Here is a 288,358-nt window from a genome sequence, read left to right as displayed (position 1 = left end):
AATGATTTCCAAAAATGGCAAAAGTTATCAATGTTGGTAGTGTACTCTAGTATCTATGGGCGATGTGAGTTCCAAAGGTTTAAAGGCGTAAGATCCTTTCATTAAAACGGTACTAAAGAAATGTGATCAAACTTTTCAGAATAACAAATAACATGGTGACTGTGCTCTCTTTTTCATATTATATTTGTCTGTTCTGATTAAAAAATACCCTTCGAACACTAGATTGTTAAAAAGATGATATAATCTAGAAAGTTTTTGAAACTAAATACGTGGACTTGGATGTTTGCTCTACTGAGAGAGGTGTGCAGCTATGTAGCTGGCTAGAGGTATCCTGGGAAAGAGGCTCCAGTTTCAAGAACAGAAAGTAGTGAGTACAGAAAGACAATTGAAGGAAATGATACCAAAAGAAATAAGGGTTAAACATTTTCATACCTGCTTCAAATCCAGATTCAGGCATCTAGAGGACCTGATTTTCAGAAGAATTGAGCACTCACAATCTTATTTCCGTCAATGGGAGCTACATGTGCTCAACACCTTTGAAAAACAGACAACTTTTATTCAAGTGCCTACATCTGTATTTATGAGCCTAACTTTAGGTTACCAGGTTTGAATATTTTAGTCAGGCCCACTCCCATTTTCACTTAAGTTAAGAGAGAGATTTCCATTGATTTCACCAAGAGTTGGATGTTTTTCTAGAATTTATGCTGTAGGAATTATCTTGGGGAAGTTCTGTCTGCATTGTACAGGAGGTCAGACTAGATGATCACAATGATTCCTTTAGGCCTTGGAATCTATGAATCTATGAGCTGGATTAGACCCTAAAGTGGAATTTTAGGCCTAATTTTCAAATTAGTTGTGCCCACAACAGCCTAAATTTGTGCATGCAAATGGAATTATGACAAGGTTCCTGTTGAAATCAATGGCAAAACTCCCACTGACCCCCCGGTAGAGTGGGTAGGCCCTTTGTACTTAAATGCCGATGTACAAATGCTTGATTGCACATGCAAATGTGGATTTTGTAGATGACTGGTTACAACCTCTTCTGAAAAAATAACGAGGAGTCCTTGTGGCACCTTAGAGACTAACAAATTTATTTGGGCTATTATTATTTCATGGGTTAGAACCCACTTCATCAGATGCATCAGATGAAGTGGAAAGCTTATGCCCAAATAAATTTGTTAGTCTCTAAGGTGCCACAAGGACTCCTCGTTATTTTTGCTGATAGAGACTAACACGGCTATCACTCTGAAACCTCTTCTGAAAATGTCAGACAGCCCTTTGAGCATTTTAATCAACTTCTAGTCTGTTTTTCTTAAAGAATTACTCACAAATATTATTAATCAAATATTTAATGCAAAGAAAAGCACCTACACTTTATGCAGTGAATGGTCACATGAAATCTGCTCTTAGTCTATGTAAAAATACACAGTGCTATTTGCTCCAATTCATGTAATTTGGTATCCTATCTATTCCTTAAAACTTAAAAATCTGTTCAGTATACATAAGATTGAATCTTCTGCTAACTTTCTACCTATCTCTAGTGTTCCTGAAGGAAAATAGGAGAACTAAAGTCCAGTTGTATGCAATGAGAAATGATTTGCAACAGTAACAGCTACAGTATAACACTTGTAATAAATATTAGCCCTATTTTTTATTCATTCAAGTTGTGATGAGCTATTAACAACATTCTCCTAATGAATCACCAATATCACTTCCTGGAGCATCTAAATGATCCTTGAAAATCTTCCATCCAAGTATTCGACCATCCTGCCATGACCCTGAATACCTTATGAGTAAGTCTATGAGTTGGTCACAGAAGTCACCAATTCTGTGATTTTACGTGACCTCCATGACTTCAGCTCCAGATGGCGGGCCTCAAGCTGTCAGCCTTGGATGGCCAGGTTTGGACTGTCAGTCCTGGGTGGCTGGGTTCCAGCTGTCAGCCCCACGCCATGCCACGGGACTTTGGCTCCAGCCCCACACGGCAGGATTTGGGCTTCTCTGATTTATTGTTTCTTGCCACAACCTGTCTGTGACTTTTACTAAAAATGCCCGTGACAAAATCTTAGCCTTATTGATGAGATCTGTTGAGGTAAGGCTGCAGACTATACTACCACTGCAAGGAAATTATTAGCAAGGAATTAGCGATGCTGATGATGCCAGTTGGGGAGGCACCATATTCAAGACTTTGATGCATTCCCCAATGCTCTCTCTTTTCCTTGGAACACAACCCAAAATTAATCGAGTCTGCTTGTTCATCTACAGTGAAATGTAACATGTTTGATCAAGATAACCTCACTTACAACTTCGTCTGTGGGCAAAATAATTCATATGGAGCTAAAAATTCATCTTAATGACAGATCATTATTCATCATTAGCATCTTCTGCATTCACCTCATGTCTCCTTATATGCTTAACTTCCTGGCTGAAGGAAAAATGTTAAATGAAGGATTATAACAGGATTTTGAATCAGATTTAGCCAATTTAATAGCTATGTCTAAACAAACTATCTAAATTTCTCTCCCTAACAGCATCAGTTGCTTACAGCTGTCCCAAACTAAGACATAAATATTCTTCCCATTCCCTAACAGATGTCACCAGGAGCTATGACATATAGACAGGCCAAGCTAACCAGTCTGGAGACAGCAGGTATCAAGATGACAAGTTTTCCTGTATATAATTTTTTAGTCATGCTGAGACTGTCTCCTCTAGGGATGATTCAATTGGCCCAGCGAGGATCAGGACTGCTCCATTCTGAACCATCTCCCAGCTCTTGGCTCAAAACTATCTTGGAGTTTCTAAATCATTTGGTGAAGAATCCACTTGCCATACATGAGGGATGTTACAACAAAGCTCCCTGTGACTTCCCACTGTTTCCCTTGCCACCTTTTTTTGTGGCAGGTTTTATTGCAGGACGAGTGGGGGAAGCTGTTGCCAGAAGTTTACAAAAGAAAAATGCCCCTCTGCTGTAGCCCTTTATGCCTGGTATTCATATTGGCTGCACTATTCACACATTCAGCAACCCTGTCATGCATTTCACAGCCCTAAAGGAATGAGCCAGATGGCGCTGTTGGCAGTAAGGAGGAGAAAGCAGCAGTAGCAAGTCACTGGTGGGAGAGCTGAGGGACTCTAAGGGAGAGAGAGGAATGGGGCAGAGAAGTGCAGGCCACTCCAGGTTCCCTCACTCCATAGCTACACCTCAATAACTTTCCAAGTCTTCAGGCATCCACTGGCCCCCTGTAACCTCTTAGAGTGCCCTAAGATCTTCCCTCAGGTTCTCCTGCCTCACTCTATAACAGTGGTTCTCAAACTAGGGGTGCTGCTTGTTCAGGGAAACCCCCTGGTGGGCCAGGCAGAAAACGGCACGGGTCGAGGTATGTGCTGGCCGCCACTTCGCGCAGCACCTATTGGCCTGGAGCAGTGAACCACGGCCAGTGGGAGCCGCGATCGGCCGAACCTGCGGACTCAGCAGGTAAACAAACTGGCCCGGCCCGCCAGGGGCTTTCCCTGAACAAGCAGTGCCCCTAGTTTGAGAACCACTGCTCTATAACATACCTTGAGGCCTCACACTCCTTCCTTCCATAAAAAAAACCCTCTGTCAGGCTCCTTTAGGCTGCCCCAGCTCTTTCCAATGCCCTGGATCCCTCTGGCTTCTCCTTCAGTCACCACAGGCTCACACAGCCCACAGCCCTATTATAGCTTTTCTTGGCTCCCACTCTATCCCCCTGCTTCTGAGGGGCAGAAGAAGGATAGAAACCTTCCCCACACACATTGCAAAGGGGCCGCTTGTTTCACATCAAGAAATATCACACATATTGCTGCACAAAATTTGGCAGCTGTGAGTAATTCCTTCTTAAAGTGTCATCGGGTACATTGGTGCTCTGAGGACTTTAAATGGGTGTACAGTTATGGGAAACACACACTCTCCAGTCCAGCCCTGAAGTTTTACTGCTGAGCCCCATGGGAGAATACCACTAATACAAACCCAACCAGTCCCAAGACATCTGTAATCTTATTATTGTTTATTTGCAATATTGTAGTTCCTAGAGGCCCGAAAGGAGGTCAGAACCCCATTGTGCTAGGCACTGTACAGACACATAGAATAGATAGTCCTTTCCCCCAAAGATATTTAGATATTCCTATCTAACTAGACAAGTCAGACAAAGAGAGGAGAAAGGAAACATTATTAACCCCCCTTTTACAGATGGGGAACTGAGGCACAGAGAGATTAAGTGATCTATCCAAGACCACATAAAAAGACTTTTGTTTTTTGATACTATTTTTCCAAGTTTCCCTTAAATATTTCTAGGACCTAATATATGAACTTCTGAGCATCCTCTGTACATCTAAAGTAGGAGTATCACATAAATATTTAGGATTCATAGCAATAGCGGCAGGTAATAGTTTTGTGACAATAAGTCTTTTTGGAGAAGTGAAAGTACTTTTTGGCAACTACGATGGCAAAGTCATTTACGTGAACAGGACTCCACCCATCAGCCATGAGCTGTTCTCAGCAGTGAGGTTTACACCTATGAATTCCAAAATCACCTGTATGATGATATATCATGGGTAGCCAGGAGATTAGTTTCTTTAAGATGTGGTTTGGGTTAGGTGGGTCAAGTACTACTCCCTCCTTGTGGAAATGCTCCTTATCCAGTAAATTATGTGCTTTACAAAAAAAAACTAGTTCACACCCATCTTAAACAAATAAAGGGATCATAAAGAATGTATCCAAGTATCTCAGTTGGAGAGATTCAGCTGCTTTTTGGCCCTTTTTGACAGAGCAGCACAACAGCATCGAATGTGGCCCCTTATCATTGGATCAAAATAATGTGAAATACTTTTATTTATTTTAATATTGTGTATATTTCTTAAGTGGAGTCTATCTTGATATTCTTCAGTGTTCTGTGTGAGGGGCAGTTTCTGAATCTGTTATACTGTTATATCTGTTAAGATTGTTAAACTTTACTGATAAAGTAGTAAGAGAAAAGTACAGCCATCTTATGCCCCAAAGAAAGACACAGACACTCAAATACATTAAATGTGAGTGCTCATACAGCCTATTAATAGTTTTCATCTTAGGGCAAGTTCTGATATCTTAATAAAAAACACTTAGTCACAAAAGTCTCTAGTCTTTTTAATTCAAAGGTTTAATTAATTACACTAAAATGGCACATAATGTGTCTATATTTCTAATTGCTGTGTACGATCACTATGCAAAATACATAACTGAACACTTAATCTTAAAGTAACATGTTCTCAGATTATGCTACTTAGGAGTCTACATTTAAGTATTTTATCTAATTAGATTCTTACCATAGCAAGCAGAAAGTATGCAATTGAAAATGATAGAAGACGGCAAGAAAGCTACCTCAGAGTTCAGAGGAAATAAGGACAGTTCCTAAGAATACTGAAGACCAGCTACTTATGAAGACGTTTAAAAATGGTCCATTTGCAAATGATTGAAAATGAATGATGCATAAAATTGTGATGAACAACATAGAACTCTACAGTGGATTAGCATAGAATGCTAAAGGGTGCTAAAGGGTCAATACGATGCTCTTATTCTATAGCCACTGATTTCCTAATTAACATTTTACATAAAGTTGGGAAACAAAATAAAGAAAAAGTACTTCCATGAGTCAAGAAATAGCTCTTTAAAGTGTCACTCCCCAAAGGACTTAAAACATCAATTTAACATGCAGTTCAGATATAAAGGTAGTACATGAGATGAGTTAGCAGACACTACTGCCAAGGCTACTTATTATTATTTTCTTCCTGTCGTTTTTTTATTAAACACAAATGCAGTAAAGCTGCAGGAGTGAAGATGTCCTGCCCTAACTATTCATCCAATGCTTAAGCCAAACTGCACAGATTTTTGAATAGTAGAAGCTGATGTCAAAGGTTAAGGTGGAAGAATTGAGAAGGTAACTTTTCAAATCCACTGATCCATTTCACTCAAATTTCAGATTCAGAACAAGAAAGTTTCCTCCACTGATGTAATCCAGTTCAAGTTTGTAAAGAAGTGCGTTAATACAATTACCCGACAATGAAAGGTTCATAGGAAAGACTTTTATAGATTTTATCGCAGTAAGAAGCATTGGATGTGATGGTGTGTACATTCAGTTGTTCATTTGACTTTGAATTTTGATTATTTTGGAATGATTCTCTTTGAAGTCTAAGTTACCATAGCAGTTAATTAAAATCCAGATCTTGCTTGAATAAGGTCGGATCCAAGTACCACAGAAGTCCATTGACACCTGCGAGCTTTGGATCAGGCCTCTGTAAAATAAAGTAACTTAAAAAATACTAAATCACTAGTGACACAATGTAGCTCCAGACACACTAAAGAGCACCTTGAAGATCTTATCATTCTAATTCTAAAACTAGATGGTACTGGAAGTTCATGAATGAAAGCCAACTCCTGGTATGAAATCCACACAATGGATATCTTGAAGTGACCTGTGTTTAATTGTGCATGTGATAAAAGGCCCAACATAATAATTATGGTCTGGTCACAATGTACTCTGCAGATGTCAGTAGTGTCTTATTCGGCCATCCCTATCTCTTGATCTTTTATCTCATGCTGCCCCTTATACGTGGGAGAAGCTCTCCATAAACTTCTGCAAAACTAACTCATTATCCTCCTTCAAAACCCTTCTTAAAACTCTCTTTTTCCATGAGGCCTTCAAAAAAATTGACAAGGGCTAGGCTGGTGGTGTGCTGAGACCACAGCCCCTCATGCTGACCTATACTGTCTCATTGTTTCCTTGTACTCCCCCATCAGTCTGTCTGCATCCATCTCTTGTCTCTTGCCTTGAACTTAGATTGTAAGCTCTTTGTGTCATTTTGTTCTGTGTTTGTACAGTGCATAGCACAATGGGGTCCTAGTCCAAGAGTAGGGCTCCTAGGCACTACGGTAATACAAATAATAAATAAATAATAATCAATTAATCAAAATGGGTTAAGCAAGAAAACAGAGGATGTTATGAGAAAGTGCATAGATACTCTTGTGCAACCCTCAAAAAGGTGCTTTCTAATTAGTTACAGAGGACAATGATTATAATATCTGATCCCTACAGTTCCTTCTGATGGGAGCTGTGTTGAAATTGGTATTTTGATATTTATACTTGATATTTTTAAAATTCTCACAGTTATTGTGTAAAAAAGCTTGTGGCTACATACTATATGTGAAATTTAGACTATTTTAAAAATACAGTATTTATTTATCTATAGTTTAAACGTTAGGGCCTGGATCTTGTAATTAGCATAGTATATACTGTCTAATAGTACATGAATGGCACTATACAGTACATTTAAAAGCATTGTACAAACATCAGCTAATTACACATGTAACAAATCATTTTTGCTTATCTCACAAGTTAAGGTAGAGTTTTATAATTTGTTCTACATTTTTTACGGGAGGTTGTAATTATTATTTTCTAATTATTTTGAGTTGACTGTTTAGTAACTGGTAACAGAATATCTGTACTAAATGCCATTGATTTTTGCCATTGACTTCAGTGGGCCAGGATTTCACCCGGGAAATTTAAACTACTGGTCAAGAACCTAAAATCTACAAATAACCTTACAAAGTTTAGAAAAAAATTTAAAACTTGTGAACATAAACAAACCCTTATAACTAGACTCATATCTGGGGCAAGTGATTGGTAAAGAGCAAATCACACTGCTGTTAATTTTGTATAAATGGGGCCTAAATCCAATACAACCTAACTCCTTCCATCTCCCAGAAAATGAAATGCTCACAGCACTCCGCTACCTGCCCTGACAAAAGTACCAAGTCCTCCTCAGTCCCTATGGTAGACATCAACATGCTGGGGTTTTTTCCTCCCCAAAGATGCTTGGGTTCATAAGCTCTTTGGGTTAATGGGCTTTGTACTGAATCAGGGCCCAGATCTATAGATATTACTTTCATCTACGGCTAAGAAGATGTGAATGAAAAGCACACATTTCCCAGGCTTACTAGCTAGGTATGCTAAGGCAAACCTCACTTTATAAAATCTAGCTACCCTCTTTCCAATAGTAACAAAAATGTCAGAAATTGTCCTTAAGGCCGGATGACTGGAGCATTTCTTAAAATGGTAAACAGCTGCCTGCATAGCTTTACCATCAGTGTTGTTAATTGGCACCTGTGTAGAACACTAGCATTCAGCTAAGGTCCAATACCTAGGCCATATGGATAATGCTAGCAAGGCCAGATTTTAAAGCAACTTTACATACCTAAAGATGAAGACATGCACGTGGTGGGATTTTCAGAAGTCGGGAGTTAGATGCTTAGGCACTTTTGAAAATCTCAGTAGGCTCCTAACTACATCTTTATGCCTTTATATACCTTTAAAAATTCAGCTCAAGGTACTTTCTAGCTTGTAATAATATAATGCTTAGTATTTTGGGGAGGTATATCACAAAAAAAGAAAGGAAGACATTCTAGAATGAGCATAAAAGTGACTTGAAGAACTATGAAGTAATAAGCAAGAGCAACATGGCTATCTTGTAGGGTTGTTTTGAGGCATAAGTCATTAATATTCATATAGAATTTGAGAGCCTCAGACAGTGTTGTGGACGTGTAGTTATTATTCAATAAGGCTGTGATTTCTTTCGAATTTGGTGGGAGTTGGACATATAACTCCCTTAAGCTCCTTTGAAAATCCCACAAGACAACCAAAAACCTGAGGTAATATTTTTTGTAAATCTCTCTCTATATATACCCACATGTGGATATTTATATATGTTTGTGGTTGTATATAAAACACATACATATATACCTATAAGAGGGTGTGTGTGCATATGTGTGTGTGTGTGTGTGTGTGCATACTGTACATTGTATATGTGTATGTGCATTCATCTAATTGATAATTGTATAGATATATACGTGTGTGTGTGACGAAGTGGGATTGTTCTTAATGTTTTCTCTGAATAGTGTGGGGGTGCCTCAGTTTCCCCTATGCAGTTCTTAAGTATCTAGGTGGTGGGATAAGGGTGTATGATCATTACAGAGCCCTAGAGGGCAGGTGTGTGCAGGGGTCTGGACACAGAGAATGGCCAACACCCTGTTTCCTGGCAACTGATGGCCTGGCCCTTCCCCCCTGAAAGGTGAGAGCTAACGGGTTGGAGAACAAAGGAATCAGGTGACCTCCTGGCCTGGGAAAGGGACAAAGCCCAGAGGAGGAGGGGCTGGAGAGAGTTTCAGTTTTGGGCTGGGTGGTTGAATGCAGGGAACCCCAAAGCTGGGGTCTAAGCTCCCTGCCCCCCAGAAGGACTTGATTGAGGGGTCCTGGCCTTACCCATAAGCTCTGTTTTAGACTGTGTTGCTATTGTCCAATAAACCTTCCGTTTTACTGGCTGGCTGAGAGTCACGGTGAATCCCAGGAAGTGGGGTGCAGGGCCCGGACTCCCGCACACTTCGTGACAGTGTGTGTACACAATAGTCACAGATTAAAAAGTCCTTTTTTCCCTTTTTATTGGTAGGGAAGATATTACCGGAGCAAACATCCATTACAAATATAGAGAATACAGTGTCTGTTAAACTGGTAAAAAACAGAGGTGTTTAGCTATGTCCTTTGTATATGGATATTTAAAAATCATTAATAGTTTACTTATTATTCAATTCCTGATGTCAAACCCAGTAGAAATACACATTTAATATATTTCAGTCCTATTGACTTTAGTAGTATACGTCTTTATATCTGTATTTAAATTAAAACTTGCAACTTTAGCCTCTATACCACCCACACATAAAATTTTTCTAGTACCTGGAAATAAGTCTACCTGAAAGGGTGGGATATTGAAAGTAGGAGCTGTTTCACTTTGCATCAGCAGATGAAAGAGGGCAGGTCAGTGGTTTCCTAAATTGAGCAAAGAACAGTTAAAAGGGACTCGGGATAGCTGGCAGAATGGTACCGCAAGAGCTGTCCAGAAGTGTCCTGTCCGAAGCTGAATCTTATCACCAAGGTAGGATGCTTTGATTACAACACTGGAGGGCTTTTTTCGTTCAGGAGAAGAATTTATGTATAGTTTTTCCTTTACTATAGTGATGCCTATTGATTACTATGAAACTTAATACATATAAAATATATTCTTATATTGAAAGGGTCACCTTCAACTTAAAATTCAATACTTTCTGACTTTTTTAAACACACGGATGTTACAAATAGAGACTAGGATTACTATAAAACAGATTAGGGAACAATATTCTCCATTTTCAGTTTGTTTACTCTGTTCAACTGTTGTTTCACTATTTCCTCTGTATAATCAGTTTCCTATATTATTTGTATGGGTCTTACACAGAAAGGCAGGGACAGAGGTATGAACATTACTTTTAACTTCTTTTTTTTAACTGATAGTGCATCTTTCTACATATTTTTCCAGTTTATATTTAGGGTAATGTAATTCAATATAATATTGACTCTTATTACAAGTTTGCACTTGTTCATTGCTGTAAATGTTTGTAATGAAATCTACTTGCAAATGACCAGAATAACTATGAACATATTATATCTTCATAACATTAAAAACATATACGAATGTAATAACAATCAACACCTCGCCATCCTGTTTTCATTTTACCTCGGGTAGCACAGATTCTGTCTGGTATAATATACTAGGCCAGATCTTTAGCTTGTTTAAGTGAGTGCAGACACACTAACTTCATTGAAGCTGTGCTTATTTATACCTGAGGACATGGCCCACTGTCTTTACAGAGAGTAATACAGAGTATGTAAAAGCAGGTGAGTTGAACCATAACTGTCCACATTTTACAGAATTTTAAAACCATCTGAATTAGTTTTGCTCAGTAACATCCCATAAAAGTTGCACAGAGTCTGAGGATTGAATCTTTGCTTCCCCGACCCCCTCTTAGAAAATGTACTACTTCAGGAGCCTCCTTTTCCTGATAACTGGCTGCCTGATTGCCAAGTCCCTTGGTGATCACAGAAGTAGCAGTCAGCGCTGCATGGAAAGTGTCCGATGGAATGAGATTTTGAAGGAGATTGAGAAACTGGTATGTGGCTTCTATTTTACCATCTGGATGTGTCTTTATATTTTGTTTCACAAGTTTATGGAATAAAGAACCTCTCAAAAATGTATCATGGTTGGTTAGTCAGTAGTTTTAGTGACACCAAAAAAAAATGGACCATATTGCCCCCTTCATAGGAAAACCCCTGGGGAGGAGGGGCTAGAAAGTGGGAAAACAGCAGAAGGTTCACTTCCAGAATCCTTCTGCTGGACAGCTGGAGTTTGTGTGTCTCCCACACCCCACAATCCATATGATCCAGTTGTCCAGCTTCAAGCTCTCCACATAGAGATTGCATGGGGGTTGGACTAGATGACCTCCTGAGGTCTCTTCCAACCCTAATCTTCTATGATTCTATGCCTTGGGGACCAACCATGGTGCTCAGTGGCCAATGCCAGGTGCTTCAGAGGGAATGAACAGAACAGGGCAATTACTGAGTGATCCATCCCCCTGTTGTTCAGTCCCAGATTCAAGCAGTCAGAGATGAGGGACACTGTCAGAAGACAGGATACTGGGCTAGATAGAACATTAGTCTGACCCATTCTGGCCTGCCCACCCTTACACCCACAGGGATTCACAAGCCTGATGGAGCATTCAGGGAGACAAGCAGCGGGGGCTGGGAAAATGTTGCTGTAGAAGCAGCTCTCTCCCCCATTCTGTGTAGGCATGGGGAGGTTTGTGCAGAATAGGTCCTCAACACATGCAATCAGAGGGCATGATCAAGCTCTATATTAACATAGTTCTTAGTATGCTCTGATGCATTCACATGGTCAATGACATCACTAATAACTGATTTTCTAATGGATTGTTTTTGTGATAAACCTTGTTTAAAATGTGCATAATGTATTTACACTTAATTTTCTTTAAAGAACATGAGAAGCTTTCCTCTGGAATGCACGGACATGGATAACAAAGATCTGTGTGTCCCGGAACAGATGTTAAAAGCAGTAAGTTGAAAAAATATTTGCTAAGTTGTTATCATTGTTGCATTGTAACTCAACTGCTTTGCACATTCTGTACATTTTGCAATAAGAATTTTACATCATAAGCAATAATAAACTACACGTTTAATCAGAAAAATCTATTAAATATAGAATAATTAACCTTGTTACTGGAACTTTGGAAATTTTGGGCCTGCTTCCACTGAAGTCAATGGCAAAACTCCAGCTGATTTCAAATGGAGCAGGATTTGGGGCAAAATTCACCCCTGTGCACTGGACCTGCACGAGGCCTAAAAAATTTATTCCTACTTTACATCAAGTTCAGTGTGATCTGACTGTGCAGCCCTAAAATTGCCTTAGGACAATTTTTTGCATGTAATATGCTTCTTTTTAAAAAAGAGAGAGAAAGAGAATGAAGTTGCTTGTCCTTAATATTAGAATATAACTGGTCTGTGCAGTTCCTATGTCTGAGAGCAAGAGGGGTTGTGGAGGTAGAAAGGTGGAGAGAATGGAAAGAGTTGACATCTGGCTTTTGTTTTTGTCATTGTTTGACTACAGATAATTTTGCTTCTGCCTTTGTTTGACCGGAGATAGTTAGACTGGAGACCCTTATCAGTTTAACTATGGTGTTATGACTGCACTTTCAGAATGGAAAATTTAAGTGCTTTTTTAAAAAATGGAAGTTTAGAATTTCTGAAAAGTTGGTGAATTAGGCAATGACTTTGGAAAGAGCCTCCCTGCCTCGGAAAAAAAAAAAAGTCACAACAAAGGCTATGTTTTCTCACAGCTGTGACTGTCTTATTTTTCTGATGTTGGGAGGCTATTTTTTAAGAGTTTTGTGATATTTAGGGTTAATTTTTTTTAAAAAAAATATGGGTTTAGATTATGCAAGCAAAATGTGTAATGGCAAATTGTGCATGCAATACCTGATGTGTGCACAAATGCAGATTCTGGTGCATAACTTCTGTATTTAATTTTAGTGGTTAGAAAAACAGAGGGCAGTCATGAAGATGAGACAAAACTTTTAGGTTTAATCTGGCAGCTTCAAAGTGCCCTGCTAATTCAGAAATCTAAAATCCAACGTTTGAAAAAAACACCTAGAATTTCTTTTTTTCTGCTCCTTATAGGTTAAGCACGATAAAGCAGCCATTGTCCAAATAGTCCATGAAATTGCTGAGCTTTTTAAAACAGCCAAAGTTCCTTTTCCCCATACAAACGTTTTTCTAAAGGAAATGTATGCAACTCATGAGCAGCTCAAGACTTGTGTAAGTATGGACAATTCATGCCCCAATGTGTTCTTCAAGCTAAAGCCAAGGACATCAAAGGAAAAATGAAACTCATAATGTATAATAATGAAAATACACTAAAAAGCTTTAAAGATATAGGACTACATTTTTAAACAATGGCACGTATGATGCATACATAACATATGAATATGTAGAATTTTAACCATACAAACATATTAACATATTCAAATACCCATTTTTGCACATGTATTTCCAAGTTTTACACATACATTTTTAAGGCTTGATTTAGATGCAATGCCTTAAAATTCAGCCCAAACAGTTTTTAATTTTTGTTTGTTTACTTAGATATTACTGAGTACACAATCAATTCTTTATGCTCTGCCTCGCTCTCTGAACAGTGAAGTCTTTCTTTTTATTTTGATTCATTACACAGTCTTCTTAAGCCTAAAAATTACTAACCACAGTAACTGCCAAATCCCAAACCCTGCACTAAGCAATATAGGATTTAAGCAAGTGCTTAAATCCATCCTTAATCAGCAAAGCACTTAAGCACATGCTTAATTGTTTTGTTTAAATGGGGTTGAAAGCTCAGGTCAATGGTAGCGTCTCTGGCAACTGCACACTCCACCCCAGAGGTGGGGTGGGCTGAAGGATCTTTGAGGTTGCAGGCAGCCCAATGCATATATCTGTCCCAGCAATTCCCTCTTCATACTGCGCTAGAGGGAAACCACAGAGCACAGCTCTGCACCGTCAAGAGACTGGGAATTCAATGGAAACTCATACCCTGCTCCAGCCCTATGCAGCAGAACCACAGGACTTCTGCTGGTTATCAGGTTTTCTGTACCGGCAAAGGCCGGGACAAGATTTGCTTCTAAGTGAACAATAATATCCAGTGCTCATCCAAGCATACTAAGTATTTCCATGGTTTTACTATGGCAATGACGTACTGCCTTTAGAATAATATACCTATTGTACCAAATGACTAATACCATTTATTTTGAAGCTAAGGAACTTTAACCTCCTTCAAAGTAATGGTCTAAAAATGAAATAAAAAACCAAGCATTGTAAAACCATGTCACCTTGCTTAGATTCCAATTCTAGTGTACTTAATTTCCAAATCTCCATAGCTAATTAGAGACTCTATGTCTTATAAAAGCTATCAGTATAGTTTTAATTATTTAATATAGAAATTGTGCTTTCATAGTGTACATATTTTCCAAAACTAACTCCCTCTATGCAGTGCTGCCTGTCCAGACCTGCATATGAGAAAGATGTTGCTGTTAGTAGCTGGTGATGCTCTCTAGTAGACTATCATAGAGCTAAAGGAGGGTATCATTTTAATAGCATATATTCCAAGCCAAATGTATTTTTATTTCCAAGTGCTCAAGCTCATAATGATCATTTGCTTTTGCTTTTATTTTTAATTCAACAGCTACAGTCCAGTCTTCTTAATGTTATCCATGAATCCATAGTAAAAGACTGCTTCAAAAGGATGAGTAATTATTTGATCAAAGTAAGTACATTGAGTACTGTCTTTTCTTCATGCTCACATCAGCAAATGTTTAAGTCATGGGAACGCTTATTACTTACTCAAGTAGTCCTGGCTTTAATAAAAAAATTTAAAAAATTATCTTTAAGAATCTGTGGATTGTGCTATATTACCAAATCCTATGTAAAAGCCAAAATAAGCATGTTTGTGTCCAAGGGCATTTTAAGCACAATGCGCAATTTTATTCCAGCTTCTGAAAACAATATAACTTTTTTGCTTTAGAGGTGATAGTTGTTTATGGGACTAGTCACTCTCTGCTCAGGAGCACCCAACAGGAATGTGCCAATACCTGTGTGTTAGTGAGAGCACTAATGACCACTATAATTAAGGTTGAAATGCAGCTACTGCAGTTACTCAGGGCTTGTCTACACTTAAAATACTACAGCAGCACAGCTGCACTGCTTAGGGTGACCAGATGTCCTGATTTTATAGGGACAGTCCCGATATTTGGGGCTTTTTCTTATATAGGCTCCTATTACCCCCCACCCCCTGTCCCGATTTTTCACACTTCCTATATGGTCACCCTAGCACTGGTGCAGCTGCACTACTGTAATGCTTCAGTGTAGAACTACCTACGCTGACTGGAGGGGTTCTCCCATCGGTATAGGTAATCTACCTCCCCCACAAGAGGCTGTAGCTAGGTTGATGGAAGAATTCTTCCATTAACCTAACACTGTCTACACTGGGACTTAAGTCATCCCAGCTGACGTAGTTAAACCGACCTGATCTTCCAGTGTAGACCAGGTCTCATACCTTTCTTCAACACATTCCCTTTTGACTGAAATTTTTCATGCTTGCTGTCAATTTGAGGACAGTTTCAGTAAAATCTCTTCAGCTATTTTTGAATTTAACATGCCTAAAAATTAATTTAAAAACATACAAGCCCAGGTCCGCAGCTGATGTAAACCAAAGTAGCTGCATTGATTTAAATGGAGGTATGGCAATTTACAGCAGCTGATGATATGGTCTGTACTACCTTCAGTCCTGTCTTGTCATAGTCTTGACTCTCATTCTTTCAGTGCAAAGTACAATATCTAATAAATATTTCTTTGGTATCCCTTTCTTAAGCAGTCGAACAGTCACTGTGCTTGGCAAGAGGTCCACGCACAATCCAGAGAGGTTCTTCAACGAATTGAAACTTACGCATTCAAGAGAAAAGGAACACATCAACGAACTCACATTTTACCTTAACTACTTTAAATAATTAGTGCCACATTAAACTAAAGTAAAGAATTTTATTTTTACATAAAGTAATAGCATAGCCTTTACATAGATTTTTTAAAATGTTTTACTACTTAATTTATTCATGTCATGATCTTTGTTTCTAAAACTAGTTGTAATAACTTTATTCTTAATAAAAAGTATAAAGAGGCAAGTAATAGTGTTCCTACATATTTGTTTCTTGTGTGAAAGAAACAGAAACAGCCTTCAGAAAATAATTGATTGTGGCCCTGGTCCTGCAAACCCTTAAACTCATGCTAAACATTAAGCACGTGAGCTGTCCCGTTGACTTCATAGAAAATTGTTGCTTTAAACTGTGGTAATCTTCACCTGTACAAGTCAGGGTTTTTCTCCAGTGCACAATGTCTATACTAGGGGGTTTGCACTGATGCGTCTACATCAGTATAGTTACAGCAGTGGCTAAAAACCCTACTGTAGAAAAACCCTGTTTCCATAACACCTTCCAACCAGGTTTCTGGAAAAATTTTCTACAACCTGCATAGATCATCTTCAGATTTCTTTGGGGTTTGATCCTCCACATTCAGTATTTACAGTCTGTACACCACTGTTCTATTTATTATCTATAGACCTGATTCTATGAAAGGCTGAGTACCCTCAATCTCCCCCATCTTCCCCCAAACAAACATTGATTTCAATGGTGTCTGAGGGCACTCAGCATCTGGGAGGATCAGCCCTATATCTTTAAGCAGAATTTGAAAGCAAGTAAACTTTGATAGCGTCTATGAAATGAATAAATAGCCCTGGGGGTGCGGTAAATAAGTGGTATTCCATAACATCATCTGAGTAACAATTTTCCTAAAACAAAATGTTCTTGAGTAATCCTTTAAGATAGAGAGACAGTCAATTATGCTGATTTACACCCGCTGACAATCTGGCTCAGAAATGGGAAAGTTTGGCTCTGGATCCAAACCACTGCAATTCAGCCTCTGGGTCCAGAGCGTTTACAGTAATTTCCAAGGCTACATCTGCACTGGCATCCACACTCAATACTTACCCATGTTTATGCCCACATATGTACCCCATGCCTGCACTGAGTGCCAGCTGTGCGGCACATAGGTGCAAGCTGTATACATGTGAATACAGGCATCCGTTCTGCTGCTTTTTGGTATGCGTTTTTGGCAATAGCATTTCAGGGGTAGTATCCCAGGATTCTGTGTGTCACAGCAGAGACTCCGGGAACCGCCTTGCAGTGTGTTGTTGGTACTGTCTGCTGCCTTTGCACATTCGTTGATGGCAGTTCCTGGTCACCCCTTTTTCCTGCCCAACATGGTGAAAGACATGGAGCAAGTGACAATGATATGCTTCTGCTTCTGCTCCTAGCCGCAAGGCAAATGTGTGTTACTGTATATGACTGGTGAGAATCCTGGGTGAAGGGATTCAGACCTTTCTCACAAGTGAGAAACAGATGTCTGGGGTGGTGACTGATGCACTGTCACTCCATAATACAGAGATGCAGGAGACTGCCAGCATTCTCACTGAATGTCCATGGGTGTACTGCTGCTTCTGGACCAGGAGAACCAGCACGGTGTGGGGGGATCACATCATCCTGAAATCTTGAGATGATGACTAGTGGCTGTAGAACTTCAGAATGAGGAAGGAGACATTCCTGGAGCTCTGTGAAGAGCTGGCCTCAGCCCTACAGGGTTAGAACATGTGGTTCCATAGACCCATACCAGTGCAGAAGTGGGTGGCTATTGCCCTCTGGAAGTTGGCAATGCCAGATAGCTATCAATCAGTTGCAAACTACTTGGGGGTGGAGAAGTCTCTTGTTGGGTTTGTGGTGGTGCAGGTTTGCAAAGCTATCAATACTCTCCTCTCCCCATGGATAGTTGCCCTCCCCAAAGTTCTGGAAATTACAGCTGGGTTTCAGAGCATGGGGTTTCTGAAGTGCCCGTGGAACCTAAAGAACTAGCTGGATTTTCTGCTGCACCAGAAATACGTGGACATACATATATGAGACTAGAAGGTAGGTCTAAAGGCAATAGACCATATTCTAAAATAGCAAATGGTGTCTGAATGGAGGGGAGAAGTGAATCACTGCCAATGACTATCATCCCCCAATCCCACACCAGCAGCATCAGGAAATCCAGCCCCTTCGTCTAGCAAAGAGCAGAAAAAGGAATGAGGAAAGAAAGAGTCAAACAGCAACTGTTCTTTGTTCCATAAACTTTCCGATCAAGACCATAAGCCACTCGCATTCCCCCATCCCCTTCAAAGGGATGCTGCATTGTGTTTTTGCAGCCTCTGGATTAGATATCTCACCCACCCACTTACCCCCTTTTTCCTGACTTGTGCAGCATGGCTTTGAGAGCGGAGATCCTGGACACCAGTGACGGGAAATGCTTGAAAATCTTCATACTGTGACAGAAGACTGCTGTCACATTCCCTGGAGCAGCACAAGTTCCCCTCCTCCTTCTTGTACTGCCCAGACCTAAATCCTCCCACCCCTTCTGTGTGGCTCCTGTTTGTAAGTGGGGAAAGAGGACTTACTGGAATGAAAGCTTGTGATCTTGAAAGGAACAGAACACAACTGTTCAGAACCATTAATCTTCTACAAATGTCCTGTCCCACAGCTAGACCTCCCCCGTCTCCCCGCACCTCACTCTCAGCCTATTGGCCAACAAACTCGCAGACCCAGGGGCAGTATGATAGTTCGCTGGCAATCTGTTCTATTGCCTCTGCCAAAAGCTTTACAGTGGTTTGAGGTAATTCAATAAAATATTGAATGTACAGTTATGTCTTGGTCAGCGAACAGTTTTTTGGGGGAAGCTTCCAGTCCTGATTGCAGCCCTAGAGAAAGAGGGAGGGATGTTGACAAGGAAGGTGGGGGGTTAATTTATCCAACTCAGGTTCCATTTTGAACTGTGTCTCGGAGTCCTCCTCTGGCTCATCAGGAGCGGCTTGCAGAGCCATTTCCTCCAGGTAGAGGTGCAGGATAACTTGGTCCTCTTCCTTCAAGTCTTCTGGGGCTTCCTCCACTATGGTCCCCACTGCCTCCTCACACCTTCTTTCCACTGACCTCATTGGCATCCTGTTGGATGATGAGACCATCAGGATTCAGGAGGGGGTCAAGAGATACCTCAGGCTTGGTATTGGAGCCCAGGAGAGCACTGGGTCCAGCTGCTTGAATAAGGGGTATGCTGCAGTCGTGAAGTGCCTGTGGTCTTTAGCCTTCCAGTGCCAGAGCCTGAGGTGCTTTATCCATTCCCAGCATTGGGCCGGACTCTGGTGAATACCCACCTGCTCCAGCCTCTCTGAAACTTCTTGGTAAAGGTCTTGGAGGGAATCCCAACATGCACTTTGAGGGTCCGATCCACATCCCACTGCAGGCATTGAGAGACATTGACTGCAATGGGCTTTGGCTCAGGCAAGGGGAGAGCTTCTTGAGGTAGATAAAGGTCCCCTGGAAATCATCTATTATTTCAAGGTGCATTAGCTCGTATGAGGCCTGGGTACAGCTCTTTTCCTTGTTAAATGGGAGGAATTGTGTGCGTAAATAAAAATGGAAAACTGATAGCACACTAGCTATTAAAGAAAGACAATAAGGTAAACAGGTGCTTCACTTCCCCCCCATATCTCTGCAAATCCACCTCAGCTCTAACCAGCAACATACATACAAGTGCCATCCTGAGTAGAACTGGTTGAGAATTTTCTGACAAAATGTTTTTTTTCCATAGGAAAAAGGCAATTCATCTAAACCAAAACTGTGCATAGGAAAGGGTCAGTTCTGCCCCCCCACCCCTCCCCAGCACACACACACACACACACACACTTTTATTTTTTTTTAATATATTATATTTCATTATATTCACAATGAAAAACTCTGTTTTTCTGGTTCAAAACAATTTTTTTTCCAAAGTTAAAACTACTTAAACTAAAAAATTGTTGATATTAAAATGGAACGCTTCAATTGACCTCAATTGAATATTTTTTCCCTTCAGATTCTCAGTTCACAAAAATAATTGAGATTTTGACATTTCATCCCAATTTGGGGTGGGAATTTTTTTTAATATTTTGAACATTATTGTGGGACTGGAAAAAAATGTTTCCTGTCCAGCTGTAGTCCTGAGGCTACTTGAGCAGAAGCTATAAATAGTGCCTACACGGATAGTCACTGGGAAGCAGATTGAGATTCCCTTCATTTCAACTGTGATCTAAATGTGGTTTGAATGGAGATGTACACTGAAAGGCTAGAATAGTTCAACAAAAATACATTGCTGAAGATAGCCCTCAAGGAATACAAAGTGATGTTTTCATTAGGTACCCCAGGAAACACAAATATGAAGTCAGAAATCCCTTTTGTTTTCCCTGTTACACGTCTCTTCCAGTTAATCTAGCCAGGCATCTTCTACACAGTTGCCACAACCACTTTGGTTTGCTGGCCTTAGACTTTAATAGAGCTAAAAGATGCTATTGTGGGCCCTGAACGTCTTTCTGATAAGAAGCTAAGAGAGGCTAGTGTATCAACTGATTCCTTGCTATGTTCAATCCTAAGAACCCCTTTCTACAAAAGAAATGTGTATACAAGCAGGCTACATGACTGTTCTGCTTACACTGAACTTTACAGTTCTACAATTACTGTACAGTGTACTTCCATAGCACCTTCCATCTAAGAATCCCAAAGCAATTTAAAAGATAAGTTAATGAGTTCAGCTGCACAATTGAGGTGAGGGGTTAATCCCCATTCTACACATGGGGGAACTGATGCACACAGAAAGAGTGATTTGCCCAAAGGCATACAGAAAAAGATGTGTCAAAACTGGAAATAGAATGGAGGTGTCCAGGGTCCCCATCCTGTGCTTTAACCACAACATCAGCTGCTTCCCCAGTGAGTGGAGAATATGAGCGTCAATCCCAATGACCAATGTATATAGTCTATTTGAAAAATAATCCCAACAAAATAAAAGCACATCACTCGAAAAAACACATTAGTAGGTATATTTGAATCTGCAAGTGGAAAGTGTTGTTAGAATTTCCAGGTCTCTTCTTTTTTAGCAGGACATTGTGCATCTTCAGGTCTTATGAAGGGGGGCGGGGAAGGAAAGGAACTAATAGGAGGAGAGGGGACTCAGTATTATGGGATGCGAGAGGCTATATTAAGAAATAGGCTGTTCAATAACAAAACTTTTAATTAAAATAAAACACAACTTCATGTATCATTTAGAATAGTATCTTCCCGACAAACTGTATCTTGAAATGCTTTTGAGTATGAAATGAATTTATACAGAATGTCAGACAGTGTGTATTATAAAGTAGTATTTGTATTATATTAAATATATATGGTATAAAATATGGCATTTTAAAACCAATATATATACTAGGGGCATTGAGTGAAGGAGAACGTCTGGCATATTCCATTGTAATAGCCAACAGGAACTGATATGACAATAGGATTGTTTTTAGATTAATTATTTAGGATTCATTTCGGAGGATTACATAATACATACAAAGTGGTTTCACCTAAAACATTTTGTACAAAACCTTGTTCCTGCTCAGTGTCCTTGCACAATGAGACTAGAGGACAGCATGGATGTCTGCAGATTCAATAAATGCTATATTTTAAGTGACTGATATTTTTCAAGTTACAAATACTGAGCCAGATGCTACAAGCCTAACTTACATTAAATAGTATTTCCTTGTGGGAGAAGTCCTGCTAATGAATCCCCCATTCCCACTAGAGTCTGGGGCCCTAATAATAAGAGGCTCTGAAGGAAAAATAGTGAAAGGAGAGCTATGCTCTCTGTAGGTTGGAGCTATGATGATGGGTACTTTATAGTCATAACACTCAGCTCTGGTTAGTTGGTTGGTTGGTTGTTTTTTTGTTCCATGCTGACATTGCATTTGAATGTGTGCAACATGATTTTAAGTTCTTGTTCATTCTGCATCACATAGAGTGTGGCCCCATTCTTCCATCCTTCTCTCTGAGCTGAATAATATAAAATCACATCAGAAGGTTTTGTCACCCAGTTTCATGGAGTACTGAAGATCCACTTTATATGCAAAGAGCTCTTATGGTGTCCTTGAACTAGTTATTTCCTAGGAGGAAAAGTACCTGATGGCATATGAGACATATAAAAATAGCAAGTTTCTGTGCAAAGGGAAAGGAGATTGAAGTCAACAGCACATGCAAAATACAAAAAAATTAAAATAAAATAAAATAAAATAAAATCCACGTATGCTCCACTTTAGGGACTCTCAAACATTTCTATTGTGTGGGCCATGTCTTAATAGAGATAGTCTCATATCTCCCCGCCCAGTCATGTTTGCACAGGTCGCCTCTCCCACTCTTTACTGTTGTGGCAAGCTACAGTAATTGGTTAAATGGCATCAGGAAAATATTAATGTACTGTCAACTTCTTTTAATGGGATATTGCAGCTGACAGCACGGAGGAGGAGCTAGTGACAGCCAGTTCTCTGTGGAACACTAGAGATCTAATGATGATAGTTCTGGCACCATACTGGTAATAGCAGGTGCCTGGACTCGATGACCTAAGAGCTCCCTTCCAGTCCTATGTTCCTATGTCTAAGAAGTCTGGTCTGCACACAGGACTGGGTGCCAAGAACTCCTGAGTGCTAGTGCTGACAGACCCTGACCTTTTAAGTGACCTTGGAAAATCACTTAGCCTTCCTGTAAACTGGGGATAAAAATACCTGCCTATGTTGCCGGGGTGTTGTGAGGCCAGGTGAATGTTTTCAAAGCCCTCTGGTGGGTTGAACAGGTCCTTCGTTGCCTGGGAGGGGGCCCCAAAGCTATGGTGGTGACCTACTGGGAGGGCATGACAAGCCTAACAGTGGTGTTGGTTATATTTTCTCTTAACAGGTTCACTCACCCTTATATATTTCATGACCTTGTTGCTCCAGTTCAAACCTGGAGAACAGTAATAGGCTCAGTTTTCATCCCTGTTCTATATGCGAGCATAAATAGAGAGAACCAAGACAGTATTACATTCAGGCTTTATTCCTCCCTTCACGTACTCTGTGCTCTCATCAAGCACATCCTGAAACAAAAGTTCTCCAGGTGCCCATACACAATCATACCATAGCTTCCCAGTGGACAGAGCTATTTATCACAACCTCCCATTTGTCACATTTGAAATAGCAAAATTAAACATGAATACTACAGTCATATATTTATTCTATTATACTCTACACATCATAATATAAAGTTTATCATCAACTTTTTGTTTTAATTAACTAACTCTTAACTTGTTTGGTGTCTAAGGCACTGGTTCTCAATCTTTTTTCATTTGCAGACCCCTAAGAAATTTCATATGGAGGTGCGGACCCCTTTGAAAATCTTTTGTCTGTTTATACAGTTGAATTCTGTTCAGCCTGTTTTGTCCTTGCATGGATCCCTTAGACATAGTTTGCAGACCCCCAGGGGTCCATGAACCACAGGTTGAGAACCACTGGTCTATTTTCCTTTGTGTTTGGAAGGGTTGTTCTTTCACTCTAGAATTGTATAAAGTCTTGTATATGCCTTGAGGATGGTTTGATGTTGGAATGTGAGTCTCTCTTGTAATGATAGAAGACTGCCATGAGCTTGGTGGTGTGGTATTTTGAGAGTCTGTTCCAATATCTATCAGTCAGTTAGCAGCCTGTGCGCCTTCTGTGTCCTGCTGAGCAAGTCTCAGTGGAGTGCATATTTCACTGTCTTCCCCATCTGCGTTTTTGTCTTGTGTTTGTACTCTGTGAATGTATTTGTGGTTTCAGTGAAATATACGCCCATCCACTGCTACATTATCTGAAAGAAAGTTTATCTGTTTGACACATGTACCTTGCTTTCAAGAGTATGATTTGTCCTAAGGAAATAATTTGATCCTGACACGATCTCCTGTTTGTAGTTCTGGGTGGTCTTTAGCTTATTGATTGCAGTAGGCTTTGGCCTCTGTTTCAGAGTAGCAGCCATGTTAGTCTACATTCACAAAAAGAAAAGGAGTACTTGTGGCACCTTAGAGACTAACCAATTTATTTGAGCATAAGCTTTCATGAGCTACAGCTCACTTCATCGGATGCATTCAGTGGAAAATACAGTGAGGAGATTTATATACACACAGAACATGAAAAAATGGGTATTATCATACACACTGTAAGGAGAGTGATCGCTTAAGATGAGCTATTACCAGCAGGAGAGCGGGGGGTTCAACCTGGACCAGTCCACACAAGAGATCCACTTCCTGGACACTACTGTGCTAATAAGCGATGGGCACATAAACACCACCCTATACCGTAAACCTACTGACCGCTATTCCTACCTACATGCCTCCAGCTTTCATCCAGACCACACGATCCATCGTCTACAGCCAAGCTCTACGTTACAACCGCATTTGCTCCAACCCCTCAGACAGAGACAAACACCTACAAGATCTCTATCAAGCATTCTTACAACTACAATACCCACCTGCTGAAGTGAAGAAACAAATTGACAGAGCCAAAAGAGTACCCAGAAGTCACCTACTACAGGACAGGCCCAACAAAGATAATAACAGAACGCCACTAGCCGTCACCTTCAGCCCCCAACTAAAACCTCTCCAACGCATCATCAAGGATCTACAGCCTGTCCTGAAGGACGACCCATCACTTTCACAGATCTTGGGAGACAGGCCAGTCCTTGCTTACAGACAGCCCCCTAACCTGAAGCAAATACTCACCAGCAACCACACACCACACAACAGAACCACTAACCCAGGAACCTATCCTTGCAACAAAGCCCGTTGCCAACTGTGTCCACATATCTATTCAGGGGACACCATCATAGGGCCTAATCACATCAGCCACACTATCAGAGGCTAGTTCACCTGCACATCTACCAATGTGATATATGCCATCATGTGCCAGCAATGCCCCTCTGCCATGTACATTGGTCAAACTGGACAGTCTCTAAGTAAAAGAATAAATGGACACAAATCAGATGTCAAGAATTATAACATTCAAAAACCAGTCGGAGAACACTTCAATCTCTCTGGTCACTCGATTTCAGACCTAAAGGTCGCAATATTAGAACAAAAAGACTTCAAAAACAGACTCCAGTAAGAGACTGCTGAATTGGAATTAATTTACAAACTGGATACAATTAACTTAGGCTTGAATAGAGACTGGGATGTGTCATTACACAAAGTAAAACTATTTCCCCATGTTTATTTCCCCCTCCCCATCCCCCCCATAAATTGGTTAGTCTCTAAGGTGCCACAAATACTCCTTTTCTTTTGGCCTTTGTGTATCTCTCTTCCTTTTTGTCTGTTACTCCTTCCACTACTCCTGGTTGTAGTAAAGTTGGGGCTATAAGCACAAAGATGTGTGGGTGATGGTTCTTGGGGTACCCAGGACTGCGAATCACCTTGTTACCCCCTGCCTCCCACATGAGGGATACTTCCTTGTGCTTAACTGGGTGTCAGCTCCCTGGCACCATCAGCCTGTTTGCAACCCACACACTCTCCTCTGAGCTATGCCAGTCCTTACTTTGCCTTGCAGGCTAACAGTAGGAGCACCCCAGTCTCCAAGCCCCTTTGAAGTGTTCCCCTGTTGGTGTCCAGCCCTCTATCCACTGAACACTCACATAAATACCAGATCGGCTGTCTCCAAGGGAACGGTGCACATACCAGTTGGTATGATTCAACTCAGGATCAGCATCTTGCATAATATAACAGCACTGAGATGTATTTATAGTGAAAACAAGGATAAGTGTATTACCAATGATTTAAAATTCAAGAGATGGTGAGCAAGGGTAATGGAAACAAAAGGTTACATGTAAAACAAAATCATAACACACTTTGTAGTGACTTTTGGGGTCTAGGCTCCTTTTTGAGTAACCCTATAGATTTTCCAGATGAGAATGTTCAACAAATGCGAATGCTATGGCTAAATTTGTCAACTCTATTGATGAAAATGAGATCTTGCTCCAGACTTCTAGTAGATTTAAATTGAAATGGCTCATTTCTAACTGCTCCATTTACATTATTGGCAAAGTTTTAACCATCGCTTCTTATTCTCAAGATTCCTTTCAAAATTTTAAAGACAGGCATGAATGGGGTTTAATGTGTTTCTTCCTGTTGAATCGCTCTGATCTCCAATGCACTGACATGGGGATTAATAATGAGGACACCGTTGGCACCATCTGGGCAGTATGTTAAGAATTATATGGCATCTGTCGCATATTTGGAGTTCTTGATTTCTGAAAGAGATTCCCCAAATTCGAAGATTCCGCAGATACTTTTGTCCCAAGCAATCCAAATCCAGTCTGTATGTTTCTGTTGCTACTTACAGAAATCCACCTATTGTCAATTAAATCCATTTGCAGATGACTCCTACTCACAGTCTGTTCAAATTGAAAAGATTCTTACATAATAATTCATTTTACAGGCCACAAATACATTGTAGAACAATAAATTATTACAGTAACCTCTGAGAGAGATCACAAACCAAGAGCTTCCAAATAAAATAAGGGGAACTCTGGCAATACAGCGTATTTAACACACTTTCTTTTCCTATTTCCATAGTTGCCTACATGCTTCTTATACAATAAGTGTGTATTTATATTTTGGTGGCCTAATATTTTAGTCCTGTAGCATTAAGCCCTGTAGTTGATGAGGAACTGGAGAAAGATAGGTTTCAGGAGGGAGCTAGTTTGATGTGAGAACAAAGGCTCAGGAATACAAGCTGGGGCCAGGATGCCAACACATAGGACAGCATGTAATACTGGCCTCTCATCATGCTTAATAAAGATCTCTTTCCTAAAACTCTGCTGGCCAGCTGCATCACGTGTTGCTAATGAAGCAAATCACACACGGGTTATTTGGAATAATCTTTAAGCACGCATGTAAACAACTTATTTCTCATGAATGTTAAGACTGAACAGACAGCTGAATCATTTAGATAACGTTTCTAAGTTACACTTTATTTCTACTGAATTTTGGATGCAACAGCAAACTTAAAATAATTATTTTTTTTTAAAACACCTACTCATAAGTTATAAAAAAAAAAATCCATACTCCAGTTACTGATCACTTTTTTTTAAAAAAAGCATTTTATCCAGAACTCCATGATAGGAACAGTTCTGTAAAGCCAAGAGGTCTTAGTTTTTTTTCTGCCTGCAGAGGGAGCACTGGCCCCTGAAAACAGACTAGGATTTTGTAAAAAGGAAAACGTATTTCTGTTAAAGACACAAGGCGGGTGAAGTAATATCTTGTATTGCAGTGGTTCTCAACTAGGGGTCTGGGGCCCCTGGGGGGGGGGCCGTGAACAGGTTTCAGGGGGTCCACTAAGCAGGGCCAGCGTTATATTTGCTGAGGCCCAGGGCAGAAAGCTGAAGCCCCACTGCATGGGGCTGAAGTCCAGCACCCTGAGCCCTGTCACCCGGGGCTGAATCCGAAGCCTGAGCAATGTAGCTTCATGGGGGCCCCTGTATCATGGGGCCCCAAGCAATTGCCTTGCTTGAGACCCCTTCAAGCTGCTGCTGGCTTTTATAGGCAGAAAGCCAGTTATTGTGGCACAGGTAGGCTGTGGAGTTTTTATAGCATGTTGTGGGGGCCTCAGAAAGAATAAGGTTGAGAACCCCTGTTTTATTGCACCAGATTCTCTTGGTGAAAGAGACACGCTTTCAAGCTTACACAGAGCTCTTCCTCAGATCTGGGAAAGGTATTCTGTGTGTCACAGCTAAATACAAGGTGAAACAGATCTTTCAGCATAAGAAGTTAATACATTGTAAGAGAGTATCATCAAGGATCTACAACCTATCCTGAAGGACAACTCATCACTCTCACAGATCTTGGGAGACAGACCAGTCCTTGCTTACAGACAGCCCCCTAACCTGAAGCAAATACTCACCAGCAACCACACACCACACAACAAAAATACTCACCCAAGAACCTATCCTTGCAACAAAGCCCGTTGCCAACTGTGTCCACATATCTATTCAGGGGACACCATCATAGGGCCTAATCACATCAGCCACACTATCAGAGGCTCATTCACCTGCACATCTACCAATGTGATATATGCCATCATGTGCCAGCAATGCCCCTCTGCCATGTACATTGGCCAAACTGGACAGTCTCTATGTAAAAGAATAAATGGACACAAATCAGATGTCAGGAATTATTACATTGAAAAACCAGTCGGAGAACACTTCAATCTCTCTGGTCACTCGATTTCAGACCTAAAGGTCGCAATATTAGAACAAAAAGACTTCAAAAACAGACTCCAGTGAGACACTGCTGAATTGGAATTAATTTGCAAACTGGACACCATTACATTAGGCTTGAATAAAGACTGGGAGTGGATGTGTCATTACACAAAGTAAAACTATTTCCCCATGTTTATTTCCCCCTCCCCATCCCCCCCCCCCCCCCCACCGTTCCCCACATGTTCTTGTCAACTGCTGGAAATGGCCCACCTTGATTATCACTACAAAAGGTCTTTTCCCCACCTTTTATTTCCCCTCTCCTACTGGTAATAGCTCACCTTACCTGATCACTCTCATTACAGTGTATATGGTAACACCCATTGTTTCATGTTCTCTGTGTATATAAAATCTCCCCACTGCATTTTCCACTGCATGCATCCAATGAAGTGAGCTGTAGCTCACTTAAAGCTTATGCTCAAATAAATTTGTTAGTCTCTAAGGTGCCACAAGTACATCTTTTCTTTTTTCAAGGTGAAGTGGGCAATTCATACCTCTGCAGTCATAGAACAAAGGAAGGTGAGTGGGTTATACATTGTTATAGTTCTAATACAACACGTAGTAAATGTTCCCTAATATGTATTCCAAATGAATTATGTCGAGTAGGTTTTGTTTTTGTTTTTTGCATGGCTAATATACCATATCTTACTGCAAAGGGCATTTACAAATATAGATACATCTGTGTGTGTGTGTCAGGCAGCGAGCCACGTATAAGTTGTACTCCTTTTTAGCACCCACTAATACATAATTTGAGAGCTGCACTGTAGTCTTATTGAAGATGACCTATCTTTTCAGCTGCAAGATACAGAACAGTGGTTGCAACTGTGGCTTGCAGAATGAGACTATGGGCTTGGCTACACTTGCGAGTTACAGCGCAATAAGGGAGCCCCGGGCGCACTAGCTCACTACTTGTCCACATTGGCAAGGCATGTAGAGCACTATGACTCCGCGGCTACAACGCTGCTGGTACTCCACCTTGGAATAAAGGTGGAATAAAGTTTGCTGCACCCCCGCTGGAGCACCGCGGCACCAGTGTGGACGAGGTGTTACATTACTGTGCTCTGATCAGCCTCCGGAAATATCCCATAATCCCCTTAAGTCAAGTGACCACTCTTGTCATTGTTTTGGAATCGCTGTAGGAATGCGGACATGCCCTTTGAAAGCTCCATTTCTGACAGCCGGTTGCTTATCTGCTCCGAGACAAAGCAACCATTAGTGTGGAATGCTGTGTGTTACAGAGAGAGACGGGGGAGTGAGGGGGGTCTGCTGCTGTCTGAACTTACAAGACAGCATGTTGACATGCTCTCTCCCCCCACATACACACAACACATGCCCTGTCACACTCCACCCCACCCCCACCCCATTTAAAAAGCACATTGCAGTCACTTGCATGCTGGCATAGCTGCCCATAACGCACCATGCCCAATGCCACTGCAAGTGCCGCGAATGTGGCCACACCAATGCGCTTGAAGCTGTCAGTGTGGACAGACTGCAGCGCTTTCCCTACTGCGCTCACCAAAGGCTGGTTTAACTCAAAGCGCTCTACATCTGCAAGTGTAGCCATGCCCTATGTGGGGAAGTTGAGCAAAGAAAGATAACTGTGGTGACCAGTGAAGTGTGGGACAACAGTAGGAGGACTACTTGTGGTAGTTTTGTTAAATCAGGAGAATGGCGAACCTAGCTAACAAGAACCGACTAAACGAGGTTGGCTTGTTTAGCCTAGCAAAACAAAGGCTGAGAGGGGATATGATTGTTACCATGGAAGAAGAAGAGCTTAAGAACCCAATCATTAATAGAATATCTGCACCACTTATAGTGCAGGTAATAACATATATGAAAAAGCATATATACCATCAAATGTGATGTAACTTCATTACAACTCAGGACATTAGCACACTGTGCCGCTGCCTGCTTCTCTCAAGTACTGAACACAACGTCAGGGTAAGTTTCCAGTCACACACAGTAGCAAGTTCTTGTCCACGACAAAAACAAGTAGAGAGCTATTATTGTGAGCATTTAAAATTCTGCATCATTTCAGTTCATATATAGAACCTTGTTTGTGATACATAACTGGAATACTCATACTGGGGTAAAACCCGCCCTTTCCTCTCTGACTGCAGAGGTGCATTGGCAGAAGAACTGGTTTACTCAGTGGGCTACTGGAGTGTAAATGACAGAAGAATTTAGCCCTGTAGTTGAAATTTAACTTATAATTCTGTCAATGATACATTAGTCAGAGTAAAAACATATTTTTTCCCACTAAAATAAGCAGATATTACTTTGAATAGCCACAGTGAGCAGATCTGTTCAGGCAGAAGTTGCCATTTTTGGATGCACACTTTCCAAACTAGAATCACACTTTTATTCTGTTATTATGACATATGAATGAATATATAAAACTCTATCACCCCTTTCCCCAACTCCCCAGACTTTCAGCTATGAAACTATGTTCTGAACAACAGAGAGAAGAGGGAATTGTTAAATGCAGCTTGGTTTGCAGTGAACTTTTCATCCATGGCATGCTCCAAATTACAAAAGTGTACATGCTTTCTCTAACTCTCTATTTATTTTTGGCTACAGAACTGTGTCCCTCCTCAAACTAATTCGACATCAGTTCTTGTTTCAACTGTTATTAATGTTAGTTCTGATTATGTAAGGGGGGGGGAATAGTCCCACTATTGTGGGGAACTTTCCTGGCTTCTGCACTACTCCGGTGAAGTGGGCTAGCGAAAGGATCTGAGTCCTCGCTCCCACTTCCTTTACCCAGTGGCCTCCCTGCCCTTGAGGGCTCCCTTTCCACCCTCCTGTCTGGCAGAGTCCTCGTAACCCCAACAAGGCTGGGCCCAGGATTCCGGGGGGCTCGACCCCCAACCCTGCCGTGGTCACCTAGGACAGGGGCTAAGGTGTCACCACTCCGGGGTACTCTCTCTGCACTGGGCACTTCTCTGACCCACTGACCATTATATACAAGTTAAAGCAAATGCAAGTTATTTAATCAACAATTAATTTTAAAAAGAATAAGGGGAAATGGGAAAGGTTAAAGGAAACACATCACCACGCTCTGTGGCAGGGAACATACAAACAGTGTCTCTGGAACGTCAGGGCAGTTCACAGTCTGTTCCTTGTAAGTCCCAGGCCTTCTTCTCAGGCCCTGGCTGTGCTGCAGGGATGCTGTGCGTTGGACACTTGCTCTGGTGGTGGCCACACGCTCTCAGGCTCTAAGTGGTAGGACTCTACTTCCCAGTGTTGCCCCCGCCCTGTCGGGGGTACAATCCACGCCTGGCCTGCAGAGCCTCTTGGCTGAGCCTGCTGCCCAGGGTCCCCCTCGGTCTCCTCAGCTGCTCACCGCACCCAGCTCCGGCCTGCTCCAGCCCCAGCTGCACCACTCTGTCTCTGCACTGCTGCTGCTGCTCTGCCTCCGGCTCCCTGGGCTGCTTCTTTGGCCCCTCTGGCTCTGGTTGCTGCAGCTCTGCTCCCAGGACAGGTCTGCTCTGCAGGCTGCTTCTGTGACTCTGCTCCCAGCACTGACCTTCTTCCTGGTCTGCTTTTCTGGCCCCTTTGGCTGTGGTTGCTGCAGCTCTGCTCCCAGGGCAAGTCTGCTCTCTCTGGGCTGTGCCTCTGGCTTTGGGGCTGCAGCTCTGCTCCCAGGACTGGGTCTGCTCTCTCTGGGCTGCTTTTCTGGTACCTCTGGATCTGGCCCAGCTCTGCTCCCCACCTCAGCTTGGGCCCCTGCTTTCTCCTTAGCTCGGCCCCGCTCTGTCTGACCCAGGCAAATCCAGCTCACACGGAGGACGGGACCTCCCTGGCCTCCTGACTCCCTGATTCGCCTGCCCGCCCTGTCATTCAGGCTGATCTGGAGCATTGGCCTCTCCCCATTGTTCCTGGGGACTGTCAGTCTCAGGGTCCTGGTTTCCCATAGACCCTTCCCCTTTTAGTACTGGGAGCTAGCAACTAAAACACCCCCACTGAATGTTAGTAAGGGGGCAACAGTCCCCTTACATTTAGGACTCAGTGAGGAAAGTCACTGAGCAGACTGGGTCTCCAGAGCTCCAATAGATGGCACTCAAAATTCGTAAGCAAAACAACAATACATGGATATGATTCTGCAGATCTCCATGCTGCTTTTGTCTGTGCAAAGACTGCAGAAACACACTTCGTATTTCAATGTATGAGAGAGCGGGTATTACAAAGTGAAGATAAAGACAATATTTGTTAAAATAAGCATGCATTAATATTTATATGTGTTTAAGGGTTAAATTTAACATCAAAATATTAGAAAATACTCTGTAGAAAGTGACCCTGTACTGTCAAGAGATAGACTGGGTGGCCTAAAAGTTTTCATCTCTAACTTTTATGGCTTTAAGAATTTGACCTTTTGTTCCTTTTTTTTTTTTTTTAAAATATACCTTATGCTACATCAGCAACAAAAGGATCTGCTTTCTTCAGCGTTCAAATGAGGACTGAATACTTAGCTTGGGTCGGTATAAGTTATGTTACTCAGGGGTGTGAATAAGCTACCCCCCTGAACGACATAAGTTATCATGACCTAGCGCCAGTGTGGACAACACTATGTTGGTGGGAGAGCTTCTCCTGCTTACAGAGCTACCGCCACTTGCAGGGGCTGGAGTAACTAAGTCAACGGCAGAGCTCTCTCCCGCCGGCTTACAGCCTCTGCACGGGCAGCACTACAGTGGTACAGCTGCATCACTGCGGCTCAGTCTACATCAACCTGGAGTTTGTGCTTTGAATTATTAATACCCTGGCAGCTCTGACTGAAAGATAATGTCCTCCAGTCACAGGACAGACTGCACCATCCTATGATAAAACCCACAGGAGGCAGCCCAGAGAGAAAAACTCTTCAAGGTTCCTTCTTATAAAGTTTGCCCTGAATCCTTCTGTGAAAGGGATGGTTTTGCTGCTTTCAGACACTGCAGATCCTACAATTAGGATCGCCAAACATCCTTTTCGACTGCAATGCCCGGTCAAAAAGGGACCTGGTGCTGACTGATCCGTTAAAAGTCTGCTCGGCAGCACAGCTGGGCTAAGGCAGACTCCCTGCCTGCCCTGATCCCACGCAGCTCCTGGAAGCAGCCGGCATGTCTCGCTCCTAGACACAAGGGCAGCCAAGGAGGCTCCGCATGCTGCCCCCACCCCACGCGCCAGCTCCGCAGGTCCCATTGGCCGGGAACCACAGCCAATGGGAGCACAGGGGCAGCACCTGTGGGCGAGGGCAGTATGTAGAACCCCCTGGCCACCCCTTCCCAAGTGGCCATGGGGACATACCAGATGCCTCTGGGAGCTGACTGAGATAAGCGCCACCTGAAGTCCGCACCTCGCATCCCTTCCCACACCCCAAACCCCCTCTCCCAGCCCTGAACCCCTTCCCATACGCCAACTCCCTCCTAGAGCCTGCATCCCATACCCCCTCCTGTACCCCAACTCCCTCCCAGAGTCCGCACCCCACAACCCACCCTCTGCCACAACCCTGAGCCCCCTCCTGTACCCCAATTCCCTCCTGGAGCCTACATCCCATACCCACTCCTGCACCCAATCTCCCTCCCAGAGTCCATACCCCCTCCCACTCTCTGAACCCCTTGGCCCCAGCCTGGAGCCACCTCCTGCAACCCAAACCCCACAATCTTGGCCCCACCCCAGAACCTGCACCCCCATGTGGAGCCCTCACCCCAAACCCCTGTCCCAGCCCTGAGCCCCCTCCCACACTCCAAACCCCTCATCCCCAGCCCCATCCCAGAGCCTGCACCCCTGGATGGAGCCCTCTCTCCCCGCACACTGCAACCCCCTGCTCCAGCACTGATCCCCCTCCCACACCGCAAACCCCTCCTCCAGCCCTGTGTAAATGAGTGAGTGAGCGAGGGTGGGGGAGAGTGATGGAGGGAGGGGGGGATGGAGTGAGTGGAGGGTAAGGCCTCGGAGAAGGGGCAGGGGTGGGGGCTCTGGGCATGGGCGGGGCAAGGGTGTCTGCTTTTCTGCAATCAGAAAGTTGGCAACCCTACCTACAGGATCCATGGGTCTCTGTACAGAGACTCCATGACTGCACCAGCTGTCACCCCATGCATGGTTTTCCCTCACTCCTGAGCAGTTCCATAGGAGCAGCACTGCAAGATTCTTCCATCACATGGTACCTTCTCTCTGGATCGCCCCTAAATGGAACCCACTGTGCAGAGAGTGGGGCAGCACTTCTCCTGAGTTCTGGGGTGGGGGGAGAGTTGAAACCTCTCTGCATGTGGAACTAAGGGGAATAATGCAGCCATAGTGATGGAGAGAGTGAAAGAATGGCAGGTATTTCTATACACTGATTCTAAAGTTAATTTCCAATTACATTTTATATACATGGGCTCTTTTTCATGTGCTGCACACTGAGTGATAACATAAAAGGGCTCTTTGCTTGTAAAACTAAACTGGTTCTTTATTAAGAGGTCTATTTACAGAGCCATTGCAACTGCAGCTATTATTCTACACTATTCTACCCTGAATGCATTCGATGAAGTGAGCTGTAGCTCACGAAAGCTTATGCCCAAATAAATTTGTTAGTCTCTAAGGTGCCACAAGTACTCCTTTTCTTTTGCAAATACAGACTAACACGGCTGCTACTCTGAAACCTATTCTAGGTGTGTGCACCGAGACTGATTTCCTGGTGCCTCCTCAAAACACTTCCCTCCTGCAAGCTGTGCTCCTTCCTCCAAGTTTTATTCAGATTGCTATAGGTTTGATCACATCCCAAAGATCGCTGAATGTGGGTCTCCCTGTCTACATGGAAAGAAGTAGGCCAATTGTCTCCCCTGCAATATCCTTTCCTTCCCTTGGAACCCTGCAGAGTCCTCCATGGATCCAGGGATCTGCACTGGTTGGGGGGCGGGGGTGGGGGAGGGACACACACACACATACTATTCCTCCACTGATCTAGAGGAGATTTCCAAGGAAAGATGATACAACCTTAGGGCCATAACCCCCTCCTTGATGGAGGGAATCCCCTTTAAGGGGGATCATGGAGCAAGGCTGGCACAGAGGAACAGGACATTCCACTGGATGGTTTCGGGTTGTGGCCAGGGGACAAATCTTTCTCTCCATGGCAAAGAACAAAACAAAAAAAAAAAAATTGGGCCAATTTCCAAAGGTGCTAAGTATCCACAATACTCATTGCAGTTAATGGCAGCCAAGGGTGCTGAGTAAATCTGAATATCAAGCCCTGGGTAAATAATTAAGATATGATAAATAATTATGACAATTTTTATTTCGACTCGTAAAGTACTTTCTGGGAACACCATTCTATAAAGCTGCTTTCTGTGCTAGCACTCAGCTATATCAGGGTTTTGTTCTTGTTCCAAAAAAGCAATTTCTGAGTCCTTTTAGTGACCAAAACAATCAATGAAAAAAAATGATAATGCAAAAGGAAAGTTGCTCAGAAGCTTTAATCACCATTTTTTAAAAAGACTACTAATAAAAGATTTAAGAAAACCTTCAACTTATAATGTGTGCTGGAGAAACAATTGTAGGACATAGCTACATCTTAAATGTTTAACAGAAACTTTGAGTATAGCTCTTTAATTTCTGGAATCATGATGGAATGCAAACCACAACCAGGATGAATTCTGTTTTCTTTTGGGAATGTCTACAAGTTGTCATATCACAGCCAATACATTTTACCTAGCAAGGATGTCTCTATTCAGACATTCATACCTCTGTTTATCTTCTTTCCTACTCAGTCTTCTCTTTCTGCTTTTTACCCTTTCTTCCTACTGCTCTCTTACTTAACCGACTGTAACCCCCAAAGCAAGTTAGAATAGAGTCAATAATGTGTCTATTGTGTTAGTCAGTTTGTTTTGCAGCTATGTATAATATTCTTTATCCTACTCGTTAAGAGAGGGATTTTGGTTTTTCTGATGCTTGCAATCATCTATTGTTAGTGCACCTGTTCTTGTTTTAGCTGCTTAGAATTAAGTTTTAAAAATCACAAAGAGCAAATTGTCATGGATCCACAGGATCAGTGCTACACCCCCAGCTTTGGCACAGTCAATAGGAGAAATCCCTTTAGTGTGCCAGACCCCCAAGGAGTCTCATTCTTCCTGCTCAGGGTAGGCCACACAGCCTCACCGCTTCCTTAGACTAAACATTTGGGGCTCCTGCAGTCTTGCTTCACATTGTGAGCTCTGTTCATCAAGTCCAACTGAGACAGACCCCGGGAGAGACTTGTACCACTCTTCAGGGATTAATGCACCTCCCCAAGCATTTGCAGTGACACTCTATCAGCATTGTGAAAACAGTAGTGTTTATTAGTCAGCTGGAACACAGCATAGTAAGTCCTTAGGTTAACATAGACCATGGAAGGTTAAAGCATAGCTCAAGTCCATTCTGGTTAGCCAGAGTCCAGCTAAGTTGTAGTGAATGCCATTTTTCAAACTAAAACTTAGTCTCTAAGGTGCCACACGTACTCCTTTTCTTTTTGCGAATACAGACTAACACGGCTGCTACTCTGAAACCATTTTTCAAACTCTGTCTCCTTGGTCAGATTCCAGGTGACGGCCCTAACTCCTTCGCAGCAGCCAATTCTTATTCCCCGCACGTCACAACACCCCAGTCTGTTGTTCTCTATCTGGGAAATGTTGCTGAGTTTTCCTGCTGAGTTGGGGAAATCCATCTCCCACTGGTCATTGGTTGCTAGGTGTCAATGTCCTGGTGATTGGCTTTGCCGTTGTCTTCACAGATCCCCCACTGATATGGGGTCAGCCTCAGCCAGTCTGTGATACTCCTGCTGGCCGTCTTGGGATTTAGCTCTGCCAGTGGGTGCACTCTCTTCTGATGGAGCCTCTCCTGCTATTGTGTCCTCTTGCAGACCCATATCACTCCAGGAACTGCAGAGTCCTCTTCATGACTCGGCCCTCAGGCCAGGTCATCATTTGTGTTTCCTCCTTCTGGAGGGCGAGCGTCACTGTCCAATAAGTAGGCCACTTCCCTGGTGCTGAATGAGCCACTACGCCAGGTCCCAACCCAGGGACCCTGTAGATAGCAGCCTCCTGCTACACCTCTTTAACTTCTGGCAATGCTGCTACAATTTCCTGGGCCACTTCTCCATGACCCCACACTTTCTTCACCCTCACCTCAGTACCAGGAACCATCCACGAGCTTCCCCTTGCTCCCCCAGTCCCTGCCAGCAGCTACCTTGTCCAAGGTACTCCTTCTCTCTCAACCTGCTAGGGACACAATCCTCACTTTCAGAGCTCCCAGTCACCCACTGACTGACTGGCCCTGCAGCACCTTTTATGTGAGCTCACTGGGCCCTGGTTGGCTGCTCTTTGCAGCCTTTCTCCCATTGGCTGTTTCCCTTGTAGCCTCCCTAGGCCCCTTGGATGACTCACCTCCACTTCTCCACTCTAGGACAGGGCAGGACCAATCCCCTCTACACCTCTGTGGGGTGGACACCACATCACACAGTCTTTTTTTAATAACCAGTCCCAGCTCAGACAGTGAGGCAACATTCATTTCAATAAAAAGAAAAGGAGTACTTGTGGCATCTTAGAGACTAACCAATTTATTTGAGCATAAGCTTTCGTGAGCCACAGCTCACTTCCGATGAAGTGAGCTGTAGCTCACGAAAGCTTATGCTCAAATAAATTGGTTAGTCTCTAAGGTGCCACAAGTACTCCTTTTCTTTTTGCAAATACAGACTAACATGGCTGTTACTCTGAAACCATTCATATCAATGTCTCTTAACCTGCCCTGAAAGCAAATGTCCTCCCCTGCATCCCACTGAGTAACCATGCAAAACATAGGGGAAACTGAGGAACACCTAAGGGTCATAAAAATATTACAGAAAATTCCCACTTCATCACAGAAGTGTACAGTATTTGCTTTCCTTTTCCAAAGACAGGAAAGAATTTTGCATTTTTGCGTGATCTGAGGCTGCAATAGATCTTGGCATTAAATTAAAAAGAAGAACTCATGCTGACCTTCAAAGGAGGAAATGTTGCTTTCCTACCACAATGCAGCCCTCACATGGTCCAGGCCTCTAGTTGCTACAACAATGTAAATGTTTATTGCAAATGTCTCATTAGGCATTGTCATAAATATAAAGGGAAGGGTAAACCCCTTTGAAATCCCTCCTGGCCAGGGGAAAGCTCCTCTCACCTGTAAAGGGTTAAGAAGCTAAAGGTAACCTCGCTGGCACCTGACCAAAATGACCAATGAGGAGACAAGATACTTTCAAAAGCTGGGAGGAGGGAGAGAAACAAAGGGTCTGTGTCGGTCTGTATGCTGCTTTTGCCAGGGACAGAACAGGAATGGAGTCTTAGAACTTTTAGTAAGTAATCTAGCTAGGTATGTGTTAGATTATGATTTCTTTAAATGGCTGAGAAAAGAATTGTGCTGAATAGAATAACTATTTCTGTCTGTGTATCTTTTTTGTAACTTAAGGTTTTGCCTAGAGGGGTTCTCTATGTTTTTGAATCTAATTACCCTGTAAGATATCTACCATCCTGATTTTACAGGGGGGATTTCTTTATTTCTATTTACTTCTATTTTTTATTAAAAGTCTTCTTGTAAAAAACTGAATGCTTTTTCATTGTTCTCAGATCCAAGGGTTTGGGTCTGTGGTCATCTATGCAAATTGGTGAGGCTTTTTATCCAACATTTCCCAGGAAAGGGGGGTGCAAGTGTTGGGAGGATTGTTCATTGTTCTTAAGATCCAAGGGTCTGGGTCTGTAGTCACCTAGGCAAATTGGTGAGGCTTTTTTACCAAACCTTGTCCAGGAAGTGGGGTGCAAGGTTTTGGGAAGTATTCTGGGGGGAAAGACGCGTCCAAACAGATCTTCCCCAGTAACCAGTATTAGTTTGGTGGTGGTAGCGGCTAGTCCAAGGACAACGGGGGGAATATTTTGTACCTTGGGGAAGTTTTGACCTAAGCTGGTAAAGATAAGCTTAGGAGGTTTTTCATGCAGGTCCCCACATCTGTACCCTAGAGTTCAGAGTGGGGAAGGAACCTTGACAGGCATATTCACTGTTTGATGTTCCACATATATTGGTCATTTGGATAGAATGATCAAAACGGGATTCCTCAAAACTACCCTTATAATAGGATTCCATTTGTCAATATAAACACAGACTCTAGAATAAGTAAACATATTTGCACTGTAATTTTTGCACCTATGTCTATAAGATGAAAAAACATCAATTAAAATTAGGACTGTCAATTAATTGTGGTTACCTCATGTGATTAACTCAAAAAAATTATTTGCAATTAAATAAATCATGATTAATCACAGTTCTAATAGCACTGCTAAACAATAGAATACCAATTGAAATGTATTAAATATTTTGGATGTTTTTCTACATTTTCAAATATATTGATTTAAATTACAACACGAAATGCGAAGTATACAGGGTTCACTTTATATTATTATTTTTATTCCAAATATTTGCACTGTAAAAGTGATAAACAAAAGAATAGTATTTTTCAATTTACCTCATACAAGTACTGTAGTGCAATCTCTTTATTAAGAAAGTGCAACTTACAAATGTAGATTTTTTTTTTGTTACATAACTGCACTCAAAAACAAAACAATGCAAAACTTTAGAGCCTACAATCCACCCAGTCCTACTTCTTGTTCAGCCAATCACTAAGACAAACAAGTTTGTTTATATTTAAGGGAGATAATGCTGCCCACTTCTTATTTACAATGTCACCTGAAAGTGAGAACAGGCGTTCACATGGCACTTTTGTAGCAGGCATTGCAAGGTATTTACATTCCAGATATGCTAAACATTCATATACCCTTTCATGCTTCAAACACCATTCCAGAGGACATGCTTCCACGCTGATGATGCTCGTTAACAAAATCATGTGCTAATTAAATTTTTGACTGAACTCCTTGTGGGAGAATTGTATGCCTTCTACTCTGTGCTACTCACATTTTGCCATATATTTCATGTTATAGCAGTCTCAGATGATGACCCAGCACATGTTGTTCATTTCAAGAACACTTTCACGGGAGATTTGACAAAACGCAAAGAAGGTACCAATGTGAGATTTCTAAAGATAGCTACAGCACTTTATCCAAGGTTTAAGAATCTGAAATGCCTTCCAAAATTGGCAGGATGAAATGTGGAGCATGCTTTCAGAAGCCTTAAAAGAGCAAATCTCTGATGCAGAAACTACAGAACCTGAACCACCAAAAAAAATAAAATAAAATAAAATAAAATCAACCTTCTGCTGATGGCATCTGACTCAGATGATGAAAATGAACATGCACTGGTCCACCCTACTTTGGATCTTTGTTGAGCACAACCAGTCATCAGCATGGATGCATTTCCTCTGGAATGGTGGTTAAAGCATGAAGGGGCATACAAATGTTTAGCATATCTGGCACATAAATACCCTGTGATGCCTGCTACAAAAGTGCCACTTGAATGCCTGTTCTCACTTTCAGGTGACATTGTAAACAAGAAGCGGGCAGCATTATCTCACATAAATATAAACAAACTTGTTTGTCTTAGTGATTGGCTGAACAAGAAGTAGGACTGAGTGGACTTGTGGGGTCTAAAGTTTTACATTGTTTTATTTTTGAGTACAGTAACTTTTTGTGCATAATTCTACATTTGTAAATTCTGCTTAAGTGACAAAGAGATTGCACTACAGTACTTGTATTAGATGAATTGAAAACTACTATTTCTTTTGTTTTTTACAGAGCAAATATTTGTAATAAAAAATAAATATAAAGTAAGCACTGTACACTTCGTATTTTATGTTGTAATTGAAATCAATATATTTGAAAATGTAGAAAACATCCAAAAATATTTTTGTAAATGGTATTCAATTATTTTTAACAACTTGATTATCACAATTAATTTTTAAATCATGTGATTAATCACAATTAATTTTTTTAAGCGCTTGACAGCCCTAATTAAAATTAAACATTAAAAACATAAGGGTGAGGAAACCAATCCTGAATGAATCTACTCTCACATACTGTATTTCATGAAGATGTATTTGCCAAATATCTTGAAAAAGCTGCCATTGCCCTCACACAGGTAAGTACAACTATTATTTACAGACAGTTGATAATCCTTTTTCTACATGATTCTGCTGTCAGGAAGTTACTTTTACTTCACTTTTCAATTGTGTCTGCCAAAATATTTTCTTCATGTAGGCCTTTTGGCATTTGGCCATCTTATTTTTATTTATACTGCTCAAAATTAGCTTAATTTGGGAGTCTGGACTATTTTTATGGAAAGACCTTGGATAAGACAGATGCAAAATATGATCAGATATATTTGAGTACAAGCTTCACCATTAGAAACCACTTTTTAAAAAATGGATTAAGCTTAGGTTTGAATTTCTTTAGTTGCACATACATCCACTGTGAGGTTTTGTTTGTTTGTTTTTTTAACAATCATGTGTCAAAATACATTTTGTACTGCTTCCCTCAACAAGAGCGAAATAGACCATGTCATCCATCTCAGTATCCAACCTGGTTTCTTGCAAATGATGAACAACTGTATTGGCCATTAAACTCCAGTGCTCAGTGCCAGAACTAAAAGCCCTCCTTGTCTTTTTGTCACCAGTTACACTCTGATGCTTGTGGTCCCATAGCACTGACCCTTGTAGCAGCCAAATAAGCAAGGGAAGCAGGCTGATTACCATCTACAAAACATCTCTGGCTTCCACTTTCAACTTTCGTGCTCACAGTGATATCAGCCATGGCTGACCATAGACTGACGTCACTTGCTATTTTATCGCTTGAAAATGCCATTGGCCAGTCTTTGGATCTCTCTCACACTGTCCTTCAGTTTGCAAGGGTAAAGGCCAGAAAATTATCCCTTTGAACTAAAGAACTAGGGTTAACAATCTAAGCTTGTCACCTACAGTAACACTATTTAATACTGGTCCACCCAATATTGGTGCACAGTTCAATTTCTTGATGTTAGTACATTTCAGTTATTCTTAAAATTAAAGTTTCTATCAGCTTGGAGGAAACAATTTTTTTAAATTTGTTTATATAGCACATGAATAAAATCAGATTTATGGATCCTAGTATCCAAATGTATCATTTTATATGACAGGGATAAATCATTCATGCAAATCATGCATCAAAGTTGTGAAATGGGCAGCAAATGCAATAAAAAATAAGGTATTCAAAAGTTAAACAAATGGAGAGGGGGGCACCAGAGACACTTCTTGCCTGGGGTGCCATTTGAGCTAGGGTCAGCCCTGGATATTTAATTATATTTGACCAGATTATTTTATCTACAATACCTTCCATTTATTCAAATCTGAATTACAGGGTACATATTTTTAAGGTGAAGAAAGCATATATATTTAATTTTTCTATAACTACAAGGCTTATAAATGTGGAAAGGGGCTGCTTTCCTTTTAAGATGAGACTCAGAATACCAAAAATTAGCTCAAAGAAAGACTAAGATTTTGAAATCTAAGAAAACAAATCAACTTTTTATTTTAAATTAAATATGTATCAAGAAACAAAAATTCAAGGGCTCTTTCCTTTAAAAAACCCATCCCTCCACTCCTTCTAGCTAATGCTGCTATACTGCCCTTTTATAGGAAAAAATTTCCAGCATGCCGTCTGGGTGGATGAGCTAAGCCCTTAAATTTGGCAAAGATTGTCAACTACAGGCTAAGAACATCTATTTTGTGGTTACTGAATCTTCCTCTTTTCTAGTCGGGAAGTTTTTCTAACTTCTATTATATTTTTCTTTAGGGTGCTTTGTTCTTCCTTCTTTCTTGCCTCTAAGGAAATGAGGCATAACTCCTAACTTGGTAGAAGAATGAGCTTAATATATAGGCATGATATGGGGAGGGGCAACAGTGTATTTTCTTTCCATCCCTCATCCCATGCTTTTGACTGGCTAAGGTGGTAAGGAGCAGGCTAAGGCTGCTGCTTTGAGCAGCTGAGTTCAGCCAACTATCCTTCTCCAAAAGCTGGCCTCACAAGTTGTCTCACTTCAACCGCCTACCAATAGGGCATAGGAAGTGTGTGAGTCCTCTGTTTGTGGAGGCTCACACGCAAGTGCCGGAAGCAACCTAGAAGTGGGAGGGGAGGGCACTGCCACCTGGACTGTGGCCCCACCCCCAAGGCTCTTCCTCTTCCCCCCAGGCCCAGCCCTCACTCTGCCTCTTCCCACCCCCTTCTCTGAGGCCCTGCCCACCTACTGCTTGCTCCTCTCAGCCCCCTCCCTATATAAGAAAAAGTTCCCAACATCGGGACTGTCCCTATAAAATCGGGACATCTGGTCACCCTAGCTGCTGCTTGCTCCTCTTTGCCTCCTCCCCCGAGGTGCCCCTGCCCACTGCTCACTTCTCTCCGCCTCTTCCCCTGAGGACCTGCTGCTTGCTCCTCTCCACCCCATTTCCACAAGGTCTCCCCACCCGCCACTTGCTCCTCTCCGCACCCTCCGCAAGGTCCCTCTGGCTGCCACTTGATCCTCTCTGCTTCCTCCCCCGCGGTCCCCCTGCTTGCCACTCGCTCCTCTCCACCCCCTCCCTCAAAGCCCCACACATGTGCTGCTCACTCCTCTCTGCCCCCTTCCCAGAACAGGGGGACAACACAGGGCCATGGCCCCATCACTTTTTCCTACCTTAGGTGAATGATAAGTGGACGGGGCGGAGAGGAGAGAAAGGCAGGCTAGGGGGCCTTGGGCAAGAGGTGTAGAGGAGCAGGTGGCAGATGAGGGGGCCTGTGGTGGGGCAGTGCCCCACCCCCAGGCCAGATTGGGCTATGGCAGGCCAGAGCAGCTGTGCAAGGCGGCAGCCAATCAGGGAGAGCCTGTTAGAGAGCCAATCAGGACTGAGCAAGAGGCAGCCAATCAGGGCCAGGCTAGGCCCCATATAAAGGCTGCCCAGGGGCAAGGTAGTCAGTCTCTCTCAGATGTTCAGGGGGAGAAGGTCTGGCTGGGCCGGGCCCCTGATAGATGGGCCCACAAGGTGCAAGGGGGCCAAAGGAAAGATGGACAAGGGAAGTGAAGGTGGGCAGGGAGGCTGCCGCCATAGGGTCCCTGGGCTGGATCCTTCCCCCTTGTACTACACCTGGCTGTTACGAGTGGCCATAGTGGACTGCACCTGACCCCTGATAGAAGGGGTTAGACTTTGGGGATGTGGTTGGCCATTGCGGCTGGGGTGAAGAGAAAAGACTGCTGTTAATCTGCCCTCCCTCCCCTCCTTGGAAGGGGGCGAGTGTGGACTTGAGGACAGTGTCCTGAAGAGGATGCTGCTGAGTGAGATGCAATGTGGGTCCAGATACCAGCAGGGCGAGAGATGGATGGGACACCATGAGCAGAGAGTGCTTTGCATGGACTAAGCTAATTCCCAGAGTGAACAGTAGGAGGTGGTGTGGTGGTGAGTCCCAACCCTGTCACACATGGTGGAGAATGTGGGCACTGTGGTCTGCCCCTGATACAAGGGATAGGGCAAGGTCTGTGCAATATTGCCCAGAATAGAGAGACACTATGAGGGTGGAGAAGTTGGACTTCTATTGGAGGGCCTGGGTGGCCCAGCTTGCTGAGCAGCAGAGGGGGTTGCTCTGGCTGCTGCGGGGGTGGGCACCCAGGCCCTATAAGAGACCAGGTGCCAAGGGCAGGAGGCCAGGGCCTGGGCTCAAAAACTGTTTTGCCTGTGGGAGACTAGGACACTTCAGGAAGGAGTCTCCCCACTAGGAGGGAGCAAGAAAGCCCCACCCAGCAAAATGTCCCCTGTGAGGGTAACAGTAGAGCCCCAAACTTGTTGGGCCTGTGGGGAGCCTAGGCACATCAAGAGAGAGTGCCCCTATAGGACACACAGGGCCCAGGCTAGCCCTGAGGGAAGGGCTAAGCCCAAAACAAGCTGTGGGAAGGCTGTGGCCAAGGGAAGACACAAGCAGTGTTTCAGTGCCAGACAGAGGGCCATTTAAAAAGGCACTGCCCCCTTAGAGGAAGGGGAAGCACCAGTCCAGGGGCCTAGCCCACACCTGACCAGGCTGAAGGGGCAGGGACCCTAACCAAAGAATGGGGGCAGCGAGGCTCCAGACCAATCAGGGAACCCACACAAGCTACAATGGGGACCCAAACTGAGAAGAGGACCCACATAGGACCAGAGCGGTCTACAGTGGGAACCCAAACCCTAGAAGAGGGAAGCAGGTTGCTCCAGAGTGTAGAGGGCCTGTGAGAGGAGAGGGATGCCCTGTGGGCCCAGCTGCAAGGGAAGCTGGGGGGATAGGGACCCCCTTTCTCCTCCCCTAAGAATAGTCTTAAGGGGGGAGGTGTGTGGTGGGGCAGTGCCCCAGGCCAGATTGGGCTATAGCAGGCCTGAGTGGCTGTGCAAAGCAGCAGCCAATCAGGGAGGGCCTGTTAGAGAGCCAATCAGGGTTGAGCAAGTGGTGGCCAATCAGGGCCCTATATAAAGGCTGCCCAGGGGAGAGGCAGTCAGTCTCTCCCAGATGTTTAAGGGAGAAGGTCTGTCTCCTGAGCAAAGGAGACCAGCACCCAGGACAATGCAGTGCTGGGCAGGCTTGGGGGAGCTGAGGAGAGCTCCAGCCCAATACCTGCTAGGCTGTAGGCCCTGATAGAAACACCCACAGGGTACAAGGGGGCCACAGGGGAAGCGGCCCAGGGAGGAGAGGAGGACAAGGGGAGCAAAGGAGGGCAGGGATGCTGCTGCCATAGGGTCCCTGGGCCGGGACCCCCCCTTATACTACACCCGGCTGTTAGGAGTGGCCATAGCAGACTGCACTTGACCCCTGATAGAAGGGGCTAGACTTTAGAGATGTGGTTGGCCGCTGGGGTGAAGAGAAAAGATTGCTGTTAACTCTCCTCCACTCCCCCCGGAAGGGGGTGAGTGTAGACTTGAGGGCACTACCAGAGGGCAGTGTCCTGAAGAGGATGCCACAGAGCGAGGAGCAACGCGGGTCCGAGTGAACAGCAGGAGACACTGTGGTGGTGAGTCCCAACCCATTCACAGGGCCTCAGGGAAGAGGCGGAGTGCACAGCTGTCAACTTTCATGTGGTAAATAAGCACCCCAACTTTCACAATAATCCAAAAATCAAGCTAATCCCATTTCAAAACAAGCCAATCCCTAAGAACCCTAACAGTCCATGTAACTAGATCGTCCCAGCATGCAGTCTAGGTCTGTGGTGGGCCTGCTGTGCACCCCTGACTCTCTCCCACCCTTGCCCCTGCTTGCCAGGAGCCAATCAAAAAAAAAAAGCAACAAGCTACAAGCCAAAAACTACCCAACAAGCCAAAAATAAGCCCAATTTCTGCAGTTTTTTTCGTAGGTTTGGCATGTCTGGTGAAGTGGGGACAGGAAGAGGCGCAGTGAGGGCATGGCCTTGGGGGAAGAGGAAGAGGTGGAGTGGGGTGGGGCAGAGTGCAGGCAGGGTCACGGTCCAGGTGCTGGTGTTCCTTCCCACTTCTATGGAGCTTCACTTCCGTGCCAAAGGTGGCGACAGGCTGACACACCTCTGGAAGGGTGACCCACACCACATCTACAGCATTTTACCCCTACATGGCTAGGCTTTTGGGGGGGAGTCTTAGCTTCATCGTCTCTTATACATGCCACCCATGCAATAGGGGCTACTCTGCTGCCATGCTAGTCAGGCAGGATACTACTGTTCAACTTCCCTCACCACCACTTTGGATTGGAGAGCCGAGCCACCTGGGTAGAAGTTCCAGCTACCTGCCTCCCACCCAACCCTACTCCCTTCAGAGAAAGGTGAGAACCTTAGGGGAGGCATTTTTTGCTGTGAATGGACAGTGAAGGAGCGCTGAGTAAAACAGCAGAGGAGACCTGTGTGAGAGAGAAAGGGGGTAGTGTGGGAGAAGAATGGAAGATCCTTAAGGATCATTGAGGGCTAGAGGGAAGGAATCTGGGAGGACAGAGGGGAATCTTGGGGAGGTAGGCACAGTGGTCAGCTTGGGTTTTGAGGATACTAGGGAGGGGAAGTTACAGGAGGAGATGAGAGGACTCATAAATATTGCCAGAGACACAGGCAAAGAGGGACCTTTGGGGAAGGAAGATCACAGACAGGAAGAAATATTGCAGTGAGAGGCATCTTTGAGAGCTGGAGTGAAGGGAGACCTTAAGGATGGGGACCCAGGATACAGAATCCAGAGGAGGGGGGGAACTAGGTACTATGGGGAGATGATGTAGAGGGGAGATGCTGAGACTTAAGCAATTTGGAGATGGTGAGGCAGAGACAATGGGGTTCTTAAAAAGAGGCAGACAAGGGTTGAAGAAAGGAGGGGATGGAGAATGGGAGCTGGATCTAAAAGAAGCAGAGAGAAGGGGGTGAAGATTGGGGGGGTGGGAATATGTGTTGCTTGTGGAGAAGGAACTTGTATTGGTGGAAACATCATGGAGATGAGACCTATGATATTGCAGGGGAGGAGATTTATCTTCTCTCCCTAATTTTGTAGGCAAAATTACTCCACTGGTTCACAACATGTTTATTTCAATGAGCACAAGATACATCCATTACTTGTTCCATGAGTATGAATCCGATAATACTTGCAGTTTATACTGCTCTCCCAGGCATTGTTCACCCAAACTCGAGTGTCCCAAGGTAAAAGCCTCCTAATATGGCCACATATTAGCAGGTCACATGAGGGGTCAAGGTTCTCTTGGAGATCTAGGATTCACTTAGGTCTCTTAAGAGACTGAGTTGTACTGGGAAGTGGGAGGAAATGCAGCACTCCAGCAGGACATTGGAAGGCATAATGTATATGCAAGTACACCTTGCAGAACCTGTGTAATAGGTGTAGCCTGCTCCGCACTCCATTTTTTTCCGGGTTTGGATGTATGGCCCTGCCCATGCCCCACCCAGGCACACATGTCTTGGGGCTGCTACTGATAACAGGTCAACTCCCACTGCTGGAAACACCAGCTAATGGCTCACTATGGAAGCTCACTGGAAGAGGAAATAAAGGCTCCTTGTGTACTCCACCCTAGCATACTCAAACTAATTAGTGTCATTCACTAACTAGTTGATAAATGCAACATTTCCTCTTGTAAACCAGCTTGGGCAACCTTATCTGTTCTAAAGCCTCTATGTAGCTCGGTGCAATTGATGATAAATGTACGACTTGGATGGCTCTTTAATTCTAAGCTGTGTGTATTGGTCTGGGATTTCTCTTGGTGGTTCTCAGCCTAGTTTTGCATTTGGGGGAGGAGGGAACACTTAGCCACTACTGTGCAATATAAGCTCAACAAGACTGTACTTTTTCTATTTTAAAGAGTTTATTCCCTCCTGTGTTTTGTTTTGTGAGTGGTTGTCCCCAAAACAGGCAAATGACTCAGGTATGTTTTCCTTAATGTGATGTGTGCCCTGTGCTTAGCAATGTTTAACAAAAGCTGACAAATGAAATTAACATACTGTGTGCATGCATTTTTTTCTCACTGATTTGACAGTACTGAATACAGGTATCCAAATATGCACATTCATGTGTGCATATGGTATGTCCAAATTAAAAAGTATAAGCCATGGATTCTCAAACACTTTCATAATGTGAACAATTCTCTAAATGCAGAGATTGTCTCCAGGATCCCTGGTCTTCCCATTTAAGTTTGCATGGACCACCTATCCTATCCTCCCATTCATGCTCATAACATCCCTGTAACAACTATAGCAGTTCATGTGAATAACAATGTTAGGAAAATGTCTTGTATTTGTAAATGTTTCAATGCAATTTAGCCCCTCAAAACAGTGGGAAGGAGACAGCACCATATAATGAGCCGGGTGATCACTGGTTAAAGCACTGGTAAATCTTAACATAAGACAGATACTCCTCTGCAATAGTAGGTTAACATACCTCTCAATCATACAAGCAGCCTTAATAGTTTTTTGCATTAACTATTTATAGATTTCTTTATGCTAGATCAGTACTGTCAGGGTGTGAACCGGGTAAGAGCTGAACCAATCTTCCTGCTTCTAAAATTAGTTTTCCTACTAAGCCTACGGTGGCTGGGAATTCATTTACCAATTCCGTATTTTGGTTCAAGTTCAAACTTTTTTGGAAAAACCAAAAGCTTTAGGGGAGGGGAGGGGGAAGGAATAATGAATAGAACAAATATTGCCTCATCCAGTGTCTAATTTTTATGTAAAATAATAGAAGTCAAGTAAACTTAAAGATTAAGTTCATTAAACAAATTATTTGTGATTTTGGTGTCCTATAAAACCTGATTCAACTCCCATTAAAGTCTTCTCATTGACCTTAATGAGAACTGGGTTAAGTCCATAGAGAAGAGTTGGATAAATCCCCAAATAATGAGTATGAAGAAACAAATAGTAACTTCATGGGAATACATTCATTATTGATACACTGAGGAGTCAAGAAGGAGTTATGACTGATGTTCAGTATCTGATTTCCCTTTTGTGGGGAATGAGCCTCCAGGGTGACATTTTTTACATCTTCTCTAGCCAAAAAAAATACAGGTTTCAGAGTAACAGCCGTGTTAGTCTGTATTTGCAAAAAGAAAAGGAGTACTTGTGGCACCTTAGAGACTAACCAATTTATTTGAGCATGAGCTTTCGTGAGCTACAGCTCACTTCATCAGATACATACCGTGGAAACTGCAGCAGACTTTATATATACACAGAGAATATGAAACAATACCTCCTCCCACCCCACTGTCCTGCTGGTAATAGCTTATCTAAAGTAATCGTCAGGTTAGGCCATTTCCAGCACAAATCCAGGTTTTCTCACCCTCCACCCCCCCACACAAATTCACTCTCCTGCTGGTGATAGCCCATCCAAAGTATCACCAGCAGGAGAGTGAATTTGTGTGGGGGGGTGGAGGGTGAGAAAACCTGGATTTGTGCTGGAAATGGCCTAACCTGACGATTACTTTAGATAAGCTATTACCAGCAGGACAGTGGGGTGGGAGGAGGTATTGTTTCATATTCTCTGTGTATATATAAAGTCTGCTGCAGTTTCCACGGTATGTATCTGATGAAGTGAGCTGTAGCTCACGAAAGCTCATGCTCAAATAAATTGGTTAGTCTCTAAGGTGCCACAAGTACTCCTTTTCTTTTTTAAAAAAAATACACTTTCTCTTCTCTTTGTAGTAGGCATTTATCCACTCTGACCATCATGCTGCTGACTGGGCAAGTATTTTAACCTTGTTATGCTATTAAGTACTGTTGTCACCCATCTTTAAAATGAGGCTATACTGGCCCAATATACTGATGATGCAAGTTCTGCTTCTATTTGTTAGACAGGAATGTCATTGCCACTGGAAATTAATTACATCTTGATAGGGGAAAAATGACTTCTCTGTCTGATATGAATATGGGGGAAGAATATAGACTAATAGTTTGATTATTTAAAATAAAACTTTTGCCTGTTTGGTTATGTGTGCCTATGTTGGGGGTGGCAGGAAAATTTCTGTTCAAGGCTCTATTCATTCCTGGTCTCCTCTTAATAATGAGAACAAATACATTAGGAAATGTTGTTCAGGTAATTTAGTAAAAAGCTCTTTACTATTCTGATCACAGGTCTGCCTTACTTTAGTCTCAGTATCAACTTCCCACCTTTTCCCACATAAATCAAGCCTCTTCTCATCTTCAGTGTGCCATTCCTCTCCTACAGCAAATCCCTCACACTTATCTCATACACCCAGCAACACTCCTACACCCCACCCAGGCTTCTATCCATATTACATATTTGTATTAATGTAATGCCTAGGAGGCCTGAGCAAATTGAGGTGCCATTATGTTAGGTGACCTACAGTAAAATAGTCCATGCTCCAAAGAGGTGACAATGTTAGCTTATGACAAGATTTAATAGGTGGGTGAAACAAAGAGGGAAAGGATGAGGTAAGAGTAATGCAACATGATCTAGGATAGATGAGGCATGAGCACAGTTGGTAGTGTCACGTTTTGGGGTGCAACCCAGACAACTGAGGACCTGTCACCACCTGCCCTGCAACTCTGTGTGCCTTAAATGGTATGCTGCTGTGGCTCACAGTACTGACACCAACAGCCAGCCTTACAAGCATGCAGGTCACACCCTGGCTTCCACCACCCAGTTACCTTTTTGCAGAGTGACCCTAACACCAAGTTCCAAACTATCTGTCTCTAGTATCCAGCCCTTTCCTGGAACACCCAGAGAAGTTAAGTTTATTGTTCCTTTAAAGAGTCAGTACGCTGCAGCTCATTAATTTAACTGGGGTTTGACAAAGTTTTATTTCAGTCACAGCACTGAATTGGTTTATAGAAAAAGTAGAACAAGTTTATTAAACAAGTCATAGGTTTAAGTGATACCCAGTATAAGGATAGAAAGGGTTACAAGTAAACAAAAGTGAAAATATGCTTCTAAGTCTAAAACTTAATTTCAGCAAATTACATTCTTTGCCTAAGCAGTTTCTTGCCTAAACTGTTCTTCAACTTCAGTCCCTTGGTTGAAGGACCCAACATTCTGTAATTTCAAGAGCTACAGCCTCTTGAATCTCCCAAGTGATGGACAACTACGGAGTTCTCCCCTTTTTATAGTCCAATAAACCTTTAAAATATCTTCTTTGAAAGATAAGCCCAGAAAAAGAGCTTCTCTCTTTCTGGGGTGTGGATTCCATGCTGTATTCCTCAAGTTCATCAATCCTGTTTCAAGATCCAGGAAGATTTCCTGGGGGTGCGGTCTCCATCCTCATGCTGACTCCAATGTGACTGGAGTTTCCATTGTTTTGATTTCACACTGGTTAATTTACATTGGAGACTGGTAGGTAGCTGCATTCTCTTCTATCTGGGAGAAAACCAGTTTCTCCCTTTGCTTGGTCACAGACATTAAAGCATAGTATCTGTGAGTATCCACAAGTCATCACGCTGTTAATGCATACATTTCTCAATGATATTAGTGTGACAAAGGGGAACTGTTCTTAATGTGTTCTCTGAATAGTGTGGGGGTGCCTCAGTTTCCCCTATGCAGTTCTTAAGTATCGAGGTGGTGGGATAAGGGTGTATGATTGTTGCAGAGCCCTAGAGGGCAGGTGTGTGCAGGTGTCTGGACATGGAGAATGGCCAACACCCTGTTTCCTGGCAACTGATGGCCTGGCCCTTCCCCCCTGAAAGGTGAGAGCTAAAGGGTTGGAGAACAAAGGAATCCAGTGACCTCCTGGCCCGGGAAAGGGACAAAGCCCAGAGGAGGAGGGGCTGGAGAGAGTTTCAGTTTGGGGCTGGCTGGGGACATGGAGTGAAGTGCAGACACGGTTGTCTGGCTCACTGCTGCCCCAAAATGGACCCAGCTGGGGGGTCCTGTACTCTGCACTTACAAGCTCTGTTTTAGACCGTGTTCCTGTAGTCTAATAAACCTTCTATTTCACTGGCTGGCTGAGAGTCACATCTGACTGCGGAGTTAGGGTGCAGGACCCTCTGGCTTCGCCAGGACCCCACTTGGGTGGACTCGCTGGGGGAAGCGCACGGAGGGGGAGAGGATGCTGAATGCTCTGAGGTCAGACCCAGGAAGGTGGAAGCTGTGTGTCCTGAAGACAGTCTGCTCACAGAAAGAAGACTTCCCCAGAGTCCTGACTTGCTTTGTAGGGAGCAGTTCCAGAACATCGCCCGGGGACTCTGACAATTAGTCAACAGGGTGTCCCAGACTTTCCTAAAAGACCTTGCTCAATACACTGTTATAATACAATTATTGTATGCAATCAGTTGTCAATTGCTTATCATTTGAGGTTCAGGCTCTCTGTCTCTTCAGTTAATCACAGAATATCAGGGTTGGAAGGGACCTCTGGCGGTTATCTAGTCCAACCCCCTGCTCAAAGCAGGACCAATCCCCAACTAAATCATCCCAGCCAGGGCTTTGTCAAGCCTGACCTTAAAAATATCTAAGGAAGGAGATTCCACCACCTCCCCTAGGTAATGCATTCCAGTATTTCACCACCCTCCCACTGAAAAAGTTTTTCCTAATATCCAACCTAAACCTCCCCCACTGCAACTTGAGATCATTACTCCTTGTGCTGTCATCTGCTACCACTGAGAACAGTCTAGATCCATCCTCTTTGGAACCCCCCTTCAGGTAGTTGAAAGCAGCTATCAAATCTCCCCTCATTCTTCTCTTCCGCAGACTAAACGCTCCCAGTTCCCTCAGCCTCTCCTCATAAGTCATGTGGTCCAGTCCCCTAATCATTTTATTTGCCCTCCGCTGGACGTTTTCCAATTTTTCCACATCTTTCTTGTCGTGTGGGGCCCAAAACTGGACACAGTACTCCAGATAAGGCCTCACTAGTGTTGAATAGAGGGGAATGATCATGTCCCTCGATCTGCTGGCAATGCCCCTACTTATACATCCTAAAATGCCATTGGCCTTCTTGGCAACAAGGCACACTGTTGACTCATATCCAGCTTCTTGTCCACTGTAACCCCTAGGTCCTTTTCTGCAGAACTGCTGCAGAGCCATTCGGTCCCTAGTCTGTAGCGGTGCATGGGATTCTTCCATCCTAAGTGCAGGACTCTGCACTTGTCCTTGTTGAACTTCATCAGATTTCTTTTGGCCCAATCCTCTAATTTGTCTAGGTCCCTCTGTATCCTATCCCTACCCTCCAGCGTATCTACCTCTCCTCCCAGTTTAGTGTCATCTGCAATCTTGTTGTGGGTTCAGTCCACACCATCCTCCAGATCATTTATGAAGATCTTGAACAAAACCGGCCCGAGGACCGACCCTTGGGGCACTCCACTTGATACCGGCTGCCAACTAGACATGGAGCCCTTGATCACTACCTGTTGAGCCCGACAATCTAGCCAGCTTTCTATCCACCTTATAGTCCATTCATCCAGCCCATACTTCTTTAACTTGCTGGCAAGAATACTGTGGGAGACCATGTCAAAAGCTTTGCTAAAGTCAAGGAACAATACGTCCACCGCTTTCCCCTCATCCACAGAGCCAGTTGTCTCGTCACGGAAGGCAATTAGATAAGTCAGGCATGACTTGCCCTTGGTGAATCCATGCTGACTGTTCCTGATCACTTTTCTCTCCTCTAAGTGCTTCAGAATTGTTTCCTTGAGGACCTGCTCCATGATTTTTCCATGGTGATTCGCAGGAAGCTGGGTGGTGGGCGGAGAAGCAGAGCTGGGTGTCATGTTCAGGGGAGGAGGCGGAGGTGGAGGTGAGCTGGGGCCGGGAGCGGCGCGGGGAGCTGCTGGTGGGTGCTTTGCACCCACCAAATTTTCCCCGTGGGTGCTCCAGCCCTGTAGCACTTTTGGCCAGTTGTTAAATTTAGAAGCCCTTTTAGAACTGGTTGTCCTGAGGGACAACCGCTTCTAAAAGGGCTTCTAAATTTAACAACCGGTTCTAGCAAACAGGTGCGAACCAGCTCCAGCTCACCACGGGTTATAGGGACCAGTAGCTGTCGCTTTTAGGATTGCAGGGAATGGCCTGGGTGCCTAGTGTAACCGGAGCAGGACAGAGGTAGGTCAAAGAGAGATGAGGGTATTATGTGCCACCTAGCTGCTTTCAGGGGTACTGCCCCTAGGTGCTGGAACTAGGGGTGCTGCTGCACTCCCTGGCTTGAAGTGGTTTCCACCATACACAGGGTTTACAGTTTGGGTCAATGGCTCTCAGCACCCCCCCTTAAGCAAATTGTTCCTGCACCCCTGTACTGCCCATCTTTTTATTGCCAGACCATGGAGGGCGAGGACAGGGAACAGCTCCCCGAGAGTCCCCAGACAGGCCCAGTCTACATTCCTCCCAGCACCTGCAGGCAGAGAGCCCTGAGGGCGGCTCAGGGCTGGTCTCTAGCAGGGGGAGTTGGGGGGAGGAACTGTGCAGCTCCCTCCTCCTGCGGCTCTGCCAGGAAACCAGCCGCGTCCTCTGCCCCCTCCCTCTTGCTCCAGCACAGTGACGGGAGAAAGGAAAGGAGGGGGCCGCCTTTGCACGTCTCCCCCTCTTCCCCACCCATTCTAGCCTCTCCCACCTTCCGCACCTGCCGGCCTCTTCTTCCATCACTGCCTCCCCCGCTGCGCCATCCCCACGCACGCTGCAGCATCCCAGCCCACTCCCCGCCCCCGCCCGCTGCAGGCTGCCGAGCGCCTTGGGTGGCGCACTTGCTCTCATTGGCTTCTCGCCCTGCCCTTCAGAGGGTGGAGCCGCACCGGCGCCGCGGTTGGGTTGCTCTGTGCAGAGCTGCCCGGGGTGGGCGGGGGCCGGAGCGGAGGGGGCTGGAGCCGGAGCAGCAGCAGCAGCAGCAGCGGTGGCTGGGGCGGGATGTGAAGGCTGCGCCTCTCCCGCTTTGTCTGCACGTGTTTTATGCCGTAGCGTTTCTGTTCCGGGTTCCCTCCCCAGGGCAGAGTCCCCGCAGTCAGGGACTCCCTCCGGCGCCGCCCAGGGACCTCGCTCGCTCTCTCCATCCCCCAGCCGGGCAGGGGAGCTGTGCAGCCGGCCCGCAGCTCGCTCCCTCCCCTCCCAGCACCATGGCGGACCAGCCGGCGGATAAGAAGTTCTTCGAGAATCTCTCGGGCGCAGGGAAAGCCATCGGGGTGCTGACCAGCGGCGGGGATGCGCAAGGTGACTGCCCGTGCAGCTGCGGGGGGGGGGTACGGAATGGCTGTGGGAGGTATTGGGCAGCATGGATAATGTGGGAGGGGGCAGTACAAGTGTGTGTGTTTGGGGAGGGGGGAGTGCATGTCATACGGTACATTTGGGGGGAAGGAAAGGGGCAATGCGGTAAAGGGGTGCATCGGGCAGGGGTGGTAATGGAGACGGGCCGGGTGCTCATGTGGCGGTGGAGTGGGCATGGGTGGGAGGTGCCTGGACTCTGGGGGCCAGTGGGTGGGCAGGCAGCATGCACACTCGGGCAGGAACACGTTGGGCAGTGAGGTAGGGAGCAGATGGGGCACTGGACCTGGGCTAAAGGGGGCAGGTTAGCCAGCAGGGTGGGCCGGCGGAGAGTGCCGGTTCCACTGATCTCGGGCTGCTTTACTGAGATCAGTGTAAAAAAAATAAAATCGTCCTTTTGCCTAACCTCTGTGTCTGGGCTGCACACGTGCCTAGATAGGCAGGGCGGCAACAAGCTGCCTCCCCTCATCCTCCCTCCTTCCCTCGTCACATTTTCAAACGTGTGACCTCTTCTGAACGTGCCTTCTGCAGGGCAGGGAACCGAAAGCTCCAGTAACTGTATCCCCGAGACGCCTTTCGGGGGATGGCGGGGAGAGGGGAGGATGGAGAAAGGGCTAGTGAGTGGCCAACATGTGAGGGGGATGGGAGAAGGTGGTGGTAGGAGACTTGCTGCATTGCACATGGGGAGGGGAGCTGTCTGCCGCTGGGGCAGTGCCGCCGCTCACCTCATCCGCCTTTCACTTCGGTCTTTGACGAGGCTCAGGAGCAGTAGTTTTGCATTCCTGACAACGGTTTAGGTAGCTGACACCCGCGCAAGATTAATACGTTGCAGATATCCCTTAGCTTCGATCGGGAAACCGTCCAAAGCAAGGGTAGCAGGGGTTTAATGTTGGGGCTTAGAGACGAAGGACCTACAGAAATTGAATCAAAGGGCGACCAGGGAACGGGAGAACGGGTTGAAATGTACTAACCTGGTCATGAGGTCCCTTCTCAGGCCCCCTCCCACGTGTGTCTTCGAATTAATTTATGTATGTTATTAACAGTTCCATCTTGGGTTGCTCAAGGCGCAGATTCTAGATGGGTGATGCGGGGCAATATTTTAAAAGAAAGGCTCTCGATCCCCTTAGCCAGAAGGAGAATTATCTCGTTTAATGTGCACCGCTGCCATCATTCCCCATAGCCGCCTCCTGGGTGACATTAGTTTTGCTGCAGCTCCGGGAGCGCGTTGGGAAGTAGTTTAATCCGGTATCTGCCAGTTTCGCTGCAGATCGGGAGTATTTCAGGAGCGTGGGGCGCGGTGCAGGGGACAATCTGTGTTGTCCTTTGCATTGGGGATGGGGACCGGGCCTCCCCGCCAGTCTTTCACGTGGGTGGGGGTGAAGAGAGAAGTATGGTTCCTGCAGATGTGCTTGTGGGTGGAGGGAGTTGTGAGAAGAGAGACTCTTCTGGGTGTGTAAGGGTTTGGAGGAGCGGGGACTAGTTCCCCCCGCTTCTCTCAATGAATGTGTAAGGAGAAAGCCTCACTCTCCTTGATAGGTGTGTGTTTGGGATGCGGGGGGACCTGTCCTGTCTTCCCTCCCCGCCCCCTCTTTCCCTAGTGCGTAGGAGAATGCTAGTTTGCATGGACCAGTCTCTCCTGGCTCACTCCCCGCCTCCAGTGTGTACGTGATCCGCGGCCAGTCGTTGCGGATTCCTTTGTGCGTCATATCTCTGCTGAAGAAGCATCCTTCCTCCCTCCCCCTGGAGTAACGGGATGCCTTGGGGTTTTACCTGGGGTTAGCTAACCCCTTCCACAATACGGGGGCAGAAGGGATCTGCCACCCCAGAGAACGAGGCAGGCAAGCTGCTTCCCTTGACAATCAGCGACTGGCTTGGCTCCTTTTGCAGCCGTCCGCCCTATGACGGTGGTCCCAGTTGTGCTGAAATCATTCCAGGAGCCGTCGGGATCCGGGCACCTGAGCCCTCCTAGCGCCATTTTCCTTTGAAACTGGGACAGTGAGTTCCTCGGAGCAGCATAGCAGCACGTCCAGCGAGAGGCTGAGCCCTGCCACTCGCTTCCGCCTGGCTGCGGATCACATCACGCAGGAGCAGCGCCTTTAAAAAAAGAAAAAAAGGGTCTGACATCGCTGTCTCCACCGGGCGCTATAGTGCAACATTTAAACAACTCTCCAAAGTAAATCGATCGGCCCTAGATTCGATTCTCTGCAAAGTGTAGCAAAAAATAAAAAGGGAGGAGCGTTTGGGGAGCCCTGCCCAAGCTCCGGGACTGTTTTGCAAAGCCTATGAGCAGGGTACGCTGGATGTCGTCCAAGAGGTTTTGTAGGCAACATCCTTTCATTTCTTTCAGGAGAAGCGAGACTAAACCCAACCTTAGGGCTTCAGTGGGTCTGTCTGAGTGGCATTAAGGACTCATTTACATAACTGGGTTGGGATTTGGGAACAGTTCAGAAGACTGAAGTATACAACCTCCATTCTGCATCACATCCTGGGAGGGGAACAGAATAAGGAGGCGTATGAGTCATGACCTTTCAAAGTCATTTGTACCACGTGGGGCCGAGGCTAATGTAGAGAGAATATTGAGGTCTGTAGTTGAGAGTTTTTATATTAAAAACAAGCAGATTAACAGTTTTGGAAGAACTAAGTTGTACAAAGTAATCCTGTTTTAAATTGGGAGGATTTTCTATTCTTTAACTGATTTTCCATGCCCCATTTGCTTTAACTTCTTGAATATTTACAACAGAAATTTGTTTCTACGGACAACAGGAATGGATATCATTACAGTGACACCTGTTAGTGCTGCATTATATGATGGCTTCTGAGTTTTCCCCCACTGTTAACCTGTATTTTCACTGAAGCAGCAGGCACATGTCTACACTGTTGCAGGCAGATGCTTGACCTAGAAAATCTCAGCCCAAGAGTTTACTACTTTGGGTGTTTTTTGTACTTTTTAATAATTTAAAAGTGGCCTTCTTTAAAGTGAAAAATTACATGTCTTTTATATTTAAAGTATATATTAATGTTCAAGATGTGGCATCTTCAAATTTACAATTGTTAATCTCCTTAAGGGTTTTTTAGTGTGTATATAGTATTATGGGTCCAAGATGCTTAAATCTGTATTAATACACATTCACAGCACATACTATAGCAGCTCCCTTGCAACAGTCAGGATTTAATCAGTGTATTTACAGTGTAGATGTACTTTCCACCATTTTGTGTGGTGGATATAAGCAGTGTATTGGGGATTTAGTGTAAGTGAAAATGTTACAAATAATTTGTGCTTGTAAAGTGTACTCTGTACTTGCTGTGTCAGCACTACAATTTTGGCCACCCAGCTATTAAATGGGGAAAGAAACCCAGTAACTGGTATTCTGTCTCTTGATGTATATTGTGATTGAACATTGACAGCTGATTCTCAAGGATCTATCAGCTTGATGTGCCAGATTCTGGACTGCATCCAAATGTGGTTGGTGCAGTTTTGGAGGGAGGGGCATGGGAAAGGGGTCTTTAAGCAGCTCTTATGCCGTCAGATACTGGGGTTTGCACGTCATGGGTTGGTCCTTGGCAAAATGTAGAACAGTCTCAGGGCTACTTTATGTCGGCTGTCAATGACCCCCCCAAGGCCATTCTGCCAGTTACAAGTCACTGAGGCACGAAGAGTGTCCCCTAGGCAAATTGTTAATGTTAGGACCATGGGGAGGGTGGTAGAGGAACAGCAATTACAGTGGCCCAGGATCCCTTATATAGAGGGAATTCTGTATTGGCTAGGGCTAACAGATTGGTGGGACAATGTAAAGTGGCCAGGGAATAGCTGAGAATCTGGACTGCTGTTCTTTAAAACTCCAGTGTAACCTTAACCACAAAACAGAATGTTCGGGTAACTTCAAGGTTTGAATGCTGTGAAAGATAATCTGAGTGAGGGGCCTGAGACTGTGAATTCCGTGTGCAGGTGCATTGGGCTGTTGGTCCCGCTGTGTTGGGCCTGGACATGTTAATACTGGCACTGGTGGATGAATTTATACACCAGCCACTGGCTCCTGAGGTGTGGATCCTCTTTCAATAGAATGTCACCCTCCCCTTATTCTCTGTCACCCACAGGAAGTGAGTTGTTCTGTGTGTTTTAGAACATAAAAATCTAAATGACAGTCGTGTAAATTTATATACTTGCCTCAGCTCTTCCTCACCCCATCCCTTCATTTGCTTGTTACTCTTACTCTTTGGTTTTGAGCTCTTAAAGTTAAGAGCTATGTCATGTTTTTTTATTTGTATGGTAAAACACCTAGCACACTTTTGGGCACTAATGAAATAGTCATAGCCTTCTGGGTTACACAGCCCAGAGTCCAGATCATGGCTCTGTGGTAGGCAGACCTGTGCAGCAGTTTCATCACCTACTGCTTTACAGTCTTATATTGCCCCAGTCCATTACATGCCCCCCCCAAAGAAAACAAACCCTTTTCTGCACCCAAAATTGTAGAATTTATATGTATATTGTATAATAGTTGCTAAGTGTGTTATGTATATACATAATTTGAAGATAGCTTCATGGATTTGTTTTACATTTTGTAAATAAATCTGAAGAATAATTTATTTGCTAAAAAAGTTGACATGTCATGTTTCAACATACATTTTACAGATAGGAAATGAACATTTTATAGTTAATGGCAATTTGTATAGACTTTTTCAGTATTCACTGTATCTGGTGTTTTGGAGATGTTACTTCTAAAATTAAAAAAGTGACTTGTGTCACAAATCAATTTCTAAGTGCTTGGTGCTAAATTTTTTTTTTAAGAGGCAGAGAAGGCATTTTGAGGGGAAACAAGCCTAAAATGCCCAAGATGCTATTGTGTGTGTGTATATATATATGTAAAATTATTTCTCTAAACATATGCAGTATAGAAGACATGCTAGCATATGCATTTACACAATAGAATATCTTGTTGGAGAGGGTTCAGAGAAGAGCCATGAGAATGATTAAAGGATTTTAAAACCTGCCTTATAGCGTAAGACTCGAGCTCAGTCTATTTAGTGAAAGAAAGAGAAGGTTATGGGATGACTTTATTTAAATCTATAAGTACCTGCATAGGGAACAAGTATTTAAAAATTGGCTCTTCAATCTAGCAGAGAAAAGTATAACACGATGAAAAGTATAACAACCTTCAATGGCTGGAAGTTGAAGCTGGACAAATACAGATTGGAAATAAGGTGTATATTTTTAACAGTGAGAGTAGAATCATAGAATCATAGAATATCAGTGTTGGAAGGGACCTCAGGAGGTCATCTAGTCCAACCCCCTGCTCAAAGCAGGACCAATCCCCAATTAAATCATCCCAGCCAGGGCTTTGTCAAGCCTGACCTTAAAAACTTCTAAGGAAGGAGACTCTACCAGCTCCCTAGGTAACGCGTTCCAGTGTTTCACCACCCTCCTAGTGAAAAAGTTTTTCCTAATATCCAACCTAAACCTCCCCCACTGCAACTTGAGACCATTAGTCCTTGTCCTGTCATCCACTACCACTGAGAATAGTCTAGAACCATCCTCTCTGGAACTCCCTATCAGGTAGTTGAAAGCAGCTATCAAATCCCCCCTCATTCTTCTCTTCTGCAGACTAAACAATCCCAGTTCCCTCAGCCTCTCCTCATAAGTTATGTGTTCCAGACCCCTAATCATTTTTGTTGCCCTTCGCTGGACTCTCTCCAATTTATCCACATCCTTCTTGTAGTGTGGGGCCCAAAACTGGACACAGTACTCCAGATGAGGCCTCACCAATGTCGAATAGAGGGGAACGATCACGTCCCTCGATCTGCTCGCTGTAACCCTACTTATACATCCCAAAATGCCATTGGCCTTCTTGGCAACAAGGGCACACTGCTGATTCATATCCAGCTTCTCGTCCACTGTCACCCCTAGGTCCTTTTGAGCAGAACTGCTGCTTAGCCATTCGGTCCCTAGTCTGTAGCTGTGCATTGGGTTCTTCCGTCCTAAGTGCAGGACTCTGCACTTATCCTTATTGAACCTCATCAGATTTCTTTTGGCCCAATCCTCCAATTTGTCTAGGTCCCTCTATATCCTATCCCTACCCTCCAGCGTATCTACCACTCCTCCCAGTTTAGTATCATCCGCAAATTTGCTGAGAGTGCAAACCACACCATCCTCCAGATCATTTATGAAGATATTGAACAAAACCGGCCCTAGGACTGACCCCTGGGGCACTCCACTTGACACCGGCTGCCAACTAGACATGGAGCCATTGATCACTACCCGTTGAGCCCGACAATCTAGCCAACTTTCTACCCACCTTATAGTGCATTCATCCAGCCCATACTTCTTCAACTTGCTGACAAGAATACTGTGGGAGACTGTGTCAAAAGCTTTGCTAAAGTCAAGAAACAATACATCCACTGCTTTCCCTTCATCCACAGAACCAGTAATCTCATCATAGAAGGCGATTAGATTAGTCAGGCATGACCTTCCCTTGGTGAATCCATGCTGACTGTCCTATGCTGATCACTTTCCTCTCATGTAAGTGCTTCAGGATTGATTCTTTGAGGACCTGCTCCATGATTTTTCCGGGGACTGAGGTGAGGCTGACTGGCCTGTAGTTCCCAGGATCCTCCTTCTTCCCTTTTTTAAAGATTGGCACTATATTAGCCTTTTTCCAGTCATCCGGGACTTCCCCCGTTCGCCATGAGTTTTCAAAGATAATGGCCAATGGCTCTGCAATCACAGCCACCAATTCCTTTAGCACTCTCGGATGCAACTCGTCCGGCCCCATGGACTTGTGCACGTCCAGCTTTTCTAAATAGTGCCTAACCACCGCTTTCTCCACAGAGGGCTGGCCATCTATTCCCCATGTTGTGATGTCCAGCGCAGCAGTGTGGGAGCTGACCTTGTTAGTGAAGACAGAGGCAAAAAAAGTATTGAGTACATTAGCTTTTTCCACATCCTCTGTCACTAGGTTGCCTCCCTCATTCATTAAGGGGCCCACACTTTCCTTGGCTTTCTTCTTGTTGCCAGCATACCTGAAGAAACCCTTCTTGTTACTCTTGACATCTCTCGCTAGCTGCAGCTCCAGGTGTGATTTGGCCCTCCTGATTTCATTCCTACATGCCCGAGCAATATTTTTATACTCTTCCCTGGTCATATGTCCAACCTTCCACTCCTTGTAAGCTTCTTTTTTATGTTTAAGATCCGCTAGGATTTCACCGTTAAGCCAAGCTGGTCGCCTGCCATATTTACTATTCTTTCTACACATCGGGATGGTTTGTCCCTGTAACCTCAACAGGGATTCCTTGAAATACAGCCAGCTCTCCTGGACTCCTTTCCCCTTCATGCTAGTCCCCCAGGGGATCCTACCCATCCGTTCCCTGAGGGAGTCGAAGTCTGCTTTCCTGAAGTCCAGGGTCCGTATCCTGCTGCTTACCTTTCTTCCCTGTGTCAGGATCCTGAACTCAACCAGCTCATGGTCACTGCCTCCCAGGTTCCCATCCACTTTTGCTTCCCCTACTAATTCTTCCCGGTTTGTGAGCAGCAGGTCAAGAAAAGCTCTCCCCCTAGTTGGCTCCTCTAGCACTTGCACCAGGAAATTGTCCCCTACGCTGTCCAAAAACTTCCTGGATTGTCTATGCACCGCTGTATTGCTCTCCCAGCAGATAACTGGAAAATTAAAGTCACCCATGAGAACCAGGGCGGGCGATCTAGTAGCTTCTGCGAGCTGCCTGAAGAAAGCAATTAATTAACCACTGGAACAACATATGAAGGGTTGTTGTGGATTCTTCATCACTGATGATTTTTTTAAATCAGGATTGGATGTTTTTCTAAAAAATCTGCTCTAGGAATTAATTTGAGGAAATTCCATGTCCTGTGTTATACAGGATGTCAGACTTGAGGATTGTAAAGGTCCTTGGAATCTATGGATATATAAATAATTTGGTAATAATTTTGTGCTATAGCAGTGCTTTTGTGTTTAGGAAACAATCTTTCTAAAAAGAAAATGGTAATTCAGAAGGATTTTAATTATGTTGCCATATTTTAAATGGCTATTTTAGCCACAATTTAGTCTCTAAGCCACTGTTGAAATCCTCTGTGTGTATCGTTGGTGTACTGAGTAATGAGGACCAAGTCTCGTGACTACTGAGTACATCCATTTTCCAGTAGTAATTATACAATTACATTTCATAGATACTCTAATGGAAATGCTGGTTGTAAGAAGCCAAAAGGTAATGAAATAAAACATTGTTTACCAGTGTTTTATTAGTCAAGTTGTGCTTCAGGAGAGACTTCATGCTTTCCTCTGTAGATATCTTTTTATATATTTGAATGCACTCTGGCCAAAATATTCAGATGTAAGTACCCAATGGTAGGTATTTAAAGCCCTATATAGGTTTTATGACATCACTAGATTATTCAATACTGAACAGCAACAGATTCTTCAGTGTAAGCTCTGAGGACTGAACACTTCTGGAAATTGGCTAGGTGCTTGCCTTTAAGCACCCAAGTCTGAAAGTATTGCCATCTGTGCACAGAGGCAAACAGATTCCAAGGCCTGAAGGGACCATTGTGATCATCTAGTCTAACCTGTATAACATAGGCCGTAGAACTTGTCCAAAATGATTCCTAGAGCAGATCTGTGAGGAAAAAACATTTAGTCTTGATTTAAAAATTGCGAGCCATGGAGTGCAAAATGGTCACACAGTGTTGAGCAATGGTAACGTGTATATTAAATAGCCAAGTTATAAATTTTCAGTGAGGGTATACAGAATGGCCTGAGGCAATGGTTCTCTTCTCCATACTGGCAATCCATGATGCAATAGACAAAAGCTTTGGGATCCATCCACCTCTTATTTAGGCTACCTATACAGTATGAGCCAAGGGTGTGACTCATGCGAGCTGTCATTGAGCTAGGGTGAGTGTGAATAGCAGCGTAGCTGCTGTAGCATGAGTAGCAGTAGTAGAGGCATGGTGTAGCTGTGCCTCATACAACTTGCCTGAAGCTTATGGGTCTGTACTCGGCCTGACTCAACCATGGCCTCCGCTACTGCTCCCCATGCTACAGTGGCTACACTACTAGTTATACTCACTCTATTCCATGTGAGCTAGCCTGAGCATGTGTACAAGAATAGGAGAATCACAGCCCTACCTCATAGTATAGGTGTAGCTTTAGACAGAAGGGGGAGAGTAGTTGTAACCTCTTGAAACCTGGTTACAAGCCTAAGTGTTGCTCACATATCCGCCTTTTGAGCCACTTCCTCTGACATGGCTTTCATACTTCGAGATTTACGTAATTGTATCAATAGGAAAACACTCATGAGTTTGGGGTCATCTTCCTAAAATGTCGTGTAGAAGTAATTTAAGTAGTTAGTTGGATAAACAAGTTGTTTATTGAAGAAAACTGTATGCTTAGAGTACTCTGTGGGACAGTTGCACTGTAAATCTTTTGAGGCACTGAAGTGGAACTATTGCTTTACAAATAATAATTATCAATCTAAGTGTTTGGTAAAAGTTGTGAAATTCTCACTGATGACTGGAAAACCAGGTTGTGTAAATGCCTTATTGTTTATATTAACCCAAGCTGATATTCCTGGACTAGAATCTTCCCATCTTTATCAAATAGACATGGAAAATGTAAATGTGTGGAAACAACCCTGGATTTTTATATACATTTTTAGCTTTGCATTGGCATCCTGTTTCAAAAGTAAACTTCTCAAACTGAAAGGAGCAGCGAGTTCTTAAAATGGAAACAGAAAAGAGAAGTTGGTTTAAAATGAATAAGCATGGAACCGGCAAAAAAATGCTGCTTACACTGAGAAGGAAATGAATAATTTAACATTAGAAAAAGTTTAGTACTAAAGCAAATTATATTTTCTGAGCCTTTTAGTCATGTAACTTTTTTAGTGAATTTGTTACCTGTCTTTTGAAATGGTACATCTGTTGTAACTCTGATTTTTTTGGTGGAGTTGAGTTCCTCAGCATTAGGAAAACTGCTCAAAATGAATACATGTAAAATCATATAAACAGACAAGAAAAAAAAAGTTTGAACTGAAAAAAAAAAGTGTCTTACATAACAAATAGGGCTAAAACACACATGTAAAACCATACAGTAACTAAAATGTACTGCATCAGTAGAGACCCTCTACTTTATTAAAAAAATGAGCAAAATAGTGTTCAAAAACGTTTTCCTTTCCCCTCACACTTTTAATGAAGAAACTGTTACAAAGGTTAATCAACCAAGGGAGAAAAATCCTATTTAACATCAGGATACCTGAATTAGTGGGATTTAGGAGCCTCTTATCCAATCATTGTGTATGAGACGGCTATAACTGCCAACTCTAAAGGGTCAGAGAAATCAGTATTTTATGCTTAATTTATTTTTTATTGATTTAAGTTGCCTTTCACCATAGCAATTAGGTGCTTACTTACATCGAGCAGCCAGCAATGGGTACTAATAATGAATCACCGCTGCCGTCTCCTGAAATGTTAGCGTATATGCTGGCACCAAGTCAAAAAGTTTAAAAAAAAAAAAAAAACCCAAAAAAAAAACTCAAACGAAGGTTAAACAAGTTTCTAATAACATGTCCACGCTTGGATTCTGCTCACTTACCAACAATGAGGGAAAGATAAGTCACCTTACCATTATTATTTGTACTCCCATAATGCCTAGGGGCCCTAGTCATGGATCATGTCACTATTGAGCTAGTGTTGTACAAAGTGTGGCGGTCTCATTGTCTGACCTTATAGTCCGTCTCCCCAGTGGCTTCCACTATCTCATATGGTCCATGCCAGCTGGCTAGGAGTTTGCTTTCTGCTGTCGGCACTATCACCATCACCCGTTCCCCTGGCTGAAATCTCTGTAGTTTCACCCAACGGTTGTAATATGTCCGCTGGGCCTCTTGTGCTTTTTCCAAATGTTCTCGTACTATAGGGGTTACTCGAGTTATTCGCTCTCTCATCTGTGTCACGTGCTGAATGACATTCTTTCCTGGGTTGGGTTATTCTTCCCAGTCCTCCTTTGCAATATCTAATATTCTGTGTGGGTGGCATCCGTATGGTAGTTCAAAGGGAGAGAAACCACTGGACGCCTGGGGGCTTCCCATATAGCAAACATTAGATACGGTAGAAGGGTATCCCAGTCTTTTCCATCCTGTACTACCACCGTCCGGATCATACTTTTAAGGGTACGGTTAAACCGCTTGACCAGTCCATCTGTTTGTGGATGGTAGACTGAGGTCCGTATGGCCTGGATGCGGGGTAGGGTTTTTGCTACTGCCTTGGATGTGGGGTTTCTTAAAGGAACGGTTTCTGGATACCGCATGGCATAGTCAAGGATGACTGGTACGTTTCGGTGGCCCCACGCCAATCTTTCCAGTGGGCCCACTATGTCCATGGCTATCCTCTCGAAAGGGACTTCAATAATAGGCAAAGGTACTAATGGGGCCCGCAAATGAGGTCAGGGGCTATGCAACTGGCATTAGGGCAGGAGGCACAATCGCGCTGGACCTCTGCACCTATTCCTGGCCAATAAAACCTTTTCAGGATTCTGTCCAGTGTCTTGTCTACTCCTAGATGTCCCCCAAATAGATGACTGTGAGCTAACTCTAGTACTGCCCTTGTGTGTTTCCGTGGGACTAAGAGTTGCTCTACTTCTTCCCCTCGTAGTTGCTTTATGCTGTACAACAGATTGCGTTTGAGCACATAATATGGCCTTGGGCCTTTGGTCTTTCCTTCTCTGGGTACGCTATTTACTTGCACTACCTCCTCCCTCACATTCGCATATAGTGAGTCATTGGCTTGGTCCTGCCCGAAATCCTCACTTGCGGTACCAATCTGACCTAATTCCAGGGGGCCTGTTTCTACTCCGCCCCCTGGGTTGCCACTACTTGGGCTAGGAACCTCCTTAGAGTCCAAACTGGCCTGAATATCTCCTGGCCTCCTGAACGGGTTCTCCTACCAACAAGGGAGGTTTTCAGGTTCTCTGCTAGAATCCTGGTCCCTAATCTTTTATCTGCCCTCCTTTCCTGCCTATACTTTTGGCGTTTTCTGGGGGATGAGAATAACTCTGGGGCAAATTCAGCAAACATTGGGGTGAGGCTATCTGTAGGTGCCTCTGTCTCAGCCTGGGGGTTGCTACCCTCCCCTGGCTCTACTGGGAGGAGTAAGCCCTCAAACCTGGGGAAGTCCCTACCAATTAAGACAGGGTAGGGGAGCCCAGGGACCACCCCTGCAGTCACCCTGGTAGTATTCCCCTGGATCTCAAGCCGTACCGGGATTGTGGGGTAGAAATTTACGGTGCCATGAACACGTTACCCCTGTGGTTTTGGCCCGGGTTACTTGGTCTTGCCCCACCAACTTCCCCAAGACCAGTGTGACAGCACTCCTGGAATCTACTAATGCTATGGTTTCGATACCATTCATTTTTATTGGTCTTGTATACCCATGCGAGGTCATTACGACCCCTACCGGGCCGATTAGGCCACATTGCTCTCCGTGATCCCCCAGATTACATTGCATAGGCTCTTCCCTGTTGGGGCATATAGCAGCCCAATGCCCCAATTCCCCACACTTGTTAACACCGCCCCCTTATTCTGGTTGCCACCCTCTGCCTGGGGCTCTTTGGCTGCCCCCCACCCAGCCCTCTCTTTCCAAACCTCCAGGTCCCTTCTTGGCCTCAGGCCATTCCTCGGTGTCTTTCCTCCTAGTTATGGTTCGACAGTCCGGGGCCTTGGGTTTGGGACTGGCTTCCTGGTTTGCTGTGTCTCACCCCCTGGGGTCTGGAACAGTTCGCAGGCTGCCAGCTGTCTTTCCACAAGGGAGACCAACTCATCATAGGTGGAGGGGTCATTCTGGCCAACCCAAGCCCATAGGCCTGGTGGTAGCCCCCTCCTATACTGGTCCAGTACCAGGAGCTCCATCATCTTCTCAGAGCTGAGGGCCTCAGGGCGCAGCCATTTCCGAGTCAGGTGGATCAGGTCAAACAATTTCGATCTGGGTGTCTTGTCCTCCGTATACTTCCACCCATGGAACCTCTGGGCTCGCAATGCAGTCGTTAATCCAGATCTGCCCAGGATCTCTGCCTTCAGTTGCGGGTAATCTGCTGCAGTCTCCATGGCCATATCGTAGACTACCTTCTGGGCCTCCCCACACAGGAACGGGGCGAGGATACCAGACCTCTGATCTTGGGGCCAGGCCTCCCACAGGGCTGCTCTTTCAAAAGCCAGGAGGTATGCCTCCACATCATCCTCCCGTGTCATTTTCTGTAGGCAGTAGCTGGGCCGTATGGTCTGGGTCCCGTCGCAGTTGTGGTTCAGCTCCATAAGGGCCTTCCTCTGGTTCACCAGCTCTTGCAGCAGGGCTCGGTCCTGGGCAGCCTGACTCATCAACAGATGATTAGTCTCCTGCTGCATCTGAGTCGCCTCCTGTTGGGCGGTTGCTTGGACCCGGGTAGCCTCCTGCTGGGCTGCGGTGGCTTGTATTAGGGCATTGACCACGTCATCCATCTTAGGGATGGGAGGATTTTGGCTAATCCTGGTTTAAGTCCCCAGCGCATAGATCCCACTGCTAACACCACGTGTGGCAAATTGCCAGCACTACTATCATGAATCTCCCGTTTTCTCTTCTTGGGGGGGGGGGAGGATTCAGGGCACCATTTCTTGCCCCTTAACTGGGGTATTAACTGCCACTAGTGTCCTAGGGGAGGGGAGTGGAGAGGGAGAGACCCGGGCCCGCCCTCTACTCCAGGTCCCAGTCCAGGGGCCCTAGGGATAGCAGTAAACCGCTTGAACTAGCAGTTCCTTCCCCTGGGCTACTTCCCTTTCCTGCCCTTCAGCTTGTGGGGCTTCCTGCCATCCCTCTGCACAAACCAGGTGTCCCTTTACCTAGGGTCTTAGTCTTCTTAACCCACCACAGCACTTCTCCAAACTCTCCTGTGCTTCCCTCCAAACTGCTCTCTACTCCAACACCAATCCACTCTGCTTCAGCTCCTCCTCTTGTTTGATTGAAGCAGGGGGGGTTTATCAAGTGACTGGCTTCAGGTGCTCCAGTTTGTTTCAGGTGCTTTAATCTATAGCAAACTTTCTTCCCTCTACAGGGAAGAAGGCTCTGCTGCTGCCCTCTGGCCATGCTGTATCACAAAAGACAGAACACAAACATGGCCCTTCCTCCAAAGAGTTGACAATCGAAGTCACTGGCAGGTTCACCCCAGATAGCTGAAAAGAAAGTGCTTCCTTCCCCGGCCTTAAGAGATGTGATGCAGTTAATGTGTCCTTGACATTTCAGGATTTTAAAGATTATCACCAGCACCTTGAGTTGAACCCAGGAGGGAGAGAGAGAAACAATACAAAGACCTGATCATGAGTGTTGTGTTCGCAGGTCTCCTCTGGTTGGGCAGAAGACAGTTATATTTTGCTCGAGCTGAAGCTTCAAGGTGGTCTTAGATGTTAGGCCTAAGTATGGGTTATTACCATAGTGTAGTCTGGAGGTGCAAAGGTGTTACTGGCTGGGAAGAATTCTGCATTAGAAGTGGGTGATCAGACTCCTCACAAGCCACAGATGATTAAAATAAATGTGTTGCAGCTGTAACCTGAAAAACCAGGATCAGCGACTGATCCATTAGGAGCTTAATTTAGAAAACATTGACAAGAGGCAGGCATGCATTGTCAGGAGATGATGCAGGTGATGCCTTTGCCCAGTCCATTAAATGCTTCTTCATGCCCACAAGAATCTCTTCTGTTTTAGCTGGTGCAAGTTACATTCATTCTGAATCTCAGCCTGTCCATTTTCCTTCCAGTCAGTCGCAGACTTGGGCTAATGAAACTGTTAGTCAGTGGAAGACAGACACAGAACTCTGTGTTGGTCAGTATTTATTATATCTGCAAAACATCTTGGAATCAACCCATACATGTTGAACAGGAAAGGTGACAAGGTGGGAACCCTGAAGGATGCAGCAGTTGAGAGCTTTCGAGAAGGATGAAAGTGGGGAAGGAGAAAACTCAATGAATGGCCATTCTGAACACATCTGTAAGACCCTATAGACAAATCAAGGGAACCAAAAGCAGCCGATAGTTCTAAAAAAGAATCATGGCCTTTACCCTGTTCATCACTATAGGGATGTAATTAACCATCAGTATCTATAGAGACTTGGTTTAGAGAAACAGTATTCTGCATAAAAATGTTAGTATGCTAAGTGACACTTGCGTCTCTTCTTGCTCTTCAGTTGGCAGAGACCGCAAATGCCATAGAGAACAGATTTTGGAGGTGAAGAGTGCCTTGTGCCACACTCTACATCGATTACTGCATCCTCCCTGGCCTTGGTCGATACTTGAAAGGCCAGATCTTCAGCCAGTGGAAATTGATGTAGCTGCATTGACTTAAAAAACCTGACCCAAAGTGTATGTGGTTTCTGGAAGGAGAATTGCCTCTTCGAATGGATATTTGCTACTATCTTGCTCTCCCTAGCTGACAGACTTGTTTTCCTCACTGGGTATGCCTGCACTTGGAGCTGGGGTGCCATTCCCTGCCCATGTAGGCATACTTGCACTGGCTCCCATCAAACTGGCATGCTAAAAATAGTAGCGTGGCTTCTCCTCTGACATAGCTACTGCCGTTTGTTGGGGGTGGTTTAATATCAATAGGGGAGCGCTTTCCCATTGACATAGAGTGGCGACTCAAGAGATCTTACAGCTGCATCAGTACAGGTCTCTAGTGTAGACATAGCCTTAATGTTCAGTTCTTCCACAATAAGAGACTTCTGTTTAATAACAGATACTTTATTTGTGTTGTGTTCCTAAGTAAGAGGCACTTGAGGAAACCTCAGGGTCACTGGGACCTTCACACTAATCAATTTCAACATTCACAAAGAGGTTAGTTCAGTGGGTCTTTAAATACTTCCTTGGCAGTGATAGTATCTAGGCTCCCTGAGGACAGGCCATATGCATGACTTCCCTTGTGGGTTTGGAGATTCAGGTCAACTTTGTTGTGAGGTTTGATCATCTTATGAGTTTCAAATCAGGAATTATTTTGCACCTACATCATCAGCAGAGCTGATCTATTTCTTTGCTATTTCCAGTAACTAATGAATCCTATTGATCTGGGGGACTAGATACTATACTATATTTGATGCTGTGTTGTATCTGTAAATCCAAGGAGAGTGCTGATCAGCTGTTAGAGAAGTCTCTCAGCTTCCTTGCCCCTCTCTTATAGCTCTGTATTTGTTTCTTATGCCTGGGGTCTGTTGGTAATTCTCCATGTTTTTTTTCATGAGTAATATTCGCCACGGTAGATGGAGAGAGCCATTATAATAGACACCACATTCTTTTAGACTCTTTGAATTGACACCCATTGGGTGCGCTATAAAATGGTTCTGTGGAACATATTTGCTGCTTAATATATGGAAGTATTAATACTGATTTACACAAGTATGACATCATTCAGCCAAGTGTTTCAATTTGTCAGGCATCTATGAAAAGAGTACTCCGGGCTCCATTGTGAGCTGCAGAACATCCCCGCACAGGGGAGTAAGATGCCATAAGGCACTCCCTTACCCATGCTATCCACATCACAGATGTGTACTCAAGGGGAGAACTGCTGGCACTGGGTTGCTACTCCCCACTCCTCCCGCAATCATGTGGGTCTGCTCTTCGACAACACACCATCTGTGCAGCTGAGCTGGTTTGGAAGAAAGTGAGCTGAACCAGGAAAAAATGCTAGCACAGCTTACTTTCCCCTCTGGAGTGAGGGGAGGCAGGCACTGAATTGTGCCTGCAAGTCTTGCAAATTGCAAGGTGCCAAACCACCAGTCTTATGTCATTTATCAGTCACCACTTTCTAATTACTGTTTATTCTGATAATATCTTGACAATTTCATCAAGCTCCCCTGTTCAGTGTCCATATAATGATGGTACTAAAACAAATAACTCTGCCCCCTTCAACTTATAGAGCTGGCTGCATTGTCAGTATGTACATTTCTGTTATAGTAAAAGCTTTTTTTTCTGTTTAGGAACAATTTATAGCTTCCAATTCCTTCGTTGTTGTTGTTGTTGGATTTTGTTTTAGACAAAGGTATTTCAAGTTAATATTAGAAAATTGAGATAACCTTGCATAATTTTGTAATAAATGAATTCACTTTCTCTTCCCAGGTATGAATGCTGCAGTACGTGCAGTAGTGCGTATGGGAATCTACGTAGAAGCTAAAGTATATTTTATCTATGAGGTTAGTTTTCCTATTGTATTCAGTCTGTATTTGATTTTTGAATGTGTATGTCCTTGTTCTTGTGGAATTTCACATGGACTTTAATGGTGTAAAAACTCAAAATGTTACACATGGTGTTCCTTATTGTTACACCAAAAGCCTTTTTTACCCATGAAAGGTAATTTATCTGGTAATGACCAAGAGATGATATTCTAATTAAAATAGAAGTTTGAGTTCTGGTTCCAGACCTTTTCTGCATATAAGAGCAAGGGGTTGGGAATATTTAGAAGACTTAGCTGTGGTAGTTGATGGGATCAGGCCTTGCATTATGCAGCAATGACCTGTCTATCTATACCTGAATACCTTCTGTAAGGTATTCATCTAGCGCCACTCCCCCCCACCCCCTTTACTCTAGTATGAGCACCTTACAACTTTTGAGGTATTTATTCTGGCAATACCCCTGTGAGGCAGGAAAGTAGTGTTATTCCCAGTTTACAGATAGGGAACTGAGGCACAGAAAGATTACGTGACAGGAGTAGTCTGCAGCTGGTTCTATAGCCGCTGGACAGTCTTTCCTATTCTGCAAACTAAAGGGAGCAGTTGACAGGCTACACAATGAAGTCCTATCCACTTCTTTCCAAATATCAGAAATATTGTGTCTGTGATTGATGAATATGTAAGTGAAGTTACATTCAAATTGCATGGGATATGGAAATTTGAAAGACATATACGTGTACATCAAAAGGAGAAAACTATTTATGTAAATGTTACAGGAAAATGCCAATATTGTACTCTGATTTAATAAAGAGATACATTTTAACTTTAAAGTATGTGAATATTGGAATACAGTAAACCTTTTAAACAGAGGGCCCATTTGTATTGTATGTTGGCATTATATCAGTTCTCCTTTAGAAGCCTTTAGCTTTTAAAAGTAAAGCAATCATGGGATAACATGGGCAGTCCTCTCATGGATCAGTAACTGGTTAAAAGACAGAAAACGAAGGGTAGGAATAAATGGTCAGTTTTTAGAATGGAGGGAGGTAAGTAGTTGTGTTTCCCAGGGATCTGTACTGGGACCAGTGTTGTTTAGCTTATTCATAAATGATCTGGAAAAAGGGGTAAACAGTGAGATAGCAAAATTTTGCAGATGTACAAAATTATTCAAGATAGTTAAGTCCAAAGCAGACTACGAAGAGTTACAGACTCACAAAACTGGGTGACTGGGCAACAAAATAGCAGATGAAATTCAGTGTTGATAAATGCAAAGTAATGAACATTGGAAAACATAATCCCAACTATACATGCAAAATGATGGGGTCTAAATGAGCTGTTACCACTCAAGAAAGATCTTGGCGTCATTGTGGACAGTTCCCTGAAACCATCCACTGAATGCGCTGCAAGAGTTAAAAAAGCGAACAGAATGTTAGAAACAATTAGGAAAGGGATAGATCAGTGGCTTTCAACCTTTTTTCATTTGTGGACCCCTAAAAAATTGAAAAGGAGGTGTGGACTCCTTTGGAAATCTATTGTCTGTGTATATAGTTGAATTCTGTTCAGTCAGTTTTCAGTCTAAGTGTTCCACAGATCGCTTAGACATAGTCCGTGAACCCCCAAGGGAGTCCATGGACCACAGGTTGAAAACCACTGGGATAGATAAAAAGACAGACAATATCATAATACTTCTGTGTAAATCGATGGTTTTGCCCATACCTTGAATACTGCGTGCAGTTCTGATCACCTCATCTCAAAAGCAGATCTATTAGAATTGGAAAAGGTACAGAGAAGGACAACAAAACGAATAAGGGTAGGGAACAGCTTCCATATGAGGAGAGATTAAAAAAGACTGGGACTGTTCAGCTGGGAAAAGAGAGGACTAAGAGGGGATAGGATGGAGATCTATAAAATGGTGACTGGTATGGAGAAAGTGAATAAGCTACTGTTGTTTACTCCTTCACATAATACAAGAACCAGGGGTCATCCAATGAAATGAATAGATAGCAGATTTAAAACAAACAAAATAAAGTACTTATTCATACAATGCACAGCCCATGGAACTCATTGGCAAGGGGTGTTGCGAAGGCCAAAACTATAACAGGGTTCAAAAACGAACTAGATAAATTCCTGGAGATTAGGTCCATCAATGGCTGTTAGCCAAGATGGTCAGGTATGCAACCCTTGCACTAGCTGTTCCAAGCCTCTGAGTGCCAGAAGCTGGGAGTGGGTGACAGGGGATGGATTACTTGATGATTGCCTGTTCTGGTCGTTCTCTCCAGAGCACCTGGCATTGGCCACTGTCAGAAGACAGGATACTGGGCTAGATGGATCATTGGTCCGACCTAGTATGGCTGTTCTTCTGTTCTTATGTTTTAGAAGTTTATAAACCAAAATAAACATTTTACCTAGGCTAAAATGTGGGATGCAGTTTTGCTAATTAAAGGTGATTTTAGTTTGTCATATAAACCAAATTTAATTATAAAAGTGCTAGAAAATACAGCATTTGTTAGTTTGTATTTACCTAACACACTGTTTATATTTTTAAACTTGATTATTTATTCATTTTCATCCATATCTGTTTATACTCGGAGTTCAGACACTAGAGCTATAAAACACATTGTAAAGGAGTTTTTTTGTTTGTTTGTTTTTGCTTTTGTTTTTTAATGTAAGCTATTCCTAATGCTGGGCACATTAAGCTGTAAAAGTTACTTGGCATAAGGCATTCACTGAAGTTTGTATAGTAACATAAGCAACATATACATTTATATGTGTTTCAGAATAATGTGTACATATGGTTTATCCAATAGTCTGTGGCAGTTTTAAAAAGGACATGAGTTTAGGGTTGAAAGAAAAAATAACAACAGCTATTTGAAAAATAACCATCAAGCAAATTTTGGTATTTTGGACACTTCCAAGTTTTGTTTCAAAATGCAGAAATTAATTCGACTATGTTATGAAATATGATGTAGGTTATTCTGAGGCTAAATATGGTAAAAGCTTTCCACAATTTTAGCTTGCAAGAAAGACAGCCAAAGAACTTCTTACTCTGCCCCCTCAAAATCTAAACCCTTGTCAGAAGGACTACAAATTAGCTGTGAGTTGCAAGGGGATTCTAGGAATTGGCAAGCTAGTGAGCACACCACGTATTCAGACGTTGGTTGTTGTGGCAGCGCAGCACAAAAGATTTCTGGAGCACAGTGCTCTGCTTATTTGCATACCAATTCTCTTTTTGTAATAGGAAAATATTAATTCTACCCCTTCATTCCCTGCCCCTCCATGGTTTGAAATTAATATGTCTGCAATCTGCATGGTTTGCTACCCCTATTGTATGACTTAATGGATGACTGGCAGTGAAGTATGGATTGGGTCCTGCATCATGATGATATGGGGAAGTGAGAGTGGACAGACGTTGGGGTTGGAGCCTTAGGGACAGATCCTTGGGTGCAGCCAAAATACACAGAGTGCAAATCAAGAAGCCGTATGCAAAGATGGCTTAAAGCTCCTGTGTTACTGTCCTGCCCTGGTGCGTCTGTGTACATGGACTATATGGCTGTTCTCTTTACCCTGTGGTAGAGCAGTGTGAAGGATTCTCTTACTCAAGCCAGGCTACAGCGGTCATAAAGGGTCCAAAATGCAGCTGAGGATCAGTGTGATGTATGGATGTTGAGCTGCACACTCTTTTCCCTGCTGCAGGGAGTATAGAAGTAAGGGCCTGGCACGTAAGACCCCCCCATGTCATGTCTGTGCGTCTGGAGGATCATCCTCACACTGGGAAGTAAAAAATTCACCCTCTTCCTGACTTTGTTTACCCTTAAATTAATAGGATAAGTGTTCAGTTCAAGCCTTCTCAGTCTTGGCTGCTACTGGAGTTCCTACCTCAGGACTGCTCACATTCATTCACTTTCCATGCCTTTCCAAGACTAACCTGTTCTTAAATTGACCAGAAATGTTGAAATACGTCTTTATATGACATTCTGGAGTGCAATCCAGACCAGTGAGGCGTTATGTCACCCTTGCCCTGCAGCTTGGGGTGCCTCACAGTGCTTTCCTGCTATAGCTCCCAACCTGGACTTCTCACAAACAGTATGCAGGCTACACTCTGAGTGTTTGTGTATAGCCACAGCCCGGGTCCAGCAACCCTGGCCCCAGCAGCTTGTCAGCAAACACCAGCTACTCTCGGACTTCCAGCAGCCTTGAGTTCCACTTGCAGGTGACCCCAACACATGCCCAGTCCCAAATTTCCCACCCAAAAAGTATAATCTGCACTGTCCAGCCCTCTTCTGGACAGTGCAGTTATATTAGGTTTGTTTCCCATCTAAGGGGATCAATAAACAACAGTTTGCTACTCTAAATGGAGTTACCCACACAATTCAGTTTAAACATAACACTGGATTAGTTTTGATTAATGAATAAAACAAGCTTATTTAACTTCAAGGAGATACGTTTTAAGCGAGTACCCGTATAAGGCATTAAAGTCGGAAATGGTTACAAGAGAAATAAAGATAAAATGCTTCCTAAACTTAACAAACAAGATTTGGTTCAAGGTGAACTTCTTACCATATGCTTACAGCAACAGGGCTGACCAAACTTCAGGTCAGGATCTCTCCCCAAAGTCAAATGGGCAGGTTTCTTTTGCCTTCTTTGGTGAAAGAGTGAGAGATGGATAGGAAGAGATAACTTGGAGCGGTTTTGCCCCTTACTTTTATAGTTCAGTCACCCTTTGAAATGCATTTTCTTGAGGACAAGCCCTCGGTAAAATTCATTCAAACAATAAAAGAGGGCGGTGAAAGATTTTGCACCCTGTTTCTTTTCACCTCTGTTTGCTGAAATGCAGATTTTCCTTGTCTTCTGTCTTCCCCCTCTTGTTGTCTGAAGACACTGTTATATGTTACAACTTATACGTAAATTGAGTTAAACACTCATTCCTTAGTTTAAGACCTGCTTGACCAGTCCTGCCTAATCAGGGCTAGTGGGTTTGAACATGTGCAACTAATATTCTTCAGGGGGAATTCATAACTTTGCATATAATGTTGCCACACACATTTCATTATGATATTATTGACCAGCAAGTTATTAGTTTTCCAGTGATACCTCGCAAGGCATATTTTATACAAAAATTATTACAATGGTATGTAGGGTGTGAATACAGGGATGCATTCTGTCATACTTTAGTAGACCACTTAATACTCTCAAATATGTAACTGTTGATATTCTGCAATTTTTAGCTTTGTTAATGCTTTCCAGGATAAGGCAAATTGGGGATAATCACAGATTAATTACTACAGTTTGAAGACATGAATCTGTAGAAGTTGCGTGAGGTGAATATTGATGTACAATGGAGTTACTGTAGCAGAGCAGGGATTCCAACAGAGAGTAACATTCTATCTTGTTTACACTTGTGTAGGTCTGGAACACAGGAGCATATGGTTCGTTGTGAGTAGGGGACATGCCTGTGAGAGAGAAATCTGCTTCTAGTTCAACCCTTTCAACATTACACTGTAGGCAGTCACCAGTTATTCTTCTTTGATTTGGGTGTTGATTAATCACGCAGTCGTTTTTCTTTCATGGGTGCATACAAATGCCTTAGAAATATGCGGTTTGCAGTATTGTTGTAACCATGTTGGTGCCAGAGAAAGACAAAGGGTGGGGGGAGGTAATATTTTTTATTGGACCAAATTCTGTGGGTGGAAGAGACAAGCTTCCAAGCTGCACAGAGCTGTTCTTCAGGTCTGGAAAAGGTAACCACAGTGTCACAGCTAAATACAAGATCATTAAACATACGAGGTTAATGCGTGTTGCAAGAAACCACTTAAAATGAAGTGGTCAATTAGCACTGCTACAGTCCATAGAACAAAGAAGGGCTAGTAGATTACCAATTGTTGTAAAGAGCCATAAAACCAGTGTCTCTGTTGAGACTATGATTTTTAGTGTCTAGGAAAGTTATGAGTTTAAGTTCTCCTGCTTGTATTTTGAAAGCTTGCATTTTGATGGTTTCTTTTGAGGATGAGTACTGCTAGGTCAGCTTGTATTGTGAAAAATGTTCGCCTATGGGTGATAGGGTGTTTTTGTCTTTTATCATTTTTCTGGATGAGCTCATTAAAGAGCACAGTGATTGTCTAGTTTTACCCACATAGCTGTTAGGACATTTGATGCACTGGATGAGGTACACCACATGTCATGATAGACACATGTAGGGGTATTGATCATTATAACAGAGAGATGTCTGTAGGTTTTCCATCTGTTTTTCTGGCAGTATGTGGTACCTCTCTGAATTGGTGTGTTCTAGCCTCTGGGGAGCTTCTGATGTTGAGCTTGGAGATGTTGGGGGGTCTTTGGAAGACTAGAAGAGGGGTTTTGGGAAAAATTTCTTTCAGGGTATGATCCACATCAAGTAAGGGTTATAATTGTTTGATGATACCCCATGTAGGTTCCAGTTTGAGGAGTGTGATCAGTGGTTGTTTGTTTTTGTATTGAAGCAAGTTCTCTCGGGTTATTTGGGTGGCCTGTTCCATGATGTGATCAACCTCTCTGGTGGAGTGAAGCTGCTCTGGGAGGTTACAAAACAAAACAAAAACACCACCAAAAACCTGAGGGTTAAAAATATTTCTGTTTAGAGCCAATTGGTGAAATTAAAGGCCTTGAAATTTTCAGCCTGACCTATTAAAGTTGATGAGCCAAAGGCAGTCCATCCCATAAATGCTTCCTCTGATGCCACATAAAATTGTTTCATCCTCTTTACTAGTTTCTTCTGCAGGGTCAAGAACTCTGCAGTTGTGGCAAAAAGTAGCCCCACATTCAGGCAAAATGTAGCTGTAATGGGCACAGCTTTGAACTGGGCAAGAACAAACTGGCTGTGGAATAGGATTGAGCTCCTTTATAGCAGCATGTTTATTTATGGAGATGTTTTACTATATGGGTAAACAGATATTAATTTAATGAGCCCTATACAATTCTTTGAAGTACTTTGTGCTGCTTGATAATAACCCAAAGGAAAATGGACCCCAGAGTATAAGGAAAATTAGCAGTTGTTATAGAATAATGAATAAGAGCACAATTTTGATCCCCCAAAAGCAAGGGCGTTTGGAAACTCCTAAATTGTTGATTTTAGTCCTGGAAGCTATATTCTAAATTTGCAGTAAAGGAATATGAGAATTCAGGGTTCAAGTATCTGGGAATACTCCCCCTAACAATTCTGTCATCCTTAAGGATTGACTAGACATGAACATTAATCTGGAATAAAATAGGGTGTAAATTTAAAGCAGATTAATTATTCCTGATTAACTTCCAGTGTAGACACCCAAATTCTGGAATAAGACTGTCTTATTCTGAATTAGTGTAATGCACTTCCAGAGTGGATTAGCTAATGTGGAATAAGGCAATTTTATTGCAGGATAAGAGTGTCCACTCTTGGAGTTAATCTGGAATAGCCTTTACTCATGTTGAGTAGTATGTTGGTTTGCAAGCAAACCCATCGCTCATGGAGTAAAGTACTACTCAGTATGGGTACCCGCTGTACTATATGTTAACATATAGTCAGTCACCACCTGGATTGATACCAGAAGAGCATTCTGTCCTCACAGAAAGTATTAATACTGCTGAGTTTATTTTTATCAAGGTGTGAAAGCTCTAGCTCCGAGAGATAGAAATATATTTAAAAATACCATATTGTTTCTGGAGGCTAGGTTAATATTTCACCTCTGAACTCCAGGAATTAAATTTGGTATAATCACTACTTGGAGATGAGTGATAATTAGTGGTTCTCATTTTGGACTCAATCCTGTTAGGTATTGAGTTCATAATGAGAGGTACTAAGGTTTTTAAACCCTCATAATCCCTTTTAAACCTTATGACAGCATCTTACAGGATTGGACATGTAGTCCCTGGTGGATGTTTGCCCATCACTAAACCACAGAATTTTACATAATTCATCTTGATTGGTAGTCTACTTCTGACAGGCTAGAAGTGAAAACACAGGGGTGTACACTGGCAGAACTCTGTGGGAAAACTTCCACAGTGGGTGCTATGCTATGTTTTATGGACTTAATACTCAGTGAAATTGGTTCCTCACTTTCTTGAACACTAGCATTCAGCAAGTGAACCACTAATTAAATAAAAAAGAATATCTAAATAGAAAAAAAAATAGCCTGGTATAATAGTAATTCAGCAGGAGTTGCTAACTCGTTTGTTCTTTTCTAAATACTTTTGTCTGCCCCTTCCTGCTTGCTTTGTATCAAATGCAGCTGTTCTGTTGGGGCAAAGGCTCTGTTTTGATGGTCCACCCTCTGAGACTGATAGAGGCTGATAGTTTTAGATGTGTCTGAGATAGAGCAGTCTGTTGGATTCTATTTGGTCTTGTGGGACACTATAAGAATCCGGTGTCCACACCTACGTATATGGTGGCTCCCAAAGGCCAACTTCCTCATCTTTTTCCTTGCTGCTACTGCTGCTATTGTTTGTTTGTATTGTGGAAGCACCTAGGAGCCCCATAGTCCTAGGTGTTGAAGGCCTGGGGTTGGGGAGGGTTCTATCCAACAGAGGGGTCAGTACTCATGGGGTGTAGCCTTCTGCTTCCTGCTTGCATAGTCCCCACTGGCCTCCTCAGCAGAGGAGAGTAACTGCTGCTAGGTAGCTTGTTCAGCTGCAGCTTTGGGGAAGTGATATGGGCAGAAAGCCAACATGGAGCCCCAGCAGCCAAGAGTGCCCCTCCTGCATGGAGCCCCACCTGCTTCCCCTGCTGGGCAGATCCCCCTCCTCACCCTGATCCCTCACTGCAGCCCCGTTGGGACTTTGCAACCGACAGTTTTGAAACCTCTGCTCTAGTTCAAACAGAAATTAATTCAGGGAGGTTCTATGGCCTGTCTTATAGAGGAGTTCACACCAGATGAGCATAATGGCCTCATCTAGCCTTATAAAATATGAATTTATGCATGAAGGAAGATAGTTTGAGCACCAGTGGGGAAAGACCCTTTTGTCCCATATTTATTGTGACATAAAGAATATTTTGGGCTCTTTGCTTTCTGATCAAGGGACCTCTTCTGGTTCGTGAATAACTTGTTGAAACCTTCTTGTCTCCAGTTGGACTGCAGCTGAGCATTTCTTGCTGTGAGGAGATTTGATGCACTTTACTCAGATTCAAATGTAAAGCATCAAAATTAAAAGTCTAAATTAATTCACACTGAGGAAAACCTGGTTTTGTGGGGTGTGTGTGTGTGTGTATGTGCATGTATGCATGTGTATTCACACATGCATTTTTCCAGTATTCTGCTTACCTTGGAGGGAAATGTGTTACCAAATACTTCAGTTTCTAGAGACCTTTTTTAGATGTATCCTAAGAGTAAGTAAAACATAGAAAAATCACAGAAATTAGCATCTGAAAGACCTTTCATGAAGCCTGTCTATTCCTTTACCCACTGCATGATTGCACCTAAAATATATTTATTTCTCCAGTATACTTTGGGAAGAAGCTTCTACCACTTCCCTTTTGAGCCTATGCCATAAACCATTTGAGACTTCCCTTCAGAGAATTCACAGTCACTCAGGATGATACTCATAATATTTTACACAGTATATAGTTTCTTCTTACTGATTTTATCTTATTACTCCTTTGGGTCACTCTAAGTACTTTTTTCTCCATCTGTAACCTTTTATGCCCATTAAACATTGGTAGGCTTATCAGGTTCCCTGAGTAATCACTTAGTGAAACAAAAAATATTTATGCTTTTGATCTTTCCTCATTATTAATCCCTCCAGCTCATAATCAGTCATTTCTGTTGTTCTCTGAACTCCCTCCAATTTACAGCCCCAATTTTTTAGTATTCAGATTCCCCAGACTGAGAGGTGCAATCCTGCCAGAGCCCTATAGAGAAGGACCATTAACTCTTCGCTCTATAGCATGATTACTCTGCACATGCAGCCACAAGCCACTTTGCCCAATTTTGTTACCATATTGGACTGCATCCATTTTTAATTTAATGTCCACAAGGTTGAATAGCAGCTCTAAATTTCTTTCCTCTCAGATATACTAGCTTGTATTGTTCCAGATTAAATTATATTTTATTTCATTCCTCTCACCATCTTTTGCAGCACTTCCCAATAAATTAGAATCTGCAAATGTCAGTATCCTGTTGTTAATACTACATAGTGAATTAATGAAGCCAGATTATCACTGAGCCCCACAGCTTCCCACTAGACATCTTTCCTCTTCTCATCATGATACATTGCCTTTTAACCGTATCCAATGATTTTCCCAGCCAATTTGAATTAGGTTTTGAGGCGCAGTTTTAAATGCTTTACCAAAATCCAGGTGCATTGCCTCCGCTACATTTCCTTCACCATTAGTTGTGTAAAAAAGAGCGTCTGACCCCATTTGTTCTTTGTAATCCAATTTTGCTTGTTGCTTTTGATTCTGTTTTGCTCTGAGATGTTTCAAGATTTTCCCCATTACTTTAAAATGTATTTAAATAATGCTTTCTAAATAATAAATGTCACAATTACTTTTCTCTCCTTTGTGGAGACCATAAACACACTTCCTTTCCCCTTGGTCTGTCCCCAGTACTTCATGGTTCTTCAAAAATAATAGAATGTGTAACCTTTAATGCACAGCAGATATATTGCCATTCCCTTAGACTAGCTATCTATGTATATCCCATACTGGCACTTCTCTGAAGCCACTTTTCTTCAGAATCTCACCTTTAATTTTTATAAGTAAGTCTCTAGATGTCATGGTTGTGAAGAAATCTTCAAAAAAAAATATGAACTGAATGTAACTGATGCAGAGATGAGCCTTCAGAGAGGCTGGAACACTAGCTGTGAGAGGCATGAACCACACCATTCATCTTAGTGGAGGGTTAACTCAGCAATCCGGTGAGAGTTATTTAATTGTCAGTATTGTTAACTTTTTCATCCTTTATGTAAAAAAATGAGACGGAGGGTCACAGATCCTCAGAGTTTATTGAGAGCGATGACTCGTGTCAGTGCCACAAGTAGTGGTTTTTGGGAGATACCACCAAGCCTCATGAGCCAACAGGGCCTATGGGTACATTCATGTACCTCAAGGGGGGAGCTTAAGAAGCCCATTAGAACCAAGTGGCACATACGATCATATTGTGAACATCAACACAATTTACTGTGAATAGTGTATAATTTTTGTGGTTCATGTCAGTGGGGCTAAAGTTGTGGGTGGAGCTTGGGAGAGTACTACTGTCTAAAATATATACATATATATATATATATATATATATATACACACATATATAAAAATAAATGTACAACATGACCATCACCCCAGTAGTAAAATACTATGCAGAATGACATGTCACGTTTTCTAAAATACGTTTCTCTTGTCTCAGGGTTACCAAGGTATGGTTGATGGAGGTGACAACATTGTTGAAGTGTCATGGGAAAGTGTTTCAAGCATCTTGCAAGTGGTAAGTATGGTGAACAACCGAAAACAAAGCAAAACCCTCATTTGAAATCATTAACCAGAATTTTTAAACTTAAAGATTAAGGCCAAGAATTTCAAAAGTAGTCAGTGAGGTTGACTGGCTCCATTTTGGGCATCCAACTTCAAACTCTTGTTGACAGTGCCTGATTTTCAGATAATCGCTGCTCAGCACCTTCCAGAAATCAAATCTCTATGAGGTATGTCATGCTGGGCACCTAGAAACAGTAACCCCTTTTGAAAATGTAGGTCCTAGGTTTTCAAAATTGGGTGCCCGAAGTTAGGCTGCTAAATGCATGTTTAGGCATACACATTAATCAGGAGTGGCAGAATTGGGCCCAAGAAGTTTAAAACAATGTCATATTAGTACTGTAGTAGGGAAATGCTGTGTTTTATGTGATGCCATGGAAGCTGTTCACCAATAAAATAAACATTTACATTTTTAAAATTTATATGCAAAACAGTTGCTAAAAAATGAACCATTATATGTGGAGGCTAGTGCACATACCTGGTGGGCTCCTATAACCAGATCATTGTGCAAAACAAGATTGTGCTGTAGTTACCTCTCTGCAGTATTTCTTCTTCACAAAATAGCTCTCATTTTCACTAACACATAAAAGAAAGGTAGGATGTTACTTGCAGGCCTTTCTGTTCTTTTCTATCCTATTCTAATTTTTTTTTGCATAAATAAGTATTTTTTCAGGAATGGGTAATTTTTTTTTCTACTTGTTTCATAGTTCTGTTTCTGAATAGAGACACCCACTGTTAGTAGCAAATGGGTCACATGCTTCTTTCACTTAACACAGTCTCTTGCCTATTATCATGTCTGATGTTTCTAGTGTGAGTCATTTTACACATTGTTTCCATTATGGCTGGTTACTTTTAGAACCACTTCAAGAGTGTGTGTGTGTGCCTCACTCTCATTCATGGAGTCAGGTTTCCCAGCTCTCTTCTTCCTCACTTTCATCTTCCCATTATCAGCTTGTTGTGACTTTCAACACATATGGGCAGTGCCACGAAATGGTTTAGAACAGGAAGTGCTCAATGGTGAGGCAGACTGTTTTAGATGGCAATACAAACTGTATAAATTCCAAGCTCAAATTTGGGTTGGGCCTGGCTCAGATTTCTTGTTTTTACTCTACATAGGAAATGATTATGAAACACTGAAGTGATAATCTCCAAATCTTCTGCTAGGAAAAAAGAAAAGCTTCTGCATTATGTCAATGTTACTTTCTAGTATACATTAGAAATACAGTAAAACTACAATCAAGGACAGTAAGCTTGTATAAAAGACAAAATGATGATTATATATTTTCTGTGAAGCTTGCTGACAGATTCTGAACAAATTTTAAACAACTAACAAAATTTTCCAAAAGCCAGGACTTGATGTTCAACTACCCAGACATCTGTTGGGAAAACAATACAGCCGGGCACAGATTATCCAACAAATTCTTGGAATGCATTGGAGACACATTTTATTACAGAAGGTGGAGAAAGTGACTAGGGGAGAGTCTATTCTAGATTTGATTCTGACAAACAGGGAGGAACTGGTTTTAGAATTTGAAGGTGGAAGGCAGCTTGGGTAAAAGTGTCCATGAAATGATAAGAGTTCATGATCTAAAGAATAGTAAGAGGGAAAATAGCACAATAAAAATAATGGAATTTCAAGAAGGCAGACGTTAGCAAACTTAGAGAATTGGTAACAAAGCTCCCATGGGAATGAATTCTAATGGAAAAAAGAATTCTGGAGAATTGGCAGTTTTTTAAAGAGATATTATTAAGGACACGAGCAAACTATTCCAATGCATTTGAAAGAGGAAGCATGGTAAGACACCACCTTGGGTTAACCAGCAGATCTTTAATGACCTGATACTCCAAAAAGAGTTATATTAAAAAGTAGAAACTAGGTCATATTACAAAGAATGACTATAAATAAAACCAACACAAGCAGATAGGGACAAAATTTGAAAGACCAAGGCATAAAGGGTAGCAAGAAAACATTTTACAAATACAATAGAAGCAAAAGGAAGAGCAAGGACAAAGTAGGCTCATTACTCAATGAGGAGGGAAAGACAATAACAGAAAAAGCAGCAATGGCTGAAGTGTTATATGCCTTTTTTGTGTCAGTTTTCACCGAAAAGGTTAGCAGTAATCGGATGACTAACATAGTGAACGCCAGTATAAATGGGGGAGGATCTGAGGCTAAAATAGGGAAAGAACAAGTTAAGGATGTCTTCAAGTCCGCAGAGCTTGATGAAATACATTCTAGAATACTTAAGGAACTAGCTGAAGAGATCTCTGAGCCATTAGCGATTAACTTTGAGAAAGTCTGGAGGATGAGAGAGATTCCAGGGAACTAGGAAAGGGGAAATATAGTACCTATCTATTAAAAAGGGAATAAGGACAACCCAGGGAATTATAGATCAGTCATCTTAACTTTGGTACTCAGAAAGATAATGGAGCAAATTATCAAACAATCAGTTTATAAGCGCCTAGAATAAAATAAAGTGATAAGTAACAGACAATATGGATTTGTCAAGAAAAATCATGTCAAACCAACTTAATAGCCTTATTTGACATGGTAACAAACCTTGTGGATTGAGGGGAAGCAATAGATATGATATAACTCAACTTTAGTAAGGCTTTTGATACAGACGCACATACCTTTTCATAAACATGGTAGAGAAATATATCCTAGATGAACCTACTGTAAGGTGGGCACACAATAGGTTGGAAAAGCGTACTCAGAGTGTAGTTATTAATGCTTCACAATCAGACTGGAAGGACATAACAAGTGGGTCCCTCAGGGATCTATCCTGGGTCCAGTTCTATTCAAAATGATTTGGATAATGTCACAGAATACACTTATAAAGTTTGTGGATGATACCATGCTGGGAGGGATTGCAAGCGCTGTAAAGGACAAATCTTGACAAACTGGAGAAATGGCCTGAAATACATAGGATGTAATTCAATAAGGACGCATGCAAAATTCTCCACTTAGGAAGAAACAATCAATTGCGCAAATACAAAATGGGACAGGACTTCCAAGCAGGGTGTACTGCAGAAAAGGATCTGAGGGTTATAATGGATCACAAACTAAATACGAGTCAACAATGTAACACTGTTGTAAAAAAAAGCAAACCTCACTCTGGAATGTATTAGCAGAAGTGTTGTAAGTAAGACACGAGAAGTAATTCTTCCACTGCTCTCAACACTGATAAGACGGAGTATTGTGTCCAGTTCTGGGTGCCACATTTCAGGAAAGATGTGGACAAATTGGAGAAAGTCTAGATGAGCAACAAAAACAATTAAGGGTCTAGAAAACATGACTTGCAAGGAAAGATTGAAAAAAATGGGTTTGTTTAATCTGGAGAAGAGAAGACTGAAGGGAGACAGGATAACAGTCTGCAAGTATGTATCTACCACACTTGTTTCCTGCCTCATTGCCTGATATACATGTGCCATAGTTTTTAGAATGTAATTTTCCTAGAGGTTTGGATAACTCTCTATTATTTTCTAGTGTACTCCCATACTCTTTTTTGTTAATATTTTCTTAATTAACTAATCAACATAAAAAGAATTAGCATTTAACATAAAATATGACAAAGATAAATTAAAACTGATTTATTTCCTTTTTCCAGGGAGGGACAGTTATTGGTAGCGCACGCTGCAAAGAATTTCGTACCCGGGAAGGCCGTTTGAAGGCAGCTTTCAACTTGATTCAGCGTGGAATCACTAACCTTTGTGTGATTGGTGGTGATGGTAGTTTAACAGGTGCTAATCTCTTTCGTGAAGAATGGAGTGGACTTCTAGAGGAACTGGCACAAAGTGGTAAGTTTGCATCTCTGTGGACATGCAGAACACTTAGATCTTCCTCAACTGATGAAAGAAAATTATGTGTTATTATTACACAGAAAAATTACATTCAAAGAACGTTATTTAGGTTGCAAAGTCAAGCACATGACAATTAGGAAATGCTAGATTTATGATAGTTTACACATAACTTTTCAGTCCCTTTGTGCATCCATCCTGTGCTCTCAATGAGTCAGAGTTCCTGTGGGGGAAAAAAAATAGCACAGGATCATGTAATTAAAGACTATCGTAATGCATACACAAAAGGGGCCAAATTAAAGTTGCAAAGTGTAACAGTGTGGCTTACCCCATGGGCTGAAGAACCTGGGTCTAAGCCATCCCGATTACAGATTGATCCATACCTTACTCCTGAGGGCATTCTGTACCAAAAAATTAAAAATACTGTGCATGGTATTTTAAAATTCTGCAAAATTCTTGCAAATTTTATTTGTCAAATAAATGTGGAGGCTCCAGTCTGGCATTGGGGAACACAGGCCACTGGCTGCACAGAGGTGGGAGATCACTGTGCAGCTTCCCCTCAGGACACAGACTCAGCGGTGAGGGTGCACCCAACCCTGACACCAGCTGGGTCTTCCTCAGTCCAGCCCCCTGCCCCACAGTGATTTAAATCTCTGCCGGCTTCCTGGGCACCCGAAACATACTGCTGGGGAGGGTCATATGACCGCTCTTGTGGCTTCCCTTTGCTCCCCCATCAGAAAGTCATTTTTCTACAGGGAAGTAAAGAAATCTGTGGAGGACATAAATTCTGCGCATGCACAGTGGAGCAGTATTCCCCCAGGAGTAACACCTGAGGGAATCAGGCAATTCACTATAAAGAGCAGAAGGTGGCTGCAGTAAGTGGGGAAGCCCAAGGAATTGCAGCTATGCTCATGGACATTTCAGGGAGAAAAAGGGCTACTGCTGGATCATGACACCAGGGAGCTTGGAGGGTAAAGCCCAGTGAGAAGGAGGCTCCTGAGGGGCAAGAAACTTTAACTACATTTGGGACTGGACGTCAGAGCCCCAGCGAGGGAGATCTGGGAGGACTGGTTGGGGGGTCATATTGGTATGAAAGAAAAGTTCTGGGAATGAGAGAAAATTCACAGCAGAGTGAATGAATGGATGTTTTCTTTGTGTTGTTGGAATGAATTTTAGTTTGGGGCTCTGGGTTACTGTAAACTGGTCCTTGTATTAAATTAGCCCCAGCCAGGGATACTGTTAATCAGAGAAAGCCTCTGTGAGTTCTTAAAGGGCCCCACGGAGAGGGAAAAAAAGAGGTTAGAAGCTGCAGAGACATCACTGGCCACAAGGGGTGCTCAATAACACAGTAATACTTTTACACCAGAGGTGGGAAAACTATGGCCCGCGGGCCACATCCGGCCCGCGGGACCATCCTGCCCGGCCCCTGAGCTCCCGGCCTGGGAGACTAGCCCCCGGCCCCTCCCCTGCTGTCTCCCCTCCCCCACAGCCTCAGCTCACTGCGCCGCCAGCGCTCTGGCCCGCTGCTCCTGCCAGGCAGTGCGCCAACATGGCTGGCTCCATCCTGCCGCTGTGAGCAGCATGGTAAGGGGGCGAGGAACGGGAGGGGGAGGTTTGGATAGGGGGGTGGGGCAGTCAGGGGACAGGGAGCAGAGGGGGTTGGATAGGGGGTGGGGTCCCGGGTGGGTGGTTAGGGGATGGGGGTCCCAGGAGGGGGCGGTCAGGGGACAGGGAGCAGGGGGGGGTTGGATAGGGGGTGGCGTCCTTGGTGGGTGGTTAGGGGAGGGGGGTCCCAGGAGGGGGCGGTCAGGGGACAAGGAGCAGAGGGGGTTGGATAGGTTGGGGGTTCTGAGGGGGGCAGTCGGAGGTAGGAAGTGGGAGGGGGTGGATAGGGGGTGGGGGCCAGGCTGTTCGGGGAGGCACAGCCTTCTCTACCCGGCCCTCCATACAGTTTTGCAATTATGATGAGGCCCTCAGGCGAAAAAGTTTACCCACCCCTGTGTTACACACAGGAAACCATAAATATGGCATTTCCTAAGTTTTAAGTGCTTGACTTTGCATCCTAAATAACTTTATTTAATGTAGTCTTTATGTGTGTAACGTTCTAGAGTTTTAATTAAATGAAAAAAGGGTAAAACCAAGTTTTATGATGTGCAGTTTTAACCATCTCTCCATTATGAATCAACAGCAGGGTCTGAACCCTGGACCTCCAGCACTGCTACTTCTTGAAGTACCAGATTAACAACATTGACTGGCACCCAGAGAAGGCTGTTTTCCCTGAGGAGGGAGTGGGTTTCTGGATCTATGGGATTGTTGCGGGGAAGCCCAGTCTGGCCTGGAGTTCTCTCTCCCCCAATCCTAGAAGTGAGGGGTTCTCCTGTCCCATGTGTTACCCCAGAGGGATGACTGGCTTCTGGTACCATGTGGTAGATCTGTGGGTAGTTGGCCTCTCTCTCTCTCTCTCTCTCTTCCCCCCCCTTCCCCTTGCCCCCAACCTGGGAGTTGGGGCAGCTTCTGCCCCATGTGATTTCCCCCAAGGGTTGGCGGGGGGAATGATAAATAGTCAAATGGTTTATGAGCAGAGAAATCTGGTTCAGATCAGCTCTTTCCTCCCCACCTCTGCTTCACAGCTCCTTCAGCTCCTTGGTGCTGCTGGTTTGGGGCTAGCATGAGCTTGGGCTTGGGAATTGTCAGTGAGTTTTTTTGGCAGGGTGCCAGAATTTCCCGCAGTTATGTCTTCATTGCATTAGTTTGAGAGAGAAGTTTTCATGTGTGGATAGGGTAGTGGGTAGGGGCAACAACCAAAAAGAGCCAGAGTTATTTCTGCAGTGAAGACATATCCTGAGGAACATGTGAGAGAAAGTAATGGTGATTTTTAATATCTCAGCCAAATCTGAATGGAATTTCACAGGACAAAAAAGGCACTATGTATCCCGAGGGGAAACCCCTACCGAATATCCAGGCTTGCTACAAACAGTAGATTTATAAGAAACCTTTTTAAGGGATAGCGTTAGGCAACCTTTATATAGACTTTGCTACCACCTTCCTCTGTAATAATAGAAAATGTCCCAGCTATTATGTGTTGCTCAGTTGCACCAAAATGGTGCAGTGGACGTGGTTGCAGTGAGGTTGTCTCCTTGGTGTTATAAATTGCAGTTTATGTTTGTGTTGGCTCCAGTTCCCATTCCCTTAGTTCACTTCCTCTACTTTAGCCTCTATTTTTCTAAAAATAACTAATCTGAGATTGGAATTTAGTCTTAAACACGTGAATAATATACAATCTTTCAACTGAAGTCGCCGGAAATACTCAAGTGAGTAAAGCTACATACTTGTTTTCAGACTCAGCTCCAAGTGTATTGGGCTGTCACATCACATAATCGCTGAGCAACTTCTCAAAAAGATTCCCAGGAACTGAATGAACTATGCATTGCATAATACATTAGCAATGTTACATTTGTGCCCCTTTTGGATAGCCGTATTTTGGTCCTTAAATATTAGACTAAAAAAAAAAAAAATAAAACCCACCCTTTGATACCATATACTTTGCTAGCACAAATTAGAAATTTGTCTTTGGCAAAATTCTGTAACTTTCCTGCATGTAGAATTCTAAATGACTGGCTCAGTATTTTTTCATTGTAGTTTGAGAGAGACATGCTTAGATTTAGAATGTGGCTTCTCCATTCCCACTCACTCCTCAGTCATGAAACAATGTACTGGAGTCTTTCAGTCACACAGAAAGGGTTTTACCCAGCATTTCATGCTGGTGACCATATATTCCCCCTCGTTTTAGAATTTCCTGTCCACTGGGAACATGCTGAGTCACATCCACAGTTCAGTTTGCACCCCTTTACTTCACTCTGTCCCATACATTGAGAGCGTAATCTAAATGATGGGTTTTGGGTTTAGGGAGTGACAACCTCAAGGCTAGTTCTAAACTCCCTGAACAAATGCCCCAGCAAATCACTCAGTGGGATGAAGTGCTTTTGGTTTGTTCCAAAAGACAGCTGATCTTAAAGAAAAGCTGTCCTCTTGCTCCAAGAAGTTTTATTCAGCTTTTTTAGCTTTGGCTAATCCTTTTCCTACGGACATGTGTTTTTTATTTTAGAAATTTTAACTCTTACCAAAAAAAAAAAAGGACTACATTGTTACATTGCAGCTACAGTCTGATTTTGCTTCATCTCATGTGGCTGGCTATTGTTAATGGATGGTTTTACGGCTGTTTCTCTGCAGGCAAGATTGAAGAAGAAGCTGTGAAGAAATATGTTTACCTCAACATTGTGGGGATGGTTGGATCCATAGATAATGACTTCTGTGGCACCGATATGACCATTGGTACTGACTCGGCCTTGCACAGAATCATTGAAGTTGTGGATGCCATCATGACCACTGCTCAAAGGTAACAGGATGCATGGGAGAATACACGAAATTTTAAATTACTACGTTTTTCCCAGTGGTAAAATCAGGCATGTTTATGATTTAGTTGTCATAGAATACTTCATATGTATGAACTAATGTGATGTAAGGTTCTTAGACTGTTTAGACCCAGAATTACATTGAGAGCAAAAGTTAACCCTCTTGAATTGCTTTGTGTGTTGTGGGAGGGAATTGGGGTGAGGATAGTCTGAGAGATAGAGCATACATGGTCAGGGAGCATTTTTATGTGTGTTTTGTGTTTGTAAATTTAATCCTTTTATTTTGCTAACTGGATTGAATTGTGCAAATATACTTTCTGTTTTCATTTGTGACTTTCTAATTAAAATATGGATGATGATGATGAAAGAAAGATGCTTATAACTTCAGGGAGAATGCAATGTAATCTGGGCAATGATTGTGCAGTGGTAACCTCCATCCTAAAATGCAGCAACACCTTATTTCAGTTCTGGGCCTTTTATGATTGCAGGAGACCAGTCAGGCTGCACTGTTCCAAAATTTGGGGTGTCTGTGAGATATGAGCAAACGTCCATAAGGGAAAACAATGAGAGTGCAAACCTGAGCAAGAGTTAAACTCATATCTTCAGGGGGGAAAAGTTGATATGTTAATCCAGTTTCCATTTGTCCATCACCTTACTATATTCATCATCACAAAGCTTTTAAGAGTGAAATTCACTCCTGTACAGATCAGCACAAGGCCCTGTGCACTAGTTAAATGCCTCTTCAGCACAGAGGGCTGGTGGTGATTCTCTGCACAGGAATGAATTTCACCCGAAGGAAACTGGAACTCTGGAAAAGACTTTTCTGAACTGGTGAGAAAAGATATATAGTTACAGCTCAACTATGTTGTCACTTTGACTGATATTTCTCACTTCGTCAGACATGTGCAATAGTATGAAAATAACAGGCTGCTTCTAGAAGGCAAAAGTATACAGACTTTAGCCAGAGGGGCAGGTGCACTAAAGCTTGGCTTTCTTTTTTAGTATCTCATGCTTCTGCATTGGTATTCCGTGCTACAGAAATACATATGAAAAAACATAGATACTTGATTCAGTTTCACTCTTGACAAATAAATCAATGACCATGCTGGTTTTACAGTTAGCCTGGTAATCAATATAGTTATTAGAAACCAAATGGTTACAATCCTTGAAGTGAAACTACTATGATTGATGGATTAAATATTCTTTCACCCTTTGTTTTTTACTTATTTTTTATGCAAAATTTCGGTCTCTTATGAAAATAAATCAATGCATTTTAGAGAAGCGCTACAATAAAAAACTGGTTTGCATGTACAGTGGATGAAAAATAATTAAAGAAATATTTATTGCATTGCTCTTAAACCTTAGCACCCTCCCCTCCCCCCCCGACCCCATCTCTCCTTGTTATCACCAGTCATTTTGTATATTCCTTACTGAGCACAGCCTGCATCTGGGTAACATCTTCTGGACCTGAAAAGTTTTAAAGAGGGTACAATATTTCCCCGGATCAGACAAGCGATTATATTTTTACTTCTGGGTTTACTGTGTTATTCTTGGTGTCAGGGACTGATCCCAGCTCCCACTGACTTCAATGGGATTTGGATTGGGTCTTTCAATTGCAATAATGTTGTTGATCTCTCTTGTCATTTTATAGCCATCAGAGGACCTTTGTCCTAGAAGTTATGGGAAGACACTGTGGGTATGTACTGTTCTCACCAGTTTGTGTCTAGTAAAATTTAATTATAAAAAAACTAAGATTTGAAGTTTAATTGTCTTCTTATTTGTATTTTTTTAATGTGTGCTTACTAGGTATCTAGCTCTTGTTAGTGCATTAGCTTGTGGTGCGGATTGGGTATTTATTCCGGAATACCCCCCAGAAGAAGGATGGGAGGAGCAGATGTGTGTTAAGCTTTCTGAGGTAAGCTGTTACTGCATCTTGAACATTTTGTATGCCATGTGATGCTCACATCTGAAAAGAGGTGCCTAGCAACATAAATGATATGGGCCAAATCCTGTCCAGTAGGATTCAATCAAATTTTTGCTATTGATTTCAATGGTAGAACTATTTGGTCTTAAATGCCTCTATTCCCACATTCTCCCGCTGTTTGAAGCACAGTTAGATTCCCTCTAGGGCTACCATAGGTCCCACAAACATAGCCATTGTGGATCTGTTTTCTGGTTTGTCATCTTTGTCCCTGGTGTCTTATGCAGAACATTTAATTTTACGCTAGAAACTTTTATACGTGCGCATTATTTCAAAGAGCATTAATATAATGTAGTATAAAAGCGGAATTACGTGAGTGCTTTCAAACATATAGTAATGCATTAGCATACGGAAAGCATACACTACAAAACCAGGATAGTATTCCCATCTCTTTGAATTCACCCACTTAGCCAGCAGAACATTTTTAAAGGGAAGACATTTCCAGCAATTAACTGGTTTCTTTGCTGATACGAGAAGCATATGAGGCACGTTAACACTGAAATCTTGAAAGGAAAAATAAGAACACTTCTTCCACAAGGCTTGTAAAAGTAAGAATGAAAAATACTAAATTAAGTATATTAGTAGTAATGAGAATCTAAACTGATGCATTCCTTTTGGTCTCCCAGTGTATGTTTTTCTTTTTGTGTGAGTCTCGGGGAGTGAAAGATCTCCGGGATATGGAGCAGTGTTGAGATTTTTGACAACACTAAATTAATAACCAGGCAAAAACAGTAGAACCTCAGAGTTATGAACCGACCAGTCAACCACACACCTCATTTGGAACTGGAAGTATGCAATCTGGTAGCAGCAGACCAAAAAAACCCAAAAGTAAATACAGTACAGTACTGTGTTAAATGTAAACTACTGAAAAATAAAGGGAAAGTTTGACAAGGTAAGGAAACTATTTCTGTGCTTGTTTCATTTAGATGGTTAAAAGCAGCATTTTTCTTCTGCATAATAAAGTTTCAAAGCTGTATTAAGTCAATGTTTGGTTGTAAACTTTTGAAGAACAACCATAATGTTTTGTTCAGCGTTACAAACAACCTCCATTCCCGAGGTGTTCATAACTCTGAGGTTCTACTGTATATAGATGTCTTTCTCTCCTTTTTGATTGGATTAGTTGAGCTACAAATACTTTTGGTAAATTATCCAAAGGAAAAGATTCTGGTCACTGGAGTTTAATATGCAGTAGTTAGCTTTCAAAACTCTTTTTTTTAATGGTGTACCTTGTTTCGGGGGTTTTTTTTTACAACATCCAGTGTTTTTCTTCTCATAGAACCGTGCACGAAAGAAAAGGCTGAATATCATAATTGTGGCAGAAGGTGCCATTGATTCTCACAACAAACCTATAACTTCAGAAAAGGTTAAGGATGTAAGTATCAAACCTCTTTGTAATACAGTTTCTGCTGTGGCTATAATTTGGTGTAGTTCCCTTTCCACTGCTAAAACTAGAATTTCCACAGGCATTCTGGTAATACAGCCTCTTACAGTACTTGCCAGTTGCATTTTTATGCTTGTGCTTTATGGACTTAATTCAGAGCCCATTGAGGTAAACGGGAATCTTTCAGTTGGTTTCCATGGACTTGGGATTGGGACCTATTTTTTGTTAAATTAGAGGGCAGTCAATGAAGTGTTATTTTTAGAGACTTGATCTCTAAGAGATCTGCTTAAATTTGTCTCATATAATTAATTATTAGATGATGGTATCTGATGGTCCTTGGTCGAAAATAAGTGATGGTCTGTCAAGTTCCTGGTGGACTAATGATGCCCTTATCACAATTTACCAGTAAAGGAAACATTTGGGGAAATCTCACCAATGCCAAGGATTAAATAGGCACTGCGAATAGAATTACCCTCTCATGCTTAGGAATGGTCCTTTTTGGAAACAAGTTTTGAAACGCATTCATTGACAGAATGGTTTGAGGAAACTTGAACTGACACTGCCTGTGTGTCACCTGTTCTGTGATTACAGCACTTTGTTCTCCATAGCTGTCAATCTGGCACTTTTCAGGAGCGCTCAAATAATGAAGTAGTCCTTGACTTATCAATATAGAATTGTACTCCATTTAAAAAACTACAAATTAGTTGCACTGATTAGAGTGTTTAAGTAAAAGTATGGGAAATAGTTGTCACTCATCTTGTTTTTTACAGAGGAAAACACTACTTGCTTGTTACACAGACTTCAGTCTGTTAAAAAGTCTAGGAAACTATAAATAGCAGGAATGTAACTCTTGGGGAGAGTGAGTGAGGTGTTCATACATCTCCTTGGTAGGAGAGGGGAAAGTATGCAGTACTTATTTCTGTTTGCTTACATCCTAACCTTACACTATAACAGAGGAGATTTTGATGAATGATCCTATTTTAGTGAGCCTGGACTTGTACGTTACTGATGAGTAAATGGACTGGAAAGAAAATGTAGCTGGAGGCAGTAAATAACTGCATATGTTTTTCTTTTGTGTCTCTTTGTGTTCTTTTTTCAGTATAAAATTATTTCACTCTCTGTGATTTTCCCAGTAAAAACATCAGGCTATTAAACTGCACAGATTTTACTGTTACTGAGAGGGATAAAAAACAACATTTTTAATTTGGTGGAGCCCAAAATTTCTGGAACAAATTGTTGTACCTCCTTTTGTTCATGGACATCAGCCAAAGGCAGTGAATCAGAAAATCTGTATAAGGCTAAATGCCTTCACAGGGGGTTTAATTGCACAATTACTCCAAGATATTTAGTACCGTATATTTATAATACGGTTATAAAGAAACCCTATTGCAGTAGATTATTTTTTCCAGGCTTCTAATTGTGATGTTTAAACCTTTTTTATAAGGTTAAGGACAGCATATATATTTTCTGTTTTTCTGAGTGGTCATTTGTTACTAAATAAATGACATCAGTATGCGTCTCTGTAATTAAAGCATTTTAGCCAAAACAACTTCTTTACCATTCTTAAACTGAATATTACAGTAGGAGTCTGGAGATGAGTTTTCCTAACCTAGATGCAAAGAGACTTAAGTAAATTCCTTAGTTGTGTCACCATTGTTGATTGTGTGACATTTATATCATATATAGTGTAATAATACAATATTCCCAGTGTGTGCACACTGTATAACTGCCATAGTGTCGCTGGTATTTTATATTTCTCATTTATGCTTTGAAATTCTTTGCAGCTTGTGGTTCAGCAGCTGGGATTTGACACTCGTGTGACTATCCTGGGTCATGTTCAAAGAGGAGGTACTCCTTCAGCTTTTGATAGAATTTTGGTGAGTGAAGCTATGGTGATAACTTACATCTGTCTGCAAACCCTGGAGGGGTGCATGTTGCAACAGCAGTAGTAATGTGCTTGCACTTATGCATACATTTTCCTTGAAGAATTTTGAATCATTTATAAAAACCAGTTAACACCCTCAATACTTTTGTGAAGTAGCCAAATATAATTATTGTCCCCAACTCAAGCAACAGAAAAGGAAAGTGGTTTGCCCCAGGCAACGTACAGAGACTGTGTCAGAGCCAGGTTTAACACTCAGTAACTACTGGCTCCTAACTCCTTGCTGATTCCATTGCCGCCTCTCTATAGGCGATTTAATCCACAATTGGAGAATCACATCAAATCCAAAATTGGTCCACTGAAATCCATACTTAACATGCTTAAATTTTTCTGGTTAGGGGCTGTCTTCTATTCTGCTATTTTAGGCATCCCTCTAAATGGACAAAAGAACTGGGAGTTAGACAAAAATATGGATTATGTACAGCAAAACCCTGTACACATGCACTAGAATTGGGGTGACAAAGTGTAAGACCTTGTCTCCACTAGAAAGTGTGTGCTGGTATAGCTATACAGGTACAGCCATACGGACAAACTCCCAGCGCATAGACACAGCTTGTATGGTGTAAAAAAAAAAAAAAAGTGCTCTTCCTAGTATAGTTTATACCAGTTCCCCACATGAAAAAAGCTTACTGGTAAAAGAGTGTTTTTTGCCAGTATAACTACAACTACACTAAGGATATTGCTGGTATATAAATGTCATAAAAATAATCACACTACACAGAAGCATTACTATACTGGCAAAAGTTTCTAGTGTACACCTGGCTTTAAACTGCCTTTGCTACTCATCCTTGCAGTGCTACATATCAAAGTCACCAACCTAAATGAATGAAAGGTATAGTTTGTGGATGTGCAGACAGCATGCACATTCACATACTCAGTTATTGCTGATAGGTGCTGTATATGGATATAAGTAGGTGGGTAGATTTTAAAAAAGAATGACCTTCACTATAACGTATTTATTAATAATCGTATTTACTAGTAATCCTATTTCCTTTAGAAGAGCTGTGATTAAAACCTGACTGTGCAGTGGGCTTGACAAGCCAGCTGTGAGAGCAGTCTTACTTGTCCTGTGGGTCACAATATATTAAACATAACCAGCTGTGATCACAATTATCAAGGAGTGATTGTTTTAACAATCTAAAGAGAACTCTCGGGTACTTCCCTGTTTCTGTGGTGGGAGCCAACTATTTTACTCCTTTTTAGTACTGAGAGCATCCCCAAATACAGAAACATCTCTCTCTGTATTTTTCAGGCAAGCCGTATGGGCGTGGAAGCTGTCCTGGCTCTTCTAGAGGCTACACCAGATACTCCTGCTTGTGTTGTGTCCTTGTCTGGGAACCAAGCTGTCCGTCTGCCTTTAATGGAGTGTGTGCAGATGGTGAGTTCCGGGAGAAGAGCCAGTTTACACATATTCATTAACCATAGCAAAGTGCTCTAACAATCAATGGTCTGTTATTAGTTATAACACATGAATGGAACACTTAACTGTGTTTGGTAATAATGACCTCTTCTTATGTCTTTGCTGTATGTAATTTCTATGTAGTTGTTTTAGGAATAATCACTGACAATGCAGTCCAACAAAGAAACATTGCTGCTTTTTTTCAGATTTGGAAACCTGTATTGTTTTTCAGTTTCATCTGAATCTTTCATTTTGCACCTTGTCTCTTTGATTACAAAATCTCCATCCATTATAGCCCATTTGCATTAATCTGGTTTCCTCCTCCGAAATTATTCAGAGTTCATCCCAATTTAAATTAAAAAAAAATTCTCCTTCTGTGGGTGTTTTAGGTGCCAATCTTCCCTCTCCCGCCCTCAAACTTGCTTGTCCTCTATAGAAATGGAAAGAAAAATATAAAAATGCCAGTGAGATGCAGGTCACAACAGACAACAAATCAAGCAACAGATTGTCCTTTCAGTATTCCAAATAGTAGTGCTATTTCAGAACCGATCCATTTACAGTACAGTCCTTAGTTTACTAACCTTTTATTCTGTTCTTTTCATTAATTTTTAAGACTCAAGAAGTACAGAAAGCAATGGATGAAAGAAAGTTTTGTGAAGCTGTCAGACTTCGTGGAAGGTACAACACATCAAATCATACCCATCTATCTGCTTTAGGAGATACTGAACTGCTTTGTCTTCCCATTAATGTACCAGGGCCTGGGGCTGCTCAGGCATTATTCTGCATAACTATCCACTCCCTTTCCTCCTGCACCTCAGCTTAACGCTTTGCTGAAGCACAGACAAGAGTTCAGTCTTTACAGGATTTTTCAGAAAGCATTACACAGAGTTAAACCCCAGGGATATTGTATCTAAGACTCTGCTAAATAAATGGTAATAATCCCCAATTAATTTAAAAGAGAGCACCACACTTTCTTAGTTAAGCAAACATTTAATATGCACAAAACACACTTTAAATAGGATAAAATGTTATAAATAGTATTTGGAATACTATGAATAACTTTTAAGGAAAAGCTCTGAGACAGTAAATCTGCTGGTACCTTGTACAGACCTTCCCCCTTTTGTTTCTGTTACAAACATTCAAATATAAGGTTTCAGCATAACATTTTCTGTTCGTTAGCACACACATCAAAGCACATTCTGCTCTGATCTTCTCTCAGAGATGATTTTGCAGTCTTTATGATGTGACCATGGTATGTTGTGAGCACGAGAAATGGGAGAATCTCAATCCTTTAAAACACTTCAGAACCCTGTCATCAAATGAACAGTCGGGGGATCTCCACAGCTAGCAGGAGTGCAGCCTTCAGGTTAACAGCTGACTGGTCCTCTCAGTCTTTGGTAAAACAGTATCTTGTATCCAAAGTGGCACAGGGATTGGGACTCAGTCCACATGGCAGATGCGTCGCTTGGTCCTGTGTCAATCAGCCACTGAGTCCACAGGTCTGTCTTTAACTCCTATACTTTTAACCTTCCCCACCCCGGCACTCTGATTGGCTCAGTTCTCAGAGGGTGACTAGAGTGTGACCTGCCCGGTGGTTTGTGCACAATGAGAACTTCCTACAGAGCCTCAGAATCACCTACTGAGCATGTTAGTTTAACTGCCACATCCTGTTCTACAAGTTTCTAAGCCCTTTTAGCTGAATTGCTCTGTCCTGCTCACTGCATGTGTGCAGAGATACAGAATATCCAACCAAGATCTATGTCTCTTCTCCACTGCTTCTCTTCCCCTCCTCAGAGAAACTAAGTCAAATGCTGTAGTACCAGGCATGTGGGTTACATTAACACTGGCTATTTTATTTTAAGTAATGTCGTTAATTATATTGCTAGTAACAGTGGTAGAGGAGGTTTCAGAGGAGTAACCTAGAAAGGACAGTTATAAAAGTCCATATTCCTATAATTTTCAAAGACAAGAAACGATAATTAACTGCAGCTTGCTTTAAGACTTCAACATAGACTTTGATCCTGATGTAAGTCTACCATTCAGGCGAGAATGAGTCAACAGGATTGTTTGTCTGAGGTGACTGATAATGCTAGTGACTGAATATGTTTGCTTATGCATAAAATTTGGAACCAAGTACATCGTGTATTAGGGTGGGTGGGCCTAGTAAAGGTAGTTTGGTTGTTTTATAAGCACTGCATTAGATCACTGCAAAAACAGTACAACTCTATTAAGGATTTGTGAAAGTTAGTATAAGAGAAACAAATCAATTATTGCTTCAAGTTGTTTAATGACAAAACACATCCTTACTTATCTGTAGTACTACTTTGCCTGTTAAATTTTAGAGGGATCTTAGTGACCTTCTCACTGTTATTTTAAATACTTTACATTATTTTCAGAGTTCTAGACTTTTCATCTTTCCAGTTTTTAAGCTGTTTTGCATCTGTGATTTAACGTTACAAACAAACAAATTATTCCTGTTAAGTGTCTGAATTTGGAAAGTCACTGTGATTGTGGTTAAAGTGGGTGAATGCTACCTGATAAAAATGTGTTTCCTTATGTAAATCAGTATACTCAGTTGTAAATTTATATATAACGAAGATAAGCACTTTAGAGAGTAAGATACAGTCATTATCACCTTTAGTACTTTTCAATAGCTTTTGTAAATAAATAATATTACGACAGTATACTCCCTAGGCGTTCCCTATACTAAGTCATATTAACTTCCAGTAGTTGAAAAGTTAACATTGTAAAGTTTTTAAGGTCAGCCACTGTAACTTGAGTTGCTGTCTTTGGTATTATTTACTCTTTAGTTTAATAATGTTGCCCTTTTGATCTGAGCAGCTAGTCAGTTTGGGGCTCTGTGGATGTTCCAGTTGGGAATAGAAATTGGTGGTAGAAAGGTATTACTTTGATGTAGTTTTGGTTATTTACAAAGAACGTACGAGGTCCTGTGTCTTTGAATGCAGAAGGAATCGAATAGCCAGAAACAGCTTCTTTTTCTCACAGCGCCAAGAGCATGTTAGTCAACCTGCATCCCTGACCCCCAAATTTCTCCTCGGATTTCTTCTAGGGTCGGGCGCAGTGCTTTCAGCTGCTCCATTAGGCTGTATCTCTCTGAAAGCAATACTAAGAAAAAGCACTTGGGCAGGTTAACACTCCTTTTGTCTTAGATGGGGGCTTATGTTTACAGTTATGTTTAATGAAGGGTGAGTTCATACCTATCAGTCTCAATCCCATAACAAAATTTCACCCAGCTCAGAAGAATAACTTCTGTTGAAGAATGTGCATCTTCTAAACTAAAATCCTTAGTTTCCTTTTCTCTTCTGCAGACTAGAAATAGTCATTGTCTAAAGAAAAGGAGTACTTGTGGCACCTTAGAGACTAACCAATTTATTTGAGCATAAGCTTTCGTGAGCTACAGCTCACTTCATCGGATGCATCGGAGCTGTAGCTCACGAAAGCTTATGCTCAAATAAATTGGTTAGTCTCTAAGGTGCCACAAGTACTCCTTTTCTTTTTGCAAATACAGACTAACACGGCTGTTACTCTGAAACCAGTCATTGTCTAGTCAGGGGCACCTCCTGAACCAGCTTAATTGCTTTAAGTTTGCATCTTGCCATTCAGTTTTTGTGAGGCAACCTTACACCCTCATTCATGTCAGTTAGGGGTGAAAGTGAAGCTTCCTGTTGCAGCTCTCTTGTAGAAAATTTAATAGTGTTTGGCCTTAAATTTTCTCCTCTCTGGTATGACAGTGAAGTCTGGCCATCCTGCTGCTTTCCATTCACGCATATTCAGGGCTAAAAGTGATTAGCAATAGGAGACTGATCCTCCTTCCATCACTAAAAAGATCACTTCTGATTGTAAAAAAATTATGACCCTGTATGTGCTTCTAGCAGGGACCTTGTCTGATACTAGCAGGTAATGAGAACAATACTAACAACCCCTTTCATCTTTCTAAATCATCTCTGTAAAATCAGAACTCTGGTTTTGGGAGTCTATAATGTGTCTAAAAAGAACAGGAGTACTTGTGGCAATCTAGAGACTAACAAATTTATTTGAGAATAAGCTTTTGTGGGCTAAAACTCACTTCATCAGATGCATGCAGTGGAAAATACAGTAGGAAGATATATATACACACAGAGAACATGAAACAATGCGTGTTATCATATACACTATAATGAGAGTGATCAGTTAAGGTGAGCTAGTACCAGCAGGAGAGGAAAAAAAACCTTTTGTAGTGATAATCAAGGTGGGCCATTTCCAGCAGTTTACAAGAACGTGTGAGGAACAGTAGGGGGAAAAATAAACATGGAGAAATATTTGTTTGTTTTTGCATGTGAAGTGAGCTGTAGCTCACGAAAGCTCATGCTCAAATAAATTGGTTAGTCTCTAAGGTGCCACAAGTACTCCTTTTCTTTTTGCGAATACAGACTAACACGGCTGTTACTCTGAAACCTCTCGTTATAGTGTATATGATAACATGCATTGTTTCATGTTCTCTCTGTGTGTGTGTGTGTGTGTGTGTGTGTGTGTGTATATATAATATATATATATCTTCCTACTGTATTTTCCACTGCATGCATCCGATGGAGTGGGTTTTAGTCCATGAAAGCTTTTGCTCAAATAAATTTGTTAGTCTCTAAGGTGCCACAAGGACTCCTGTTCTTTTTGCGGATACAGACGAACACGGCTGCTACTCTGAAACCTATAATGTGTGTGACTTCTATTTGGGATGCAAAGTGCCAAATTTAGCAACTTGTCAAAACTGCATAGACAGAGAGATCCTTATTAGTTACAAAAACACACATTTTCTTCAAAGAATTTAAAAACTACATAATGAAAATATTATTTTTCCTTCTTTAGGAGCTTTGAAAACAACCTTAACACCTACAAATTATTGTCTCACAGAAGACTAGATGCAGAACTTCCAAAGGTAAGTCATACCATTTGAATGATTAAATGAGCCGTTCTGTTTTTCTGCCCAGTGCACAGAATAATTTTTGTCTGGAGCATTTTAACAAAGAAATCTTAAAACAATATATTCAGTTTGGAATTTAACAACTGTTTCTCTAAAAATAACCTTGTACTGTATTTGGTATAATTAAAATAAAAACTTTAATGAAAGATAGAAGCTTGGTAGGAGATACTTTGAATTTCATCATAAAATTGGTATAGAGTAATAGTCCTTTAAAGCCAAGTAATATTCTTCCTAGGAAATTCCTTTCAAAGGAACTTACCTATCATGGTTATACCTATGGTGCCTGTTGCTGTCTGTCTATGTGCTTGTGCCTCCTATTATGCTCTCTTATACTGCAAGGCATGGAAGGATGCAAAAGCAAAGTACTTAGATTTAAAAGAACCTGAAAGTCTTGGTGGAAGGGGAGAGGGCACTGGGTAGGAGGATTCTTCACCTCAGCATCTGTCATAAATATAAAGGGAAGGTTTCAGAGTAACAGCCGTGTTAGTCTGTATTCGCAAAAAGAAAAGGAGTACTTGTGGCACCTTAGAGACTAACCATTTATTTGAGCATGAGCTTTCGTGAGCTACAGCTCACTTCATCGGATGCAAGGGAAGGGTAAACCCCTTTGAAATCCCTCCTGGCCAGGGGAAAGCTCCTCTCACCTGTAAAGGGTTAAGAAGCAAAAGGTAACCTCACTGGCACCTGACCAAAATGACCAATGAGTAGACAAGATACTTTCAAAAGCTGGGAGGAGGGAGAGAAACAAAGGGTCTGTGTGTCTGTCTATAGTCTGTCTTTGTCGGGGATAGACCAGGAATGGAGTCTTAGAACTTTTAGTAAGTAATCTAGCTAGGTACGTGTTAGATTATGATTTCTTTAAATGGCTGAGAAAAGAATTGTGCTGAATAGAATAACTATTTCTGTCTATCTTTTTTGTAACTTAAGGTTTTGCCTAGAGGGGTTCTCTATGTTTTTGAATCTAATTACCCTGTAAGATATCTACCATCCTGATTTTACAGGGGGGATTTCTTTATTTCTATTTACTTCTATTTTTATTAAAAGTCTTCTTGTAAGAAACTGAATGCTTTTTCATTGTTCTCAGATCCAAGGGTTTGGGTCTGTGGTCACCTATGCAAATTGGTGAGGCTTTTTATCCAACATTTCCCAGGAAAGGGGGGGGTGCAAGTGTTGGGAGGATTGTTCATTGTTCTTAAGATCCAAGGGTCTGAGTCTGTAGTCACCTAGGCAAATTGGTGAGGCTTTTTACCAAACCTTGTCCAGGAAGTGGGGTGCAAGGTTTGGGAAGTATTTTGGGGGGAAAGACGCGTCCAAACAGCTCTTCCCCAGTAACCAGTATTAGTTTGGTGGTGGTAGCGGCCAATCCAAGGACAACGGGTGGAATATTTTGTACCTTGGGGAAGTTTTGACCTAAGCTGGTAAAGATAAGCTTAGGAGGTTTTTCATGCAGGTCCCCACATCTGTACCCTAGAGTTCAGAGTGGGGGAGGAACCTTGACAGCATCCAACGGGCAAAACGGTTTGTGAGACCTCAGTGTGTGCGGCTAGAAGGCTAGAGGGTGGAGTTAGGGATCAGCAGCTGCATATGCCATGTGGGCCTGATCTAACCATTCATTCATTGTGCATAGATTAGTGGTAAAATGATCCTGATTTTCCCCTAGTTTACGAATTGTTCATAAACCAGTCTTGCGCCCTACCAGTATATTCATTATTAGGAAGCGTTCACCAAACAGACACTTAACAGGAATAATTTGTTTGTTTGTAACGTTAAATCACAGATGCAAAACAGCTTAAAAACTGGAAAGATGAAAAGTCTAGAACTCTGAAAATAATGTAAAGTATTTAAAATAACAGTGAGAAGGTCACTAAGATCCCTCTAAAATTTAACAGGCAAAGTAGTACTACAGATAAGTAAGGATGTGTTTTGTCATTAAACAACTTGAAGCAATAATTGATTTGTTTCTCTTATACTAACTTTCACAAATCCTTAATAGAGTTGTACTGTTTTTGCAGTGATCTAATGCAGTGCTTATAAAACAACCAAACTACCTTTACTAGGCCCACCCACCCTAATACACGATGTACTTGGTTCCAAATTTTATGCATAAGCAAACATATTCAGTCACTAGCATTATCAGTCACCTCAGACAAACAATCCTGTTGACTCATTCTCGCCTGAATGGTAGACTTACATCAGGATCAAAGTCTATGTTGAAGTCTTAAAGCAAGCTGCAGTTAATTATCGTTTTCCTGTCTTTGAAAATTTCAGCCTGTGTGTTATTCACAGTTTGTTCATTTTGACTATTCCGTTTTCATTATTTCTGATTTGTGGTGTAGGATAAATCACCTAAATCACCTGTTGTTGTTTCTTCTTCCTGGTTGGATGAGTTGTATTTTTTTATGGAAGAACGATGTAAATAATGCTGTTCCAGTATGACATTCTGAAGAAAAAAAAAAAATCAGATTAAAATTAGGGAACATTCACATGCATACCAGGTGGTCACCCAGAAATGTTGTGAACAGCTAATATCATGACCCCCACATGTAGTGCAAACAAAACATGCCATTTAGTTTGCAAAAAATACTGGGGTGGGGGAGAGTGCTCGTTACTGCTACTTACAATGTTATTTTAAGTCCCTGGCTTCTATTCCCCTCATAGGAGTGGATAGTAGAGTATGTAAGCCAGTCAGTGTGGTGCTTTGTTCCCCTGTAGTGGTAGTTGAGCCAAAGAGGTTGTCCTTATACAGCCTAAGCTAACAGAGGTGAGACTTTTTGCTCAGGCGGTAGAGGCTCTATGCATTTAGAACCAGAGGTCCCAGGTTCAAAACCCATTGCTGAGGACCCATGCCCCAGGTGTGGTATTACAAATGCAGTTGCAGACTGCCAAACAATGGCATCACATCCACAAACCAAGGAAAGTACTTTGCATGGAAGCCTTGAGATCCCCAAAATGTGGGCCAAGATTTTCCATGAATCCTTGAGCTCTGTATCATTAGATGGCCATGCCTTCTCTGTAATGTTTACTAACCCTTCCTCCACTTAGGTTTTCTGTCATATATGTTCTGTAGTCTCAGAGGGGGAGGGATAGCTCAGTGGTTTGAGCATTGGCCTGCTAAACCCAGGATGCTCCGATGAAGTGAGCTGTAGCTCACGAAAACTTGTGCTCAAATAAATTTGTTAGTTTCTAAGGTGCCACAAGTACTCCTTTTCTTTCAGTGGATACAGGCTAACACGGCTACTACTCTGAAAACTTTCCATAGTCTTTGGAAAAATGGAATTGCTAGAGTATAAACTTTCTGGCTTAGATTTATTGCCATTTATTCTTAGCCACTGGCCAAGAGTTTAAACATGAATACAGAAAATATTGATTATATATATATAGGAACTGAGAAAGTATGGCAACATGCAAATAGATAAAACCAGGAAGAACTTATGCTTTAAAGGAAATCAGGCAATGAAGGAAACAAGAAATATAAAGTAGAGACAATTCTACAACTAGAAACAAATAAAATGGCAGAAAAAAAACCAAACAGGGCAGAGGAATCTTTAGGCATAAAGGCCAAGAGTTTCAAAAATAGGAGCCTAAATTAGGTTCCAAAATGCATGTTTAGATGCCTAAATCAGTGGCCTGATTTTCAGTAGTGCTGAGCACTTAGTAGAATCTGTTGATTGTAATGGAAGCTGATGGATGATCAGCACAGCAGCTTTGAACAACCAGGCTATTTATTTAGATACCTAAACATAGGAGTTTAGCTTGAGGCTAATATTTTTTTTTAAATCTTGGCTATAGTCTTGCTGTGTATTGTGTATGCTGTGGGTGTTTTAGGTTGGCCTGTAATTGTTAGTAACTGTTAGGATTTGATCAAACAAGTGTTTCTGGTTCTGTCTTGTAAGTGTTAAGAGGTTTTGGATTTACATTCTTCGGGTGCTTGGCAGTTTAAAAATATCCAGAAAATGGTTTTTCACTAAAGATAAAAAATGTAAATGAACTATTGATATACTATGTCACAGGAGTTTATATAATTATTGTTGTCTAAAAGCAAACACACATAGAAAACTAGTCAAACTTACTGGGGAAAAAAAGATAAGAACAGGGTGGAAAAGAAGAAGCAAGAATAACAAAGCCAAGAATATAGTAACTTAGTGACCTGTTACAGAAAGAAAAATAACTAAAAAATCTATGGCAAGATAATAATCCTCAGCTGGTATAAATCAGCATTGCTCCTATACTAGGTAAGAGAATCACCCTTAGTATTCTAGTACAAAATAAATAAATACAAATATTTGTCAATGTCTAAGTTTCTTGATGAAGATTTTGTCTCTTGAGTAACTGATCAAATTTTGAGTATTATCCCATTTATACAGAGAACCCTTGCATTGTAGGATTGTAGTTACTATCTCGTTACTATCGTGAGGTTGTTAATTAGCAGAAAATGTCTGTAGGAGTAGCCTGTTACTTAAAAATCTTTCTGTTCTCTTTAACAGGATGATCTCTCATGTAGTGTACGTAATTATTTGCACAGTGACTAATCTTAGACAGCTCAGTAACCTTTGTAGGTTTTGAGACTGTTTTACTTTTGCATGGTAATGAGATTTAATTTGCCTTTTTAAAAAAATTATTTTAAACTTGTGCTCAACAGCTGGATGGTAGAATGTTCAGGACCTGTGCTTCAGTTTTGCCACAGAATTATTTATATCAAGCCTTTTTCACCCCAACCCCCCTGAATTTTAGAGTTTGTGCAATAACTCTAAAATGAAACTTAAATTGACTTCTGTAAAATGAAGATTTCATAATGTACTGATAACCGTTTTTCTGTAGAAACTTTTAATGCTTATCTATCATGGCATGTTTATCCCAAGCCATACCATGTGTATTGACAGAGGGTTATAAAAAACAGGGGGCCTGATCCTGCAAACTCAAGTAGGCTCCTTGCATGATTTAAGGGCCCAATGCTGAAAATTTAATATTGATATAAAATACTAACGAAGAATGAAGAGGTCAATGGAGAATAAAAGCAAAGAGCATAAGATCTGTAGATATCTGAATTACCATAGTGTTATCATAGTTTTAATAACTTAATGACGCTTCTTAGTCCTGGGAGCAAACAAGTGTCCACCATCTAGTTCCATTGTCTAGGGATGAGCAGTGGTAAGATTGAGTCCATTCGTTATTAGATGAATATAGAGGTGATGTCCAAGAAAAATGATCTTTTTTTGATTTCCAAGAGGTCAAATAATAAATTCCTCTACTAGCTGTTCTAGTCTTTAAGTATCAGGATGCAAAATTCTGGCAATGGGGCAACAGAAATATCCAAATGTTACTCGCCATCAGCCACACGTAAGCAAAAAGATTTAATGTTTCAGGAGCCACAGCCATTCCATTTTTAATAGCCACAATATTATATAAGATTTACCAATACCATGTGTGAAGGCTTAGTCATTGGGCAAATTAAACATCTCCTTGAAGGTAGCAGAAGAAAATTTAAATATCAATTTGCAGTACAAAACTTTTAATAAAAGTTGCCCCCTTGACATCCCCCCCCGGACTCCTGCACCATCCAACCCCCCCTGTTCCCTGTCCCCTGACCGCCCCAGGTACCCCTGCCCCTGACTGCCCCCTTCCACCTCATCCAACCCCCACCCCTCCTTCCTGATGGCCCCCCAGGAACCCCTGCCCCCGTTCAACCCCCCTGTTCCCTGCCCTCTGACCACCCCAACCCCTATCCACACCCCCGCCCCCTGATCTCTATCTCGAACTCCCCTGCCCTCTATGCAACCCCCTTACCATGCTGCCTGGAGTGCTGGTGGCTCCAGGAGCTCGCAGCCCCACCTCCCAGAGCATTGCACCAGAGGCGCAGTGAGCTGAGGCTGCGGGGGAGGGGGAACAGCAGGGGAGGGGCCGGGGGCTAGCCTCCTGGGCCAGGAGCTCAGGGGCCAGGCAGGAGGGTCCTGTGGGCCGGATGTGGCTCGCGGGCCATAGTTTGCCCACCTGTGCTTCAGATACAGGAAAATTAGACTCTTCACTACAGGCAAACACAGTCTGGCATGCACTGTCACACTCTATGGCACAATGGCCGGGAAATAACACTGCCCATGCAATATTTGAATAAATACCATGATTTTTGTTAGCAACTGTTTTGGTTTTTACAATCTGTAATCTTTAGAAAAAAACCCAAAATGTTTGTTCTCTTTTGGGATTGAAAATGGAAGAGTTTCCTCCTCAATTAGGCCATTGCTATGCCAAAATCCAGGCAGAGCACTTTAATGCATGCCATTTTAATGTGGAGGTGCTGCTGAATGTGATTAACAAATTGCTTAAAGCTCAATGAGTGCTGCCACGCAAGCTCAGACTATTTTGCATTTTGCTTCTGCTGTTCACTAGCACTTGAATGCTTCACCCTTACTAAATGTAAAATAACATGGCTTACCTTCTGGAGAAGTTAAACTACGCAAAGTTTTAGTTCTATCCTTATTAAGATTTTTTTTGCCAGTATTAATTTCAACTGTGGAAATACGAAACCAAATTCTATGTATTATGAATATAGACTTACTTCTTTCATTTAAAAGTAATGGATCATATTCTTGACTGGTGTAAATCAGCATGGCTTCATGGAAATCAATGGAGCTGCACTGATTTACACTGTCTGAGGATCTGGCCCAATATCTAAAAGTTATAATTTAATGATTTTTTGTTTTTAGTACAACTTTCAAGGAAAATAACCAGTGATTAATTTGTAAAGAACACTTCTCTATTTCAGGTACTGCTTGTTGTAGAGAAGACTTGAGTAGAGTTCTATGAACCATGGTTAAAATTAGTCAGAAAGATGTTTTGCTAATTTTTTACTCAATAACTTGACTTTTTTTATCCTGATAAAGCTCATTTTGACTTGTCATTTCCTTTAGCACTTACAATGGAAATCATAGAGCTGTTTCTTTAGGAAAGAATCCGTGGTCTCAGTTACACCACTCTGAAGTAGGAGTAACTTCATTGCAGAAAAGAATATTTGCTGTTCCAAACCTGGTGTGAGGTCAGAATTGGACCTTGTATATCTGACCTATAAATAAAAGGAACAGCTTACAACAACATTGTGTGTATTTGGTTACCTGAGGAGTACTGAATATGCTTTCCTGTAAAGCCCCTTACAAACAATTGTTTTAACATAACCAAGGTAAATTCATAATTAAGCAATGTAAAGAGGGACTTTGACACTGTTAAAAGCATGTGTACAAAGCACAAATTACCTGATAATGTTCTGTTTCCCTTTATTATAGCAGATCTTGTTTTATTGAGAGTTTTTCTCCTTACAGCCCAGCTTGTTCTCTGCTCTGATCTTTAGTGAAGTCATAAACCTCTATCTGATGTTGTAGCCTTAGCTGTGAAATCACTGCAATATTACATGTTCATTATCCTGACTTCACTGTAGAATTGAACACAGAGACATTCTGAGCTCTGAAAGGACTAAACACCTTTACCTAAATACATTTAATTCCACCTAATTCCATTTAATTCCATGCAAACATTACATACCCAAAAGTAGTTTGAGTTGTCTAAATGTGATCTCTGAACTGTAATCCCACTGTGAAAGTCTCTTTCAGTGACCGTTGTTATGGTATCTTGCCTGCATAAGGATTTGGCAGACATTTTAATTTGAAGCTGATGTCTTTTCTGTTCCATGAGTCAGCTGATAACACATGCTTAGTGGTTATGCCAATGGACCAAAACATGTCCCTTCACACTCTTTGCCTTGCCTACTTTGCGTTTTTTTTTGTTGCAAATTTCTGCACTGATATTATGACACCAAGTGGATAACTGAGGGTTTTTTTTGTCATAGTTTTTGACCCTGTTAGAATGAAAATACAATACCCTGAGTGATTTGATCTTCGAGTCAAATGTAGCTCTTGGTCAAAACTGTTTAAATTTTTTTTAGAAAAGCTAGATCTTTTGTTCCTTTTCTGATTGTTTCTATATGTTTTTTTTTTTTAATTTGATGATAATGTGCTGAAACCTTTTTACCCACTTAAATCTAGAACAGCTTTTTTAAACTTTTGAAAACTGCTTTTGATCTTTTTACGATACAGTTGCTATGTAACATTAGAATATCTGTCAGTCACTTCACTGTTGTAAATTCGATCTAACAATTGTTTTCTCTTTCTTTTGCAGACTAATTTTAATGTGGCAGTTTTAAATGTTGGTGCCCCTGCAGCCGGTATGAATGCTGCCGTCCGATCTGCAGTAAGAGTTGGCATAACTGAAGGTCACAACATGTTTGCTGTCATTGATGGATTTGAAGGCTTTGCTAGAGGCCAGGTTAGTATGAAATGACTGTATTTAAAGTGCTGTAAACTGTTTTTTTTTATTTTTTATCTTTTTGTCATATTTCTAATGGAAATACAGAAATGACTGTGATATCATTCAGTGAACTGACTCCACAAGGGTTTTTAAATTTAACTGCTTATATATAGACACACCTAGTTAATTCAGATTGGAGCTGTATACTTTATTGCCAACAAATACATAATCATATTATAAATACATAGATCATATTATAAATATATAGATCACGTCACCTGTGTATCTCTACCATTGCTATAGAGACTAAGGATGTCTTGACGCAATATATGGGTGCTGAACACCAGCAACGGAATTCCCTTACAGCTTAGAACCAGATAGTTAGGTCTATGCATTAATATTCAATTCGAGATCATTTGGTTAAGCATGGTTAAGCACCAAGTCTCTTTCCTGAGCGGGTACAATTTCAGAAGAGTGACTCTCTTGTCTGAGGGTGCAAAATTTATGCCAGCCATTGAAACACGGTTACAAATCTGAATAGTTGCACTGCTGTCTCACTGCCGGCGCAGTCCAAGTCGGCAGAGGCTCAGCCTATTTAATTTTACGCCTGCAGCTATTTTTTCACTCCGACACTTTTGCAGGTGTAATATGTGTCTGCAAACAAGCAGCCCTGTATAAGATGTACCTCTAAGAGCATCCTGTCTTAGGTTAACCCGGTCTGAATTCTTTTGCCTCCTGGATATCTTGGATGAGAAATTCTCTGTATAAGAGGTTCATTGTTTCTGCACAGAGGACAGCTTTAATGTGACCTTGGCAGGATGTTGAGTGTTTGGCAGACTGCCTACATTGTACTGGCCATTGGAGTTTGAAGCATCTGGAGATAAACAGACAGGCTAGATAACAGCGAGATAACAGACCAATCACTGAATCTGTTGTCATGTTTGTGCCTTATTATCAGATATACCCATTCAGTGGAATATGCTATACTATACAGCAACCAAGTCCTGAGATTTGTGACATGCTGTATTTTTGAAACCCTGAAGGACTTCTCTTTAGGGCAGACACAGGTTAGTTGTTTTTCAGAAAGTGGGGATAGGTCTGTCATGATACTTCCCTTCCTCCATGTCTGAGGCAATCCATCAGCTAACCTGGTCTCCCAAGGAGAAGATGGATACAGAGTTTGTCATATTCCACTTTCTAGATCGGCTGGAGGATGGGGATGGGGGTCAGGTCACAGCAGAGTGAAAATTGGTCCTTCACTCGCTCAAGAGAAGGAACAAGTTTGGGACCTGGCTTTGGATTCTTGCATTATACTATCACAACAGGTAAGGGGAGGAGATGAGACGGAGGGAGGATGAAAGATAAGAGTTGAGGAAAAAGATGGAGGCAGGATTCATAGAGGAAGAAGGAACAAATAGACAGAGGTGAGCTAAGGGTAAAATTTCAAGGGAGAAAAGGGTAAAATTTCAAGGGAGATTAAATTAACCTCTTGAAACTGAGCTGTGGGATTTTTTGCCAGGTCTCAGTTGTGGTAGTTCCCATGGTGCTAAATATCTGTTCCAAAAGCTTTACATTAAACTGCATCTGTTGCATGACCAAAGATGTAGCATTGGGAAAGTTACTTACGGGAACCTCCTCTTTTTAACTTTATTTGTAGATAAAGGAAATCAGCTGGGGAGATGTTGGAGGTTGGACTGGACAAGGAGGGTCGCTTCTTGGCACAAAACGGTAATATCGTAATTTTGGCTGCAGTCACTTTACCCAAGTAGAAGAAACAGTGGCCAAAACGTACCTTTTAGTGAGCTCAGAGGTATATTAGGGGTTTGTGGGGCCTGGACCAGAGCAAGTGGGGGGGCCGCTCCCCACCCCTTCCTCCTGCAGTCCCCCCTCTTCCTCCCCCCCCCCCCCCCCGCGCGGCCTCCTTCCCCCATCTTCCCCCCCTCATGCTCCTGCTGGGGAAATGAGGTTGGAGCATGGGGGCTTCCCCCACTCGTCCAGCGCTCCTGCCAGGGAGCGGGGTTGCGGTGCAAGGGTTCCCTTGCACCCTGACAGCAGCGCCAGGCAGACGGAGTGGGGCAAGCCTCTGTGCCCTGACCCCACTCCCTGGCAGAAGAACTGAGTGGATGGGGGGAGCAGGGCAAGCCCCCGCGCCCTGACCCTGCTACCTGGAAGGAGTGCCCCCATTTTTCTGGGGCCCCTTGGGCACCTGCCCCATTGGCCCAGTGGCTAATCCGCCACTGAGTGAACTGCATGTGCTGTCTTTACTGTACATTTATGTATTGAAGCTTCTTCTGATTTTTGAGAATTTACCTGACATCTCTTCTCTTTTAAGTTCAGGGTGTTCAAATTCAGCATTTTGTGGTACTAATGGGTTTCCATCAGTGGAGACAGAATTAAAACAGTCCCTTGTTGTGTATCATTGCTTTAAGACACTTAAGGCTATTGCTACAGAGTATTGTAGGAAGTTACAAGAAGCGTGGTTACATGGCACGCTCCAGACTTATGATACACAACTTGTGAATGCATTGCTGTGTCCATGCAGACCCATGTTATGTCTATATGCATGGAACAGCCTGTGGAATCATGGCTTTATCTTGTGACTAACACATTCTTTCAACCCATTTACCTAAGAACTTAGTCAGATTTTGCATATCTGATTATCCTATTTAAATTAATTACCTCAGTAAAGTTTAGGACTGTTGGTCGTGGGGAAACATTACATAAAAACTATTTGCTCCTCCATGGTTTAAAAGAACAGAGGGAGAAGACCGACTAAAGACATAATAGACTGAGTTTATTTAATTTTTGGGGTGGATTTCCAAAAAAGTCCTTTCCTGGCTTCTTTTGTTACTAGCTGTAATTGTATTGTGTAATCATCTCAATGTAGATGAGAGTTAGAAAATAAAGTCTTTCTATGGCTAAGGCGACGTCTATACTACATGTGAGGGGTGTGATTCCCCTGCTCAAATACACATACTGGGCTAGCTCTCATCGAGCTGGAGTGCGTATAAATGGCAGTGTAGCTGCAGTAGTACTGGGGAGTGAGTAGGGCAGAAGAGGCATGGCTTAGGCGTGCCAAATACAAACCCACCTGAAACCAATGGGTACCTCCTTGGCATGGTGAACCTGTGTCTCCACTGCCACTGCTCATGCTACCGTGGCTACACTGATACTTATACTCACACTAGATTGATGAGAGCAAGTGTGAATATGGGTACACAAGCAGGGGAATCACCCTGCCCTGCCAGCTCATAGTGTAGACATAACCTAAGTGTGTAAAATATAGAACTTTTCACTATACTGACAATTTAACAACCCATCCTACCAAAACGAACAGGTATTGTCAGTAATATCCATAGATATTTGACCTCTCGTCTCCTTTCGATTTAACTATTTTTTTAGTACCCTCCCTGCAAAGTATTTGGAGAAGATTGCTGACCAGATGCGCACTAATAACATCAACGCTCTTATGGTTATTGGTGGATTTGAGGTACATTACCTAGTTGTTCTGTTAACTTATTAGTTGGAGTGGAATTGAAACACACTACACTCATTTTTAAGCATCAAAATATTTTCTTTTCCCCATAACTAAAATTTTGCTTATGTTGAATTTTGATATATAGAACAGAGCGAGAGCTTTTGAGATAAGAAATTTTGGAGATGATCTATGTCTCTGGAGCTTTGGAATGCAGAATAGTTGATAGTAAGTGTAAAACAAAATACATTTTCCCCCCTCAATTAAAGGTAAGACAGCAGGGTAGAACAGATTTTCAAAATAGCCTAAGTGACTTAGGAGCACAAATGCAAATGGGACTTGTGTTCCTAAGAAATGTAGGCACCTTTGAAAGGCCCCACAGTAGTCTTTAAATTATAATAAAAACTGCACCCTGGCTTCTTGTTTAAGCCATTCCAGTTCATATGTTCAGTTCATTCTAATATATTTTAATTTCTGGATCAATAATCTAGAAATGTATTTTTATTTTTGGAGACAAGGATTTTAGTCTTTTCACCAAAATAACTTTTATTTCATATAGGCCCTGATTCAGGAAAGCATTCCTTTTCAGGAAAGCACGTAACCATATGTTTAAAATTAAGCATGTCCTTAAGTGCCTTCCTGAATGTGGATGGATTTATGTGCCTGCATAAGTATTTTCTTGAATCAGGTCCATAGCGATGAGATTAAGGGAAGTTAAATGAAAATGACTATGATATTAAAATGTATGTGAATCTGATCTATACAGTAACATTTTCCTATTATCTAGAGCATTGGGTATGTATAAAATATATATCTCATTAAGAGTGAAAGAAGTACTTATTGTTTGTCTCAGATTTTAAATGTGTGATATTTTTATGTATTTTTTGTTAGATTTTAGTGGTTCCTTATTATCCCAATGTGTGATGTGTGCTGTGGTAAAAAATGGCTCTCCCTGTGGCCTCATCCATGTTATAATTCCACCCTTGTCCTCTTTTTATCCCTTCTAATTGTTCACACCGTGCCTGTGCCCAACAGGCCTACCTGGGACTTTTGGAATTATCAGCTGCCCGTGAGAAATATGACGAGTTCTGTGTTCCAATGGTTATGGTTCCTGCAACTGTATCCAACAATGTACCGGGTTCAGATTTCAGCATTGGTGCAGATACTGCTCTGAACACTATAACTGATGTAAGTCTGTTCAAGTGTGCGTGCTTACTAACAAAGCATTCAAGTTAATGCTGATTGAATTGGCTAGAAGTGGATATTTTATAGACCAGAACATTGGAAACATAATCTGCAAAATGGTTTGGTGACTGCATGCAAGTGACACTGAACTGAAAAGTCCTGGTATACTTTGCTTTCTCTTTCCTCCGGAAGTTCCAACCATTTTTCACATCCACTGTATAGAAAAACTCCATTTTCATTTTATAGATTTTTTTAACTTTTGGATTTTGGAAAGTAATAACATCACACACACACACACACACACGCGCGCGCGCGCGACAAGGCTGGTGAGGTAATATATTTTATTGAACCAGGACTTGAAGAAGAGCTTGTCGCTCACACCAGCAGAAGTTGGTGCAATACAAGATATCACCTCACCTACCCTTGTCTCTCTAATATCCTAGGCATGGATACAATAACACTGTATACACACAAGTAGTCTTTCCGGCATACATATACATATACAGAGGAGAGGGGAGAAAAAAAGAATAAAGCACCACCATCAAGCCCAAAGTCAAAAACTAGTGACAGTTTATGGCAGTGTAGAAGAGGAAATCCCTTCTCTACACCAAACATTAGAGTGTACCCAGTTACAGTAAACAGTTACAGGGTGTCCTTATATATTGCAAAGATTAGGGTTTATTTCTCAGATGTTTCTCCAAAAAGTAGGTTTTCTACTAATGCTCTACTTTGCATCGGTTTTCACTGCAAAAGATGTGAGGGAAGATTCCCACACCAGAGCAGTTCTTTTTAGGTGACAAATCTAAGGAACTGTAACAAAGAACAGAATTATCAGACACATAGATGAACACAATGTGTCAGAAAAGAGTCACCATGGCTTTTGTAAAGGGAAATCATTCCCCATCAGTCTTCTGGAATTGTTTGAGGGGGTCAACACCATATGGCCAAGAGTGATGCAGGATATAGTGAGCTTGGGCTTTCAGAAAGCCTTTGACAAGGTCCGTCACCAAAGGCTCTTAGGCAAAGTGAGCAATCATGGGATAAGAGGGAAGGTCCTCTTATGGATCAATAACTTGTTAAAAGATAGGAAACACAGGGTAGGAATAAATAGTAAGTTTTCAAAGTGGAGAGAGGTAAATAGCAGAAAAATATCTTGGTGTCACTCTGGATAGTTCTCTGGAAATATCTTCTCAGTGTGCAGCAGCAGTCAAAAATGCTAACAGGATGTTAGGCACCATTAGGGAAAGGATAGATAATAAGGAAGAAAGTATCATAATGCCACTATATAAAGCTATGCTATGCCCATATCTTGAATACTGTGTGTAGTTCTGGTTGCCCATCTCAAAAAAGATATATTAGTATACGGAAAATGCACAGAGATATTACATTATTACACAAATTATTAGGGGTATGAAACAGCTTCTAGAGGAGGAGAGATTAAAAAGAGTAGGACCATTCAGCTTAGAAAAGAGACCATTAATAGGGGATATGATAAAGGTCTATAAAATGGTGATTGGTGTGGAGAAAGTGAATAAGGAAGTGTTATTTACCCCTTCACATAACACAAGAACAAGGGGTCTCCCAATGAAATTAACAGGCAGCATGTTTAAAACAAACAAAGAAGTACGTCTTCACACAAGGCCAAGTCAACCTGTGGAACTCATGGTCAAGGAATGTTGTGAAGGTCAAAAGTATCATTGTGTTGAAAAAAAGAATTAGATAAGTTTATGGAGGATAGGTCCATCAATGCCTATTAGCCAAGATGCTCAGTGAAAGATAGTGACTTTCAAGTCACTTTTGAAAATGGGACTTCAGCTCCAAAGTCACTTAGGTTAGGTCTGTACTGGAGTAAAACACCTGCGTCTGGCCCACGTCACTGACTTGGGTTCAAGAGGCTCTGCCTGGGAGGCTGTAAAATAAACATTCAGGCTGGAGCCTGAGCCCGGACATCTACATGGCAATTTTAGAGCACCACAGCCTGAGCCCCGCAAGCCCAAGTCAGCTGATATGGGCCAGCTGTGGGTGTGTTATTGCAGTGTGCACATACCCTTAGGTACTTTTGAATATTTTAGTCCTTATCTGACATTTTTGAGAGATTTGAAGGATTTCTCAAGTTTCTTAATTCCAAGAACATTAACATAAATTTTTTCTATATACTTAACTTACATGTATATAAAGTAGTCAACTTTTCATTTTATTTACTTTTAGCAAAATTAGACCCTCATGCATTATTAGATGTTCGTTTTCCCTTATAATATTGCCCTTGTCAAGACTGTAAACAACTGATAAAAATTTAGTTCTAAATTGTTCTTTACACATGGTCCACGTTATATCTAAGTTGGCCTTGTTTCCAGTTCTGGTAAATAAAATTCTCCATTCCAAAAAGATTGACAGCAAATCAAGGTAAGTAAAATAATGCTGTAATGCATGATGCCTGCTTTTCTTCTCATCATAGGCTTTCTGCATTTATCTAACTGTCATCTTTATAGACCTTGTAGACAATTTCACACAGAGCAGGACACACAGCAATATTTTGCAATACACTGGGTTTAGATTTCAGGTAACCTCATTAGAGAGCAGTCAGAGAGTATTCCCATGTTGTTAATATAATAGTTTTATCTATTTTGAAGCTGATACATTTTACTGATAAAAGGCTAGAATTTTGTCCAATTCTTGTGTTTTATTTCTTCCTAGATTTTCTTTTGAGATGTATATAAAATGTAATGGTTCAGGAAGCCATAGATTCATTTCAGCTGTGAAGAGAACTAACCTTTCATTTTAAAAAAGTCTTTTGTTTAAGAAAAATAGAAGGACTTCTTTTCTTTTACAAAAGTTTGTAAGCTGTGTAAGCCTTCTGCCCTCTGAGCATCTGAACTGAAGTTATGGTGGGCCACTCAGAGAATTGGTAAAGGTACATAGATCAGTGGTGGGCAACCTGCGGCCCATGGGCCTCACAGGCTGGTCAAGGTAATCCGCTGGCGGGCTGCGAGATAGCGTTTACATTGACCGTCTGCAGGTCCGGCTGCCTGCAGCACCCACTGGCCGGGAATGGCGAACCGCGGACACTGGGAGCTGCGGGCAGCTGTGCCTGCAGACGGTCAGTGTAAACACTGTCTCGTGGCCTGGCAGCGGATTACCCTGATGGGTTGGGTGCGACCTGGGGGCCGCAGGTTGCCCACCACTGACATAGATCCTTTCACTTTATGGTCATCCAAATCATACTGAGTAGTGACATCACCTTCTGTAATGGCCAGTTGGCTTGTTAAATATGAATAGGCGGTCTCCTTCTAGTTCATACGAGTGAATAATGAACTCCTCACTAGCACAGTATTGAAGCACATTAGTAGTGAAGTTAATGGTCCTTGTACTCCTGCTGAAGTGAAATGCTGAAGTGACCTGAAACTTAGTTGTAGGGATTCAAAGCAACTGTTTTATTGCTACTCTTCTCACTTAAATGTCAATCTTTGTGAATTTTCTCAGTTTGCAATAAGGTAAGTATGTGGTCTACGAGTGGGTAATGAGGCCTCTAGGATGTGTATAGGCAGGTTTCTGAGATCCTGAAAAAGATTAGTGTGGCTAGTTACATCAGCTGTTAGTGCTTACATGCCTGAGTACTTTTCAGACATTCTAACACAATCTTAAATGCCATTATAGGGTACTGACTTCCTAACTGACGAGCTTTTTTTCCATAATCAGATAAATTGTCCTCTGTACATACTACAAGTATAATTTTTGGTTAGTTATTGCAGTGTATGCCTTGTGTTGCCCAAGAAATGTTTGTATATAAAATATGTTCAAGGATGATACTTATTGTCATGAAGCCTGTAAGGAAAAAGTAAAATATCTGTCCTAACCACAACTAAATCATGAAGTAATCAAACTCCAAAATTAAATCATGGGTAGCTCAGGGTATTTCTCTCCATGCAGACAACTGCTAATCATCCAGTGGTGCTTTGGCATCTTTTAAAGTAATTGGTTATTTCCCGTTCACTGGAATCAGGAAAAGTATTATAGAATTAATAGGTAGCAACTAATATACATATAAAAATTCTGAATTACGGAGGGTTCATGAGAGCACTGAATGGAAGATGAACTACCAACAAATAGGACTCCCTGTCCTGAAGAATTTACAACCTAAAGAAAAGAATGGTTAGGTTCTAGTAAAGGGCCTGTGCACTCCTTAGCCATGGGACCTAAATTGTGTGGCAAGGTTCTTGGGTTCTGAGGCTCTTTAGCACAGGACCCTGGAAATTCTGTGACAGTTTCACTTGCATTTTAGAATGCAGGGTTTTTATCATTCGCATATTTAAAAAGAGAATCTTATGCCCAGTACAGTTTGTCCTGTGTTGTTTGTTTTGATGTTAAATTGAATTAATTTTATGCTGTCCCTACGTTTCATTTTTGATATGCCGAAGATTTTTGTAGTGACGTTGTATAACTGCATTGCAGAGATAATCTGGGGCAAACTTGTGGAGGTTTGTTTGTTGACTAGGTAGCATTTGGCACTTTTGGCACCTAGCTGGGCATAGGAGACATTTGAGGATTGTGGGATAAGCATGCTAGCTGGTAGTTATTGCTAAAAAAGAAAAATAATCAGTTAGATTGTTAACATAGTGATTATATTTAAATTAAAATGTTTACAGTGTTAACGATCCGTGAAAGTGAATGAGACAGCCCTTTCAAGGCTGTTGTTTCAGGCTGTCTGCAAACTCAGGAACACAGCATTCAGGAAGTATGTGCTGGTCAGTGTTTTCAAATTGTTTTCTTTATAAACTAAAGGCTAGATTTTTAAATGAAAGCTTGGATTCCGCAGCAGAAATCTCTAGCCAGGGGAGGATTTCAGAGAAAATTCTGCAGCATGATTTTACAGAAGGCAGGGAGCTTTGCATTTGATTGAACAGAGTGAAACTAATTTACAGCCCCCTTCATACCTAACAGAGCATGGTAAGAGGATGGGGAAAAATAATTGGAAACAATATAAACCATGATGGGCATTGAAGGGGTTAAGAGAAAGAAATATAGAGCTGAGCAGGAGACAGGAAGAAGTCTTGATTTCATGATATGTCTGCGCAGCAAAAGCTGTGCACAGGCTAGCCTACCTGAGCTAGTTTGAGTCCAGCTAGCACAGGTAACAGTAGCAGTGAAGATAGCACAGTGCAGGCTTCAGAGTGGGCTGGTGAGCCAAGTTCGTACCCGGAATCTGTACCGTTCTTGAACTGCCCGTGCTGCACGCTCTTTGCTGCTGTGAAAACAACAAGGGGTCCGGTGGCATGGAGTGAAAATTACAGATGCATTATTATACTGACCAGGTATTTTCACTCCATGCATCTGAAGAAGCGGGTTTTTTACCCACGAAAGCTTATGCCCAAATAAATCTGTTAGTCTTTAAGGTGCCACCGGACTCCTTGTTGGTTTTTTTGTGGATACAGACTAACACGGCTACCCCCTGTTACTTTGCTGCTGTGGTTATCCACACTGGCCTGTGCACAGCTTTTGCTGCCCAGGATTACCCGTAGGGGATGTCAGAGTAAAATGGGAGGGAGAAGGAAAGATGCCAGCCACAGATGGAGAATGGAAAAACTGGAGAGGAGCAGCCTCGCACCAGCCATGTGTAAGGGAGGAGAGACTGCCTGTCAGGGAAACAGCAGAGGTAAGGGGGTGAATCATCTAACCGTGTTTGGGGAAGGAACCAGAAACTGCAGCAAATGGGAGCTGGGTAGAGGAGGGGTGATGCTGAATTATTATATGTTCTTATATAGTATCTTTGGTCACATTTTATATTAAGGGTATATTTATAAAGGGTTGGAGCTGATTCATAGATGTTATAAGCATGTTACAGACATGAGCACTTAGTGTTCTAGGCTAGTGTTTATAAGCAACCTGTTAGATTGGAATACAATCTATAACAATTGATTAACCATTTATTAAACCATCTGTTAATTGTTTAACCCTCTATAGACTGTGTGAAATATACCCTTTGTATAAAGTTACTGTTTTGGTGGGTTTGCAACAGTGATACTGGGTTGTTGCATGTCTTCATACAGTAGCAGTCCTGGGTTACCACACAGTATTCACCCATGTGTTTGCTAAAAACACTTGCATCAAATGAAATGACGCAGTATTTAATGCAAGTAAAGTGTATCTTTCATTCCAGACTAACTAAATGGTTGTGCCAGTAATTGCTCCAAATCTCCCTCTAACTGTAGCACTTCCCCAAAAGTCTTTGGCTAAAACGTTGCAGCTGTGCTCATCCGTGCTTTGCAGGTATCCAGCCTGCTTTGAGGCTTTATTAAACAAAACCAGTTCCCAAATCAGTATATCTTTTTCTGCTGTAAGGAAAAACTCGAAGAAGCCTGGCTGGGCTGGGCTGGGGTAGTGGCTGTTCTGTGAAGTTGCCCCATCAAGGCTTTCCAATGGCTGAGCTTGAAAGACAAATGCCAATCCCCTCTTTCCTGCCTGTGGCACTTCTCAGAACTGCAAAGATAACTGGGCAGCATTTTAATCCAGAAGTGACACTGGGATCAGTCAAATCCCAGTTTTAGCTTTAAGTGAAAGTTAAATTTCCAAAATACCCAGGGATGGAGTGTTGGAGGTGAGATTTTCACTTCGGTCCCTTGCCACCACATCATACCTCCAAGCCACGTGAACCCTCCACATAGACTCCAATCCCCTGTCTTCCCTCCTGGAAATGTCCCAGGTAGATCACCTCTTCCCTTCCCATTTCCTGCTTACAATCCACCACTACACAGACATCTGATGTATTTTAGTTGTGGGAGGCTGATTGGCCTGCAGAGCTCTCCTCTCATGTACCAATAGGGTGTTTTATACCTGCTCCCACCCCACTGTGCACCCTTTTCCTCGCTGGGAGAGCGAGACTAGTGAAAACAAAAAGGACTGCAGGATTTGGATTTCCTTTGGAGATTCATGAAATATGTGGGAATTTTTCACATTCTCTCTACACAATGGGTGTTCAGGATTACTGTATATTGAGGAAGAATTGGATTAGTGCACTTACTAAGTCAGAACAACTGCACATTCTACAGACGCTCCCTGGGTTATGCAAGACCTGACTTACGCAAATTCACACTTACGGAAAAAGTTCCATAAGTCAGAAATGAGTTGCAGAAATTTTTGCGTAACGCATGAGTATACATGTCTGACTCACGCAAAATTCAAGTTACGTAAGGCTTTCTGGAACAGAACAGTTGCGTATGTCAGGGGTCATCTGTATAGTCCTTTGCTACAGAGTACTAGGAACTCTGGAGCCTGTGAAAATACACAGACTACCTCACATGCTATATATTTACCTTCTGCCTATATGGGATTTGAAATCCCCAAAAGACCACTCAAAAAGCCTCTAAAACGTTCCTTCAAAATATATGGTCTTGTGCAAGATCCCTGCATTTTTATGCACAATTATCCAAATTGCACACATAAAAACAGGTGTCTCCTGATGTACATGCTTCTTGGAAAACATGGGCCATATTTTCATGATTTTTTCTTTCAGTGACAGAGGTGTGTCTTCACCTTCTAGGACAAACTAGTAGCTAAAGAAAGCAGCGTCCATAATAGTCATACTTGTGGCACCTTAGAGACTGACCAATTTATTTGAGCATAAGCTTTCGTGAGCTACAGCTCACTTCATCGGATGCATTCAGTGGAAAATACAGAAGATGTTTTTATATACACAAACCATGAAAAAATGGGTGATTATCACTACAAAAGGTTTTCTCTCCCCCCATCCCACTCCCCTGCTAGTAATAGCTTATATAAAGTGATCACTGTCCTTACAATGTGTATGATAATCAAGGTGGGCCATTTCCAGCACAAATCCAGGGTTTAACAAGAACGTCGGGGGGGGGGAGTGGGTACGAAAAAACAAGGGGAAATAGGTTACCTTGCATAATGACTTAGCCACTCCCAGTCTCTATTCAAGCCTAAGTTAATTGTATCCAATTTGCAAATGAATTCCAATTCAGCAGTCTCTCGCTGGAGTCTGGATTTGAAGTTTTTCTGTTGTAATATCACAACTTTCATGTCTGTAATCGCGTGACCAGAGAGATTGAAGTGTTCTCCGACTGGTTTATGAATGTTATAATTCTTGGCATCTGATTTGTGACCATTTATTCTTTTACATAGAGACTGTCCAGTTTGACCAATGTAAATGGCAGAGGGGCATTGCTGGCACATGATGGCATATATCACATTGGTAGATGTGCAGGTGAACGAGCCTCTGATAGTGTGGCTGATGTTATTAGGCCCTGTGACGGTGTCCCCTGAATAGCTATGTGGGCACAGTTGGCAACGGGCTTTGTTGCAAGGATAGGTTCCTGGGTGAGTATTTTTGTTGTGTGATATGTGGTTGCTGGTGAGTATTCGCTTCAGGTTGCGGGGCTGTCTGTAGGCAAGGACTGGCCTGTCTCCCAAGATTTGTGAAAGTGTTGGGTCATCCTTCAGGATAGGTTGTAGATCCTTGATCATGCGTTGGAGGGGTTTTAGTTGGGGGCTGAAAGTGATGGCTAGTGGCGTTCTGTTATTTTCTTTGTTGGGCCTGTCCTGGAGTATGTGACTTCTGGGAACTCTTCTGGCTCTATCAATCTGTTTCTTCACTTCTGCAGGTGGGTATTGTAGTTGTAAGAATGCTTGATAGAGATCTTGTAGGTGTCTGTCTCTGTCTGAGGGGTTGGAGCAAATGCGGTTGTATCGCAGAGCTTGGCTGTAGACAATGGATCGTGTGGTCTGGTCAGGGTGAAAGCTGGAGGCATGTAGGTAGGAATAGCAGTCAGTAGGTTTCCGGTATAGGGTGGTGTTTATGTGACCATTGTTTATTAGCACTGTAGTGTCCAGGAAGTGGATCTCTTGTGTGGACTCGACCAGGCTGAGGTTGATGTGGGATGGAAATTGTTGAAATCATGCTGGAATTCCTCAAGGGCTTCTTCTCCATGGGTCCAGATGATGAAGATGTCATCAATATAGCGCAAGTAGATTAGGGGCGTTAGGGGACGAGAGCTGAGGAAGCGTTGTTCTACATAGTATGACTCTGTATGTATGTACATACAGAGTCATACATATGTATGTTCTACATACATGAAGAGTCTACATAGCCAGATAATCCTGCTGTCAGGGTGCCAATGCCTGAGATGGTGGGGCGCCCAGGATTTCCAGGTTTATGGATCTTGGGTAGTAGATAGAATATCCCAGGTCGGGGTTCCAGGGGTGTGTCTGTGCGGATTTGATCTTGTGCTTTTTCAGGGAGTTTCTTGAGCAAATGCTGTAGTTTCTTTTGGTAACTCTCAGTGGGATCAGAGGGTAATGGCTTGTAGAAAGTGGCTTTGGAGAGCTGCCGAGCAGCCTCTTGTTCATATTCCGACCTGTTCATGATGACAACAGCACCTCCTTTGTCAGCCTTTTTGATTATGATGTCAGAGTTGTTTCTGAGGCTGTGGATGGCATTGTGTTCTGCACGGCTGAGGTTGTGGGGCAAGTGATGCTGCTTTTCCACAATTTCAGCCCGTGCACGTCGGCGGAAGCACTCTATGTAGAAGTCCAGTCTGCTGTCTCGACCTTCAGGAGGAGTCCACCTAGAATCCTTCTTTTTGTAGTGTTGGTAAGGAGGTCTCTGTGGATTAGTATGTTGTTCAGAGGTGTGCTCTCCAGTATCTCCTGGATACTACAGTGCTAATAAACAATGGTCACATAAACACCACCCTATACCGGAAACCTGCTGACAGCTATTCCTACCTACATGCCTCCAGCTTTCACCCTGACCAGACCACACGATCCATTGTCTACAGCCAAGCTCTGCGATACAACCGCATTTGCTCCAACCCCTCAGACAGAGACAGACACCTACAAGATCTCTATCAAGCATTCTTACAACTACAATACCCACCTGCAGAAGTGAAGAAACAGATTGATAGAGCCAGAAGAGTTCCCAGAAGTCACGTACTCCAGGACAGGCCCAACAAAGAAAATAACAGAACGCCACTAGCCATCACCTTCAGCCCCCAACTAAAACCCCTCCAACGCATGATCAAGGATCTACAACCTATCCTGAAGGATGACCCAACACTCTCACAAATCTTGGGAGACAGGCCAGTCCTTGCCTACAGACAGCCCCGCAACCTGAAGCGAATACTCACCAGCAACCACATATCACACAACAAAAATACTCACCCAGGAACCTATCCTTGCACAAAGCCCGTTGCCAACTGTGCCCACATATCTATTCAGGGGACACCATCACAGGGCCTAATAACATCAGCCACACTATCAGAGGCTCGTTCACCTGCACATCTACCAATATGATATATGCCATCATGTGCCAGCAATGCCCCTCTGCCATTTACATTGGTCAAACTGGACAGTCTCTATGTAAAAGAATAAATGGTCACAAATCAGATGTCAAGAATTATAACATTCATAAACCAGTCGGAGAACACTTCAATCTCTCTGGTCACGCGATTACAGACATGAAAGTTGTGATATTACAACAGAAAACCTTCAAATCCAGACTCCAGCGAGAGACTGCTGAATTGGAATTCATTTGCAAATTGGATACAATTAACTTAGGCTTGAATAGAGACTGGGAGTGGCTAAGTCATTATGCAAGGTAACCTATTTCCCCTTGTTTTTTCGTACCCCCCCCCCCCCGACGTTCTTGTTAAACCCTGGATTTGTGCTGGAAATGGCCCACCTTGATTATCCTACACATTGTAAGGAGAGTGATCCCTTTACATAAGCTGTTACCAGCAGGAGAGTGGGATGGGGGGAGAGAAAACCTTTTGTAGTGATAATCACCCATTTTTTCATGGTTTGTGTGTATAAAAACATCTTCTGTATTTTCCACAGTATGCATCCGATGAAGTGAGCTGTAGCTCACAAAAGCTTATGCTCAAATAAATTGGTTAGTCTCTAAGGTGCCACAAGTACTCCTTTTCTTTTTTGCGAATACAGACTAACACGGCTGTTACTCTGAAACCTGTCATAATAGTAGTGTATCCAGAAGCATTTTCTTCTGAGTGTAGATGTTTTCCTAGTTACCTTTCCTTAAACTATTTAGTATGTAGAATAGTGTTTGTTCATTTAACTTATTTTGAGGTGACTTATTTCTAGTACACTCATGCTGCCTACCTTTCTGCTTAGCTACTTCAGTCTCTGCGCTATCCACATTTCATTTTCAGTCTGTATTAACTCACATTAACTTCCTTCTGCGCTTTCTTCAGAAGAGCATTGTGCCAATGCGACCCAAGTGCACTGTTGTGGTATTTAGAGGAAACTTTTTTTTTGTCCCTCCTTAATATCACCAATTTTATTTTGTTGTGCCAATGGAAAGCCAACCCTCCCATCACACGCAAGGAGCCACTAGCTGAATGCATAATAATTTGCTATTCATATGCAAGTGTGTTTTGCTAATAATACTTGTACCGCTGCTTCAGGCCTATGAAAGTTGTCTGCAATTAGCTGAAGCACGTGCTCGCTTTGAGGAGTTTTGCATTCCTATCTGTGTGTTGCCAGCTACTATTAGCAACAATGTGCCAGGCACCGACTTTAGCATTGGTGCTGACACTTCCCTGAATGCTATTGTGGAGGTAAGACTGCATATCCTTTGAAAATTAAATTGTACAATGTCTGTCTTTGTTGTGATACTAACAAGACCTTGAAACATTTAGTTTGCTAAAATATTCTAGTTTAAAACATTAAGCTCCTGTGATCAGAAAGTAATCAACATTTTCCAGATTGATTGAAGCTTAATCTAATTAAAATTCTATCAGTTATGTTGGCTAATATTTAGCTTGTGTTTTGGTGTTTTAGATAGTGGCTTTAGGGTAACTAGTCAGTGCATTCTTAGAACCTTTGTATGTTTGCAATAAGAATAAGGTACATAAAATTTTTTGTTGTTTAAAATAATTTGCATGGGACTACTTTACTATACTTAACTGAAAGAATAAAAACCCATGCACCTTAAAAAAAGTAAATGACCCAAGGAATGGACCAATGACAGAATAAGATCTGAGTTCAGCAAACCACATAAGTCTAGGCTTAAAGCATGAAGCACTCCACTGGGACTAGTCATATGATAAATGTTAAGCAAATGCTTAAGTGCTGTGCTGATTTGACGCCTAATGACTGCAACACGTAAAGTATTGTATAACAAGAAAGTAAATTTTACAAGTTGGATACATCAAAGCTTGGCTTACAGGGGTATCACTTCCTTTTATAGTCAAACAGCATTGAGATACTACTTCTGATTACTGTTGTGCATGCTTCCATTTAAATTGCCAACAGTTTGATTTCAAATGGGCTGTATGACCAGAATAATGCACTTTGCACATTATGGGCCTGCTCCAGCTCCCCTTAGTTGCCTGTAATCCTTGTTCTTATTTGATAAAACACATGTGCTCTGCCATTAGACAATGTGCAGAATCCTCGGATTCTCCAATTCTGGCTCCTCAATCGAACATTTTTAGTGTGTCCTTTGGTGTCTGAAGATTTTGTCATTAATTTCAATTAGATCAGGATTTGTCCCTTAGTCCTTGCTTACCGTGGCATTCCCCCTAGTCTCCTCTTGTTGTGTTGGCACCATAACACTTCCACTGGTGGTGGCAGCACTAGCAGAATCTGACTCTGCGTACAGCAGGTAACATGGCTGACATCAGTGGGGCCAGAGTCTTCAATAGCGATTCACCTGACAAAGACTGAAAACGTGAGAAGTACCAACAACAAAAGTTATAAATGGTAGATGGCCACAGACAACGTAGAAAATACCGACAGTTGTTGCTTGTATCCCACTGCCTTTTATTGTAGGCCATGCAGCTTTCAGTAATGCTTCCTCCGTGTTATTGTTCTGAGTAAAAACTAAATGAGGAGAATTTTGCCCAGGCTTGCACACATGCAATCCTCTTGAGTTCTGTAGGTTTGCACCGTTGTCTTGGAGCCAGTGTCTTTGGTTGAGATTGACAGTAGTGTACTGTTGCTCTTTGCTTCTTCTTTGAATATCCGAATTCTTAGGAGAGACAGTGTGCTTCACTCTGTGGTAAAAGATTATCAGAATTTGACTCCTAAGTTTTAATTCTTCTTCCGACAGTGACATTGTATGTGCCATTGGGCAAGTCACTTACCCTCTCTGAGTCTGTCCCCCTCAGCAATAAACGAGGAATAGTAATATCCTTGTAAAACACTTTGCGAGATCCTCAGCTGACGGTTTATGCAAGCTGAGAATCTGCCTCTCTGAAAATATCAGATAAGCATTAGGAACTAGAATGCTATGATAATGTAATTCATAGAAGTGCTTCTTCCCTAAATAATGTCCTATATACCAAGAGAGAACTCAGTCCTGAAAATGCTTATCAGTAACTACTTTTACTCACAATTACAGTTATTAATGTGCTTGCAGACTCAGGACCTTTGTATGTTGGAAGAAGTGCTGTAATAGGAAAGTAGGAGGAATAAAACCTTTCCCCAGCTTCCCAGATGCATGTGCGATCATGCAGTTAAACGAGCTTAAGCAAACAGATATTGTTATTCTTTACTTCATATTCTTCAAAAGCTTCATGATGGAATTTTAACTCCTCAGTGCTGGTGGTTATGATGTATTCATCACAGCCAGCAGAAATTTTTCTGTGAAACACTGACTCTGGTGTGAAAGGATTAAAAATAGGGCTGTCGAATAATCACAGTTAACTCATGCGATTAACTCAAAAAAAGTAATCACAATTTAAATTTTTTTTCGTGATTAATTGCAGTTTTAATCACACTGTTAAACAATAAAATACCAATTGAAATTTATTAAATATTTTGGATGTTTTCTACATATATATTATATTCTGTGTTGTAATTAAAATCAAAGTGTTTATTTTTAATTACAAATATTTGCACTGTAAAAATGATAAATAAAAGAAATTGTATTTTTCAGTTCACCTCATACAAGTACTGTAGTGCAATCTCTTAGTCGTAAAAGTGCAACTTACAAATGTAGATTTATTTTTGTTTGTTACACAACTGCACTCAAAACAATGTAAACTTCAGAGCCTGCAAGTCCACTCAGTCCTACTACTTGTTCAGCCAGTCGCTCAGACAAACAAGTTTACATTTGCAGGAGATAATGCTGCCCTCTTATTAACAATGTGAGAAAGTGAGAACAGGCATTTGCATGAATAGCAGGCCCTTTTGAGGTATCTCAAGTTTGGCAGCCAAGTCATTTTTGGACAGCCTGGCCTATATGTTTACTTCCCCAGCACCTAAAAGCCAGGATTTCCTTAGTAAAGTCATCATGTATACACTTACTCTCCATGAGATCCCAAGCATTGTTTCCAGAGAGTTAGAATTGGTGTGATCATAAGCCAGCCATTTGTGAAAGCAGCAGGGGTTGCTACAAGTATGCTGTTGTTTATTGCATATTGGGAGCTTACACTGAGCTGTACTCAGTGAGGAAAAGACTGGAGAACACAGTATGGGCACAGTGTAAGAACCAAGATAGCTAGAAAGGGTTTACCATTGTAAGTAACTGATCAAGTGCATGATCTGAACTAATATGTGATGAGTTTTGTTCTGGAGCTGCTTCTTGTTTTTTAAAAGAATATGGGATAGCATGTTTAGATCAATCTATTTGATCATTTGTGGATATATATGTGTTATAGCTCTGGTAGTTGAACTAAAGTAAATATATATAAATATATATATATTATATTTTATATATAATATAGTAATTCATGCTTTAAATGCTGTCATTCATGATAATGTTAAATGCTTATGACGTTTTAATTTTTTAGGCTTTTTTTTTTTTTTCCCCATTTACCAGTTTAAACTTTATTTGTTTTGTGCTCTGGTAAGTAAGTATTTAACGCAAATATCAGGCTCAGAAACTGTCTTTATATACCAAAAAATAAATGATGTTAAGGCTGTATGTGGAAAAATTAATCCACAAGCAGAATGGAAGAACATCAAATGTAGAACTGCATCTGTAGTTACTCATTCAAAAACTCAGGTCTGAGGGGTGTTTTTATGTTTCCTTCTAAATACGTTGTTAATAAAGGGCAAGAACTTCATGATCTTGAATTTGCTAGATCCTTGCACTCATCTGGCTTCCTCTTAATTCAGCTGGACCCACAAACCATATTTGCAAAATTCTATTTGCCCTCAAGGAAAGGTTTTTAATGAGCAATTAATATCTCTTCCTCCCTCCCCATTATCTTCATACTAGTAGTGACTGAATATGTAATAATTTTAAGACAGTTTTGCAAGACACCTCTGTGCATATGTGGCTTTCACAAGAAGTGAAAATAATTACCAAAATTTGAATATCATTTGGTATATTCTTGAATATCATTTGAGTTTAGGGATGCTTGATAATCATTTTTCAAATACTCTTAGACTAGATCTCATGCTATTTTGGGTTTTTCTCTTTAGTCCTCCGATCAGAGCTGTCATCTTTGTGAAATTTATTTTTAGGGAGGCTTGTTTAAGCTACTCACAGGCAGTGCTGATAGAAGTTACTGTAAATCATCATCTCCTATGCTTCATGTAAGCCAACAGATTTCCTCATAGTGAGCAACATTTCCTACCCATTTGTAGATAAGATGTGGTTTGAGATTAGTTTCCCATAATCAGTATGTGTTTATGGACATGAAGTAGGAGAAACTGGCTCTGTTGCTGCCAAGTCATGGAAATTTGCATGAATAGCCCTCTGGGTAAGCAAACCGTGGATCAGTAGAAACCTAGGACTTCAGCCTCGTAAATTCAAATTGTAAAGACAACTTCTTAGGAAACTTAAAACTCCTCAGTATCAAAAGTGATTTCTTCAGTCATGTGCACAGTGAAAGTAGAGACTGACTAAATTTGGTTATATGCCAGATCAGAAAGCAAACTCCATTTTTATATCTCTATAAAACTCCAATATAACTACTCCAAAGATTTAAGAATAAGAATGTGCCGTGAGATTAGTTTCTCCTTTAACATTTTCAAAAAGCAGCCAGATGGAAGGATAACACAAGCAAACGTGACATTACCAAAACACCTGATTTTGAATATAGAGGTGACCTGGAAGAAATATTTTCCTCCAGAATTAACAATTGACATGAGAATGTGTGTGTGTGTGTGTATATATATATATATATATATATGTAATGCAGTTCAGTAATCTTATAACTGTGATAAAGAATCATATATGATAAATATCACAGTTGAGAGTCTGTTCACGTTTGCGTATGTCCCTAATGTTCTGTGCTTTGGTTAGACATGTGATCGCATCAAACAGTCAGCCAGTGGGACCAAGCGTCGTGTGTTCATCATTGAGACAATGGGTGGCTACTGTGGTTACCTGGCCAATATGGGGGGCCTTGCTGCAGGTGCGGATGCTGCTTATGTCTTTGAAGAGAAGTTTGATATTCGAGAACTCCAGGTATGCAGCTCAATCTTACTGAAATAACGTCTTGCTCATTTTTATATAGACTTTCAAAGTGTTGTGAGTATATAGCATTTAATATGTATGTTGTGTTGGTGTAGTTGGTTGGATGCTGTTTCAAAAGTTATGTTATGTTAGCCTGCAGCAATAAGTGGCCACTTTTAAATGCGTACGTGACACCTTCACCCCAGAGAATTGGAATATTATGCCAGTGTTAATATATTTTGTAGTAGAACTTGTGGCCAGACACTCCTTATTCACAGCATCAAGCACTGACCACTGATGGCCAAAAATTGAAACATGGTTACCACAGCACCATTAGGTAGAACAATTACGTATTTATTCTTTTACAATCTGATTATTAGTACGTTGTAATTGGATGGAACTGGAGCAAAATGAAAATGCAATAAAAAAAAGGATAAAAGGAAATACTTTTTCACACAATGTGTACTTAAACTGGAACTCCTTGCCATAGGGAGTTGTTGACTCCAAGAATTTAACAAGATTTTAAAAAAAGAATTGGAAATCAAGAATATCCAGCGTTGTTAGAATTAATGACAACAGATTTTGGAAGGCATATAAGCCTTCATGCTTCAGGGCCAATCTCTTAACTATCAGAGACCAGGATGAGCCCTAATGGGAGGGGCAAATTTTCCCACATCTGCCTATTGCTGAGCTCTCACACATTCTTCCGATGCATCTGGTGCTAGCCTTTGTTACAGATGGGATACTGGATGGGAGGGATCTGGGGTCTGATCCAATCTGGCAATTCCTATGTTGCTATGTAAAGAAAGACCAGTAGGTGCTGCATCAGTGACATGCAAATGAGCTCAAGAGCCTATTGACATAACACTGTTGTCCAGAGATATGATGAAGCTAAAAGTTGGTGGTGGGTTTGGGGGAAAGAGGTTAATTTTAAACCAGGACCAGTAACTTTTAACCCACCCATTGTAATTTGTCCTGGAAGCCCACTACATTATTGGTCAGCTGGATTTTCACATTACAGAAGGGATTTCTTAAGTATTACTGTGCACCTTGGAATACTTTATAGAAATTTTCTTGGTGCAGGTGGCAGTGATCATCACATTTGTTTTAGGATGCTTTGTGTGACTCTGTTTCTAGGCTAATGTGGAGCATTTGACCGAAAAGATGAAAACCAGCATCCAGCGTGGTCTAGTGCTGAGGTGAGCAAAGGTCATTTTGTTAAACTGGACCATCAAAACGAGTAATGTTTTACAACCCTTACTGCTACGTAAAACCCAGGAGCAGTCTCTAGTTAGTTAGTTAGTTATAAAAGAAGGGATTCTCAGTGGAAGAAAAAGCAGAGCTTAGAAGCAGATATAAAAACTGTTAAAATCAAAGATCCCACACCCATTCCCATTTTAACTCTTCACATCCTGTTAATGATTTGGGTTCTTAGATTATCCTTCCAAGTGCTGCACAAAGTGTTATAAGGAAGCTGCACAAAGGTCTCATCATTTATTTTACTAAGGGTGAAATTCTCCCCTGTGCACAGGACCAGCACAAGACCTATGCAGCTCTGAAGTGCTATTTAGCCCCCAGAATACGTATAAAGTGGCACACAGGTCCCATGCTGGCCCTCTGCAAATGGATGAATTCCACCCTCATTCCTTAGACTACACGTTGTATTGGAGACCATAGCAAGCTAAGCCTAACGCAACTAAATAAAAGTTTCCTGTGTGTTAATTACAAATTGACTAGCTTTTCCCCTGCTTTGATCTTACTGCCCTGTGATGATGTTTTTGAACTATTTGTTTACCCCTTAGGAAGGATTCTGGTCTGTCTTTTGCAAAAGCAGCCAAAGGGATGTTAGCAGCAGCTCTGTCTGCCTAGTTCTGCAGACAAGCTGGATACGTCTTTAAATTTTTTATGGTGTTGTGGCTTGATTTATAGAAAAGTTTCAACATATCTTTACTGGTCCAGAAATAGTCTCCCTCTTTACCCTCCTACATGACACCAAAACTTAGTCTCCATTCAGTTTATCGATCCACTTTTCAAAACCCTGGACCTCGTCAATCTCAGGCCAAGGTCATGCTCTGTAGAAGTTCAAGAAGGTTCAGTTATTGTCTTTCAAGTTAACTCTTTGGAACTCTTCCACAAGTGAACACAACCAAGTTGCACAGAATGCCCGTAAATAACTCATGAGACATTTAGTTATCAAGTACTGGACATTTCGCAACAAAAGGGTTCTAGAGTTTCTCAGGCAATCGCTGATCAGCGTGGTATATGATGGGAACAAATGAGAATTTATAAAATCTACTAGTCTGAAATCCAGAGTTTCCATCATTTCTTCTGAAAATATTATTGTTTAAGCTCTGATACTGGACCAAATGCCCTCTTTAGCCCAGCAGTTTGGCAAAACCTTTTCTTCTTGGCCTTATCTTGCCTAGGAAAAAACAGGGTGTTTTAAAACAGGTTCACTAATGTCACATGTCAAAATACTAGTGTAGATAAGGCTAATAAGGGTTAAAATTCAAATCGCCTTGTCTACACAAGGGCTCTAACGCGTTACTTAACATATTTAAAAATCACACCTTTCTTCCTAGTGTGCACAGCCTTTGTCAGTCTGTGACCTCCACCTCTTTCATGGGCATCACTTCTCAACCTCCAGGGCGATAATCAGTTATAAGAGGAAATCACCAAATGCATTCATCTACCCACTTCACTTAGTTCAGATATGCTCAGGCATTAAAAAGAACAGGTGGGGGGCGGGGGAACCTCAGGTTTCCATAGCCTAGGGCATTGACTGTGTGTTGGAAAACAGGTTACAGTACAGCTGCTCAGGTCTCTGTTGTAATTCAGTAAGCTCAGACATTGGAAGTATTGGTTTGTGGCAGAGCAGAGAGACAACTGTGTGTAAAACAAACCTGTAGGAGAGTTGGCGAGGGAGGAGGAAGGTGAAAATACATAAGACTTGCCCCTGGTTTGAGGGCAAGAGGATAACAGAGTTGTCAGGTGTGGGACATGTCCCCTCCATCAGTGACTGTGCGTCTGTAAAGAGGTCTGGTAGTTAATAATGTGGTTGTTATTTTTGTCTTGTTATAGGAATGAGAACAGCAATGAGAATTACACAACTGACTTTATCTACCAGCTGTATTCTGAGGAAGGAAAAGGTGTGTTCGATTGCAGAAAGAATGTATTGGGCCACATGCAGCAGGTAAATAAGGTTACGAACTTCCCTCTGCATACAGCAGCCGGATTAATTTAGTGTGCGTGAACTGCTGTCGCCATTCCAGGATTACGCACAAGTCATCCTCCTTGCATGCACTCTTTATCCTTTAGACAAAATTAATGGTACTAAGGGTTTCCTCCATTGTTACTATCAACTCCCAACCCATTTTTGGAGGGGTGGAAGAGGGATAACTTTGTTTTGCAGAAGGAAATTGCAGCAGATTCCCTCTTTTATTGTCTCCTTTTTTGTTCTCCCCATTCCCCATTTTTAAAAAAGGGTGCTGTTGTTTTTTAGTAGCCCACTCACTGCCTGTTACAAGACCTCCCTGCTGCTGCCAGTTCAAGAGCATCTCATCCCTGGAAGAGAAATTTGTTTCCTAGACAACATTTGTGCTCATTGTTCACTTTTCCCCGTCTTATTAATCTTCACTATGATTGGCTTTGCCCTGTATAGGACTCCTAGCTAGTGCATCCCACACACCCAAATAGGGCAGTAGTCAGTGAATAGCAATATGAGAGTGCATAAGGGCACAAGGATAAGCAACTAGGAAACTTACAGTGGGAAGGAGGGCAGGTCTAGAGGAAAGGGTGTTTAATATGATGCTCTAGAAGTGACTGAAACTACTGGTTCACATAAACCATAAAGTTTTAATTTCAGATTTAAAGCTTCACATTTTTATGTTTGAAGTCTTAACCCTGTGCCAACATTATACAACAGTTTCCCTGCCTTGTAGCTAAGTACATTCTATATTTAATATATTAACACTGTTCCCGCTTGTCTTTATTGTATTTAGAACTAAATGCTCAGAATTTCTGTACATGCACCCAAAACAGGTTATACATAGAAATGACAGTAGAATCTGCTTTCAGAGCATACAGTTAGATCCAGTTAAGAGTCCTGTTTTGACAGCCGGAATAAGAGCAAATAATGGTACCTTTTGCATTTGTCACGTTCTGTGTTCCCACAGACGATCTAAAGCCCCTAGTGTCTGCTTGGTAGCAGTGTTATAGACGCACCCACTTGGTAGCGGCTGGATGACAGAGGCTAGAGCTCTTTTGATTACAGCCTCCACCCTGTGACACAAGACTGCCAGTGCCCCGGAAGCACTGGCCTGGGCTATTTGCTCCCTCACCAGTTCTTTATTCTGTCCTTCATTTGCTTCTCTCCTTGGGTGTCTATTGCCTTTCCTTATGCTTTTTGAGCTCGCTCTACTGCTGGAAGTTGTATTGTGCCATGCTGCTCCAGCAGCACCTTGCAGAAGTGAGGTAGAAAGTACATACAAATAAGCACTCTGCTGAAGAAGGGGGGTGACTAAGTCCCATTGACTTTAATGGGAATTAAGCATGTCTTTATGCACGCATTGTGGAATTGGGGCCAGTATCTCAAACTGTCGGGGCAAAGTCCCTTCGAGATTCCCACATCGGGAATTCTGGGGCTAAGATAAAGCACTGGTGTCTGTTTAAAAAATATGGGGGTGGGGGGGAAAGGAAGATAAGAGGCACAGCAGCCATAGAACAGAAATGATTGGTGGAATGGAAAGACAAGAATAATGCTCCTGGTTGGTGCAAAATTGCAGCTAATCTCCAATTACATTTTAAACTTTGACAGGGTGGAGCACCTTCCCCATTTGACAGGAACTTTGGGACAAAAATCTCTGCAAAAGCTGTACAGTGGATCTCAAAGAAACTGAAAGAAACATACCGAAAAGGTGCAGAAATATTTATGGTTATTTACTATCTTTCTCTTTTTTTCTGTTAACTCCAGAAAATCCAGCTGCTCTAGCCCTTCAAGACATTTGTGGAGTCTTTAAATATAGTAATGGAATACTAGCTTAGCATCTGTGGTTAGAATGTAGTTCTTCCCATCTTACCCGAGCTTTGTTATAGAATATTATTGTGTTTCTAGGTACCAGTGCCAAGAATATGTCTCCTGAAGAAAGTTTGATACCATAAACAAGGGTTGTCTTGTTTTTCTATGTGCTAGCATAACTAGTTTTTTTATGCATTCAGAAATTGGTAGTTTTATAGTTACATGTATTCTTCCTTTTTTTGTTTTGTTTCTTGGTGGCTGCATGGGACACAGAAGAAGGTAATATGTCTTCTTTGGGATTTATTTCATCAGCTTCATGAAGCAATATTGACAATAATAAATCTAATTTAAAACTGGAAGTTAAGGCTGCATCACTTATTTGATTAGTAGTTAAGTACATTGCATCTTTACTGCTCAATCATTAAAACTAATAAACCACAACACAGTGGAGGTTTCCCTAACACTGTTAAACAACTAATTCAGATGCTGCTATCGTTTACTTTAAGACTTCAGTAACTCAACAAAATTAAAAATTTTACCAGAAACTCACTCCTAGATGCATTTGTTTATTACAAGAAAAGGAAATAACATTGCCTTGTTATTTTTATAGGAAAAGTGTTTGCCAACACCCAGGACTCCGTTTGTTTGCTAGGAATGCGCAGACGCAATCTTCTTTTCCAACCTGTGGTTGATCTTAAGGATCAAACCGATTTTGTGTAAGTGAAGGCAGCTCTGTGGGGCCAGACGAGTACAACTTCCAATTCTTCTTGTTCATCCCTCCTTCCTTGCTCCATGTCAAGACGGTAACTTCACCATGTAGCCCCAACCTACCTTTCAAAGTTGCCTATGGTGGTGGCCTTGGATCACCCCCTCATCTGCTTTTCCCACAAGCAACTTCGTGCTTTCTCCAGGCTGCCCCTTTTGCGTGAGAAGGGCTTCCTGTGAGACTTCAAAGCTACCACTGTATCCTCTTAAATCCCTCCTCACAACCTGTCTTTGCTGCAATGCCTGCAAATCACTGTCTGGTATTGTTTAGGATGGCAACCCCTTGTGCCTAGTGAGACCAGTGTTACAACTAATTTATAGGTTTCAGAGTAGCAGCTGAGTTAGTCTGTATTCACAAAAGAAAAGGAGGACATGTGGCACTTCAGCGACTAACAAATTTATTTGAGCATAAGCTTTCGTGAGCTACAGCTCACTTCATGGGATGTATTCCAATAATTTATACATAGGCAGCCACCTCGATTAGCATCTTATTCTCCCTAACCCTCTTCGATCTGGCTTTTTATTAACTTGTTGGATTTTATTTAATTGTTAGTCTGAGTTCTCTGGGACAGGGATTATCTTTGCACAGTGCCTCGTGTAATAAGGTCGTTACATCATGCTGCAATAGAAATAATAAATTGCTTAGAGCTTGCTGAGATGGGAGGGTTAGCTGGCAAAATAGCAAGATGGAATTCATGCATGTTCTAAGGCAGGGGGCGGCAGCCTTTGGCACGCAACCCATCAGGGAAATCTGCTGGCGGCCTGGGACAGTTTATTTACCTGCCGCGTCCGCAGGTTTGGCTGATCTCAGCTCCCATTGGCCGCGGTTCACCGTTCCAGGCCAATGGGGGCTGCAGGAAGCGGCGCAGGCCAAGGTATGTGCTGGCCACCACTTCCCACAGCCCCCATTAGCCTGGAACGGCGAACCGTGGCAAGTGGGAGCTGTGATTGGCCGAACCTGCGGACGCTGCAGGTAAATTATCCATCCTGGCCTGCCAGCGGATTTCCCTGATGATCTGCGTGCCAAAGGTGCCGATCCCTGTTCTAAGGCTAGCTGGAGAGGTACATGAAAGAGGTCAAGATAATAATTTACTATGCACCACAACCTCTCTCCAAAGTAAAACTAAAAAGCAAATGCACCCAGTTACTAACAATTTTCTACATTCCTGTCAATGAGTGGAGATGGCAGCATTACTCACACAAATGAACCTAAGAATCATTGAATCCAGCAAAGCTGGTCATTAATATATGCTGATAAAAACTTCCCTTATAAAACTGCTTATAATTTGAATGAAGCCAAGTTTAATAGTGAATTTGGACCTTAGGGATAACATCAATGGGGTTGTTTACATAGAATAGCTTTGACTTTTTTTCCATCTCATCTTCTGCACAGGCACAGAATTCCTAAGGAACAGTGGTGGCTGAAACTTCGACCTCTGATGAAAATTCTGGCCAAATACAAGACTAGCTACGATGTTTCAGATTCAGGTCAACTAGAGCATGTAGCTAGGCACAGCCCAAAAGAAGCAGAAACTGGAGCCATCTAAGAAGAGACCATTATTTTAGATAAAGTTGTAATAAACCTATGTTGTGCGTAACAGCGCTTTAGCATATTGATTACAGCTTTGTTTGTTTGTAACATTTAAATTATTGTACCAGCACTTTATGTGAATTCAGAAATGCAAATGTCACACAAGTTCCTTGCCCAGTATTATCCTAGGTTTAAAGCAGACCTTAGCACCTAATTTACAAAATACCAATTACTGGCCTGATCCTTAAGTTTAACACAATTCTATGCACTCAGTGTGATAAGTCATTCATCTAGCACATTTTATCTCAGAGATAGAGTCTATACTCAGAATATATGTAGAAGGCTAGTTTTGTGTCAAGTTACAGAGTGAATCTATGTATCTGAAGTGGAATAAAAGTATTGTTGCAAACCACATGTGTGACTTCAAGTTATCTAAAAACTAACAAATTACAGCTAACAGGAGAACACCACTGAAGAAAGTAGGAGCAACTTTATTTGCATTCTAACAGGAAGCAAATAACTGTTCTTTCTTCGCTTGTAGAACGGCGGGAGGGATTAAGAGCAGGGCGTCTGCAGATTTTTCTCTACCGCATCTGCACAATGAAGCTGCATTAATTTGAACTACCCCCCACACCTCCCCTAGAGAGGAAGTAACACACTAAAAATTACTATTAAAGGCAATACTAAAGCTATTAACCCTGTGAAGATGGCTGTTAACCTCCTTTGTGTGTCCTTTAGGTTATGGCTACAGGACAGCTGGGAGATGAGATTCCCAGCTCATGTTAGCTTGGCTCAAGCTAAAAATAGCAGTTTGGAATGGCTGGTGGCTCAAGCTTAACTTCATGAGCTCTATCACGCTAAAAATAGTGTGGATGTAGCTGTTCTGGCAGAGGCTCAGGCTAGCCACCTGGGTCCAAGGCTGGCTGGCTAGCCCCAGCTGCAATGTCCACACTCTTATGTTTAGCATGCTAGCTCAAGTGAAGCAAGTCTGTCTACCCATGCTGAGAGGCTCACTCCAAGCTGCAGCATAGGCATACCCTAGAGGTCATGCTCACTAACCTCAGCTTGTTGCAGACAATAGGGCAACCCTTAATCACACCCAGGACTGAGGACTCTTTTCTGTGATCAGCTGAAACATTTGAGACCAGGTTATAACCACGATGGTTAAGGTTACGGTTGACACAGCAGTTTTTTCTCCACAACACAATCGTGGTTGTCTCAACATTTAGCTGTCGAACTTTAGCCAAAAGGTAAACAGAGGACAAAACAGCACCTTGAGAACTCCATTCAGTACTGGGAGGAAGAACTGGCCCAGGGTCACACAGGTTGGAGCGCCATCAAAATAGTCCTGTTATGAATAAAACCATCTTTTCCCTGTCCTGTAGCTATCAATTATTAACCTTGAGTTGTAGAGAGACATGTTTTGAGCCAACATTGCCACTCTTATCATTAAAAATGTAAGTTGTAGTGTAGACAATACAATGTAAGAAGAATAGTTATGGAGAAGCTGAGTCTTGCACAACTTAATTAGGGAAAACTCAACACACTAGGAAAGACTTGTGAAGTACCAGTGTAGGTGTAACAAATCTGTTTATGCCCAACAGTGGAGGTTTAAAAATACAGATATTGTAAGAAAACATGATTTAAGCTAAACATATTTTAAAATTTAAGTCTTAGCTTGATTTTTACAAAACAATGTGTATATTTAGAAGTTATTAAAATCCACATTTTTGTGCAGCAGTTAATTATGGAGGAACTGAAGAGTTGCTTTAGCTATAGATGAACAAATAGTTTTCATTCTTAAATACAATGCAGTTGTAGAGATGAACCTTCTTTGGCAGACTTAATTTCTTTGAGGAAAGACAGCTGAGTGGCCTGTTGCATGTAAAGTTGTATTGATGACCTTTCACTTGGACCTTAGCAGGAAAATTAAAAATTCTAATGTGCCTTAGTCACTTATGAATTGGCTTGTTTTATTTCTTTTAAGCCATTGTCAGTAACAAACATTATCAGTGATAACAAATGTTATCGTTTGACCCAGGATGGATCTTTGGCAATGCATGGATTCTCTGGGCCTAGTACAGCCAGTCCTCGGGTGCTCTTCCCACCTGCAAGGTATCTGCAAAAGAGACAAATTATGAAAAGGTACCACAAAGCTGTTGAAGTGTAAGTCACATTATACTCAGTCTGACAGCAGCCTGACACGTTCAGATGAAACCTTTCACCTATATAGTACCTTCTGAATTAAAACTCTTCCTTTCACACATCTCTTCCCATGTGTCTCAAAATGATTATATAAATATTGGAGGAGAGTACTGTGCTCCTTAGACATTACAGGAGAAAACAGATGCACAACTAATGTCAAGTATTCTCATTAGGGCTACACTGTACCAATATGCCTAGTTTTAAAACAGATTGGTTTGAGCTAGTCAATTTTTGTTTTGAAGTATCTGAAAAAAAATCTGTAAGGTATTTGTTTCTCCTTTCCCCCAAAGTTGACACAGGTCCTCATATTTTTCAGCTCTGTGCTGAACCTAAGCAACAGAAAATAGGGGCACAGATGGTCAATGTCAGTTTTATTTGACATACTCTACCACCTCTCTTGCCTATGTGAGTGGATCTCTCCATTTCTCCCAGACTGAACTCTGACTCACTTTAGCCAAGACAAAGAATAATCTGTTACTTGCTGTACCTGTGGTTCTTCGAGACCCTGTGCCCTTTCATCTGTATGTTTCTCCCCAACCTCACTTGGGATAACTAACTTAATATGACAAGACTGGTGCACACTTGGTAGCAGAGCAAAGGGCTACTCCAAAGAGCACGCAGGGGCAGGATGTCACTTTCTTAAAAGGAAATAACATTCTAGCCCATTAACAGCATGAACACTAGTCAAACTGGTAAAGATGATTTACACCTCCCTGTTTAAGAGGCACTGGGCACAGCAGTCTCTTGAGATTCAATATCCCTCAATTGTAAACAAAGAACATTTAATCTTTTAAAGGGACTATATGTTTCTATGAATAAGAATGAGACAGGCAGTTAGGTTTGCTCACTCCCTCTCTGCAACTTGTATTCCATGCAGTCTGAGTGAATGAGATTCCCAAACCTAAGACGTCTTTTGTAGGTGACAAATCTGAGGAATTGTCACAGATTGAAGTGTCACTAGAGGAGGTTTTGGAATTAATGGAGAAACTTAACAGTAACAAGTCACCGGGACCAGATGGCATTCACCCAAGAGTTCTGAAAGAACTCAAATGTGAAATTGCAGAACTATTAACTATGGTTTGTAACCTGTCCTTTAAATCAGCTACTGTACCCAATGACTGGAAGATAGCTAATGTAATGCCAATATTTAAGAAGGGCTCTAGAGGTGATCCTGGCAATTATAGACCGGTAAGTCTAACATTAGTACTGGGCAAATTAGTTGAAACAATAGTAAAGAATGGTCAGTCTTAGAAGGAGAAAAGGGATGGTGGCTTCTTTCAGGCAATGTAATAATGCAAACCTTTACCAGCTATTTTACATCAGACAGTTTTTAATCTGTCAAACTCTTACAAGGGATCTGGGTTTACTTGCATTTCTAAAATGAGCACAGACTCACTTGTTTGCCACATCGATCAGGTGATCACGGCTGACAGCAAAAAGCTGCTCCCTGTGTCTCTGCTTCATCTCATCTGAGATGCCGTTCAAGAAATAATTCATCCCTAAAAGTAAGAACGTGACTTGGTAAGTGTACTGAGTCTCTGTCATCGAAGGATAAAAATCAGATACATGCACCGAGTTCTCCAAAGCAGGATAGCTGGGAGAGGAATGAATACAGTTTGCAGCTAGTTAAGAGCTCCACAATTCTAGGCTCGTCATAAAAAGTATAGTACAAATGTCTCATTGTTAACCAGTGTCAAGGCTAGAGCTGGGCAGAGAATGGATGTTCCATTTTGTGGAGAATTTTAAAAAAATGTTTTGACAAAAATCAAAAAAGTTTTGATTTGAACTTAAATACAAAATGCAAAATTTTAACCAAAAAGGAAGGAGAAAATATATATATATAAATAATTTATTCCAAAAGTGTCAAAATGGGACATTTGACATTGTCCGAACTTTTCCCCTTTTTTCTCCAAATAGAATTTTGGTGAACTCAGAATGATTTCATTAAGGTTCTGATTTTAGCAACCCTGTTATACAATGGAAAGCTGTTCTGTCAAAGTTTTGCAACCAGCTCTAGTCAATGCTGCAAAGACAAAGATCTGACCCACCTTTTTCTCTATATACGGTCTACATAATTCTGCAAACAAATGCTTCTATATACTTACAAGAAATCCTGTAACAAGAATCACTTCAGTGATCAAAGAGGTTAAAAATAATCACAGAGGGACTTCTTGACACTGCAACTTATGACCCAGTAAGGGGAACGTTAAGCAATCACCATACATTTGTGGCTCCACAGCTCCGTTCAACTCTCTCTTCTCTCCCCTTCTAGCTACTGGGAAGGATTTTAAGGGTGTTTTCTTTCCTCTCCTCTAAACTCCATCTCACTGGAGGAGCTCGTTCATTTCCTCAGTCCTCACGAACATTGCTATTTTCAGTGCTTCACTAACTTTGCCTGATACCAGTTAGAGTGTGAGCAGCTCCAGACTAACCTGTGCACTGCACAGGACTGCCAGGTAGCTCAAGCTCCAAAGGATGAGAATCATTACCCTCTGACAAGCCACCGGCATGTGACATTGAAGCATTTTGCTCACATATGAGCACCTGAAAATTGACAGTGCCTAGCCTGTTTTCATTGTTCAAGCTAACAGGCAGAAAAGCCCACGAAGGGTGGAAAAGTAAACGATTCTTGAAATTTTTTTGTTTAACAACCTAAATGGCCTTGCTTGTGTTAACACTTTACAGACATACATTGATTTTTAATCTTAGTGTTCCTTTATTTATACTTAAGGGATGGAGTAGGTGCCTTAAATCCAAACCGAAATTTAAAGTTATCAGTGGGGAGAGCTGTTCTCTCAAACTGCAGACTATTTTGAACCGTGTTTAAAAAAAGTTCTAAAAAGAAAAGAAGCTACCATTCATCATGACATCCAAACATGCAGCTAATTTTACTAAGTTATTTACACTTAGTACTTTTCATCAAGTATCTCCAAAGCACCAAACAAATTTATGCGTTCCCCATCTCTAAAAATAGAGAAACTGAGGCAGAGAGGTTAAGCAAATTCAGGATCAGTGTACACATCTGGCTAAAACAGGTATATACTCAATACACTTTTCCAAGTATTCCATTTAACCAACAGACCTATATGGTTTTCCTATGTGCCAGAACAGGTGCAATTTTTTTAGGCTGAGAAAGACAGGTTAAAGGTTTAGTTATTTGAGTTCCCCCTATTCTCCCATGACAATATTATGATCACAAGCAGCAAATAGAACATTTCAGTGAAAAGACATTACACGTGTGATCTTTAAGGTGAGCAGTAGCATCTTGCTGTTTTATAGAAACTAATCCTTACGTTAAATCCACTGAAGCCAAAAATGAGCTTATGAAAGGGAATAGATGAGCAGACTAGGAATCATTCACTTCCTTCTAAGCCTAGCTAGAACACTGGATTCCCTTGCTGGGGAACTAAGAACATAGAACATACCTTTGTCTGAAGGAGCTATAGGAGTATCTACAGCTGAAAACACCGCAAGCTTGGCTTCGTCAATGTCTTGCTGTGCAAATTCCCCAGACTGAGCCCATTCAGCTGCTTTTTCAAAAGTTGAAAAGGTTGATATAGAATTTGGATCCCTAACAAATTAGAAGAAATTCCTTTTGTATTACAGATAACAACCTGTGTCTGTACAACTTTTAATACATTTGTTTTTAAAGCCACTGCTTTTCATTCAAAGATTCCTAATCACTCACCAAATTCTATAAACTACATCTAGACCACACACATACCATATTCGATGAAGGCAGCTGTCTTCATACAGCAGATAGAAACGCTATACAATACTTTGAGATAAGGAGTATTTTATTCAACAGAAGTTACAGCAGATTGTACGTAGGCAGAGTGGGCCAAATTCAGTAGTGATGTAAATAGTTTCTAAGCTGGTCATGAAAAAGGTACAATTAAATGGAAGTGCTAACTCAGTGTAACTTGCACAGATTTAGCATTCAGCAAATGTGAAAAACAAAAAAAAAAAATCTACAGTGATATATTATTTGGGGACCAAATTTAGTGCCTGGCATAAGAAGGTGTAACTTTCATTAGTATCAATATCAGTTATGCTTACTCCAAGGATGAATTTGGTCCTTGAGTTCTGAGCATGGTGTAGCATAAGGTGGGGTGGGCAGAGGTTACACCTTCCTGCAAAATTGCTTTTCCTGCTTACACCCATTTTGCAAACCTATGGATGTCCAAAATTGGTGAAAATTACACTATGTCGTAACTCTCACCTGCTGTGAGGCTGACAAATGCTTACAACACCACTGAATTTAGCTCAGAGCCTTCTGTAGGAGCTGTGCTAGGCTGCATGCAACCCATTATAATTATTTAATTAGTCTAAAACAGTGGGCATGTACTCCATCTCTGGTGAAGAGTCATGGAGTTAATTACCACCTGGTTTGGACCTCTGTTTCAAGTTTAAGACGAACAGCAGAAGCTTCAGTAATAATGTACCTCATAAGACCAGACAGAAACAATTGTTCAGGGCTGATATAAGGAAAAAGTGTAATCTAGTCAGTCACCAGCACCACTTTCTGCTGTAATCAAGTCTTCCTTGGAGGTCTCCAGCCCAATCACCCCACATGGAGTCATGTCTGGTTCTGCTACGGAGGGGAGAGGCCATGGCTTTTGGGAGAAGACAGTTTAGATCTACATGTCAGGAACCTCACTACCTCCCTCAACTACTGTTCTTAAAATGCCTCAGTTCCCTCTCTTCATCCCCACCGCCAGGCCAGGAAGAAACGTGCTGAAGCTGGCATACAGTTGAGGCTGGTAGTAAAACTGGCACACTAGTCACCACACACACTGAGTAAGGAGGCAACAGGGTAACAGCTACCACCAAGCTGGGCTGAAGTGAAGCCTAGGATGTGAGAGGGGTTTTACTGAATCCTGGAAGGAGCAAGGAGAAGGGGAGAAAGCCAGAAGCCAAGTGACAGATCTCAGTGATGTCAGCAGTAAGCCCCTCTTTCCTCATCTCTAGCTCAAGCCTCATTTTCTTGTCCTATTCAAGTCACTTACAGTCCTGGCAGGTAAAGTTAAATTGAGTCTGAAATGATGGCTGCATATGCAGAGACCATGGCTACATTTCATAGACAGACTCTACAGAGGACACACAGTGTTACCTGTAAGAATAGAAGGTGAATATGCCACTATGACTGAGTGTAGCACCTCCTCCATAAGCACCTCCTTTCTCTCTGATTTCCCTATGCAAGAATTTAGCTGTCATCAACCGTGCAAGGATCCGAAGGCTGAAACAAAAGATTAAAGCAAAGGTGTTAAATCTGCCCTCTGGCTATTGGGTATCTAATCTACCACCTCTCCACTTGACCAGAGTTTTTCAAAGATCTAAGTTATACAAATGAAGTATTCCTAATTGCACCCTACAGTAACAATGATGGTTTAAGCACAAAAATGAAAAATTTTAAATTGAGCCATCTTCAGTACAAAGTCTCTTGATTTTTCCATACTAGAATAGCACTATCACTATGCTCCCTAACTTCCCTAAATAGTTTAAATTTCATCTCTCTCCAGGAAACGTAAAGTTCTCTAAGCCACCTATTTGGTCACATATCATGTCATCATATACACAAAGAAACAGGATCAGAGTGTGTAGGGTTCTCCTTCAATTTGGAAGTTATAATTCAGTTGCTTTTGGTACCCAAATTCTAAACAATGTGGCAAATTCTGTCCTTGTAAAAAGACTTCAGCAGGAGTCATGAGCAGAAACAGTAGATTTTGATCCAATGACTCCACCCTCCCTTACAGAACTTGTTAGAACACAAGCAGGTGATATTTTCAGGCAATTATTTAAACACAAGATCAACAGCTGTGTAAAGACTGCCTTCTAGAGGATTTCTCATGAGTGTGGTTCAAAAATATATGGAGGTTACTTACCTGTAAATGGAAGTTCTTTGAGATAGGTGATCCCTATGTGTATTCCACAAATTGGTGCGCATGCATGCCATGCATCCAACTCTGGAAATTCTAACAAGCAGCATCCACCGGCCCGCACATGCACAGCAGTTCATCTCATACTCCAGACCGAGGACATAAAAGGCGATGCAGGCCAATGGCTCTCCAGTTCCTCTTCTTACGAATCCAAAAAGATCCAAAGGGACAGAGGGTGGATACTGGAATATAGATTGGGACCACATACCTCAAAGAACTTCCAGTTGCAGGTAAGTACCTCCATTTCTTCAAGTGCTGGTCCCTGTGTGTATTCCACATGTGGATGACTGACAAGCAGTATCCAGACTGGAAGGGGGTACAAGGATGCTTAAACTATTGCAGTTTCCACTGCTGTGTCCGCAGCAGAGGCTTGAACCAGCATGCAATGTTTAACTCTAGCTAGCCAGCCTGGACATGTCCAGAGATGGTACTTTGTGCAGTGATGTTGCAGAGGCAGCTTGCGCTCTGGTGGAAAGTGCCCTTACCCTGTCAGGTGGAAGGATGTGTGTCAATTGGTAGCACACAATGATGCACCCACAAACCCATTTAGAGATCCTCTTAGAAGATATAGTTTGTCCTCGTGAACTCTTTGTAAGAAAGAGCCTAGGAGACTTCCTGATAGCATTCTACCTGCACAGGATCAAATCTAAGGTGTGTCTGATGTCAAGGGACTGAAGCTTCCTTAACAGAGTTATGGCGTTTTTGGAAGAAAACAGGTAAGTGGATAGCTTGGTTGACATGAAATTCCAAAATAACCTTGGGGAGAAATTAAGGATTCAATCAAAGAAAGACCTTTTCTTTGTGAAAACAGTATACAGTTGGTCTGCCATGAGGGCTCCCATCTTGCCCACCCTTCTGGCTGAGGTAATAGCCACGAATAATATGACAGGTTAAACATGCTGCCAAGGGTTCAAATAGCAGCCCAGTGAGTGCTGACAGCATGAGACTGAGGTCCCTCTGAGGCGTAGATTTGATGATTAGCAGAAAGGTTCTAACTAGGCCTTTCATAAGCCTCAATGTTGTAGGGTCGATAAAGATAGAATGCCCATCTACTGCAGAAAGGATGACACCGTGTTGTTCAGGTGAACACCCTGACCCATAAGGGATGAGTCTGTTACAATGGGGACTGTGGAGGTGGGAGTGACAAAGGGAAAGCCCACTCTCTCTCAGAGACTACCTGTACCTGCTGATAGTGCAGGGGTTCCAATTTAAATGTACGGCCACCCCCAGAACAGCTTGAGTGATGCCCCCTCCCAGGCAGGTCTCCCCGCTTACCTTGTCTCCCTACCTGGAAAGTACCAGGCCCCTCCTTGTAGCTCCCAGCTGTTGCTCCTACCTCTCCGCACAGTGTGCAGCTCACAGCTTGCCGGCTCTGGCAGCTGCCACGCAGGGACAAGGCCTGGCCGCACCATGTGACCAAGCGGGACTGACAAACCTTGGCAGAAGTCTGCGGGACACATGACCTACATACCGTCTCACACGTCGCCTCTGCTGTCACTTCACCTGGGTTCGACCACCAAATAAGAGAGACGATGACTCTGGTGGGAACAGTTACACTGGTGTTAATGCGATCCTTTTCAGATGAGTAGACTGAACAGAGCAAGGTTTGTAGGCAGCATATATGAAACCTGGGGGAATGGGTCACATAAGTGCATGAGGCCATGTGGCCCAGGAGAAAAAGGCACATCCTGAGCGTAGTTCTTGGTCTGTGAGTAATCTGTGCTATCAGATAACTCATTAGCTGAAATATTTCCATGAGGAGGAAAGCTCTTGCTTAGCACTCTGATAAAGTTTATCATCTGTGTGGGTATTAAAATGGTCCTTTCTTCATTTACACAAACTCCTACTATGAATACTTTGGGCGCGATCATCAGTCTAAACTCTGACCCGGAAATGCTCTTGCTCCACTAGAAATGAAGGAACTTTGTGTGAGACGGTTGAATATCTATCTACATGGAAATAAGGATTCTTCATGTTGAGAGCCACGAACCACATTCCCTCCTGTCCTGAGATTTGACTTTTGAATAAAAATGTTCAGCTGTTGAAGGTCCAGAATGGGTATCCACCCTTCATCTTTTTAAGGGCCTTAGAAGTAAAGGGAATAGAACCCCTTTTCCTTGACACTGAGGTGGTACTGCTCTATTGTCCCTCATAGGGGGAAGGATGCCTGGCAAAGAATCACCTTGTAAGAGTGATCCTTGAAGAGGGACTTGTGTGGGGGGAGGAAGGGAGAAACTCTATGGAGTATCCTTGATGTATAATTTCTAGGACTCAGCTGTCTGTCACAATGGAATCCTAATTGTGGGTGAAAAGTATGAGGTGGCCCTCAAAGATCATGGGGGTAAGAAGTGACTGGCATCAACAGTGGTAGATGGATCTCAACTATGCATCAAAAGTAGCCTTTGGCAGGTGGCTGAGAATCGGCAGAGATCATGGCAGTAGAGGTGGCTGAAAATCAAGGTCTCTGAATCCTGTCATTTACAGGGAGGCTGAGCGTTGACTGGGGAGGGGGCAGCCTTGGTCTATATCCCTGCCTCTGGTGCATTCTTCACGGGACTGGGGTGTAAACCCCCAGGGAGTGTAGAGTCATCCAAGTCTTTCTACAAGTGTAGGGATGTGCCCATTTTCTCAATGAACAAACTCAACTCATTGAAAGGCAGGTCCTGTTTGGTGTTCTGGACCCCCTTGGGAAGCTGTGAGCAGTGAAGTGAAGACTTATGCTTCATGACTATGCTAGTGGTTAAGTCTCTGGATGCAGTGTCAGCTGCATCTACCGCAGCTTGAAAGGAAGTCTTAGCCACTAATTTGCCCTCCTCTAAGAGAGTCTGACACTGGGCTCTGTCATCAGAGGGAAGATTGTCCTTAAAATCCTATTTCACTAATGAGACCTGATAGTTAGTGATACAGAATTGTAAGCTCATAGACGAGAAGACCGTTTTCCCCATAAGGTCCGATCTCTTTGAGCCCTGTCAGCCTGTGTGGTCTTGGGATGCTGTGACTTTGCTCTCTCTAGGGCTACAAGGGAGTTGTGCGCTGGGTGGGAGAAGAGAAATTTAGCCCCTCTGGCAGGGACATAATAGCATCTCTCAGCCCTCTTAGATGTGGGGATGTAGGAGTTTGGACTGTGCCAGACTACTCTGGCTGGCTCCATGACTGCCTTGTTGATCAGGAGCGCCACCTTGCTTTGACCGGATGCTGGGAATCCTGGACCTCCTCAAGTGTGTCTGGAGGTCACTGGCAATTGTATGAAATAGCTCCTGGTATTGCCTATGGTCATTCAGTGGAGATAGTGAGGATCGAGTGACGGCTTCATCTGGGAGACAAAAATGAGTTTCCCGTCGATAACTGCACATCCGGGCCTATGTCCTCCTTCTCGTACGGATCCAGTGGTGCCACGTAGGAGAGTTGTCGCAGGATTTGTGGACAGATCCAGGGCATCTTCCACAGGGATGCCAGGGCCCCCAATAAGGAAGGATCAACTGCACGTGGTGTGAAGCCCATGGCATTGTGTACCAGTGATCCCTAGGGAAGTCAGAACTGGGAGGATGGAGCTCAGATCTCCTTGACTGTCTATCGTGGCTCAGCTCTCTACAAGGAGATGACAGAACAGCAAGAGCATCCTATCTATCCAAGTCTGACAACTGCTCTCACTTCACTGGCGGAACCAACAATACCGGAGGGTTGGAGAAGGGATGGCTCCAGTGACAAAAAAACATAGCTTTGTCCTCTACTGTGGCAACGTCCCTCATAAGCACCAGGCCAGAGAAGAGAAAAGACTGAGCATGAGAGAGGAATATATCCTCCTGTGTAGTATAGAAGTGTCCATAAGACTTAGTGCTCGAAGCATTCCAACAGTCAGCACTGATGGTTCCGACTCGTCCCAGGGAGTTGTAGCCAGGTGGTCCTGAGGAGGATGGGACAGTACTGAGGAAGAAGTAGGCCCAGCACTTCTGGATTGATCCAGTGGGTGTCAGTCCTTGTGTTTTGGAACTGGAGCTACCAGCGGTACCAACGGCTCCTTTTTCCATACTTTACCCATCAATCTGTGGGTCTTTGGTGATCCTGGACCCATCAGATTCGCATGCAAATGGTCACCCAGCCTGGATGGGCTCGGGAAGGATTCCTTCCCTTCATAGGCAGATCCGGAAGGGCATCTGTCCTTACGAGCATAAGAGAGTGTTCCTCAGCCCTGGTCTACACCGGGCAGGAAATCGATCTAAGTTACGCAACTTCAGCTATGTGAATAATATAGCTGAAGTCAACATACTTAGACCTACTCACCGTGGTGTCTTCACTATGGTGAGTAGACGGCTGCCGCTGCCCCGTCAACTCTGCCTGCACCTCTTGCGGCGGTGCAATACAGGAAGCAATGGGAGAGTGCTCGGGGGGGGTCGATTTATCGCTCTAGACTAGATGTGATAAAATCGATCCCCGCTGGATCAGTCGCTGCCTGCCAATACGGCAGGTAGTGCAGACATACCCGTAGTCTCATGGAGAACCCAGGAAGAAGAGTACTTGAGCTAAGCAGCTGTAGATTCCACTCTTAAGCTCGTGGTCGGAGGGGTGTTGCTCATCTGATGGGGCAAATGTACGGCAGGGGGTTTCCCTGGCCTGGATCAGAGAAAGGCCTCAGCCTTCTCCATAAGGTGTTTTCTTAATCAAAGTTCACAAGCTTTGCAAGTTTGCAGCAGAAAAGCGTGACAGATGCTGCACTTTGCAGCAATACAGGTTTCATCCAAACAACAGAGACAGGGTTGATGATTGTCATTCATGGAAAAGGAGCAAGGGCAGGGGAGATGGTTCTTGAACCCTAGGACTTTAAAGCACAGTCCCAGACCACAGGGAGGAAGTCCCCAGTATTGGGCGGCGGGGGGACCTTACTAATTATACTATATTAGTATACTATATTATACTAATAACTAACTATGCTAATATAAACTATACCCTGTTTAGAAATGTATTTACAGAGTATAAGGATAAAAGCTGGAGAAATATGTGGACACAGGGATTCCAACTCAGGCCATGAGGCAGTAAGAAGGAACTGGAGAGGTGTTGACCCACACTACCTGTTATTCCTGGGTCTGGCGCACAAGGTGAACTTCTGTGCATGTGTGGGCCAACGGACACTGCTTGTTAGAATTTCTGGACTCGGGAGCTTGGCGTGCATGTGCACCTACATGTGGAATACACAGAGACCAGCACCTAAAGAAGAATTTCTGCATACATCCTGGTTAATGGTTTTCAGTCTAAAACGAGGTCAGTTTTATTTTTATACACTGTGTTTCACTGCTGATCCTTTCTGTTTCCCACCTTGCATAATCAGGAGCTGTGTAGGGAACACTTCGAATGCATTCTCCAACATAATTCACCGGGAAGGGAAGTAGAAAATGGGTCTTCATCTGACATGGTTTGAAAGTAGGCTCCTGAGAGAAAATTGCATCTGGGTTGATTAACATTGCAGTTAGAGATTTTAAGTAGCTACAACAATCCATTCATTTGAGAATATTAGCACCATTGCATACTTCTTAAGAAGAGCCTGACACTCTCAAACACCAGCACCCAAGCATTCAACCTAGCACGGGTTATTCTGTTAAAAAATGATGAAATTGTGCGCATGCCCCTTGTAATAAATCATACATACTGAAATTGTCTTGGTCTACTACAGCAGAGGGATGTTGTACAAATACTACCTCATCATCACACTGCACATTCTCAGTTATGCAATCCCTGTACCTTACTGATTTGCATAACCCAACCCAACCCTCTCCTCTCTGCAACGCCTTCAGAACAAACCATTCAACGCACATAACTCCTGATATTCAAATACCACAAAAATGAAATAAATAAATTACTCTTAGTAATCAAGGGTGGGGTAGGATGGGTCAGATTTCATGGCCGTAGGCCTAGGAAGTTCCAAGGACAGTATCCAATGACAGTGCAAGATGAGAAAGCACAACATATTTCAGTTCAGCATGAGTAACTGGAGAGAGTACTGTTCATTGGAATAACTATAAAAAGGGCCAATTAGATCAGTAATACGATTAACCAAAGCCAAATAAACTGTACTTACAGTAATTAGTTTTCTTGTGATTTGTGAACAATTAAGCCTTTCCCTTCCAACAGGCACGGGCTCTGGAAATTTCTACAAATATAGGACTTTGTATTAGAGTTTCAAAAGTCAGAATAAGGAATATTACAAAAAGTCCCCCGATTTTTCCCCGGAGGGTCATGCATCACCTTTTGCCCTCCTTCCCCTACAAACAACAAAAACATCAAGGGAATTTGATTACTTGTTTCTACTTGCATTTATGAGGAAACACTAAAATGGACTTCATCCCATGGGTAACCTGGCAAAAAGCTGTGCTATATGATAACCTGAAGTTCCTAAGGGCTGTATTGCCAGGCTTTAGACAATGACTTTGGGCTTCTTAAATCCATCTATCGTGCACTAGCCCAAGAGGTTTGCACAAGTTACGGTACTCCTCCTTGGACACAGTCCTTAAAGCTTATTTCCGTTGTCTTATATGGTCCATGCTTATAGATCAGAATTTGCTCCATCTGAGTGTGAACGCCACTGAGCACATAGAATACTTCCCTAGATGTCCTAGCCCAGGAATGAGTTATTCTACAGCTGAATGACTGTTTGGAGCTGCACAGCACAAGAGATTTCTCTCTGCAATACATCTTAAATGGCGCTCAGCTAAAGAGAAGTGACAGGACTTACACGATGGGAGGAAAAAACATCCCTCCTCCCCAACACCTGAAACAGCAATCAGGGTGTGGGATACAAGTCCCAGTAGTTGAAATCAGAAGTTCAACCCCCACCTAATCAACCAAGAGGAGTCCTTCCACTGAAGCCACACAAAGGTTTATACATTCTCCTAGAGATGTGCCCAAATAAGAAAGCTGAGATGTTCAGGGACAGAAGGAAGCATATTTTTCATTAGTTGTGTGAGAAGCTACTGTATTAGATTTTCCCTAAGATCTCCATCCACCCCTTAAATAGATAAATAGTTTGTGGCCCAGCAGATATTTACATTAGATGACATTATAAACTATTTTCATCATCACTGAGTTGAATAACTAAACAGTAAAAAGTGCACAATAGCTGGGCAAACAGTTTGAAGGTCACATTGCATACCGAAGGAACTGATTTCTCTTTGAGACGTCACAAGCCTCTTTGTATGGACAAGATGTGTATAAGTTCACCAAACCATTTGCCTTCCATTTGAGCAGCCTTAGTCTGTCTGCTATTAATCTTACTCAGTATAGTAATTCAAAAATAGTGGTTAACAAAAAATTTTACTCACAAATCAGATTTTTTTGCTTACCTCAATCACATAGGGACGGACAGGTTTTCTCTCTTTTTTGCTTCTAGCGATGCCCTTTAAAAAGTTTTCTACTTCTTTAGATGCTTGTGACATCTGTTGAGGTGTAGCATTCACTGAACATCTGTTTAAAAAAAAAAACACCTCACACATAGTAGCATGTTTCTTGCAGTTTTACAACCTTTTAGGTTTCAACTATTTCCCATCCTTGTACACGTTTTTTTTTTAAGCATCATCCAAATCTCACAAAATCTCTGTGCCAGTGACCCTGATGATAAACACAAATTACAGCTGTAAATAAGGAAAGCATTGACAATTATGACTGCAATATACCACCAGCGCTCTGTCATGAGAAAATCCCATTGGATTCTCATTGCTTTCCCCAAGACAATGAATCAAAACTTGTTCAACAGCATCAGACTTCGCGCTCTACAGTAGTTGACAACCTGGCATTCCTGCCCTGAAGAGACAGATAAACTATGTTTAAGCTTTAAAAGGCAATCTCTCCACGCCACTATTACCAATTCTTTCTTTACAACTATTTCTCACCATAGATTCTTGCATTTAATAAAAAAACCTGTACATAGGTTATTTCCCTGCCCCCAAATCAAGGTACAATATCCTGCAAACTAAAAAAATTCAGAATAAGTTTAGTACTTCAGTAGCAACTTTTGAAATTACAGTGCCTGAGTGCAAACATTTTGACTTTAGCATTTACTTATCTTTCTTAATATTGCAAAAAATGCAAAGTGGATTCCAAGACCTCACTATTTCCCCTTAGAAGTAGACATGCCAAACCTGCTAAACCCCCCACCCCACATACAAAAACAGAAATTGGGCTTGTTTTGGTCTTAATTGGCTTGCGAGTTGCTTGTTGGGCTTGTAGCTTGTTGCTTCTTTTTTTTTGATCAGCTTCCAGCAAGCAAGAGCAAGGGGGGAGAGAGAGTCAGAGGTGCACAGTGGGCCCACCAGTCTCAAAACACATGCCAGGCGCAGGAAGGGGAGGGATCTAGTCACAGAGATTTGGGGTTCCTAGGGATTGTCTTACTTTAGTCTTGTTTTGAAATGGGTTTAGTTTGATTTTTGGCTTATTGTGAAAGTCAGGGTGCTTATTTACCGCATGAAAGTTGGCAAATGTGCTTAGAAGCAGGAACTTCTCCAACCTGCATTGCATGAGTTTAAGGATAACAGTCAATGAAAAAATCTTAACAACAGTAAAGGAACATTAACAGGTTCTCACCTCATGTTATCACTGTTTAATAAATATTTCTTAATGCGTGGTAGTTTGCGTAGTACTGGTTTAATATCAGACATTTCTGCAATTCGCTTAATCAGTTTCACCTGAAAAGGAGGAAAGAAATAATCAGCAAATGTGACGTATACATTAGCATAAATAAGCACAGCATTATAAGAGAGTTTGACATCAGTTAAATGAACCACCTCCCCTTTACCTGATCCATGCCATTAAACATTTCTTGTAACTCTCCAGCAGGCGTAAGGGTTTTGCTAGCTCGAACAGATGCATATAAATGCCCAGAATCAGGAATGCCATTTGACAGCTCTTGTGCAGTCATCTTAACCAGTACCCTAAAATGTTCCTCTTCTTCAAAGTGTGGGCTATATCGGAAAGGGAGAAAACAGTCACTTGCTACAATAGTACAAATTCATTAAACAAAACAAAAAAGACAAAGGAACTACGGAGAAAAATGCAAGAATTCTCCAGATCTCATGCAGAAATGTTCTAGTCTACTTTAAAGTATTAAATGGTTCATTGTGACAAATTCTAAAAATAGCCTTTACCCATTCAGCTGATTAATGCATTATATGGTTTGTATAGAGAGCAGAATATTTTGATTTAGAGCATGCTGAAATTAAGTTATGCAAAACCAGAATTGCTCCAGAAAAACAAAGTAGGAACTTTTTTCTTTTTCTTTTTTTTGGGGGGGGGCAAAGGGGAGGGAGAGAGAGCGGAAGGTAGAAAAGGGACCAAAAACACATAAAAAAACCAATACACTACTTGTTAAAGATTTCACTCCATAAGTGCATCATGTCTGGCAGATTTCTATCCAGGCACAGAGAAGAAAAGAGCACACCCTAAAGGAAAAATGAAGATACTTCACACACAGGATAAACCAATAGAAGACAACTGAAATAAAGGCTGCAGAAACACGCGGTAGCATTTTATGAAAGTGATTATCCAATGTCAGCATAATGGCCTACATCACAGAACTACAACCAGATTGACACTTTATTCAAGAGAGACCCACTGCTAAAACTTCAGGGCAGACAAGAGGCGTAGTTACATAGCTCTACATGAATGGTACCTTCCCTACAATGGGGTAAACCCTACCCCATGTGCCAGTAAGAGCTAGCTTCTGTGCCTCTATGTCAGCTCATCACATCCAGATGGTAGTTAAATGTGGTGTAGAAGGAAGGCAGTGAGACTCTAGATCAAAAAAAGCTGTTCAGGGGATGGAGAGCTCCTGCAAATGAGTCTCTAATCTAATCCCTAAAGAACCCTTCAGATATACTGGTTCCCCTCTCTCCATACACTGTGGGCAGTAACTACTGCACAGCAGTTACAATAGGAGAAGAGGACCACAACAGGTCAACATTAAGAAAAATTAAGAGTCTTAATTGGGTTGAGTGGGGAAGTCCTAACAAGTCTGACCCCCTAATGAGCTTGAATATGTTGAATATTTGTTAACTATCAATATCAATGTCTATCTTTAAAGATTTTCAAAATTTTTATCCATTTCAATTGTCACAATGAGAGATATCATGGGGGAGATCAGACAATTTTTTAATAACAGTAAATGCCGAGAATCAAATTGTTAAAACTTTAACCATTGTAACACAAATTGTGAACATCACACATCAAAATATAAAGTCAATAACCTTATATCAAACACTAATAAATTCTCAATCAACATTTTTCTTACTTTGCCTATTTGTAAATTTCTATTATCATCAATGAAAATATATTTTGGTCTGTGTGTGTATGGTGAAATCAATGCTTTCTGACAAAAATCTAAGCTTTCATGTTTATACATATATTAAAAAGTCCTTATTGTGCCATGCCCCTTTGTCACAGAAGAATTGAAACAGGAAAACATCTTTTGTTCTTAGTTTTTTTTTTTTTTTACACTACTTGGATACTGTGGTGAGAGAGGTTATAAAAAAAACAATCTGAAGATAAAGAGTCATGTAAAACGTTACCTTTATCCCAAAGGTAAGTTACGGTGATAGTGAAATTTATATGTTACATAAGCCAACAAAAGCCCACTTCTACACCAATTTTCAGGCCACCATGTTTTGAAATCATTGAAGTGTTCAACATTAAGTGCCTGCTTTATGGAGAAATTTTGCTCCACCCTTAACTACAGTGCTGTCAGTGTAACATAACAGCATATATACTGTTATGATGTACCTGTTCATATGCATCCAGATGCGAATCATCTGGAACGATGTGTGGGCTGACAGACATGCCACCTGTTTTTAGCTCCATTTGCTGGGCTTGCTCTCTGTAACCAAGCGCTCCGCAGCCCATTCTGAAGGGGAAAAAAAAGTAGCATTTTATTTCCACATATAGTAAAATCAGAAACAATCCAATTTGTCCAATACAAATACACAAGATACCTTAAAAGGGTAAGGTTACGTAATCTGAGGCTATCATCAAATACATGTTTTTTTAAATTAAAGACACTAGGTTTTTTTTTTTTTTTAAATGTCAGCAAATACCCAATATATGCTATTAAACAAAGAAAAAAATTAGAATGCAAGAAGAGAATTAAAAACGTATTTGATAAATCAAGCGGTTTACAAGCTTACTGGCTAACTGTCTCAGACCCTATCCCATAATCAAAATTATTTGTACTATTGAAACATCACTGAAATTACACAAAACAGAGGTAAGATAGAAAGTAATTGTTCTAGGAATTGTTCACTATCAATATTTCCATGTATTATAACACATCATATCATCCTCAACTTCAAATACGCTAATTATCTTACTTAGTAATGACCCTGCAGAAGAGTGGCACGTATGGTTTGAGCTCCTCTGGAAGTGTATTCAAGCTGGAAACAGCTCTGAAATATACCATCCCATTGGTTGGCTGAGAACAGTATTGGACAGGGATTTCATCAGCTATGAACAAGAGAAAAACATTGCAGTCTGCATCCCTCACTTTGAACACATCGTAACTATGACATTTGCCAAAAGTACTTTAGACTAGTTATTTTTGACACTACAAAGGTAATAGGAAGCCACTTCCTGTTTTAACTGAAGGTATTATGATAAGTCCTGGACTGAATCATGAGTTTTCTAGGCCAGTATATAGTTATACTCAATAGGAATCACCTTCCAAATTACCAGATTGAGAAAGATCATTAAATATTTAAATTTTAGAGTCAGAGAAGGACAAGATAGGTGTGGTAATATCTTTTTATTGGACCAATAAACTACTGTTGGTGAGAGAGAAGAACCTTTTGAGTTACAGCGCTCTTCTTCAGGTCTGTGTAACTCAAAAGCTTGTCTCTCCCACCAAACAGAAGTTGGTCCAATAAAAGATATTACCTCACCCACCTTGTCTCTCTAATAGCCTGGGACTGACACGACTACAACAACACTGCATAGAAGGATAAGAGAAAGCAGTCAAACAACTGAAACGCAAACTGTTTTTGAAAACTGCACTAAGGAACCCTTTGTCCCTTTTTCCCCTTGACCCCATCATCTCCAAAGAATAGTTGTGATTGTAAACAAAACCAGTGGAAAACCCAAATATATTGTGGTTATTGATGCGTAGACAACAGCCTTGCTGACCTGTGGGAAAGGAAGGAGGGTATTGTTTGGAGGAGTACAGGAGAAAAAGGGGGAAGGAGAAAAAGGAAACAAAGCAATTTTCAGCCCCATTTTCTTTGCTTTATTTTCCTCCCCCGTTTTAAGTAAATTGGGGGGAGGGGTTGCTTGTGCTGAAATGAGAGAGAAGCAGAGGTGGCATAGAGGTGACAATAGAGCAATGTGTACACAAAGAAGTACGCTTACTAAGGAACACTATATAGCACAATTGCATAAGTCAATATCTATCAAAACTCAGGGAACAGCATGACTGAGACAAACCCAAACATTTCTGAACTCTGATGGCCTGAAGTAACTCAATTTTTGCATCAAACTTTCCGACTGCCTTTAATAGTCAGAAGCTCTCACATGCTCCTCTGGGACCAGAATTTGATCCTTCAACATTTTTTAGAGGCAGAGGTGCTCTATTATGCTGCTCTAGTTATAAAAGTGTTTTCTAATTATTATGTGTTACCACAACAATGTATGTTGACTAAATTATGCATTAGTCTCAATTATGACATTTAAATTTTGAAAGAAATACCTTTCCATTTCTCACCAGAGAAACAGCTGCTTTTTGGAATTCTGCCCAGTGGTGATATTTAGTGGATAGCCATTGTAATTTTTACATTCTGTACAGGTTCCTGTAATAACTGGGAGATTATATTCACTTGCTAGCAAGTGGCAACAAAAGAACAGCTGTTCAGTATACACCTATTAGTTTTTCCTCTATTCAAATTTAGTGATTTCAGTCTGATGGATAATGTTTCTTAACACTTTTAGTTGCTAAAGCAGCAGATTCTGTTCTATAGCCTACACTAACATATGACAAATCCAGGCAATTTGGGAATCTGAGATAAATGTACTTCTAGTTCATTTCGACTGCTGCTGTCAAAGGCTGCTGTTTTGCAGAAAATCTCCCACTGAAAATTTTGTACAACCCAATAATACTTTCAGGATTTTGCTAAAATTAATCTTTTTATAATTAATACAAGTAATCTACAATTACTTGTTCTCCCTCGATTTAGGGGTATGGAATAAAAGCCTCAGTTCGAACCAAGTCCCTGACTCCCTCAGGAAACCGATGGGCAAGATCCCCTGGGAGAATAACATGAGGGGGAAAGGAGTCCAGGAGAGCTGGCTGTATTTTAAAGAATCCTTATTGAGGTTACAGGGACAAACCATCCCGATGTGCAGAAAGAACAGTAAATATGGCAGGCGACCAGCTTGGCTTAACAGTGAAATCCTTGCTGATCTTAAACTACAAAAAAGAGGCTTACAAGAAGTGGAAGATTGGACAAATGACCAGGGATGAGTATATAAATATTGCTTGGGCATGTAGGAACGGAATCAGGAAGGCTAAATCACACCTGGAGTTGCAGCTAGCGAGGGATGTTCAGAGTAACAAGAAGGGTTTCTTCAGGTATGTTGGCAATAAGAAGAAAGCCAAGGAAAGTGTGGGCACCTTACTAAATGAGGGAGGCAACCTAGTGACAGAGGATGTGGAAAAAGCTAATGTACCCAACGCTTTTTTTGCCTCTGTCTTCACGAACAAGGTCAGCTCCCAGACTACTGCACTGGGCAGCACAGCATGGGGAGGAGGTGACCAGCCCTCTGTGGAGAAAAGTAGTTCGGGACTATTCAGAAAAGCTGGACGAGCACATGGGGCTGGATGCGTTGCATGCGAGAGTGCTAAAGGAGTTGGCGGCTGTGATTGCAGAGCCATTGGCCATTATCTTTAAAAACTCATGGTGATCGGGGGAAGTCCCGGAAGACTGGAAAAAGGCTAATGTAGTGCCCATCTTTAAAAAAGGGAAGGAGGAGGATCCTGGGAACTACAGGCCGGTCAGCCTCACCTCAATCCCCGGAAAAATCATGGAGCATGTCCTCAAGGAATCAATTCTGAAGCACTTAGACGAGAGGAAAGTGATCAGGAACAGTCAGCATGGATTCACCAAGGGAAAGTCATGCCTGACTAATCTAATTGCCTTCTATGATGAGATAACTGGTTCTGTGGATTAAGCGAAAGCAGTGGACGTGTTATTCCTTGACTTTAGCAAAGCTTTTGACACAGTCTCCCACAGTATTCTTGTCAGCAAGTTAAAGAAGTATGGGCTGGATGGATGCACCACAAGGTGGGTAGAAAGTTGGCTAGATTGTCGGGCTCAACGGGTAGTGATCAATGGCTCCATGTCTAGTTGGCAGCCGGTATCTAGCGGAGTGCCCCAAGGGTCGGTCCTGGGGCCGGTTTTGTTTAATATCTTCATTAATGATCTGGAGAATGGTGTGGATTGCACCCTCAGCAAGTTTGCGGATAACACTAAACTGGGAGGAAAGGTAGATACGCTGGAGGGTAGGGATAGGATACAGAGGGACCTAGACAAATTGGAGGATTGGGCCAAAAGAAATCTGATAAGGTTCAACAAGGACAAGTGCAGAGTCCTGCACTTAGGATGGAAGAATCCAATGCACCACTACAAATTAGGGACTGAATGGCTCGGCAGCAGTTCTGCAGAGAAGGACCCAGGGGTGACAGTGGATGAGAAGCTGGAGATGAGTCAACAGTGTGCCCTTGTTGCCAAGAAGGCCAATGGCATTTTGGGCTGTAGAAGTAGGGGCATTGCCAGCAGATCATTCCCCTCTATTCAACATTGGTGAGGCCTCATCTGGAGTACTGTGTCCAGTTTTGGGCCCCACACTACTAGAAGGACGTGGAGAAATTGGAAAACATCCAGAGGAGGGCAACAAAAATGATTAGGGGACTGGAACACATGACTTATGAGGAGAGGCTGAGGGAACTGGGATTGTTTAGTCTACGGAAGAGAAGAATGAGGGGGGATTTGATAGCTGCTTTTAACTACCTGAAAGGTGGATCCAAAGAGGATGGATCTAGACTATTCTCAGTGATAGCAGATGACAGGACAAGGAGTAATGGTCTCAAGTTGCAGTGGGGGAGGTTTAGGTTGGATATTAGGAAAAACTTTTTCACTAGGAGGGTGGTGAAACACTGGAATGCGTTACCTAGGGAGGTGGCGGAATCCCCTTCCTTAGGGGTTTTTAAGGTCAGGCTTGACAAAGCCCTGGCTGGGATGATTTAGTTGGGATTGGTCCTGCTCTAGGCAGGGGTTTGGACTAGATGGCCTCCAGAGGTCCCTTCCAACTCTGTTATTCTATGATTCAATATATTGCCATATATATGAAGCCTTTTGATTTCCCATTCATTCTACTTCTCAAAGTAAAATGTCAGCAAATTAAACTGTTTCTTCATTTTATAAAAGATTTAAGTTCACTAACCTGCAAATGCCATCTCCAGTTCAGTGAATGGGATTGTGGGCTCAATATCAGATACTTTTAGAGCTGGGAGACAGGAGGTATCCTGAGGTTTGCTTTGAAGAGCAATTAATTCCAAACCTAATAAAAGCAGAATATTAAGATTAATGCTTAAAGGTTTCCAATAAAAACTATCAAAACCCAGTGAAATTATGTAGCTAAGGGAAAAAAAAAAAAAACACATTTCTGTGACAGATAAGAGTGATACTTCCCATTCCCAACAGCTCCCGCAAACTATTATAATCACTGTATTTTATTGAAATGCACATCAGAGGGCATCATAGAAAATCCATCATCATCCTAACAGAATAAAGTGTTTCTATCTCCACCCTTTAGGATAGCTCATGATCCAGAGATTAAAATATTTAACAGACACCTACCAGCCAGATGTCAAAGACCTCCCGCTAACAGCAAACTCCAGGGACGACAACACAGCTTTCAGGTGAAAAAGGTCAGTATCCACCTGGAATTCTTACCAGAGTGCTCTCTCTGGACCTTGCTACATGTTGGTTGGCTAAATCTGTTAGTCTGTTTGAAAAACCTCAACCTCTATCTTTTATATCCGCCTCTGGCTAGCGGTTGCTTTAAAAAACCTCAAGTTCACCTTATAATGTAGGCGATCTCACCTAGCTGTTAGAAAGCTGCTCTCCCTTTCCCAAGCCCAGAACCTCCAGGCTACTCTGATGTAGTATCTCAGCTTCTCTACTCTTCTAGATTTTGTTTCTTTTTTCCTCAGCGAATACTTTATAGTCTGCCCTACTGCTGATGTTTATAGCTTTCCCAAGCACCAAGGCGTGTAACTGACATGATGTTTGTATGTTTCACAATTGCACACAGATTCCAAGTCCTGTTAATTTCATTTAGGAGCTGCTTGAGTAAGCTACAATGTTAGAGAGACCACAATCTGCAGCCTGAAAAAGACATCATTGTATCAGTTCACATTCAGCCTAGAACAATAAAGAAAGCTCAAACTTTTCGGAAGTGTTATATAGGTCTTCTCAGTTGGTCATACAAATTTCCCTCACAACAGTGATGGAACTGATGATACATGTCTGCTGTCCTGAGAGCAAGTTCACTATATGTTTCTAGTATTAGCAGGTTAATGTTAAAAAGAACATTGCCTCCCCCCTCTCCTCCAAGGCTCTGATCAATTTCTTCATTTTTTTAAGTGAAGAGTACTCTAGATAGTTTTCAGAATAACAGCCATGTTAGTCTGTATTCGCAAAAAGAAAAGGAGTACTTGTGGCACCTTAGAGACTAACCAATTTATTTGAGCATAAGCTTTCAAGAGCTACAGCTCACTTCATCGGATGCATACCTCTAGATAGTGGAATCTATTGGTGATGTCTTTAACCGTACAGTTGTCTTTTACATGCACATTTGAGCACACACAGATTATTTAAAAAAAACAAAAACAAAAAACCCACACACACACACACCAGTAAAATCTTCCACTTTCAAAACAAATGCTGATGGACTTTTGGTATATATATAAAAGAACTATAAATATTCTGTAAGTGACAAATAAAATAGCTGATTGTCATTTTTTTAAACCGTTATCAGAACTAAAAAAGCATTACAAGATGCTAACCTTTTTCATACGTTTGTTTCTTCTCTTCTTCAGAAAGAGCATTAACTTTTTGTTTCAGTTTTTCGGCTTCCAATTTTGCTTGTTTTTCATAGTAGCTTTCATCTGGACTCATCGACAGAGTCAATCTATGTGGATTATCCTGTACAAATACATTCCCATAACAAATTAGGTTTAAGGACTGTTTCTTCCTCCCTTTCATCTTTAGATCCCTAGATTATTGCCATCACCAAGCAGACATATGCCGAATGCATATTATTTTGCTTGCATATCATTTGAAGCCACTTAAGGTCTCATTATTTCTTTCAGTTAAAATCCTACCCTTTGATACATTAATAAATAAGGGGTAGAAAAGGATGCACATAGCCACAAGCATGAGCACAAGCATCCCTCTGTGACACTTGAGCAGCCAGCATCCTTCAATGACATATTGGTCACTGGTCTAATTAAATCAATATAAAATACAGTGTAACTTTCTCACATAGACAAGGTCACAGACACGAATGTCCTAGAAAATAACCTAATTAACGTGCTAGAATAGTTAGAGCAGCCTAATTAACGTGCTAGGATAGTTAGAGCAGCCTAATTAGACCCTTTCCCCAGGCACTTCCCACTGTCTACCTAAGAGCAAGAGCTCAGAGACTCCACATGAAACAGAGCTCCAAGCCACAAAGAGGGTAGACGCATCCTATACAGCCACCTGAAATCCTGCCTCAGAGGTGTAATGAATAACCCCAGTTCTCCAGCCAGGGAGCCCACCTGCAGTGTGCAAATTTTATAATTGCTATTAAATTCTTTGTTTTCTACTCTGAAGCGGGGAGCTGATATATTTACTGTGAATTTTAACCTTACAACTCAAATAGTTTCTATTTTATATAATATTGGGGAGGCTAGTAAAAGGACACAGTGAACATGAAAACCGTCCATTTAAAATATTAGTTTAAAAAGGTCAAGATACACTTGCTTCTGGGGAAGCAGCCCAAACCATTTCCTCAGAGAAAAAAGGCAAACTGATATTTCAGCAGGTGTCAACAAAATTGAATGGACTATCACCTCTAGCCTCATCTCTACTCATGGCATCAGCACCGTTTGAAAGACAAAAGATGCATCATTGAACTGGGGGAAATCCAGCCAGACTGCTGTAAGCATATGGTGAGAGTCTGTGTTTTGCCTTTTATTTCTTTGTAACCAATTCTGACTTTTATGCCTTATTAATTGTAATCACTTAAAATCTATCTTTCAGTAGTTATTGTTTTATCCAAATCAGTGTGTGTTTGGATTGAAGTGCTTGGGAAACTTCATTTGGGACAAGATCCGTGCACATCATTTTCTATTAATGAAATGACAGATTTTCTATGAGCTTGCACTACACAGAAGGAAATAGCAGGGCAGTATAAGACGCACATTTCTGTGGACAAGTATCGGACTGGGAATTTGCTAGTGTCATTCTGCAATACAATTCAGGAATGGCTGGCTAGGAGCACTCATAACTTAGATGGGAATAATTTACATGCTAGAGGCTGTGTGTGAGCAAGGCCAGGAGTGATTGCTCTCACAGCAAAGCAGTGTAAAAGGCACCCCAGGACACAGCTGTTCAGCAGGCCAGACTGTACGCTGGGCAATGTCACACTTACATTTTGCCCAGAGAGTTCATGTACGCACTTTAGTTGGACATTTGGCAAAAATGGGTAGTAGCTTCATTTTTGAAAGGTTTAAGGTGTATATGAAGAATGGACTCCATCTGTTAACGCTGACATTTAATCTACCTGCAATACTGGGTTTTATAATTAGGAAAAAAATCAAGTGGCCTAAAGCTAGTACTATTGTCACAGGCTCAAACAGTGTGATATAGAAATTAGTATTAAAAGAGCTTTTTCTTTAGTCTCTTACCTTAAAATACTGTTTAACTTTTTCTTGAAGAAATGTTGGGTTGTCCTTGAGGTGCTGCCTGAACTGAGTCACTTTGTCTGAAATCTTCAAAAGTTCCACAGGGTCTCCTTCATGATTCCAGCAGGAGGCTATGTACTTGAATGACAAGAAATTAGATAAACATAACATTTAACTGAATACACAGGCATTTCATGGATTGGTATGCATATTCCATAACACACACATTACCAGTCCTGTTTATATATGTATAGCAGACAAGCAACATGCAACACTTCAGTAATACCGCCATTTGATATGTACATAAGGTAAAAGTGACAATATTGTTTGTTAAAAGAGACATCAGAGGTTAATTCCCTCCCTCCCCCTCAAAAAAAGTTACCTTGGCAGGCTCCCAATTTTCTAAGTTTTCACCTTAAGGAGTCTTTTCACATTTCTCTCCCTTAGCCCAGATCTCACCCATCCCCTTACTTTTTAGAATACACAAATATTCAGTCCAACTGGGAGGAAGGGCATGAAAAAAGTAAAATTGAACCAGAACTTTCAAGAGAGATCAGATTCTACAGTCAGTTACATATTTGTATGAGTTTTTCAGCCTAAAGAGAAAACTGTGTTTTTACAAAACTCTGTTATGCGTTTAAATGGGACCACTGTTAACATAGATAAGATTTTATAAGCAGAAGTCTGCTGAGCCTTTTTGTTTTGGAGGTTTTGTTTTCATTGTTAGGACTTGTGGTATGGAAGAAGTTATTAATTTTAAAATTTGTGAAACTACTATTGAAAGTTGATCAACACACTATACAAGAACCTGAACTGAAGAGATTGATAGTTTCTGTTCAGTAGAAGAAACACATTGGGGATGGGGTGGGGGAGAGAGACTTGAAATAAAGTACACTACAAAGCAAATGTTAAATAAATGAAGAAAAATTGTTCTTGAACTGCATTTATCAAAATTATGTTTTCTACAGTTCTCCATTCTCATTTACTGAATATATGTTTATATACACACGTGTCCTAAGCATATAACAATTGTCAAAACTCTAAAAAATATTTAAGAATTCCATGGGAACTTTCTGTTGCAAAGAACATTATTCTCTCTCATATATCAATTGAAATATCAACTGAAAAATGGGTAGGTTAGGTCTTGGGCAGAGGTAAATTTTTCTACAAACCTTGGAACAATAACAGTCTGTATTAAAAGAATGCTTCAAGATTTGGAAGAATTTAACATTACTCACTCATTAACTTTGATCATTCTAGCAACAATTTGACAAGTTCAATGTGGCTCTACAAATGTCAAAAAAATAATCAGACAAATTCCTCTCTGACTGCATTCTAAAACTAAAGTGTTCCAAGTTCAATAAATTTAACTTTTGCTTTTTTGTCACTGTTGTAACAAGAAATTAACAAAAGAAAAGCGAGAACTCAGTTACTGTACTGAACTTCCCGAGTTAAGTTCTAGTGTTTTTAAACTACCATCCCTAGAAAATGAAGTTATTTCCATTTTTATTATTAATAGAAATATGGAGAGATTAATATGGGATCTCACTGCTGAAGACTTAAGCAGTTTCTTTTAATAAAGTACATTTCTAGAATATTTTCTTGGAGATAATCCTCAAACTTTGAATTAATTGCTTGCAGGTCTTATCAATTAAAAAGAGGGTTTTTTGCAGCAGAATTTAATCAGACAAGCTGAAGACATTTTTGAAAAATGGTGATCACTTTAGTGAGAAACTTATAAAGCTCTTTTTGCCAGATGCTAACTTGAAAAGAACAATGAGACATTTTAAATTGAGTTTGATTTGATTATTCTATTTCATGCATTTCTCTTGCTGCTGTCCCCTCCCCAACTCTCCTGGTAATCCCACTATCCCACTATAGAAGACCTCCTAAAATGCTCACTTCCTTTAGATCTTAGGGAGGTCCACTGGTGGGATTTGCAGGCTGGAGAAAGCATGGAACTTGGATTACATAGTGGAGAATGGGATATAAAGAGTCCCAGCAAAGTGCGGGAGGGTACAGTGGTGAAGACAAGAAGGGTGACAGCAGAGTGAGGGATAGTGGACACGTGGAACACAGGGTGTAGCAAAACGGGGGAGAGTAGAGGAGTTGATCATTGGGAAAAGCAGAATGTGAAATATTCCACCTCACCTGCAGATCCTATAACTCACAGAGCCCCCACACTTGACAAAGCTTAGAAGGCTTCTCAGGGTTCCTAAGAGCCACCCACATTTTCTAGGGGGCTCATCTCTACAATTGCTTCTATGTGGAAATTTTAGGTAAATATTCAAGCCAGTGCATATTTTCATGTTTAAACTATGAACTTTAATTACAGCAGCAAAACTAAGTACAGGGGACCAAGTATTCAGTCGTTATTTATATAGCGCTATGGGGTGCAAGAGGCCTTACAAATGTGTAAGTCCATGCCCTGAGTTTACAAGCCCAGGAGAAATCGTTACCCAAGCAAGCAATCCCAGGGGACCTAATCATGTAACGATTAGGGGATTGAGCCCTAAATTAGACAACTAATACAAAGTCTAATGACAACAGACCTTTGTTGATATTGAGGGGAACAAAGGAAGGAAGACAAAAAAAAAAAAAAGATATTTCAGGAGAATGTCTGCATGAGAAAGACCTTGCAAAATCTGACCCAGAAGTCTAAGACACTGCTGAAAACTGACATTTTACCTATACAGAAAAAAGGAGCACTTACTGATGTCAGGGCAAGTCCAAAACTTGTAGACTGATGCTTCATCTGGATTTCAATTTTGTGAAGTAGGGCTTCAATCCTCTCTTCCTCAAATCCTTTCCTTTGGGGAAAGTTTTTGTTTTTTTAATATAGATATAGTGTGTGTACGTATATACACATACCCCCACATCCCCGAGAGAAGAACGCATACACCCATTAACACATGAAAATGAATTATAGTATTGATGAAGACGTGAAAATGAATGATAGTATTGATGAAGCATTGGTACTTAGTATGTACCATATAGAATAAAACCAATATGAAGTATGATCATATTGTGTCATTTAATGAAATAGCACTATTAACTCTGAAATATTATGGTGAGGGGCACACTATAGGACAAGTATTTAAGGAAGCAGGGAGGAGAGGGGCAATAAATAAGATTAGTTCTTAAAAGTATTGAACCATTGGAAATTGCTACTTTAGTGTAGTTTTCATACATTTAAAAATACATATTTTAAAAATACACTTCTAGTAATAGTTTTTGGTAAAAGAATACTTGGAGAATTTAACATTACTCACTCAATAACTTCATCTATTGTTCTAGCAGTAATTTGTTTGATGATTTCTATGTCTTTCTCAGCAATTCCCTGCAGGCCTACACTGAAGTAAGCCTCTTGCGTGCAGCCATTAAACCTAGAATTAAAAAAACATTCATTCCAGTGGTAGGTACTGAAACTTTGACACAGAACCACAGAAAGGTAATAACTAGTTAATGAATGTAAAAAAAAAGTTAGAATTTACAAGATCTAGACTAAGATGGAAAAGAAAAAACCTAACAAAAAGGCAAGGAGCCAAAATCTTCAGCTATTTATTTTGCAGTCTCAGTAGGAATGGTACACGGTTTTTAAAAGTTTCAGCCATAGTTCAAACTAAAGAATGAAGAACAGCTACAGAACCAAAACTAAAATAGGAAGGACTGAAAAAATCTTGGAATTAATCTGTATTAGTGTTTTCAAATACAGAAGATTTTTCTGTATTTATATTATTTTCTTTTGATAGCAGACACGAAGAGGAAAACTCTTTTTAAACCAACACGTTCATTTTACTTATGACAGTGAGTAGAAGGGGTCTACAATTTAGTCTTCATATAGCAGTCTTTGAAAATTGAGTGCAGAGATGATATTTTGGGGGTTCCATGTTTGTGTCTCAGTGACTCAATAGATTTAGGGAAACTGGGATAAAGAAATTGTAGTCCAAGTTTTCACAAGTGACTAACTTTAGGGCTCAACTCTAAAAACCTAAGGTCCCATTTTCAGAAGTCCTGATCATCCTACAAGTCCAACAGCAGCCAATGTAATAGGAGCTGTAGGGGTTCAGCACTGGTGAAAATCAAATCCCCTGCACTTAAAATTTAGCACACCAAAACTGAGCCACCCAAATTAGAGGCCATTTACATTTCCCCCACCCTCCTAAATGACTTGTCAAAGACCATAAAGTGATCCAGAATTCAGAAGTGTCTAATTCTCCGACTTATGCTCATTCCTCTGGACTATTACTCCAGGGGGAATTGTGCACCACTGTGCATGCGCAGAATTTATGTCCTCCGCAGACTTCTTTGAAACACAAACACTCAAACCGCCGCCCTGCCCCCCGCCCTCCCAGATCCCCACTCCCCCTGCACCTGGACCAAGCCGAAGAGCCATCCGCACCTGGATCCCCACCCCACAGAGCCCCAACCAGCTGCACCTGGATCCCAACCCCACTGAGCCCCACTCCCCCAGCATCTGGACCCCCCACTGAGCGCCCCCACACCCAGATACCCCACTGAGCCACGTTTATCCAGATTGCCCCACACAGAACCCTCTCATCTCACACCTGGATCCCCCACACTAAGCCCCTCCATATTTGGATCCTGCCTTGCTGAGCCTGCCTGCCCACATCTGGTGCACCTGGCACAGCTGGGCAAGGCTCTGGGGTGTTTCTGGGGCAGGCCCAGTCCTTGCGCTGTGTCAGGGTTGGGTGCAACCTCGCCACTGAGTTTGTGTCCCAGGGGGAGCTGCACAGTGGCCTGCCGTCTCCAAACAGCCAGGGGCCTCTCCCCCCAGAGCCATGCTGGAGCCTCCTCTTTTATTTGAGGAATAAAATTTGCAGAATTTTGAAATATTGTGCACGGAATTTTTATTTTTTTTGGCACAGAATGCTCTGGGGAGTAGACTATGCTGCTTCTTAATGTTGCACTGATAGATACATATAAGCTAAATTGGAAGTTACCAATGAGTTTCTTGCCAAGAAGTTGCACATTAACCTAGTAGGTACTAAATACTGTCATTTTAATTGGAATGAAGTGTAATTATTTAAAACATTAAGTACTCAGAAATGATTCTACCAGCAGTTATACACATGGGTATTTTTACTCATATACAGTCCCATTTCTCTGTTCAATATATTACAAAACAATATCTGTACAATGCTCTATGTCTACAAGAGACTTTTGGAAATGCAAGGTAACTTAGATATTGTACTATGAAAATCTGATGGTATTTCATTATACCAATAAAGATGTGTTTGTGACAGTCTTCATAGTACACTAAATCAATCAGAAAAAAAAAAAAAGCACCATAAGTAAATAAAAGCCTATCAAAGATTAAATTTATTGACTTTTCTGAAGTAATCCTAAAGCACTTAAGATGTCAAGATAAAATAGTTTTGGATATTGAAAAAAATACTTTGACATGCGAGAGACTGCCACAGGGTTTCAATCCACTTGCTCCAGTGTATAGAGACAAACATACATCTGAAAACAACTGTTTAAACATTGTATGCAAGTAATTGGTAATAGCAAAATAGCAACATGGATTGTGAATTATGGGCCTTATTCTCAACTCCATTAAATCAATGTAAGTCAAGAATAAAACTATTTGTGTATCTTGCAAGGTCATAATTTACACTTGAAGATACTTCACTGTTCCACTATGGAAAAGAGTAAAATACACCAGAAGATTCTTGTATAAAAATAGCCTGAAAATAATAAGAGTTAGCTTTCTCCCCACCTATCCTTCGATTTATTTTTTAAAAAAGGAAGTAATTTTATAACAAGAGCAGTATTAATGTTACAGGAGTTATAGTCATTAAAAGGTGATGCAAAGTGAATTACGACACTTACCCAACATCAGGAGAAAAGTCTGTACCAAGATTGGCCTCAAGTAAGGCTTTGTAGAAGGGAGAATTAGGTCCACCAACCAACAGGGAAGACAACAGGTTAAGCGTGAAAGTTTCATAAGTATCTGTAATGCTAAGTAAAAAAATAAGTTTCAAAAAAATCACTGTTACAGCATGGTTTTCTTTAAAATGGGATTGTGGATATTACGTATTATATTTAAGTTATTGTTGGTATCAAACTACAGGGTGTGGGCTGGGAAGTGCGTGTGTGAGGGGGAGAGCAGAGGTTTTTGTTTTGTTTTTTAAAGTCACTGACAGTTGTGCACACGCAGCTTGGGGTCCTAGAGTCAAACTGGGTTCTTTCCACCTGCTACATCATTGCCAGTCATAAAGGTTTTACTGGTTGAATTAGGCCCTGAGGTACATCTGGGCAACCCCATTACATTTAATAAGTTTGCCTAGATGCAACTCATTAGCATACAGTGAACTACTGGTCCCTAAACACTGGTCCGCAGAATACATGGTATTGGCTCTTTATTTCCACCTGCTAAAGTGGAAGACAGTTAAAAATACATTATTGCTTTCTTAACATTAATTGCTCTACATAAGAAATTGATGCAATTGTCACAGGGATGTTAATTTAATTGGAAAAGGGAGAGAAGGGAGGGCCATACAGTCATGATGGGATGTGAGGTGACCCACACTATGAAACAAATTTGAGAATCCTTATAGTAAACAATTCTGATTATGCTCATGGTGAAATAAACTCTTAGTAAGTTCCTGATTTAAAGGAATAAGCATGATTCTTCTGTTGAAATTTCATTTTCAATACACTTACTCTGTCAGCAAGAAGCTAACACTGATAGTTGTCTGCTTTGTAGGGTCTGCAGCAAATGAATCTGAGCCACATTTCACATGATGCTCTCTCTGTCAAGTATAATAAATAAGTAACTAGAGGCAGTAACATGATTTAAAACATTAAACTTGAACGGAAGTTAATAATAAAGCATAATTTGTGTTTCTATAGTGTCTTCCTTCTGAGGATTTTAATGCACTTTATAAACATTAATGAGTTAACTTGTAAATTCATGAATACATCATCCCTGCTTGTTATCACCCACGTGAGGTAGGTAGTATCTCCATTACAAGTGGGAAATTGAGAAAGAAAGGGCCAAACAAATCCTGCCCTAACTTCCATCCCATTTGCATCCTGGGTGCAAATTAAAGCAGGAATTGGTCTAGAGAACAGAGCAAGCTTCTGGCACAGCTAGGAATTAAGCCCACATCTCCTAACTCTCAGAACTCTGTGTCAATTGCTAGATGGATAATTCTCTAGTTAGTGAATATAGTGTGGCAGTCTTCAAACACTGAGGGATCATTGAGACCCTAAATATAACAGTATACAGATCCTAGAAGTCAATCATTTAAATTTATCATAAGGCCCAAAAACTGTTAACACTTTTACAACCAAACAAAATGTGTGAGTGTTCTATAAAAACAAACAGTAAGTTGAATAGCATTGCAGAGCAGACTCAATATTTAAAGTAGTGCAATACAAAGGCTGGTTATATATTTATCTTTTACTTACAGGCTTATCCCAGAGTTGCTGTACTGGGATGGCAGTATTTGGTTCAATTCTATGAAACTTAGTCAGCGCTTCTTCATGAATTTGTTTTAAATGCTGCTCCAATGGGAAGTTACCATAAGTGAAGAACCTGCATTTTAAATGTAAGATTAGGATTTAATTTTTTAGTCTGCATGCATAATACAGTAGCAATGAAGTCTGAATTTCACGCATCTTTTAGTGAGTTATATGCAGAAATGAATGTGTCTTCATGGCCCCCAAACCTGTCAAAAACGTCACCAAAAATTCTGCTGCAGAAATAGAACTAGCACACACTAATCAGAAAGTTATTCAGAGCTGAAGATCCCATGCCATTTTCCAGTTTCATGCACTGAAGTCAAGAGCACTAAAAGCCAGCAGCTAGTTTGTAGGACAATCATACAGTACTCTTGGCGGGAAAAAGCTGCGTGTCCAAACAACCTAATCCCAGCAGGAAAATTCCCAAAACACTATGTTTTTTAAAAGAGAAGCAAGGTTATTTAGCTTCTTGCAATACAGATAAGATCGCACAATCCTTGCCTCAAAGAGATTACAAATTTTGGCCTCATCCTGCAATTGGGTCCACTGAGGCAGACCCTTGCACTTGCAAGGAGCATTATCGATTGACGGTGGCTCTAGGAGCTGCCTATGCTGATCATATTGGACTATCAAGATCTATATTTAGACATGTTAGTAAAAGCAGGATGAAGAGAGAAACAAAACAGGGGGATGCGGCTGGGAGGTCATCATTGCAATAGCTTAATCAATTTCTCATGAAAGATGCTGGATTGATAGCCCTCTAAGCTGAATTTCTATTTATCCACATAATTGGTTCAGAAAAGGGAGAAGCAATACAAGTTTCCCCACTAGTACCCCTCAATTCTATCTGAAGGAATCACCTTTCAGTCTCCATGTCAAGTGAATTATTAGCTTCTATGCAGGCCTTGCCAAATATACCAACAGTTAATGGCTGAGCAATGTCAACACCTACCAGTAGGAATCCAATACCATTACCTCATGTCACACAAGCCACTGAAGAGCCATCAGATTATAACATCTTTCTGTGACTTCCAATGTGGGCTGGATTTGAATGAGTGACAAAATTTAAAAAAAAATAAACGAAATAAAAAAACCCTATACCCATTTATCCATTCTTGGGGCTATAACATTTTTCCTCACGCCTTACTTAGTAAACACTAATATAAAGTAAATACCTGCTTTAGTGCGAGAGACACAGGTAAACACATACACGGTTAACCCAGTATATCACCTAAGTCATCAGCAACAACAATTTAAAGTACCTAGCATTGCTTGGATGATAATGAGTGGCATGGAACTGTTTAAGCTGTTCCCATGTAAGGTCAGGAATACTTAATGGGTCTCCACCAGATATTACACCATAAGTGTGATCAGGAAGGAGTTTATTCTGTAGGTGTTGTGAGAATAACCTCTCATTGTCTGTCTTAAGGGAAAAAAAAAAAGATACATTTTAGCAAGCCATCGGAAGAAACTTTAAGATTAAAAATATTTAACAGTAAGACCTAATCTTATAGGCCTTACTCATAAAAGTAATTCTTACACAAGCATGTAGTCCACCAGTTTCATTGACTTTAATATAACAATTTTTATTAAAAAGTTTTTGTCACTTTAATCAGATCACTAGTGGCCTATTGCTGCAACATTATAATTCCAACCTTTGCTCAAAAGATAGGACAACAGCAAGATTCACTACTTAAATACTACATTTATATAAATAATAAGCTTTTCAACAGACTATCCTTCAAAATAAATCTTATTCAATCTATCTTCAGAAATACTATTGAGTATGCGAGGTTAATAGTGGGGAGAGTAGAGCTATTCAAACTCAATGAAGCTATGAAATTGTTAATCTGCAATCTCAACTATTTTAAATATTCACAATGCACTTTTATAGTGTTGATAATAAAAGCCAGAACTTACAAATGCCCCTTTCATTTCATTAAAAACAATTCCTTTGAAGACTAGTGGTGTCTGAGGATCAGTTGGATTCTCATGCTCTAACCTCCAACCTTCTTGCCTGTAAAAAAGTTTTAAAATTATAAGCAAGTCTTTGATTTTTAATGTTTATACACACAACTGTACAAGTCTTACCAGAAATCTAGTTGTCGCAAACATGGGAAAAAAGCAGCATCCAAATACACTGACAGGAGATTCTGAAAATCCTTTGGATTTTGTGTTGAAAATGGGTAGAGTGTGTAATCACTGGCTGTATACAAACAAAGTCAAATATTAATGACCAAAGTATTTTAGGAAGTTTGCAGTGCATTTCACTTCCTATTTTTATTTTAAGTTCGATTGTCCAAATAATTAACTGGAACAGAGTAGAAGCTCGCTAATTTGCACACCCAATAACTTCTGTAGAATGTGATGGTTTCTCCCCACTCCTCAGCAAAGATCTAATACTATAGTAAGGAATTCATTGCTAAGATGGCTGTTTTGTAAAAGTGATGCTAACAGAACATTTACTTATATGCTATGAAATACCAAATAGTACACCTCTACCCAGATATAATGCGGTCCTCGGGAGCCAAAAAATCTTACTGCGTTATAGGTGAAACCGCGTTATATCGAACTTGCTTTGGCCTTGAGCATTTCCGTTATTAATAATCACTTCCTGCCCGACTGACCTCTCAGAACCCCCGACCGATCCAACCCCGCCGCTCCTTGTCCCCTGACTACCCCCTCCAGAGACCCCTGCCCCTAACCACCCCCAGGACCCCACCCCCTACCCAACACCCCTGCTCCCTGTCCCCCGACTGCCCCGCCCCCATCCACACCCCTGCCCCCTGACAGGCCCCTCCCAGGACTCCCACGCCCTATCCAACACCCCCGTTCCCTGTCCCCTGACCGCCCCCCGAGACCCTGTGCTCCTTATCCAACCCCTCGGCCCCAGCCCGGCACCCTTAACACGCCACTCAGAGCAACGCGTTGGAGCCAGACGCGCTGACGCGCCAGAGCGTGCAGCCCCGCCCCCCGGAGCGCTGCTTTACCGCGTAATATTTGAATTCGTGTTATATCGGGTTGCGTTATATCGGGGTAGAGGTGTATATGAAAACTAATCTATACTTGTCAAATGAACAAAATACATTTTATGCATCAGCACCGACTTGCTTGTTTATAAAATTCAACATTTTGCAATGGATCTCCCAGTCAATGTAATTAGAAAGGTTCAACAATATTTATAAATAACTATAGCAAAAACAAACAAACATGGAATTTAGGAAGTAAGCCGTAATCATAAAGTAAAAGATAATTAACAATACTGTATATGCCAGGGGTTCTCAAACTTCATTGCACCACAATGGGTGCAGAGGGTGGAGGGATGGCTCAGTGGTTTGAGCATTGGCCTGCTAAACCCAGGGTTGTGAATTCAATCCTTGAGAGGGCCATTTAGGGATCTGGGGCAAAAATTGGTGATTGGTCCTGCTCTGAGCAGGGGGTTGGACTAGATGAGCTCCTGAGGTCCCTTCCAACCCTGAAATTCTATGATACGACCCCCTTTTGACAACAAAAATTACTACACAACTCCAGGAGGGGGGAGCGAAGCCTGAGCCTGCCCGAGCCCCACCACCCCAGGTGGGAGGGGAAAGAGGGAAGAAAGCCAAACCCTGAGCCCCACTGCCCTGGACAGAGGGGGTGAGATGGGTGCAGAGCCAAAGCCTTGGGCTTCAAGCCAAGGTGGCTGGACTCGGGCTTCAGCCCCACAAGTCTCAACTAGCCCTAGCGACCCCATTAAAACAGGGTCGCAACCCACTTTGGGGTCCCAGATTGAGAACCGCTGAATTATACGCTCTTAGTTATCTTGAACTTACCTGTGAATGCATTCATGAAAGTGGACAGTGATCTGTTTAACATTTTAAAGAAAGGATCTCTGCAAGGATACTTCTGAGAACCACAAAGCACGGTGTGTTCAAGGATATGTGGAACACCAGTACTGTCCAATGGGGTGGTACGAAATTGTACACTGTAAAAGAATGCAACACAATAGTTTGTGACCAAAAGACAGCATGTCTATTACTTGTTTTGCAGTTTAGCCTTACGTGAAAGGCAGCATGCTTTAGTAACTAAACTAGTCTTCCAATACTGGTGCTGCTGGGAGGCAGAAACATCATATCTTTCAAGGGGAAAAAAAACAAGCTCACAATTAGAGGACTTTTGGGGGCTCGCCAGGAGAATGTATACCTTTTGGATGATATATGGTGTTTTTCCAGTGCATGATATGCGGTTCAGCAGACAAATTAAGTAGCTAAGGTTGTTGATAAAACAGCTGCAGTAGCTAACACCTATATAGTAAATGTACGTCCCCTTTTGACAGCAACTATAGCAATAATTGTTACTAACCTTACAGGTAAATTGTGTGAATTAAGTTTTTGACAACATGTGAAAATTGTACCACTTTAAGTTAAAAACAGCAGCATCTTCTTGCGTAGAAGCTCTTAAATCCATTTAAGAGGGTCTTACACCAACTTAGTTTACAAAGATAAGCAATCAACATAAGAGAAATTGTTAAAGCACTCTGAAATGGATTTGATAGTATGAATTTTTCCTTACTGAAAAAATAAACTTATTTCACTAATTAAAAGGCAGAATTCAAATTAAGTTTTTCAATAGTTTTGGTAAAATAGGATTTTTTAAAATCTTGCAACTATGAGCTTCTTAAATGGAAAGTATTAGTAACGTTTGAGTAATATGAAGCTGTATTAGCATTTGCAGGTCTCAGGTCGATCTTAATATGGAAAGTGCCTTATAAATACTAATACTAAAATGAATACCTGAATAGATTATTGGAGTCCTCACGTGCCATATGCAAATATTTGGCTCCTGTGTTCTCATGACTAAGCTTCACTGCAGTTAGGAATAGCTCAGGAACAGCTTCTACCTACATTGGAAGAAAACTTCCATGTTAGTATTTATATAAATTCTAGGTAAAATAATTTGAGAACACTATGAAAAGAACCAGCTAGCCTCTGCTGCACATCAAACACTAGAACTGAATTAGAAGAAATTAAGGTTATGATGGAAAGCAAAAGCAAAGAATTACATACGGAAGATTACACCACCATATCATTCAATATTATATTAAAGTCAGGCACATTCAAAGGATTAACAGTCATCCCACTATGTTTTACATGCAAGCATGCTTTACCTTCCTTGTCTTTGTTGTTTTATGTTGCAAATATATTTTTTTTTTGATATATTACAAAAAAGTCACCAATATTTTTAAGAAACAAAGTATTAAGGAGTAACGTAGAAAAGCCTAGGATTTTACTGTGTTCCCATTTGCTGAAAGGTGCACTGTTATGTACGCAGGTCATTGACAGATACTTTCCACGTGCTATAAATGATTTTGCAAGACCATTTGCTGCTCATGTACCTCCATGTTTCTGAGAGCCAGATCAAGCACTTATACCCCCATCCTGCAGCTGGATTTATGTGTAGGTCCTGGCCCTCACACCCAAATGGAGTCTGATTAATATCAATGGGACTCAAGAAGTCACTAAATTGCATCAATTTCAGGATCAGATCCTTAGGTTGTAAATAAAACTTAGTTGGTGAATAAAACATTAGTGGTACGGGTCTATTTTTAGCAGATAGTTTTCATAGCATGTTGAATCAGAGGTGAATAAATACAAGAAAAGTAAATTAAACAACACAATTACCTGAAGGGCAGAAATTGTGTCAGAATTAGTAACCAACAATACTTGTCTGGTATAGGAAACAATCTTTGAACAATTTGGCCACTTGTATAAATTGTAAGGAGAAGATAAAGTGTAAATTCAGAAGATAGGGTACTGCGCTAAGGATCTACTTGCTATTACTCACTTCAGCTCAGATCACTGATTTTGGTCAACTTACTTCCAACTCTATGTGCTAAAGTTTCCCCTCTGTAATATGGGGATAATGACAGACTTCCTTTAAAAGGATATCAGATGAAAAGAGCTATATAAATATTGCTACTTCCACTACAATAAATAGGGTATGCCTCCCCGACTTAAGAAGAGTTCATATTTTTGTAATGACTTACAGAAACAAATAGCAAAGAACACACAGTGAAATACAAGTACTGACAGATGACTGAATGTTTAATATAATAGTTTTCAATGGCTTGAGTTTCTTCTCCAAAGTTTACATACAAGTCACTGTGTTTTCCTTATAACAAATTCTAACAGAATTAGTATCTTCTTTTAAAGCAGGCATTTTGTTTTAGCACTGCCTAAAGATTTTTGTCCACAAGAATATTTTAGCTGCTTCTATTTGATACTCAAAGCATATATGTAAATATTTACCCTGCAACCCTAACTCTTGGTCTCAACTTCTGCAGGGAAACATCTAACACTAAATTCTTTTGTCCAGTTATAAAGTACTCACAGTGAGAGATCGAGAAAAAGACAATACTGTACCTGGTTTACAGTGAACCCATGGATTTGTTCTCCTATCTTGTATTGTAGTGCTCTTTCATTTGCAGGCCCACTCTTCCACCTCCATGACTTTTGATTCAAAGTCCTGAAATAACATTTTCTTTTTGAAAAAAGATGCAACCGCAAGAGTAGGTTTCTCTGTACCTTATCCCCTTTCTGTGCTTAATTTTGGGGGTGGGGAAAAGGGTGTATTATTACAAATATTGCATTCTATAGACCAGTGATTCTCAACCTATTTACCATTGTGGGCCAAATGTGTGTTATGTGGGCTGCATCCAATGCTACCAGCATGGCCCTGAGGATGTCACCTGGGCCGCAGCTGGGTGCTGACTGGGTTGCAAGCAGCCCATTGGGCACAGGTTGAGAACCACTGCTACAGACAAATGCCACGTTCCTACCTAGAAGACTTTACAAGATAAAGTTGAAATTATTGCAAGATCGGAGCCTCATATGAACAGCCCCTCCTTCCCCCACGCACACAAAATTTCACTGACTTCAATGGGCATATGCCTATATTGAGCTCATTTCAGGATTGGGGCCTAAAACAAAAGAGGCAAACATTGGTTAGGGTGGGTGTCAACTTTAGGGTCTTGTCTATATTGGGAAAATTTCAAAACAAAAACAAACATTCCCATCAGTTCACCAAAGCCCTCCTGCAATCAAAACTCCAGAGGCCAGACCTATTTTTACCTCTGTGTTAGTTATGTCAGTTTTTCTTGCTGAACTGGTAGGAATTTTTGTAGATGCTTTCCAGTGTAGACATGGCCCAGAATTATGCAATATTTTAAGGGAGTAATGTGAGGACTGGGGAGAGCAATCAGCATCATTGGGTTATGTCACATTGATCAGAGTTATAGGAAGTAGAAGACTTTGAGTGAAGTAACGGTTTTGCTGGGGTAATATCAGGGAAATAAACAAGTTCTAGATAATAGGATGGGGGAGGTTGTGTGTCAGGGTAATAGCAGAAATGTAGCTGGGAAGGACAGTTAGAAGGAAGGACCACAGAGTGATTAAAATCTATGGAGTGTGAAGGAGGGGTTTCTGTGAGGCAGTGTCAAACGGATTATGACCTCACTAGGGGAGGTATTTCTGTAGCAGATTAACAGCAGGGAGTGAAATTGTGCATGTTGGTATAAGGACCCTGTGTGTAAATGAAGAGAGGGAGCATTAACAGGAGTAGGGACTGTGAGGGGGTCATATTAGAGACGGCCAGTATGATATGTTAGGATGTGTATGGACAAGGGGAATGTAAAATTTATAGGGGATAACAGGAAGTTTGGTACTGTAAGCACACAAACTGGGGGTGGGATGGGGAGAACGATGCTATTGGGGTGGCGGGGAAGGATATAGAGGGCTCAGGAAGGAGGATGATATGGCAGGTGGAGGAGGGCTACGAGGATAGAGGGGATGTGTGGGGAAGAGGATAATATGGGAATATGTAGGGTTGGGAGAACGAGGACATGGGGTGTGTTGGGGGGAGATGTCTGGAAGAAAGGATGATATGGGGGAATATATAAGATGTGGGGGGTAGGGGAAAGGAGGGGATGTGGGGAGAAGGATGGTGTGGCAGCTGGGGGGGAAATAGAGGATGTGCAGGAGATGTCTTGAGGGGCAAATGCTGTAGGGTATGTGGTGAGGATAGAGGGGATATGGGGGTTGCTGGGGAAAGATGGATGTCTAGGGAGAAGAATGGAGTGGGGGGAGGATACAGGGGATTGGGGGAAGACATCTGGGGAGACAAATGCTTTGGGGGGGAGGATACACGGTGTGTGTTGGGTCTGGGAGAAGGGGGCTACGGAGACGAATACTGTGGGGTATGGGGGAGGATACAAGGGGTGTGAGGGGCCGGGGGAAGGGAGGATGTCTAGGGAGGCAAATGGTGTTGGGTAGGATATAAGGCGTGTGGGGAGTCTGGGGGGGATGTCTAGGGAAACAAATGCTGTGGGGGAGGATATAGGGGGTCTGGGGGAAGGGGGGTGTCTGGGGGAGACGAATGCTATGGGATGTGGGGGAGGATATACAGGGTGTGGGGGGGTCTGGGGGAAGGGGGGGATGTCTAGGGAGATGAATGGTGTGGGGGAAGGATACAGAGGGTGTGGGGTGCCTGGGAGAGACATACGCTGTGGGGGGAGGATATAGGGGGAAGGGGGGGATGTCTAGGGAAATGAATGGTGTGGGGGGAGGATACAGAGGGTGTGGGGAGGCTGGGTGGTGTCTGGGGGAGACGAATGCTGTGGGGTGCAGGGGAGGATATGGGGGGATATCTAGTGAGACGAATGGTGTGGGGGGAGGATACAGAGGGTGTGGGGTGCCTGGGAGAGACATATGCTGTGGGGGGAGGATATAGGGGGAAGGGGGGGATGTCTAGGGAGACGAATGGTGTGGGGTGCAGATACAGAGGGTGTGGGGTGCCTGGGAGAGACGTATGCTGTGGGGGAGAATATAGGGGGTCTGGGGGAAGGGGGGCGCGTCTGTGGGAGACGAATGCTATGGGATGTGGGGGAGGATACAGAGGGTGTGGGGAATCTGGGGGAAGCCTAGGGAGACGAATGGTGTGTAGGGGGGAGAATACAGAGGGTGTGCGGGCTCTGGGACAGACATATGCTGTGGGGGGGGGGAGGATATGGGGGGATGTCTAGGGAGACGAATGGTGTGGGGGGAGAATACAGAGGGAGGGGGGCGGCTGGGGGCGTCTAGGGGAGACGAATGCTGTGGGATGTGGGGGAGGATACGGGGTGGGCCTAGGGGAAGGGGGGCTTCTGGGGAGGAAGATGCTCGGGGCGGGCGACGCGTGTGAGCCGGTGGATGGGGCGATCGGGCCCCAGGACCGCCGTCCCCGCCCTACAGCGCCCCCCGCTCGGCCCCTCCTCACCGGCTGAGGCTCAGCAACAGCAGCCGCCGCGCCGCCCGGTAGCGGCCCCACATGGCTCAGCCCGTGACCCCCGGCGCAGGAACCCGACTGAGGCGCCACGCCGGGCCGCGTCCGGGCCTGCCGCTGCCTGGGGCCTCTGGCGGGGGCGGCTCCGCCCCGAGACCCGCCCTGCACCGGGCCCTCATTGGCGCGGCTGCCCGTGGCTCCGCCTCCCGCCGGCGGGGAGAAGACGCCCCGGACCCGGCCTGGGCCCGCGGTTGCCCCGGCGCCTCCTCGCCCGGCGCTCGCTGGTTGAGGGCAGCCCGCGCGGCAGCGACAGCCGCCCCGGGGCGCTCTTGTCTCAGGCTCGACAGCGGGAGGCTCCGAGCACGGTCACCTCGCACCCCCTTGGGGGGGCTCCCGGGCATTTCCCGCCGCGAGGCTGGGCTCGGGGGCGCCCGGCGTGGCTCCTCCGCGGGGTCAGCCCCGCTCCCCTGGGGCTGGAGGGCAGCCCCGCTCCGCTGTGCTCAGAACTAGTCACCTGGTGGAAAAGACACAACTTGGAAAGGCGCGGGGGGGCGCTGTCTATTGTCAGGTTCGCAACTCCTCGCTCTGTCTATATCAGAAACGCTCATCATTGCCGCAGTCCGCCTTGGGTTAAAGAGACAGGAATATTCGGGAAGTCGCTCATCCAGTTTTGAACCGGCCACCCTCTTGGGGTGCTTTGTCCCCCAGCTGGTTCTGGCAAAGCTGGACATGGCTTTGTCCAATATCTGATCGGGGGTGGCGCACGTTTTAAGAGTGCCCCACTTAGGCACAACTTCACCTGCACCAGTACACACGAGGTCATGGCCGCCAGTGCCGGTGTGCTCTTAAAGAATGGTGCCCTTCCTGCTCCCTTTCTCCAGCCGGTTGGTGTGTGCAAGGTGAGACTGGAGGAGGTGGGGTGATGCCACCAGGTGTGAGTCCATGTCATTCCCAGAAGTACCAGAATATCTAGTATTCTGGGAATGCCTGAGTGGCCACCCTAGATATGATACAGAAACACGGTAATCCGATCTCTCTCTAATAGGGCTCTACATCAATAGAGCACCTATGGCATCGTTTCTAGTGTTTATTTCTCTGATTACACATATTTAATAGGCCAGGCATGCCAGTTAGTATTAAAAAAAATTGAACAAGTGTATAGGTGAATGTACTTTCTCTGAATATCTAAGCATCTGTTTGTCCTCTATTTTGCTGGACATGTAACTGATGGGTTCATTTTTAAATAATACCTGCTGTATTTTTGAGCCATTCCGCTACAGTTGGATTCTTTTTCTTTTTCCAGTGAGACGCTACCAATAGTTGAGCAGCTACTAAAGATGAGAGATTAATTCTTCATGTCCTTTTATATATCCATTTCCACTAGGAAGTGCTAGGAAAATTACCTAAGAATCATTTGGTAATGAATAAGTAAGTAATGAAATGTTATTTATTCCTTCTCATAACTCAAGAACTAGTGGTCACCAAATGAAATAGGTTTAAAACAAACACAAGGAAGTTTTTCTTCACACAACATACAACCTGTGGAACTCTTTGCCTCAGGATGTTGTGAAGGCCAAGACTACAACAGGGTTCAAAAAAGAACTAGATAAGTTCATGGAGGATAGGTCCCTCAATGGCTATTAGCGAGGATGGGCAGGGATGGTGTCCCTAGCCTCTGTTTCCCAGAAGCTGTGAATGGGCAACACAGGATGGATCACTTGATGATTACCTGTTCTGTTCATTCCCTCTGGGGCACCTGACATTGGCCACTGTCAGAATACAGGATATTGGGCTAGATGAACCATTGGTCTGTCCCAGTATGGCCTTTTTTATATAAATAGCCAGCCATCTGTGATTCTTGGTTATGGATTGCATCCCACTAATATCTAGTGACTGGATATGTCCACCATACATGCATAAAATCTGATCTTTCACTGCAATTTCTCCAACACTTATTTCTGTTCAATCTATATGTATATTTAAGCTGATTAGAATTAATTACCATTGAAACAGTATGTTAAAGAAATTTTCTTTTATTGTGCAACAAACTGAGGTTACTGGTCCTCTTTTTCCAGATCAAACCCCAACCCTCATGAATAATTTGTACTTTCCCCGGCATATTGTATAAGGTTATTTTTTGTGTTAGGAAAGTTGTCTGCAAAGATTAATATAAATTAGTTTCAATGTTTTTGTTTCCTAATTGACCAAATATTGTCGCTTCTATGAAAGCTAGCTTTCTGTATTGTGACGGGGCAAGGCCAGATGGCTATAGAAAAGTAGTGGGAGATAGATATATTAGCTCCAGGCTAAACAAATCCCTGGTACTAGGATAAGTGAAATGGCAGCTGCTCCAGGTCAATTAAGACACTTGGGGCCAATTAAGAACTTTCCAGGAGGCAGGGAGGATGCTAGGTTGATGGGGACACCTGAAGCCAATCAGGGACTGGCTGAAACTAGTTAAAACCCTCCCAGTTAGTCAGGTGGGTATGCATGTCAGGAGCTGTAGGAGGAAGTTATGCTGTTGGAGAGATTGAGTAGTACATGCCATATCAGGTATAAGGAAGGAGGCCCTGAGGTAAGGGTGAAGTGGAGCTTAACAAAGTCAGGGTTGCTGTGGGGGAAGTAGCCCAGGGAATTGTACATGTCATGTTTCTAAGAGGTCAGCTACCATAGCTGATACTATTAGGGTCCCTGGGCTGGAGCCTGGAGTAGAGGGTGGGCCTGGGCTCCTTTGCCCCCTGATTAATCATTGAGACTGGGAGACAACAGAGACTGTGCAAGGAAGGATAACTTCTCCTCACCTCCCTTCCTAGATTATGATGAAAATGGCTCAGTAGACTGTAACCCTTGTCCCTAGAGAGAGAAGGGTTACGTGGAGGGTCAAAGTGAGCCTCTGAGGCTAGTGAAATCCTCCAGGAAACATGAGACCCACAGAGGCAAGGACAGAGCTTTGTCACAGCATACAACTATTTTTTCCTAGAAAGTTGAAAAACATAATACCTAACTTGAAAGTATTGGTACCATGGGAGAGTAGGCCAATTAGTTTTGATCTCTAAATGCAAGTTGGCAAATTTCTACTTCCAAGGTGGAAAAGTTCAGAAATTTACAAGCAACTCAGAATAGTGGGTCAGAACAAAAATCGTTGTGCAGTCTTAAAGACAATCCTGAAAACCTACTCAGTTTTTAAAAAACTAGGTTCTAATTAATTTCACATACCGCACCTGTTACTGATGGCTCCCACATTCTCCTAACTTGTGGTTTTACAATCACATCTCCTTAGTTTTGGGGAAAAAAAATCTATTTCCTGTTACATGAAGACAGACACAAACAACAGGGGAAACTAATCAAGGCCTGTAACTGGATTCACGTGTGCAGATACTTGTACCGAAGCACAGCCCTATAGATACAGTAGTAACATGTTTTAAGTGGAGACCTGGTATGTAGACTGGGCAAGTACATCTTTGATGTCATTTGATTGACCTCAGTGGAGATTCACTAGAGATCAGTTTAACTCTGTGTGCCTACTGAAGAATCTATTGTATTTCAGTCTTCTATTCTTGTTCTGATCTTTACTGGCAATGGTCTGATATTTGATTTAGGTGATAAATTGAAATAATACATTTTTAGGTACTAATACAGGAATTGATGTCTCATCTTCATTGTATGGGCTCTAATACATATTCCAAAAGAGACCAAGAAGCTGGGGAATTAAGTATGTCCCCAAAATTTTCAAACCCATGTTTCTAAATGTAGATTCCTACATTTATATTTAGACACTTAGACATAAGCGGCCTGATTTTTGGAAGTGCTGAGAAACTTGTGAATCCATTTTAAGTCAACAGGAGCAGCAGGTGCTCAGGTCCTTTGAAAATCTGACCATTTCTATCTAGGTACTAACATTTTAGACACCAAAATTTTGGCTATGGCATTTTCTGAAAGCTTTGAAATCTTATGTGGCCCAACAATTTCCATTTAAAATATTTTACTAAATCAGCATCTATATCTTTCTGACTCCAAGCATGACAACACAGGTTTTAAAAAGGACACACTGTTTAACAACTGTTTAACAACAGTTCAGCCACTTTAGTTCCTCTCTCTATACAGCACAGCATCCTCTGATCTTTATTTCCCTTTTCATCACTGTATGGCACAACTCTCCCCTCTTTCCCACTACATTGTGTACCCCCTTTATTCCTTTCATCTTCATTATATGACTCAGCTCCCTCATCTGTCTTCTCTCTCTTTTCCTCTACTACAGGGTGCAGCTCCACCAAAACACAGTGCAGATATTACTCCCTTATCTCTGTTCACCAGCTACAATGTTGCAGCCTATCCTTAGCGTCTTTCTGCCTCTCCCACTTTCCCTCTCAACTTACATGTTTTTCACTTTAGTTTTCTGTTATCTTTTGTTTTTACTTTTAGATTTTAACATTGGGAGCCAAATTCATTTCTGGTATAACTCTGATGTAGTTAAAGAAGGTTTTGGAAGATGTGCACTAACTAGGGTAACCAGATATCCCAATTTTATAGGGGGACAGTCCCGATATTCAGGGCTTTGTCTTATAGAGGATATTATCTCCCACCCCGTCCTAATTTTCACACTTGCTCTCTGGTCACCCTAGCATTAACTCACCACCTGTATAGAACAGTGTCCTTCTATTTTCATTACCCTTGTCTGCCTTTCCTCCGCTCTCCTTCCTTCTCCCCATTTCACTTCTTTTGTTTCTTATTTCATTTGTTGAATCTTGGTTCAACTTAAATTTTAAGTTCTTTGGGGCAAGGACTATTTTTACTGTGTGTGTACAAGACCTAGCACAATGGACTGGAGCTTCTGGGCACTACCGTAGTAGTAGTAATACCATAATTACACCAGGAATTAATTAGGTTTCCTCATAATTTTTTAAATATAATAAATTATGTTCTTGAAACAATAAATGTATAAAAAGGGCTAGTTTCTGGAACTCCAAAGAAATGAGTTTACACTTCATAGTGTTGTTCAAATACAGTTTGAAATATTTTCTATTTATTTTCTCACACTAACACCATAATGTTAGCGTTTGACACCATGGAGCAATTTTTACTTTAAGAACATTATGTTGACCTTCCTCTTTCTATTTAGTTATGTTACTTATTTTCTAAGGTTTAGTATGAAGCATTTCCTTAATTTGACCATGAACTACCATATCTTATTACAGATTTTTGTCATTGTTCCTTTGTTTGCCTCCTGTAATTTGTGACACTAATTATGGAAGAGTTTTCTATTGCCATCTTTTATTTTTCATTGGGGTGTTTGTACTGGTATGAAGGCCCATTGCCTGTCTGTATTCATACCAGTGCATTTGACCAGCAGCATGTGTTTGCAAACTCAGACAGTCTGCTGGGGCAGAGTTTCAAAGTGCAGCAGTTTTTTATTCCTAAATGTAGGGATTAGTTACAAAAAAATTTCTTATAACACCCTTCTAGATAGCTTTAAATCATTTTTCTCTATTGATCTTACCCTTACTAATCTCATACATTATTTTTTTTCTCTTTCTGAAATGGAAATGAAATTCATGTGGCTATTTTGCTTCATTTCCTAATTGTGCTAGCTTACTCATGCAAAAGTAACATAATAGTGAGAATATAGTTTGTTTGTGGATACATATTGTTTAAAATGTCTTTGAAATGGAGCAGTGAATTTAAGACAAAAAGGAGAATTCAGAGGAATCTCTCCACCAAATAAAAAAAAATATATAATGGGTCTAAAATGAGCATAGTCTTAGTTCTGCACAACATCATATAAAGAATTTTGAGTTATCAGGGCCAAAGTCTACTCAGTTATTTTAATGTAAATTCAGATTCACTGGACTGACTTCAGTATACTTCTTCATTGATGAAGAGTAAGAGTGGAATTTGGTCCACAGTGTTTTATTGACTCTTTATTTAATAGAAATTATAGATTCAAGGGCCAGAAGGGACTATTGTGGTAATGTAGTTTGACCTCCTATATAACACAGGCCATAGAACTAAAATAATTCCTAAAGCATACCGGTGACACTAAGCACCCCTGTATTCATACCTTACATGCTATTGTAATAATCTTTGTGCAAAATATGCTTTGTGAGGTACCATTTGAAAACTAATAACTCACTGATCATTTATATTATTGCATGATGTATGTATGGTATGTGTATTAAGAGTTATGAATATAGTCTGAAATTGACTGAAGTATATGTAAACCAGGTATGTTAGGTAGTTGCTAAACAGATCTATCTGAGAAAAAGGGAATATGTATTTGATTATCTGACCAGCCCAGTATTCGGGCAAAGACAATGAAGGTCCATATTTACGTATCAGCAGAAACAGGACCATCAAGACATCAGGGTGAGGAGAGGGCAGGAAACAGAACAATTTGCACTTCAGAAGAAAAAGCATGGGCTTCTATTAAGGTTCCTTCCCCACTCTGAACTCTATGGCACAGATGTGGGGACCTGCATGAAAGACCCCCTAATCTTATTCTTACCAGCTTAGGTTAAAAAGTTCCTCAAGGTACAAACTTTGCCTTGTCCTTGAACCCTATGTTGCCTCCACCAAGCGTGTTAAACAAAGAACAGGGAAAGAGCCCACTTGGAGATGTCTCCCCCCCAAGCCCTACACCCCCTTTCCGGGGGAAGGCTTGATAAAAATCCTCACCAATTTGCATAGGTGAACTCAGACCCAAACCCTTGGATCTTAAGAACAATGAAAAAGCAATCAGGATCTTAGAAGAAGAATTTTAATTAAAGAAAAAGTAAAAGAATCACCTCTGTAAAATCATGATGGTAAATACCTTACCGGGTAATCAGATTCAAAACATAGAGAATCCCTCTAGGCAAAACCTTAAGTTACAAAAAGACACAAAAACAGGAATATACATTCCGTTCAGCACAGCTTATTTACCAGCCATTTAAACAAAAGGAAATCTAACACATTTCTAGCTAGATTACTTACAAGTTCTAATACTTCATTCCTATTATGTTCTCGGCAAAAGCATCACATAGACAGACAGACCCTTTGTTCCCGCCCCTCCCCCCCTGCTTTGAAAGTATCTTGTCTCCTCATTGGTCATTTTGGTCAGGTGCCAGCGAGGTTATCTTAGCTTTTTAACCCTTTACAGGTGAAGAGGTTTTGCCTCTGGCCAGGAGGCATTTTATAGTTCTGTATACAGAAAGGTGGTTACCCTTCCCTTTATATTTATGACAGCTTCCTTCACAACCAGACTCCATGTTGTCTTCCTTACAGTTTGAATAAACTTTACTTTTGAGGATTTACCCTCAGAAGAGTCAATTTCAAAAGTTTGCTGGCCTATAAAGACAGGGGTTCTGAACCTCAAGTGATAAGCATTGAATCAATTCATTCCATACAATGCTATTGTATTATACAAATGTATAGAGTAAGGCCTTTTCTGAAAGCTAATGACACACTGGTGATTAACAACACTGTAAAATGTATGTATTAACATTATGTAAGGAATTATGGACTCTCATTGATATTAGGCTGTACAGTCTGCCCATACAGCTATCTACCAGTTTCCTATGTAAACTAAGCATTGTGGAATTAGAACCAATGGAAGCCCCATTTTCATAGAAATAATACAGGCGCGTGGGAAGCCCACAGGAGGGAAAGGACAGCATGAGGTTATCCTGTCATTCATTGAACTTTGGAAGATATAAGCAAGGACAGAAGTTATCTTTGACATTCATCACTAGACAGACACAAGAGGCCAGAGCCCTTGCAAGCTGGGAACGATGGGGCCTTCAATCAAGGGGATAGAGGGACTTGAAATATCTGGAGTTGAATATAGGCAAGAAGCCTGTGTAGGCAAAGATCTTTCACTTAGGAAGACAAGGGAAACCAGCCACTTGTGCTTTCTTTGAAGGTCCTGACTGAAAGTCAACCATGGCTGGGAAGAAGAATGATTAGTGAGAGAAAACATCTTGAACAAAGCCTGTATCTTGCTAGATTGAGTTTTAGATTTTTAGATGTGTTTTAACTTGTATTTGCTTGTAATGCTTTCTCACTTTATTCCTTTTATTTAGCATCACATAACCTATGTTCTATTAATACATTTGTTTTATTTTACTATAAACCAACTTAGTGCTGTGCTTAAAGAAAAGGGTATATTTAGCCCAGTAAACAGAATACACTGTATTGTGTCTTTGTGCCGTTAGAGGGACAAACAAACCATATTATTTCTCTGAACTATTCAGGAGAGGGTTAGACTTACAGAGCACATGGTTTCTGGGGAAATTCAGGAGTGGGAGCATGTTCATTCACCCTGCAAGTAGTAATCAAGGCTGTTGGAAGCTGCTGTGGGTCTGTAGACAGGCTGCTGGGGTCAGAGCTGCTGAACCAGGGCTCTTTAGTACACAGATGCTCAGGGTTTGACCTGCATGCTGGTAGGCTGGTTGGGAGCGGCCCAGGTTGGGAGCTACAACAACAAGGCATTGTGAGGTGCCCAAGGTTACAGGGCAGGTATTGTTACCGGAGGTTTTCACTTGTTTGAATCCTGTATAGATTGCAATACCCTGGATAGAGATACTGACAGTTGAGGGCGGGGAGGAGAGTGAGGAACATCATGAAGTGGAAGGTTGGACATATGACCAGGGAAGAGTATAAAAATATAGCTCGGGCATGTAGGAATGAAATCAGGAGGGCCAAATCGCACCTGGAGCTGCAGCTAGCGAGAGATGTCAAGAGTAACAAGAAGGGTTTCTTCAGGTATGTTGGCAACAAGAAGAAAGCCAAGGAAAGTGTGGGCCCCTTACTGAATGAGGGAGGCAACCTAGTGACAGAGGATGTGGAAAAAGCTAATGTACTCAATGCTTTTTTTGCCTCTGTTTTCACTAACAAGGTCAGCTCCCAGACTGCTGCGCTGGGCATCACAAAATGGGGAAGAGATGGCCAGCCCTCTGTGGAGATAGAGGTGGTTAGGGACTATTTAGAAAAGCTGGACGTGCACAAGTCCATGGGGCCAGACGAGTTGCATCCGAGAGTACTGAAGGAATTGGCGGCTGTGATTGCAGAGCCATTGGCCATTATCTTTGAAAACTCGTGGCGAACCGGGGAAGTCCCGGATGACTGGAAAAAGGCTAATGTAATGCCAATCTTTAAAAAAGGGAAGAAGGAGGATCCTGGGAACTACAGGCCAGTCAGCCTCACCTCAGTCCCTGGAAAAATCATGGAGCAGGTCCTCAAAGAATCAATCCTGAAGTACTTGCATGAGAGGAAAGTGATCAGGAACAGTCAGCATGGATTCACCAAGGGAAGGTCATGCCTGACTAATCTAATCGCCTTTTATCATGAGATTACTGGTTCTGTGGATGAAGGGAAAGCAGTGGATGTATTGTTTCTTGACTTTAGCAAAGCTTTTGACACGGTCTCCCACAGTATTCTTGTCAGCAAGTTAAGGAAGTATGGGCTGGATGAATGCACTATAAGGTGGGTAGAAAGCTGGCTAGATTGTCGGGCTCAACGGGTAGTGATCAATGGCTCCATGTCTAGTTGGCAGCCGGTGTCAAGTGGAGTGCCCCAGGGGTCGGTCCTGGGGCCGGTTTTGTTCAATATCTTCATAAATGATCTGGAGGATGGTGTGGATTGCACTCTCAGCAAATTTGCGGACGATATTAAACTGGGAGGTGTGGTAGATACGCTGGAGGGGAGGGATAGGATACAGAAGGACCTAGACAAATTGAAGGATTGGGCCAAAAGAAATCTGATGAGGTTCAATAAGGATAAGTGCAGGGTCCTCCACTTAGGACGGAAGAATCCAATGCACCGCTACAGACTAGGGACCGAATGGCTAGGCAGCAGTTCTGCGGAAAAGGACCTAGGGGTGACAGTGGACGAGAAGCTGGATATGAGTCAGCAGTGTGCCCTTGTTGCCAAGAAGGCCAATGGCATTTTGGGATGTATAAGTAGGGTTATAGCGAGCAGATTGAGGGACGTGATCGTCCCCCTCTATTCGACATTGGTGAGGCCTCATCTGGAGTACTGTGTCCAGTTTTGGGCCCCACACTACAAGAAGGATGTGGATAAATTGGAGAGAGTCCAGCGAAGGGCAACAAAAATGATTAGGGGTCTAGAACACATGACTTATGAGGAGAGGCTGAGGGAGCTGGGATTGTTTAGCCTGCAGAAGAGAAGAATGAGGGGGGATTTGATAGCTGCTTTCAACTACCTGAAAGGGGGTTCCAAAGAGGATGGCTCTAGACTGTTCTCAATGGTAGCAGATGACAGAACGAGGAGTAATGGTGTCAAGTTGCAGTGGGGGAGGTTTAGATTGAATATTAGGAAAAACTTTTTCACTAAGAGGGTGGTGAAACACTGGAATGCGTTGCCTAGGGAGGTGGTGGAATCTCCTTCCTTGGAAGTTTTTAAGGTCAGGCTTGACAAAGCCCTGGCTGGGATGATTTAACTGGGAATTGGTCCTGCTTCGAGCAGGGGGTTGGACTAGATGACCTTCAGGGGTCCCTTCCAACCCTGATATTCTATGATTCTATGATTCTATGAACAATTCACCTCTCCCAATTAACATTACAAAGGTAGGGATAGCGTTAGACGGCTTTAGTTTGTAGGGGACAATAGTTAGCTTTAGACCTTGTCTACACTGCTACTTACAGCGCTGACGCTTTCTTCGCTCAGGGGTGTGGGGGAAAAAACACACCCCTGAGATATGCACGTTTCAGTGCTGTAAAGGTCAACCAATCAGAGGAGACCAGAAACTGAATATAAATGGCAAGCTAGAGCGTGTGGTGGATGAGAGAGGGGAAGAGAGAGTGGAGAAGATCAAGAGAAGGCAACCAGACAGCAGTGCAGAGTTGAGAACGGAGATTGACAGAGCAGAAGGACCCCTGGCAATCAGAGGGATTGGAGTGTGAATCTGATTTTTTATTTATTTTAAAGAGACTGCTTGTGCATGTCTGTCAATAAAGCGGGATGTCTGCTTCTGAATGTGATCTGCCCCACCCCATCCTGTGAGCGACTGGCCACTGCTCACAGTATGGTAACTGTGAATTGTTCAATGTTTCTTTAATGCTATGTTGTAGTGTTATTTTAGCCATCTGGTACTTGTATGTTACACTGTAATAAGTCCAAAGCTATTATATTTGAGGCCTTCTGCATAGGTATGAAAAGTTCAGTCTGTACCAACTCACAACATTGTATTTGTCTCCTAGTCTGTTTAGTCTTCTGAGTCAATTGAATGTATAATCTTTAAAAGTAATCCAAGTGTGCTTTATGACACACATTTTTTTTCCTTTCCTTGCTTACTTTACAATATATTAGGTAAAGAAAGAATGGAAATGAAAAGGTTGCAATGTATACTATTCGGTAATCACCTAATTTTCTCTAAATAAGACTGTTTTTGAAGTATTACTGCTTGTGTGCCTATTCTTGATTGGAAGGCTGTATCCATGTCCTTTCAAGGGGTTGCTGGATTAACCTACTCCAGGGAATCCTCTTGTTATACTTAAATTTAAACCAGCAGGATCTCATTTAGGGGGATAAGGCAATATGCCATGTTTGTTGTGAATACAGAGAGAATTATAGCTATAACATTTCACTCACTCACACATTCACTCGTGCACACGCACGCAGGTTCTGCCAGGTTGTTGTTATAGTTACCAGCCTTAGAGTTGCTCGTGCCAAGTCACTGGCCAGGTGGCCTGGACGCAAGGATGGAGCCAAGTCTTGTCGGATGCACATCCGATGCTCCTGGAGAGTGGTTGCAGAACCAGACTCAAAGTTCTCAGTCTTCAGAGTCTGTCTTTATAGGGATTCATCCTCATTCAAATCTTATAGGGTTTGCTTTGTCATGTTGCTCTCATGTTTGAGATGATAGTTCATCATGCAGATGGCCCAACAGTGACGGCTTGTTGTTTTCTTGTTCTTCGGTTCTTTGGCCCCTTCGTCCTTGGGGCAGTTGGAGATGGATTCTGGTTTGCCTTACAGGGTCATGCAGTTATCTCCATCCTGCTCATTCTTTGGCCGAATGTTCCTGGGTAGTTATTATTTATTAGGCTGGCACGTCAACTTTTTATTACTCATTTAAACATACTTTTACAATCACACCCTATTTCACTGAACATAACTATTCTCAAATCACTGGGGCATGACAGACTCCAATGAATCTATCCTTGCCACTTGTCACACGTGAAAAGAAAACAAGCAAGATAGGAATATAAAAGTGAAGGAACAACAAATCTTTTTCCTGAGTTTAGAAAAAACATTCGTAACATGTTATCTTATCACTTTTAGGACAAACTCTTTGTCTCTAAATGTTTTTCTACAGTTAACACAGACCTTGCAAACTGGCAGGCCTGTTTCAATTAGCACAAACTCAGCAGGTTGAGAGAGCAGGCTGAGAGACATTTCTTTCTAATGGTCAGGCCAAATCTGGGGTCTGTTCTGGAATCACTCTTATATTTTCCACAACATAAATGTATTAATTATTACTTTTAATCCCAGGTTTCGGAGTAGCAGCTGTGTTAGTCTGTATCCGCAAAAAGAACAGGAGTACTTGTGGCACCTTAGAGACTAACAATTTTATTAGAGCATAAGCTTTCATGGGCTACAGCCAACTTCATTGGATGCATAGAATGGAACATATAGTAAGAAGATTATATAAACATACAGATAAGTTGGAAGTTGCCATACAAACTGTGAGAGGCTAATTAGTTAAGATGAGCTATTATCAAGCATTCTTAAAACTACAATACCCACCTGCTGAAGTGAAAAAACAGATTGACAGAACCAGAAGAGTACCCAGAAGTCACCTACTATAGGACAGGCCCAACAAAGAAAATAACAGAACGCCACTAGCCGTCACCTTCAGCCCCCAACTAAAACCTCTCCAGAGCACCATCACAGATTTACAACCTATCCTGAAAAATGATCCCTCACTCTCCCAGATCTTGGGAGACAGGCCAGTCCTTGCTTACAGACAGCCCCCCAACCTGAAGCAAATACTCTACAGCAACCACATACCACACCACAGAAACACTAACCCAGGAACCTATCCTTGCAGCAAAGCCCATTGCCAACTGTGCCCATATATCTATTCAGGGGACACCATCGTAGGGCCTAATCACATCAGCCACATTATCAGGGGCTCGTTCACCTGCACATCTACCAATGTGATATGTCATCATGTGCCAGCAATGCCCTCTGCCATGTACATTGGCCAAACCGGACAGTCTCTATGCAAAAGAATAAATGGACACAAATCTGACATCAGGAATCATAACATACAAAAACTGGTAGAACACTTCAACCTCTCTGGCCACTCAGTAAAAAATTTAAGGGTGGCAATTTTGCAACAGAAAAGCTTCAGAAACAGACTCCAACGAGAAACTGCTGAGCTTGAATTAATATGCAAACTAGATACCATTAACTTGGGAGTGGCTGGGTCATTACACATATTGAATCTATTTCCCTAAGTTAAGTATCCTCACACCTTCTTGTCAACTGTCTAAATGGGCCATCTTGATTATCACTAGGAAAGTTGTTTTTTCTCCTGCTGATGGTAGTTCATCTTAACTAATTAGCCTCTCACACTTTGTATGGCAACTTCCAAATTATCTGTATGTGTATATATAACTTCTAACTATATGTTCCATTCTATGTATCCGATGATGTGGGGTGTAGCCCACGAAAGCTTATGCTCTAATAAATTTGTTAATCTCTAAGGTGCCACAAGTCCTCCTGTTTTTACTTTTAATCCAACACTCTGCCAGTCAGAGACAAACCCTCTGGCAATACTTTAGGGTGGATCACCATTTTTTTCCCCAGTTGGATAGGTGGGCCAGTATTGGTATACCTTAAGTCCAAATAGTGAGGTAACAGTAGTGACATCACCTCTCACTTTCTGGATTTGCACCTCTGAGTGTCACAATGTCTTTTAGAAAAATATCTATTAATTCTAGCATTACCTAACTTGTAAGTGCTTGACTTTGGAACTTGAGCAGTCTTTCAATATAGGTTGTTTATATTCCTCTGAGTACTCTAGATTCTTTACAGTGGTGGCTTAATGCTCAAAACTTTATCTACAGTATCACATTTGAAGGTGAGGAAAGTTGCTCAGTATTTCAGTTTCTCGGAGGTTCACCAGAACCCAATATAGAACTTACTTTTTGCTGCATCCAGGTTGCAGTTTTAAAAATGTATTCAAACATTGCAAAAAGTAGTATTAACAGCGAAAGTTGAAGGACTGCAAATCTCCCAGATAATACAGAGCAGAAATGTTTTAGCAAACTGACAGCATTTTATTGCACAGGCTACAGTTATCCTGCTCATGAAATGAACTACTGGGAGTCAGGGTATGCATTTGATTTACCCAGTATTGGTTTCTTGTAACACTAGTTGGCATTTTGCCTGGAGGAATTGCCTTCCTTTTTTTGTTCACTTAAGTCACTCAGAAATATTTCTGACATACCTCTTCCTTCATCCTGTTTTATTTTGATTTTATCCTCCACCTTAGTTCTGCATTAGTAGTTATATGCTGTGGTAAGATAGTATTACTAGTATCCAGTTATTGCCAATAGAAGAAAAAACTGTGTTAGCCTTAATACTAATAAACTCCTTTGTTATCCCTCTAACCTTTTTGCCAGCTGATGTCAGCAGCAACAAGGACCAGGTTCTATCTCCTGGATTCCACTTAACAATATAGAACAGAACCAGCTTGAGACCTCACCCAGAAATCTAGAAAAACTAAATACCATCCCTGGGCATGTCTAAGAGGCAGTACTTCCTCATGGGCAAGCACTGCATCTGGGTATAACAAAAGAAAGTTTTTATTAAAAGAGCAAGGGAGCCCAGCATTCATTTGGGAAAACACTAACAGTGATTCAAAAGGATGCAAACCATAAGTAAACACCCACCCCACAGCATCCTGGGCAGTGTCCTTTGCTTCAGTTTCCTACGTTCTGGTGTGAAAGTCCAACAAGCGAATGTTCCTTTAACACTCCACTCCCCTTTCCCTCTGCTGTACTCCGCTCACTGTTGGTTACCTAAAGTCAATGAAGTCCCATAATTTAGTTGTGCATTCACATGGGTTCACTTCCTACCCCTGAAAGGGGGGGCGGGTTTGAAGAATGCTCCTCTTGCTATGATGGTATGTTCTAAGATTCCACCACTTAACCCAGTTATTAGTGATCACAGCTCTTAGTGAGTTCACTGGGTAGTGGGGAACCTCACTGCTGCTACATCCTCTGTGTTGTCTGTCACTGTAACAGTGTCCCTACATCAGGTATAAGGTTCAGCTCTAGACCTGCTCATCAGTAAGGCTAAGATTTTTGTCATGGATGCTTTTAGTAAAAGTCACAGACGTGTTACAGGCCATAAAAAAAAATTCATGGAAGCTGTGACTTGTCCATGGCTTTTACTAAAAATATCTGTGACAAAATGGGGATCTGCGGGTCCCCACACTGCCTGCAGTGGGGCAGCTGCACAGAGGCTGGGGTGCCTGGGGCTCCAACTGCAGGTTGGGTGTCAGAGCTGCAGGGTCCCCCGCTGCCCATAGCTGGGAGCGGCCAGGCCCCCGTCACCTGCAGCAGCTGGGAGCTGAGGGGTACCCCTGCTGCCTGCAGCTCTGAGGGCCCGCGGTGGCAGGGAGCTCAGGGGTACCCCCACCATCCATGGCGGCCAGGAGCTGTGGGGTGCCCCTACTGCCCACGGCAGCCAGGAGCTGCAGGGTTCCCTGCAGCCTGTGGTGGACGGGAGCTGGGGGGTTCTGGTGGCCAGGGTACTGGAGAGGAGGAGAGTGGAGTGGGTGGAGGAGGACCCTGAAACTCCCACCTGCCGCAGGCTGAAGTCACAGAGGTCTCTGGAAGTCATGGATTCTGTGACTTCTCCAACCTCTGGACTAAATCGTAGCCTTACTCATCAGCAATGGCAGCTCTAGTAATTATTCAGGAGAACCATAGACCCTAAACTGAGTGATCAGGAGGAGGAGGGTGAACTGGTTTCTAGAAGTCTTTTAACAGAGCCCACACTGGGTCAGAATACCTGTCCCTACTCCCTCTGACTTCAGCTTCGATTTGGCATCACTAGCACCTTTAGTCATGCAAAAAGAATAACATTTAATTATCCTGAGTTAAAGATTAAAGTTAATTTCAACCCAAAACAAACAAAATTGATCACTGGCAAAGTAGGTCAGCTGGTCAGATTGGCAAAGTAGTTATGGCTGTGCAAATACCATCTGCCCCTGAGGTTTTTTCCTGCAGTTCATTAATAGATTGACGGAGAAAGCTAATTCAGACCCTGGTTTACACCACCATTGCAAAAACTGTACAATCTTCAGTACTGGAAAAAGGATTAACAAGTGGAGAACGCTATCTTGTGCTCTGTTCTTGATGCTGCTCAGTGATCCCCATCTTATTAAATGTATTTTTGCCTTTTTTGTGTAACCCTTCTGCCCGTCAGAGTTGGCAGCAACAAGCGCTGGGTTTAGTATCTAGGGGTTCCATTCCAATAACACAATGCAAAACTGGCTCGAGCCCCCACCCCCGCTGGGCACCTCCAAGAGGCAATACCTCCCCTCTCGCAAGCACAGAGTCTGAGTGTAGCAAAAGCCTTTTAATAACAGGGAGAAACAATGTGGCATTATGTTGGGGAAACACCACTAACAGGATTCATAACACAACCCATGAGCAAAAAACCCACCCCAAGCAAATTGGGGTGTGTTCTTTCCCTTTGGTTCTTGAGTCCAGCAGCCCAAAGTTCCAAAAGTCGAACAACCCAAAAGTCTCAGCCCCGGTCAGTGCAGCACCAGAGTTCGAAAGTTTATCTGCAGAATTTTACCTCCCAACCTGGGTGGAGATGAGGTGGGGGGAGTTAAGGGGCACATTACGTGGTCCAAAGCTGATTGCCCCACCTCTCCATGGGGCTCCACTCTGCTCCATCAGGCACTCTGCTCTGCCAGCTGTCCCATGAGCCACTCCAGCCACCCCCACGAACTGCTCCACAATATATCTTCAGGCTCCCCCACTGCTTAACACAACACTCAGTGATTTCAGCTCCTAGTATGTTTAGCTCTTTTATGATTTCAGCTTGTAGTAGGGGAGCCTCAGTACTGGTGCACCATTAGCCCAAAGTGAATTCAACTCAACAGCCTGTAACTGGAGTGCTAATAGAATCAAAATTAGCTCTGATATTCCACAATGGAGAGAGAAGGCAATGCAATTAGCATGTGACACCCTCACCCGGTATTAATACCTATCCCCAGCCTCTCTCAATTCACTGAGTTTTGGAACCCATGTCCCTTGCCTAGCGAGTGCTACTTAGTTGATGGCGAGTCCCTCCATCATAACAAAAGGCCAAGTACAGTTCCACTGTCTTTGATTCACATAATCAGGATAATAACAATTTATTCTTTCTGCCCCAATAACAGAGAAACTGGGGATCCCACAGCAGCCAAAGTGACCATTTGGGCAGCTACGGGCCCATGCTAGGCAGGGTGGGTGTGCCTATGCAAATGTGATCAGCCCCTGAAGTTCTTTTCCACAACTTGCCACAATTGACCACCAGATGTCAGGGTGGAGCTCATCCTGACTCCTTACATTTGTATTTCATTTTGTTTTCTTTCCAAACTTTCTAAGTCAGTTTAATGGGACTAATTGTGCTGGGATGAGACAAGCATCATGTAGATAAATGCTGTGCAAACAGTTCTCACACTGCTCTGACAAAGTACCTCAATCCCGATATTCCAGAGCTGTTAAAAAGAATGTCTACACAGCCTTCAGGAGTCTATGTGTCATCTACACTGCTGCACATTGGGCAGGTCTGCTCTGAGAAATGCCAGAATGCTGCACAAAGTGGAGGTGGGAAAAATAATGTCTGCATCCAGTGGTTGTGGAGCTTATATGGATTTGAAGAGTTCATTTAAATTAGCTCACTGCCTCTCCAGAACAGAGGGTTGGATCCTGTAGGGCTACAGTACCAATCTAAGGGAAGAGGATGGAACATATGGGTGAGTGTGGGGGTTTTTAGTACAAAAGAGAAACAACATATAGTAAAAGCTTTGGTATCTGGCACATTGGAGGAACAGCGTGGGGGGGGGGGGGGGGATGCCGGTAAGTAAAAAAGATTCCTGTTAACTAAGAGGGAGGGAGTTTGGGTGTGGAAGGGGGCTCAGGACTGGGGGTTGGGCATGGGAGGGGGTGCCAGATCCAGGCAGCACTCACCTCAGGCAGCTCCCCACGAGCGATTACATGTCCCTGCTGCTCCTAGGTGAAGGAGCGGTTAGGCCAATGGGAGCTGCAGAACCAGCACTCATGGCGGGGGCAGCACACAGAGCTGCCTAGTCACACCTCCGCCTAGGAGCAGCAGGGACATGTCGCCGCCTGGATCTGGCACCCCTCACCCTCTCCTATGCCCCAACCTGCTGCCCCAAGCCCCCTCCCACCCCAATTGCCCTCCCAGAGCCTGTGCCGTGCACCCACTCCCACACCCGAGCCCCGCACCCCCTCCCACACTCTTGTGGCCATTCTTCTGCCTAGGAGCATCAGGGACATCACTGTTTCTGGGGAGCTACACAGAGCCTCCTGGCCCTGTGTCAACCAGACTATAAACTGGACTTTCTATGAAGGTCAGAAATGCTGGTTTAAAGAGCTTTCTGATTGGTAAAGTGCTGGATAATACAGTTTTTACTGTATTTTGAATATAGGCAGGACCTTTCAAGGCCCTGCAGTTGTCCTGATTACACTTGAGGTCCTCATTAACACATACTGATGTTGGAGGCGGCTTCTGGTCCCCAGATGCCAGATATAGTGGAGCTTTCACATATACTCATCAAAGTTCTGGCTTTCTCCCCCTTTTTGGGGGAGAATTCTTCAGTTCAGTGGATTTCTTGCATCTCCCTGTCTGAGCTCCCTTATGCTGTCAGCAAAGGAAATTTCTTTTTGAGTCCTTTGATCCCTTTAAATGGTTTGTCCTGATTGACTGGTGCAAATTAGCCAGGGAAAACTCCTTTCCTTCTGGGCAGTAGAGACCATGGGATGTAGTGATCATGCCTGGCTCTTCTCCTGATAATTTGGTTGGCACAGGTAGGCATGCAAAGTCAAAGTTGGCTTATGTGTCTGTACCCCAGGGGATATGTCCTGTAGTAGCTAGAAAGTCAAATTTCCACTAGTCCTGGGCCTTCTTTGTGTGGAGACAACACATGCTTTCTGATATGCACAAATGGAGATATTTTGATAAGCTCAAGTAGCAATTAGAGTGCAAATACCTTGTTTTCATTTATAACCTAATTTGGGATTCAAATTCTAGTTTTCAGACGTGAAGAGCTAAATGTCTAGAAAAAATGTACAAATTAGACAAAGTTATATCATCCAGAAAATTCACCTATTTACCCATTCCTTAAAAACCCCAAAACAATTATATATATTTTAGTGACTCATAGAAATTGTTTAAAAAGCAGCACTAAAACACACTTTGATTTACACTTCATTACTACAAAACAATTGTGAATCAGAAACTCTGTTCATTCCACGGTTAACATCTGTATGCTACTGCACTATTGTCCAGCTCATAATCATATTCTAGATAGAGAGTATGATTGCAAGACTTGTTAAATATTTGCATTTTGTGTCATCATCTCGTTTCATCAAAGTAAAAAGAAATGCAGGTCATCTGTCTTGATGATACAAGAAGAAACATCGGTGATGCTGAGGACTGTGCATGAATTTTCATTGCTGGATAACCTGTTCTCAGTTCATCGTTAAATACTATAGGCCAAAAATTTTGGCACTATTTTACATCTTGCGCAGTCCATCGAAGTAAATGGGATTGCATGAAGTGAATTTCAGATTTGCCTCATAGCCTTGCTACTTCCAGATCCTACCAATCATTAGCCTGAATGATCACTGGCTTGAAGAGAAGGGGCACAAGCACTTTTAATACTACTGTGGACTGACAGAAACGAAAGGATCAAATATGCAATATTTCATGCAAATATCAGACCTTGTTAAGGACAGTGACGTCTTATGTGATCCTTACACTTTTGCAAGGACATTCCACAGCTGTACCAGTGACTTTTAGCTATTTGTTAATGGCACATTTATCTGAGAAAGGATTTCAGAACTGAGCCAAAATTTTTAGCCTACAAATGTTTAGCCCAGTTTTCGAGATGTGTAGGTCTTAAGCCCTTGAATAAGCCATTTGAGTCTTCAAGTAGGTAATGTGACCTGATCTTCATAATGATCATAGGCTGTGTCAGATGTAAAATATTATCCAAAGTGAATGAAATGAGATGGATTGAAGCTTTGAAAGAACGTCTCCAGAATGTCTGGACATATTTGTTTCATCTTCAACGTGTAACTCAAATGAAGAGCACATTATGATATACTCCACATAGAATATAGTCCATTATGTTCAGCAACATGTCTTTTCCCTCTTATATTAAAGCAAAATATTCTTTTTAATCTTTGTTCCTAATGAAGACCTGCCACCTTTCTGCTTAATAATTTAAGGCAAACTACCATAGAAATTTCCTGTTGGACGGTTGCCTGCACACGAAAAAGAATCCAGTTATTATTTTTGATAGTTCTAGTAGTTATTAAAACAGGATTGGTCATCATGATTCCAGGAATCTGTTTGTAGGTCTGCTACCAACTTCTAGAGTGAAATCATGGCCCTATTGAAGTCAATGGCAAAACTCCATTTCCATGGAGCCAGATTTCATCCATAATTTCTGTAATTTCAAAAGGTTTTAAAACCATTAAGCCTCACAAAACTCTCATAGAATAAGATTGATATTATCACCTCCATTTTACAGAGAGGAAAACTGAAGCACGGTGACTGGGCCAATGTCACACAGAGTCAATGACAGAGCCAGAAATAGAACCCAGGATTCTGAACTGAGTGGCTCCTGGTTTAACTACTAAACAAGATTATTTTTCTTAGTGGAATCTCTTAGTCACTCTGGACCAGATACTGCCCTGATATATGTGGCTGCAACTCCGACTGAAGTCACTATAGAGTTTGACTATGTGAGCCTCCATCTGTAAAGAAATACCTAATATTTTTAACAAAACACAAAGCTACTTGAAATTCAGAGGTGTTCTTTTCTGAAGCCTCCTTTATGAACTTGGAAACTTGAAATCCTTGCATAAATGGATTTTTTAGAGTGAATTGCATCTGGTTTTGAGCAAAGATTGCTTCTTGGCAAAAATGTGCTCAGCTGTATGGTTCGGCAAGCTTTGCCTTTTTACTGAAAATTTCATGTAAGACAAGGTTTTGTGGTTTTGCAAGCTCACTCAGTGAAAACTGCTACCAAAGTCAAAGCCTTTGGATTCCTCATGTGACCAAGGGTTCTTTCAACCCAAAGCTCTTGGTAACTTTACTCTGTGCGAGGTGGTGTCAGGAAATAAATCAATGAAGACACAGCCATCCGACTGATAGAATATACAATATTACTCAGTAATATACAGGATGTAAACAGGACAACACAAGAGTGCTTTCATTTAAACTTATACTTAGTCTCAAGCACATACACATGTCCCCAACAGATTAGTAAAACATACAACCCTCAATAATTACCAAAGTTGGGTGTGGCTCTCGAATGGCACAGTGGTAGTCTTCTGATGGCCAATCTTCCGTTTGCCGACCTGGACCCAACCATGTGTCCTGAAGGAGAGTCCCTGAAGAGTCCAACTACCCCACACTTTCTTCCCTTATATATTCATTAGTATTAGAATAACACGTCAGTCAAAGAAAACTTGTTAAGCAAGCAATTTCAAAGGTTAATCAAGAGGTTTCCCTCTGATCATCAATTAGCCAGATGTTTTTTTCCAGAGTTTGCATGCCTTGAGGCCCTCACAAACACATCCCTGAGGGCACATATAGATAAGCTTCCTGTTTTTCTAAAATGCATACCTCAGCAATTTCAACAGAGATCTCATCAAGAAGGATGCGGGGTCATGCTTCCCTTTTTATGGTCGCCCAAACCTCCTCCCCTCCTGACACAGTCATGCTTGGGCTGCTGCATAGGCCCACTTATGACCTGCAGGCTCTGTTATTTTTAGCAATAAGCAGTAGTGGTCTGCCAAGATCTCCTCATACACTCACGCTGCCTATCATTACCATTTCTAAAGAGATAAGACCTACATTAAATAGTAGGAAGAAAGGTTCCTTGATACTTGTCACCAAAACTGTAGAGAAAAAATGTAAAGAGAATTCATCTGACAGACTTTATATCTTCAGTTTCTGGCAATATGTTAAAAAAACAAAACAAAAAAAACCCTATCTTTTTGCAGTTCAGTTCATATCTAAGTTTATGGGAAATCTGTATCTGTCTGACACTTACTTTTTTTGGCTGTTCAAGGGACATGTCTTTCAAATTTTAAGGAGTCCAAAAACTAAAAGGAGATGAAATGGATATGAAATTGACTGATTTAGCATAATGTAAAAAAGTATGGGGCCAGCTGTGCAAGATTCTGAGTGTCTTTATCTCCCTTTGATTTAAATGGGAGTAGGTGGCATTCAGCATCATACTGTATCAAGGACTAAGCTGCATAAATTATACAAGCATAAAACCAGAAAAGCTTCTAAAATCATGAGTCCCATTGTATGTACATGCAGTGGTTGTGGCTCTATGATGGGGTGGTCAAACTTACAGACCCTCCGAGCTACATATAACTATCTTCAGAAGTTTAGGAGTTGGGGCGCATCTGCCAGGACTTGGTGATTCTGCCCCTCAGGAAGTGCCTGCTGGGGCTACGGGCTTCCACCCCGCAGAATACACTTGCTGGGACTTGAGGCTTCCATCCTGCCTCACTCCTGCTGAAGCCCCGAACCCCAGCAGGGCAGAAGCCCCGAGACCCCCCTGACCTGCTGGGCAGAAGCCCCTACCTCACCACCCCACTGCAAGGCAGAGGTCCTGAGCTCCCCGCAGCCCAGTCTGGTAGGTGGAGAATGTGGAGTGGTGTGGGGGGGCTCCACGAGCCACAATTTAACTTGCATGTAGTTAGTGAGGCACAGTTTGGCCACCCCTGCTCTATGAGGAATGAGGATGAATGAGAAATTGAAAGACTCTTTCATAGGAAGCTTGTCTCTATGGACATTGGAAGCTTGAAGGTTCAGGTTGGATCCATGGCTTAGGGTCAAGAATATAGATATATTGTTCACCCATTCCCCTTTCAGTGCATTTTATTCTCCTTGTGTTGCTAGCAAGGTCTCAAAGACGCACAATAATTCTTGTGTGACAGATGTTAGTATTTAGGTCTGTTTGTTAGCCTGGGGCAGAATTTTGCATTTGACTTTTTGATAGTCTTATACTAAAATGTATAAACAAGGGGAAAAGACACTGATGTTGCTTCTGCCTAGTCAGCTGAATTTGTTAATGCAATGGGAACAGATAAGAGCAGTTAAAGTGTTACTTGAGAGCACACTTTAAGATTGCCTCAACCCCTATCTCAAGGCAAAGTCAAGCAACCAGTCCGGAGGGGCAAAGGGGCTTGGGGCGAGAGGTATAAAACACTAAAAGACCAAGCAGCACAACCTCACTCCTTACCCCTCCCATGGGGGTACAAAAGGGTTGGGATGAAGAACCCAGACCCAAAATGGAACATGAACCTAAGTGGTAAGGGGTGGGACTGTGGGCATACATTGCAGGTGTATTTGGGCCTGCTAAGAAGGAGGAGGTGGGAATAGGGAAAATGGTGAATGGGAAATGAGAATGGGGAATAGGGAACGGGGACACAGGCAAGGCTCTGCAGGGTCAGAGCTGGGAAGGGGGACACGGGGTAAATGCTCTGCGGTGTCAGAGCTGGGAACCAAACACTGGGAAACAAACTCTGCTGGCGTATAGAGCTATGGACATGCTTGTTTGGAACTAATCCCAATAAACATCACATTGTCTGCACTTCGGACTTCTGGTCTTTTGCTGCTTGCTGTCTGCGTGACAAGAACCAGGGAAGTGGGAGGGTGAAGGGAAAGCCCCCAAACAGCAGAATACCATTTTCCATCTCATCCCATAATATGGATACATTACACAAAAATCAGAGCTACGTAACATGCAAGTGACAGAAGAATGTCCCTGCAGCAACAGCTGAGCATAAACATGAACATGATAATAACTTGCTTATTCAGCTGTTAAACGTAGCATTAGCTGGAGAGTGCAACTGCATTTAGAATAAACAATCACTAGCCTTGGAAAAAGGTCCCAAAGTGCTGCTATTGGCTAAAACCATTGCCTTCTTTCAGTCCTCCTTCTATTATTGCTGTGAGCTATAAATTGTGGTAATTCAAGCATACGTGGTTTAGTGTTTAAAAAATGAATTAGAAAAGCTTTACAACAAACTAAGTAATATTGTATATTCTAAATGACAAAGTAACTTACAAATACTAGAAATCTGTGCAATATTCACTATATTTATGTAGCCTATGCTCACCAGTGTTGATTTTTTTATCATTATAATAGTTTATATATAGACAATTGTGTTTGCAGTGTTTTTGTAGATGCATTGGTCTCAGGATATGAGTGAGATAAGGTAATGGGTGAGGTAATATCTTTTATTGGACCAATCTCTGTTGGTGAAAGAGACACGCTTTCAAGCTACACAGAGCTGATGAAGAATTCTGTGGCGCTTGAAACCTTGTCTCTTTCACCAACAGAAGTTGGTCCAATAAAAGATATTTCCTCCTCCACCCTGTCTCTTATGTACTGATAATGCAGTTCACCAAACACCCACTTTGCCTGTAAATTTATACTTATCTGCATAATATTCTATATTGCTAGGCTAAAATCCCTCCTCATGTATGTATTAATGTTTTTATATGTTATAAGCCATATATATATTCACTTGTGGATTCCCATGTGTACTTGTGCATTGTGGTGGACCCACACAGTCCATGCCTTGCACTGAAGCAGACCATATATATGTGGACCAGTGGTTCCCAAACTGGGGTTCATGAACCCCTGGGGGTTCGCAAAATGTTACAGGGGGTTCCCGGGAAAAAATTCCCTAATGGCGGACAGAGCTGTCCCTAGGGACCCTGGGCAGCCTGGGGCAGCAGTCTGGAGCCCCTGGACTTCCAAGAGCTAAGCAGATCAAAGCAAGCATATCTATCACACTGAGGAGATTTAAACTTCAAGACTTCGTATAAAAAATGGAAAGGGAGGCAGATTTTTTTTTGCTGTTTTTAAAATTAAATATGCAGCTGGTATTGTTTTTAAAATTATTATGAAGAACAAGTTTAAGCTTTGTTGTAATGTGCTTTGTTTGCCTGGACTGCTCAAGACCTGAATGCCTGTGTAGGAGGACCTCTTTGAGTTGGCTTCTTCAATACCTGCATGCTGTTTCACATCTGATACTCCTTGATGAAACATAGGAGTCTTGTCTTATAATAGGCTTATTCAAATGATACAAGCTATGAAAGTGAGATCTTGGAAGAGTGTTGCCATTTTCATAATGTAATAAGAATAATGTAATGATAAATAATAATTAATAATAAATAGTGTGTAATAAACATGTCATAAAAACAAATTTTATATTTCCAAGATCACTGCTTTTCTAATTTATACTCAGGTAAAGGAGAAAATCCCTGGAAACATTCATTTTTTAGGAGGGGGTTTGTGAGACTTGACATTTTAGTGAAAGGGGTTCACAGGTTGTTAAAGTTTGGGAACCACTGATCTAGACCATCCCTAACAAATGTTTGTCAAAGTTGTTCTTAAAAACCTCCAATGACATGGATTCCATAACCTCTCTTGGTCATCTGTTCCTTTGATTAATGTGGATTTTCCAACTGTACCTAAAGCATCATTCAAAATTGAAGAGGTTAACTCCAGCTGGGAATTCAAATGAATGCATAATTTAATTTTGTTTTGAGTTTTATCAAAACTACCAATTTTGCACAAAAAAGCTGGGAATAGTCTCTCATGGGAGAGCTGGTTTAGAGAAGATTAATAGGATAATTAGATAATGAGTTTAGTAAGAGATTAAAATTCAATTGATCTTAAAAATTTTGGCCTTAGGGAGCCTCAGCCAAATTTAGGCATATTTTAAACATAAAAAGTGGGGTGGGAATTACCAAACTCCCATTTGCAGTGATGCACTATTAAAAATATTTCTGATAGCCAGAAGCTTTTTCTTTTATTGTTCCCATTGTAATGTTCTGAGGATACTTCTCTAGATTCCTGACTGAGACTTTGGAACTATCAAAGAAGAGTCTGCTCCTAGACAACCAATCCTAAGCTTTAATGAGCCTAGTGCATGCTGGGACAGGATTGTGGGAGACAAGTTGCTTCCGTGTGAATATTCATACAGGGCAAATTCTACCCTCTCCTCCACAGGTGTGGAGTGCCCTATTGTGGAGAAACTAATACTAGTGGGGCAGAATTTCAAGAGGCCGCACAAATGGTAGAGTCTGGAAGTGAGTATATCACTTCCATATACACTGTATCTTCCCCATCTCATTTAAAATTGCTGTTATCACCCTCTCGCATGACAAACCCTCTTCCTAACCCTTGTTTTCTTGTTATCTATATTCCTGACCTCAGCATCCCTTTTCTCACAAGAGTGTTTTCTCTTACAATTGTGGTGACCTTATTGACTATTTTGTTTCTGACCAAGATGAACATTTCATTAATATAATTAGCACTGACAATGAGTAAAAAGCAAAATCAACTGTGTTCAAGCCACAAATTTTCTGATATCTCCTTAGCATATTTGCTTAGATTTAAATTCAATACCGGTTCAAAATGGTAAAGACTCTCCAAGTCCCTGTAAGTGTCTTCCCTGTAAGCTGGAGCCATTTTCTGCATGCACAATTTACATTCCTCTTTTAAGATAACCAGACTTGGGATACAAATTGCATTGAAATCATACAAAATCCATAGTTTAGAATTTTGCCCCCGACCAAACTAGATGAACCGTGATTTTGACTGGGCTTTTCAATGAGATTGTTTAAATTTGAAACTCAAAATGAAATTTGATGGAACTGCTACTGTAGTCCAATAGAGCTGTACTCTGAACATAGAAAATGCTATAAAAATGCTAAGTACTCTGAAAAATCAGGTCCTAGGTATCTCAAGTGAGGCACTCAAAATTAGTGGACTCTTGACAATTTTGGTCTTAATCTCAGCTTCCCATCTGTTAAAACCAGATAATAACCCTCTACTTTACAGGCAGGGGTGTTGTGAAGATATGTTAATTAATGTTTGTGAAGCACTTAGATACTACAGTGGCATAGAAAGACATAAATCAACTTAATAATTCTGTATTTGATGTAGAGTTTCAATGGTATGCAGTAAATAATGTCTAGGATCATTCACTGAATGATAAGGATGAAAATAAATATTGAATAGCTTCCCATTAAGTGAGCACCCTCCCTCCTTTGCACTGAATGAGGCAGGGGTCCTGTGCAAGGGGAGTGGGGGGAAGGGAGGGAAGTGTGTGATCATATAATTAAAGGGTATATCAAAATGCATATGCACAAGGGGGGTGAATTAAGATGGCACAGGCAACCTTAAATCTGGCATTTTCTATCCTTTAAGTGTGTGACTTTGCAACCTTACCATTCTATTAACCGAGTTTTTGTAATATAGTGTACCCCTGTGTCCACACCCTACAGGCAATTGTAATACTCTTTGTACAAAGTATGCCTCATGAGGTATCATTTGAAAACTTATAATTTGCTGGCCATTGTTGTCCTGATAAAATGTGTGTGGCAACATTGTTTGTGAAGTTAGAAGATTCCACTCTATTGTGTTCTTGACACATGTTCCAGACTGAGGTTGCCAGACAGGTCTGTCTCAGACAAAGGAATGTGATGCTTTGCTTAATTTGCATTTAAGCAGTAAATAGAGTCATCAAGAAGGAAGGAAAACAAAGAGCGCTCAAACAGGTGAGGAAAAAGCAGCAGAGAACATCCTTCCCTCTAGACTCTTTGTATCCTGAATCTCAGCTGGAAATGTGTTTCAAGAGGGAAACTGACACTATAAAAGGAGGGACAAACACTGCAAGACATCTTCCCCTCTCTCTCCCTGCCCATCACATTCACAGCACCTGAACTGACAAGACAAAGGAAGCATTTGTTGGATTCTAGGGAAAAGAGGTCCTGGTTTAAGAAGTTTGGTCAGTAAGACTGCTGAGAGCATGCAGTGAGAACTTTGCTTTGAGTTTCTCGTAGTTTGTTAAGTTAGGCACCAAGTGCGTTTTGTCTTTATTTTTCTTGTAACCATTTCTGACTTTTATGCTTCGTTACTTGTACTCACTTAAAATGTATCTTTTGTAGCTAAACTTGTTTTATTGTTTTATCTAATCCAGTGTTTTTAAATTGAAGTGTTTGGGAAACTCCATTTGGGCTGGCAAGTTATGTGCACATTATTTCTATTAAAGCAATAATGGAATTTATGTAAACATGCATTTCCCAGGAGAAGGCTGGGCAATACAGGACATACATTTCTGGGGGTGGGAAATCTCAGACTGAGAGTGTGTTGGGGTCACCCTGCAGTATAACCAAAGCTGGTAAGAGCCATGATGTGTCTGGCTGGCTGCAGCCCATGCAGACATAACTGGGAGTGACTTGCATTCTGGAGGCTGTTTGTGAGCAGTCCAGACTGGAGGCTACAGCAGCAAAGCATTGTAAAGGGCTCCTCAGGTTAGAGGGCAGGGTTGACACAGCTACTCATTTGTCTGGATTGTACCTGGTATATACATATACATCAAAGTAGTTACACCAGTGGATATTTCTCTAACGCAGACAGGGCCTAAGAGAGATGCCATGCTGAGGTCTGGGAAAGGGGCAAATGACCATGAAGAGTTAAGAGAGACAAAGTGAGTGAGGTAATAGCCTTTACTGGACCAACTTCTCTTGGTGAAAGAGACAAACCTTCCAGCTACATGGACCTCTTCTTCAGGTCATGAAGATGTAAGAAATTTAATCCTGTTTAAATAAGAGAATAGGTACATGATTCACCTTGCGTAGCTCGATTTTGCTTAGACTTCTGTGTAGTGATGTTTTATTCTATTAATTTCTATTTGTTTTTAGATATTTTCTTTATTTTCCTACCTTAAGCTGTTTTTTACTTAAGACAGTTTGGCATTGGAGACTGTTATTTGGGATCAAGCACTCCAGGACACTCTGGAAGGAAGAAGCCAAACCTCTAACCTCAGAGGAAACTGAGTGGAGATAGAGATACCAACCTGAGGACTCAAAGACATGGTTATGGAGGGCATACCCTCAAAGGCATTTGTAACCCCTGTCTGCTTGGAATGACACTTTGTCCCCCTCTAGTGGTGACTGTTCCAGCTAGAGATTGATGAGCCAGCTAAAGCCTTGGCTAAGAGAATGGTGTCTTTTGGTTCGTGCAGTATAAGCTCATGCATTTAGTTTTGTTCCCCACTGCTGACACTCCTGTGTGGGTTGGCGTTACAAGTGGTGACCCATATAGGGAATTCAGGCAATTCAACTGGGAAAGTCTCTGAAGCTCAGGGATGCCCTTAAAATCATGGAATCATAGAAGATTAGGGTTGGAAGAGACCTCTGGATGTCATCTAGTCCAACCCCCTGCTCAAAGCAGGACCAACCCCAACTAAATCATCTCAGCCAGTGTTGACAGATTTTAGGAAGGTCGGAGAACAGTGAAGATATTTGTCTCCCTACCCGCATCTATCATCAGGGTTTAAGATCGCCCCAAATAAAAACCAACAAGGGAGTGTAGGAATAAAATGCAGGTATGTTTATTAGACCAACAACAGTCAAACAAGGTAAGTAAATGGGATATGCTGTAAAGGCCTGCCAACACAGTTAAGTAAGGTAAATAGGTAAAGGTGACACTATGACTATACTGACTGTGACCAAAAAGGGTTTACTCCCTCTCCAAGACGGGTCCCAGGTAAGGGGTATGGGGAACTTGAAAGGTCTCTACCATTTCTTGCAGCTTGTGTCTGGAGCTTCACGACCTCATGATGCAGATTGGGTCTGGAACTGACCAGGTGACTCAGCGGGGTGAGGAGTGGACCTCAGGCAACAGGTAGGTGGTAACTCTGCTTGATGGGGGTGATTCTTCTTTCTCCTACCCTACATCGGCGTGGCTGCAAGTAAGATCCAGGTGAGAGGGTGGCAGCTAGCAGCTCACCCTTGCGTGCAAGTGTGTTAAACCCTCCCGCAACCCTAAGTTGCGATGTTCTGGCTTATGCACCTGAGTAGAACACACTGCTGTGGTCCAGCACTTTGCCACTCAATGGGCAGCCCCGTCCTTCTGGCATGCTAGCCATTATATGCCCTGCTGTTCCTGGTCAGATTGCATGTCACATGGTTATTTGGTTTCCCACCTTTTTGGTAGAAAGGGCGGAAAGCTATACCTGAGGAGTGGGAAGAAGGGCATCCAAGATGGATTCCTAGTTGTTGTTGTGAGAAATTCAAGATGGCATGTGGTTATTAATGCCAAAACAGAAATTTCGCCCCTACTGTCCTCTCCTTGTCAGCAAGCATTCTCTTCAAACCTTGGGATCTGATGCCGACACACCTCGCTGACACCCAGGTAGGGTGGCACACCTGGATTTCTTGTCTACCTTTCTGAAATTGTTGTGAGCCCACCTGTATTGTGACAAATGCAATATAAACATAACAAATTGCAAAGAAAACAAGATCATAAAAGGATGCACCAATATGTGCCAGGATTCAGCAACCTTGGTGGGGTCAGTGAACAGAGATTTCCACCAATTACTTATAGCTGCTGTCCTCTTCACTCTTTTGAGAACCACTTCTATTTGTTCTGACGAGTGGTGAATGGTAAGCATAACTGATTACATGGTTCATTGACATGCCTGATGAAGTCTGGGTACTCCATCCTTTGGCTGATAAGTGAGATGTTTAGTCTCAGACTCACCAGTTTGACATGGTCATAGAGATAGTACGTAGTTTGAATGGCTCTAGATGTCATCCTTTCTGATTGAAACATCACAGACCTCTATGGTTAAGACAAAACATAAGCACAAGTTTGGGTGGATGTCATTATCTATAGTATAAAAGGTATTTACAATAAATGTTTTGCAAGAACTCTGGAGACATACACAATGATCATTAATGACCGCTATCTTGAAATGGGAAACAGGTTGAGGCTGCAATTCATAATGGCATTTGCCTTCGTCGATATTTAAGCAAATGTGCACACCTAAGAATACGCTAGTTAGACGCAGGTATCCCTGGTTGGGTTTCCATAGGCATGAACCGACAGCTACTGCGTGATACGCGATCCCCTACTGAACTACTGAACTAACTTTGGCACATATATAGGCATCAGGGTGGTGCCATTGACATTAATGCCAAGAGGAAGAAAGGGATAGGCCCACTTTGTGGTGGCATTCATTATTGTAAATACCCTGGTGGTGGCTACCTTTGTACACGGATTATATATAAAATCCAGGAGTTCCCATCAAGTATCATGTTCCCTCTCAAAGGAGGAAACATCCTTGAGCATGATGTTCCTTATCTCAATTGATAGGAAGCCCTGCAATCCTGATCTCAAAATGCCACTGGATACTGCTTGCAGCCAGACTTGTATCTGGATGTATGCCAGCGCCCACGAGAGGTTTCCCTGGAGACCGTCTATGCTGCTAATGATCCTTCTGACATCCTTATCCTGGGCACTATACCAGGCCTTGATTACATCAGCCAGATCGTACCCTAGGTCTCCTATTTTGTCTAGAGCTGCTGACAGTGGCTGGTTAATGGTTTTCACTTCTTGACCCAGATTACTGACCTGTAAGGCCAGAGATCCAGTACCCAGGGAGTTTACCAAACCCAATCCTGCTCCCACACCACCCATGATCTTGGCAGCAAGATCTCTTCCCATGACACCAATACCTTGGCTCAGCATCCCGAATCCAAGCTTCCCAACCCTGGACAACAGGTTTTACAAAGGGAAAGTATTTGGGCTCTATGATGCTTACTAGGGTTTGCATGTTGACACTAACCCTCTTCACTGAGTACCCGGGGTCTGAGATTAATAGTCGCCTTAAGTTCTCATTGACCACAACAGGGCCAATGTGGCTAATTAGAGGCTTTGGGATGACAGTAACCTCTATCATTTGTATAGTACCATATTGACCTAGCAAATACCACATTCCAGATTTGTTGGTGTTGGTGAGAATGTCAATGTCCCCATAACATCGTGACATGAACTCATTTTGGGTTTGAGCCGAGAAAACCCATTCACATTGTTAGAACTATTACAGAAATGAGGCAAACTACCTCTCCAATTAACCTAACTTAAGATAGAATGAACCGGGGTATGCAGTCTGAATTGTAACTTAGGATGGGAAAACTGCTAACTCAGGGAAATTTTAATGGTGAGAGGCCCCTCCTGGATGCTGGGACTTAAATTGGAGGAAAAACAAATACATTTAGAAGGGCTGTTGGTGAGCAATTCACCAGAGCACCTTAACTGTGGGTTAGTGACTTCCCACACACATGCATCTGGGACTTGATTTACTCGCCCTACTGGACCAGCATCTCAGCCAGTAGTTAGATAGGAGCCTAACCCCTGGCCCACTCTAGAATCTTGGTAATCCTCCTTCTCCAGGACCCACAATCAAACATATTTAGGTCCTGACAGATAATTGAATAGGGTTATTTGGGTTAACCTGTCTGAAGGCTTTGACCACGGAAAACCCTAATAAACTTTTGGCTCACAGTTTCCGGGGTAAATACAGCAGTTCTATAATTACAATAGAAGTTATCCCCTGATTTCACAAAGAAAGCTCCATTTACACTATGTACAATGGTCAGACACAATATTAGCCGATGGAGGAGATGACAAAAGTGGAACTCCTACGGCAGAAACAGAGAACATGTATTAGGACTCGTTCCCAGTTCCAGTGCCCTTTCAAGCCTTCATTTGGCTGGAATGAAACCATTTGGTATTCTTTCCATGCTTACCCGGGATTTCAGTCTGATAAACGCATGGGCTGGCCTTGTTGATGATAGTGGCTGGTCCCACCCACCTCGGGCTCAGAGTGTGGCCATGTTCTGAGTAAAATTTAAACATTACCAAGTTCCCAACCTCGCACTCTGTCACCTTCATGTCTATCCATCCCTCGTGCATTTGATTTTAATTGCATGGCTACCTGGTGCTGGATGGTACTTATGTCTGTCAGGATCTGTGCCACTAAGCCCTCCCCCGATCACCACAAGTTTTCAAAGATAACGGCCAATGGCTCTGCAGTCAGATCAGCCAACTCCCTTAGCACTCTCAGATGTATTGCATCCGGCCCCATGGACTTGTGCATGTCCAGCTTTTCTAAATAGTCCTTAACCTGTTCTTTCACCACTGAGAGCTGCTCACTTCCTCCCCATACTGTGCTGCCCAGTGCAGCATTGTGGGAGCTGACCTTGTCTGTGAAGACCGAGGCAAAACATATATTGAGTACTTCAGCTTTTTCCACATCATCTGTCTCTAGGTTGCCTCCCCTATTCAGTAAGGGTCCCACACTTTCCCTGACCTTCATCTTGTTGCTAACATACCTGTAGAAACCCTTCTTGTTATCCTTCATATCCCTTTCTAGCTGCAACTCCAGTTGTGCTTTGGCCTTCCTGATTACACCCTGCATGCTTGAGCAATATTTTTATACTTCTCCCTTGTCATCTGTCCAAATTTCCACTTCTTGTAAGCTTCCTTTTTGTGTTTAAGCTCACCGAAGATTTCTCTGTTAAGTCAAGCTGGTCACCTGCCATATTTGCTATTCTTTCTGCATATTGGTATGGTTTGTTCCTGCACCCTCAATAAGGCTTCTTTAAAACACAGCCAGCTCTCCTGGACTCCTTTCCCCCTTATATTAGCCTCCGAGGGGATCCTGCCCATCAGTTCCCTGAGGGAGTCAAAGTGAGCTTTTCTGAAGTATTCTGCTGCTCTTCTTTCTTTCTTTTGTCAGGATCCTGAACTCAATCATCTCATGGTCACAGCTGCCCAGGTTGCCACCCACTTCTACTTCCCCTACCAATTCTTCCCTATTTGTGAGCAGCAGGTCAAGAGAAGCATGGCCCCTAGTTGGTTCCTCCAGCACTTGTACCAGGAAGTTGTCCCCAACACTCTCCAAAAACTTCCTGGATTGTCTGCGCACTGCTATATTGCTCTCCTGGAAGATGTCAGGGTGATTGAAGTCCCCCATGAGAACCAGGGCCTGTGATCTGGAAAATTCTGTTAGTTGTCCAAAGAAAGCCTCATCTACTTCATCCTCCTGGTCTGGTGCCTATAGCAGACACTCACCATGACATCACCCTTGTTGCTCTTGCCTCTAAACTTAACCCAAAGACTCTCAATAGGCTTTTCTCCAGTTTCATACTGAAGCTCTGAGCAATCATACTGCTCTCTTCCATACAGTGCAACTCTTGAAACTTTCCTCCCCAGCCTGTCCTTCCTGAACATTTTATACCCATTCATGACAGTGCTCCAGTCATGTGAGTTACCCCACCAAGTCTCTGTTATTCCAATCATATCATAGTTCCTTGACTTTGCCAGGACTTCCTGCTTGTTTCCCAGGCTTCTTGCATTTGTGTACAGGCATCTAAGGTAACTAGTCGATTGCCCTACTTTCTCAGTATGAATCAGGAGGCCTCCCCTGTTGCACCCTCCTCCTTGTGTTTCCTTCCAGCGTCCCACTTCCCTCCAGGCTTGGGTCACCATCCCCTGGCGAACTTAGTTTAAAGCCCTCCTGACTGGGTTAGCAAGCCTGCCTGTGAAGATGCTCTTTCCTCTCTTTGTTAGGTGGATTCCATCTCTTCCTAGCAATCCTTCTTCGTGGAACAACATCCCATGGTCAAAGAATCTGACATAACCATGCATTTACCTCCATAATTCGATGGTCCCTATCTGGGCCTTTTCCTTCAACAGGGAGGATGGATGAGAACACTACTTGTGCCTCAAGGTGCCACAAGTACTCCTTTTCTTTTTTCTCAAACTCCTTTATTCTTCTTCTCAGAGCCATGTAGTCTGTAGTGACCTGCTCAAGGTCATTCTTGGCAGTATCATTGGTGCCCACGTGGAGAAGTAGGAAGGGGTAGCAGTCTGAGGGCTTGATCAGTCTCAGCAGACATTCCATCACATCCTGAATTCTAGTTCCAGGCAAACAGCACACTTCTCGAGTTTCCCAGCCTGGATGGCAGATGGATGACTCCGTTCCACTTAGGAAGGAGTCCCCCACCACCACCACCTGTCTCCTCCTCTTGGGAGTAGTGGTCACGGAACACCCATTCCTAGGTGCATCACATGCCTTCCGGTCTTCTTCTGATCCCTTCCCTCAGATGACTCTTCCAAACCATTCTCCATGAATAGTACCTGTGCAGAGAGTCTGAAAACGGGTACTGGACATGGGTTCTCCTCTTTCTTCTTCTGGAGGTCACATGCTGCCAATTTTCTTCCCCGTTCTGCACTGCCCTCTCAGATTCTTCAGCATGCTGTGCCTGTTGTACCAAATGCTGACTTCTATCCAGAAAATCTTCTTTTTCTCTGATGCAACGTCTGGTTGATACTTGGGTCTCTTGTTCTTTAACCTTCTCTTCCAATATGGAGACCAGCTTGCGCTTCGTACAGACGAAGTTGCTTCTATCCTCTGGGAGAAAGACAAACATGACACATCCTGTGCAGGTCACAGCAGCTGATTGCTCACTATCCATAATGTCTTCCTTCTAAGAGCCTCTTTGGATGTTATATTTACTGCTCACAGAAGCCTGAAAGGCAAAAAAAAAAAAAAAAACCCAAACCCTCTGTGGGAACCACCCCACCCAGGCGAACTCCCAGGCAAACTCCCTCTGTTTGCCAGTCCTCTGTTTGCTGCTTGCCATGCCCAGGGGGAGTATGCTTGCTCAGAGTGATGCTCTGTCACCCTCTAGTGGTTGCTAGGCCTGGAAGAGAATGATGAGCCTGCTACAACCTTGGCTAATACACAGGTGTCTTTTAGGTCAGGCAGCAGAGGCTCATGTATTAAGCTCAAGAGGGCTTGATCCTTACTGCTGTTGCCCCTGTGTGGGTCAGTGTTACCCATTGAAAAGCCACATGCTGTGGTCAGTACAGATATGGGGAAAGCCACAGACCAGGAAGAATTTGAAAGCTTTGGTGTCAGCTTCACATGGAGGAAAACCTTGATTACACCCACAAAACCCATTTCCATGTGGAAAGGCATCAGTGTGGTAGGGATGCCAATTCATTTAACTGAATGGACTATCCTGTACTGTTTACAAATTCATTCTGGGAGAAGCAGAATAGTGTGGTTGAATGGGAAAAACTTTTGCCAGAAGGGCTTTCCAGGCATTGCAAAAGAGGCAGAAATCCAACTTTGTCCTGTGGGGAAATATCCAACACCGTTTTTCCTTATCCAATAAAAGCATACCGAGATCTACATAATTAGATGTGCATGGAATAAAAAAAGAATAGAGAGGGACAGCATAAGGTACAGAGTTAGACAATATCATTTATGAGAAGAAATTGTTATTTAGTATTTGTATTGCAGTAGTGCCCAGAGGACATAATCAAGGATCAGAGCCCCACTGTGCCAGGTGCTGCACACACACATAATGAAAAGATAGTCCTTGTCCCCAAAGAGTTTGCAGTTTAAGTAAAATTCCATTAAAATAATTATACATCTTGAATTGTAAATCGGAATAAACAGCACTGCTGTATTTATCCATCATTGCCATTTGGGAATTTACAATAAAATCAGATTGCAATCTTCCAGAAAATATCTATTTGACAAAATATCTTGTGATTGTGCCTGGTAGCTGTGGGAAGTAAATATTCATTTGCATTCCATGTGATGAAAAACATTAACATTTTTTACACTGAGACACATACTGGCATCTGAAACCAGATTCACCCAGTGCAGTCATATGTATGTTCAGGTCATCTGAATGGATGACAGGTTGGAAGCAACCACTATTACACGTGCACTTTCCCATACCAATGACCCTTGTTAATGGGGCAGTGAATTAACTCGTCTTGAACAGTCATAGAAAATACGCCATTTGTAAAGAGTTGAAATTACCAGGCTGTCAGATAGCTGAATGACACAGGGTGGCAGCAGAGATCAACAAGACTGGTTGCTGTCCAGGAAAGGGATAATAAAACTTCAGTGAAACTCATTGCATAGATTTTCCCCGCAATTTTTACAGTGGTCTCCATAGTCCAGCTCTTATTGTCAAAGTCTTAGCCTGCAGTGGTTTGCCTTAAATGGACTGAAGTCAAATGGTTATCTTCTAGGGTGTGATTTTGTTCCTATTGAAATCATTAGTCGGAGGAAGAGAAACCAGGGCTGGCTCTACAGTTTTTTGTAGTGAAAAAAACTGCCGCCATGGATGACGAAAGGAAGAAGCTGCCGCCCATTTGCCGCCGCGGTTGGCAATGGGGAGAAGCTGCGGCCAAATTTCCACCGTGGCGGGCGAAACAGATTTCTGATTGCCGCCCCAAGCACCTGCTTGGAATGCTGGTGCCTGGAGCCGGCCCTGAGAGAAACCCCCTTGCCTAGACAATTTTCAGACCCAAATGCCTAAACTTAGACATCTAGGGTAAAATCCTGGTGTTATCAAAATCAAATGGAGGCTTTGCCATTGATTTCAGTGGGGCCAGGATTTCATGGTCATGAATTTTCAAAGGGATCCAAAAAATTAAGGGGGAGGGCCAATGGGATTAAGTCACTTAGATGTGTAAGAAAATATTACTAGGGTGCCTACCTCCTTTAGATGTACTTGAAAATCCCAGCCCCAAATCTATATTTAGTTATCTGAACAAGTGGCCTGATTTTCAGGCATGCTGATTAGCTGACAGTGGGAGCAGTGTGTGTATATCTGAAAGGCTAACTCTTAACTTTTGACTTTTCAACCTAAATGTCCTTTAATGTGTTTTTTTGCATGTAATAATAGATTAAGGATGAAACAAAGTTAAGGCTTTTATAGACAAAACCTACATAGATAATATTTTTTTAAATCCATATTAAAGTTCTCTATCTTGAGTCATCTGTTACATCTATTTCCCATCCTGTAAAAGCTTATGCACATTCTTAACTTTAAGTATGTGAGTAGTTCCATCATAGTCAATGGGACCTCTTACATGCTTTAAAGTGCATGTTTGCAGGATCTAAAGTATTAAGCACTTAACAGTACAAAGACCATGCGTGTTTCTCAAACTTCTATGATATGTTGAGATACACCAAATGAATAGGAATTCCCTAACTTGGAAGTGCATGGCACAGGCTCAGTATTACTTTAACATTAATTATGTTTACTCTCTCATGGATTCTTAATAGGCATCAACAAAACACTTCAAAAATGGCCTTGAAAAGAAAAAGAGAAAAAAGATGGACTTGTTCCTTTTTTTTAACATCTGAAATTTAGATCTAGTCTACCTTGGAAGACTTTACAGTGACTGGACAAATAATGACATTATGCCATTGCAGGAGAAAAGACTTCGGACTTTTCAGCAAATGAAAAGAGAATTGATTTTTAGCCACTATTTTCGGTTGTTTTTTGCCTGTTTTTGTTAACATCTATTTAACTCCAGAGCCTACTGACCACTTAGTAGGAATGGTTTATTTATCAAAGATTCAGTCCCCTCAGCCCTTCAGATAAGTGTGAAAACCTTTCAGCAAATTCAGGGAAAAACAGATAGATTTGACCTTTCTGATATTTCTAAAGCAGAAAGCAAACAGATTTTTTTTCTTTTATTTCTTGTCTTTTTAAAGTTAAACCTTTCAGCCTTTCATCTCACATCCTAGTGAAGAAAAAAAGACACAAAAATCTTATCCAGCTCCCATTTATAAAGTTTCTTTTTAATGCACCCAATAATTTTATTAAAGTCTTTTCTGCTTTGCTTCTGGCACTTCTGTTCACTCCCTGATGCCATTCACAGAGGCTGTTATGAGAATGCATATAGATGCACAATTTGGTGCACGATGCATGCATGTTGCACCTTGACGTAGTTGGATGCAGCAAAGATAAATAGACTGAAAAGTAATCAGCTATAAGCATGAAGAATTCTGTGCAGGGTTGAGAGAAATTGTGTCAATGTCATAACAGTGTATGCAGTGATTGTGTCAGAAGGACGAAGGACATTATGCAGTGTTCATTATGCAGCTCTTAACAGTTTTTGCATATTAATTCTGAGCACGTATTTCTTATAGGTTGAGACGGGATTTTTACCTTTGATTTTAAGGACTCAATCCTGCATGGTGCTGCGTTGCCTCAAGTCCTATTGACACCAATATGGGGCAGGGCGGGGGAGGATATCCTTAGCTGATGCAATTTGTCATGATAGCGCCATTGAATTCAATCCATTCACGTCAGTGGAGCTATGACAATTTACACCAGCTAAGGATCTACCCCTGGGAGTTGAAGGTACTCAGCACCTCCAAGAGTTGCTCAGCACCTTACAGGATCAGGCCCTAAAGGTGTCGACAACACTATAGTATATTCACTCAGTGAATATATGTGTTCTGTGTTAGGTAAGAATTACGGTGCTAATAAGCAAAGTCCCACCATTCTAAAGGCAGGGGGAAGGGACTTTCAGTAATTGCTTTACTAATAGTCATAATATGTCATTTTAATATTTAAAGGGCTGATTCTGCCATATGCTGAGAGCTCTCAGATTCTATTACAGTCAAAGAGAATGGGGGCACCCAGCACTCTGTAAGATTGGATTGTAAGTGAATTTTAAAAATAAACAATGGGACTAGGGATAATTATAATTATGAGTTTTATCTCACCTCCTCCTAAAATACCAAAATGATTGTACTGACATATCTGAGTGCTGAGCATTCTTCTGGAGATGTGATCTGTAATGGATATCCTGACAACTGCAACTACTATGGTTTGAGCAACACCACCAAAATATCTCATTGCCTTCTGGAAAGTAACGGTATGTTTTAGAATGTCCCAGACCCAATCCATACTGATCCACCTAAAGAACAATGACCCACCACAGTGTTTCAGTGGAATTAATCCAGTATCTCTCTTTCTGTCCCCACCCCCATGCTGAACCCTCAAGAGAGCATTATAGATTTCTTTTACTCTTATGCTCATTCATTTGCTACGTGACAATGACCTACATTGTGAATATGAGACTTTGAATGTAAGTATGTACTGCAATAGGCTTATAAATATCTTTTTCAGAAAGTTTGAGATAAAATCTGACATCCAGTGACTCTTTGCTCTTGAAAGGATTGTAAGGAAATGGTACTTGTGTGCATCCAAACACTTGCAGGCAACTGCAGGTAATCCAAATGAAGAATCAAAGATTCAGGGGTTTGTAGAAGTGACTCACATTCAAAAAGTTCTGGATAAACTGCAGCTCTGGTTTCCATTCTTGGAGAAGTGCTGGCACTGAACTTACAGGAATCTAAAAAAACAGCTCTCCCACCTTTTCCCCTAGATTTTCCCTGACCCTCCCCACCTTAGCCATTACAGGAGAAATGGTCAATTATAAGGGATTGGGATACTTATTCCTCCCTTAAGAAGCAGCCTTTACTTGGGATCAGGAGGGAGACGTTGGCAAAGGTTACTATAAAAGCAAATAATTATTCATTTCAAATAATAAAATCTTGCATTTGCACTATGAAAAATGTGTCAGAGAATCAGACAAGTGTGAATACTAGAATTTTGAGGCAAAATGCATGTATCTGCACATTATTTTGCAGTGATAATATATTTGCATTTATCCAGGTACTAGACCAAATTCTATAGTCTAGATGATCACATGCCAAGAGGAAGAAAATTAATTCTGATGCCTAAAATGTGGTAGATTATGATACCTACCTACTCATCGTGGATAGTACCTTACTACGCCATTTGTAGTCTCACCTCATTGTGATTAATAAGGCTACTTGTGAGGTAAGTACGAGTTGGCTGTTAGTGAATAATTAGGGCTTATTTACACTGGAATATGTAGGCAAAGGTATAGCTACATGGATACAAAATCCTAGTATTGATGCCTTGCACTGGTGTAAACTTGCCCCAGGGGAGCTTACTCCAGGAATGTTTAAAGCCAGAATGCATTCGAGGATGGGTCCATTGATATCAAAGGTTGTGCAGGGTTTTGAGTATTTCCAACATTCAGTTGAACTCAATGGGAGATGGGAACATGGATCAGGCCCACAGCAAGAAAGTTTTCCATTACAGCTTGTTGAGAAATATGTTTTGTTACCGCCCCCCACCCCCGCCAAATGTAATTGAAAATGAAGAATGTTCAGTGAATTTACTTTTTGTCAGAACATTTGTCAAACTATGGGGCAGTTCATAAAAATGTCAAATTATTGTTTTTTTCTGTGACAAAAACTGAAAAAATTGATAAAAATTGAAGTTCTCTTATGAAAAATAGGAAATTTCATCAAAAGGCATATATGTTTAGCTATTTTTTGACATGCGGGACAAAAGGCTCATTAAATTATTTTTTACAATTTAGAAAATTGTTTCTCTCCTTAAAATTCCAAAATAGTTAAACAATGTTTGCTCACACTGCAAAAGTTAATTAGCACTTTCTATAACATTCCTTTTATTCACTGGAAGACAATGTATATATAAGTAGGTTGTAAATCCCTTTGCATCTTCCCAACCTCTGTGTTATAGATGAGAATTATTATATCTGTATTGCCAATGTTCAAAGTCACAGAGAAATGTATTTCACATAAAGAAATTTAATCCTGAAATAATTAGGTTCTTCTTTCATCTTTGCTCACAAGATGGAAAAAAAAAACCCATAAAAATATACAGTCAGGGAATAGCTATTTCTATGATGGCTGTAAGTGAACAAATAGACCACAAACTTTTGGAACAGTCACAAAAATCCTTTCATGTGGTCCGGCTCTCAGAAATCATGGTTGAAAATATGTCATGTATGAAATAAAGGAATAAAGTCAAAACTAAGAATACTACACTCCAGTAGCTTGCTTGATAATGCTTTTTAAGATGATTGAAAATAATCAGTAGAAAAGACCAGTGTGTTCAGGGAGATGATACAAGTTGGCCTCACCAAGGTATGTAATTTTCCTCTTATTATACTGATTAAAGAAAATTGCATTCAATAATCCAAAATGAGAATTTATATAGGTTCAATTTAACTAATGTTCCATGGATGCATAAGGCAATCCATGGAGGAAAATAAAAGCTATTCTGGCTAGTGGTTATGGAGACAAATCTAAGAAAGTCTCCAAAAAGAAGGTTTCAGAGTAACAGCCATGTTAGTCTGTATTCGCAAAAAGAAAAGGAGTACTTGTGGCACCTTAGAGACTAACCAATTTATTTTAGCATGAGCTTTCGTGAGCTACAGCTCACTTCATCAGGTATCTGATGAAGTGAGCTGTAGCTCACGAAAGCTCATGCTAAAATAAATTGGTTAGTCTCTAAGGTGCCACAAGTACTCCTTTTCTTTTTTCCAAAAAGAAGGGCAGTTTTCTGCAGTTTCTGATTCATGCTGCATAGTGGATTTTCTACACTCTATTCCTAATTTTACAAGACAACAAATACTGTCTCCTTTGACAAATCTGGCTCGAAGGAGCCAATCCTGCAAAGTACTGAGTGTTACATTTTTCCATATACAAAGTGCAACTATATACTTTCAGTCAGAATTATTTTATTTCATATCAAGAGAACAAGGAAGAACAAAACTAAAGTCTCTCGTGAGCCTGATCCAAAGCCCATTGAAGTCAATGGAAATTTTTCTACTGACTTCAATAGTCTGTGGATCAGGACACACATGACTTGATTTTCATTTACACTCAGTTACCTTTTCACTGCTTTAACATGAGTGCAAATATAATGTATGCCCACTTTAAGGCCTATATACACTGGCAGGGTCATATAAAGGGGTCCTAGTGCAAATGATAATCAGACTCACTGTCTCTTCTGTAGCAGACCATTGAAGTCTGACTCTTATTACAATTGCTGCCAGTAACCTGGCAAATTCTGTTGGTACCTTGGCAACTATGGATTTATTAACAATGGCAACCATTATATTACTGCTATGTCTTAATTGCAAACCCTTCAGGACAAGGACATCTCTTTGTTATATGCTTGTACATTGCACAGCACCATGTGTAGGGTTGACAGGTGCCCAGTTTTTGACTAGTATGTGCTGTCAAAAAGGGGACCTGGCAGTGTCCGGTCAGAGGTACTGACTGGACACTAAAAGTCCAGTTACCACAGGCGGGTGTGGGGGGAGGCGCTGGCTGGGTCATCAATCTGTTCCAGTCCTGCTCAGCCGGGGCTGCCTCCTACCTGCATCTTGTGGGCAGGCAGGCAGGCTGCAGCTCCGGAGGAAGGGTGGGGGGTGGTTGAGGGAAGGAGGTGGAGAGGATCCAGCTATGAGGAAGGGTGAGGGGGAAGAGCAGTGAGCGATGTGGGGATGGGATGAGAGGGGCGAGGGGCGGGCAGGCCTGTAAGAAGAGTCAGAGCAGGGGGAGAGGCTTTGGGGGAAGAGGTGGGCAGGGGCTGGACCTCGAGGGAAGAGGCAGAGCAGGGGTGGGGCTTTGCGGGGGAGAAGCAGGGCAGGGGTGGGGCAGGGGCATCCAGTTGTCAGCAATTGGAAAGTTGGCAATCCTAACCATGAGGCTGGGGCTTTTAGACACTACTGCAAATCAGCTACTAAATATCATAATAATTAATAAATAATGTTGCTATAGTTGTGAAAAATGCTAGATTGACTGCTTAGGAAAGTTAAAGGCCTCCTTCTGGGTGGGAACCAAAGCTCATTGGAGTCAGTGGAAAGACGCCCTCTCACTTCAACCATCTTTGGATCGGGCCCATCATCCACAGAAGATATATTAGTACAAGTTCCCCCACTCTTCTCTGTCAGTTTCCCCGACCTCGACCTGGAGCGATTGTCTGCTAAGGTGAGAGAGCAGCTCAGCTTCCACACCTGCTCAGTCCCGAATCTCTCTGTTGAGACTGCCAACAAGTCTACCAATGAGTGCCAATTATAACAGTGGATTTCCTGTCCACCATGAGGTGGCCAAGGCCATTCATTTATTTCACAATCAGGTGGTAACAATTTGATTGGCTTTGAACCTGTAATCTAGATTGAAAGGTTCTGTGTCCTACTACTAGTCTCCTAAATCATGGAAGCTCCCACCCCTCTGAAGTGTATTCAGTGTAAAATAATCAACTTATATTTATGGTGAGTGCACACTTAGAAACCTTATTTTAAAGAAATGTGGAAGTAGGAGGAATTAATTAATTTATTGCATAGTCTTACCAGAGAGATGAGAACTGCACAAAGTAAAATATTTCATTTTCCCTGGACATCCTTTGGGGAAGGCTGTGTTTTTATATAGTGTAGCCTTTAAACAATGGTTCTAAATTCCATTCAGCTGATACATTCAGCTCTGGTTCATTCATCTGGTCTTAGACGTGCCAAGTTTTCAGCTAAATATTTTGATTCTTGGAAGTACGTTGGTGTCACTCTTTGAGAGCTGATCAGTCTCCTGGACTGTGGTTCAAACTCTGCCTGTCTACTTTTTAAGCACTAGCTCTCTGTTTATATGACCATAATATCTAAGGAACTCAACCATTAATTAATTTTACCCTCACAACAGAGCTGTGAGGGAAGTAGTGTCCTCATTTTGCAGCTGAGGTATTGAGCCACAGGGAAGGTTATACAGGAATCTGTGGCTGACCCAGGAACTGAACCAAGATCTCTTGAGTCTAAGTTATTATATGCCACAGCCATTAGATTCAGGGCCATATAATGCTGCAAAGAGGGCATCAAAGAAGTGAGACCATAGCTCTGTCCATCTTTATGCACCAGCCACTAGCAATTAGGAGAAAGTAAGCTGAACCCTATAAAGGGATGTAATGGCAAGCACACAGCTTCTGCATGCCGGTGAATGTCAGGAGGTGGTCCCTGAGGTATAATGCCAACAGCTTTCTCTCTCTAGGTCTGTGCACGGCCCACAAGTCCAACAGTTTTCACTGGGACTATAACCTTGTCAACGTTCCCCTACTACAAGTTAAAGGAAACCTGAGAGAAAGACATGACCAAAAATTATAACCTGAGCTTTTCAGGTAATAGCATTGTAGTGTAAGTAGTACCTCAGATGAATCCAGTTCCTTGTGTAGTATGTTGTGCACATTGAAAATGTGCCTTGGAAAATCAGTTCTTGTGTGTGGGGGTGGGGGTGGAAAAAGCTGATGTGGAAAATTGAAGGCAAGGAAGTAAAGCCCTCTGTGAAGTCATCTTGTAATGAGAAGAGAAAAATGATCTCATATTGACTTTTTTCAAGTTTAACTTTACCAATGTTTCTCTCAGAAGGTTTCCATCTAGTCTTTTGAAAAATGCCAAAATCTATTTCCAAGATTTGTCATGTGGTTACCTATTCTTCCCCTTCTCTTCACTAAAAAGTGGTTCTGAAATATACCAAAAAAGGGGGGAAACCTCTGTAATCTTTAGTGAGATGGTAGAAATTAATTATTTAGCAGCTTTGTATGTACATGATTTTGAGTTCTAACAGCCAGCAATTAGTTTAAATAGTAGTACCACAAAGGGAAGCATAACTGAGTTAACATTTATATTTAAATGAGATCATTTAGAAAAATCCAATGCAGAGCAATCTGTTATTTTTATATAACAATTCATAGTATTTTTTCCTAATAGGTATTCCTCACAATATGGTTTTATTACTCACTCTTCTCAAATTGCCCACACACATTTGACGTGTTGTACTTTTAATTTGTAAGAAACAAATGGATTATTTTCCATTTATTCATAAACACTCTGATATGAGAAAAACATCCCTGTTCAAGACAGCATTTAAGCACATTCTTAACTTAAATATCATGTTAAGTCCCATCAAAGTCATATTTAAAGTTAAGCAGGACACGATAATGCAAGAAGCTGAGAGGGTGGAGGGACTGCTACTTCTCAGTTCCTTCAGGGCCACATAATTCCCTAAAGGGAGTAGGGATGAGGTGAGGGAATACCTCTGGTCACATCTATACACAAGTTAACTATGTGCTTCAGTGCCATCTTGAAGAGGCATGAATTTAACAGTGTGCTTAAGTACTTTTCTGAATTGTGGATCTATTTGAATTTGTGTGAATTTGTGGAAGTTTTATGCTATGGTAATGAGTAAAATAACAACAACAACAAAAACAATCTGCATGACTCTGTATTATGCATTTGCAATAACACTATTGCCTGCTCTTGGAGATTTTATCGTGAGTTTTGTAATTAGAGCTGATTGAAAATTTGGAATTTCCACCCTGTGGCATGCTCCAATATTTCAACATTTGTTTTGTCCTCAATTGGGACAAAAAGTTGAAATATTGAAATTTATCATGGAATAAGAAGTTTCAAAAAATGTTGACTTGGAAGTGTTGACATTCCTGAATCAAAACATTTCACTTCTGTTTGTTGAACAAAATCAAAATGGTTTGTTTTGGGTTAATTTGGCACAAAACTGCATCTGCCTGTGGTGTGGGTGCCTCATGAGAGCAGTAGTTTGGGCACCTTTTGCCACCATTATTCCTTTAAGATTGGGCTTCTTAGCAGGACTTCATCTCCCATGATGCACTCACAGAAATGTGATTCCCATGAGAGATCATGTGGCACAATCAGAGGCGAAACTATGGTGCATCATGGGAGATGTAGTCCAGGGAAGAATGAGGGTATGAGACACCTGAACTACAACTCTCATGAAGCACCAGAGAATCTTGAAAATAATTATTTCAGGTCAACAACCTAAAATGTTTCAGTTTGAGTGGAACTCATCCAAAATGAAATATTTCATCACAATTTTCTATCAGGAAAATTGAAAAAAATTCAGCAAAATCAAAAATTTCCATTTTCCTTTGAAAAAAATCATTGGAGACTGTGATAGATGAAGGGGGATAGCTCCCTTTTATGGCCACCCATCCAGCCAGTTAGCTATAAAACCCCTGTGAGGAGCTGTTATCTACTTTACCTATAAAGGGTTAACAAGCCCACAGATAAAAGGAAAGAAGTGGGCACCTGACCAAAAAAGCCAATGGGACAGCTAGAACTTTTTTAAATTGGGGAAAAAACTTCCCTTTGTCTGTGTGTTGTGGTTCTCCAAGAAAGAGGGGAACAGGTAGTAGTTATGCTGTGAGAAGCTGAAAGCCAGATATGAAAAACCATCAGATCATACCTAAAGATTACTTATCTGAAACCCCAAATATGTAAGTAAATTAGGAAATGTCTAGAAAGATGCAATTAGGTTTATTTCTTTTATTTTGTAAGGCTTGTGGACTCCTCTGTGTTAATCCCAAATGCTTTTTGTTTTGCTTGTAAGCTTTAAGCTGGACCTCAAGACGATTATTCTTGATGTTTAAATTTTGTAAATGGGTTCTTTAAATCTAGCAAAAGCCTAAGTTCCAGGTGTATTTTCTTTCTTTTTGTTTTTCATAAAATTTACCTTTTTTAATAACAGGATTGGATTTTTGGTGTCCTAAGAGGTTTTTGCGTATGTTGTTTAATTAGCTGGTGGCAACAGCTGATTTCCTTTGTTTTATTTTCTCAGCTCTTCCCGGATGAGGGGGTGAAGGGGCTTGAGGGTACCCTATAGGAAGGAATTCCCAAGTGCGCCTTTCTGGTTTCAAAGGGTTTTTTTGCATTTGGGTGGTGGCAGCATCTACCCATCCAAGGTCAGAGAGAAACTGTAACCTTGGGAGTTTAATATAAGCCTGGAGTGGCCAGTATTAATTTTTAGAATCCTTGTGGGCCCCCACCTTCTGCACTAGAAGTGCCAGAGTGGGGAATCAGCCTTGACATGCTCCCAGACACAATAGACCAGTAGAAAGAACAACATTCCATCACCAGGTCAATTAGTGCAGGGACGGTCTTTTTCATTCTGTTTTTGTACAGTGCTGAGTGCAATGGGGTCGGGGTCCATGATTAGGGTTCATAGGTGCTATGGTAATACAAATAATAACAATAATAATTAATTCCTGGGTCATTCTACCAAGGTCTTATAGATTTGCCCTGATTTCAGTCATTACAGATCAGCCACTGATGTATCTGAACCAATGTAGCATAGACAGGGTAAACTGCTATAAGACATGATTTGTGCTACTGCAGCTTGAAATTGGAGTACACTGCACTGCTTCAAATCTTGGCTGACCTTATCCACACTAGAAGTTTGCACTGGTGACTTTTCAGCAATGGCCAATAATCATCCCAGTCAACAAGGTCTGAGACCGACAACCAGGATACCAATTGTAGTGGTTGATTTTGTGTTATGGACACATTTGCTGGGAATTGGACTGAGACCATATAACCTCACCTCACTGTGGACTTGATCAACCATCACATGACTTCATCTCATTATTTATGCAGTGTCTAAAAATGTGCTAGTACTTCATATAGGACATAGAGTAAGACCCACGTCCCGAAGAGCTTACCATCTAAATAAAGGCAAGACACAACAACTGAAAATGAAAAACAATCGGCTAGGTAGGGGGAAGAAAGACAAGGTTATGGAGTGTCCTTCAATTATTACTATGATGCTCTAAATTCAAATCAGTAACCTTAGAGGTGAAAAGCTCTATATCCCATTAATTACTTTGAATCATCCATTTCCCAGTAACAATTCCCCATTGGTTTTGTTTCCTATTATTTTAAAACATTTTCTGGCAACTTTATTTTTCTTGTTATTGTTCATTTTTTTATTTTTCTTCCTTCTAGTATTACTGGCTCACTACAACTTTTTTTTGTACATAGAGAAATTGCATTCTCTGGCTAAGAGCTAAATTTTTGCTTTAGCGCTCCTCCACTAGACAGTGCTAATAAAACCTCTCTTGAAAACAATGAGTTAAACCTATTGTGAGATGGTCAGCTGGAAAGAAACCAAGCAGGGCTGTGCCAGAGAAAAGTTGAAAAAATAACTGTGAATGGCCGAGGGCAAAAAGTAATGTAAATTAATGAAAGGTTGGTCACCCTGAAACTGAAGCCCAGACTCATCATTCATTCCAGATCAGTGTTGCAAGCTCCAATGTAATAAAACAGGGTTTTAAACAGTCTAGTTTTGACATGTTTATGCATTTGTGATGCCTTGTTGTCTCTGTGTTTGAAAGCGACCCTCTGGCAACATCAGCAGACAGTGAGACCAAGAATGGAATAGGCATGGAGGCCCTGGTTCTGGTGGTCCTCTGTCTGCCCTGTTACAAGTGAGGAACATAGGCGGGTCATTCCAGAAAGCATGTACTACTGCTGCCAATCCTGTACTTTTACTTCAGTCTCTGGGGCTGTGAAGCTTGCGACTTACAAAAATATTCACTGTTAAAAATGTTCCTCTGAGGCGTTTAAAACCAGACACTGATGTTTATGGTGACATCACCCATTGAATTCAGTGTCTTCTTTTAATTACCAAGTCAGTCTGTGTGGCAACCTGTTAAATGTGTGCTTGTAATGTTATTTTTCTCAGTTCTTAGATCCATAAAATCATAACTTTTCTCTCTCTTTAGCGGAGTGAGGATGAAATCTTGTCAGTTTTTATTGTAACACCATTACCAATATTTTTAGCTCACAGTGTGAGAGGTTCAGAGGAAACCTGCATTTGAATAATGTCTCAAGCTTAAGCATTTTCTTTAGACAGGACAGGCATATTATTAAACCAGGCACCAGCTCGAGTGGAACAATGCATGATAAATATTTGGCTACACATCTTGATTAGCTGATGACAACTGAGCAAATTCCTGAATGTGAATGTGAGGTGGGATAGATGGTTCATGCTGATTTGGGGACTGAAGGCCTGATCCACTGACTTCAGTGGGCTTTGGATCATACCCTGTGCTTCCAGAAGAGATTCATATAGCCCTTTGGCTGAGCATCTGTGGAAGGAAGAGGAAAATGGAACTTGAGTTTATTCCCGTGTGTACCGGGGACCAGGCTGTAATGCCCCTTGCAATCTGTTCTCCAAAGAAAAATGCAAAATCACTTGAAATTATTGTGGACAAACTCCCTCCTTTGGGAGTACAGCCATTCTTGTGTCATTTGTACAGTATGGCCAAACTGGCATCCTGCTTCCCAAATTGGCAGGGGCCTGGCCAGGGGGTCTGCACACAATTTGAGTATATTGGCCCCAAATCTTCATGGGAGGATGCAGTGGGTCACACCTGCAACTGGTCTCATGACCACAAGTGTTGCTCCATATAGGAGCATCAGGTCCTATTGCAGCAGTGGGGGAAGATTCTCTTCCCCTGAACAGAATTCTTGTACTTGGCTTTTCATATAGGAGCCAATATTTAGCCCCATATCAATGATGGAGGAGTGTCATTCCATTGCTGGCTAGACTTAAAGAAACCACCAAGAATCCACATCAGTCAAAACTGACTAATGTTTCAGGATACTTTTGAAAATCAAACACATCACACTGTGATTCAAATGTTTCCCCATAGTTAACTTACAAGCAATAAGGTGACGCAGCTCACTTTATAGATCTTCTTGGGTAGTGATGGAAAGAATTCAATGCAATGCATGACACCAGGCATTAGCGAGAGAATGGTGTGTTGTTGAGATGATCCACTCTAATTTGGGGAAGAGAGGTGCCAGTTCTGCATTTTCCTTTGCCAGTAGATCTAAGAAACTGGCATTAGCCCTACATAAATCACATATGTGTTTTCCTGACCAAAGATATTGTGCCATGATATTGCCAATGTATCTGTATGAGTGTGTTTGATAGATACTATGTGGCCAGATTGTTCCTGGCCTTACCACAATGTGTGGAATGGGGGATAAAAAACCCTTCCCTCCTCCTCCTCCTCGGGCAAGGGACAATTGCAGTCTCTGAGCTCAGCAGAGTGGAGGAATAATTTCCCCGTGTACATCCTGGGGGCTCAAATTGTCCCCGAAAGGGCTGGGAGGAGGCTGAGGCCAGGGGCTCACCTTGTCTGCATTACCTGGTGGAGCCTGTCTGAGGCAGAGAGGGAACAGGTAGCATGATTTTAAATGCAGCCTGTGCTCTCATTCTGTGTATTCGGACACTCTGGAAAGAGAGAGTGCAGTCTGAGATCTCTGCGGGGCATGCCCCCCAAACCCTCCTCAGAGAGGTGGCTAAATGCCACCCTCTAGCCCATGTTCTGTATTTGTTTTACAACCTTCTTAAAGACTTTAGTCCCTGAGTAAATTTCCGCTTCAGCAAACAAGATTTTGGTAGCATTCAGTAGATTTTCTGATACTGCTGAATGGTAATTGAAGTTGAGATTAACTCACATAGGAGTATGGCTATTATACCTTCTGGCTCTGCTTCCATCTGTTCCCAGTGTAAAATGTAAAGGACATGTTATGAAAAAGCATCCGCAAATACAACTACCTATTATAGTCTGGCTATCGCTTACTGTTTACATTGATAAAGTATATAGAGCCTGGGATCCGTTTGTGATTAGATTGAGACTGTAATTCAGTCAAGGATTTGGCTTTCAGTGTGAGCTATATTATAACCCACACCTTTGTATGGAGGCTGAGAGTCAAGATTGAATTACAGCTTTACTATCCAATTACGTTGCATGTATTGTCATTTATAATGTAAAAGGACAGCTTTGAAGTAAAATAAAATAAGTTAAAATGGCATCACTTGTGGAGAACCAGAATATTTATCTGTTTGTCATCTCATAAATACTTTTTTCGTTAGCCTCTGGCTTCAGATGAAAACTACTTCGATGTGCAAGCTAAAGCAAGAATTGATGAAAGAATTGAAAAGACAAGAGTCCAAATCCTGCAAAGTTACTTACATGTATAAGTATGTGCAAGACTGGGCTCAAGGTTTGTTTTAAGGACTTCCCTGGATTTCATTGGGAACTGGACTTTTTTATGGCACCATACTGACAGTCTTTTAATATTAAAAAAATATTACATAATTAAAACACATACACCTATAAGTTCTTGGAATGTATTGGTGGAATATTTTATTTCAGAAGGTAGAAGAAGTAACCATGGGGCAGCCATTGTGATCTTGCTTCAGGTTAACAGGGAGGAATTGGTAGGAAATCTGAAGGTTGAAGGCAATTTAGCTGAAAGTGATCGTGAAATGACAGACTTCATGAATCTAAGGAAAGGAAGGAGTGAGAGCAGCTCAGTAAGGACAATTCTTCAAAAAAGCAGACTGGTAAATAAGGTTCCATATGAAGAAAATCCAAGGGAAAAAGGAGTTCCAAAAAACTGGCAGTTTCTCAAGGGGACAATATTAAAGGTGCAACAGCAAACAATCTAGATGCAAAGGAAAGATAAAAGGAATAGTAGGAGGCCAATATAGCTCCATCAGAAGCTGTTTACTGACCTGAAAATCAAAGAGGATTCTTAGAAAAAGTGGAAACGGGCAAATTGTTGAGGCTGATTTCAAAAGAACAGCACAAGTAGGGACTAAATCAGAAAGGCTAAGGCCCAAAACAAGTTACATCTAGCAAGGGACATAAAAGGTAATAAAAGAGGTTTATAATACTGTGACAGGGTCGGGCCAGATGGCTACAGGATAGTAATCGAAGGCAGATATATTAGCCCCAGGTTAAGCAGGTCCCTTTTCCCTGGCTAAGGTAACAGGGGCAGTTCCAGAACAATCAGGAACTTGCTGGAACCAATTAAGGCCGACAGGCTAATTAGGATACCTGGAGTCAATTAAGTAGCTGCTAGAATCAATGAAGGCAGGCTAATCAGGACACCTGATTTAAAAAGGACCTCACTTCAGTCAGTGAGGGCCGCGCAAGGAGCTGAGAGTGAGAGGGCGTGCTGCTGGAGGACGGAGGAATACAAATGCTATCTGGCATTAGGAGGAAGGTTCTGTGGTGAGGATACAGAAGGTGTTGGGAGGAGGCCATGGGGAAGTAGCCCAGGGAGTTGTAGCTGTCACACAGGAGTTACACGAAACATTGTAGACAGCTGTGATCCACAGGGCCCTAGGCTGGAATCTGGAGTAGAGGGCAGGCCTGGGTTCCCCCCATCCCCCCAACTCCCTACTGGATACAGGAGGAGTTGCCCTGGACTGTAGGTCCCACCAGAGGGGAAGGTCCCTGGCCTGTCCCCCGACCCACTAGGTGGACCAGCAGAGACTGTGGGGATTGTTCTCCTTCCTTTTCCCCATGCTGACCAGTGATTAGGTTAGCTGAGTGAACTGCAGGTCTGAACCACTAGCAAAAGTGGCCAAACTGAGGGCTACCATGAATCTCTGAGGCAAGCAAATCCGCCAGTAAGTGCAGGACCCACGAAGGCAGAGGAGGAACTTTGTCACAATACATTAGAAGCAAGAGGAAGAGGAAGGAAAATGTAGATCCTCTATTTACCAGCACAGGAGAACTAATAACAGATGACATCAAAAAGGCTGAGGTGTTTAATACCTATTTTGTTTCAGTCTTCACTAAAAAAGGTAAACCGAGGCAAGACACTTAACACAATTAATATTAATATCAAAGGGGAAGGAATGCAACCCAAAATAAGGAAAGAACATGTTAAACATTATTTAGGTAAGTTAAATGTATTTAAGTTGGCATGGTCTGATAAAATTCATTCTAGGATACTTAAAGAACTAGCTGACACAATCTTGGAAATGTTCATGATTATCTTTGAGAACTCCAGGAGGACAGGTGAGGTCCCAGAGGACTGGAGAAGAGCAAACAGAACACATATCTTTAAAAAGGGGAATAGAGAGGACCCATGGAATTATAGACCAGTCACCCTATCTTCAATACCTAGAAAGATACTGGGACAAATTATTAAACAATCAATTTGTAGTGGATTATAGGGATATAAGTAATAGCCAACATGGATTTGTCAAGAACAAATCATGCCAAACCAACCTAATTTCCTTCTTTGACCTAATGGATGGGGGGAAGTTGTAGACAGTGATATATTTTCATTTTAGTAAGACTTTTGACACAGACCCACATGACAATCTCATAAGCAAACTAGAGAAATGTGATCAGAAGAAACTACTATAGGGTGAGTGCAAAACTGGCTGAAAGACCATATTCAAAAAGTAGTTATCAATGGTTCACTGGGGGAATGTATTTAGTGGGATCCTACAGTACAAGTACAAAGTACTAGGAAGAAAAAATCAAATGCCACAATTACAAAATAGGGAATAACTGGCTAGAGTGGAACAGGATTTGGGAGATATAGTGGCTGACAAATGGAATATGAGTCAACAATATGATAGAGTTGTGAAAAAAGCTAATATCATTCTGGGGTGTATTAACAAGAGTGCTGTATGTAAAGCCCTGGAGCTATAAGTCCCACTGTGTTTGGTACTGGTGAGGCTTCAGCTGGAGTACTGTGTCCAGTTCTGGACACCACACTTTAAGAACAATGTGGACAGATTAGAGAGAGTCCAGAGGAGAGAAACAAAAATGGCTAAAGGTTTGTAAAATCTGACCCATGAGGAAGGTTAAAAACACTGTTTAGTCTTGAGCAGTGGTTCTCAGCTCTGGTCCACTGCTTGTTCAGAAAAAGTCCCCGGCGAGTTGGGCCGGTTTGTTTACCTGCCACATCTACAGGTTTGGCCAATCACGGCTCCCACTGGCCGTGGTTCACCGCTCCTGGCCAATGGGGGCTGCGGGAAGGGCGGCCAGCACATCCCTCGGCTCGGGCTGCTTCCTGCAGCCCCCATTGGCCTGGAGCGGCAAACCACGGCCAGTGGGAGCTGCAATTGGCTGAACTTGTAGATGTGGCAGGTAAACACACTGTGTGCCAGGGGCTTTTCCTGAACAAGCTGTGGACCAGAGTTGAGAACCACTGGTCTTGAGCAAAGAAGACTGAGGGGGGACCCAATAGCAGTCTTCAAATATATCATGGACTGTTATAAAGAGGACAGTGATCAGTTGTTCTCCATGTACATTGAAGGTATGACAAGAAGGAATGGGCTTAATCTGAAGCAAAGGAAGTTAGGTTAGATATTAGGAAAAACTTTCTAACTATAAGGATAGTTAATCACTGGAATAGGCTTCCAAGGGAGATTGTGGAATCCCTGTAATCAGAGGTTTTTAAGAACCTGTTAGACAAACACATGTCTGGGATGATTGGTCCTGCCTCTGCGCAGTGGGCTGGACTAGATGAACTCTCAAGGTCTCTTCCAGCCCTATGTTTCTATGATTCCATGATTAATATAGTTTTCTATCACATTAATATACGTTCCATTAAAATAGTGTGACAAATTAATTTTAGATTCCAGGACATCTGAGATACCAGCATGAATTATCAAATATGTGTAGCTAAAATATTTCCAGTAATTGATGTAACTTGATGTTTCATCCATGTAAATTGATGTTTCATTGACCTATGGACATAGAACACAGTATACACCCGAAGAAGTCTAATCTACCACACACACACACACACACACACACACACACACATATCCACAAATGTATGTATGGGTGTGTGTGTGTATTTTATATGTGAAAGTGGTTGCAGCTATTATATTTAAGTTTGAGTTGCAATTCCCATTCTACTTAGTTATTCCAGTTAGTCATAGCTTTGTCAAACAAACTACTTTTCTAATAAAATATTTCATGCTTGGTTTCAGTACAGAGGTAATATTTTTATAAGCTCCAGATATTTTATCTGATTCAACCATTTTTAAAATTATTTCATTTTTCATGAGCGACAAGGTGGGTGAGGTAATATCTTTTATTGGACCAACTTCTAAGTTTCATCTTCATTTTCATAAAATGATTAGAGAATGGAGAAAAACTTTCATCTGAAGAGAGAGTGAAAAGATTGAGATTGTTTACCTTAGAAAAAATACAAATAAAAGGAGACATGATAAAATATATATAAAATAACGGATGGTATAAATAAAGTAGATTGCATGGTTCTCCCTGTATCATAATGCAAGAACAATGGGACATTCAATGAAATTAGAAGGTTATACATTCAAAACTGATAAAAGGAAATACTTTTTAACATGATGGGTAATTGAACTGTGGAATTCATTGCCACAGGAAGCTGTTGAGACCAAAAACTTAGTGAAATTAATAAAATAACTGGGCATTTATATGGATACATTTTGGAAGAGATATTAAACCTCATGGTTCAGGGCTTAAAACAATGTCTAACTAGCATGGATTCGGAGACTTCTTACACCTTCCTCTGAAGCATCTGCAGACAGGATACTGGACTAGATGGACTACAGGTCTAAAGCCATATGGCAATTCCCATGTTCCTACGGAAAAAACACACTTTTCTCCAAGTATTATGATTAGAGATTTTGTCTTTGGATATTTCAGAAACAAATAGTATTAGAAACACCAAACTTGTTTTGTTTTGTAGGTTCACGGGGCTATAATGGGAGTTGGATTGCATGCCTGTGCCTGTGCAATGGCATAGGAGGGAGTAAGGAATCCTTGTGTATCGCTGCACAAAATGTGAATCTTGAATGCACCTGCTTTCTCCTGCACCCAGCAGCTGGGTAAGAAGTGGACAGTGATGGGCTGAGCCTTGACTCCAGCCCTATTTGCATGCCAGCTCAGATGAGACATTGCAGGAGGTGTCATAATTTGCTGCTGGTATAGAAAATCCTTCCCTGCAAGCAAGGAAAGAATTGTGATGGTAAGTCATGATGCGTCAATAGGGCTATTTCCGGGGTGTTGGCATGATGTAGCTCATGAACCACTCGTTTTTTCATGTCCATGTCAAAATCTAGCTCATTGGGTATTGAAAAGCAAATTTTTGAACTTTTGAGTTTGAAGAAAGTTGGTTCATTAGTTTTTTAAATTAGGATCATTTACAATCAGGGGATAAGGTTTTCAAAGCAGTGTGGTGGGGTTTGCCACATAACTTCCATTAATTTAAATTAACAAATTTAATCCCTTCCTCCTATTAGTTTATGCTAAAACTTTATTTCTTCTCAGATTATATCAGTTCTACATCCTACTTCATATGTGTTATTTATAGTCATGGCTCAGAGACAAACATTTTGCATATTTATGCAAATGACTGTAGGTCCAGCATTACACATTGAAGGCTCTCAATCCATTCACCATGTTTGTGATTTTTTTCCCCAATTTTGTGTGATTTTGAAATCTCATTGAGATCTATAGTACACGCCAGTTCAATAGTTTAAATTTGTGAATATTACAAATGCCTTCCTAACCCCAGAATATCCTGAACTCTGAGAGTTTATGGTCATCCCTGTTCAGGATATATTTGCTGGTTGTATAAAGGACCAATGGATATGTGCAAAATCCCTGGTTGATTTTCAAATCGGTGCGGGGAATTTAGCAGCATATCTTCTATTAATTCCATTAATTAACCTGGGGTCAGTGCTAATTGGCAAAGCGCCAATTACTTCAGTGGAGTCATACCAATGTATACCAGCTGAAGATCTAGCTCAGAGACATTAAAGTAGCCCCGGTTCAGCATGTGTCCTGAAAAAAACTAAAACCCAACAGCATAACTCCTATAATCAAGCCAACCATTGACTATGTAGAAAGTCCTTGAAGCCTTAAAGTGAGTGTGAAGCTACCAATGGGACTGAAGTTCTTAGCACTAAAGCACATAAAAGGGGTTGACAATGTTTGTAAAAATAAAATAACTTCAACCTTCGTAGCTGGATAAAATGTTTACATTGGTGCTGACTCCTTGCTTGAAACATCCTGTGGCATGATTTCTTTTCCCACAGCATCAGCAACCTGAATGATCAAGGAAGTATTAAAACTGGAATTCAATGCTAAATCAAAGGCTTGGTCAACCCTGGGAAAATGCGCCATTTTAGAAACTGTGTTAAGAGGTTTAAACTAACATGAAATTAAACATGATTTCACCCTTATTGTGTGGACATGGACAGTCATAGCTGGTCATGGTTAACCCTAGATGGAGCCCTACGGTAAACCAAAACCAGCGAACATGTTTTAAAACACAACTGGTCCCAGTCTACACTAAGTGGTAAGTCATGTTTAACAGCATGTTGGTTAAAAGGTGTTAGTTAACACAGTTCCTATCATGAAACATTTTCTCACACAGTGTAATCATAGCCAAAATTGTGGCATTGCTGCTCACAGGGTCTCTCAGTGGATGGATTCACCGTTTTTCCAGATCCAGAAATTACATGGACGGGGTACATGAATCTATAGGAATTTAACATTTTTAATACAATAGGAACCATCCTTCCTATTCATGCCATTCGACTCAGAGAGTCATCAATGAAATGTTCAAGTTCAAATGCTACATCATTACAGTAGAAATTATGCTTTTGCCCAGCCATTCTGCGGTAGTGAGATTGATTTTGGTCATAAACATGCAACATTGGTGTTGTAAATGATGACAGATGTGCTAAAATGATAACTCTGTGCTATATTAAAATCCTGGAATTGCCCTAATGAATATTTAAAAATAACCAGGGGATGAGCTAACATTTTGGATGACATTCAGACCAAATCAATGGACCTTAAGATTAGGGACAAACAGTGTATAGAGAGAAGGACTAAAGAGAGCCTTTGCTATTGATCTAAAGGCTCATTAACACATGTTAGAGGCTATACTCCTTCCCTTTAGTAGCAATGTAAAAAACTGGTTTGATCTGATTTTAAATACACATGTGCACACACACACACATACACATACACGTGTGTTTGTGTGTTTAAAATGAAATCCAACCTGTTTTAAACATTGCTACTAAAGGGAAGGGTTATGGAATTACATATATATATAATGCCAACCACCCTACTCATCAACAGCAGGAATCAAACCTGGGACCTATAGAATGAAGCCTCGACTGCCTGAGCTAAAAAAGCACCTTTCTCTCAGGCAAGGCTGTAGCAAGCTCATCAATCTCTAGCTGGCCTAGCCACCACTAGACAGGGAAAGAGTGCCACATGGAACAGGCAGGGCTTACATACATACATATGAATACTGATTCTGTCATATTTCTATCTAAGGTGATGTTTTCCTATCAAAAGGAAAGGTGTTTCAGTGCTTAGTTAGCTGTTAAGAAGTCAGTTTTGTTGAAGCTGTGGTAGTTTCAGACCTTGACTAATGGAATAACACATATCTGAAAAGTCTGAAGCCTGAGAAAACCCAGCACTAGGAGGCAGACAGAGCTCATGTCTAACCAAATATGACAACTCTTCAGAGAGAGATTTGAAAACTGATACTTGTAAGGCCCAGTCATACTACCTCTTTCCCCCCAAATGATGACTTGCAACGATGACAGTGTATCACTAGATAAATCCCTCCTAAACTAAGATTCTAATGTCTTGAAGATTGAGCAAAAAGTTGGGAGTCAGGAAATACTAAATTGACAGCCTAGGCCTACTACTCACCTACTGTGTGCACTTTGGCAAGACACATCAATTTTATGCCTCAGTTTTCCCATCTGTAAAATGGGGACAATAATGATACTAAAAATTCTACCCTGCAATGATGTTGTAAGGATTATTTGACTAATGTTTTCACAATGCTTTGAACACATAAAGTACTTTATAAACATTAATTGAAATTCCATGATTGCTTGATGTAGTGTGTCATTCCTGTCTTCTCTGTCATTAGTATGATTCTCAATTTTTGTTTGTTTGTAAATGTAAACTTGATAAAAGAGAGCAATCTTGCACATTCTTACATCACTTCCTTGGTTATAGTCAACTGTGTTTCTATATCCATCCACCATGAAGTCCCATGCTTGTTGGATATAGAAAATGCCTAAATATTTGCTTAATGATTTATAATAAATCAGTCATTCATGTTACTTCATATTTTAGGGTTTTTTTCTGTATTTTCAAGATCTTTATGAGATTTCTGGGTTAGCTCCTCAGCTGGTTCAAACTGGCATAACTCCACTGAAGTCAGTGACAAAGTTAATTGAATTAGACAGCAGGACCTGAAGATGGCCCATTGAAGCCAAAATTAAGTTCTCATAGTTTATATCATTCTCCATGAAAGCTAAACATGAGATAGGTCATATTCGTGACATGATGCATGGAAGTCAATGGAGCTGCACCAATTTACATCAGCAGAGGATCTGGCCTTCTTTTGGTCCAAAACCGTCAATAACAAATTTGTAAAATATGTATGGTATTGTCAGGCCAGGAAATGGAGAAACCCAACTATTCTGAATTTGGTCTAGTGGTCACACAGGGGAGTGGGAGTAAAGAAGGACTCCAGGGTTTTAGTTCTGATGCTGCCGCTGATTTATTGTGTGATCTTGTGCTGTCTGAGTCTTGCACATCTACTAAGTTACCTCACAAGACTGACTTAATTATTATATCTAACATGCTTTAAGACCACTGGATGAAACACAATCTCTGAGTTCAAAGTATTATTATTTTCTAGGCCCAGAAACATGTAGGACGCTACTCTTCTGATCTCAGTGAAATTGCACAAATCCACATTTCCTATTACAATGATTCACTATAAGAATTCAATGGCAATGTTGTGTGAGATTAATCCATTGTTATTCTTACTTCAAATCCATGCTATTAATCATCCCTTCCATCTACATCACCTATAGATTTAGATGGCATACCTACAGGCTTACATCGCAACTGCTTCCTTATCTCATAAGTTAAGGTTCTGATCCAACTCCCATTGAAGTCAAAGGAAAGACTCCCATTGACTTCAATGGGAGTCGGATGAGACCTTAAAAGAGTATCTTAGGGATAGGTTTCAGGGTAGCAGCCATGTTAGTCCGTATCTGCAAAAAGAAAAGGAATACTTGTGGCACCTTAGAGATGAAAAAACTTATTTGAGCATAAGCTTTCGTGAGCTACAGCTCACTGCATCGGATGCATGCCGTGGAAAATACAGTGGGGAGATTTTATATACACAGAGAACATGAAACAATGGGTGTTACCATACACACTGCAACAAGATTGATCAGGTAAGTTGAGCAGGAGAGTGGGGCGGGGCGGGGGGGAGCATATTGTGGTGACAATCAAGGTGGGCCATTTCCAGCAGTTGACAAGAACATGTGAGGAACAGTTGGGGGGGGGGGAGGATAAATATGGGGAAATAAGTTTCAGAGTAACAGCCGTGTTAGTCTGTATTCGCAAAAAGAAAAGGAGTACTTGTGGCACCTTAGAGACTAACCAATTTATTTGAGCATAAGTTTCGTGAGCTACAGCTTATGCTCAAATAAATTGGTTAGTCTCTAAGGTGCCACAAGTACTCCTTTTCTTTTTATGGGGAAATAGTTTTACTTTGTGTAATAACACATTCACTCCCAGTCTTTATTCAAGCCTAAGTTCGTTCTTGTCAACTGCTGGAAATGGCCCACCTTGATTGACCCACTACAAAAGGTTCCCCCACTCCACCCTGCTCTTCTGCTGGTAATAGCTCACTTTACCTGATCATTACAGTGTGTATGGTAACACCCATTGTTTCATGTTCTCTGTGCATATAGACAGGTTTCAGAGTAACAGCCATGTTAGTCTGTATTCGCAAAAAGAAAAGGAGTACTTGTGGCACCTTAGAGACTAACCAATTTATTTGAGCATAAGCTTTCGTGAGCTACAGTTCACTTCATCGGATGCATACTGTGGAAACTTCAGAAGACATTATATACACAGAGACCATGAAACAATACCTCCTCCCACTCCACTCTCCTGCTGGTAATAGCTTATCTAAAGTGATCACTCTCCTTACAATGTGTATGATAATCAAGTTGGGCCATTTCCAGCACAAATCCAGGTTTTCTCACCCCCCCCCCCAAAACACACACACACAAACTCACTCTCCTGCTGGTAATAGCTTATCCAAAGTGACCACTCTCCCTGCAATGTGCATGATAATCAAGGTGGGTCATTTCCAGCACAAATCCAGGTCTTCTCACGCCCCCCCCCCCCCTCCCACACACACACAAACTCACTCTCCTGCTGGTAATAGCTCATCCAAACTGACCACTCTCCTTACAATGTGTATGATAATCAAGGTGGGCCATTTCCAGCATAAATCCAAGTTTAACCAGAACGTCAGGGGGAGGGGTAGGAAAAAACAAGGGGAAATAGGCTACCTTGCATAATGACTTAGCCACTCCCAGTCTCTATTTAAGCCTAAATTAATAGTATCCAATTTGCAAATGAATTCCAATTCAGCAGTTTCTCACTGGAGTCTGGATTTGAAGTTTTTTTGTTGTAAGATAGCGACCTTCATGTCTGTAATTGCGTGACCAGAGAGATTGAAGTGTTCTCCGACTGGTTTATGAATGTTATAATTCTTGACATCTGATTTGTGTCCATTTATTCTTTTACGTAGAGACTGTCCAGTTTGACCAGTGTACAAGGCAGAGGGGCATTGCTGGCACATGATGGCATATATCACATTGGCGGATGTGCAGGTGAACGAGCCTCTGATAGTGTGGCTGATGTTATTAGGCCCTGTGATGGTGTCCCCTGAATAGATATGTGGGCACAGTTGGCAACGGGCTTTGTTGCAAGGATAGGTTCCTGGGTTAGTGGTTCTGTTGTGTGGTATGTGGTTGTTGGTGAGTATTTGCTTCAGGTTGGGGGGCTGTCTGTAGGCAAGGACTGGCCTGTCTCCCAAGATTTGCATATAAAATCTCCCCACTGTATTTTCCACGGCATGCATCCAATGAAGTGAGCTGTAGCTCACGAAAGCTTATGTTCAAATAAATTTGTTAGTCTCTAAGGTGCCGCAAGTACTCCTTTTATCTTAGGGATAGCAGCTGTTAGAGGAAATGGTTATATCCAAGCAGCTCTGTCATGTTCCACCACAGAGCAGAGATACACACATACAAATCATCATAATAAATGATGTTCCATTTTTAATGACCATTAAAAGGTGTCCTGTGTGGAAAGGCTAAAGACAGAATGAAGTAAAATACAGTGATCTAAACTCTGTAATGACTAAGAGCTACTCTCACATTTAGTGTTCACACAGAATGATGTATAATACAAGCACATGACTCAACTGGCTACAGTTTGCCCTCTTCAGGTGCTGATTTCTAACTGGATTTGTTGCAGTGAGTCACTATGAGGCGGTGAATGCCCAATTCATTTTCTTAGGTGAAGTACAGCATTCTACAAATTGCCACTGTCAAATGTTAACTGCAGGCAGCTATTACATACTTCGCAACATAGTCTTGATTAGTTCAGAGGAAATCATTTGTAGTGAACAAATTATTTAACTAACTTAACTTCTTTTTCTATTTGCAGAATATTTGCAAGTGGTTGGGTGATTTCCTCAAATGTAGGTTATTGAGTTCATTAGGTGAATCTCTTTTTCCAATTTTTGTATGGCCCCAGAATATGGGGAGCAAAAATGTGGCTTAAAGCCCCCACCCCACCCAGTACCTGCCATAAATAACTGAGAATAAGACCCAAGATACATGGATCAGATTTTCAACTAGTGTATGACAGACTAGTTCCATTGACTTTAATGGAGTTGTGCTAATTCTGAAGGATTGGTCCATAATACGGTAGTCTGATTCTTGCTAAGGATTTATTAAAGCAGAGGTTATTTCAGGCAAATCCATCTTGTAATCCTAGATCTGTCAGAAGGCTACTATCTGTAAGAAGCAGAGGCTAAAAGTAAATCTACACAAAGCTACTGGTAGGAGTATCATCCCTTTTAATATCAGATTATAAAACAGGTACACACTATATTTAACTAAGGTAAAAGCAAATGGAATCAAATTAAATATAGGATGAAAGCAAAAGATATTACATTGCTGCTGTCCTATATAAAACTGAAAAATGTATGAAAAATAGAAATATTCAGTATTTTATCAAGTTAAACTTTATATAGTGTCCACCAGCAGTGGATCTTTGTTTCAATATCTAGTGATATTCTCTTACCTGTGCTTCCACAAAACTCTCATTATCAGTGCTGGGAGTTCACATGCCCATCTAGATATCATGCCCCCTACTAAACAGTGTACACAGATGGTGCTTTTAGGGTTTTAAAGATAATCACAGGAACAGATAGTCTAGAAAATGTAGATGTATTTATCCTGTGTTTTGCTGGGTATACAAAAATGATCAAAGTATTCTACTAGTACAAGCAATGGGCAGACTGTACAATTCATAGCATTTCATACAGTAAATCTTTATACAATTGTATTCCACCAGGTGTCAGTGTGCTCCTCAGAAATGATGCTATATCCCATAAAATCGTGGTTTGAATTGAACCTTGTTAGAAGTATAATCATCATTTGAAGAAAAATGTCCTTTGGAAGAATAACCAGGAAACCTGCAAACAAATTACATTGTCTTTTCAAAAGAAACCCTCCCTCCCCCCCGCATGATTCTAAAATACACTAAAAATAGAAATTTTACTCATATAGGAAATGTGCCTGGTTTTGTATGCAGTTAACTAAGGCTAGGAACTGAATTTAGACTGGAAAAGAATATTTAAAGAAAACATGACTCCTCTTAATTTTTTAAAGTGGTAATATGATCAATTCTGTAACTAACCCCAATGGACAAAACAAAAGCCAAATGAAAATAAAAATACATTGCTGAGTAGAAGATGGCTCCATGGGGAACTGCCTTCAGCTCTTGTCCTAAAAAATGGGTCAACCAGATATGTGGACTGGGAAAAGATAATGGACAATTCCAGGATTTCAGAGGTTTTCCACAAACAGATATATGGTTCTGGGACTAACATTCCACTCACTGAAAAAAGCATAATTATCTAATTGTGTTCACATTTGTTGCAAATCCAAAAGGGAACACAGATTCAAAATGAATAAGCTGAAAGTGCCAACCCATTAAGAGGGAACAGCATGACGTGTTTGAAGGACAATGCAGACCAAAATGAAGTGGTCAGACTCCAAATCAGCAAGGTACTTATGCACGCTCATTTTAAACACAAGTAGTCCCTTTGATTTCAGTGGGACTGCACCTGTACTTAAAGTTACATGCATACATAAATACCTTGCTGAATCAGGGCTAGCAACAAATGTCAGGGCTCTGGACTGAGAGGATTAGAAGGAGTATCCTGTTTGAGATCACTTGGAGTATGTGCATTATTGAGCTAAAAGAACGTCTGGAAACTGTACATTGTGTGAGCTAAAAAGCCCAGTTAGAGGAAAATAGCCTTTTCTTTGCTTTTTGCCTGCAGAATCATTTCTCATTAAGCTGGTTATAACCATTTTGTACCATAATGTGGATTCATCAGCCTCAGTGGTTTACCATCAATATATTTAATCATTTAATCACAATAGATTCCCCCCCCCCTCAGATTATGATTCAGAGTATGGGTAAGATATTTTGGAAGTTGTGTGTGTGCATTGTAATTGCTGATATTGAGTATGATTCCCAAAAGCACCAGATGCGGTTCTGAGTCAAGTCTGAGCCTCCACGCTCTGGGAAGTGGTTCATATCACAAAGCCCCAGATAGCTTTTATAGAAGGAGACCGCCAAATGGCACACATCCAATTAGCTTCTCTAAGTGCCATATTTAGGACAATTGTGGGAGACTTGTGGAGTCATTTGTTCATGTTGGTAGGTGTACAGAGAGCTAAATGCGCCCCCACCCATTTCTTCAGAAATTTCTTATGGTTGACTCTAGCTAAGAGTGGCACCACATTCTTAGGAATCAAAGCCATAGCATAATTAGGAGAGGTATTATTTTGTGTTTAGCAGAGCACTAAATTGATGATATATAGTCATGATTCTGCTGGTGCACATCCCTGTTACCATGGCAACAATATTATGTCATGTTAGTCTGTCCTTGGTGTTACTTAGAGCAGCAAGGTCTCAGCAAGCTTCTAATTTACTTGAGAGACCTAAGTAGACTATTTGCTATGTGTGAGGAATGAAATCAGATTTATTATGGCTACAAATGCTATCTATGCCATGAATTTCTTCTCTTATATTAGGATGTCAATTACTCTACTTAAATGAAGTATTAGCATTAAAATAAAACAGATAATTAGTGAACTGCAAATGACTAATGTGCCCATATTGTACAAATTCCCCTTTTCATATTCACAGCACTAGCATGTGCTCCAAGTTCTCCAACCTCAGACATGAACCTCAAGGGCTTGCAGACCAAAAAAAGAGATGGAGTCAGTCCAAGAGGAAACATTTCCATCTCCAGAAGCACTATCTGCTGATTCCCAAAGAAAGAATTTCAGAAATTCAACCTCTCTCTTCTCCCCCCACTCTATTTCCTCTTCCCCCAGACTCTAAATAAAAGGCAGAAAATTAGGTTTTCAAAACACTACTGCTAGGAACACACAGCATCAGATTCACGGTGCTTTTCAGTATATAAACCCAAGTGTATATGATCAGGATCATTAAGACTAGTATAAGCCTGACAACAAATCACACTGTGAATAGATGATGTCCAGATCAGGTTTTGGTCATTTTGATTTCGTTTTTGTTTTTCCCATTTGTCCTTTGATTTGCAATACTAACCACTGAAGTGTCTGATACAGTGTCAATACAGAGCATACTTCTCTCAGGTTAATGCAATTTCCTTGGCTAATGTAATTATTCTGCAGAGCATCAACCAGCAGATGGCAGCCCGGCTGTTACTGTTTCAGCCAAAGTATCTTTTATAAAATATTTGAAAGTAAACCAATGGTACATACTGTGTGTGTGTGTGTGTGTGTGTGTGTGTGTGTGTGTGTGTGTGTGAGAGAGAGAGAGAGAGAGAGAGAAAGATCCACAAATAACAGATTAAACAGAGAAAGCAAAGCTTTTTATTTTTTGTGAACAGGAGAAGAATTAATCACATTTGATCAGGTATCTTTTCCATTTTCACACAAAGTGATGATAAATACTGGTTAAAACAAGGTGAAAACTCATAGCTTTGGCTACTTTGCAGAAATACTGCGTCCCAGAATAACAGCTGGTCAATCAATTTCTCTTGATCCTTACAGCTTGGAAGTGCATCTATTAATAGGATATGCATCATGTACAAAAAGATAATTAATGATAACCATATATCAGTGAACATACTGTATGTAACGCCATTACCTTCCACCTAAGAAAACAGAACAGAACTACAACATAAGAACAACACTGCAGAATTTAGTTTGATCCACAGTTTGTTAATTCCTGGAAATATAAAGCAATATTCTTAACTGGTATAAGTTAGGGTTGCTCCAATGAAAACAATAGAAGGCATTACCTTCAGTGGAGCTAGGGTGATTTACACTAGCACAAGATTTGACCCACAGTCTTATCTCCAGTCTTCCTTTACAGTTAAACCATTCCCATTGAGTTCCCCTGCTCTCCAGTCTCTGGTCTCTAGTAGTTGTAGCAGGACCCTTGGTGGATTGAATCCTAAAAGATAAAAAGGAGAGATGGAGAGAAAGAGAAAGAAGAGCTCCCACAACATATTACAGTGTAATCTATGCTGTCTTTGAGAGAATCACATGATCCACTCTCCTTCTTTTCCCAGTTTGGCTAGTTGCACAAAGTCTATGTCTTCCACAAACAGAGAGCTCTTTTTATACACCAAAGCTGTCCTTGCTCATGAGAAAACAGAGAAAATCAATAGAAACAAAATTTTTTTTATAAATTTTCATCAACATAAAAGCAATTTTCATTTTACCACTGCTTTTTCATTATATTGGACCCAGATACAATAAGGATGGACACTATAAACATGCATATATAATAACAGGTAATAGAATACTTCTGGCTTAAGTTAGATACCCTCTAACATCACTGCTTTTCATCTTATGCTCACTGAAGTCAGTGGCAAAGCTTCCAATTACTTAATCGTCCAAGATCGGGGCTTGAAAGCACGATTTCCTGCCAGCACCCATCCTTTCACCCTGCTGCAACTGTGGCAGCATGAGGTAATAGCCCACAAGAGTTCTTCTTTGGTTTTGTTCCGCACCAGGCATCCCTGCCTACGTAAACACTGTACAGGGCACCTGAGAGTTTATACCATGGTAGGCCCTTTCTTCAGTGACTGCAAAAAGACATTCTGCCCAATGTGACATCAAGGGGTTGCATGGTACAGAATATTGCCCCACTACCTCTGAATGTGCCATTATTTCATATAGTCCTCTTTCCTAGCTTGTTGCCCCCTACCCCTTCCCAACCATGCCATGGGCTTGTCTACACATAGTTTTTGTATCAATACTATACAGCTATTTTAGATACTCATATGATTTTTTACTGACATTGTTATATCAATACAGCTCCTAGTGTGGACACAGTTATACTCACATGAAGGAGCCTTATACTGGTATAGTTTATCCCCTTCCTGTCTAGTAATAGCTATAGTGATATAAAGCACTTTTATACAGGGATACCTGTGTCCACACTGGGTCAGGTCTACATGATAAACTTTTGCTGGTATAGCTATGGTGATTGGAGGTATGATTTGTGAATGATGTAGCATGCCAGGAAAAATCCCCTGCACTTTTGCTAACATGGCTTATTCAGTTTGTGGGGTTTGGAAGAAACTATAAGTTCAGTTTTGTCAGTATAAGTTGCAGCCGCACTAGGAGTGCTTTGCTGGTAGGTATAGTATGTTTGCACAGCAATACTGGCAAAGCCTTCCATGTGTAGAGCTGGCTGGGGAGTTGTACTGCTTTGTTAGAGTTAAATCAGTACAATTTCTGTATGTAGGACAAGCCTTTCTGCTTTTACTGTGAGGACCCTCCACTCCTTATTGTGGAAACACTTTCTTTCCATCAGATAAAAATCTCCTCTTACATTATTTGGCGGCGGCGGCTATCCCTCCATACGTGGATGATGTCTGCCATGGGGGAAAAGTCACTGATGAGACTTAAGATGGCTGAGCAGTACAATCCGTGCTCTACTGGTTTTCTACATATGTGACAGGTGGTTGCTTGTAGAGAACACTGAGATGCTGTACACTTTCCTTTCTCCTCTGCCGTTTCTCAGCCTCTTGAGCAAGCCGATTCTTTTCAAAATGGGCTGAGGCTTGATGTTGCCAGCCAGCTCTTCCCAGTGCATGGTGTCAATGCCTCCCTTCTGATGATATACTTTCAGCATGTCCCGGTAGCATTTTCTCTGTCCCCTGTGAGACCTCTTACCACGACTAAGTTGAAAAAAGAGAACTTGCTTCAGAAGATGAGTATTAGCCATCCGCAGACAATGGCCAGCTCAGCGACACTGATGTTTCATAATCATAATCTTCACCTCAACGCTGGTGGTGTTAGCTGCAGAGAGAATGCTGGCATTGGTGCGTCGATCTTCCCATCTGGAGAATCTTCCTAAGGCAGCACAGTTGGTATCACTCCAGACGTTTAAGACGGCTTTGTTATGTTACCCATTTCTCACACCCATAAAGAATACATTATTATTATACTGCTTGCTACTATTGTATAACATGGAAATAACCTGGATCATGTAACCTATACTCAGACAAATAGGCCCACTGACTTCAGCTGGGCTGCTCAAGAAAGTAAGCATTGGCAGGATCCAGCTTTGTAATATTACAGTGATAAGGCCTGTGACCACAAACTAATCTAAGTATGTGTCCCCTCATCTTTTGACAAAAGGCTTTTTTTAATAGCTAATAACCAGTCATTAACAACTGTGCCTCACTTGCTTTTTGCTGAATTAGCACTTTGAGATATGCACATATTTCCCCTTTCTCTGATTCACTATACTCATTAAGCAAAGGTATACATTACAGTATTGAGTTAGGTCCTTACTTGCCAGCTACCATAGGTTAGATGATTATTAGTTTCCTTATGTAGGTTTCTTATTGCTGCTTAGTTGGTACTGACAGTTTCATCATTACCACAGGGCACATGTTCATTGGAAGGTTGCTTATTCAGTAGATTTTATTAATGGCCTTAACCTGCTGTCATGTCAGTTGATGCATTCTCCAATTGGTGTAATACATGATGACTGGATCTCACAGTGAATATAAAGAGTGAGTTAGAGAGTATATGTGTGTGTGAGAAAAAAAAAAGATTGTGTGAGTGGGTGCATGCACTGAAATATTAGGACAACTCTGTAAAGTGTTCATCATAGTGAGGAGTCTATCTGTCTAGACGGCTGTGGCACCCATCAAACACTCAGGGATTTAAACTTCTCATCACCTGTGAGGTCAGGAAACATTATTATCTTCACTTTACACCAGGGTTCTCAAACTAGGGGTTGGGACCCCTCAGGGGTTCATGGGGTTATTACATGGGGGGTCGTGAGCTGCCAGCCTCCACCCCAAACCCTGCTTCACCTCCAGCATTTATAATGGTGTTAAATATATTAAAAAGTGTTTTTAATTTATGGGGCGGGGGGTTGCACTCAGAGGCTTGCTATGTGAACGGAGTCACCAGTACAAAAGTTTGAGAACCACTGCTTTACACAGAAACTAGGACACAAAAAAGCCGGATCCAGCAAAGCATGTAAGCAGTTGCTGAATCAGTGCTGGAGAGAAAGAGATTAGGTGATTTACAAACCACCACAGAGGAAGTCTATGAAAGTTTCAGGATTAAGGTGCAGGTGCAGCATGGCTTAGCACCATGGCTGCAAGACCATCTCTCTTTGTACTTTTATTTGTACATACACTGTAGCTTGTTAAAAGGAAAAATATCCAACCAGTTATGTTGCTATCTTTGGACCAAATCCTGCTTGCTATACCCAAGTGATTAGTCCTACTGACTTAAAGATCCCAAAGCCTGATGCTAGAAGAACTACTTGTTTGCACAGAGCTGGCAGGAATTGGCCTCTTGGTAATTTTAGAAAACTTTCCTCTGTCACACAAAGGTTGTTGGCTACAGATCAGTGAACTCATTTTCTTGTATTAGAGAACCTTATTTTTATTCAAGAGAATGTGCCAATTTCTTTTGTTTAAGAAAAACCATGGGCACCATACATACTAATATGTAATAAAATAATACCATAGATGGTTGCCATTTTCTGGTGAGGATGCAAACATGGTGCTAATATAATAAAAGATTATGGTCTGTTAGTACATGTTACATCAATTACCATTAACAAAGATGGGAAGTAATAATAGACAAACCAAGATGTGACTGTGGCCATGTGTTCCTCTCCACTGTCCAGTGGGGAGGGAAGCAAAACAGTGGATATTACATGCAAGTGAAGTAATAAGGCCACACAGAGGGGAAAGGTTACTAAGTGGTAGCACTCTTCCCTGCCCCCTCTGGCTTAGCCAGCTGCAGTCCCCATACCCCAATAATGCATAGCAAGCAGGGAAGTGTTTGGCAGTGGGGGCAGGGCTGGCTCATGAAAACTCAGAAATATGTTGCTTTTTCTGGCATGTTCCCTTGAGAAAGTAAAATAATGTGTTCTGGATAAACTGCTGTAAGTACACAGCCACAGCTGAGGGCATCACGGCCAGGGAATGGTGAAACAATGTTAGCTTGGCTACTGTACTGCTTCTTCTTGGGGTCTGGAGAAGCATGAGGCCAACAGGGAACCCGAAGTATTACATGATATTGAGAGACTTCACTGCTCTTTCCCATAGCTCACTCACCTATGTGAGATATCACCACTGACAGGCCAGTCTCAAGGAATGTTGCAGGAAACAGGTGAACCATCCAATCCTAGGCAGCACTGACCATTATGGGAAGGAAACGCCAGTTCTCCGAACAGCCTCCATGGACTTCTCTCAGCTGTTCCTGTGTTTGAGGGAACAGCTACCTTTGGTGCAGTCCATCATTTAGGACTTGGGTCCGACAAGCAGGAAATTACGTTTGAAATTTTATAACCACAGAAAACAGTGTGTTTTGTTTTAAAATGGTTCATTGTTGGTATTTTTTGATGGTGAATTTAGAGCTGGTATAGGGGCTGAGAGGAGAGCCCAGGAGCCTGAAGGCCTCTGTTTATCCATAGAACAAATGCATTTGGAGTGGCTAATGCACATCACCTCTGAACTAGAGACCATCTTTAGTAACAACTATAGATGGGTCTGGACTGCAAAATTTGGAACTGGGCTGCGGTTTAGTTCAGCCCATTGCTGAAATGGAGGTTATCCACAAAATTCGGAGCCAGATTCTGATCTCCTTGAAAGTCTGGGTGTTCTGAATTGGGCTTTGGTTTAGACATATCTCGAGTAAGTGGGAGGGCGATTCATTCTTCATACCCATTCAGTCCTTGGCTACTACAGAGACTTCAAACCAAGGATGCTGTACAGCAGCAATTGTGGGGCAGAAATATGGAAATCTGTTCTGTAGAAACTGAAACAGGGCCACCAAATTTATTTCAGGCAGGCCACTGAACAACAGTCCACCCAGAACCAAACTAACACACTAGACTCCATACCCAGAGCCATCCAATCCTGTGATATTTTATTGTTATTCACAAGCAATTAAATACGATTGGTTTTGAGTCCTTATTGTTTCTTTGTCAGAAACTATCACTGGCAGCTCTGACAAAGACTCCAGAGGATTCTGGACTGCTGTATAATAGGCATGACAGAAGGTTAGTAATTAAAAAAACAACAACAACAACACCTTGGCAAAATGACAGACTGAATGAATGTTTCTGCCTGGATCTACAGATTTGCCAAGTAACCTGGCAAGGAACCATAGTGAATGGTTACAATTGGTATGAGTGTTTCTTGAAGAAAATAGCACAGATGAAGATTCTGAGCCACTCTCTGGGCCTGATGAAGAAGCACTCAGGATTTACATTACATTTCAAAATGGAAAAAAAGATTTCATGGAGATAAATAAAATTAGCAAAGCGATTCTGGAACAGCATTGGATTTATCAAGTCCTGTTTCCTTAGCACCATAGGCTTTGCACATTTGTCGTTGCTAAATTAGATGGGCCCCTACCATCCTGTGAATGTTTCTTACTTGGAGGCCTAAAGGTCTGATTGTTTTCTCATTTACACTGGTGCCAGTTAGGAGGTACTCTACTGAGTTACCCCAGTGTAAATCGAGTGCACGTGATGTCATAAATAGGCCCTGAGTCCCTCAGCTCTCTAAAGTTTACCACTACTCCTGCTTTACGTTGAGCCTTTCTTTTAATTAAAAGCCCGACAGTGACTACTCACAACAAACAATTAGCCAGAAAAAAAAAATGCTGAAATGACAGCTCCCTTGAAGATCGATTTTGTCTGGTGGAATCATAGTATATCCGACACCAAGAAAACGGTTTCTGAGAACTCAAAAGTAAATGAGCATTTTTACAGCAAATGCTGTGTTTGCTGGATATTTCTCTGCTAATTTTCATTAAGCTCACCTACACTTGTGTGCATTTTTCAAACTTATTGTTTTAAAAATTTGCTCACCAACACTTCCCTATTATCTTTTACCCTCTACTTGGTATTGTGTACCACGCTGCCTTCCACCGGCTTTCTGCTATCAGTGACATGAATATGAAAAAGTAAAGTAGCTGACCTCTGGTCCCAGACGACTGTGAACCCAGAATTAATACACAAAGGGTGAAATTCTGACACAGCACATAGAGAGAGCTACGGTGGTTTTAAGTAGAATTGTTTGGAAATTTCCTGATGGAAAAATATTCAGTTGGAAAATGTTGTTTTGTCAAAATCAAAACATTTCCCAATAATATGTCAATTTTGGAATGGAAACAAAGTAGGTTTTTAATGGAAACTCGCCTGGTTTCCTCCAACTCACCCATTTGGCCAGTTGCTGAAGTACTGGGACCCTAGAAGCCCTGAGATCCCTGCCTAGAATCTTAGCAGCCCACCAGGTGGGCAGTGGAAGCATTGGGCAACTCGGGGACCCTCATCAATTTCCTTTTAAAAGAGTCAAAACATAATGTTGTTTTGGTTTTTCAAAACAAAAATTTTGGCTCCCCCACTTCCAGGGGAAATTTCATAACTACAAGTGTTTATTCCAACATTGAATAATTTTTTTAACATTTTGGAATTTCTATGGAATGGAAATTTTAGATTCTGACTAGCACTAATTTTAAGCCACCTTTGCACGTTCTTGATCCAGGAACTAGAGAGTCCCTGTGCATAATTTAAGCTACTTGTGTGCAAGTTTAAGTTACAACAGTTCCACAGCATTTTTTATGGGCTGCAGTGCTGTTCAGAATCTCAACATCCCTGACACACACCCTACACCAGGGACTTTTTAGAGGGTAGACTTATAGCTCTCTGCACAATGTCTGCTTGGTGGTGGGGGAATCCTCTCCTGGCTATGTGTCTTTCAGAGCCCCTTTACAATGTTCCAGCTCTTTTACATGGTGCAAAGAGGCTGGGACAATGGTAAGGGTCAAATTCTATATCAATTTTCACCCCAAGTTATTCACCCCATAAATAAAAACAATGAGTCTGATTCTCCACCAGTTTTACACTGATGTGATTCCATTGCTTTCAGCCAGAGATTTAGTCAGATAAGGAAACAGAATTTGGCACAGAGGCATCACATAGATGTAAGTCAGCAAAGAACTTAACCCCATGGACTCAATGTTATTGTGACAATGATCAGCATTATCAAACAAATCCACTCTGTCAATGCACACAAGGGTTGGTGAGCTTAGTGTTCTAAGTAATACACTCAAAATGCTCTCACAGCTTGCACTGGATCTTCTACACTTCTGTGATGGATCACTCAGAACCTGTCTCTACCTTAGGTGTCCAAAGTTATGATCAGGAACATAGGGGTAGGTGGGATGGTTCTTTCTAGGGCAGGTCAGTTTTTACTTTCTCCCATGTAGACAATATTATAAGGATTCAGAGAATAACATAACAGGTAGTATGGAAACATTCTAATTCACTCCCCTCCTAGAGTTACTAATTGAAAATGATGATCATATGCTTAGGTTGTTTTTTAATTTACTGTTATGGCATGATGTGAATGCCTCCTAAATGAGGCTGTTCTTTATTATAAAAATAATGCTATTTTGAACTCACAAAATTGTTTACTTTCTTTCTTTTAAATTTGACCCGTTCCATTAGGCAATGTGCTCTATTTTTATATCAATGACACTATTCACTAAGCTTGTTTCATGGTTTAACACATGCCCTATGCTTATGAGTCTAAATTCCTTTTAAGGAAAACTTACTTCTTGTCTGAACATCTGTCTTTCTCTTATTAGTATTATGTGGATTACAGCAGCACCTTGAGTGCCCAAACAAGATCAGTGCCCTATTGTTCTTGGCACTGTATGGACATGTAATAAGAGACAACCCCTGCCTCAAGCAGCTTACAGTCTAGACAGACACAACAAGCAAAGATGGGTCACGGGTGGGGGGCAGTATTACTGTCCTTGTACATATGAGGAATAGAGGAAGGGAAAGATTAAGTAACTGGTCCCACATCACAGAGACAGAGCTGGGAAATAAACCCTCATGAGTCCCAGGCCAGTACGTTAAGCACAAGACCAGCCTTCCTTTTGCATGGTGGTTGTCATCTAGCACAAGCAGAAACTGCTATTTCAGCATTAGCGGTTGGTGGATGGGGCCCCTTGGCACGTAATGACATGCTGAAGGCATGACGTAGCTGAGGGTATGTCTGCATTGCAATAAAACACCCGTGGCTGGCCCATGTCAGCTGACTTGGGTTTGTGGGGCTCGGGCTGCGGAGCTATAAAATTGCTGCATAGATATTCAGACTCAGGCTGGAGCCTAGGCTCTGGGACCCTCCTCCATGTGGGGTCCCAGACCTGAGGTTCCAGCCCGAGCCTGAAAGTCTACACTACAGTTTTATAGCCCCACAGCCCGAGCCCCACAAGCTCAAGTCAGCTGACATGGGCCAGCCACGGGTGTTTTATTGCAGAAAAGAAAAACTTGTAGCTGGTGCATGCCAGCTGACACAGGATTCTGGGGCCCAGGCTGGAGGGCAGTTTCATTGCTGTGTAGACTTCCAGGCTTGGGCTGGAGCCTGAGATCTGGGACCCTCCCATCTCATCGGGTCTTAGAGCTGGGACTCCAGCCAGAGTCCAGATGTCTACATTGCAGTGAAACAGCCCCGCAGTCCAAGCCCCATGAGCCCGAGTCAGCTGGCACGGGGAAGCCACGGGTGTCTAGTTGCTCAGTAGACATACCCTGATGGTCCTTACTCCAGAAAGTCATTAAATGCAGGAAGATGATCAAGTTGGGGGTCACGATTGCTATTATGAACTGTGAAGCCATTGAAAGAAAATGATAAAATAATTGGTCTGAGTTCCATTCCCTGGTCCGTGATGGCAACAGGGTTGCATGGATAGGACTAAGAGCAGAATTTGGTGCAGTATCTTTTCTTTTAACTTGCTGAATAGCTAAAAGTTGAACTGCTCATTGCTATGGTTACAGGAGTGCTATGGCGTTTCAGGAGTGCAAGGGCCAAATTCCTCCCTGCTGAAACTCCATTGAATGTGGTCACTAGCAGCTACAGACTAGTACAGCAACCAGCAGGAAGGCAGGATTCCATCCTCAAGGTCCCCACCAGTCTTTATTTTGACTCAAGCAACCCTCTGCAAGTCTTTTCTCTCTTTATATATACAAACATCATAGTTATTTCATGATGTATTTGCTTGATTCGAGCCTGTAATTACTGCAGTTCATAAAGACTTGTTCTCTTTGCTCTTTACTTTTGGTAGGGAAAGCAGTAATCTGATGTGTGGCTAAGGCAGGCTGTGATTCATATTATCTTTCGCTGTGGCTTGGACAACATGCTCTCTTTGTTTTGAGAGTAGCCAAGGAGAGGATTGGAAGAAGTGAGGAGGACTGTAGGTGCGGTCCTTGCATGCAAACCACAGAGACACTAGTCTGCTTTAAGGGCTGCGTGGAGAGTAGATTGAACTGAAAACATTATACAGGCATTTCACAGATTTATTTTAAAGTATAATACTAATGCTTAGATTTTTTGTATAGCTCTAGCTTCAAAGCACTGTACAAACATTAACTAATGCAAACACATACATTAAAACATAGGCAGACAACAGTTTATCTGATAAATACTCAGATTACAAGGTATTTTCTTAATATATTGCAATGCAATTTATTTGTACTACAGGTAGAAAGTGGGCCTGATTCTCTGCTGTATTGTGTTAGTTTTAGGCTGGTGCATTAATTACAGTGGAATTAGTACACCTGCCTAAAACTGCTTTAACAATGGAGTACGTGGCCCGGTGCTCTCAATACAAAGTACTTTGGAATGAGGGGTGATTTAGGCTACATCTACACTAGAAGCTAGGGGTATGATTCCCCAGCTCATGTACACGTACCTGACTGTAGTCACAGTAGCACAGATAGTGGCAACACAGGTGAGCCATGCCAAATACAAACCTGCCTCATGCCAGTGGTATGTTCTAGGCATGGCTAAGCCACGCCTCTACCCACGCTACCATGGCTGCACTGCTATGAGCTACTGCAAGTGGGAAATCACACCCCTACCTTGTAGTGTAGATGTAGTCATAGACGGAGGGCCAGACTCTCAGTCCTACTGTAGTCCCTTTGTATTATACTGGCATGGCAAAGGGCTTGTAAAGCTGGATTCTCCAGTGCAGGTGTTCCAAGGGAAGGGAGTATGGCCAAAGTACCACTGGGTAAGGTCTCTCCTTGGGACCAAAGGATCCAGGCATGTATTAGAGCTGTCTTAACTGGCCTGTGGCCACCCCATGGATCTAGAAGCTACAAAGGTGATGCAAAGCCATTGTTACTACTCCCTTCTGGTCCTGTGTGGAGTGCACTTTGGCTAGACCAGAGATTTCCAGCCATAGAGTTGAATTCACCACTAGTGTAAGAAGGTCCAACTCAATGGCATGCCATGACATTTTTAGTACGACATGCAATTCTGCACTTGCTGCAAGGAATGACCTCACATATATGACATGTGAGGTCATATGTTATATATGTGAGGTCATGCTATGTGAAGGACGCCAATCTGTTCTGCATGTGCCTTTGGGGGTTGGATAATTGTCCGACAGGCACAGGCAGTTCTGGGGCATGCAATGCATGCATTGCATACATAGAGGGCGTATCACTGGTCCAATGCCAGTGAAGGCATCAGAGAGGTGATGAGAGAGCGTGCTGTGAGATAAGAAGTCCTCTCACCTCCCACTGTCTTCACCCTCTTGCAGCACCTCAGCTCTGCATCGAATCTCATCGCACCTGAAGAAGCTGGACACAGTGTCTTGCATATAAAAGGGCAGTTTACTTATTTACAGTGCATTACCAAACTGTGTTAGTACACCTGAGACAACCAAAGTGAAAGAAAACACCATTACACACCAATGTTAGTTGCACACTGACAAGTTGGTGACACAGCCAAGAATAAAGAATCTAAATCTTCTGGTTTCCTTGAGAGATGGTTAAACGTGTTTGTGTGTAAAAGAGCCAACTGTTTTTCTCAGTGGGTGTGCTGGTGTAGGATTCCTACAGTCCAGGGAAAAAGGTACAAAGGCAGCCTATGTTGTTGATGTATGAAATGTGTGAAATATTTTATGAAGGATGTAAGGCCCCAATCTTGCAGTGATCTCTGTGTGGATACAGGGCCCTGACTGAGAATTTAGCCATTTTCTCAGGTATTCGGACTAGAATCTTTTGGCGCTTAGAATTTTTCCATGTTAATATTTCAAAGTGACAAAGATTTTCCCCCAGGTCAGATTGGCAGTGACCTTGGGGTTTTTTCACCTTCCTCAGAAGCATGTAAGTGTGGGTCACTTGCTGGGATCATCTGCCATTTCAGGGGCCTCGAGCTCTGGCGCACATGAGTCCCTCTTATTCTCTGCCTATGGCATATTATAGTCTAGTCTCCTGTGGGTCTCATGTACTTTGGTCTTATTTCACGTTTAGTTTGCGAGTGCTGTGTTGTGTCGGTGGCTTGTGATAGACAGGAGGTATCAGACTAGAAGATCTAATGGTCCCTTCTGGCCCTCTATGACTCTATGAACATTCCTTATATATTTTTTTTCAGATGTCACAATCCCTCTTAGCACTCCACAGGACAGTCCCCACTCTCTCCCTCTCTCTTCTGCTCCACTGTGCAATTTTTCCTGACTTCATTAGCATGAAGGGCTCTTGACTTAGGAATTTGCTTCCATGCCCTTGGATCAAAATAGCCTAGATTTATTGACTTCCAGGATAGGTTTATTTGTTTTCACTGGTTAAAGGGGCAATTGAGAAGCATGGGGTAGCTGGTGCTTTTAGGAAGGTTGGGATTTTCATTTCATAGATGATTGACTGATTGGTTGATTTGTCGTGTTATATGGCTCAGATGTTCTCAGGCTAGACTTGCTATTTTTGTGTAAGGGTTGTGTAAATTAAAAGAAATAAAGTGACATACAAGAAAGCTGAAATGGCATGGGAAAAGTACATATCCAGCAAAAATGGTGAAAGGCAAATTAGATATTTAAAATTCTCTTCATTTTAAGAGTTTTTGAAATTTCTAGTAATGCGGGTAACATAATCTGTTTTAACAATGTATAAATTGTAACTTGAAAGCTTCCATATAGTGGAATTTGAAGATCCTTATTTTTAACACCATACGTTGTCTCAGATGTAGTTTTGATATTATACAACCACTCAAATGCCTAAGCCATCACAATCTGTAACTCAATTCCCATTTATACCTAAGAACAACTGATTAAACACCAATATCTCCACAAATACATAGAAATTTCACTCCTGCTGGGTATCAAGTGAAAGAATCTAAAGTTTAAAATGACACTAAGTTTGACATGCAAAGTCTTGACATGCATGCATGCTTCCTGCTGGTGTTTAAATGGAATTTTTCTTCAATATTTCCTGTGTTGTTTCCTGTTTTGGCCTTAGATTGTTATTTCCCATTTCCTTAGATTTTTATTTTCTGTTTTGTCAGTGGCCTTAGATTCTTAATGAGATTTTTCATATTTACGTAAAATGTGTGATTGAATATTAAGGTAATTTCATGAAACTTTTCTTCCTGGTTCCATGTAGTTTGTCACCTCAGGCATTTGAACTTCTGTTTCAACAGTTCATCAGAATTCACAAAGAGTTTGACCAGACAGCATAGCAGCAAGGCAGAAGACCAGAACCCTGAGACTAATAACTGGATATAGTATATTAAATTTTACAAATATAGCACCTCTATATGCTTGTGAGGACAGGCACCCCCCTTTCTATTTCTTTGTACAATAACTAGCACAAATAGGGCCTCTGAGCAAGATCACAATAGAAATAAATAAATAACTAAATAGATAAATAATGTATGTACAAAACCTAAATATATAATAATTGCACAACTGCTTTTGTGCCACTGTCTGTGCCTGTATTATTAACTACTGGCTGAATGATATACCCAGACTATTATTATCCCAGGATATCTGCTTTAGCATGAGTCAAGAAATTGTTGGGGTGGTGTTATAACTCTGTTGGTTGCGTCAGAACATAAAGATAGGAAGTCTCCTATACTAAAGTGAGATTTGTTTCAGGGTAAACACTTCATATATTAGTTCTGGGCTAGAATAAAATTGGAGTTGTGGATGTATACAAGCCACCGCAGTCTTGCCACCCTAGGCTGCATTTGTTACATTCTGGCCTGAGGTTGGAGTCACTAAAGATATTGTCCTTCAGCCTTTATGCAGACAACAACTCTGCTACAGTTGGTTGAGTCTTCTATTTACTTCAGAGGGTGTCTGAACATATATTCAACGCATATTGGTGGCTCCTATTTTTGGCATGGAGTTGGCAGTTTGGTGGTAAGGAGTGTGTCAGGATTATTATACACTTGTCATGGTCTGAAGATTACTTCATTCAGGCTGATATTAAGGTACATCTTTGGGATTAATGAACCCAGCTGGGTTTTAGTGTTCTTTGACTTGTGAGCAGTTCTCTGTGTTCTGTGGGACATTATTATCATCATTACTCCACAGCTATTGCAATGGTGCCTCTTAAATGCCCCCTCTATTTACACCATGTTCACTAATCACCTTGATACCCAGAGGTGACATCATGCCCTAATTCCATTTGAACACCACACAGAATGTCTGAAGTGTTATGCTGTGATGGAGGCAAAGAAAATGTCTCCACTTCCACCAGAATATCTGCAAAGTCCTGTCAGCTTGCTGAACTCAGTTTTCCTTTGTCAGAAACAGAGTAAAATGTTTCTCACTGTGAGGAGTTTTTCATCTACTTCACAAATGTGACACACTGAATTTAGTCAAGGTTGCTTGCCTCTGGGCAGATCTACACTTGAAAGGCTGCATTCATGCAGCTGCACAGCTTCAGCTGCGCTGGTTTGGCACTTTGATGAAGACGTTCTACGTCGACCAGAGAGAGCTCTCCCATCTGCGTAGTCAATCCACCTCTGAGAGAGGCAATAGTTATGTTGGTGGAAGAAGCTTGTTTCTTCTGTATCGGTGTGGGCAAACGTTTTGGCCTGAGGGCTGCATCTGGGAGGGCTGCATCTGGGTGCATCGAAATTGTATGGTGGATCATGAATGCCCTGTGCGGTTGGGGGACTCTATGGGGTATAGCATGGGGGGCTCTATAAGGGATGTTACCAAGGTGGGGGGAAGAGGGGACTCAGAGGGTGTGGCACGGGGGTGGGAGCTCTACAGGGGCAGTACTGGGGACTCCTAGGGGTCCTGCCAGCAGTGACACCAAAGCGGCCGTACCAGACACCACCGGGGCGGACGCACCCTAGAGGGGACAGGTGCAGCCCTGGGTGGTTTTTGAGGCTCTCGAGGGTAGGGCCATAGGAGACCGGGAAGGGATTGGGCACGCTGCCGCACGGGGGGGCCTGCCGCATAAGGGTGGGGTTCCGATCCTGGAAATAGAGCGGTGAAGTCGCACCTGTGCAGTGTGGCTCTGCATGCCGGAAGATGGTGCTCATCAAGGGAATTGTGAGTTGGGGATTGGCGAGTGCCAGGAAGGCGGAGCGGGGCAAGCCTCCAACCCTGCTCCCCGCCAGGAACTCAAGGGCCGGATAAAAATGTCTGATGGGCCGGAAGTGGCCCGCGGGCCATAGATTGTCCACCCCTGTTATATGTGATCACTGGAAAATCCTTGACTATGAGGAGTATCTTTAAAAAACGTGGCTCAATTCTTCCTGTACTTGGAATATGACATCCCAGTTGTGGGGTTTTAGAGGCACCTGACTCACATGACCTGTATAATAAATTCAAACTGACCTAAAGCAAACTAACTTCATGGGTCAGAAACATTTAGGTTATTGTTCATTATTTTTTTGAAACCTGAACTAGCAAAGTGTGTATCATGGTTCCTCTTTAGAGGTTAGTCCACATAAGAGGATAAGAAGCTACTTCAGCTAATGGTTAGAGATAGAATTATTCCTTTTACTTAGGTAGTAGTGGTTTATACTTGTAGCTGTGAAGATCCTGTGTTCAAACCACAGCCCCTTATCACCCTCCCTCCCCACATTACAGTTCATTTTTGTGAGCCTCAGCCATAATGGAGATGCCAAAATACCTCAGTACAACCTCTCTTCACGGTATTCCCAACCCAACCAGAATCAGGAAAGCCTGTTCTCTGAGATTTTCAGTGTAATTTGGAAGAGCCAAAATTGTGGGCTACTTTGATAGCCATTGGAACAAACTGTTTCAGGCTCATCCATTAACTATTCTAAGATCTGCTGTTAGCAAAACTCTATGCTCATCATCAGGCACATTCTATGAATAAAATCAAACAGAAATATGGGGAAGTGAAGAATCAATACATTACCTGAAAATTAGTTAAACATTATCTCTCCTGTCTTTAAATCAGTCATGGACTTTGAAAATTCCATTTCAGTTTATGCTTCACTAACTTCTCTGAACTATCCCCATCAAGCCCTGCTTAATGAAGATTCTTATTTTTGCTGATTCTCTTTCAGTATTCTCATCATTCAATCCTATAATCAGTATTCTATAGCTTCAATTATAGCTGTCTCACTAAAAACTTGAAATACAACCTTTCATTCCCTGTGGGATCCTTCATGTTCTTGATGGAGTCGTGAGGATCTCATAATTTTGTGATAATAAAAAGGTTTTTATCTGAAGGTGGAATGAATAGATCTGGACCATCCTGGATACCCTGGGAGGTCCCCTGCACATTAGAATTTGCTGTTTTTGCAGGGTCAATAATAGCCCAAATATGGAGACCTGCAGAATACACTGCAGAGCTCATCTTCCCCCCGCCCCCACCCGGCAATAGATAATATAGGGAAATGGAAATTTGGGGAATGGTTGGAAGAAGAGGTGGATTTAAGTTTTTGAATTTCCCATGTGCTGGGGAGGTTTTATACTGCATTCTGCTGCTGTACTTTACTAACATCTGGGTGTCCATTTAGTTGTTCTTTTTTTTAAAATGGAGCGAATGGATAGGTGCCATTTCAAGTGATTAGTACAATACAAATAGATGTAGGGCAACATGATAGCTACTGTGTATTGCCTACTCAATGTGCCTTCAGACTGGTGGGTATAAGAATCACATCCTATCCTTTTAAAATTGATTTAAAAAAATCTTTTAAAAAGTAAATTTTGTGCTTATGAAAAGTGCTGGCATGGCTGAAGTGGAGATTGAACTCTGTATCTGTCTGTCTACCAGGCACAAGCATGTGCAGTGGGACTGCAAACTTCTTCACACTGCACTGTCAGGGCACTTCAACACTGACCTAAAGGGGCCACTGTGACAATTATGAAGTTGCTATCTATCAGTCTATGAATAATAATATGCAATGGTATGAATTTGTACTGGTCAGTGAGGTAAAGCTGTTCTGTAACTATGGAGGATTATTAGAATTTCCTGTATGGATCACAGAATCATAGACATAAAGGGCTGGAAGGGACATCAAGAGGACATCTAGTCCAGCCTCCTGCACTGAGGTAGGACCAAGCACACCTAGACCATTTTGCTGGTTTCAAAACCATCTTCCATGTACTCAGTTAGATTTACAACTTTGTTACAGCATGGATGTTGTGGGCAGACACCATCCTGGTCATCAGTCAGCTGCCCTTCCAATATTGGTGCTACTCTACCTGCTCATATAGCTCGTCAATTGAGGAGAGTAAGGATATGGGGTGTAGTAGAGCAAAAGAGCCTGGAGCACTGGGCCTGGTGCAAGACCAGAGGCCTAAACCAAAGGCTGTGAACCAGAGTAGGCCTGGCTTTGCCAACATAATAACACACTAAATATTTATGTAAATACATTTCAAAAGGCTAATACAAATATATCCCAATCTAGTATAAGAGAAGATGGTTTGACGACTAATGAATAGCGATATTTTGTCCAAAATATCAGGAACAAGGGGAGGTAACAAACAGATGTCATAAGACACATAAGGTGGTATATAAGTTGCTTGTCCCAGTTGTTTGTCTCAATCTATAAATGTCAGGGTACTGACATTAAACATTTGTGTGGCCCCGGGGACAGCAGAGACCAGGGCCAGCTCTAGGATCACAAGGGACGTTTCACCGACATCAATGTTGGATGGCCGGGAAAGGTACATGACACTCGCATCTTCAGGAACTCTGGTCTGTTTGAACAGCTTCAGGAAGGGACTTAATTCCCAGACCAGAAAATAACTGTTGGGGATGTTGAAATGCCTATAGTTATCCTTGAGGACCCAGCCTACCCCTTAATGCCATGGCTCATGAAGCCATATACAGGCACCCTGGACAGTAGTAAGGAGCTGTTCATCTATAGGCTGAGCAAGTGCAGAATGGTGGTAGAATGTGCATTTGGATGTTTAAAAGTGCGCTGGCGCAGTTTACTGACTCGGTTAAACCTCAGAGAAACCAAAATTCCCATTGTTATTGACGCTTGCTGTGTGCACCGCAATATCTATGAGAGTAAGGGGGAGACTTTATGGCGGGATGGGAGGTTGAGGCAAATCGCCTGGCTGCTGATTACACGCAGCCAGACACCAGGGAGATTATAAGAGCACAGCAGGGTGCACTGCTCAACAGAGAAGCTTTGAAAACCAGTTTCATGACTGGCCAGGCTATGGTGTGACAGTTCTCTTTGTTTCTCCTTGATGAAAACCTGCCCCTTTGGTTCACTCTACTTTCCTGTAAGCCAACCGCCCTCCCCACTTCGATCACTGCTTGCAGAGGCAATAAAGTCATTGTTGTGTCAAATTCATGCATTCTTCATTAATTCATCACACAAATAGGAGGATAACTGCCAAGGTAGCCTGGGAGGGTTGGGAGAGGAGGGAAGCACCAGGTGGGGTGGTGGATGAGGGGAGGATGGAAGGACAAGGCCACACTGCACTTCAAAACTTATTGAATGCCAGCTTTCTGTTGCTCGGGAAGTCCTCAGGGGTGGAGTGGTTGGGTGCTCGGAGGCCCGCACCCCCGTGTTTTTGGGCATCAGGGTGAGGAGACTATGGAACTTGCGGAGGAGGGCGGGTGGTTACACAGGGGCTGCAGTGGACAGTCTGTGCTCCTGCTGCCTTTCCTGCAGCTCCACCAGATGCCGGAGCATATCAGTTTGATCGCCTAGTAGCCTCCTCTCATCACGCTGCCGCCACCTCTCCTCTTGCTTCTTCAACCTTCCATCTTGCTCCCACAACCTTTCATCTTGCTCGTTCCTCCTGTCCTCTCATTCATTTTCTGCTTTCCTGGACTCTGCCACTGTTTGCCTCCACACATTCTGTTGAGCTCTTTCAGTGCAGGAGGACTGCATGAGCTCAGAGAACATTTCATCGTGAGTGCGGTTTTGTCACCTTCTTATCTGTGCTAGCTTCTGGGATGGAGATGATAGTGGGAGCGTTGAAACATTTGCAGCTGCTGGAGGAAAAAAAAGGAGAGTAGTATTTAAAAAGACACATTTTAGAGAACAATGGGTAGACTCTTTCATGGTGAACCAAGCTGTTAACATTACATAGCACATATACTTTCAGTACAAGGTCGCATTTTGCCTCTTATATTGAGGGCCTGCGAGTTTGGTGTGAGAGATCTACACATGCAGGGCCGGGCAACAGAATTCGGCTTGCAGGCAGCCATGGTAAGCCACAGTCTTTTGGCTTCTTCAACCTTCATAACATGTGGGAATGGTTTCAAACAGCAGTGCCCTCCTTTCCCATACCAAGCACCCATTGGGTTGGCCATTTAAAGGAGGGGCTGCAGTTTTTGGGTTAACGCGGAGCACAAACCCAACTAACCCCCACCCCCAATTCTCTGGGATGATTGCTTCACCCTTCCTCCCATCACGTGACTAGTATCAGGGACGATCCCTGGCAGCCAAACACAAACAGCTCTGCGTGAACGCCCCCGCCCCCACCACGTGGCTAAAAACGGAGATAATTTCTTTTCAGACACAGGCAAACAGCCCAGCAGGAACGGCCACCTCTGAATGTCCCCTTAATAATGTCTCTGAAAGATTTCCACTCCATCCCCAGACACTTTAATAGACTTTTCCAGTAGCTGTACTGGCCGTGAATGCATCCCAAGTCTTCAGGACAAATTAATCATTAAACATACTTGCTTTTAAACCATGTATTATATTTACAAAGGTACACTCACTAGAGGTTCCTTCTCTGGCTTCATGGTCTGGGAGCCCACCTTGGGAGGGTTGGGAGGGTATTGGCTCCAGGGTGATAAACAGTTCCTGGCTGTCAGGGAGAACGGTTTCTCCGCTTGCCTGTTGTGCACTATCCTCCTCCTCATCATCTTCCTAGTCCCCAAAATCCTCATCCCTGTTGTGTGAGACTCCCCCCTTTCAGGTGTCCACGGATGAGGGGTGGGAGAGGGTAGTGGTAGGGGAACCCCCTAGAATTGCATGCAGCTCATCATAGAAGTGACATGTCTGGGGCTCTGACCCAGAGCAGCTGTTTGCCTATTTGGTTTTTTTTGCCTGAGCTCCTTAATTTTCACACGACACTGCTGTGGGTCCCTGTTATAGCCTCTGTCCATCATGCCCTTGGAGATTTTTTCAAATATATTGGCATTTTGTCTTTTGGAATGAAGTTCTGATAGCACGGATTCATCTCCCCATACAGCGATCAGATCCAGTACCTCCCATTCAGCCCATGCTGGAGCTCTTTTGCGATTCCGGGACTCCATGGTCACCTGTGCTGATGAGCTCTGCATGGTCACCTCTGCTGATGAGCTTGCCATGCTGGCCAAACAAGAAATGAAATTCAAAAGTTCCCGGTGCTTTTCCTGTGTACCTGGATAGTGCATCTGAGTTGAAAGTGCTGTCCAGAGCGGTCACAATGGAGCACTCTGGGATAGCTCCCGGAGGCCAATACCATCAAATTGCGTCCACACTACCCCAAATTAGACCCGGTAATGTCGATTTCTGTGCTAATCCCCTCATCGGGGAGGAGTACAGAAATTGATTTTAGGAGGCATTTAAGTTGACAAAAATGGCTTTGTTGTGTGGACGGGTGCAGGGTTAAATCGATCTAATGCTGCTAAATTTGACCTAAACTCGTAGTGTAGACCAGGGCCTAGTTTCTGTAACCTGGGGTGAATTTCATCAGGCCCTGCCAACTTGAATACATCTAACATACTAAATATTCTTTAACCTGTTCTTTCCCTGCTTTGGCTTGCATTCCTTCCCCCTGGATATTAATACTAATTGTGTTAAGTAATTGGTCACAATTTATCTTTTTAGTGAAGACTGAAACAAAATAGGCATTAAACACCTCGGCCTTCTTGACATCATCAGCTATTAGTTCTCCTTCCCCACTAAGTAGACTACCTATACTTTCCTTCACCTTTATCTTGCTCCAACTGTATTTGTATACCTTCTTTTTATTGTCTTTTATGTCCTTTACTACATGTAAATTAATTTGTGCTAAACCTTTCTGATTTTATCCCTGCATGCTTGCGCTATTCTTTTGTTCTCATCCTTAGCAATGTATCGTTTCCACTTTTTGTAGGATTCTTTTTAGAATTTTGAGATAATTAAAGAGCTCCTGATGCAGTCCTCTGCCTACTCATACTATCTTTCCTTTGCATTAGAATAGTGTGCTGCTGTGCCTTTAAAACTGTCTTTTTGAGAAACTGCCAGTTCTCCTGAACTCCTTTTTCCCTTAGATTTTCTTCCCATCAAACTTTACCTATCAGCTCTGAATTTGTTAAAGTCTCCTTATTCTGCTTCTCTGACTCTTTCTTTTCTTATAATTATGAAATCTATAATGTCATGATTATTTTCACCCAAATTACCTTAAACCATCAGATTTGCAGTTTTTTAGAGTCAAGGCTGAAAAGGCTGCCCCCTTGTTACTTCTTCTACCTTCTGAAGCTAAAAGTTTTCTGCAATACTTTTCAGGAACTTATTATACATTTTGTGTTTTGCTGTATTACTTCTTCAGCAGATGTCTGGATAGCTAAAGTTTACCCTTTACAGGACTTCTGCTTTTGATATTTCTATTATTTGTTTTAGAAATGCCTCATACACCTCCTCCTCCTGATGTGGAGGTGTACAGTAGACCCCTCCATGAGACTGCTCCTGTTTTTTCCCCTTTTATCTTCACCCAAAGACTTTCAACTGTTCACCTCGTTCTGGACCTCGGAACACCTGTATATATTCTTGATGTATAATGTAATACTTCCTCCCTTTTCCCCTTCCTGTCTTTCCTGAACAAGCTGAACCTCCATACCAATATTCCAGTCATGAAATTTCTCCCATCAAGTCACTCTGATGCCTATTAAGTCATAATTTAGCTTATGTACTAATACTTCCACTTCTTCCTATTTCCCATAGTCCTTGCATTTATGTATAAACATCTATACTGTTCAGCAGATTCCTCCACTGTTATCCTTCTTGTTGCTCCTATTCCACCCTGCCCGATATACTCCCTCTAACATTTAGCCTTCTGATAAGGCTACCTTTTTTTATATCCATCTGTGGGCTTTTGTCTTCTGCCCCCTTTGAACCTAATTTAAAGACCTCCTCAGTAGGTTGGTGAGTAGGTGAATGTATCTAAGTTAATAGGGAGCTGTGGGAGGAGTAATAGGGCAGTCAGACAACAGATCTAGATAAGGACACCCCTATACACACCTGAAAGACAATGGGTTATGCTGTTAGCCTAAAGCTTCTGGCTCTGGTCTTTAATAGGTTGCAATCCTTATGTTTTTCAAAGCTGAGAGGCTAGAGATCAACAGAACACTAAAGAGTTAAAAAACTTTTCTCAAGGGGACATAGGAAAGTCAATTGTCAGACTCTGTTTATAGAGACAGGCTGACTCAGAGAATCTGCAGAGGGAGTGTAAGGAATAGGGCCTTCTCTGATCCATGGAACGGTCAGCCTTGGGAAAATCTAGATACTTGTACAGTCTGTTTTATTGTTTTTAAGATATGTTTTCTCTGAAATGCTTTTGTTCTAAATAAATAATACTTTGCTTCGTGGAAAAAGTGGACTGATTACCACTGCCATTGCCCTGGAGGGAACGTAATTTCAGGGTTTGGACATAAGTCAGGTCTGCTTAGGTAAATCATATTTGATGCACAGGGAGCTGCAACTAGGGCCTGGACTGAACAGGGAAAATCATGTGATTTCATCCCAAGAGACAGGTCACAGCTCAAGACCTGAGACCTAAAGGTGGTGCACTCAGGAAGACTGGGAGAAGTCAGAGGTGCAGTTTACCTCTAACTGTGACAACCACCTTTAGGATTAAGAAGGTAGTTTGGTCTCAGGCCTATTTAGTACTTTCATTCTCTGCTAAAATTTCTTACCGGGGTACTAATCAGTGCCGTACATGATGGTACTGTAGTATTTATGAGGTGTCTACTAGCACCATCAACTTTTTACATTGGCCATCCAACAACTATCAGATAGTGACATGGGCCATATTAAGGATATTCCTTCGGCTATCCCTTGATGTGAGGATGATGTCTGCCAAGGAAGTTCATTGGTGGGTTTTTAGGTGGCTAAGGAGCCCAACCGTGCCCTGCAGATTTTCCCACAGAACTGACAGGTGTAATCTTGGAGGCAACATAGTTGTTGACTGGAGTGTTGTGCCCTTTCTTTCCTCCTTTGTCACTTCTCTGTCTTATGAGGCACATCTGTTCTCCTCAAAGTGGGCTGTAGCTTTGTCTGTGGTGTGGCATCAATGTGTTCTGTTAGGTGCCAGTTTCTTGAGTTGATGCCTCCCCTTTTAAGGTGTACTTTCAATATGTCTTTGAAGTGCTTCCTCTGCCCTCCGCAAGCCCTTCTTCTCTGACTTAACTGAGAGAAGAGTACTTGCTTCGGGAGGCAAGTGTCAGGCGTATATACTCAGTGACCAGCCCAGCAGAGTTGGTGTTTCATGACCTGCACTTCTACACTGCTGATGCTGGCTGCAGAGAGAATGCTGATGTTAGTGTGTCAGTCTTCCCAGCTGAGAATCCCACTGAAACAGCACTGCTGGAACCATTCCAGCTGCTTGAGATGCCATCTGTAGGTTACCCAGGTCTCACATCCATAGAGAAGAGTGGGGATGACAACCGCCTTGTAAACCAAGATCTTGGTGCATGTCTACAGATCCCTATAATTGAAGACTCATTTGAGTAGTCTTCCAAAGGATGTGGAATATAGCACAGCAGATCCTGTATTCAATTTCTGTGTCACTGTTGGCTGTTTGGGAGAGCTGGCTGCCAAGGTATGGAAAATGGTTCATTTTCCAGGGGTTCTCCGTTGATTTGTGGAGTATGAAGAGTAGTTTGTGCAGATGAGGGCTGGTAGAGTACCTCGGTTTTTCTGTTGTTGAGAGAGAGACCTGTGATAGGCAAGCTGTGATAGGCATTTGCAAAAAGATGTAGGGTGCTTTGCAGATCGGCCCCTGTGTGTGCGAGGATGATGAAGTCATCTGTATACTGAAGGTCAGTGATGCCAATTCTCAGGATCTTAGATTTTGTTTGGAGATGTCAGAGATTGAGGAGCAGGCTATCCATACGATGCTCAATCCTGATTTCATCAGGAAGGCGGTCACAGATGAGAATCAGGATCATGACAGGGTAAATGGAAAAGAACATTGGAGCAATGACACAGCTCTGCTTGACACCCGTGCGAATGATGAATGGTTCGGTCTCTGAGCCATTGCACAGAATGGTGACAGTCATCCCATCTTGGAGTAGCCTGATGATGGAAATGAATTTCTGTGGACAGCCAAACCTACAGAGCACCTTCCATAGGGCATCATGATTGATAGAACACCAATATTGTTACAATATTCAAGAAAGGGGACAAATATGTGTGCAAGAACTACAGAGGCATTGCTCTCCTCTCCATTGCAAGGAAATCCTTGCCCAGATCCTATTAAATCGCCTCCTCCCCCTTGCAGAAGAACTCCTCCCCAAATCACAGTGTGGCTTCAGGCTATCCCAAGGCACAACCAACATGATCTTCATGGCATGACAGATTCAGGAGAAGTGCAGGGAGCAACACCCAGGAGCTACTCATGGCATTCATTAAGGATATACAACATAAATGAATGTGTGATCTAGAAGTGAAAAGCTCCATGGGTAAAGTTTTGAAAACATCTATGTCCCACTGAAAATCCCTTTACTAATCCTCTGCTATTCATTACATTCCTCCCAATTCCTTTCTTAATGCAGATATTTTTGGAATTACAAATATCAAAATGATACTTCCTGAAATAATCACCCATTTTTAGGCAATATGCTAAGTGACAAATGCTATGGCATCATTCCTTCAGAGATTTATCAACCACCCCTTCTTTTTCTTGATATGCTGTACAATCATGTTGATCCTAGCTTGTGATAGTGCCATTCTAGTTTTATACTTTTCTGAGGCCTTTTTAGAATTGCTTTTAAATGATAAATGCTTATTTTCCAACCAGGTTTTCATAGAATCATAGAATCATAGAATATCAGGGTTGGAAGGGACCCCTGAAGGTCATCTAGTCCAACCCCCTGCTCGAAGCAGGACCAATTCCCAGTTAAATCATCCCAGCCAGGGCTTTGTCAAGCCTGACCTTAAAAACTTCCAAGGAAGGAGATTCCACCACCTCCCTAGGCAACGCATTCCAGTGTTTCACCACCCTCTTAGTGAAAAAGTTTTTCCTAATATCCAATCTAAACCTCCCCCACTGCAACTTGAGGCCATTACTCCTCGTTCTGTCATCTGCTACCATTGAGAACAGTCTAGAGCCATCCTCTTTGGAACCCCCTTTCAGGTAGTTGAAAGCAGCTATCAAATCCCCCCTCATTCTTCTCTTCTGCAGGCTAAACAATCCCAGCTCCCTCAGCCTCTCCTCATAAGTCATGTGTTCTAGACCCCTAATCATTTTTGTTGCCCTTCGCTGGACTCTCTCCAATTTATCCACATCCTTCTTGTAGTGTGGGGCCCAAAACTGGACACAGTACTCCAGATGAGGCCTCACCAATGTCGAATAGAGGGGGATGATCACATCCCTCGATCTGCTCGCTATGCCCCTACGTATACATCCCAAAATGCCATTGGCCTTCTTGGCAACAAGGGCACACTGCTGACTCATATCCAGCTTCTCGTCCACTGTCACCCCTAGGTCCTTTTCCGCAGAACTGCTGCCTAGCCATTCGGTCCCTAGTCTGTAGCGGTGCATTGGATTCTTCCGTCCTAAGTGCAGGACCCTGCACTTATCCTTATTGAACCTCATCAGATTTCTTTTGGCCCAATCCTCCAATTTGTCTAGGTCCTTCTGTATCCTATCCCTCCCCTCCAGCGTATCTACCACTCCTCCCAGTTTAGTATCGTCCGCAAATTTGCTGAGAGTGCAATCCACACCATCCTCCAGATCATTTATGAAGATATTGAACAAAACCGGCCCCAGGACCGACCCCTGGGGCACTCCACTTGACACCGGCTGCCAACTAGACATGGAGCCATTGATCACTACCCGTTGAGCCCGACAATCTAGCCAGCTTTCTACCCACCCTATAGTGCATTCATCCAGCCCATACTTCCTTAACTTGCTGACAAGAATACTGTGGGAGACCGTGTCAAAAGCTTTGCTAAAGTCAAGAAACAATACATCCACTGCTTTCCCTTCATCCACAGAACCAGTAATCTCATGATAAAAGGTGATTAGATTAGTCAGGCATGACCTTCCCTTGGTGAATCCATGCTGGCTGTTCCTGATCACTTTCCTCTCATGCAAGTACTTCAAGATTGATTCTTTGAGGACCTGCTCCATGATTTTTCCAGGGACTGAGGTGAGGCTGACTGGCCTGTAGTTCCCAGGATCCTCCTTCTTCCCTTTTTTAAAGATTGGCACTACATTAGCCTTTTTCCAGTCATCCGGGACTTCCCCGGTTCGCCACGAGTTTTCAAAGATAATGGCCAATGGCTCTGCAATCACAGCCGCCAATTCCTTCAGCACTCTCGGATGCAACTCGTCCGGCCCCATGGACTTGTGCACGTCCAGCTTTTCTAAATAGTCCCTAACCACCTCTATCTCCACAGAGGGCTGGCCATCTCTTCCCCATTTTGTGATGCCCAGCGTAGCAGTCTGGGAGCTGACCTTGTTAGTGAAAACAGAGGCAAAAAAAGCATTGAGTACATTAGCTTTTTCCACATCCTCTGTCACTAGGTTGCCTCCCTCATTCAGTAAGGGGCCCACACTTTCCTTGGCTTTCTTCTTGTTGCCAACATACCTGAAGAAACCCTTCTTGTTACTCTTGACATCTCTCGCTAGCTGCAGCTCCAGGTGCGATTTGGCCCTCCTGATTTCATTCCTACATGCCCGAGCAATATTTTTATACTCTTCCCTGGTCATATGTCCAAGCTTCCACTTCTTGTAAGCTTCTTTTTTATGTTTAAGATCCGCTAGGATTTCACCGTTAAGCCAAGCTGGTCGCCTGCCATATTTACTATTCTTTCGACTCATTGGGATGGTTTGTCCCTGTAACCTCAACAGGGATTCCTTGAAATACAGCCAGCTCTCCTGGACTCCTTTCCCCTTCAAGTTAGTCCCCCAGGGGATCCTGGCCATCCGTTCCCTGAGGGAGTCGAAGTCTGCTTTCCTGAAGTCCAGGGTCCGTATCCTGCTGCTTACCTTTCTTCCCTGCGTCAGGATCCTGAACTCAACCAACTCATGGTCACTGCCTCCCAGATTCTCATCCACTTTTGCTTCCCCCACTAATTCTACCCGGTTTGTGAGCAGCAGGTCAAGAAAAGCACCCCTCCTAGTTGGCTCCTCTAGCACTTGCACCAGGAAATTGTCCCCTACGCTTTCCAAAAACTTCCTGGATTGTCTATGCACCGCAGTATTGCTTTCCCAGCAGATATCAGGAAAATTAAAGTCACCCATGAGAATCAGGGCATGCGATCTAGTAGCTTCCGTGAGCTGCCGGAAGAAAGCCTCATCTACCTCATCCCCCTGGTCCGGTGGTCTATAGCAGACTCCCACCACTACATCACTCTTGTTGCACACACTTCTAAACTTAATCCAGAGACACTCAGGTTTTTCTACAGTTTCGTACCGGAGCTCTGAGCAGTCATACTGCTCCCTTACATACAGTGCTACTCCCCCACCTTTTCTGCCCTGCCTGTCCTTCCTGAACAGTTTATAACCATCCATGACAGTACTCCAGTCATGTGAGTTATCCCACCAAGTCTCTGTGATTCCAATCACATCATAGTTCCTTGACATCACCAGGACCTCCAGTTCTCCCTGCTTGTTTCCAAGGCTTTGTGCATTCGTATATAAGCACTTGAGATAACCTGTTGATCACCCCTGTTTTCTCTAGGCCTCTGTTTTTATCTAGCTTACAGCAGGCCCAGCTATCCAATTTCCACATTTTCTGATGTAGAAAAGTAGCAGAATATTCCTGCAAAGAATTGTATGAACAAAAATAGAAGGTGCAACTATTTATGGACACATAACTGAACCTATTAAAACTTAGGTTTCAGAGTAACAGCCGTGTTAGTCTGTATTCGCAAAAAGAAAAGGAGTACTTGTGGCACCTTAGAGACTAACCAATTTATTTGAGCATGAGCTTTCGTGAGCTACAGCTCACTTCATCAGATACATACCGTGGAAACTGCAGCAGACTTTATATATACACAGAGAATGTGAAACAATACCTCCTCCCACCCCACTGTTACCAGCAGGACAGTGGGGTGGGAGGAGGTATTGTTTCATATTCTCTGGGTATTAAAACTTAAGTCATTTAAAAAAAAATCTGGGCTTCTTTGTTAATTTTGTTTTAAAAATGTATAGTATGTATTTGACCATCATTACTGAAGGTGTTTACTGTCTTGAAAGAGAGAAAGACATTTTCCTGCATTTTAAGGAAAAGTTCAGTTTCTTTTCTGTTTTAATAATATAGCACAGAGGTAGGCAACCTATGGCACACATGCCAAAGGTGGCATGCGAGCTGATTTTCAGTGGCACTCATACTGCCCGGGTCCTGGCCACCGGTCCGGGGGCTCTGCATTTTAATTTAATTTTAAATGAAGTTGCTTAAATATTTTAAAAACCTTATTTACTTTACATACAAGAATAATTTAGTTATATATTAAAGACTTATAGAAAGAGACCTTCTAAAAATGTAAAAATGTATTACTGGCACACGGAATCTTAAATTAAAGTGAATAAATGAAGACTCGGCACACCACTTCTGAAAGGGTGCCGACCCCTGATATAGCACTTTTAGTTTATTACTTCCCTTCCAGTTTCACAGCCTTTGTCTAAAGCCAAAGCTACAGAGAACAAAGCACCAAATTTTAAACAGTATTTAGGCACCTAAAATGCAAATAAGGGTCTAGTGGAAGTTTCATAAGCGCCAGGTGTCTAACTCCCATTGACCTCATCCCATCTGCATCTTTAGGCATAGATGCTGGAACTAAGGGTTCTAGGGGTGCTGCCGCACCCCTGGCTTGAAGTAGTAACAACAAACACCATGTAGATGGTGTGACGTTGCACTCCAAACGTTTATGGAAATATGCTTATGAGTGTGAATATAATGTAACTGGAATATCTTTATGAAAAAGGTCCCTTGTACGGTATCATTACAAAGCTTATAATCTACTGAGTGTGTTCAACCTATTTATATGAATGTATCATTCTTGTATCTGAAGCTAGAAATATGAAGTATTACTCTGAAGTCCTATTGTAATTATGCAAAGTGTGGGCCATTAATGGTGGTTTAGAATCTTGATGGCTCCCATTGACTAGGACAATTGGTTGTGAATGGGTCTATTTACCTGCACATCTTCCTGTGTACGTGACATGGGTAATGAAGAATGAGGTCTTACAGTGACATGTGACCATGTCACATGATACTGGAATCCATCTTAAACCTGGTGCTTTTCCATTTAGATGGTGGGGTGGGGACCCAGAGAGACAAAAGATTCCTGCCTAGGGCCAAAGCTATAAAAAGGGGTGGAACAAAACAAAGGAGGCTGCCAGTCATGAGAAATCCCCTAGTTACCACCTGAGCTGGAACTAACAAGAACTGTACCAGGGGAAAGGATTGGGCCCAGACTAGGAAGGAGCCTAGTCTGTGAAAGAAGCTTATTGGAACATCTCTGAGGGTGAGATATTACCTGTAACAGTTTCTTAATGTATTAGGCTTAGACTTGCTTGTTTTTTTCTTTATTTTACTTGGTAACTTACTTTGTTCTGTCTGTTATTACTTGAAACCACTTAAATCCTACTTTTTATACTTAATAAAATCACTTTTGTTTATTAATTAACCCTGAGTAAGTGATTAATACCTGGTGGAGCAAACATAGAATCACAGAATATCAGGGTTGGAAGGGACCTCAGGAAGTCATCTAGTTCAACCCCCGCTCAAAGCAGGACCAATCCCCAACTAACTCATCCCAGCCAGGGCTTTGTCAAGCCTGACCTTAAAAACCTCTAAAGAAGGAGATTCCACCACCTCCCTAGGTAACCCATTCCTGTGCTTCACCACCCTCCTAGTGAAAAAGTTTTTTCTAAATCCAACCTAAATCTCCCTCCTGCAACTTGAGACCATTACTCCTTGTTCTGTCATTTGCTACCACTGAGAACAGTCTAGATCCATCCTCTTTGGAACCCCTTTTCAGATAGTTGAAAGCAGCTATCAAATCCTCCCTCATTTTTCTCATCTGCAGACTAAATAATCCCAGTTCCTTCAGCTTCTCCTCATAAGTCATACGTTCCAGCCCCCTAATAATTTTTGTTGCCCTCTGCTGGACTCTCCAATTTTTCCACATCCTTCTTGTAGTTTGGGGCCCAAAACTGGACACAGTACTCCAGATGAGGCCTCACCAATGCCGAATAGAAGGGAATGATCACATCCCTTGATCTGCTGGCAATGCTCCTACTTATAAAGCCCCAAATGCCATTAGCCTTCTTGGCAACAAGGGCACAAACAGCTATGCATATCTCTCTATCAGTGTTCTAGAAGGTGGACAATTTATGAGTTTACCCTGTATAAGCTTTATACAGAGTAAATCAGATTTATTTCAGGTTTGGATCCCATTGGGAGCTGGGTGTCTGGGTTTTGGAGATAGGTGACTTGCTGAGCAGTTTTTGGTTGAAGTCTGCAGCTTTAGGGGTGTGGCCCAGACCCTGAGTCTCTGTTGCAGCAGGCTAGCATGTCTGGCTCAACAAGGCAGGGTTCTGGAGTCCCAAGCTGGCAGCAGAAAACAGGCTCAGAGGTAATTCCAGCACTTCAGGGGGGTCTCCATCACAGATGGTTTCCACTGTCAGCACCCCCACTATAAAAATTGTTCCAGCACCACTGTCTTTGTTAGGATATAGATATTCAGGCCTGTCTGTAAAGGCCTATACTCTAAGAATGTAGTTATATGTTTATCATTTAGCTAGTAATAGAGGTATACAAGAAAGAATCTGTGTAAGGGCCTTCTCTCACTGTGACAATCTGAGGCCCTGTTCTTAGGCCAATGCCTTTGGCTAAGCAGCAGAGGCAGCCATAAGCTGGGAAGCGTACAGTCACATCCTCACACTCCAAATTAGTCAATATGGGGCTGTTAGGAAGGTGATCTGATCTATCACCTCCAGAGAAAGGGAAGAGCCTAGAAGATGTAAAAGGAAATTTAGGTTGATAGTTTTCTGTCTGGTAAGAACTCACTTATCAATAGACACAGCTGGGAAACCCTTATGTCTTTATAGATGTAGTTGTGAAATCCTCACTTCACTATTGTTTTTTCATTATAGTTCCCACTTTGCTATTGTTTATTTGCATGGTCTCTGTCTGGTTCTGTGATTGTTTCTGTCTGCTGTATAGTTAATTTTTCTGGGTGTAAACTAATTAAGGTGGTGGGATATAATTGGTTAGCTAATCATGTTACAAATATGTTAGGACTGGTTAGTTAAATTTCAGTAGAATGATTGGTTAAGGTATAGCTAAGAATATTACTCTATAAATTAGGGGCAAGCAGGAAGTAAGTTGGGATTCGAAAATAAGGAAAAAGGAACTTGGATTTAAGCTTGCTGGAAGTTCACCCCAATAAATATCGAATTGTTTGCACCTTCGGACTTCGGGTATTGTTGCTCTCTGTTCATGCGAGAAGGACCAGGGAAGTGGAAGAGTGAAGGAATAAGCTCTCTAACAGTCTTTAGGTGCCTAAATACATTTAAAAATTGGTCCCTACATGCTTCTGTTGCAAGATACAGGAATATTTAAAGTATCTGTTCCCCATACCTTTATCAGACATGCATTGTGGGACAGATTATGTAGAATAGTTTTCTATTCTATGACTACAGGATACAGGAAAAAGTTCAGATCAAAGATAGCCCTATAATATAGATATAACAATTACCAAGAAATAAAACTGTTTCACAATCCCACTAGCTGCTCATTTGCCTCAGGACCCAGGTTTTAACTGCCCTTTTCTGTAATGTTTAACAAGCATTTGGGAGTCCAGGGAGAAGGCAGAGCACTTTTTACTAAATGTATGAGTACTTACCTGAGGCCATATCTACACTACAGCAACACAGAGCTACAGCTATGCTGCTGTAGCATAGACACTTCCTATATTGATGGGGAAGGAGATTTTCCTCACTGTAGGTATCTACCTCTCTGAGAGGCAGTAGCTAGGTTGACAGAAGAATTCTTCCGGTGACCTAGCTTCATCTACAGTGGGAGTTAAGTCAACCTAACTATATCTCACAGGGCATGACAATTTTCACACCTCTGAGTGATGTCGTTAGGTTGATCTAATTTTTAGGTGTAGACCAGGTTTGAGTCCAAGTGTGCTTGGGTTTCTGGAAATATCTAGCTTGTACTGGACATGCTTGGATTCTCAACACAAGCTTTAGGATAGTCATTCACATACTAATAATTTGTATAGCCTTCCTTCCACTTATCACATGGACCTGATCCTTCTACTTTCCTCTTCTTCCTCCGCTCATCAAGCTTTGGTCTCCACTCTGTCCTCCATATAACCTTATCACACTTGATGCAAGTTTCTTCTTCTCTGTCCCTAATACTATCTGGAATAGACTTTCTGTATCGTTCCACCTCATTTACTTCAAATATTCTCTGAAAATAACTTTTTTCTCCAAGTGTATGATTACTGATTGGACTACTGACAAATGCATCTGATTCTCCTCCCACTCACGTGAGTTTTATACCCTTGTAGTTCCATTAATGCGAGTAGACTTATTCCTGATTTACAACAGGGTAATTGAGATAAGGAGAAGGTGAGTGCTCTGAACTCTTTGAAATCAAGCCCCTCTAAGATGGGTACCCAAAGTCACTAGTCACTTAAATATTGACCCTTTGTGTCTAATCTTGTTGTAAAATCATGGTTGAATAATGAATATTTTTTTAAAAAAAACAATCACAGATAATGTATTTGACGAACATTTAGAACATTTTTTCACTAAATTATTCCTAATGAATTATTTAGCCAGCTCCAATTATGATGAAAAGTTGATTCCCTGCAACTGAAAGGTATATAGAATTAGGAGGAGAGAACTGGAAGGTAATGCTGTTGCTTAGCAACCTATCACAATTCAGGTAGAGAATTTCATTGGGTAGAGGACTGAAAAGAAAGGTGGAACAAATGGTTCTAAAAAGCTCCTCATAACAAAAGCTGACAAGGGAGTTCAGCTGAAAGCTGCATATAACTTATTTTAGTAAAAGACACTGGATAAAAATAATACCATAATCCAAAGCAATGAAGTAAACAAAGTTTATAACAGCTTTACTAAACAAGCCAGTAATGTTCCCATTGATTTGTCACCTAGTCACCCCAAAAGTGTGTTATCGTATTAAATACTTAAACATAAGTAATCATCTGATCTTAGTACAGCAACCCTTGTTTAATCTGTTATTTTCTGTAGCATTTTCTATAGCTGTTTATAGTCCTTTTTTTTGTACCCCTTCCGATCTTGTGTTACTCTCATTTGATGAATCATGTGAAAGTAACAAACAATAGGAAGGCATGGGATAAGGACTATGTGACTTCCTCTTTATTTGCTCTGTGAAGTATATAGCTTATTTTACAGCACTGTGCAAATATGAGGGGGTCACCCCTCAATCACCTCTATCACAAAGCAACCCTAACTTCACAAGAATTTCATCACACTTCTGCAAAGAAACAAATGAGAAATGAAAAGGTTTCACTCAGCCAAAAAGTCACATGAAGCATATTTATCTGCGTGAGTCAGAGAAGCACAAAACCTATTATGTTTCCAACATTCACAGCCTTCCTGAGATTTGGCTTTTAAAAAAAATCCACTTCTATATGTAAATAATAATCTTTCCAAGAATAATATTGAATTTTTACTTTAAATATTTTACCTTTGAAAAAGACTTGACTTAATCATTTAAAGAAATATTGAACTGAGAATCCATGAACCTCAGTCTTTACGTGGTCTTCACAATTTTTCTTCCTCTGACTGCTTCTCCAGTAGTAGTGTACATTGTTTTCATTGTAATTTATTTTACTTTGCTTAGAAATTAGGAGTCAGATAATATTTTCTAAATGGACTGATAAAAGATAATTAGTGGATCTTAAATGTAATGAAACATTAAGAAAGATCAAAGATTTGAATGTGAATACTCTGTGAACCTGGAAGCATGAACATTGTTCAAATAGCTATAATTTGGTACTTGAACTTATATATCTGTGTCTATCTGTTACCTGACTGGATGGCTATGTTTCTTAAAACCCGGTCTCCAGTATGTATCTCTTATGAATATGAATTTACAATTTACTTTCCAGGAATATTTTGCAATATTCACTTATAATTCACTGTCTCATGCCTGCTACTAAACTTGATTGCTAGAATAGACATAGAAATTGAACTGAAGATGCACAGATGCAGTAGAAATTAATTTGTTTAAAAATTAGATTGGATATTTCCACATAATTTTTTACATTCTCCTCCCAGCTCTAACACCAAAAGGCACTCAGAATCATATCATAGTAATTGTTATAAATGCCCATCAGTTAAATATTCAATCTTTGGTGAAAAAATTGGCATTGAAGTGCCATCATAGAGTTATAGGGAATCAAATTTTACCTAAAGACCATGCTAAATGGGATAAACAAATCCCCATTGGGCAATCAAATCAGTATTTAGGGCCTCAATACTGCAACAAGCTTTGCATTGAGCTGATTGAGGACTGGGGTCTAGATGCACCAAATGGGTATTTCTGTGCATCAGTGTTAATTGGAGCATCCAAATGCAAGACTTGGAGCTCTTATTAGAGGCTCATTTTTTTAAAAAATTGCTCTTTGCACCTTATGTACAATATAAGAACCTAGAAGTCATAATAAAATTGGTCATGCTTTATAGGGGTTTGGAAGCTGTATCTTTAAAAGGCCTCTACTTATGTGACAGTTTTGTGACAGGTAGAAATTAAACCCATGCTGCTGAAGAGGCCAGCTGAGAGTACAGACATTTAAAGGACCTCTAGGGTCTTGGTGCGAGAGCTAAATGTTCTCATGAAATCATTTATGCTTCCTTAGAAGTAGACCATAATATTCTAGGTAGTCAATGTACATAATAGCTGATCAACTTGAAATCCGAGAGAATAAAGGCCTGGGATGCTATAAAATGAAAAAGGCTTATAAAACATGCAAGAAATTGGAGAAAAATAGGATGTACAGCCGGCTACAGCACAAATTCCTGTGCACGACGCTGAGAAAATCAGCTGTTTTTTTCCAGTTGCTGTGGCAGTAAATAAAGAACGGCAGCTAACAAAAACAATATGAGGGAGCCTGGGTTGCGTAAGTTGCCCTTTGGTTCAGGAAACCTATGGAACAGCCTACATATGCATTCGTCATGTTATTGTTAACTTAGTTTTGTGTATTGTTCCCTGTCAACCCAAGTGACAGCACAATATGTGCTGTATATTTCCTGTTGCTGAGCACAGGCAATGATCAAAGCTAAACTCTCTCTGGTGTGGGCCAACACGGAAAATAAAAGCAGCAGCCTGTTCTTAGAAGGAAAAAAAAAAAAGAATGAGAGGGATGTTTTTTAAAGTAAAGAGACGTTCATTTCACATTATGGGAAAGGTCCAGATTTCTTTACATTAGTAAAGAAAAGGAGTATGGGAAGTGGTATATCACAGGCATTGAATGTAGTCTGTAGTGATGTGCAGTGCTTACATTATGCATTATGCCCCTTGGCTGAGTTACCGTAAATGACTGTGAACATCAGAGTACATTCTTATCCCTTGTCCTGTAGTACTCCTTTGTCGTGTATTCCTGTTAAAGAGCACTGAAATGTACTGCCAATTATCCGTGGTGAAATGGCAAATATCAATAGCAAAGTAGGAAGTGCTGAGACATACAGTAGGCAGCCAATTTAGTCTGTCATTTCTGTGTGGGATAGATGGACTATTAGTACATTATCAACACTTTTCACTCAAGGAGCAAGATGGTAGCTGGCAGACAAGACTGGAACACCTTTCGATCCTTTTAGTCTCTTAAGATGTCAATACCACAAGGCCTTTAAGAGTGCCAGAACATCATGCTGCTCAGTGTTTTCACATCAGTTCCAGCACAAGCAGGCATCCACCTTATTTTGAACTATCTCCTGCTAATAAATCCTAGATCATTTACTGTATGTCTTGATTCTCCAACTTGCCCAGTTGTTTCAGATCAAATCCTCCCTTCCCAAACTGCAGCTATGAGGTCTCAGTTGCCATAAATTCCTGTGCCACTTGGTCACCAACCTTTACCTTGTTAATCAGTTTTGTTCCAAGAGTTGGATGTTGCCACACATATTTGGAAATGCTTTGAGGGAGGGAGATTTGCCAAAGTGTCCTTGGCAAACAAGTTGTTTTCTTCAGGACAGTGTGCAAACCATGTTTTTCTTGTGAGCAGAGATTTTCAAAGGAGCCTAACGAACAGAGATGCACACACACCCCTGAAATTCAATAGCAGTTGAGTATCTAACAGCCTGGGTGATCCTTTGGAAAATTCCAGCTCAGTTAGTAACTAAGGGAAGAGACAAAGCTACATATAAGAGGCCCGATTCTAATATCATATTGAATAGTACCTTCTCCAACAGGGCCTGACCAAAGGGTCTGATTCTGGACTCGTAGAAAACACCACTTTGATTTTTAAAGAGCAGGTATTTCTCTTTGTTTGATAGGAATAATGATACATCGTTGATCTATATTTGGATTATTGCCAGCCATCAAATCAGAGCTAACACAAGTCCTTTGCACCAAGCAGTCATGATTCCCATCCTATAGAAATAGGCCTGACATAATAGTCTCAACTGATTTTGGAGTAGGCACAAGACCTAAAATAAAAGCAAGGCACTTTTGAAAACCCACTAGGTTTTGTTGGGATGATGTATAGGACTTGCGCTGGCCCTCTGCACAGAGAGGATTTTACCCTAAATGAATTTGTGTTCCTTTGACAGCTAAAATTTGCTTCCATTCAGATTTTTCTTTAATGAGGGTTCACTGGTATTTTCAAGTAGAGCCAATTATAGAGGCATATAGAAGCATATATAAAGGCCAATTATAGAGGCATTATATAGCCAG

General features: G+C 41.9%; 2 protein-coding genes and 1 long non-coding RNA gene across 9 annotated transcripts; 1 reads left to right on the top strand and 2 right to left on the bottom strand.

The window, feature by feature from the left end:
• Window positions 1-22,953: 22,953 nt before the first annotated feature.
• LOC144259953 (uncharacterized) lies at window positions 22,954-31,973 on the bottom strand. The gene is made up of 2 exons (XR_013344965.1): window positions 31,269-31,973; window positions 22,954-23,755 (listed from the first exon to the last, which is right to left on the bottom strand). It is a non-coding gene; the product is annotated as an uncharacterized LOC144259953 (long non-coding RNA).
• A 23,362-nt stretch (window positions 31,974-55,335) lies between these two features.
• PFKP (phosphofructokinase, platelet) lies at window positions 55,336-141,332 on the top strand. 7 transcript variants are annotated; one of them, XM_077808330.1, is made up of 23 exons: window positions 55,336-55,688; window positions 72,861-72,934; window positions 84,256-84,333; window positions 87,989-88,178; window positions 92,409-92,574; window positions 94,242-94,286; window positions 94,397-94,505; window positions 95,848-95,943; window positions 97,737-97,829; window positions 99,147-99,272; window positions 99,907-99,971; window positions 104,157-104,226; window positions 112,432-112,578; window positions 114,218-114,288; window positions 115,963-116,050; window positions 117,071-117,223; window positions 128,659-128,811; window positions 133,455-133,619; window positions 134,745-134,806; window positions 136,689-136,800; window positions 138,424-138,523; window positions 139,235-139,340; window positions 140,783-141,332. In XM_077808330.1, exons 1-23 carry the CDS (start codon window positions 55,595-55,597, stop codon window positions 140,934-140,936), a joined length of 2,517 nt encoding a protein of 838 aa, XP_077664456.1. In that variant the 5' UTR covers window positions 55,336-55,594; the 3' UTR covers window positions 140,937-141,332. The 7 variants fall into 7 exon arrangements, with proteins under 7 accessions (XP_077664456.1, XP_077664450.1, XP_077664453.1 ...); XM_077808324.1 differs by lacking the exon at window positions 117,071-117,223 and adding an exon at window positions 108,756-108,773; XM_077808323.1 differs by lacking the exon at window positions 128,659-128,811 and adding an exon at window positions 108,756-108,773 and having other exon boundaries at window positions 55,338-55,688.
• A 1,159-nt stretch (window positions 141,333-142,491) lies between these two features.
• PITRM1 (pitrilysin metallopeptidase 1) lies at window positions 142,492-184,960 on the bottom strand. The gene is made up of 27 exons (XM_077808322.1): window positions 184,820-184,960; window positions 181,930-182,032; window positions 180,301-180,407; window positions 179,341-179,492; window positions 177,620-177,734; window positions 177,449-177,545; window positions 176,791-176,951; window positions 175,475-175,601; window positions 174,725-174,813; window positions 173,891-174,019; window positions 171,307-171,420; window positions 170,748-170,844; window positions 168,038-168,172; window positions 166,151-166,289; window positions 164,524-164,640; window positions 160,407-160,539; window positions 159,823-159,943; window positions 158,410-158,486; window positions 157,844-158,009; window positions 157,633-157,733; window positions 156,396-156,516; window positions 155,135-155,206; window positions 154,375-154,487; window positions 148,239-148,364; window positions 146,551-146,696; window positions 144,522-144,624; window positions 142,492-143,039 (listed from the first exon to the last, which is right to left on the bottom strand). The coding sequence occupies exons 1-27, from the start codon at window positions 184,870-184,872 to the stop codon at window positions 142,946-142,948; spliced, it is 3,108 nt and encodes a 1,035-aa protein (XP_077664448.1). The 5' UTR covers window positions 184,873-184,960; the 3' UTR covers window positions 142,492-142,945.
• Between the last annotated feature and the right edge of the window lie 103,398 nt (window positions 184,961-288,358).

The sequence above is a fragment of the Eretmochelys imbricata genome, chromosome 2, assembly GCF_965152235.1.
Source record: "Eretmochelys imbricata isolate rEreImb1 chromosome 2, rEreImb1.hap1, whole genome shotgun sequence".
Classification (NCBI taxonomy): domain Eukaryota; kingdom Metazoa; phylum Chordata; order Testudines; family Cheloniidae; genus Eretmochelys; species Eretmochelys imbricata.
The sequence above is the reverse complement of the archived record's forward strand: the minus strand, read 5'-3'. Positions and strand labels throughout refer to the sequence as shown.

Coding starts and splice junctions, on each gene's coding strand:
- PFKP (XM_077808330.1), top strand. CDS start 55,595: ATGGCGGACCAGCCGGCGGATAAGAAGTTCTTCGAGAATCTCTCGGGC. Junction 88,179..92,408: donor AGAGGAACTGGCACAAAGTG/GTAAGTTTGCAT, acceptor GTTTCTCTGCAG/GCAAGATTGAAGAAGAAGCT. Junction 99,972..104,156: donor GCTGTCAGACTTCGTGGAAG/GTACAACACATC, acceptor TTCCTTCTTTAG/GAGCTTTGAAAACAACCTTA.
- PITRM1 (XM_077808322.1), bottom strand. CDS start 184,872: ATGTGGGGCCGCTACCGGGCGGCGCGGCGGCTGCTGTTGCTGAGCCTC. Junction 174,814..175,474: donor AGCAACTCTGGGATAAGCCT/GTAAGTAAAAGA, acceptor TATACTTGACAG/AGAGAGCATCATGTGAAATG. Junction 171,421..173,890: donor GACTTTTCTCCTGATGTTGG/GTAAGTGTCGTA, acceptor TTTTAATTCTAG/GTTTAATGGCTGCACGCAAG.